The 256,049-nt window shown below is 46.4% G+C and overlaps 3 protein-coding genes and 1 non-coding gene across 12 annotated transcripts; 3 read left to right on the top strand and 1 right to left on the bottom strand.

Annotated features, from left to right (window-relative positions):
• The first annotated feature begins 18,049 nt into the window (after positions 1-18,049).
• Positions 18,050-143,583, top strand: CEP350 (centrosomal protein 350). 7 transcript variants are annotated; one of them, XM_059673421.1, is made up of 39 exons: positions 18,050-18,188; positions 36,776-36,861; positions 37,847-37,890; positions 43,442-43,556; positions 44,638-44,797; positions 47,314-47,936; positions 50,851-50,964; positions 53,602-53,715; positions 60,840-60,986; positions 62,198-62,847; positions 63,603-63,724; positions 65,560-66,620; positions 67,976-68,126; positions 70,211-70,383; positions 77,522-77,708; positions 78,769-78,992; positions 79,468-79,631; positions 79,875-79,985; positions 80,371-80,511; positions 83,525-83,661; positions 84,753-84,872; positions 86,270-86,439; positions 91,617-91,813; positions 93,398-93,582; positions 94,048-94,135; positions 96,645-96,791; positions 98,094-98,251; positions 104,931-105,053; positions 106,119-106,318; positions 113,417-113,628; positions 116,522-116,666; positions 117,433-117,593; positions 120,511-120,647; positions 124,115-124,197; positions 125,470-127,469; positions 128,299-128,706; positions 128,801-128,947; positions 132,175-132,297; positions 139,741-143,583. In XM_059673421.1, exons 2-39 carry the CDS (start codon positions 36,789-36,791, stop codon positions 139,903-139,905), a joined length of 9,480 nt encoding a protein of 3,159 aa, XP_059529404.1. In that variant the 5' UTR covers positions 18,050-18,188; positions 36,776-36,788; the 3' UTR covers positions 139,906-143,583. The 7 variants fall into 7 exon arrangements, with proteins under 7 accessions (XP_059529404.1, XP_059529406.1, XP_059529401.1 ...); XM_059673423.1 differs by having other exon boundaries at positions 37,844-37,890; positions 53,605-53,715; XM_059673418.1 differs by having other exon boundaries at positions 37,844-37,890.
• LOC132221493 (U6 spliceosomal RNA) lies at positions 111,609-111,714 on the bottom strand. The gene has a single exon (XR_009450022.1). It is a non-coding gene; the product is annotated as a U6 spliceosomal RNA (small nuclear RNA).
• A 7,443-nt stretch (positions 143,584-151,026) lies between the features above and the next one.
• Positions 151,027-189,213, top strand: QSOX1 (quiescin sulfhydryl oxidase 1). 3 transcript variants are annotated; one of them, XM_059674564.1, is made up of 13 exons: positions 151,028-151,388; positions 160,088-160,188; positions 167,777-167,822; positions 168,304-168,406; positions 169,968-170,058; positions 172,221-172,366; positions 173,876-174,010; positions 176,244-176,373; positions 179,452-179,574; positions 180,537-180,684; positions 184,613-184,792; positions 187,343-187,614; positions 188,408-189,213. In XM_059674564.1, the coding sequence occupies exons 1-13, from the start codon at positions 151,118-151,120 to the stop codon at positions 188,414-188,416; spliced, it is 1,755 nt and encodes a 584-aa protein (XP_059530547.1). In that variant the 5' UTR covers positions 151,028-151,117; the 3' UTR covers positions 188,417-189,213. The 3 variants fall into 3 exon arrangements, with proteins under 3 accessions (XP_059530545.1, XP_059530547.1, XP_059530546.1); XM_059674563.1 differs by adding an exon at positions 155,270-155,390 and having other exon boundaries at positions 151,251-151,388; positions 187,343-189,213; XM_059674562.1 differs by having other exon boundaries at positions 151,027-151,388; positions 187,343-189,213.
• A 22,002-nt stretch (positions 189,214-211,215) lies between these two features.
• On the top strand, positions 211,216-255,623 carry LHX4 (LIM homeobox 4). The gene is made up of 9 exons (XM_059675024.1): positions 211,216-211,291; positions 212,634-212,684; positions 214,726-214,891; positions 215,694-215,929; positions 227,679-227,850; positions 244,403-244,605; positions 248,146-248,300; positions 248,636-248,807; positions 250,621-255,623. The coding sequence occupies exons 1-9, from the start codon at positions 211,216-211,218 to the stop codon at positions 251,013-251,015; spliced, it is 1,626 nt and encodes a 541-aa protein (XP_059531007.1). The 3' UTR covers positions 251,016-255,623.
• The last annotated feature ends 426 nt before the right edge of the window (positions 255,624-256,049 follow it).

Raw genomic sequence — 256,049 nt, 5'->3', positions numbered from 1 at the left:
TACTCTATTTTCTGTTTATGTTAAAATCTTCTTGCAAGGGAAAATTTAATGTCATTAGCTTGAAAATAGGCACTAGGGCAGTGATGGCGAACCTATGACGCGTGTCAGAGGTGACGCTCGAACTCATTTTTTTTGGTTGATTTTTCTTTGTTAAATGGCATTTAAATATATAAAATAAATATCAAAAATATAAATCTTTACTATGGTTGCAAATACCAAAAAATTTCTATATGTGACACGGCACCAGAGTTAAGTTAGGGTTTTTCAAAATACACACCGAGCTCAAAAGGTTCGCCATCACTGCACTAGGGTGTCTAGAGATGAGTCACATTGTGACATTGGGTGACAGCATTGGTCCAGGGAAAACCATAGTTCAGTACTGTATCATACAAATGTCTAGAAACTTAATTTGCTTCCCTTTTATGACTTCCTTCTACTTAAGGAAGTTTTCTAAACCTCCGATTCTCAAAACAAAGACCCGAAGTCCACTTGATTTTCATCTTTTTGCATCCACCTCGCCTTCTGTCTAGCAGGCTTGATCCGTAGGTCCTCCTCATCCCAGGCCGTGCCGCCTTGGGAACTCGGGGTTACCCTGTGTGCGGTTAGCGGGATCCAAAGGCGCAGAGTGGATCCTGAAGGAAAGGGTCGCTGCTGGGCCTCCAGGGAAACCCCATGTAGACATCGAGAACATTTGACCTCCTGACCCCTGGGGTTCACTGTTGGCAGAAAGCAGACATTGAGTGGATCAAGATAAATCCAGGAGTGGGGAAGTGATTGAAGTGATGTGCACATTTCTCCTAAGTGCCTGTGCTCACATGGCTGAACAGACATAGAATTCGGAGAATGGAGGAGGTCAGGGACCCTGTGTGCCCCTGGTCAGAAAGTGGATTGATTATAGTCGGATCTTCCCCTTGGCTTCATTCAGTCTGTCTTTCTGGCCCATGGAGTTGAAATACAAGGCCTCTTGGGAAAGACTGACCCTGTGTTTTCCTGTTAAAGCATAATAAATTCTGTAGGCTTCCTATCCGGAGAAGGAACATAAAGTTCTTTAAATCAAAACAAACAAAAAAACACCCTTGATTTTCATTCTGTGAGGAGAATTGTAACAGAAGGGTTTACCTAGTTCCTGCCTAAACTAAAGACAAACCCCGGTTTCCCTTCAATCTTACATCTTTGGAAAGTGGCCTTTACGTTGGCAATGTAAGGAAGAATTTATTTCTCGCTGAATGTGTAAAGTTAATGGACTATTCTGCCATAGTGTCCCTATCAAGGTCAAGGCAAAATCTTATGACGATTCTACTGGCATTAGACACCCGGAATGAAGACGTCAGTCCTGAGTCTGGGAAACCAAACCGAGGAAGATGCCATTGACTGTAAAAAGAGGAAACTGAACTTGAATACGTATCTCTCTCTGGCCTAGATTCAGAGGCATCCCGGCGTTCTTGTGGACTCTTCTGGATGGTAGGAAAAATACAGCCTGTCACCTGAGCATGAACAAGGAATAACCCTTCATAATCTACACATTGTACTCTTCCCTTTTGCACATGCTTGGAACCTTCTGGAATGCTTCATTTCCTGCCCTCTCCCTTTCCCCAGTTTCATGCTCTGCTCATTCATATTTGTTTCTTAAGGCCTTGGGGTTTTTTTTAGACAACTTCACTGAAACCTTCCCTAACTCCCTTCCCCCAAATACTGGTCTGGCTGCCTTGTCTCTGTGCTCTCATTCATCCTGAATCACCACTGACACAGCAGTTAGCACATTCCCACTGCCTTATGCCTCTTGAGAGCAGGTGTGTTGTCATTACATGTACAGTAATCACAATAGAGTGCTCAAATATTTGTTGAATAAAAATTGGACACCTTAGCTAGTTAGTTAGAATAGGTAAGTTGTATCTTTCACAGTGTTTCATTTGCTTTTCCTCGTTATTCCCAAACCTAAAGTTTTATATAACTACTAGAGGCCTGGTGCATGAAATTTGTGCATGGGTAGGGTCCCTAGGCCTGGCCGGCCATCAGGGCCGATCTGTGGGGTGACCAGCAGGGCGATTGGGGGCCCCTGCTAGCACCCGCCTTGGCTGCCCTGGGGGCCTGCGGGCTGGGGGCAGCTCCTGTATTGAGTGTCTGCCCCCTGCTGGTCAGTGCGCATCATAGCTACTGGTCATTCAGTCGATTTGCATATTAGGTTTTTATTATATAGGATAGGGTGTCCCCCTATATACACACATATATAGGATGTCCATCCCCCTATATACATACTGAATAATTTATTAAAATACACTTCATTTTCAAAATAGAGATATTAACTGTTAAGTGTATATACATTTTTGAGGGGACACCCTGTATTTCACCCTGGATTCAGTGGTGCTATGAGAAATTTAAGACAAAGAGGCCTATTCCAGTGGTGTAAGGAAATTAACCCTTTTCTGGAGAAGCAAGGATCATAAGCGAGAGGTCCCCAAGGGGAAAGGGAATGATAAGAGACAAAGCCGGGAAGCCCTGAGATCTTTCCACAGTGAGATTTGGAATTAGAGTTTCCTTAAAAGAGCTAGCAAGTTTCCTTACATCTTCCCATATTGCCTTAGGATATTATAGTTCAGAGATGGTGTGGGGGGAAGATGGATTAGAAAGATAGATGAGGAGTGGAATTGACAAGGTTTGATCATTGAAAGTGGTGTCTTCACAGAGGAATCTTCCAAGTGCTGTATTGCTAAGAATCTACTTAGCTCATGTATCTTCTCTCCCAGAAACACTAAGCACACAGTGGTAGGCTGGATTCTTCTCTCTGCATGTCTTGATGTTGACTTTTAGCAGTGTGAAGTAGAAATAGTCATGTATTTAGCCAGGAATTGTTTGATTACAAACAAAAACTCTGTTTAACCAGCAAAAGAGAAAAGGAGGAGGAGTGGAGGGGGTGTTGTAAGGATATACGTCTCAGACCCCACGGCAGGAATATACACGAACCGGGAAGGCTGTTCTGGGTGGAGTCTCAGCAGCCATTCCCTCTGCTTCTCTACTTCCGGCTCACTGTGCCTTAGCCACTTCCCCTTTGTGACTTAAACACACCGAGGGGTGGATCTGATTGGAATATCCCTGGTTAATACATGGTTAAACCTATTCGCCTAGGTCACCCCTTTAACAGGGTCCAGAAGTGGGAATGGCAGTCTGCCGAGAGGTCAGACCAAAGAATAAGCAGAGATGGTTAAGGGGCAACTGAATACATCTTCAAGTATATAAAGACCTCTACATAATGTGATGTCAAACTGGTTCATTCATTTTCTTGGAATCAAAGGTAATGGAAATAATGTTAAAGCTTTTAAATCTGGGTCCTGGTCATGGCTCTGTCTAGATAAGTTTGTAGCTCTGCTACAAACGTGTTCGGATTTCTTCCCATGGCTTCTCTGCTTTCTGTGCTGAAAAAATGGAAACAGTTATCAAAACTCTGGGTACTATTTTAATAGATAATGGCTACTATTTGTTGTAAGAGCTTCAACAGAACACTGAGCTTTCTTTAGTTTTCAGCCCATGTCTTGGGCAAGTGAGGTGTGATAGGCAGCCATGTAGCCCTGAATTGAACCTAATGTTTCAGCGTTTTCCCACTTTGAGCACCATTCTCAGGCTAACTCAAGAAGAGAATCTGCTCCATGCCTTACTGCCCTATATAGAGAACACTCACCCACAGTAATTATGTGCACTTCTTGATGGGCAAGCATTTTTTAAAAATCTGTTCTCAGTCTCATAGTTTAAATGGACTTCCTCATATTTTGTACAACAAAGATGGAAAAGAGCTATGTAAAGATCTTTATATCTGAATATGTATTAAGTTGCCTTCACCCTTTTTAATATTTTGTTAGCTATTTATCAGGTGCTTATTAAAGCTGTTCCAAGTGCTTTATATGCATTAGTTAACTTAATCCTCACAATAACCCTGTGAAGTGGTACTGTTATCCAATTTAGTAGACAGGAGACTGAAGCACAGAAAGTAGAACATCCAAGTAGCGCACTGGCTGGTGCGGCTCAATTGGTTGTAGCAGCGTCCCGTGCACCAAAAGGTGGCTGGTTCGATTCCTGGTCAAGGCACGCACCCAGGTTGCAGGTTCAATCCCAGGTCAGGGCACGTGCAGGAGAGAGTTGATCGATGTTTCTCTCTCTCCCTTCCTAAAAGTCAATTTTAAAAAGTTAAATACCCAAGTAGCAAGTGGTGAAGCAGAGATGTGAACCCAGGCAACCAGCTTTAAAACATCTGATCACTGTGTATATAGTCTCTAGGACCCAATGTACGGTATTTCCCACCCAGTTTGTTTGGACTCTATATAGGTGAGTCCTTTTCCAACCTGCAGGTTCTCATTTGTGGCTGTCCTTTACACCCTTCTCTTTTTTCCTCCTTGCTCAGCTTTGTGGAATCCAGTATTGCACGTACCAAGGGTCTGAAGAAGTTCAAGTCAGGTGAGACAGTCATCACACAATCCTCCCTGTTGACTCATGTTTGCCCACACTGGCATCCTGCTTTTATAACTAAAGGCCTGCAGTGTTGTCTCACGGTTCATCTTTTTCAAAATACCAACAGGCAACCTGGGTGTCACCTTTCCCTGCGTACCACACAGCCTCTGTTTTTGCCCTCTCTCAGTCTTGGTGCAAAATGACACCTCTTTGAATTCCTAAGATAGAGTCCATTTGCATCAGAAGCAGTGGCAATTGCACTGAGACTGAGGGCAAAGGACGATTAAAAGCACCGGCCCTCCAATCTGGCTTCTGCCTGCCTGCGTGCCGATCCCAGCTCCACACCTTTCTCACTGAACGATATTGGCAAATTACTTCTATCAGTTTCCTCATCTCTAAAATGGGAGAAATCATGGTAACTACTATTTTAGAGTGTTGTGAGGATCAAGTGAGATAATACATGAAAAACACTTAGAAAGTGTCAAGGACATCAAAGATACCATGTTAGCCGTAACTAGTTACCAGACTAGCTAAAAAATTCTTAACAATGATTCTCCTCGCCCCTTGGGAATGGCATGGGCTGTGGCTGGCTTCTATTTCCACCCTCCTATGTGACCCTTATTATGCAGAATACGAGGGCTTTATCCCAGGTTACACCTCCATTTCAAACCCCAACCCATCACAATGTTCATTAAACAAAGGGCTTCCGGGAACTAGAATCCAACCTCTCCAAAAACTTGGGGAATTAAAATGAATGAGAAAATGTTCCATCATCCATATCTAGTTCTTTCTCCTGTTCCCATGGCTTACGCTTATTCAGCTTGACTATCCTGCTCTTACCCTCAAATTCCTCACTTCTATTCAAGCATCTGTAATTTGTTGACATTCTTTTCCAAATGCTGCACAGACCACCCTGTGTTGAACCATGAAGGTGGGCCACCTAGATCCCTTACAAGGAAGACATTTTTGCACCAGCTGCTGGGCGTGCCGTCCGTGTCTGCACTGTCAGTCACTTCATGGATTGCCTCAACTGCAGAGAGCCACTTTGCCCAAGGACATGCCCAGCAAGGGGGAGAGTGGTGTACATGCAATGACTAATGGAGGCCATACAAGGTTTCAGTCTTCTCAGTCCAACACAGTGTAACTCAGATGGGCCATTTGCACACAAGCTCCCCTATGGGGTTGGCTGAGGCTATTACAGTGTGACTTCTCCTTCTCCCCCATTCTGCTTCCCTTTCCTCCCTTCCACAGGTGTTCATACCAAGGGTACTCCCTAGTAAGTATCCTGCACAGGAAAGTTTGTCTCACAGTCAGCTTTTCAGAGGCCCCAACCTGTGTCACACCAAGCTTAGTAGAGTTTAAGCTAACATTTATTGAACACTTAATATGCGCCAGACACCACCATAGGCCCTGCACACATGGTTTCTCATTTAATTTTCATAACCCTTTGAAGTAGATCCTATTACTCTCTCCCAGTTATAGATGAGGAAACAGAGGCACAAAGCTGTACTGTTAGTAACTGGTGGAGACGGGATTTGAACTCACCTCCTGACTCCAGAGCCTACATTCTGAACCATCATGCTATAGTTGATCCCAGAGGTCGGCAAACTCATTAGTCAACAGAGCCAAAAATCAACAGTACAACGATTGAAATTTCTTTTGAGAGCCAAATTTTTTAAACTTAAACTATATAGGTAGGTACATTGTTATTAGCTTAATTAGGGTACTCCTAAGGCTTAGGAAGAGCCACACTCAAGGGGCCAAAGAGTCGCATGTGGCTCGCAAGCCGCAGTTTGCCGAACACAGGTCTATCCCATCATCGTGTCTACTTCTTAAGGAGCAAAAATGATATAAAACCATACCTTATAAACCGTAAGCATAATGGATATGAGGGAAATACTATAAAGCCCCTAGTATGTTGCTTGATGTCTCTGATGAAAGTTCATCTCTGAGAGAAGTACATAATCTGCCATTGTTCAACAGATGACTCAAGCTGTGTTTGGATGGTGTAACACTTGCCACTTGAAATAGAACATCTTACCGGGCAGATTCTGATGAAATCTTTTCCTTTGGCAATAGTGCCAGGAATTAGATTTTCTGATGTTAATTGATAGATTTCAAAGACCAAGCCGGCTCCTCTGAAATATTCTTATTATCCTCGGATAAGAAGGCTGACAGACACAGGAGTGAAGGGCCCTCGTGTTCAGGAAATGCAGCCGACTTCCTACCTCTGACTTCACCCGTGAGTTTTATTTGTTATTGAATCAGCAGGCCTACTTTTAGAGGCATCTGGTTGTTCCTGAAGTAGCCCTTTGACCTTTGCCATTTTACCAGAGGAGATCAATATGTATTCGTTGGCTGGACTAGAGGTTAAACTCAGATTTAGTCCTTAGCAAATAATTGTTTGCCCCCTTGTATCATGTTATCTTGTTCTTCTAGAAAAGGGGCACAAACATTAAAAATGACAGCAGTTTCAACATCTGCCTCAAGTCTTCCACGAAGGAACATAAAGATATGTGGGCATGCTGAAAATTACCTTTTAACATGAATTAAAATGTAAATAACTCAAGCAAGAAAGCTAATATAACTCTCATAGCTAAAATTGCAAAGTTGTCCAAGTGCTTTTGTATTTGCTTCAAATCTTAAATATAAGCATATGCGTTAAAACCAAAAACCAAAAACAACAACAAAAAAACAGAAACCATGGTCTCATGGTTTCTTCAAAGCATCACCTCTCCTCAAAACAATGCAAACAAGTACAGTGAAGTGAAAATGCACAGAGTATAAATAGAAATGAATAAAGTGAAAAGCAAGTTGAACAGGGAAAGTTTTGAAGGCAGATGCTGGGATCACCAGCGAGCCTGGTAAAGTCCACCGTCCAGACAGAATGAGGTCACGCCTCAGATAGTGAGATACTAGTGGCGCCTTTCATCGGAGGCTCTCCACGTGCTTTGCTGACGTTATCTAATAGCAAATAATATTAACCCCATTTTATCGGCGGAGAAACTAACATACTCGGAGGCTGAGTAACTTGTTTAAGCACGCACAATGAGTTGGTGATGGAACCGGAAAATCATTTCAGGAATTGAATCTACTTTTTTGTTCATAGCACTAGGTCAACTCTGCAGATACCAAAAGGCACTTTTTTGCTGTAGATTTGTAGTGCATGTACTTTTAACACGAATATCTCCTGTAAACAAGTTGGTGAAAATGCTTTCAGTGTAAGTCATGTTGCTTTTGGCGGGAGAAGTTAAGAGATGATTGAAAAATAAATTCTCCCAGATGCAAAAAAAGTACCCACATTAGGTGTAGGTCATTGAGCAGAACCCATTTTAGGTGTCTTATACGGAACCATCGTGAAAGTATATTAGTTGATAGCCAGGGTCCGACTGGTTGTTTTGCATGTGTGGGATACATTCTTTGTGGTAGGGTGGGCCATGCACAGGAGAGGCCTACGAATTAATTATTCTATACTTTCTACCCCCACTCAGCTCAGAACTGTCCCTGAAAATTCTGTAATGCCTATGGGGACATACTATGGGAAGAAGGGGTGGTTCGTGGTGGCTGTCCTTTCAAGAATGTTATTCTCTCCCGTTAGTCCTCCTCTCCAAGCTCCTATAAATCTTTTTTACAGTATTTTTTTTATTGATTTCAGAGAGGAAAGAAGAGGGAGAGGGAGATAGAAACATCAATGATGAGCCCTAGCCAGTTGGGCTCTGTGGAGCGTCAGGCTCGAATCCAGTCAAGGGCTCGAATCCATTCTCTCCCATCATTGCTGTTTCTATCTTTCTCTCTCTCTCCCTTCCTCTCTGAAATCAATAAGAGAGAGAGAGAGAGAGAGAGAGAGAGAGAGAGAGAGAGAGAGAGAAAGGAAGGAAGGAAGGAAGGAAGGAAGGAAGGAAGGAAGGAAGGAAGGAAGGAAGGAAGGAAGGGAGAAAGAGAAAGAAAGAAAGAAAGAAAGAAAGAAAGAAAGAAAGAAAGAAAGAAAGAAAGAAAGAAAGAAAGAAAGAAAGCGAAAGGAAGGAAGGAAGGAAGGAAGGAAAGAAAGAAAGAAAGAAAGAAAGAAAGAAAGAAAGAAAGAAAGAAAGAAAGAAAGAAAGAAAAAGAAGGAAAGAAAGAAAGAAAAAAGAAAAGAAAAAGAAAGATGATGAGAGAGAATCATTGATCGGCTGCCTCCTGCACACCCCATACTGGGGATCAAGCCCGCAACCCGGGCATGCCTGACCGGGAATCGAACCATGACCTCCTGGTTCATAGGTGGACCCTCAACCACTGAGCCACACCGGCCAGGATCCTATAAATCTTTTATACTCTGCTGCATGAACCCATACTTTTGTGGTGCAAAGTAGATATCGCTACTCCTGACGAAAACCACAAATATAATTTCATGATGCTAACACCATATACTTGCACTAAAAGTAAATTATAACCACATAAAGTTTTATGTTAACTGAATGTAAGCTCTAACTGCATTTCAAAATGAAGGATTAATAAATTTCTCCTTCATTTTGACCTGAGCTCAGGATTAAAGTGACTGACAGGAGATCAGTTAATTTAGGGCAAAGAGCTACATCTAAACATCCGTTGATGTGTATAGCTGCATATATATACAGGGTAGGGCAAAAGTAGGTTTACAGTTGTTCAGATGGAAAATAATACGATAAATAATACAAGAATAAACTCTGTTTCTCGTACTCACAACCGTACACCTACTTTTGCCCCACCCTGCACATCCTTTGTCACCTGTGTGCTCTGGTTAAAAGGTGACTAGAGAGTTGGGGGAAGAGAGGAATCATGAACGCAGCAAAGAGAACTATTTCTCACTGAGGCACTCATAACTTTTGTGTTTGGCCAAAGCACAGAAATCCACCCTCCAGTGTCCTTTCTCAAGAGCCTCTGCTTGCTTTGAGCAGCCAGCAGTGTAGTGGGACAGGCACCCATTCTGGGTTCAGAAGATGAGGTTCTGGTCCAGCTCTCCCACTGTCTATCCTTGTGACTGAAGCCAAGTCACCTCACCTTTCTCAGCATCGGCTTCCTCATCTGGGAAAGGGATGGTGGTAACACAGCACAGGTGTCGATGAGAATTAAAGCAAACAGTGTGTCTGAATAACTGAGGTTATTAGAGGTTATACGAGAGTGGTGTAAATGATATAGTACACCTATTAATTATATAAAGTGCATATGTATGGGTTTATAATACAATCACTTATATATGTAAAATAACTATCAGCATATCTTAGAACAGTATGTGTTTGCTTTGCCAAATTTTTCAATTCATGCTTGATAATATATGCGATCCCTTTCATTTCCAAAGCCAGCTGCGTCTTCACCGTCACTCTTATTCCCCCGTCGGTTTTTCTGCTTTTGCCCCCTTGTAATATTTTGTGGGCCTCCCGCTAATGCAGTAGGATGTGTAACCAAATACCCACATGTTCTCATTTCTTGTTCAACAGGTGGGGAGCACCCAGTGCTGGGATTCCAGGAGAGTTTTAGTAGTTGATAAGCCTCATTAAAACCCTCGGGTCTTCTTCCAGCCTGGGCACCCAGCTGCCTTTTTCTATTTTTGGAAGGGCCACAGAAAATCTCCTGTCAAGAGTTTAAAACTTTCCACCGCCTGTCAACAAGCTGGTTCACCCCTTGCAAAAAATACAACCTCGTTCTGACTTACATTCTGCAGCTTGTTCTTCATTGCAGCTGTCTTGCTGTGTTTTACTGCATGTCTCCTCTCTGTTCCTAGTCTACAAATCATCATCAAAACAGAGATGCTCTAAAGAGAAATGCTGTTCGCTTCAAGATTGTTTTAAGAAGAAGGGATTGCCTGTATAGAGAGAGCAAGGGAGTCGCCATGTCTGTTAAGCGAAGCTATTTAAAAGGAATGCCAGTAGGGAAAGTACTAAGAAAAAGAAGGTGCTCAACATGAAAAGAAACTGATCTCTGAAGGTCCATGGGGGTTAAATATAGGAAAATATAATTTTTAAAGCTTAAGAACATTTGAAAAATCACACATTTAAGAAGTATTTTTGTTCTTTTTTTTAAAAAAAAATATTTATTGATATTTTACAGAGAGGAAGGGAGAGGGATAGAGAGTTAGAAACATCGATGAGAGAGAAACATCAATCAGCTGCCTCCTACACACCCCCTACTGAGGATGTGCCCGCAACTAAGGTACATGCCCTTGACCGGAATCGAACCTGGGACCCTTGAGTCCACAGGCCGACGCTCTATCCATTGAGCCAAACCGGTTAGGGCAGTATTTTTGTTCTTAACAAGCATAAAACTTAACTTGGGGAAAAATAAGACAGACCTAGTACTTAGATTTAAACACATTTGTTGTCTCATTGACAAGCCTTGTTGAGGAAACCTCAAGACAGGAAGCAAATCAGAGTAATAAAATGACCAAAAGTCAGCCTCACCTTAATCCAGATCTGCCCCCTCATACCAGCGTTTATCATTTGTACATATTGCTATATGCATGTATCCACATGTATAGAATTATTTTGGTGTTTATATGCATAAACATCAGACTGTAGATATTATTTAAGCAAGTTGTTAGACAGTGGTGTTGCGACGTACCCATTGTTTCCATGTCTCACAATTGCTCCAATAAATGCATCTGTTATTCTAAGTCTCTATTTAAAAACAAAAGTCAGCCTCAGGCTTGTGCTAAGTCCCGGTTTACTTTTGACCTTACCAGAAACAGAGGAAGGAAGAAACGCCCTAACCCCGTTGTCTGGCTTTATTCCAAAGCGCTTCGGCACTCATCTTAAGGAAGGGATTAACTATCAGAAGTGAGATGTGGATTTGGAACCATTTTCCAGGTAACTCAATCCCCCAAAAGCTACTTTGAACTGAACAAAAATCCACTTTAAGAAGTGGATTCTGTTCTGCCGTAGATTTCCAGCTAATTCTCCTGGTCTTATTCATTGATGGAATGAATTCATCTGTCCATCCATCCACCTATTTAATGAGTTTTTAATGAACTGTTAGAGCTAAATGCATGGCACTGTTAAACAGATCTGTGTTTTGCTTGTGGTCTGGAAGAAGGGCACACATACCCTTGGTGAGGGCATGTTTGTCCTTTTCATGTCAACTTTACACATTATAGAATGTATTTTATACATATATATATATCCATCCATGTTACATTTTTTTGTTCTGGACTCATAGGGCAAATCGTTGTGCGTAGACAGTTTGGAATCAAATGTGGCTGGATCAACAATGCCCTGCCCTGGTATGAAAGTTACCAGCCCTGATAAACCCTGAAGTATTTTATCACAAAAATTCCATTCTCAGCACCTGGTTTACACAAAATCAAAAATAATTGTATGTATAGGTTATTTGGAGTAGGAATTTTAAAATCTTTTTAAGGCTAGAAAATAAATTTCCGGACCACCCAAAAGTAAGTTTGTGCTTATTTGAGCTTGTTTCTTGCTAAATTCATTTAGCGGCAACGTACCTTGAACATCTCTGATCTCTTTCTTAAGAGTGATATCTGGACTTTCTCAGACAGGGATAAATCTTCTACCTCGCAAGACGTCAGAACCAAGCTGTTTTAATGTTTACTCAATGAGAAGTTGTGGGTAAATTAAGTAAAGGGCTTTGTTTTCATTTTACTAGATACTGTTTAATTAGAATTTCCTTTCTTCCAAGCTATGGTTTTTTGCCACAGGCAGATAACTCTTCACATTTAAGAAGAGTGAGATTCTGAGCTACAGCTGAGGTCAAATCCCAAGTTCACTGTTACCTTACGGGCGTATTTTACCTGTGACTACGGCTGAATTTTCAAAGAACTTAAGTTACATCCCATGTTCCGTATTTCTGACCAGCAACAGGCCTCAACATGTGCCCTCTCATAGGCAGTTCCTCTGAGTTGAGTCATGGTCTCAGGACTGAGATGCTGACGTCACGAGGAACACCAGGAAAAAAAAAATTCCCCTTGTTTCACATCTTTGCCAATACGTCGTATTATCAGAACTTTCAATTTTTTTGCCGATCTGGTGGGTATGAGATGGTATCTTATTATTATTTTTTAAATTCCCATCAGAGGACATGCTTTTATTTTTTGGTTTTAGAGATAAAAGAAGGAGAGAGAGAGAGAGAGAGAGAGAGAGAGAGAGAGAGAGAGAGAAACATCTATTGGTTGCCTTCTGCATGTGCCCTGACTGGGAATCAGATGTGCAGCCTTCCTATGCACAGGGCCAATACTCCAACAAACGCCAGGGCTCTCATTATTGTTTTATTTTGTCCCTGGTTGCTAGTGGTGTAGAACATTTGGCATTTTTAAATAATTGGGTTATAGTTGTTGTTATTTTTAAAAATCACTGAATTTTTCTAGACTGTTGCTGCAAATCTTCCACTTTTTCTTTATTTTTTATTCATGTATTTCTTTTATTCCAAAGATGGGCCATGAATGCTATCGGTTTAAATACCTTCTGCTCTGTTCCCCCATTTTTGACCATTCTATGCTTGCATTCTATTCGTGTGGCATGTTATTGGCGCTCCTATGACTGGCTTTCTGCTTTCCAACCCTACTGTCCCTCCTTGCTAACTTGGGTTCCCACAGGATCTCTACTTTGGGTGAAGGCCATCTAACAGCTTGCTGGACAGCAGGACTCAAGGGTGTAAGTAATAATAAAAGCAACTTTATTTTGTTCTCTCGCAGTCCTGGCTCTGTCCTGAGAGTGGAAATCCTTCTCTTACTCCTGGATAAAACTCAGGCTGGTCCCGGGACTTTTCAATTGTAATTAATAGAAAGTCGTAGATCAGCCTGGTGGCGTGGCTCAGTGGTTGAGCGGGGACCAATGAACCAGGAGGTCACAGTTTGATTCCCAGTTAGGGCACGTGCCTGGGTTGTGGGCTCGATCCCCAGAGAAATGTCTTCAGCCAATCCTGACACATAATTTTATTTCATTGACCTCAAACAGTGAGTGACATCATTACATCACAGTAGCTGTATCACTCCATTTCTCAATTTGTTATGTCTAGAGATCAATGTCAAGTTTCACATTCTCAGGAGAGAAAACATGTTGCTATTCGCAAGGTTTAATTAAATTCAACAAACATTCAATTCAAGTTAACAAATATTGAGTTGAGTGCCTAGTTTATGCAAGGTGCCTATTCAGTTTATTTAAAAAAAAAATAGTACGAATAACTAAAATTTTTGTGCCAAGTACCATGCTATTTCCTTTACAGGTGTTGTTTCTTTTAATCCTCACAAAACCCTATGGAATGGGTACTATTGTAATCTCCACTGTACAGATGTGTAAACTGAGGCACAAAGAGGTTAAATACCTTGATCAACGTTATTTTATTTGGTCCAGAGTTCATGCTTATAATGTACGCGGAAGGAGACAAAAAGCTTTCACAGTCTCATGTGACAGGAAGTGGAAGAGAAACACAGAGCCATCAATAGTAGATGCAGCTCCAAGGGAGGTACGCAGCATTGTGGAGTTCAGGGGTGTAAGAGCACCTACAAAGTATGAGCAGTCATGGAATTTTGCCGTGTAGGCAGTTTTTGAGTGGGTACTTCAAGAGTGTGGCGGGAATGGAAAACCAGGGTGATACTGTAGTTCAGCATAGGGAATGAGGTTCTAGAGGCAGGAATGAGCAGGCTGTGTCTGGGATCCAGTTCAGCTCAAATGTAACATCCAATTAGGCAAGTAATAATAGGCACTGTTTATTTCTATCTTTTATGTGCCAGGTTCTTGACACATAATTTTTAAGACAACCCTACAGGGTAGACATTAATTGGCCTTGATTTATAGATAATAAAATGAAGGTTTTTAGGGGTCATAGGGCAAGTAAGTGACAGAACCACAATTTGAATTGGAGTCTTCCTTCTTTCTGACACCACCTTTCTGCTCTTTCTTTCTTTCTCTCTCTCTTTCTTTCTTTCTTTATTTCTTTTTTTCTTTCTTTCTTTCTTCCTTTCTTCCTTCCTTCCTTCCTTCCTTCCTTCCTTCCTTCCTTCCTTCCTTCCTTCCTTTCTTTCTTTCTTTCTTTTTTCGTGCTGCATTACTTCAGGGAAATAGAAGGCTAGGCTGGTGCCATGTTGAGAAGGGCCTTGATGACTGGGGTGAAGAATTTTTACTTACCTTGTCAGGTAGAGGAGGGCAAGGACAAAACTCAAGCTGAACTCTGGGAAGACAACTGCAACCATTTGGGCAGCAAGAAGGAGAGCTTAAGTAAGAAGGGCAGCGCTGCAACTGGACAAACGGGGAGTACAGTAGTCCCCCAACCTTATTAACCAAGGTTTCACTTAATGTGGTTTTAGTTACCCATGGACGAACCCATTCTGAAAACGTTAAATGGAAAAATTGCAGAATTAGCAACTCATAAGTTTTAAATCGAACACCATTCTGAGTAGTATGATGAAATCTTGCGCAGATCCCTTCTATCCCGTGGGGGACAGGAATCCTCCCTTTGTCCAGTGTACCCATGCTGTCAGTGTCTTAGTAGCTGTCTTGGTTATCAGACTGTCATGGCATTGTGATATTGTAGTGCTTGTGTTCAAGTAACCCTTATTTTTTTGTTATAATTGTTATTTTTATGATTAGTTATTGCTGGTAATCTATTGTTACAGAATTTACCAGGCGACGGAAAAATACGCAGGAGTACAGGAAAAACCCATTTATTTTCAGATGTTTCTCATGTACTGGTACAGGACTCAGGGGAGGCTGTTTCTCTCCAAATCCTGAGCAAGCCAACATGGAGGAAGCTCTCCCTTTATACCCCTTTGGTTTCTTTGTCCCCCAAATATGGATCATACTTCTGGACCTTTCGTGGGCTTTGCAAAAAGCCCCGTGTGTTGGGGTGGGGGCCGTGAGACCACATCTAAAGGCCTGGCCTGGCGCCAGTGCTGATAACTCCATCTGGGGGTTGTGTATTGTTCATGGTTTATGGCCTCTCTAAAATGGCAGTAGTACTTAGGTAAACAAGTCTTGCAAGACCAGAGCCTGGGGAACGCTAATTCAGGGGAACGCACAACCCAGGCTCACCTAATTAAAGGGGCAGTGACTAGACTAGACTATAGGCTAACAAGAATGTGTATTAGGTCACTGGCTCAGATTCATATTGCTAGACCCCCAAAAATGTCTCATTTTCCCCATCACTATTACTGTGCCTAATTTTCAAATTGAACTTTATCTTAGATATGTAAGTATAAGAAAAAACATAGTATATATAGAGAGAGTTTGGTACTATCTATGGTTTCAGGCATCCACTTGAAGGTCTTGGAACATATCCCCTGTAGGTAAGAGGGGACTACTATAGATATAAGAAATATATGTCAATGGTACTTAGAGATTTAATATCTGATTAGGCAGGAGCAAGGCATAGAGAACAATGTACTAGAATATTTCTAAACTTTTGAGCCTCTCAGTTCTCAGAAGGGTTTTCTGCAATGGCCATTAACCGAGAAACAGGGCAGGAAGAGAAGCTAGCTTTGTGAGATTAAGGAGAAGGAAAATGATAAACTTAATTTGGGAGCTGGAGGTGCTGGTGACTTCTGTATCTATGTAGAGGTGGGTAACAGAAAAATTGGACAGTTTAGTCTGAAGTTTGGGGCCATGATCCAGTTATACAAATAAAGTTGAGTGTCATAGACATAGTAATCAACAGAGTCTATGAAGTGCAAAGAAATCCAATCTTGGTGTCTACTAAGAAGTAGGAGAAAAGGGGGAACTATATTAAACACCTGCTATGTGCTGTAGAAACTACTGGAAAGGCGACAAACTTTTCTCATGAAGTGTCTAATCTTGTTTCAGAGATTAATCGCTCTCATGAAACTATGGGCAAATAGGACAAAATTTAACATACTCAAGAGCCAATCTGTAGGGTATAAAAATAAGACTAATGGGATGTTGAAAAGGGGAGATGATGTCTTTGAGGCATTTGGGAGGTGAGCGAGAGGGCAGGGATCCGCACAAGGTATAAGAGGTGGAAGCTATGCATAGGCTGATGTGAGGGAAACATTGCTCCCCAGCTAGTGACAGGAACTCGTGGTGTTTTCTCTGGTACCCAGGAGGTAGCATGGGGGTGGAAAAGTATAAATGGGTTTTGGAGTAAGGGAGACTTCAAATTTTATATCTACCTTTTACTGATGGTATAATATTGGACAAATGACAGCTTTTCAAAACCCATTTTCTTTTAAAAAAGTGATAATACTTAATAACGTGGTTATATAAATTCTGTACAATAACACAAGAAAACCTGAAAACTCTTTCCTTGTGCTGTTTTTCTTACGACTTCTTGCACCATTGAGATACCCGCATTTCCCGCTCTTCCCTCCAGCATAGCTTCCTGGAGACGCAGTACACATTTTAGCAAAGTGCAGCATATCTGTATGTCCACTTAGCTCCTTACTCAGGCATAGCTGGCTACAGGCTCTCCAAAGACGGGGCAGTTACCATCTCCGGCTTTTACTGATACCATCTACTCAACAAGCCTTTATTGAGCATCTACAATGTCCTACCTATTGTGCCAGGCCCTATTGGGGTATGGAGAGATGCACGTTAAAAACCCTTAAAATACCTAAAAATGAGAAAGCAGTCTCTGGGTGAATAGCTACTGGACTTCAGAAGGCGGCGGAAGTGAAGGGCGGGGAGCTCGTGCGCGGTGCACGCCTCGCGGGAGGGGCCCTCCCTGGCGGCAGAGCTGTCATTTCAGCCACATCTCGACGGACGACAGGCTTCGCGGCCGGAGACGGGGAGCCGAGGGCAACGATGTTAGAAGACAGTGTTGACCACAGAGAGCGTCTCAAAGCAGAGTTACAGCAATGCCAACACCCCACGGGGGAACCTCCGTGTTCCTTGCTCTGGAGTCTTAAGCCATTAGCCGGAGAGTGTGCCGATCAGAATGCGAATAAAGCGGCCGGTGACGATCACTGCCGCCGCCGCAGAGCTGCGATTACTCTGACACTGACGGGGGTCAAGATTGATTTGCACAATCGGTGAAGCATCGTGAACTCCGAGAAGCTGCCATTGCTAGGCTTAGAGTTCATCCTTGTCCACCCCGCTCCCCTCTCACCCCGGCTTGCTTGTTTTTTGTGTGTTTTGTGTTTGTTTGTTTTTGGCCGAGGGTGAAATGCGCAGCCAGAAGGCCCGGCTCGAGTCCGAGGAAGGAGGGCGGGGGAGGTCTCCGCTGCGGATCTCCTTTGGCTCCGCCCGAGTCCTGCACGGCTCGGCCTGCGCCACACCAAACATGGCGGCCCCGAGCGGCCTCTCCCCGCTCTACGTCCCCGCTTTACGGCCACACTCAACATGGCCGTAACCGCGGGTTGCATTCCTGTGGCAACGTCTCGGGAAAGTTCTCGCGAGGTTTTCCTGGGCCCCGCCCCCCCGCCCCCTACTGCTCCCGCCCTGCCTCGCGCCGCCGCCGCCACCGCCACCGCTGCCGGCGCCGCTCCGCCTCCGTGTCAGTTGCTGGGCTGTAATGGCGACTGGGCCGCCGCTGCCGAAGTGACTCCCGGGCGGGGGAGCGGGGCCAGACCAGCGTCGGAGGGAGCTGCAGAGCCGCAGCCCAGGGGCTGGCTTGCCGTGGGGGAGGGGAGGCCGCCTTTCCGCGTCTCCTTCCTTCTCTGCAGACCGGCGGCTCCCGGGAGCCGGTGCGAGGCGGGCACCCGGTGCGCCCGTCCCCGGAGCGGAGAGGCCAGGCCGGGCAGCCCTGGGGCCGGTCGGGGCGGCGGCACTGCACCCTCCGCCAGGCCCCGCGGGATGCTCCGTGGGAGCCGAGGGCGGAGGCGACACTCTCAGGTGAGCTGCGGGAGGACCTGGCCGGGACCACGGACGCTCCCGTCGCCTCCGCTGCCTCTGCCCGCGGTCCCGGTCCCCGGTGGCGGCGAGAGAGGCGGGTCGGAGCGCGGGGGGCCCCGGCCCAGCTGGGCGTCCCCCTCGGCGACCCCCCCTGGGTCCTGAGGCTCTGCTGACCTGGATGGGACCTGGATCTCAGGTCCCAGCGGTGCCTGCGGGAGACGGGCTGGCTACCCTCCGCTGCCGCCCCTCCCCTCTTCTGCCCAAGGTGTGCGATCCCTCTCACCTTCGGCCCCCCAAGTGTCTCTTCTGCGTCCGCAGACCGGGCATATTTGGGGGGAATTCCGGGGAGCTGGGTCCCGTGGCAAGGATGACTGGTTTCTGTTCCTTTCTGGTGGGGATAGGCGTTCCCCAGTCCAGGGGAAACTTTGATCCCTGCTCCAGTCCAGCAGCTGCTTAATGTCATCTTCTGATTTATTAGCTAATGACATTTTTTTTTAAAAAAAGGTTTACGCTTTGAAAGTTGCCATTTTCCCTCTCCCCCTCCCCCGTTTAAATGCAGCCCAGTATGCTAAATAACATTTTTGCGAATGTTACGAATGCGGGTTGGAATTTGACGGGGTTTTTAGTCTTCCGATAGGAAGGTGCCCATCGGGGTAGATTTTCAGGTGGCATCAGCGTGGTGGCCAGTCCTTCGACCGGAGGAAGCAGGTGGCCAGGAATGGTGGTGGTCAGTATCCGCGCACTCCGCCAGATTGTTTTGTGTTGATGGTGATCCTCGTTGTGCGTGCGGGAAAGTCGTTAATGGGTATGTTGCCATGTTAACTGCCTCCTCCTGCCCTGGGTTGTTAAGGGTTTTCAAGGAAAGGCTGTCTTAGATCTGGCAACAACCCGAAAAAATGGTTTGTAGAAGCAACGATAAAATACTGAGAGCTGCTCTCCACTTGGACAGTGTCTTGGTTTAGAATTTTGTCTTTAACTCGGGCAGTGTGCCACTGCTAACATGAGGTTGTGACTTTGGAGGACTGGTGGTTGGACCTGTGGTAGAAGTTGCCTCAGACAACTTCATGGGCGGGCGTGTAGTTGTTGTGGTGTGCGAAGTTGACACATCAGTGTAATAAAATAAGTCAGCCATCCAACCCTCAGTGCACCGAATTTAAGATACTTTAATCAGAAAATAAACATCGGGCTAGAATACATTGTAGGTGTGGGTAAATACATGTGTATCTTATCTTTTCATAGTCAGTAGCAGGGCTTTTTAATAATAAGTGAGTTATATGTAAACAATTTTGTACACGTGTGAAAAAATTTCTCTGATTCTCTAAGTTATGTTGGTGTGTAGTGTTATGTAAGAGCATTAATACTTGAACAACCTGTGGGGTAATCAATTTATGAAGTAGGAAGTTTTGGAATTTTTTCTAATGCTTCTGATGGCCAGTTTTTAAAAATATGTATATTTTTATTGATTTCAGAGAGGAAGGGAGAGGAGAGAGAGAGACAGAAACATCAATGATGAGAATCACAACCTGGGCATGTGCTCTTGACCGGAATGGAACCTGGGACCCTTCAGTCTGCAGGTGGACACTCTATTCACTGACGAAACCTGCTAGGGCTGATTGCCAATTTTTTGCCTATTTTAAACACATCTGCCATATCATGGACAGAAGAAAGGAGATGAAGTCCCTTTCTAACCAATTTTATTATTTACTAAATTGCTTTACGTTATAGTGGGCACAGAAAACAGAAGTTGCTCTAAAATAACTGACATCATTTTTTGGTGTCATTATTTTATTTAGTTTTCATAGCAATTTTGTGAAGTAGGTTTAGTAAATATCATCCTTATTTTGCAGTTGTGGAAATTGACACACAACGAGATTCATTTATTTATTCGAATGCTGCTCTTATTTCTGCAGATGATCTAGAATTAGTTTTATTTTTATGTTATTTCTTATTGTGGTATGACTGACATATAACATAATTCAGGTATACAATATAATGATTCAATACTTGCACATGTTGAGAAATGATCACAGTAAGTCTAACATTCTAGAATTAGTTTTATTTTAATTGAATATTAATATAGACATTTCTGGCATTTGGTTTTTATAAATCTAAAAATATGTATTTTCCTTTTGGCATGTCACTCGCTCCTTATGCTGATGATTGCCAGTTCTTTAAGAACATTAATATTTTTATAGCATTTTGTTAATTATTAACAAGTCATGAATTCTGATCATGTATTGCTTTACTTCTATATGTACTTTTTGCTTGAACAATGTTCCTAAAAGAAATTGTAGTTAATTTGTTGTCTCTCATTTTGTTTGGATACTCATAGTTCTGTCATCTTTGGTACTTCAAATCATTTATATTCTTGGTTTAGTAAAAGAAATATTGAAGCAACATGGTCAGTAGCTTAACTGAAAACTAGTAACATCTTGATTTTGTTGTAGAGACAACTGATGATTTAAAAAGTTAACTGGCCATCTATACTTGTGATTGCTGTTTTTGCAGTGTGGGGCAAGTTGTGAAATAATTCTTTTCTTAAAGATCTAAATGGCATTACTAAGCAGTTCACAAACTGGGGCAGCATCCTATCTAGGAACTAAAGGGCACTCCCAAAATAATTACCTTTTGACTTTTTACCCCATATCAATTTCTAGTGTTGCAAATAATACCCTCCAAAACTGAATAATCAAATGATTATTTATTTTACTTGGCTAGGGCCAAGTACATAGTAAAATAGTAAATATTGGTTGAATAAATTGACTCAAGAATGGTCTTGACATAATATTTAAAAGCCAAAAACCAAAAACCAACACCACATTAGTTCATGGTTCCTAAGCACACCTCAGTTCCTAGGAATATACTCCAGAGGCATATACAAGTTTGCTATGTAGGAGGGGAATAACAGCCTGGGATTAAAAAGACACCAAGAATAAGCCACAGGTGGGTCCTGAAAACTTTATTGACCATTTTAATGATTTACCTGTTCTGGCAATAGTTAATGTAACTTAAAGAATATAGATGCTTTAAGACCCTACCTGTAACACTAGTACTGTAATTATAGGTTTATAATAACTTTAAGTAACTTAATTACAGCATTGGGAGTTTTAAATCTTAAAGTCCAGCTAGTCCAATTCCCTTGTACATAGTAAACTACATTTGTTCAATGTGTTAGATAATTATCAAATGAGAGGATAATTATGAACAACCAGGTAATCTATTCTACATCAGTGTTAAAAACTCAAAACAGGTCTCTCATTTTAGGAATCAAAAGTACTTGCTAACTTAAAATATGAATCCCAACCCTCTGTCATTGAGACTATACACTCGTACAACTGGGACAATGTTCTGGAAGGACATTTGGTATTACCTATTAAAATTATAATTAAAAGTGCACTTTTTTGTTTGTTTGTTTTGTTAATCTTCACCAGAGGAATCTTTTCCATTGATTTGTTTGTTTGTTTTCTTTTTTGTTTTGTTTTTTTAGAGGGAGTGGAAGGAAAGGGGAGAGACAGAGAGAAAAACATCAATGTGAGAGAGACATATTGATTGGTTGCCTCCCACATGTGCCCCAACCAGGGGTTTGCATGGAACTTGCAACTAAGGTACGTGCCCTTGACTGGAATCGAACCCGAGACACTCTATTCTGAGGTCTGCAGCTCTAATCACTGAGCCAGACTGGCTAGGGCAAAAGTCATTTCATTTTTAGTAGTTTATCTTACAGAAATTTTAATATAAGAGCACAAGAACAAATCTATAAGGATTTTCATTTTAGCATTATTACAAATAAACGTCATTAATATTTACAAATAATAAGAAAGTGCCCCCCCCCAAAATAAAAAGTGTCCTAAATGTCCTTTGGTAGGGGGTTAGTTAATATTATAGTGTATTTATGATGTGAGGTACAGTTATATTTACTCCTGAGGAACAGCTGAATGTATCCTGGAGCATAGGGACCATGTAGCAGACTTTCTGGGTTCAAATCCTAACTGCATCATTTTTTAGCAGTGACCATTAGCAAGTTACTTAACATGATCTATAAAGGGGATATAATTATAGTTCTCTCCTGCAGGTCTGTTTTGAGAATTAAATCAGTTAATATTTAAACCCTAAGTAAGCATAGTAATTACCACATAAGTGTTTGCATTTATTATTACATACTGACATGAGAGACTGTTCATTATATAATATTGAGGGGGAAAATTAAGTTGCATTACACTGTGGAATATGACTCAATTTTGTAAAAACAGACACACACATAGACAAAGAAATGTAGTTTGATTTTTTTTTTACTTGTCCTATATACTAATAATAAAGAGCTAATATGCTAATTAGACGGAACAGCAGAACAACCCGCCTTGGTCGGTGCTGCGAGGGCCGAGTCCCTTGCATGAATTTCGTGCGTTGGGCCTCTAGTCTACACTAATAAAAGAGAAAAATGGTAATTGGCGTACGACGATACCCTTTTCATTGGCTAATCAGGGCTATATGCAAATTAACTGCCAACTAAGATTGGCAGTTAACTGCCAACAAGATGGCGGCTAATTTGCATATCTAGGCACAATGCAGGGAGGCGAAAGGGAAAGCAGGAAGAAGCCCCCTGCCACTGACAGTGATCAGAAACCCAGGGGGGAGCTAAGAACTGGGGGGCAGGGCAAAGGCGGCCCTGGGGCCGCCTTTGCCCTTCCCCCCAGCCATGATCGGAGAATCAGGTGCCTTTTCCGCCCTGGCCAGTGATAGCAGGAAGTAGAGGTGGAGCCAGCGATGGGAGCTGGGCACGGTCGAAGCTGGCAGTCCCAGCAGCTAGGGGTCCCTTGCCTGGGCCTAAAGCGGAGCCCAGGATCGCGGGGCCACTGCAGCTGTGGGTCCCTGCTGCCCGGGCCGAACGCCTCAGCCAGAGGCATCCTGCAGGGGCAGGGGCGGAGCCCGCGTGATCGCGGCGCCCCCCGCTGCCACTGCAGGTCCCCGCTGCCCGGGCCGGACACCTAGGCCAGAGGCATCAGGCCTGGGCTGGGGGCAGAACCAGTGATGGGGGGAAATGAGGGTCCCCTGCCCAGGCCTGACGCCTCTGTCAGAGGCGTCAGGCCTGGGCAAGGGGCCGATCCTGCGATTGGAGGGTGATGGGGGTCAACGCCTGAGGGTTCCCAGTATGTGAGAGGGGGCAGGCTGGGCTGAGGGACACTCCCCCCCGCCCTACACCCAGTGCACGAATTTCGTGCACCGGGCCCCTAGTATGTACATAAGAAAGGGTCTGTGAGGATAGACATTAAGCTATTAGCTTTGTTATCTCTGAAGAAGGGATGACTTCCTTATACTTTAGACACTTTAAAAATATATATTTTTATTGATTTCAGAGAAGAAGGGAAAGGGAGAGAGAGAAACATCAGTGATGAGAGAGAATTCATTGATCGGCTGCCTCCTGCACGCCTTCTACTGGGGATTGAGCCCAAAACCCAGGCATGTGCCCTTGATTAGAATTGAACCCACGACCCTTTAGTCCCGAGGCTGATGCTCTCTCCACTGAACCAAACCAGCTAGGGCACTATATGTCCCTATGCATTCATTAATTGATTCTTGTATGTACCTTGATGGGAATCGAACCTGCAATCTTGGTGTATTGAGACGACACTCTAACCAACTGAGCTACCTGGTCAGGGCCCCACTTTTATAATTATTGAAACCTTTTTTTAAAAAAGAAAATATTGAAGAAGAATTTTTTTTTATTATTCAGTCATGTAAATGTATTTTTGAATATAGTTGTTTTCCAGAGATCTACAGATTTCATTATTAGAATATCACATGATTAGATTGTTTGTAAACTTTTGTTGCTGGAAGGCTAAAATTAATCTATGAAAACCCCTAATATATTTATTTTTCTACTAGCTTTGTGAGGTTAAACCTCATTTCTGAATTTACAAAGTAACCATGTAGGCTAGATCAGTAATTTTTAAACCCAAGTTTCCCATACTGTGCCCCAAGTTACCTTGGAGCACCATAGTGAACTCACATGGGCACTGGGGCACTTTTAAAGTTTTGAGGAAAACACAGTAATATTTGGCAGCTGTGGGACACTGCTCAAACGTTTGGTTTAAGGTAGTACTCATGAGATTGTGCTAGGTTTTGGGGGATTGCTCTGATAAAAAGCAAGTACTGTGCAAAAATCATTATGAAACTAAATGAAAGTGGTGGTGTCCAAAGTGATTTCAAGGTTTGATAATCTGTAATGTCTATTAGATGCACATATCGCATTAATAAGTAATTGTTATTAGTAAAAAAATTAAGTATTTCTTTCAGTTTATATGTATTTTTCAAAGTTATTATGACATAAATACTAAGTTGTGAGGACTTAGTTAATAAATGGAATTGTTAGGTATTTTTTGGGCTTAGGGGCACCATGAAAAAATTACTGAGACACTAGAGTTCTGTGAACTTAGAAAGCTTGGAACCTCTAGAACTCTTTTGACTCACTGTAAGAGGCAGTCATTGGCATGGATAAGGTCACCGAGAGAGAGTATAGCGTTAGATAAGACCCCAAAGTCAGACTCCTTTGAACTTTAAGATTTAAAGGAGAAGGGCTAACTAGCAAAGGAGAATGAGAAAGAGAACTAGAGGTGGGAAATCACAGTGCAGTGTATAGAAGCAAAGAGAAGAGTGATTCAAGAGAGTGGTCAGCTGTGATGAATGCTGCCAAGATGTCAGGCAGATTGGGGACTTTTTATTTGAAAATGTCCGTTAGATTTAGAGGTGAAGAGGTTTTTGGTGATTTTAGTGAGAGCTGCTGTGGCAACCACATTGGAATTGCTTGAAAAGTGATTGAAAAGTATTTTAAGTGGAGACTGAATATATAGTCTTTTTTGAGATATTTGAAGGAAAAAGAGAGCAGTGGTAGAGTAGGGTGCTGGGTTGAGGGACTTTTTTGTTTGTTTTAAGTAAGAAGACGATTTAAGTATAAATGCTGATAGGAGGAATCTTGGAGAGGGTAGAAGACAAAGAGATACACGAGAGAACAATAAAATGGTTCGTTTCTTGAGAGAATGTGGAGGTGGAGAGATCTTGAAACAGAAGGAGTATTCTTATGGCTTCTTGCCACTAAAAGTTACTTTTTCTGTTCTTTTCCCATTCTCCCTATTTATGAACTCCCAGCCTGCATGCTAAGAGGGACAGTAAAATTCTTTTAAATTTATTGGCTCTTAGTTTCTGTGAACCTTTATACTTGTAGGGTGAATATTTTGCTGGTACTTGAAGTGTGTACTCTTTTTGGCTTTAGATTGCTATAAGCAGTCAAATAGTGTTTTAAAGTTGCATCTTTTGCCGAAACCAGTTTGGCTCAGTGGATAGAGCATCGGCCTGTGGACCGAGAGGTCCCGGGTTTGATTCTGGTCCGGGGCATGTACTTGGGTTGCGGGCACATCCCCCACAGAGGCAGCTGATCGATGTTTCTCTCTCATTGATGTTTCTAACTCTCTCTATCTCTCTCCCTTCCTCTCTGTGAAAAATCAATAAAATATATTTTTTAAAAAAAAGTTGCATCCTTATTTGATTTATAGAGCCTTCTACTTTATATCATTTTAACCATGTTCTCTATATCATTTATTATTGCTTTAGTGAAATTTTGTTTCTATTTTCTGTTGGCAAGTTAGAGTCATCCTTAGCTAACTTGGGAAGTTGATTATTATTTTGGACTTTCATTTATATTTTACATGATGCAAATAAAATCATGTCAAATATAGTTTCTTTTTTAATCCTCATGATATTTGACTTTAATCTGAACAAAACAGTATTGTTCATTTATGCTTTGCCGGGAGCCGGTCCATCCTTGCTGTTTCAAGGGACCTGGCATATATGGCATACTTTTCTTAATATGTTTGCTCACCTTCTTGGCGCTGTGTTTTAACCAAAGTCACCTCTCCGAGAAAGGTTGAATCCCCAGGTAGGGATTTTCCCCTGAAGTTAGGGAGGGAATAAAACCCCTCAACTAAGTGCCAGGCGGGTAATTAATCCCTTTAACTACGAACAATCATGCTTAAACTACATAATCTTTTCTCCCTGGAATGGAGATAAGAAACGCCCTAACCTTTGTAATAGAGATTGATAGGATTGAATCAACTGGTATAAATACAGTTGTAACAAGACAGAAACAGACAGAATTTAGAACACAGAACTAGAGACAGAAGAACTTCGCTGGAGAGAGCATGCCGGAGGATCCTGGAGAGGGACTGGCCTCAGAGCCTAGAGACAGAGCCTAGCGGGAGAACATGGCAAGGGATCCTGGACTGAACCTGACTACAGAGATTGGCAGGAGAACCTGACTGGAACCTGGACACTGAACCTGACTGGAGAGCCTGGACAGAACCTGGCTGGAGAACCTAGCGAGGGAACATGGCTACAGAACCTCGCTGGAGATCCGAAGCAGAACCTCTCTGGAGATCCAGACCAGAACTTGGCTGGAGATCCTGGCTAGAGATCCTGGCTAGGCTGCTGATCAACTGAACACTGTCTCCGTGTCATTCCTTCTTCGCCGACTCCGTCCACACCTTTGGGGAACCCCTGGACCCGCTGGGGCAGGACCCCGGCAATGCTTCAACTTTTACATGAAACAACTTGTTTCTCTACCAGATGCCAGTTAAACTTACTGTAAAATGGACAGTAGAACAAAACGCTTGAGTCACTTAAATGGGTAATAAAATAATTTTTTTCAGTTTTCTGAAATTTAAGAAGCTTTTAGTATAGTAAGAGACAAAGTGCAAAGAGTGATATAAATTCTGTATTATTGGTTTCTGAAAACTATGGTCAGTGCTTAAGAGAGGAATGGCCAACACTTGATTCTTTAAATACACAAATGCAATCATGTCAGAGACTCTGCATGATCTTGTTTCCTTCTTTCTCCAGCTTTCTCTCACCATTGTCCCTCTCCAACACCTGGGGCTTAAACTATGTCATGTTTTATTTGTCTCAGAGCTGTTCCAGATATCCTTTCTATTGCCTGGAAAGCTCTTCCTTGCCTATACTTAAATTTTTTTAACATATTTTTATTGATTTCTGAGGGAGAGAGAGAGATAGAAACATCAATTATGAAAGAGAATCATTGATTGGCTGCCTCCTGCATAGCCCCTACTGAGGATCGAGTTTGCAACCTGGGAATATGCCCTGACTGGGAATTGAACAGTTACCTCCTGGTTCATAGGTCGATGCTCAGCCACTGAGCCACACCAACTGGGCTAAATTTTTTATTTATCCTTTATGTCTTAGATTAAATGAGTTTTCCTCTCTACAACACAAATTAGATGAGTTCCTTCTGGCTATATTTTTATAGCACTTGCATTTTTTTCTAATTATTTTCATCCCATCGATAATAATAAAAGCGTAATATGCAAATCGACCGAACGGCCGAACGACCAAACAGCGGGATGACCGTCTGGACTACCACGCTATGACACCCACTGGCGCCAGGCCAGCCAAGGCGGGTGCGATGCGATTGGTCAGAGGCCCGGCCATTGCCCCATGATCTCCCTGTAGAGGGAGGCCCAGGCCACCGGCCAGTGGGGCAATCAATCGGGGGGCTCCACGATTGCCCAAAGAGGGAGGTCCAGGCCACTGACAAGTGGGGCAATCAATCGGGGGGCTCCACGATTGCCCAAAGAGGGAGGTCCAGGCCACCGACAAGTGGGGCAATCAATCGGGGGGCTCCACGATTGCCCAAAGAGGGAGGCCCAGGCCACCGGCCAGTGGGGCAATCAATCGGGGGGCTCCACGATTGCCCAAAGAGGGAGGTCCAGGCCACCGACAAGTGGGCTGTGGTGGGTGGGTGGGGCCTCCCTCTGCAGGGCAATCCATCGTGGGGCTCCTGGACTGTGAGAGGGCGCAGGCCGGGCTGAGGGACTCTCCCCTCCCCCAGTGCACGGATTCTATGCACCGAGTCTCTAGTCCTATATAATAGGTTAATATGCAAATTGTCCCTTTGGGAGTTCGACCAGGAGTTTGACCAGGGGGCGGGGCTGGCCCGCCAACTGCCTGCAGCCCCTCCCCCCGGCTGGCCCAGCCCGATTGGCCCCGATGGGGGTGGGCTGGCTGGACCCCACCCACGCACAAATTCATGCACCAGGCCTCTAGTTTGTAATATTTGTTGAATATCCACCTTCCAAGCAAGCTTTTAGACTGCTTGAGTGTGGGCCCATGTTTGTTCTTTTAACAGCTATATTCCCACTGCTAGGCACTATTCATTCTACTACATACTTGGCACTCAGCAAATATTTGTTAAATGAATGGGTGGCATGGGTCAGATTGAGGAAAAGATTTTTCAGGAGTGTAGAAGAATACAGTCTGATGCTGCAATGAGGGACCAAGGAGTTTGCTAAAACATCTCACCTGTTCTGTTTAGTAGGGAAGGAAAATAAAATACTTCATCTGAAGACCTATGTTAGGAAGCCCTGTCTTTTGGGGTGAATTTGATAACAGTTGAGGCATGTTGGTTAGCGTTCTCTAAAAGAAGCTAAAAGTGCATTGAAGTTAATGATACAGAGGTTCTAAAGAATGTAGGTGGGAAAGCAGGGTGCCTTATTTTACAAGAGAGGATTGTGTTATTGATGGTGGCTGAGTTTAAATATTATGAGAAGCATTATATAAATGACCCTTAGAGGCTTCCAGAGGTTTGAGAGAGAGATATTTAATTTCCTGTTCTGTCACTTTTTAGCTAAATGACTTTAGACTAGTTCTTTGGTCTGTCTGATACTGTTTCTTCATCAGTAAAATGGATATATGGATAGTTGCCTCATGGGTTGTGATAGAGATTAGAAAAAATATATGGAAAACTATACAGTGCTTGACCCAGAGAGAAGGAACACAGAAAATGATAACTATGATTATTAACTGCCCCCTCATAATGTTAGAGGTCTGTAATTTTGACTTATGGTTTAAAGGGATTATTGCTGTCAAGTTTCTGGAGCTTCAGAAGAGAGTTGTTCTCAGGTGATTGGGGAATAGGATTAGTTCTCTCTACTGATGCTAATCTTTATGGAATCAACAGTGTTTTTGGAGGCTTCAGACTTTGAGAAGTAGAATTGAAAATAATCTCTTGGGCTGTAGTTCTGTATTTTGGGATCGTTGTGGACCTTTAAAAATACAGGGTTTATTAGTAGATGAGTGGATAAAAAAGCTGTGGAACATTTATACCAGTGGTTCTCAACCTGTGGGTCGCGACCCCTTTGGCGGTCGAACAACCCTTTCACAGGGGTTGCCTAAGACCATCCTGCATATCAGATATTTACGTTACGATACATAACAGTAGTAACATTACAGTTATGAAATAGCAACAAAAACAATTTTATGGTTGGGTCACAACATGAGGAACTGTATTTAAAGGGCCAGAAGGTTGAGAACCACTGATTTATACCATGGAATACTATGCAGCAATGAAAAAGAAGAATCTCTTACTGTTTGAGACAGCATGGAGGGACCTGGAAAATATCATGCTAAGTGAAGTTAAGTCAGTCAGAGAAAGACAAGTATCACATGATCTCACTCATGTGGAATCTAAGTAACAAAATAAACTGATGAACAGAGTGGATCCAGAGACATGGAAGCATGGAACAGAGTGGGGAATCTCGGAGGGAAGGTGGGCGAGGGTGGGTGGGTGAGAGGTAGGTTGTATGCATTTTTGCATGGCCCATGGACACAGACAATGAGGCAATAAGGGCCTGGGGCGGGGGAGGTTGGAGGGGGCCAATAAGGGAAAGGGTGGACACGAATAATACTTTCAACAATAAAGAATTATTTTTTTAAAAAAATACAGGGTTTTTTTTGCCCTAGCTGGTTTGGCTCAGTGAGTAGAGCGTTGGCCTGGGGACTGAAGAGTCCAAGGTTGGATTCTGGTCAAAGGCACATGCTTGGGTTGCGGGCTTAATCTCCAGTAGGGGGCATGCAGGAGGCAGCCAGTCAATGATTATCATCATTGATGTTTCTATCTCTCCCTCTCCCTTCCGACCTAAAATCAATAAAAAATATATTTAAAAAATAAAATTAAAAAAATATAGTTTGTTGTTTGTTTTTTTGCCTCTTCTGAGTGAGACTGATTCAGAATCACTGTGGGTGGAGCCTCTACTGTTAACATGTTATCCAGGTGATTTTTCTGAGCTGCTTGAGAAAGCAAGCTTAGGAGGTGAGAACTCTGCAGCTGCTTGGAGGAAGGTAGTGTGTAGCTGCTCTGAAGCTCACTTGTAGTGGGAATGATTGGGAATACATATATGGGTTATTTGGGAGAGAGTTTTCTTTATAGGTTTAAAAACTAGCTACAGAGTTTGAATTGGAGGGGCATGATTTTAAAGTATTGTTATTTAAAAGATATTTAAATACAAAGGATATTTTCTCTGTGGTCCTGTTTGACATATATTAAACAATTAGCAGATACAATGACTTTATGACTAAAGATGCATTTTGACAATATACTGCCTTGTCAAAGACATATTTTGAGCATTAACCTTAATACCAGTTCACATGTACCCAGATTAAAAAAATAAGCCAAGCCCTAACCGGTTTGGCTTAGTGGGTAGAGCGTCGGCCTGTGGACTGAAAGGTTCCAGGTTCGATTCTGGTCAAGGGCATGTACCTTGGTTGCAGGCACATCCCCAGTAGGGGGTGTGCAGGAGGCAGCTGATTGATGTTTCTCTCTCATTGATGTTTCTAACTCTCTATCCTCCTCCCTTCCTCTCTGTAAAAAAATCAATAAAATATATTTAAAAAAATAAGCCAAGTGTTATATACTATGTTTTAATAAATGTATATTCAGATGTATGTATTTTTATAGATGTGTGTGTATGTAAATATTGAATATTTCATTCAGTGTGTGGTAAACGCCTTTTTGAGTTTTGGGAGAAATATTATTGTAGTTTTATTTATAGAGATTATACCTTTTTTAGATTTAGAAAAGTGAATCATAAACATGTAGTATAGATATGAATTTTAGATATAAAAATAGGGTAATTAAAGGTGAGAAAGGGAGGAGAGGAAATCAGATAAGAGATTAATATAGAAAACAGAAAATTAAGAGGGAAAATAATTGCAAAAGAAAATAAAAGGTGAATGGGAAAAAGAAAAATACACTACTGATGTTTGAAGAGACTATGCCAAATTTATTTTTTAAGTAATAAATATAAATGTTTCTTTAATTTTAAGCAAATTTTCTTAAGTGAGACTATGCTAGAGACTAAAAGGGCCAGAGATGATAATAGAGGGGGGGAAAAGTGTTAGGAGCCCCATCTCCTTACAGTTCATTTTTACCTATAGGATTTTAGAAGGAATGGTATAGTATGGGTATTAGGAAAAGGGATACATTAATTTTCCTGATTGAATTAATCAAATGTGATCTAGGGCAGTGTGCCTACATTTCTGATTTCAGTTATTTCAATTTCCATGTTAGGATTCTGGCTGCTTACTGTCCATTGGATAGTGTGCACCTTGAATCTTTGCTACTGGGTTCAGTATAGGTCAGGCCGAATTTAGGTCTGTTGAGAATGGGCACTCAGCAACATCACCATACTTCCAGAATCCAGGAACTTGATTGCTAACAAACACAAAATTCTTTTTTTTTTTAAAATATATTTTATTGATTTTTTTACAGAGAGGAAGGGAGAGAGATAGAGAGTTAGAAACATCGATGAGAGAAAAACATCGATCAGCTGCCTCCTGCACATCTCCTATGGGGATATGCCCGCAACCCAGGTCCATGCCCTTGACCGGAATCGAACCTGGGACCTTTCAGTCCGCAGGCCGACGCTCTATCCACTGAGCCAAACCGGTTTCGGCCAAAATTCTTTTTTTAAAATGTATTTTTATTGATTTCAGAGTGGAAGGGAGAGGGAGAGAGAGATAGATGCATCATTGATGAGAATCATTTATTACCTGCCTCCTGCATTGCTCCTATGGGGGATGGAACCCACAAACAGGCATAGTGTCCTGACCTGGAATCAAACTGTGACCCCCCTGGTTCATAGGTCTACACTCAACCACTGAGCAACACTGGCCGGATAGACACAGACTTCTTCTTCTTCTTCTTTTTTTTTTTTTTTAATGTATTTCTATTGATTTCAGAGAGGAAGGGAGAGGAAGAGAGAGGTAGAAGCATCAATGATGAGAGGGAATCATTGATTGGCTGCCTCCTGCACATTGGACAGAGCCCACAACCCAGGCATGTGCCCTTGACCGGAATTGAACCTGGGGCCCTTCAGTCCGCAAGCCGATTCTCTATCCACTGAGCCAAACTGGCTAGGCGACAGAATTCTTAACAAGGCAGATGTGTTTGCCAAGTTGTAGCCTGGTAGTTAGTATTATCTCTCTAGTAATTCCTGTAAAGAATCTATTTAGCTGGGGCCACACCATTCCACTCTAGAAACACTAAGATTTTTTTTGTGTGTGTGAGATTGAAGCCATGGATCTGGTAGTTAATTACTTTTTTAATATATATTTTTATTTATTTCAGAGAGGAAGGGAGAGGGAGAGATAAAAACATCAATGATGAGAATCATTGATTGGCTGCCTCCTGTATGCCCCCTACTGGGGATGGAGCCCGCAATCCAGGCATGTGCCCTGATTGGGAATCAAACCAATGAACTCTTGGTTCAGAGGTCGACGCTCAACCACTGAGCAACACTGGCCAGGCTGGTAGTTCATTTTTGCTCTGGGTGAGTAGCTGGGAGAAATATCTTCTTCCTTTCTGAGTAGTTTGTGCTGTTCAATGAATCTAGATGGCAGTGTTTTGTTGCTCCAGTTTAACTGCTCATTACCTTGTTCATGTCCAGAGAGTGAATAAATGAATCTCCAATACAGTTTATACATAGTTCTTGTACTATTTTTTTTTTTTTTTGGCCTCATAATAAGGTTTTTACTTGGGTATAGCCAGAGCAAGGGCTTTATCATTTGCTCCAGTCTTCTGATTCATTTCATATTGATGATGTGCTTTTTATCCTATGACTCCCATTGTTTCCATGGCATCAAACAATTTAGCTTATTATATGGCCACCTGTAGCCCTCTTCTCTGTTATCATTAAGAGTAATTATACTTTGTGTGTGTGTGTGTGTGTGTGTGTGTGTGTGTGTGTGCGCCTTGTAATTTTACCATAAATTTTTACAGGCTACTTGCAAATTAGTATATGAATTCCATTTCCCTGTTTTCCATTTCTTTTGTTTTCCTGCCTTATGGACCTAGTAGTGTATGTTGTGTTCTCTTCCTCTTTTTTTTTTAAATTAAATCTTTATTGTTCAGATTATTACAGTTGTTCCTCTTTTTTCCCCCCATAGCTCCTCTCCACCCGGTTCCCACCCCACCCTCTGCCCTTACCCCCCCGCCCCCCGCCCCTGACTGTCCTCATCCATAGGTGTACGATTTTTGTCCAGTCTCTTCCCACACCCCCCACATTCCTTCCCCCGCCCCCGAGAATAGTCAGTCCACTCCCTTTCTATGCCCCTGATTCTATTACATTCACCAGTTTATTCTGTTCATCAGATTATTTATTCACTTGATTTTTAGATTCACTTGTTGATAGATGTGTACTTGTTGTTCATAATTTGTATCTTTACCTTTTTCTTCTTCTTCCTTTTCTTAAAGGATACCTTTCAGCATTTCATATAATACTGGTTTGGTGGTGATGACCTCCTTTAGCTTTTTCTTATCTGTGAAGCTCTTTATCTGACCTTCAATTCTGAATGATAGCTTTGCTGGGTAAAGTAATCTTGGTTGTAGGTTCTTGCTATTCATCACTTTGAATATTTCTTGCCATTGCCTTCTAGCCTGCATAGTTTCTGTTGAGAAATCAGCTGACAGTCGTATGGGTATTCCCTTGTAGGTAACTGACTTTTTTTCTCTTGCTGCTTTTAAGATTCTCTCTTTGTCTTTTGCTCTTGGCATTTTAATTATGATGTGTCTTGGTGTGGTCCTCTTTGGATTCCTTTTGTTTGGGGTTCTCTGTGCTTCCTGGACTTGTAAGTCTAGTTCTTTCACCAGGAAGGGGAAGTTTTCTGTCATTATTTCTTCAAATAGGTTTTCAATATCTTGCTCTCTCTCTTCTTCTGGCACCCCCATAATTCAGATGTTGGTATGCTTGAAGTTGTCCCAGAGGCTCCTTACACTACCTTCATATTTTTGGAATCTTTTTTCTTTTTGTTTTTCCGGTTGGGTGTTTTTTGCTTCTTCGTACTTCAAATCGTTGACTTGATTCTTGCGATCCTCTAGTCTGCTGTTGGAACTCTGTATAATATTCTGATTAAGTTTATCGGCGGTTTCTAGAAAATTCTTGAAAAACCTTGTAAGTGTGGTTTTGAACTCTATATCCAGTAGTTTGCTTTCCTCCATCTCTGTCATTTGTGTCCTATTTCTTTGTCTCCACATTTTTTTGTGCTTCCCTGTGTCGATAGAGTGGCTTTCTGTGCTAGGTGTCCTATGGGGCCCAGTGGCTCAGCCTCCCCAATTACCTGAGGTGGACACTCTTGGTGCACCCCCTTTTAGGCTTTGTGCACAGTCTTGTTATAGTTAAGCCTTGATTGTTGTAGGTATGACTGGGAGGGATTGACCTCCAGGCCAATTGGCTGTGAGAATCAGCTGTGTCTGCAGTGGGAGAACTTCTGTGCTGGAGACACCCCTCCGGCAGCAATTTCCGGTGTTTACCTATGTCGCCATCTTGGTTTCTCCCCTCTCTTCCTTTTTTATGAATAATTTTCCAGCCTGGCTTTTTAACCACCTCTTCTGTTTCTTTGGTCATTTTTTTCTCTCTCATTTTTATTGATTTACCTTCCTCCCATTTCTATTCATCCTTTCACTCCAATCCTGCCTTTGATTCTCTATTCTTTTCTGTGTAAATTGAGATCCTAACAGCTTCTAACATTGCCATTTGTTTATCTGTTCATTGAAGGACTCTATTGATATGAAGATGAATCAGAAGATACAGTCCTTAAGGACAGGCAGGCTTGTGGGGACATGGATATATATATATATATATATATATATATATATATATATATATATATACTATTTGTAACTTTATGATATAATCATCACACTGTATATTAAGTATTTGTTTATGTGTCCCTTCCATTAGATTGTAAAGGTTAAGTAAGTTCAGCTAATATTCATTGAATGAATGAGTGAATGAATGATGTGTGTGTGTGTGTGTGTGTGTGTGTGTGTGATGATAAAGGATATAAAAAGTGCACAGAGTGCTATTGGAAACCAGGGAAGTAGTAATTCTGTTCAAGGACAATCGTGGAAAGGCTTATAGGAGATGACATTAGTTTGCCTTTGAAGGGTATTACTGCTGGAGAAAATTTAGAAAAAGATATGGAGATAATGCAAATTTTTGGTGCAGATTTTTAGTGCTCAGAGAATGCTCTCTAGGTACGGTGATTTGATAGAAACAATTGGTATACTATGAAGATAGCAAGGCCCAAGATTGTGAATTAAGGTTGTGAAGGCCTCCAAGTTCCATCACGGTAAGAACTTGGAATTTTGTACCATAGGTAATAGTCATTGAAGAGTTATAAAAGCAGATTTGCTAGGTTCTGTTTTAGAAAGATAACTTTGGTTGTGTATGAAGAAGAGATTAGGAGAATAATAATTTAGGAAGCTTTTTACCATAATTTAGGCTAAAGATGATGTTCTGAATTAGAGGTAAAGGGATGAGAGAGAGAGATTACGAAAATAGCATAAAAATTTTTTCAGCAGCTGTATGGAGGCATATTTTATGTGCCAAAACAAATATTTTTAATATATTTTTTATTGATTTCAGAGAAGAAGGAAGAGAAATAGAGACATCAATGATGAGAGAAAATCATTGATCAGCTGCCTCTTGCACACCCCCTACTGGGGATCCAGCCTTCACCTGGGCATGTGCCCTGACCAGGAATTGAACCACGACCTCCTGGTTTATAGGTTCATCCTCAATTACTGAGCCCACAGGCAGGGAGAGAGAAATATTTTAAAGATAGTATTGTTTATCTCTCAGTTCTTTTTTTAAAAATATGCTTGTTTTTGTTTTTAGAGAGAGAGGAAGGGAGAGGGAGAGAGGAATAGAAACATCGATCAGCTACCTCCTGCACACCCCCTCCTGGGGATCAAGTCAGAAACCCAGGCATATGCCAGAAATTGAACCAGTGACCTCTTGGTGCATGGGGCGATGTTCAACCAAACCTGTTTGATTTGGTGAACACTTTAAAGTGGTTAAAAAAGGCATTTTGCAATTTAAAGTTTATACTTTAAAGATAGAGTTTTGACATATTAGATTCACTCCTTTCTATTAAGAGATTTTTTGCATTGTGCCTTTTCCACAGTGATCTTTTAAAAAAATTTTACACATTATATTTATATGTATACACACACACACACACATAACACACACACACACACACATATACATATATATGTATTCTTTCATGAAGAACAGATCTATTTAGATAGAATTTCAGGAATTCTTACGAGGGTATAAAGATAACTTTTAGAGAGGACAAAATCCTTTCCTGACTTTAATGAAAGACAAGATAAGTAAGGGCATTTTCTTTACTAACATTGTTATATTGATGCTCAGTGAATACTGATGATATGATTGCAGGTAAATTGGCAGGATGAGGAGCAGCAAATCAAAAGAGGTGCCTTTACCAAATCCAAGGAACTCTCAAAGCAAGGATACTGTTCAAGGTATGATTTTTTTTTTTAACTGAATTTATTAACCCTTTGTTTAGGTCATATGTATAAAATTCTGAACTAATCAGTAATGAAAATTATACACATGCTTTGATTTATAAAAGGGATAAATAATTAACTTTTTTTTACATATGATTAATGCAGTTTAAAAAATAATGTTTTCTATTTTAAAATTTTAATTTTGTTTTGAAGATACAAGGTAACTTACCTTCTAAGGCATCCTATGGTAAAGGAAAAAAATATTTTTTGAAAAAGAATCAGTATATGTAAAACTAGTTTTATACAATTTCTTAGAAATTCTGGCTTAAGTAGTATGACATAGCTCTTAATATACACCTATAGTGCACTGGTAACAAAAATAATAGTCTTGTTGAACTCTTTAAAATGATGCTTTTGGGGATAACCGTAATTTAGGGTGTGATATTTTTTGAGGGACATAGACAAACTGAAGTATATCTGGAGGAAGATTGTTGGGTTTCTGAGGGATCTGGAAATCATGTCACATAAGGAGCATTTGGAGGAAATGAAAATATCCTAGAGAAGTATGACTCAGAGGAAATATATGGCCTTATACTGTGTGAAGGGCTGTTATATGAAAGATTTTAGGTGTAGTTTTCTAATCTTTATACATAATGTGACTTACCATACAATGCAAAATTTTGTATTTGTTCAGCTCATTGGGGTAAATTGTTGGAGATGTGAAATTGGAGTGTGGGTGGGGGTTTGTCCAGCTATCCTAAGGGCTAATAGGACCAGTGTCTAATACAACTCAACTGTATACTGTATTAGGAAGCTCAACGTTATTGGATGGGAGAAGAACCATGTTTTGGCTCAATATAGTACAGCACTTGTTAGAGAATAGTTCTGCCTAATAAAGAGGGTTTCAAACTTTTGAATGTATTTGGGAGCTTATTAAAATGTAGATTCCAAGGTCTACTTCAGAGCTTTTGATTCAGTAAATATCAATGTTCCCCAGCAGATATAACCACATCGTGGGATGCACATTCTCAGACCAAGGCTGCTGTAAGTAGTTATAGTTTCCATTTCTTTCTGGTTTAAAATTGATTACTTGTTGTAATTGAATAAATTAAAATTTTTTCTACAGTGCTTTTGGTAACAAAATAAAGTTGACATTTTGGTAAGAAATTATCCTATCTAATAATAGACAAACATGGTAATTGACCATACCTTCACTACGCCTCCCATTGGCTAATCAGCGAGATATGCAAATTAACCCAACCAAGATGGCGGCCGGAAGCCACGCAGCTGAAGCGAGCCGGAGGCTTGCTTGCTCCAGTGATGGAGGAAGCCAAGGTTCCCCGCCTGCTGCGGCCTGCTCTAAGCTACATTCTAAGCAACAAAGTTTCAATTATAGAAGCTAAACAAACCCCAGATACCTGCTTTCAGCCAGCCATGGCCTCAGAGCTGGAGCGAGCAGTGACAGCAACAAAGTTTCAATTATAGAAGGTAAATAAATCCCAGAATTAAAAAGATAAAAAGAAAAAAAGGAGAGGCTGGGAGCTTCAGTTGCCGGCCAGCCTGAAAACGGCCCTCAGGCACCCCAGTGGGGACCCCCACCCTAAAGGGAGTGTGGCCAGCCTGAAAACAGCATCAGCCCCTCATCCAGGCTGGCCAGGCACCCCAGTGGAGACCCCCACCCTGATCTGGGACACCCTTCAGGGCAAACCAGCCAGCCCCCACCCATGCACCAGGCCTCTATCCTATATAGTAAAAGGTTAATATGCAAACTGACCCTAACAGCATAAAGAATGGGAATGACTGGTCACTATGACACACACTGACCACCAGGGGGCAGATGCTCAATGCAGGAGCTGCCCTCTGGTGGTCAGTGCACTCCCACATGGGGGAGCTCTGCTCAGCCACAAGCCAGCCTGATGGCTGCCAGCACAGCGGTGGTGGTGGGAGCCTCTCCTGCCTCCTCAGCAGCGCTAAGGATGTCCGAATGCAGCTTAGGTCTGCTCCCCGCTGGCAAGTGGACATCCCCCGAGGGCTGCCAGGCTGCCAGACTGCCAGAGGGATGTCTGATTGCCAGCTTAGGCCCCATCCCCCAGGGAGCAGGCCTAAGCCAGCAGGTGGCCATCTCCCGAGGGGTCCCAGACTGCAAAGAGGGCACAGGCTGGGCTGAGGGCCGCCCCACCCCAAGTGCACAAATTTTTGTGCACCGGGCCTCTAGTCTATACTAATAAAAGGGTAATATGCTAATTAGACTGGATATCTTCCAGACATCCTTCTGGACAAAGCCACAGTGGCAGGGGCCAAGGCAGGGGCTATCAGGCTGTCAAGGGGGGCAGTTAGGGGACAACCAGACTATTAGGAGGGCAGTTAGAGGACGATCACGCCAGCAAGCAGAGGCAGTTAGGGGTGATCAGGCAGACAGGCGAGCGGTTAGGAGCCAATGGTCCTGGATTGTGAGAGGGCTGTCCAACTGCCAGTTTAGGCCTGATCTCGCAGGGCCTAAACTGGCAGTCGTACATCCTCCGAGGTATCCCAGATTGGAAAGGGTGCAAGCCTGGCAGAGGGACCCCACCCCGTGCACGAATTTCATGCACCGGGCCTCTAGTATACCATATATTACCAAATGAACATTAGTGACAACTATCCTATATAATAAAAGGCCAGCGACCATAAGCTTAACAACTGGAACGACTGCTCGACCAGTTGCTATGAGGTGCATTGACCACTTCTCGGTACCCCTCCCTCCCATCCCGGCCTGTGGGCTCTGATCGCAGTATGGCAAACAGGGAACCACTGGGAACCAGGGTGGGTGGTTGCGGGGTGGGACTGGCAAGGAGGCGGAACTGAGACGGCCTACCTCTTGGTCCCTCCCCCAGGTCCACAGGCTCCGATTGCAGCATGGCGAATGGGGAACCACAGCGAACCAGGGGGTGGTGGCGGGGTGGGACTGGGGACTGGCAAGTGGGCAGAAGATGGCCCTGATCGCAGGGCAGGTCTAGGGACCCTACCCGGGCACAATTTCATGCGCTGGGCCTCTAGTTAAATAATAAGAGAATAATCAAGACACTTTAGGTATCTGGAACATTAACACTATGACATATAAAATATTAAAGTAATTTCTAATATTTAGTCTCCTTTATTAAATTTGTTCATTTGGTGTGTTGAAATGAAGATTTAAAACAAAATGAATTTGGGAAGGTGGAGCTAAGTTTAGGTAAAGGGCTCAGTCAGGAAATGAAAGGGACAACTACTTCTTGAATGGACTGAATTATCTCTTCTTTTCTGTGGCAGTAATAGAAGGGTTTCTTTTAGCATTACTGAAGAATGACTATGAGCAACCTGTTCTCATTTGTGTGTGTGTGTCCAATTTTATCAGGAGTTTAGTAAAACAAATATGTATGGTATGTGATGCATAGTCCCTTCGAAGGGAGACTCTTTCCTTTTTCATTTGTTCTCTGGGCACATTACTCTTCTAATATGTCCTTTTTGTTTTCTTTTGTATTCTATCTGAATTTGAATCACCTACTTCTTTATCATTTGAATACTAGAGGCCAGGTGCACGAAAATCGTGCACTTGGGGGGGTTCCCTCAGCCCAACCTGCGCCCTCTCGCAGTCCAGGAGCCCTCGGGGAATGCCCCACTGACAGCTCCCCTCTGGGGAGCGGGCCTAAGCAGCAGTCTGGCCTCCTTTTGCGGGAGGTGAATGGTAGGCCAATAGGGGGACTGCCCTGGCTGGCGAGCAGCCGGCCCTGCCCCCCCATCGCCTTGCCCCGCCCCCCATCGCCCCTCCACTGCCACCCCCAATTGCCATCCCCTCCCTCTGCCCGCTGGCATCCGCCTTAGCTGGCCTGGTGCCTCCTGCTCTTCGGCCCCACCCCCCACTGACCAATTGTTCTGCCGTTTAGTCAATTTGTATATTAGGCTTTTATTATACAGGATGTTATTTTCTGTCTCCTAATCTTTTGAACTGGTTTGAAAATCAATCTGGAAAATGTACTGTAATCTACATTTGGTTATAATGCAGGGTCAGCCAGAACCGGTTTGGCTCAGTGGATAGAGCGTCGGCCTGCGGACTCAAGGGTCCCGGGTTCAATTCCGGTCAAGGGCATGTACCTTGGTTGCGGGCACATCCCCAGTGGGGGTGTGTGCAGGAGGCGGCTGATTGGTGTTTCTCTCTCATCGATGTTTCTAACTTTCTGTCCCTCTCTCTTCCTCTCTGTAGAAAATCAATAAAACATATTTTAAAAACATATCTATATATAATGCAGGGTCAAATTTATTTTTTTTTTAATTTTCACCCGAGGATGTTTTTTCCATTGATTTCTAGAGAGAGTGGAAGGGAGGGAGGAGGGGGAAGAGAGAGACAGAAAGAAACATTGATGTGAGACAGACACATCAATTGGTTGCTTCCCTTACTCTCTCCTACAGAGGCGGTGGAATCTGCAACTGAGGTATGCGGGCAAGCCGATGCTCTAACCACTGAGCAACTACCAGGGTGCAGGGTCAAATTTTGACCTCATTAATAGCAATTCACCCGAGGATATGTTTTTTTTTAATTGATTTTAGGGAGAGAGGTAGGGTCAGAGAAAGAGAAACATCGATTGCTTGCCTCCTGTACACGCCCTGACCAGGGATCAAACCCATAACTTAGATATGTGTCTTGACTGGGAAGCAAATCCGCAACCTTTTGGTGTATAGAAAGACGCTCCAGCCAACTGAGCCATCTGGCCAGAGCTATATTTTCTCTCTTCTACATGAGCATTATACATCTATAATGCAGGAATAATTTCTATCCTCCAGTTTAATTTAGAGCTAAACTAATTTAGAACTGAACTGTTAGTTATTTTTCAAAATGATTGGATTTTATAAAAGAATTTTTAAGGGTGATAAGGGGCTCATAAATGGAGGAAGGGAAGCCTGATACAGAACTATTATAGGATTATTTCACTTTTGTGAGTACATTGCACTGCAAAAATTCAAAAGAAGATAAGTCAGAATTTTATACAAAGTTTTTTTGTCTCTCTGTGGTGGAATTTTTATTATTTTAATTTGGTTTTTTATACCTTTTCTGTTTAATAGATCTAAATACATTTTTTTTCACCATTTTGGTTACTACAAATGATTACTATTAAAGGGAAAATGCTTTTTAAAATCATTGAGAACATTGGTGGTTATACCAAAAATTGACTTATATTGTAAATTGTATGGAAACCTGAATTCTATCTTGTTATTTTTATCCTTATTGTGAAACTTATTTTACAGACAAAAGACTATAAAAGTTGTGGCTGTTTGAATAGTACTCTTAAGGTTTAGTATGGCTGAATTATGTTTTCCTACTTTTTGCATGTAACATGCACAAGATATATACATAATGATATGCAGCATATAATGTCAGAAAACTTTTACTGCTTTAATAAAACAACAATTAAAAAATAGGTCAAGACAAATAGAAAGTCTTTGATATTCCTCAGAATGATTTTGGTTTTCTTGTCTAAATTTGGACAGCATTGTGCTAATTGTTAGTATAGTTGAAGAAATAAATAATGAAAACACTATAGTTTTGTTCATTAAAGTAAAATATTCCTGAGTTTTTTTCCCTATTTTGGAGAAAGGTATTGGGCGATATAGTTTTATTTTTTATTTATTTACTAGGGGCCCGGTGCACGAAATTCGTGCACTGGGTGTGTGTGGGGGGGAGTGTCCCTCAGCCCAGCCTGCCCCCTCTCACATATTGGAGCCCTCAGGCATTGACCCCCATCACCCTCCGATCGCCTGATCGGCCCCTTGCCCAGGCCTGACGCCTCTGCCAGACGTGTCAGGCTTGGACAGGGGACTCCCATCTCCCCCCGATCACTGGCTCTGACCCCTGCCCAAGCCTGAGGCCTCGGCCAGAGGAGTTGACCCTCATCACCCTCCGATCACCAATCACCGGATCGGCCCCTTGACCAGGCCTGAGGCCTCCGGCAGAGGTGTCAGGCCTGGGCAGGGGACCCCCAGCTCCCCGCGGTTGCAGGCTCCGCCCCTGCCCAGGCCTAACGCCTCTGGCTGAGGCATCCGGCCCGGGCAGCGGGGACCCGCAGCTGCAGTGGCCCCGCGATCGTGGGCTACGCTTTAGGCCCAGGCAAGGGACCCCTAGCTCCTGGGACTGCCAGCTTCGACCGTGCCCAGCTCCCATCGCTGGCTCCACCCCTACTTCCTGCTATCACTGGCCAGGGCGGAAAAGGCACCAGATTCTCCGATCATGGCTGCCCCCCAGCTCTTAGCTCCCCCCTGGGTTTCCGATCACTGTCAGTGGCAGGGGGCTGCTTCCTGCTTTCCCTTTCGCCTCCCTGCATTGTGCCTACATATGCAAATTAACCGCCATCTTGTTGGCAGTTAACTGCCAATCTTAGTTGGCAGTTAACTGCCAATCTTAGTTGGCAGTTAATTTGCATATAGCCCTGATTAGCCAATGAAAAGGGTAGCTCGTACGCCAATTACCATTTTTCTCTTTTATTAGTGTTGATTTTTTTGATATAGTTTTAAATAACTCTGTAATTTGATAGTAGCTGGCTATTTACAGAATTAACCTATTTGTTGTAATGGTATTTAACTTTAGCTGAGACACATTGAAAACAAATTAGAAGTAACCCCTACAAGTACAGCTGTGTTTGATTCTGTCATGGATACCAAGAAATCTTCTGCAAGTGCTACCCGAAAAATAAGTAGAAAAGGTATGTATGAAGTTACTGGATATATTTAATATAAATTTTTGATGTTGGTTTTGATTCAGTTTAATTTCTTCTTATAGTCCCATGTATTTGCTCTCTCTCTCTTTTTTTTAAATATATTTTTATTGATTTTTTACAGAGAGGAAGGGAGAGAGACAGAGAGTCAGAAACATCGATGAGAGAGAAACATCGATTAACCGCCTCCTGCACATCCCCCACTGGGGATGTGCCCGCAATACAGGTACATGCCCTTGACCAGAATCGAACCTGGGACCCTTGAGTCCACAGGCCGACGCTCTATCCACTGAGCCAAACCGGTTTCGGCTTGCTTGCTCTCTTGTCAGAGATTTACCTCTTCATTTTTCCTTTGGTACTAAGTAGTTACGAAGCAGCCTCAGATTTATTGACTGTAGGTGCTATTTTCCTTATCGATTAATTAGGGACTTAAGCACCACTGCATCACCTTTGACAGTGAATTTTCATTTGGTTTTAGTGGTGAGAATTTGATTTTGAGCCTTTGAGGTTTTATGTATTTTTTAACAAAGAAATTCACAGGTCTTTATGTCACTTTGAAATTTAGTTGGCTTAATAAGATTTATATCTTTTGTTGGAGTTTAAAATCATAAATGGAATATCTGTTTTATAGATGCTATCATAAATTCACAAAATGCCAATGTTTTTTTGTTTATTTTTCATATATTTAATTCTTTGGTTTCCTAATCAGTGGGCTAAAACCTGCAGGTTAGTACTTTCCACTGAAATTGTGCTTTTTTAAAAAAATCTGTGAATCTTTTGGGTTTTATCTGATATTTCCTTTTTTTAAGTGAGTGAGAGCCTTTGACAAAAAGAAATTTTATATGTTGAATTCTATTTTGCATTGTTTGCACAGAATATAATCTTCCTCTATAGATTTGAGTTACTGTAATAATTTAAATAGCCTGTGTTTTTTCCATCTATTTATATAATATCCAACTAGAGATCTCAGAAATAATAGATACCTAAGTTATTTTCTTAGATCCTTGCCAGATTCAGAAACAGTAGTATTTTATATCATATGTTCTCACAGATTTTTTTCCCTCCCCAGATGGTAGGTACCTGGATGATACTTGGCTTAATGCTCCAACTTCCAAATCTTCTAAATCACGGAAAGAGAAATCTCGTAGTCCTCTCAGAGTTACCACCCTGGAAAGTAATGTAAAGAAAAATAATCGTGTGGAATTCCGTGAACCTTTGGCTTCTTACAGGTTAGTGTTGTTTTTCTTAAAAAGTTATCAAATAGGGCTAGCCTGTAATATTTACAGTAAGATTATAGTTTATTTTCCGACTTTTTCATAGCACTCTGGCTCTGGTATTATTACCTTTTCATTTTTCAGAAAAAAATAAAGCAAACGTCTTTTATATTATGAAATACTGACTTTCTACATTTACTAATTAAATATTTGGGGAGAGAAGAAGTAGTAATATTTGCTCCAGGCAGCTACCACCATTGCAATAAGTATGTTTGCTACAAATTACTCAGGAACTGTGGTTCTTCCCTCCCTCCCTTAATATCTCATATGGGATATTATACATAATGAACTTTGTATAGCATCGTTTTCTTCTTTTTTTGATAGCATTAATCAGTTACCTAAAATTTCTTCTTGAGAATGTGGGTTGGTTTATTATTTTACCATTAGCCAGTGGCTCCTTTCAGCAACTTATTTAGTTAGATGTTCAAGTTTAATGAATGAATTTTGATAGTATGGATGATATAAAATGCTTTGTGTTTTTGGTTAGGTGATAATTTAGGATATTCAACAATAAAATTATCAAATTTTGTCTTTGTGGGACATTTTACTAATGATATAAATGTGTTTGTGCTCTTAGTATAGCAAATAGTAAGAAGTAATAAACACTGACCCTTATATTTCTTTATTGCATTTATAACCACTTTTAGTATTTTAAAGTGCCAATCAATAAATCAAGGAGTTTCATGATGCTGCTTGATAGTAATGGGTATATGTTTGTACTCTTAAATTTGAGAGAAAGAATTTGAGAGATAGAGGTGGATTATGAGTTCCATTTTCAATAGTTCAATTTGATGCAATTTTGAAATGTCTATGTGAAAATATTTAGTAGGCACTTGAAAATTTGGATAGGAATATGTACAGAAAGGTCAGGGCTGGGAATATAAATTGGGAGTTGTCACTAATGTTGTAATAATCAAAATGGTGAAAGAAATGTAAAGAGAAGGCCATGGATCTAATCTGAGTAAAAGTTCATAGTTTAGAAAAAAGAGAAAAGAAAATTATGAAAAATAATCAGAGTTCAGAATCTTTAACCACAAAAATATTAAGCAACTTGCCTAGAAACTTTTATTTTTAATTTAATTTATTTTTAATGCTTTATTCTATTTTCACCTGTGCTAATTTTAGACCTAAATCGTTTTAACTGTGAATTGTTACAGTCTGGTCAAGATAGTGAAAATAATTGCAGTTAGTCATGATATCTAGTGGAAGCTGCAGGACTTGGTTCTCAGCCCCCGTCTAATTTAATATTCAACCACCCAGAACATGATCTAATGTTTTTTGGGTCATGGACCTCAATGAGAATCTGATGAAAGCTGTAGGCTACTATCTCCTTAGATAAACACACATACTCAAATACTCCTAATAGATCTAAGTATCATATTATGCTGTAATAGTCATGGCTGTAAGACTTTTTGTGGCAGTTTTAAGCCTTTAAATGAAACATCTCTATCAGTGCTATACAATAATCCCATTAATGCGGCCACATGTGGAATCTAACCATTTTTTAGTAGTTACATACACACATGCATCATTCTTTTGTTGATGCTTTAAGTCTTTTGAATTCATATGTGACTTATAGCACATCACAATTTGGACTAGCCACGTTTCAAGTGCTCAATAGCCACAGGTGGCAAAGTCTACTCTTTCAGACATTGCATGTCCAGGTTGTTGCAATGTGTGCTTTTATAATATTGTTGAGTGTTTTTTCATGATTCATGTATTCTTGCTGCTTAGGCCTTTTTGTCTTCATTAACTTCCTTTAATAAACTGTTTCTGTTTCCAAAATATAACTTATTAGAATGATGCATAAAATAAAAATAGTCTCTGAAGGAAGACTTGTGCTGGTGTTTTTATGAATAGAAAATGTGGACTTTGTGATATGTGCTTTGGCTATGTCTAGTCTTCTTGCTTACCGCAGAGTTTCTCCATATGCTTTACATAGTTTGAAGCTGCCAAAAGAGTAGTCTGTGGTTCAAAGAGGTTTGACTTTACTAACCACATTTATTTAAAGGAAAATATTTATTGTACTTTTACTTTATATCTGCTCCCAATTTATTTGTTAATTTGGTACATTATTTAGAAGTTACACACATGAAATGCCAGTATTTGAGAACTTTTTTCCTAGTATTTAAGATTTCATGAAGGAGTAAAACATACATTTTGGTAAAAGGTGTCAAGCGAATATCCCAAATCAGAATATAATCCTATTTTTTATCATTCTTAAATCTCTCCACAAAACCTTTTGTATTTTTCTTATTTTATAATGTATACATTATGATTTAGAACCTGATAGAGAGGTCATTGACTCTTAATGTTAGTAATGGTTATTTTATTAGTTTTAACCTACTGGAATTTCTGGGTATCGTTTGTTCTCTAATTTTAGTTTGGAGTTCTCCATTTGTAAGGCTGATTTCATTTTGATTGGTTTTTGTACTTTTTATTTAAAACTAATTATTATTTTTTAATAATAGGGAAGTTCATGGCACACCTTCCAATATAAGTCCCAATCCTTTAGAGTCAAAGCATGTATATTGTGTGGATGTTAATGAAGAAAAGCCTGAAAATGGGAACTGGAGGGTAAGCAGTCGGGAAGAACGGAATACACATTGCCGTGATTTTGAGAGTTCCCAATCATCTGTCATGAATGATACTGTTGTTAGGTTTTTAAATGATCGACCAGCAATTGATGCATTGCAAAATTCTGAAAGTTTGATTAAGATGGCAGCTCCAATGAGAACTGAGGAAGAAAAGCCTAATAGAACAAAGGGAAATGAGAACAATTTGAAGGCTTCTGGCAATAACATAGGCCATGATATTGATCCAAAAGTGTTACGGCTAACTGACTCTTCTCCCTCTTCTACGAGTACTTCTAATTCCCAAAGATTAGATATCTTAAAGCGGCGACAACATGATGTCAAACTGGAGAAACTCAAGGAGCGGATTAGGAAACAGTGGGAACACTCAGAAGAAATAAATGGCCGGAGCCAGAATCAGGGTCATATTGACCACCCAGTAATGGTTGTTAATGTTGATAGCTCAGTGACAGCAAAAGTCAGGAAAGTGGCAACAGCACCACCTGCTCCAGCATATAAAGGTTTGTAATCAGTCCTTGTATCTTTCTCTTTCTGCCTCCTTATTCCTCTATCTCCCCAGGATGTATTTGAGTAGAAATGATCATCTTTAAAATAGTTGTGATTCTCAAATCAAGAAATTAATTCAAGGTGCAAGTTAAAAATGCAGGTTTCTGGATCCTACACTGGACCTAAATCAGAACTTCTGAGATTGAGTCGAGAATTTGAATCATTAATAAGTCCATCAGGGCCATAGTATGAACATTTAATAAGTTGAAAAAAAGAGGAAGTAAGAGCTAGTACATTTTCAGAGAACTGAAGAATATTGCTCTTATTCTGCCATTGTATTTAGATTGTTATTAGGAATTCTTTCACAAGTAATACTTAAAGAACAGTTTAGTCAGTTTGAGTTAATATTTAGTTACAGAATATTTTGGCACTAACATTTGATTCCTGTTGTTTTAACTCTCAAGTTTTGACACTAGAGTTTTTTCCCCTGTGTTTAACATTGATAGAGTTGGTATAACTCTTTCAGAGAGAATGTCTGTTTTTAGCCAGCTCATGTTTTTATATATAGTGGTTTTAAGAAGTATGTATTTTTATGTTCCTGAAATTATTTTCATAGGGTCATCATGTAAAGTTTTAATTAAAGAGTTGATTCATTGATCAGGTTAGTCTGTGTTAGACTTTTGTCATGAAAACGTCCACCATTGTAAGTTTTGTGGATATTTTTCCAAGTTCAGTTTTTCTAGATAAATGTATGAAGATCAAAATATTGTCAAGATTTATTTCTTCTGTTAATTTTAAGTTATTAACAAGCTAGGACAGTTTTTGCTCTACTCAATTTTGTTTTGTATTTTTCTACTAAATCCAATTTTTCTCTGACCACTTTTGACCAATTTTTTATAGCCCTAAAGTGTCTTTAGTCATTTTTTTCTGCAGAACAAATTTTGCTGTGTACATTTAGACGAATTACCAGTTTTATTTGCTTTGCTAATGACATTCATTGTGAATTAGTTTTTAAAAAACAGGTAATTTGCATTTTATTCTAGCTAATTTGTGATAAAATTGTGAATAGTTCTCTTTAGAATCATGAAAAAAATTGCTCTGTTATCCATGATTGGTCTAATGTATTATTAATAAAATTCTTTTATACCTTTTAGTTATTTGTGTACTATGTAGTAATTGTCCACACTGTTGACAGAGCAAATAGCAAATGGCGGGGTCAAATGTGCTTGTTGTTTCTGAGATAGTGAGTTACTATCCAAAACTTTTGCTATACTTATGTCAAATCCATTAAATGCATATTATACATTTAAGGTTTGTTTATTCTAGAAGTTAGTTCAGTCATAGGCAAAGTCTGACAGATTTTAGCAACTAAGGCCTATCTTCAAAGAAAAGAATAAGTAGTCTCTCTGTCAGTCTTGAGAAGGATAGTTTAAATCTCTGATATTTATAATTTATGATTGACATTTTTATCATTTAATTCAGTATTTCTCCACTTCTAGTCTTTTTTTAAAATATATTTTTATTGATTTCAGAGAGGAAGGGAGAGGGAGAGAGATAGAAACATCAATGATGAGAGAGAATCATTGACCAGCTGCCTCCTGCATGCCCCCAACTGGGGATCGAGCCCACAACCTGGGCATATGCCCTTGACCAGGACCCTTCAGTCCACAGTCCAACGCTCTATCCACTGAGCCAAAGCAGCTAGGGCCACTTCTAATCTTTTTGAATAAATATATATTGCTTTATCTCCCTGAAGCTTACTTTTTCCAAATAGTATTTGTCAACACATTATGTAGTAGCTAATTATGCATTCCTTTCATGAACCTTATAAAGCTGCTCAGCATTATTAGTTATTAGGGAAATGCAAGTCAAAACCATACTTGAGATACCATTTCACATCTAGTAGGGTGACGGTAATAAAAAAGACAGACAATAACTAGTGTTGGTGAGGATGTGGAGAAATTGAAACCCTCATACATTGCTGGTGAGAATGCAAAATAGTACTACAGTTATTTTAGAAAACAGTTTAGCAGTTCCTCAAAAATTTAAATATAGAGTTACTATATGACCCAGCTATTCCACTTCTAGGTATAATACCCATGGGGATTGAAAACATATGTCCACATAAAAACTTGTACACATATGTTCATAGCAGTGGCATTAATAGTAGCCAAAAAATAGAATGTCCATCAGCTGATGGATAACAAATGTTGGTATATCCATATAGTGGGGCCTTGACTTACGAGTTTAATTCGTTCCGTGACGGAGCTCGTAACTCAAATTACACATATGTCATATCAACAGTGAATGAGTGAGACACGTGATGCTGGGCTGATGTTGTGGCCTTCACTGCGCCAACTAGCCGTGGGTATCTGAAGCTGGCTCGTAACCGGAATTTTAACTCGCAACTCAAAGCAAAAAATCGGCCTAGAGAAGGCTCATATCTCGAAAAACTCGTTAGTCGGGACACTCGTAAGTCAAGGCCCCACTGTGCATTGAAATATCATTTGACAATAAAAAGGAATAAAGTTTTGATACATGTTATACAGTGGCTAACTATTGAAAACTTATGCTAAGTGAAGAAGCCAGACACAAAACCACATATTGTATGATTCTATTTATATGAAATGTCCAGAATAGCCACATTCATAAAGATAGAAAGTAGATGAGCAGTTGCCAGGGAACAGACACAGTTGTGTGTGGGGCAAATGCTAATGTGTTCAGGGTGTTTTTTCAGGGAGATGAAGTGCTTGGGAATTAAATGGTGATAGTTGTATAACTTTGTAAATATACTACAAACCACTGAGATGTACACTTTAAAAGAGTGAATTTAAAGTATGTTAATTATATCTTATTTAAAAAAAGTATAACGAACAAAACTTATAAAGCAACTTTGATAAGAATGTTCTGTGTGTTGAAATGTATTAGGCTTCAATCCTTCAGAGACCAAGATTCGAACACCTGATGGCAAAGTGTGGCAAGAGGCTGAGTTTCAAAACATGAGTAGAGAACTGTATCGAGACTTAGCACTTCACTTAGCAGGTGAGAGTAGAGCCTTCTGAGATTTTTAGTATTATATCATGCATACTATCTAACTTAAAATATCCTATATAATAAAGAGCTAATATGCAAATGGTCATCATGCTCTCGTGCCCTTGCGAGGGGGCTGGGGGACCTGAGGCTGCATCCACTGCCTGGCTCTGGGCTGGGGGACCTGAGGCTGCACCCCCCACCCTGCGGGGCTTGACAGGGGTGGAGCTGGCTGGGTCTGAGTCTCATGCGATTTCGAGGCGCACGTGGGTGGGCAGGGACTTGACTCTGGGTCCCTTAGGGTGCCCCAGACTCTGACAGGTGGGAGATTTTCACACACATTTAACTGATTTTCTTTCATCTGTGACACTTCTATTATAGAGAAAGGGCAAATAGCAATATTAAAATATTTCCTCTAATTCCCTTTTAATGTTCGTGAATTTCGTGCAACGGGCCACTAGTTTAAACATAAAAATGGTCACCAAGCTAAAGATATTTCCCTTTTCTAACTACATAGTATACTGAAGTGGTGGTGGTTTTAGTCATAAGGCTCTCTTAGCCTCTAGGCTCTGCTCCAGGGTTAAAATTAGCATACAAGGCTGATGTGACAGAAGTGAGGCTATTTTTAAACTGAGGGACTTGCAGAGTAGGGCCTGTTTGAAGAAAATACAGCCATCTAGTTGAAGTTTATTTCTTCTGCTAGATCTCTTGAGATCTTTGAAGTGGTCAGTGTTTGGCAGGCAGCAATTAAGACGATTCTAACATGAGGGCAAAATGCAGGAAGAAAAATGAACCTTATAGGAAGGGAATAATGTTAGAGGATTGGAAATACAAGGTACTTCTGGAAGATAGGAAGAGGGAAATAGGAAGGTCATACTCATAATGTTATTAAGTATTGAACACCTAGTATGATTTTGGACAAGATGCTAGTATTTAGTATTCTGTGTTTTTTATAGTTGAGGAAATAGAGGCTCAAAGAATAATTTTCCCAAGGTTGCGAAGCCAAGGGGGACGGGGGCTGGGTGGAAGGGGATAAAGACAGGGAGATGGGAACATCTATAATAGTGTCAACAATAGAAAAAAGAATTGAAGCCAAGATTCAAAGCCATCTCTGACTGTAAAGCCAGAGATTTTTCTAGGAAGCCTCCATAGAGTTCCTTCTAATAAATTTGGTGGCATTTTAAGTGTTCAGTCCAGTTTTCCTACTGTTAATTATAGAGCACTGTATTCAGAAATTCTTTTGTGGAGAAGAAGTATCTCTATATAAAAAGCTAATATGCAAAGTGTCCCCTTGGGAGTTCAACTGGGAGAACGGGAGTTTGATTGCTCGCTATGATGTATGCTGACCACCAGGGAACAGCTACTTCCACATTGCTAAATCCAGTGTTTAATTTTGATTTTTCATCTGGATTTCTCACAACATTGGACATGATTGAAACTCTTTTAAAAACTCTTCACTGGACATTTAGGATACCATAAGTGTTTGGTTTTCCTGCTCAATCTGGTTGCTCCTTTTCAGTTTTTTTCCTGACCTACTTCTGATCTCTAAAAATTGGCATGTCCCATTCTTAGTACTTGGATCTGTCCTCCTCCCCTTCTTTCCTTTCCCGCCCTCTCCCCTCCCAACTTTTATATATCTACATACACATGAGCTTGTCTCAGGGCTTTAAATATTTGTTGATGATGATTCCAAATTTATGTCTCTGTTCCAAACGTCTCCTCTGAACTCAGACTCTTATATCGAGCTGCTAATGCCACATCTTCCTTTGGATATACAATAGATTTCTTAAGCTTATTAGTATATTCAACTTTTCTCTTTCTTCACTTCATGCAAACTGGCCTCCTGCTGTTTCTTAGACATTTGGTATTGCTCCTGCCTTTGACTCATACTTACTTCCACTTTGCCCAGAATGCAGAGCTCTCTCTGTATATTTTAAAGTATATTTATTTACTTTATTTATTTGTAATGGAGGTTAATTCACACACAAATACACACACACAGACACACACACACACGAGCAAAAATAGGTTTATAGTTGTGAATATGTGAAACAGAGTTTTTCCTTTATTATTTATTTATTAATTCTTGTATTATTTATTTGTACTATGTAAAACTACTTTTGCCCATCCCTGTATATAGTCCCAGATTAGAATTGAAAAAATTAGTGAGTAGTAATTTGTATGTGAAATACCTTGACATATTTCACTAGCGTAACTATAAAGACATAATTTAGGAATATTAGGTATTTTATGAAGTTTTATTCTAGAAGTTCATTAATATCTCAGTTACATAGGAAGTTTTAAACGAAATCAGAATCTGAGCAAGTGCTTATCTCTTGAGATTCTATAAATGCTATGGAACCTGGGCTGGAAAGCATTACTGTTGAAGTTTCTTCCAGTTTGTGGAATCGAGTTACATTTCTCAAGTATTTGCTGAAAAAAATAAATACAAAGATTTGGAACCTAACGGTGGAGTAGTAGTAATCTTTAGACCTTTTTGTAAAAGGAGCTGGCATTGGTAGCTTATGGGTCATAGAAATAGCCTCAGTGAAGAATTATAAAGTTTATATTGATTTTTCATACTGGGGGAGGACAAGTAGGTGGGTTGAAATAATTGTAATATTTGCTGTAAATGTTTCTGATTTTCAGAAGACATCTCTATGAAAGAGAAACCTGCTGAAAAAAGTAAAGAGAAGAAAGTGGTCAAGCCAGTACGAAAAGTCCAAAAGGTAGCACAGTTTTCAAGTCCAGAATGTAAAACAGGTTAGTTTTCTCAATATCATGTACCTCCTAAAGTTAGATATTCCTGAAATGGCATCTACATGGAAATAAATGTTTGTTAACCAGATGTTCTCATTGTTTGGCACATATGAAAATGGAATACAGTTTACATATCACTAGAGGCCCAGTGCATGGATTCATGCACTGGTGGGATCCCTCGGCCTGGCTTGCGCCCTCTTGCAATCTGGGACCCCACCGGTGTACGATCGGGGCTGAGGAGGGACCATGGGAGGGCTCCAGGGCATGTCCGGCCGGTCTAGCCCAGTCCCGATTGGCTGGACCCCAGCAGCAAGCTAACCTACTGGCCGGAGTGTCTGCCCCCTGGTGGTCAGTGTGTGTCATAGCTGTCTGTCAAATGGTCGCTTAGGCTTTTATATAGATAGATAGATTATTTTGTGTAAGTGTCTTTAATTGGCATAGCATAACCTACATGTATTTAGAATGTATAGTTTGATAAGTTCTTATACACTAGTAAGTCTATACCCATGAAGCCACAGGTTTACCATGATACTAAACACATCTATCACCCCCCTCAAATTTTTTTCAGTCATTTTTTAATAAAAATTAATCAGATGAAAGGTAATGATTTGTATGCAGTAAACTTTTATATAGAAAGGGATTGCTTATGACTGTCACTAACAAATGTATGGCAGTCCATGCCTGTAGTGGTCAGGCTGGGCTCTGAGTTGATCAATACTGTGAAAAAGAGAATTCCCTAGTTCCATAGTGATCAACATTTTAGGCTCTATCCAGATTGCCCAGATTTTAAACTAGCTTTGATCCTAGTTTATTTTAGTGTCCTTCGTTTTTCCCATATGTAAAATGAGGAGGCAGTAGTACTTCTCATGGGGTCCTTGTCAGAACTAAAATAATATCTAAAAGGACTCACTGTAGTACCTGGCATATGTATGGTAAGCACTCAAATGTTAGGAATAAGTCCATTACTAATTATTATTATTTCGGATTATACTGAAAATGGCTATTTTAGTATATCATATTTATGTCAGTGAGTAATTTGGGCCAAGAGAGAGTGGAGAAAGTTGGGAGCTTGTCACTTTCAGCTTGGAGACATTTTGAATCAGTCATTCATACATTCATTCATTATGCATATATTTTTGAGCACTTGCTATATGTGAGGTATTGTGCTATACTAGCTTAGGCAGTACCGTTGTAAGCAAGATGCACATAGTCCCTGCTCTCCTGAAGCTTATAATCTTGTCAGGAAGACGGTAATACACAGTTAGAATAAAGTGTGATGAATGTATGATAGGGGGTGTGCAAGATCTATGGGAACAAAGAGCAGGAGTGATGGGGCACTGGATTTTGACCAGGCACTTGTATTTCTGGCCATAGACTAATTAATAGAGCGGCAAATAACATATTTTGTGACACCCATTGTTAACTTTAGCTGTCAGAAGAGAATGACCCTCACTGTATACAAATAAAAAAAAATTTATAGGAGCACGAATTATCTGAATGTAAACTAAACTAATTCTTAAAAAAACAAGGCACATGCCCTAGGTGGTTTGACTCAGTAGATAGAATGTCAGCCTGCAGACTGAAGGATCCTGGGTTTGATTCCAGTCAAGGGCACATGCCTGGGTTGTGGGCTTGATCCCCTGTAGTGGCCATACAAGAGGCAGCTGACCAATGATTCTCTCATCATTGACGTTTCTATCTATCTCCCTCTCCTTCCCTCTCTGAAATCAATAAAAAATAATAAGGCATGAGTTACTATGTAAGGCATGTTATTTTTCATGAGTTACTATGTAATACTGTTATCAGGGGCATAGTTTGAAATAAAACACTGGAACTGCTATAACTTTTGAACACTAATCTTGGATTGTATTTGTCCAGTTTTGTGGTAGGCTAATTCCTATGTGTGTACTGGGGCAGTGACTGAGACTGAGTCATTAAATGTGCAAAAGCTGTATTAATAGTTTATCTATAGTGAAAGTCCTCTTTTTCTACCAATGACTGCATGAGACTATTTCAGAAAGCCAGAATTCAGAAATAACCAATGAAGATATTCAGAAGCCAACATTTATAAATAACTACCAGTATATTTATGATTGCTTGCTTTTGATTCAGAAAAGTAAGCTGAAATTGAAGGGAGGTCTGTTCTCTCATTTTGCTTAAAAGCATAAAGTTTTTTATAACTAAATTGAGTAATAGACGTAAAATCTTTTAAATATTTTAGATTGACTGTTTAAGGTTAATAACAAGTTGCAAAAATATTTCTTTTATAAAATAAATAGCACACATTTATAATTCATAATAGATGTTTTCATTCAAATTATACTTGCATTTAAACTTTTAAATTAAAGCCCCATTTAAAGAAACTCTAAACAAATGTCTTTTATTATAAACTAGAGGCCTGGTGCACGAACTCGTACATGGGTGGGGTCCCTTGGGGTTGGCCTGCGGGGATCTGGCTGAAACTCTCAGTCCAATACCGCCTGTAACTCCTGCCAGCCTTTCCCACTCATCCCGGCCCCACTGTGCCTGCCTCTGGCTTGCACCCAGTCAGTCCCGATTGGGAGAGACTAATGTCACCGCAGTGGCTGTGAGCCCTACGCCTGGTGCCCATCCGGTGGGAGGTGAGGGGGGCAAGGACGCAATCGGCCCTCTAGGCGGGCAGTGGGATGCCCTTGCTAGCCCGGGATCCAGATCTGTCCTGCTGACTTTTGTGCCGGTTGTTGGGAGCCACCTGGTAGCTGCTTTTATATTGTTTCTTTCCTGTGGAGTGTCTAGGGAAGGAAAGTGGCCGAGTTGCCCGAGGCCAACTTCTAGGAGGCATTGCTGTCGGGATCGGGCCTGGCCTTTTCTCTGGAGATTGGACCTGGGAACTACTGAGGGAGTTAGTGGCTGCCGCCGAGCTGGTGGACCACTGGTATGGGTCGGTCAGCTGAGTGGCACTCCTGCTGTGGGAGCACACTGACCACCAGGGGGCAGCTCCTGCATTGAGCATCTGCCTTCTGGTGTTCAGTGCATGTCATAGCGATCAGTCATTCGGTTGTATGGTCGCTTAGGCTTTTATATATATACTAGGGGCCCGGTGCACGAAATTCGTGCACTGGGTGTGTGTGTGTGTGTGTGTGTGTGGGGTGTCCCTCAGCCCAGCCTGCCCCCTCTCACATACTGGGAGCCCTCAGGTGTTGACCCCCATCACCCTCCAATCGCAGGATCGGCCCTTTGCCCAGGCCTGACGCCTCTGGCTGAGGCGTCCGGCCCGGGCAGCGGGGACCTGCAGCTGCAGTGGCCCCACGATCGTGGGCTTCGCTTTAGGCCCAGGCAAGGGACCCCTAGCTCCTGGGACTGCCAGCTTCGACTGTGCCCAGTTCCAATCGCTGGCTCCACCCCTACTTCCTGCTATCACTGGCCAGGGCAGAAAAGGCGCCTGATTCTCGGATCATGGCTGGGGGGCAGGGCAAAGGGGGCCCCAGGGCCGCCTTTGCCCTGCCCCCCAGCTCTTAGCTCCCCCCTGGGTTTCCGATCACTGTCAGTGGCAGGGGGCTTCTTCCTGCTTTCCCTTTCGCCTCCCTGCATTGTGCCTACATATGCAAATTAACCGCCATCTTGTTGACAGTTAACTGCCAATCTTAGTTGGCAGTTAATTTGCATATAGCCCTGATTAGCCAATGAAAAGGGTAGCTCGTATGCCAATTACCATTTTTCTCTTTTATTAGTGTTGATAGAAGGCATGGCATCACAAAATGCTTGAAAAATAGAAGAAACCACAAAAAAACTACCCTTAGTTAAATAAAGTACTAGTATTATTTTGTGTACTTCCTTACAAAAGTTTTAAAATCATAATAATATGTGATTGTAGTCATTGCATATATAAAGTTTTATCTTTTTCTCTTAGAAGCTTTCTATAGAACATTTTTGTTATTTCTTTTTTTTATTGCTTAAAGTATTACAAAGGGTATTACATATGTCTCCTTTTTCCCCCCACCCTTGACAATCCCCTGGCCTCCCCTACCCTCCAGTGTCTTATGTCCATTGGTTATGCTTATATGCATGCATATAAGTCCTTCTGTTGATCTCTTACCTCCCCCTTCTGCCCCCCATCCTCCCCCATTTTTGTTATTTCTTATAGAAATTGTGATTTGAAATGGCCACATAGTACTCTATTTAGTAGAAATCTAGTTTAATTCACCATTCATCATTCTTCAGTATTTAGGTTAATTCTTATAATAATATAATGAACATTTTCATTTGTTTTTTCTTTCTTTTGTATTATTTCTATTAGATACCATGCTATTATTTGCATTATTTGATTAGATACCATGCTATTATTTGCATTATTTGAACAAGGTGAATGAGCAGTTTTGGGGCCCCTGACACATAATACTGTTTATTGTGTGTGTGTGTGTGTGTGTGTGTGTCTGTGTGTTGTATTTCTTTAAATATGTATTTATATTGATTTCAGAGAGGAAGGGAGAGGGAGAGACAGGTAGAAACATCAATGATGAGAGAGAATTATTTATTGGCTGCCTCCTACTCGCCCCACACTGGGGATCGAGCCCACAACCCGAGCATGTGCCCTTGACCAGAATCGAACCTGGGACCCTTCAGTGCCCAGGCTGATGCTCTATCCACTGAGCCAAACCAGCTAGGGCTATTGTGTGTTTTTTTAAAAGAAACTGTGTGTGTGTATACACACACACACACACACACACACACACACTAGAGGCCCGGTGCACAAAAATTTGTGTACTCGGGCCGGGAGGGGGGGAGTCCCTCAGCCCGGCCTGTGACCTCTTGCAGTCTGGGACCCCTCGGGGGATAACCACCTGCTGGCTTAGGCCTGCTCCCCGGGGGATTGGGCCTAAGCTGGCAATCAGACAGCCCTCGGGGGATGTCCACTTGCCAGCGGGGAGCAGACCTAAGCTGCAGTCGGACATCCTTAGCGCTGCTGAGGAGGCAAGAGAGGCTCCCACCACCACCGCTGTACTGGCAGCCATCAGCCTGGCTTGTGGCTGAGCAGAGCTCCCCCATGTGGGAGCACACTGACCACCAGAGGGCAGCTCCTGCATTGAGCATCTGCCCCCTGGTGGTCAGTGTGTGTCATAGTGACCAGTCATTCTCATTCTTTCTGCTGTTAGGGTCAGTTTGCATATTACCCTTTTACTATATAGGATAGAGGCCTGGTGCACGGGTGAGGGACGGCTGGTTTGTCCTGAAGGGTGTCCTGGATCAGGGTGGGGGTCCCACTTGGGTGCCTGGCCAGCCTGGGTGAGGGGTTGATGGCTGTTTGCAGCTGGTCACACCCCGTTCAGGGTGGGGGTCCCCACTGGGGTGCCTGGCCAGTCTGGGTGAGGGGCTGAGGGCCGTTTTCAGGCTGGCCGGCGACTTAAGCTCCCTGCCTCTCCATTTTTTTGTTTGTTTGTTTTTTAATTCTGGGGTTTATTTACCTTCTATAATTGAAACTTTATTGCCGCTCCATGTCCCAGGCCATGGCCTGCTGAAAGCAGGCATCTGGGGTTTGTTTAGCTTCTATAATTGCAACTTTGTTGCTTAAAGTGGAGCTCAGAGCCCGGCCACAGCAGGAGGAAGCTTGACTTCCTCCATCACTGGAGCAAGCAAGCCTCCTGTTTGCTTCAGCTGCGTGGCTGCTGGCCGCCTTCTTGGTAGGGTTAATTTGCATATCCTGCTGATTAGCCAATGGGAAGCATAGCGGAGGTATGGTCAATTACCATGTTTGTCTATTATTAGATTTTATATATATACATTTTATATCCACTTATATTTCAACAAGCAATGCATAACTAGAATGATTTTATTATAATTCAACCAACAATAACTATGAATGTAAAAATCATTTTTCTAATTAGGTTTAAAGGACTATTTTATTATTTTTATTCCATTTCTTTCTTTTTTTTAATTGATTTTTTTACAGAGAGGAAGGGAGAGGGATAGAGAGAGTTAGAAACATCGATCAGCTGCCTCCTGCACACCTCCTATTGGGGATGTGCCCGCAACCAAGGTACATGCCCTTGACCGGAATCGAACCTGGGACCTTTCAGTCTGCAGGCCAACGCTCTATCCACAGAGCCAAACCGGTTAGGGCTTATTCCATTTCTTATATTACTTTGTATTTAAATATATATCTCATGCTTATTTTTTATGGTTTCTATTTTATAAACAGTCTCATATCATTTGTTGTTTTTAAGTTACTGTCTATTTTGAGATGATGGTCTAATTTTAATTTTTTTACAACCTGACAATAGTAAATGAAAAGATTTTCTCCTGGTAAACAGCTGTATTTACTGGAACATTCTTTTATTTTCATAAACTTTTACAATTGGGATAATTGAAAATGTTGATAGTATTTGTTTAATGTCATTATTTTACGCATTAAAATGTAGTGTGTAGTTTTGGTATATATCTGTGAAATTTAAAGTGAAATTCCCTGTAATACCATCACCTCCAAAGGTATTCACAGTTAACTGTTATATGTTATATATTTACTCAAATTTTTTTCTGTGCTTAGATTAAGTTCAGCAAATATACATTTTACTGTGTGCCAGATACTGTGCTAGTGTGGATAACCAAACACTTTTATAGTTAAGGAATATTTTTGTTCTGTGGAAAAATTGTTGGATTCAGTGACCTAGTTTTTGAGGTTTCAGTTATCATTAATATTTTGTACTTAACTGTGTGTGGGTACATCAAGATTTAAACTTCATTGATTTTGGAGACTTAGGGTTAAAATTAAAGGAGATTATAAATCTTTTGACTTTGGCATAAGGTAAGCATTAAGAATATTAGGAAACCTGTATGATTGAGTAGATATACTTTTTACAGCTAAAATTTAAATTTTATTTTTTTTAATTTTTTTATTTTTTAAAATATATTTTATTGATTTTTCACAGAGAGGAAGGGAGAGAGATAGAGAGAGTTAGAAACATCGATGAGAGAGAAACATCGATCAGCTGCCTCTTGCACATCCCCCACCGGGGATGTGCCTGCAACCCAGGTACATGCCCTTGACCGGAATCGAACCCGGGACCTCTCAGTCCGCAGGCTGACGCTCTATCCACTGAGCCAAACCGGTTTCGGCTAAAATTTAAATTTTAAATTCAATGCTTATATTTTAGGTAGCAGTCATCTGATAAGTACATCTTCTTGGCGAGATGGACAAAAATTAGTAAAGAAGATTCTAGGACCTGCACCCAAAATGGAGCAAAAAGAGCGAAGGACAGTATCAAGTGACAGAAGTGGAAGAGAAAGAACTACTAAATCTGGTAAGTAATCTATTACATTACCTCAATAATTAAAATTTGCTTATGTAAGTACTTAAAGAGGGTGAAAATACTCTTTTGGTAATGCTCTATGACTTTGCTTTATATGTAAAATTGTGAATGTAGCTCAAAAAAGAAGACATTCTATTGGGCTTATCTATGGATAACTTCTGCACACAGCAGTTATGGTGATCTCTACTAAGAATTTTGTTTATGTTATATTTATTATATTGTGAATATCAAAGCATCATTTAAGCAAATATTAATAGACTTTTAGGAACCTTAGGAGAATCAAAACCAATTTCTCTGATCCCTATGTACACAAACACATGCATACATTAAAAAGGTTCAGTTTTTTTATTTGGCAGATTAGGAAATAAGCCATGAGAGAGAATTGGGTATATAGGCAGTGGGTAGCAAAATTTGAATAGGATCCACAACTCCTTAGTTTGACCCTTGATTCCATTACTTTTCTCTTTTTGAAATTGTTTTTGAACGCTATTTGCAGTAACTAGCTACTTTTTCATGAACCCTAAGTTTGGAAAATGAAATATTTATACCCATAGGCCAGCTTTCCTTTTCAGCAGCAAAATCTGCCTTAATTTGAGCTTATGGAATGGATTCAGTAAGAAATGCAATTGCAGGTATAATTTGGTATATAGAAGTTAATATATACTTTGTATTTGCTTCTCTTCACTTTAATTTAGCTTATAAATAAACTCACATGCATTCTTAGCCTAAAAGTAAGCCACATCAACAAATATCTAGATGATAACATGATTGTTTTTCTATATATTTAATTTTTTCTGTCACTCTTTGGAGAGTTGTGTCGGTGTAATATTGTTGGTTTTTGTAAGTCAGACGTTTGGGAGTTTGGGAGGGAGAGTAACATTAAATAAGCACATGAGAGAGAAATAATAATTTTCCATTAATAGTTAAATATTCACATCAATATCTGTTCTTATTTCAGAAATATTAAAATATGCATTTTTTCTAATGCCAAGGAAGCATAATGTTTCAGAATATAGAAATTCTCCTACTGCTAAAAAAAAAAAAAAAAGATGATTTTGTTTCCTTCTATAACATTCTTTAGAAGACTTTATACAATATTTAAATTAGAGTTTAAGATAAAGGGAAATTTTCTCACTGAGTGCAATACATTTTAGGAAAGAATACAGAGTTTTAATATATCACTAACAGTTCATCCTTTGCAGGAAGTCATATTGGAAGAGCAGAATCTGATCCCAGGTTGAATATTTCACATAGACATCTTCCACGAAACTCAGAACGTTCAAGAAGTAGAGCTCGGTCTGAAAATAATACAAAGAAATTAGCTCGATCTCTTCCAGATAATAAACAGGAGGAAAGTACTGCCTTAAATAAAGACTTTTTACCTGTTGAAATTCGTGGAATTCTTGATGACCTACAGCTGGATTCTGCGACAAGGCAAGAGGCAGGAGATTTACAAAATCAGAAGTCATCAGCACCAGTACAAGCTTGGAGGAGTCACAGCCCAATAAAAAGAAAACCTGACAAAATAACAGCTAATGAAGATCCCCCTGTTATTTCTAAAAAGCGCCACTATGACACAGATGAGGTACGACAGTACATTGTTAAACAGCAGGAGGAAAGGAAGAGGAAGCAAAATGAAGAGAAGAAGGCTCAAAAGGAGGCCACTGAGCAGAAGAACAAACGATTGCAGGAGCTCTACCGGAAGCAGAAAGAAGCCTTTACTAAAGTAAAAAATGTGCCTCCTTCTGAGCCATCAGCAACTAGGCGTCTGCAGGAAACTTACTCCAAATTGCTACTAGAAAAGACCTTGCTTGAAGAGCCGACTCATCAACATACTATGCAGGAAATACAGGTAATAGTAGTGGCAGAAATACAAAGGGAAGCAACTTATGGTTAGGAAAAGTTTATTTGCTATACTATTTAAAAATTACCAACCATTCCTTTATGGTCAGGCAAAATTTGTAATGATGGCCTTTCATGAAATTTATTGTATATGAAGAGTTATTTGATAAATATGATTGAACATAAGTTCTCAATTAGAGAGATTTACTATTTCTCTGTTACCAATCTGTTCATCTCATCATCCATTGCTAGTTTTCATTGTATTACTGAGCACATGAAGTTAGATTATGATAATGAAAAGCCTAGTTTTGTGATCTGTGCTGAAATTAGAGAATATTCTAGTTCATTGTAGTAATTTTATGAGTATTGTTAATGTTTTTAAAAATAGTAAGTAACATTAAGTGTGTACCATTTTAAAGGTTTTTACAGACTTTAGTAAATTTTCACAAGTCTGAGCAGATGTAGATAATACTAGTATTTTTACTTATCTGGTGAAAAACTGAGGTTTAGAAAGAGTATAATATCCTCTAAATTATGCAGTTAATATTAGGTTCCCTTGTTGGATTTCAGGTATAAATTTGTTATTAATTGTAATGGCTGTTTTTAAAACAAACTAAGTTTAAATGGGTTTTATTTGACAGGGAAAAAAGCCCCTACATTTCATGATTTTTATAAAAGTGAAATGATTTAATATTTGTCCCATGTATTCCCTGAATATATCTTTGTGATTGGAGTCAGATGCATTTGATGTCCTTTTTCTACTAGACCAGACCAGGGTATCAGCCATCTGGAGAATCTGACAAAGAAAACAAAGTGCAGGAACGTCCCCCAAGTGCATCTTCCAGCAGTGACATGTCCCTGTCAGAACCACCACAGCCTCTTGCAAGGTAAAAAGGAGAGAATGTAAGATGATCAAGGGTCTGTCTGTCTTCCCATAAAATTTAGTATAGTGGTCTATGCTCAGTTAATATTGTTGATTGACCTATGTGAGCAAGAGCCTCTCCTGCCTCTGCTGCAGGTGGATAGTAAGGAGCGAGGGGTCCCGGGCTGCAAGATCCCTAGACTGCGAGAGGGATGTCTGACTGCCGGCTTAGGCGTGATCCCTAGTGGGGGTTGGGCCTAACCCGGCAGGCGGACATCCCCCAAGAGATCCTGGACTGCGAGAGGGTGCAGGCCAGGCTGAGGGCCCCCCACCCCATGCACGAATGTCATGCGCCGGGCCTCTAGTTGATATACATAAAAGCCCAGCGACTGGAATGGCGGAACGACCAGAACGACTGGTGGCTATGACGCGCACTACGGCAGCCAACTAACCTGATCCGGGGCCCTGATCAGCCACCCCCCTGGCTGGCCCTCCCCTGCCCCCGATTGGCCCCCAACACCCACCCGTGGTCCCTCCCCCCAGCCGGCCCTGCTCCTGATTGGCCCCCAAAACCCTGATCGGTGGCCCCGCCCCCTTGCCATGCCGGCCTGATGGGCCCCCATCGGGGTGGGCCAGCCAGACCCTACCCATGCACAAATTCGTGCACTGGGCCTCTAGTCATTTGATAGTGTAGGGTTAGCTGTGCCTCCCAGCTTTCTGTCACCTTCAGTTTTGATAAACATATTCATGTCATCATCCCAAAATAATGGATAATTCCAAGGGAAAAAAATTTCATGTTATTTTGTCTAAGAATCTTCTTAATAGTTAACATCAGCCTTCAATATATCTATAGTATCCCTTAATATACAGGGTGTCCATAGTCTGGAAACAGGTGAATTAAATAATGTTGCCTAGGACATCTTTATTCTGTTATTAGACTTTATGGACACCTTTCATTGTATCATATATATATGACTGATTCTCATAGTTTTACATTGGTACTCACTGTTTTTATGTTCATTATTTTTTTAAGAACTAGATTGTAGTAATCTCCTTATTTCTTTAGTATATATGATGTTAAACATAAATGTTTGTCATTAACTATTAATTAGAATAATATATATCATGTCTATGTTAATATTTATCAATCTTTTTTTTGTTTTATAGTCTGCTTTAAGTTTTTAAAAATTCTTTATTGTTTAAAGCATTACATATGTGTCCTTTTTCCCCCCATTGAGCTCTCCCCGGTACCCCAAACCACCAGCACATGCCCTCACCCCCTAGTGTCTGTGTCCATTGGTTATGCTTATATGCATGTATACAAGTCCTTTGGTTGATCTCTTACCCTCCCCCCACCCTCTCCTGCTTTTCCTCTGAAGTTTGACAGTCTGTTCGAAGCTTCTCTAATATTTATCAATGTTAGCATTCTCTTTTATGTAGCATTATTTTTAAAGGGAAGGGTAGAGCCAGTGTTGTAAAGAATTTTGTCCACAGAGTCTTAAAGGTAAGAATGCCTTCTCTTTAATGAATAGTCCAAAATATTTTAGTTGAAGAAAGCAGTTTGCAAAACAGTATGTATGTATGATAAAATTATATTTTTGTGAAATTAACACCAAAACATTACATACATGTAGAAAAACATTTGGGAAGATATAATTCTAAGTGAAATATTAATAGTGCCTCTTTGTCATTGTTTAGCTATGAGTGATCTTTATCTTTTTTGTCCTCTTCACCTGTCCTTTTTTTCTGCAGTGAGTGTACATTACACCTATAATCAGAAAAAAACAAAACTTAAAAAAAACCCTTTAGCTTAGTTATGAGTTGCTGTGCTAACGAACATATTGTGACTTTCATTTGCAGAAGGGACTTGACAGAACCTACATGGATGCCGCCTGATAGATTGAGCCCACGTGTCCATCATTCTCAACCACAGCCTCTTGTTGGAACAGCTGGAAATTTACTCTCCCATCTCTTGAGTCTAGAGCATGCAGGATTTTTGCATAAGGATTTGGAATCTATTTTACCAACCAGGAAGAACCATAATACTGCTTCAGGGCCATTAACTTTTACACCTCAACCGTATCTGACCTCACCAGCTGCTCATCAAGATGCCTTGTTAAAACCTAGTGCCAGCCAATATAAGAGTAAACTAGATCGTATTGAAGCCCTGAAAGCAACAGCTGCTTCTTTGTCCAGCAGGATTGAAAATGAAGCCAAGAAATTAGCTGGGGCTAACATTAATTATGGGTCAGTGTGGAACACTGAGTATGATGTGCAACAAACACCCCAAGAAGATGGACCTTGGACAAAGGTTATAAGTCCACCTGTGAAAGAGGATACTGAAGATGTTTTCGCTGCCAGAATTCAAAAGATGCTAGGAACCTGTGTATCTCATGCAACTTTTGATGATGAGCTTCCTGGTGTAGGCAACCTTAGTGAATTTAAAAAGCTTCCTGAGGTGATAAGACCTCATAGTGCCATATCAAGCTTCAGAATGAGATCCCCTGCTCCCAAACCAGAAGGGCTGCTGGCACAGTTGTGTAAGAAGCAGACTGACTCTTCTAGCTCTGATCTGCAGCCTTGTTCTCAATTCAAAGCCAAAACGTCTCTTGGTTCCAGCACAGACTCAGTCAGTGAAGGGCCTCTTCTTAGTGAGGGGAGTCTCTCTGAAGAAGAGGGAGGCCGAGATGGACGGCCCTCTTTGAAGATAGCAGAAATCTTAAAGGAAAAGGAATTTTGTGCTGGAGAAAGAAATGCTTATGAACCCATCAAACAGTTTCAGAAGGAAGCTGAAAAATTCTTACCACTTTTGGGTCACATAGGTGGTACACAAAGCAAAGAACCATGGGAAGAATTGGCAAAGGGAAGTCCACGTAGTGTCATTAATATTTTTACAAAATCATATCAGTCATATGGGAAAGGTGAGAAAAATAAGTAAGCTTTGTAATATTTGTATATTATTTTAATTTTTTCATAATTCTATAAAGATAATACTTAAGTACAAATTTTAATTGTTAATGAGGGTAATGGAAACATTGTCTAAATCAAAATTATCTGCCAACTTCAATTAGAGTATTGTAATTTAATCTTTAAATTTTTAGTTTTTAATGTCATAAAACACTCATTGATTGGTAATTATAGAAATTTTGGTCTAATTTAGAGAAACTCATAGATGATGATCAAGATTGATATGTATACTAGGTTTTCTGTGACCATAGATATGTAATTTATATAGTAAGTCTATTTCTTAATACAGTGACTTGTGAATTATTGGTAATATAGTGGTCAGGAATTAAGAGGGGCAACTATAGTAACATTTCTGATAATGAAAACAAATCTATTACTGTTCATCAACACTAATTTTAAAAACAGACTTTGAAGAGTAATGTAGCTCCATAGTTAGTTCCTGAAACAATAACTTCTAAAGGGCCCTTCTTGGCCTGAGATTCTGCAACACAATTTTTCTATGATGGACTCAGTTCCTTCAAGCCCTTTCTTTGTTCTTACTGCCATAGGTGGATTCAACTGTCTTAGGTTTAACCTTAGAATTTCAGGTTGGAGAGTGAGGCTGAGCCTTAAGTCAGCTATTGATACTGTGGTTTTTTAATTTGCATTCTACACAGTGTACAACTTATTTGACAAATGGAGTGATTTCATCTGTTCATCTTATGCTTAATTGGGTTTTCCCTGAATTCATATTTAGCTACTTTGTTATGATCTTACGTAGATTTATATAGACTATTGATCTTTTTGGTTTAATACATTTCTGTAGATGGTAATTTTAAAGTTCTTTGGATTTTAAAGTTCTTTTGAAGAAAGTAAAGTGTTTTTAAAGCAATCTTATTTTTTAAATAAGAAATTTGGGTTCCTAAATCCTTCTATTAGATTTTCATTAAGATTTTATAATTACACTGAAATACTTACAGTTGAAATAATATGTTATCTGGGATTTGGTTCAAAGTACTCTGTAAGGGGAATGGGAGATGGGGAGAATAGGAAATTTAATTGAAACTAGATTGATCATGTATTGATAATTGTTAAAGTTGGGTGATGGATACTTCGGTTTCATTATGCTAGTCTTTACTTTCATGTATGCTTGAAAAGTAATAAAAAGTTAAAAATGTATTGTTAGATATAAAGATAAATTGAAAAGCACTAGTAAAAGCAAATAAAAACATCCTTAAATCTATGTTGTTAATCCCCATGTTGTGGAATGTTTTGCTTGTAGTATTTTTATTTTTGTTTGAAAACACATTTCAATTATTACTTTTGACAGAGTTTGAAGACAGGTTCAAAAGAGGAGCATCAGCATCACAGCCCTTGAATGCCAGTACAACTCCTCTAAGCAGTGTTTCATATGAAGATGATTTTGTCTCCTCTCCAGGGAGTGGGACTTTGACAGAAAAAAAATCAGCTCTTGAACCTAGGTAAGAATATGTTGACAATGTGGAATGAAATCTGAAAAATGAGAGAAACTTACAAATGAGAACCGCAGTCTGAATATTAGGCAGATTTTGCTTGCTTAAAGATACATTTTGAGGTTGCATAGCACTGGTTTTTAAGAACACAGATTCTGGATTCAGACTTCCTGGTTTTAAGTCCTGATTCTCCTGATTATTAGTCGTTTGTCTTTGGGTTTATTACTAACCTTCCCATGCCTCAGTTTTCCTCTCTGTGAAATTGGAAAGAATAACAGTACTAGTCTCATGGAATGTTATGAATATTCAGTTAAATACAAAGTATTTAGATCAGGGCCTGGCACATAGTAAGCAGAATAAAGGTTGTTAAATCAGTCTGTGAGTTCCTAGTAGAGGATCATATTGGGGAACTAATCCACGTTATACTAATGTAAGAAGATTAAGAAATGGTTTTGTGTGATAGAATTGAGGACAACCAGATAGATCCTTGACTTCATGATCCAAATCAATAATTTTTTTTTAATTGGGATAACATGTAAAATTTTGCAAAACATTGAAAAAGAATTATCCTATATAATAAAAGAGAAATATGTAAATTGACCATCCCTATGCTATACTCACCAGCCGATCAGAAGTGAGTATGCAAATTAACCCAATAAAAATGTGGGTTAATTTGCATACACAGGTGCCAGGCAGAGAGCAGAGCAGGAGAGCCAGCGGCTTGGGGGGATGTGGCTCCCTCAGTCGCTCCCCCCAAGCTGCTGAGTGGGAGAGCCGGAGGCTTTGGGGGAACATGGCTCCGACAGTTGGTCGCTCCCAGCAGCACGGGGAGCACCAGGAATGCTGGGAATCGTAGTTCTGGTGGCAGATAGCTCTCCTAGACATTAGAGCAAAGTGAGCCTGGAGCAAGTTACTGTTGCGGTGGGGGATGGAGGGAAAGCAAAGGTGAGAGTCATAAGTAAAATCAGAGTGTCTAGGAAAAATTAAAGGGAAGATATCCTAAAACTTCAAGGAAATCTCCACCAATGAAGCAAAGAAAAAAAAAAGCCTCTATTATTCTGTGAGCAACAAACCAAACTGAGTTGGGGTCTCAGACAATTCACTCATATGATTGCAAAGACAGACAGAAACTCCCGGATTGGAGAGGGTTCCCCTGAGGGCTCCCAGATTGGAGAGGGTGCAGGGACCCCCACACTCCCCCAGTGCATGACATTCGTGCACTGGGCCTCTAGTTATTAATATTTATTGATCACTTAATGTGCAAGGCACTGAGAGGACTGAGGGGCCTTTACCTGTATTAGCTAATTCTTATTATAGCCTGATATGATTAGAATTATATTACCATTCCTACTTCAGGAAGTGAAGCACTAAGTTACTTGTACCAAGTCATACAGCAAGTGAATCAGACTTTTCCTGATTTTCATACTATATAAAGTACTCTGTAATTACTTACATTCAATATAATTTTCTTCAAAATTTACAAATTGTAATTTACATAAAATTATTGGATGATCTTTTAAAAATAGTTATATCTAGTTGGACTAACAAAAATAAGTATTATTCAAATTATATCAGGAGAAGTGTAGTTTTAAATTTTGAGGTCTTAAGAAAAGATTAAATTTTAAAATAAAAACTTGTAAGGATTTAATTGTGACATTAAGTATCAGCAATCAATATGATTTAGTGCATTTTATGTTTAGGTTGAAGTAGAACATATTAAATTGTTGTTCCCTGTAAGATTATCAATAGGAAAATAGGGGGGGGGAAGGAAAATAATGATCATATATTAAATTATAAATCTGAATAGAAATTGAGGCCGCAGTTTCTAGTATCCCACATATTTTTCCTCTTCTGTCTAAATTGTCCATTTTTATTGGTTTCACTTTAATAACTCCCTTATATTTTTCTCAGTAATAAATTGAGCCATAGGAAAGAACCCTGGCTTATGGTAGTAAGGAAACAAAAAAAAAAGTGGAAGGCATCTTTGAGTATAATTATATTCTCCTTGTGATCAAATAGATTTAAAATATCTATACATTAGCTTCATTTTAATACTTGTTGTTGTTTTTTTAACCACTGTTATTCTTTGACAGTATTGGTGGTAGCAATTTGGGCACTAAAGAAGACCATTCTAGCAGGAAGTCAGCCTATGATCTTTCCTCTGTGGATGTTACTTCCCAGCATTCATCAGGGACCCAGTCTGCTGCATCTTCTTGTTCATCTACTTCTTCTAAAGGAAGAAAAGGAAAAAAAGAAAAGATAGAATGTAAGTGGAATTCTACATGGTGACTTTTTCTCTTACCAATGATTTTGTGGTAGTAATTTAAAGTTATTTTATTCCGTAAGCAGTTAGGTGAGTTTCTTTGTGATAATGTAATTAGCTTTCATATTATTGTAGTAATACCTTTCAATATATCTACACTAATAAAAGAGAAACATGGTAATTGGCGTACGACTGCTACCCTTCCCATTGGCTAATCCCCCTGTCACTCACAGAGTAGGGCTGAGATATGCAAATTAACTGGCAGCCAAGATGGCGGCCTGCAGCCAGGCAGCTGATGCAAACAGGGAGGCTTGCTTGCTTCAGTGAGGGAGGACTCCAACGTTCCCCGCCTGACTTGCTGGCCTCTCAGCTGCAACTCTAAGCAACTATGTTGCGAATATAGAAGCTAAAAAAAACCCAGAAACCTGCTTTACTCAGCGGGGCTTCAGCCAGCCGGACCGCAACATTGTATCAAATACAGACGGTAAACAAAGGCCAGAAACCTGTTTTCAGCAGCCGAGGCCTCAGAGCTAAAGCTGGCCCAGAATAAAAAAAAAAAAAAGGAGCAGTTGGGAGCTTCAGTCCCAGCCTGAAAACAGCCCTCAGCCCCTCAGCCAGACTGGCCAGGCACCCCAGTGGGGACCCCCACCCTGTTCCAGGACACCCTTCAGGGCAAACCAGCCAGCCCCACCCATGCACCAGGCCTCTACCCTATATAGTAAAAGGGTAATATGCCTCCCAGCACCGGGATCAGCATGACAGGGGGCAGCACCCAAAGCCCCTGATTGCCCTGCAGCTCTGTGTGTGACGGGGTGGGGCCCCAACCCCCCCACCCCCATGGGCCCTGCTCTGTGTGTGACAGGGTAGAGCCATAACCTCCCCATTGGCCCTGCCCTGAGTGTGAGAGTGGTGGCGCCCCAACCACCTGATCGCCCCTGCTCTGTGGGTGTTAGAGGGCGGCGCCCCCCCTCCCCCCCCACGGGCCCTGCTCTGTGTGTGATGGGGTAGAGTCATAACCTCCCCATCTGCCCTGCCCTGAGTGTGATAGTGCCCCAACCCCCTGATCGGCCCTGCTCTGTGGGTGATAGAGGGCAGTGCCCTAACCCCCTGATCCGCCCTGCCCTGAGTGTGACAGGGGACGGTGCCCCAACTCCCCTATCGGCCCTACTCTGTGAGTGACAAGGGGGAGCTCCACAACCCCCTGATTGACCCTGCTCTGTGCATGACAGGGTATGGAGCCCCAACCCCCGCAATGGGCCCTGCTCTGTGCGTGACTGGGGGTGGCGCTGCAACCTCCCCATTGACCCTGCCTTGAGTGCGACAGGTGGCGGTGCCCCAACCCCCCAATCGGCCCTACCCTGAGCGTGACTGAGGGTGGCATCGCAACCTCCCGATCTGCCCTGCTCTGTGCATGACAGGGGAAGGCGCCCCAACTCCCCAATCGGCCCTGCTCTGAGCCTGACCAAGGGCTGCACCTAGGGATTGGACCTGCCCTCTGCCACCCGGGAGCAGGCCTAAGCCATCAGGTCATTATCTCCCAAGGAGTCCCAGACTGCGAGAGGGCACAGGCTGGTCTGAGGGACCCCCCCTTCCCCCGAGTGCACAAATTTTTGTGCACCGGGCCCCTAGTAATAGTATAAATCTTTTGCTTAATACAAAAGGAATACATTTGCAATGATAAAAATTTAAGGATTATAGATAAGCCATCATACAAGAAATATAAATTCCCATTGAGCCCTTTGCTCAGAGATAACTACTATTAATACTTGATGCCTATTTTTTCAATCCTATATAATAAAACCCTAATATGCAAATCGACTGAATGGTGGAACGACTGGTTGTTATTATGCACACTGCCCCTCCCCCCCCCAGAGGGAGGCGGCCGGTGGCAGTGATTGGGGGCAGGGCCGGCTGGTGAGCAGCGCCAAGTCGCCAGCCAAGGTGGGTGCCAGCGGGGGCCCCCCAATTGCCCCGCCTCCCGGATGTCCCACAGATGGCCCTGAATGCCAGCCAGGCCTAGGGACTCTACCCTATATATTGGGAATAGTCTCTTAGATTTAAAAATTAAAACCTGACAAGGCTATTCTAACACTGAGAAAACAGGGAAATGCAGTAATGATATGCATTGACTCTGGCTTGCACATTTTGTGGTCAGCCCTGATTCTGACACTTATAACTCTGTGACAAAGCCAATTACTTAATTTCTCTCTGCTTCAGTTTTTCCAACCATAAGATGGGGAAAATGGTACTACTGCCTCAGAAGGATCATGTTATGTACTACTTTTTATAATCAGGGCAAAAAAATGTAGCTGCCCATAACAACAGCAAGATACCTTTCACCTGTATGAAAAATATGGTCACTGGTGCATGCAACGTTCTGGATTGTGAGAAGGATGTCCGACTGCCGGTTTAGACCCGACATCCCCCGAGGGGTCCCGGATTGCGAGAGGATGCAGGCACCAGGCACCAGGCCTCTAGTATATACATAAAAATACATACTGCCCTCTAGCCGGTGGCTTCAGTTGGTTAGAGCATCATCCTGTACACCAAGAGGTTGCAGGTTTGATTCCATTTCAGGCCACATACTAGGATGCAGATCTGATCCCTGGTCAGGGTTTGTACAGGGGGCAACCATCTATGTTTCTCTCTTACATTGATGTTTCTCTCTCTCCCCACTTCCTCTCTCTCTAAAAAAGTCAGTGAGGAACATATCCTTGGGTGAGCATGAAAACAAAACAAACAAAAAAACATACACAAACATCTTTATTTTAAAAAGAGAAATAAAATGTTGTTTTGCAGCTGCTTTTTAAAAAAACTTTATAGTATGTCGTGTACATCTCTGAGTGTCATTATGTATAACTCGAGGCCTGGTGCACTCTCTTGTAATCAGGGACCCGTCGGGGGATGTCAGACTGCTGGTTTCAAGCCAGTCCTCACAGGCTAGGCTGAGGGACTTCACTGGTGCATGAAACTGTGCACTGGGCCGGTTTCGGCCAGATCCCTGCAGGCCAGGCCAAGGGACCCTGGGCCTCTATAATGCGTATAAAATCTTTGGTTAATCTCTTCCCACCCCCTACCTTCCCCCTTACCTCTGAGATTCATCAGTCTGTTCCATGTTTCCATGCCTGTGTGTTGAGCATCTGCCCCCTGGTGGTCAGTGTGCATCATAGCGAACGGTCAAACTGTTGGACACTTAGCATATTAGCCTTTTATATATATAGATACTCAAATTTTCTTAACTGAAAAATAAAGATGATAGCAATAGATGTTTCATATAGTAATTTTGAAGCTTCCATGAAATTAACAGATAGCATGTGTACTTAGCACAGTAGCTGGCCCATGAGGCACTCTGTGTATTTTGAGTGATTGAAAAGAATACCCTTCAATCCCCTCCATTCTGCTCTTGGCTATGTTGCCATAGAGGTGAGAAGATAGAGTAAATAGGCAGAGGCCTCTTAAACTCACAGGATGACCCTTAGGGAATGATTTTCTTCCAAATTGTTTTTTCTAAATGTAAAAAATTATTCATCGAGTTATAAAAAACGGGGGAGGGGAGAAAACAGTAAATATAGACAACTATTTAAAAATTAAAAATTACCTACAGATAACCAATGTTAACTTTCATTTTAGATTTTATTTTATTGTGCTAAAATATATGTAATGTAAACTTTGTCATTTTAACTGTTTCAAGTGAACAATCCATTAAGCACATTCACGTTGTTGTGTAACCATCATTTCTAGACCTTTTTCATCTTTCCAAACTAAATCTCTATACCCATTAAACAATAACTCCCCATTCCTCTCTTCTTCCAGCCGCTTTTTTGATTTCAGAGGGGAAGGGAGAAGGAGAGAGAGATAGAAACATCAGTGATGAGAGAGAATCATTGATGGGCTGCTTCCTACATGCCCCCTACTGGGGATCAAGCCTGCAACCTGGGCAGGTGCTCTTGACCGGAATCAAACCCGTGGCCCTTCAGTCCATAGGCCAATGCTCTGTCCGCTGAGCCAAACCAGCTGGGGCTATAAATGTATCTTTATGCCTTAGTCTGGTTCTTTCCTTTAAGGGAATATCCTAGAAGTTAGTTAATGGGGCAAACAGTAGGCCATGCTTAAAATTTGGATACATTTTGCCAAATTACCCTTCAGAAAGCCAGTGTCATTTTACACTTCAGTATGAGAGTGCTAGTAGCAATTATTTCTTAATCATCAACTTAGTCATAACTCTCTTGCAGATTGGAAGCATTCTGAAAGTCTTTAGTAGGAACATTAGACATCATTTTATCGGCACTTCCCAGAGTCTGTCTTTTCTTGTGAAAAACTGATTCAGTGGGAGAGGCTGTTTCACAGCTGTTCTGAGGCTGATGAAAGAACTACATGATTCTGTAAATTTGGGGAAATACTTTTAAGAGTAAAACAGCCGAAACCGGTTTGGCTCAGTGGATAGAGCGTCGGCCTGCGGACTGAAGGGTCCCAGGTTCGGTTCCGATCAGGGGCATGTACCTGGGTTGCAGGCACATCCCCAGTGGGAGGTGTGCAGGAGGCAGCTGATCGGTGTTCCTCTCTCATCGATGTTTCTAACTCTCTGTCTCTCTCCCTTCCTCTCTGTAAAAAATCAATAAAATATATTTTTTTAAAAAAAGAGTAAAACAGGCCTCTTACCTACCAATTTGTCAACACTTCTAATATGCTAATACGCATTATTTATTTTAGGAAGGTGAGCCCATATAGTATGAAGTACTATCCAAATTTATTTGACCACAGACTCATTTCTTTAATTAGCATGTTATGACATTAGCAGTCATACTGAACACATTTTGTGAAATGCTGATCTTGCTCAATTCTTTTATTTTGCAATTTTATGCTTTGTTTACATCAGTGTCTCACTTAAGGTTAGTTATTGGCAAAGCCTGAATTCTGACTTCTAAGATGTTTAAAGGCAATCAGGTAATATATATGGAGTGCATTTTAAGTTATAGAGTGCTATTTAAATGTTTACTATTATCTAGAATCCCAAATCTTTTACTATAATATACTGTACAACTTAAAATACCATGATATATTATTGAATAGGAGTATAAGCAATATGATTCACTATAGGTTTTTAAAATTTATAATCTAAAACATGATGATATGTAGTATAGGTAGTGTCTTGTGGCTTTTAGATTCTCAATCCCCTCTAACAATGCCTTAGAAATACTCTATGTATTTTACTTTCCACAGCATCATCTTAAACTTTGTTTCTTCTTTATCCCCAAGCTCTAAAATCAGTGTAATTTTTGTGGTGATGAAAAGGAGTGTCTGCATGCTCTGTACAAAAACCTTCTTCCCAGTGAAGTTGAAAGTAGTTAGATTAAAGTAGCAGTCATCATTCCATACTAAACTCTGTACCCATTAAACAATGACTTCCCATTCTTCCTTCCCTTACCCCAGTAGCTGCCACTCTACATTTCTTTTGAAAATATTTATTTTTCTTTAATGTTTATATTGATTTCAGAGAGAGGTAGGGAGAGGGAGATAGAAACATCAGTGATGAGAGAGAATCATTGATTGGCTGCCTGCTGCATGTCCCTCCCACCCCCCCACCAGGGATCAAGCCCGCAACCCAGGCATGAGCCCTAACTGGGAATTGAACTGTGACCTCCTGGTTCATAGGTTGAACTTAACCACTGAGCCACACTGGCTGGGCACCATTCTTTCTGTCTCTATGAATTTGACTAGGAAATTTAACCATTGTTAAGTATACACATAGTTGGGTAGAAATAAGTAAACTTACTTATTGTATAACTATTACCATTATGCATCTCCAAAACTGTTTCATCATCCCAAACTGAAACTCTTCACTCATTAAGTAATAACTCTTATGCTCCCATTCCTCCCTCCCCGACACCTGGTAACAGCTGTTCTACTTAGTGTCTCTATGAATTTGCCTATTCTATGTACTATATAAGTGTATAATCACAGAGTATTTGTCCTTTTCTGGCTGGCTTATTTTACTAAATGTAATGTCTAATATATTAATCTATGTTGTAGCATGTCAGAATGTCTTCCTTTTTAAGGCCAAATAATATTTCATTGTATGTACATACCACTTTTTATTGTTTGTTATACATTCATCAAAGTGTTGAAGGACACTTGGGTTGCTTTTACCTTTTGTCTGTTGTGAATAATGCTGCTATGAACATGGGTTTACGGTATAATTTTTTTATTTTATTTTCCATTTTCTTTTAATTGTTAACCATATATCTATGTTTAAAAAAATTGTTTAGTTGCCATTAAAATGCAGTTCTTTGTTCTGCTTCTTTTTCTAATGTGACAAATATTTTCCCATGCTGCTATTGAGACATATCATCAAGGTGAATAATGCACTAGATGTAGAATTATAAGGCCTGGGCTTATGTCCTATTTCTGCTATTGACCAAGTATCCTTAAGCAAGTAGCCTCCTAGATCTCTAGTTATCTCATCATTAAATGAGCATACGCTACCCACTTCATAAGATGTTTAAAGGCAATCAGGTAATATATATGGAGTGCATTTTAAGTTATAAAGTGCTATTTAAATGTTTACTATTATCTATGCAATTTAGACAACTCTTCTGTTGCAAATGTAGGATAAACTTTAAAAAATTATATAAAGTTTTTCACGGAGTGTTGTGCATAATTTTTGTTTGTTGGTGTCATAATCTCATTAAGATACTCCTATAGGTGAAATCATTCTGAGTCAGAGAATCTGAACAGTCTTATGAATTTGGCTACATAGTTCTTGTCCTAGAGTTTTTCAAAAGGATTGTGTAGTCCATTGTGGCAGTTGATAACATTTTTGGCAGCTTTTGGTTTTATCCTTGAAAGACTTCTTCTTATTTTTTTTGTAGGCGTAGAATATACTTACCTTTTTTAATCATTTGATTTCAGAACCATTTATTTTTAATAGCAAATAGGGGATGTTAATGGAAGAAACGTCACTTTTCTAAAATGAAAACAGAAGGGTGAACTTTATTTTAGATATGAAAAACACATTTTAGAAATAAATCCACTTTTAAATATTCTGTTTTGCACTTGTTATTTTACTGAAATCTAGGTATCTATCAATTACCATTCAGTCTCTTCTATTGAGAATCTGCTTTATAAGAAATTTACTTTATAGGGCTGGATTCACTCACTGGAAATGTTCAGAGCTCACTTCTTGATGAGGAAAAAGTACACTCTGTCTCAGAACGTGACTCTCATCAAGAGAAGAAATCTGAGACCAGTAGCAAACTCTCTGTCAAAGATTATGAACAGACTCTTGACACAGATAGCACTTTGGAGGATCTTTCTGGGCATTCTGTGAGGTAATGTATGTTTTATACTGTAATTCATTTTAATTAATGTTATAATATTATTGATATTCAATGAATCCATTTAATGAATTTCTGTATTTTATGAATAGATACTGTAGCTTTGTTCATAGCTCTAGTTTTTATATATATTTTAGAGTGTGACCAACTTTCATCTAAACTATTAACAACCTCTCTCCTTCAGGAATTCTATGCCTCTAGCACAACCCACCTTTCTATTCTAAATGCCATTGCCATAGTTGTTTTCTTGGTTTAACCCTTTGACCAAGCAGGTACTTTCCTTGGGGCACTTTGGTAGCTCAGAGTTACCCCACACATCAATTCTAAGAACTTAACTTTATCCAAAGTGTTTTCACTAAGCTACCACAAACTATCTCATTTCCTTTATCTATACCTTTTGCTTCTCAACTGTTTCTTTTACTCTTGTGACAGAACTGCGTAGCATTCTTTTGATCTCATTGTTTATTTTTTTCTCTCCTGCTCAACTTATTAGATGACTCAAGCAGATTTTAAAATCTCATTTTTATATTGAATATGGAGTTTGCATACTCTGGTCCCCCCCCCCCTCTTTGGGTTAAAAGGAGTAATAAAAGAGTAGTTTTTGTCATTTCTTAATTTTTAGTACAAAATTATTTTTTTCTCTTTCAGAGACATATGTTAAGACATTTTTTATAAGACTTGATCTTACCTTTTATATGTGGCTGTAATTTTTTGCTATTATAGTAGAGGAATTTGCTTCATACTACAACAATGATTCATGGTGTATTTACATTGTAGAGAAAAGAGTTAAGTGGCAGTTTAAACTATCCAGAGACTCCTTTTGGGCAGGGTTTGTCTCTAGTTTTGTTCACTACTGTAAATATGAAAATAAGAGGAATGCTCAGAGTACATGCAGCATAGTGACTATGTTGAATGAATAAATGCCTGAATCACAGCTTTTTAAAGCTGATGTTAATAAAGACAGTAATGTGTGCTATTCTTATGAATTGGTTAGCTGGTTCCTGAAATAGTTTTCCCTTTTCTAATGTGTTTTTTTTTTAAACAAATCTTCTAGTGTCTCCACAGACAAGGGAAGGTCTCAGAAAACTCCAGCTTCTCCGCTATCTCCAAGTTCCCAGAAACTGTTGCAGTTTGACCTTCCAGGAACTTCATTAGAAAGATCTAAGCCCTCAGTTATAATGCCTCCAACTATAGCAGGATTCAAGCCTAGTGCAGCTTTTCCTGATATGAACATGGCTGCCAGCAGAGCAACTACAGAGATGATGACTTCAACACCAGGCAAGTCGAGCTGTGCAGTTGTAATTTTAAAAATAAGGTTACTTATCTTGGGGAAAATGTTTCAGTTAAATTATAGGGAAATGGTTTTTCAACTGGATATGATTACTTTTTAAAGTTTTAAACAGAAACTGTACAGGAAAATATTAAGAAGCATCAGAGATTCAGTAGTGGTGATTTTTCCCATCTTGCCAGCATTAGTAAAAACACTGAAAAATGTATGTCATGTATGTACTCCTAAGTGTTTATAGGTTTGTATGTAAGTACATACCCATGCATGTGCATACTCTCCCCCTCACCCCCCGCTTTACCCCCCCTCCCAAACACACACACACAAGAAGTAACTATTAAAAGACACTGTATTTCTAAGTCACTGTCTTTGTTTTGGGCTCTTAAAATTAGAAATGAATTTTAGAAATCTGATATGCAATTTAATTTCATGTGAACTTTAACATTTGACAATTGTTATGCCCTCCAGGTTCTAAACGTTTTTCTCCTGCTGGCCTCCAGCATCGTATGGCAGCTGAACTGAGTTACTTGAGTGCCATTGAGGAGTCAGTGCGCCAACTGTCAGATGTAGAAAGAGTTAGAGGCATTTCACTTGCTCAGCAAGAAAGTGTATCTCTGGCTCAGATTATAAAGGTATTTGTGGGGTTTTCTTCTTTATCTTTCTTTGTGTGTTTTCCCCCCTCTTTTCTTTGTTAATCTTAAAAAAATAATAATCTTAATGGTGAATTAAAAAAACATAGTAGGTGGTCACTAAGTATTTTGATAAATGATAAATGGTTGTTGTGTTGAGAAAACAGCCCTGGGATTAATGTAGTCACTGAGTTGTAATAGTTTAGTATCTTAGAATTAATAGTTGATCACTTCTTTATCTTGAAGGCACAGCAGCAACGCCATGAAAGAGACTTGGCCCTTTTGAAATTAAAGGCTGAACAAGAGACTCTGGAGTGTCAGAGACAGTTAGAAGAAACCCGAAACAAAGCAGCTCAGGTACCTTATTTTGTAGCAAAGTTATTAAACCTAAATTTGTATCTTTGAAATCACTTTAGTATTTTTTTAATTATATGAGTAAAGAAGAGAAGATGTAAAATATGTCCTATGGGTTAATTTCATGTCATTTGATTCTTGTAACAACCCTGTGAAATTAAGTAGTCAGGATGTATCCCCAATTTAATAAGTGGAAGCTGAGGTAACTACATGGTAGTTGCTTATCTATAGTCACATCAACTCTTAACCAGTGGAGTTAAGACTTAAACTTCAGCAGTGATTTCTTAAGACTTCAGATTTTAAACCCATTGTTCTTTTGATCCATGAAACAAACTTACAAATTCTGCGACATGACGAAAGTTTTCTTTTTACTCTCTTTTATGCACAGGTCCATGCAGAATCATTACAGCAGGTGGTTAAATCACAACGGGATGTAACTGAAGTCCTACAGGAAGCAACTTGTAAAATAGCTGCTCAGCAGACAGAGACTGCTCGCCTTACCACAGACGCAGCACGCCAGATCTGCGAGGTGAGAGCCGCTGGGAACCCTTTTCTTCCTCATTCTTTTTAGTCAGTCTGAATAACTGGCCTTTTATTGCAGTGTCTTGTACATTTGAATTTATAGAGGCAGGAAAAAAAAGATGAAGATCTCTAAATTTTGCCCTTGAGTAAGCTTTTTAAAAAGATAGTAATTTTATTGATGAATAATTTACAAAAAAATAACGTACCCATTATAAGGATATAGTTTGATGACTTTTGACAAATATGTAGATACCTGTATCTGTATATTTCTATAGCTTATTTTTCCATCCCTATCAACACTACTATAATCAATATTTCCAACACTCTAAAAAGATCTCCCATGCCCCTTTGCAGTCAGTCCCCAACCTCAGTCCAGGGAGCCACTGGTCTGCTTTGTATGAAGATGTTTCATTTTTACCCAGGGTCGTTAGTGTCTTTTACAGTGTTGTTAGTGCCAAGGACAAAGCTAGAAATAGTTTTTACTCTATATAGGATATCATAACCGATAGATATAGTTTCATTTATTTAAGCAGTTACAATTTAGGATTGCTTGTGAAATGATTGTTATTAATAAGCCATGAACCTTCTACATGTTAGATATTGTGGAATTGTGCAAATAAATATAAAGTAGCATCTCTTTTCTCAGGAAAATTTTAGACAACATTAACAAAGATTTCAAAAACACTTCAGGTCATCAAGACAGTGGTTGAAAAAAATACAAAATGAATAACACACGCAGCAGTGGCAGTAGTGGCTAAGAGTAGGGAAAACATACTCACGTTGCTCAGAAAAGACTCAGATAGGAACTAGTAATTGAATTGATTCTTTTTTTTTTTTTAATTAAATCTTTATTGTTCAGATTATTACATTTGTTCCTTTTTTTTTCCCCCCATAACTCCCCTCCTCCCAGTTCCCGCCCCACCCTCCGCCCTCACTCCCCACCCACTGTCCTCATCCATAGGTGCACAATTTTTGTCCAGTCTCTTCCCACATCTCCCACACCCCTTTCCCCCCCAAGAATAGTCAGTCCATTCCCTTTCTATGTCCCTGATTCTATTATAATCAACAGTTCATTCTGTTCATCAGATTATTTATTCACTTGATTCTTAGATTCACTTGTTGATAGATGCATATTTGTTGTTCATAATTTGTATCTTTACCTTTTTCTTCCTCTTCCTCTTCTTAAAGGATACCTTTCAGCATTTCATATAATCCTGGTTTGGTGGTGATGAACTCCCTTAGCTTTTCCTTATCTGTGAAGCTCTTTATCTGACCTTCAATTCTGAATGATAGCTTTGCTGGATAAAGTAATCTTGGTTGTAGGTTCTTGGTATTCATCACTTTGAATATTTCTTGCCACTCCCTTCTGGCCTGCAAAGTTTCTGTTGAGAAATCAGCTGACAGTCGTATGGGTATTCCCTTGTAGGTAACTGAGTTTCTTTCTCTTGCTGTTTTTAAGATTCTCTCTTTATCTTTTGCTCTTGGCATTTTAATTATGATGTGTCTTGGTGTGGTCCTCTTTGGATTCCTTTTGTTTGGGGTTCTCCGCGCTTCTTGGACCTGTAAGTCCATTTCTTTCACCAGGTGGGGGAAGTTTTCTGTCATTATTTCTTCAAATAGGTTTTCAATATCTTGCTCTCTCTCATCTTCTGGCACCCCTATAATTCTGATGTTGGTACGCTTGAAGCTGTCCCAGAGGCTCCTTACACTATCCTCGCATTTTTGGATTCTTTTTTCATTTTGCTTTTCCGGTTGGATGTTTTTTGCTTCCTCGCATTTCAAAGCATTGACTTGATTCTTGCGCTCCTCTGGTCTGCTGTCGGGCGTCTGTAAAATATTCGTTATTTCAGTCCGTGTGTGCTTAATTTCTAGTTGGTTCCCCAATATAAGATCGAGGGTCTTATTAGTTTTCGTGTAGATCTCATTAAGTTTATCGGCAGCTTCTAAACAGTTCTTGAGAGACCTTAAAAGTGTGGTTCTGAACTCTATTTCTTCCATTGACAATTTTGTCCTGTTTCTTTGTCTCCGCATTTTGTTATGCTTCCTTGGTGCACCCCCTAGTGGTCTTTGTTCGCAGTCTTATAGATAAATCTTGATTGTTGTAGCTAATTCCAGGGAGGGTTTGACCTCCAGGCCAAGTGGCTATGAGAATCAGCTGTGTCAGCGGTGAGAGAACTTCTGTCCTCTAGGGAGGTGCTAATCTAGCCTTTGCCTGAGGCTATCTGGCAAATGCCTCTGTGCAGGGCTTGGGTAGGGCGGGTCGCACAGGATCAACAGGGTGGGCCAGAGAGAGCAGTTATGGCGGCTCTCAGTCCTGTCCCAAGGGGCTCTGCCTCTCTGAGTCCCAGCACCCGCTGCAAAGCTCGGAGAGAAAGCTGCACTCGCTCTGACCGAAGCCAGACAGTCCCGCTTCTCCCGTTTGAGTCTGGGTCCCTAAAGACTCGCCCGGATCTGGTGCTCAGAGTCTGCGACTCCCTCCCGAATGAAAACAACAGCCGCGCCCTCTGCCGCCAGCCCGCTCCATGCACTCCGCACTTCAGAATTTGACTTCAGCACTGCGCCTCCTCTGAGTGTCCGTGTGCGTTTCTCTTTCCTCCTAGTTGTAGGACTTCCACTCAGCCAGCGTTCCTGTGGTTCTGGGTGATGTCCCTTCCGTTTTTTGGTTTCACTTTTGAAGTAGTTGTTCAAAGCAGCAAACTCCGGCGTTAACCTATGCCGCCATCTTGGTTCTCCTGAATTGATTCTTGAAGGAAGATTGAATTTTTGGTTTAGTATGGCTCATTATATGACTTAAATGTTTTCTGTCTAATTTATAGATTGTTATAGCTGGGTGAAACCTTAGAAATCATGTTCTATTTATCTATTTTTATAAGGAAGCTGTTGAGACTTAAAAAGACTAAATGATTTGCCCATAATATTTACCTGTTACTGCAGAATTTGCTCTCTCTAAATCCACTGATCTTCCAAGATGCTCTGCTCCCTCTTAGTTCATCACTTTTGGCTTGTGTGTTCATATTTAGATGGCAGAGTTGACTCGAACACATATATCAGATGCCATTACTGCTTCAGGAGCTCCCCTACCAACGCTGTATGACCACCAGCGGATACATGCTTCAGACTTCGTGAAGCAACTGAGGACCAGAGCTGAAACAGATAGGTTAATATTCAGTCATTCTGCAAATATGTCATGAGTATCTGCTGAGTTCCAGGCACTATTGTGGGTGCAGGGAATACAGTTTTGGGCATACAGTCTAGAGGAGAAGGTAGATGTTATTCAAATAGTCACTTAAGAAATGGTCACTGTAAACTGAGGTATGTGTTATGAAAGAAAGGATCGTTGTCTCTGAGATACATAACAAAGGAATTTGAATAGCCTGTGGGTACAAGGAGGTCAGAGAAAGTTTTCCTGAAGAAGTAAAGCTTATGGTAAGATACAGTGGATGAAAAGGAGTTGGTGTTGTAAAGGAGGTAAAGAATATACAGGTCAATACATGTAAAGGTAGGAAGAGAAAAGGAAGGAAGACCAATGGGATTGGAGGCAGAGAGCAAAGGGGAGAATGGTAGATGATGCAGGGATCAGATCATGGTAGGGCCTTGCAGACCGTAAGGATTTTGTTTATTCTAGTGCAGTGGAAAGTCATTAGAGAGTGTTTTAGGCAGGGCTGGGTAATGTGATCATGTTTTGTGTGTGTCTTCTTTCTTTTACATCACATTTTGACTGTCTCTAATTCATAGATTTTAAGTCTATTCACATTCATTGATACTTGGGGTGATTTTTGCTTATTTCTCATAATAAAAAAGAAAAAGCTCTTTTTTAAAAAAAATCCTCATCTGAGGAGTGATGATATTTTTTTTCATTGACTTAGAGAGAATGAAAGGGAGAGAGTAGGGAAAGAGAGAGAGAGAGATCGATGTAGAGAGAGACACATCTGTTGGTTTCCTCCCGCACACACCCTGACGGGATGGGGATTGAACCTGCAACCCAGGTACGTGCCCTTGACCGGGAATCAAACCCACAACCCTCTGGTGTGCAGGCCAACACTAGCCACTGAGCCACGCCAGCCAGGGCAGAAGATACTCTTTAGTGTGTTATACAACCTTTTCATAAATGAATGCCTTCGAATACTTTGTAAGTTATTTCATAATTCCTGTTCATTCAAGGTTTTATCTAATAATGTTGAGCAGTATTAAAACCTTGCTCCTATTAGAGACTTTAAATGTTGAACAACTTTTGTTTTGTTTTTGTAGGAAAAGTCAATCTGTTTCACTCTCTCACAATAATGAAGGAACCCCTGACTCAAAGCATCAGAAGTATTCTTCATATGATAGTTATTCTGAGTCTTCAAGATACAAGAATCATGATAGAAGGTGAAAAGAGGGTTTTGTTTTAATGTTTGTGAGTTTATTTGAACCAGACTAACAATTGCCAGGAGACAAAGTCTCAACGCATTGAGATAATGTATCAGAGAATGGCAGTTTGCACCATATTTTGTACATTCTGAAAAGAGTTTGATGTAGTAAAGTATGATAACTAGCTGATAGTTGCTTTTTTTTTTTTTTACTTCTCAATTTCATTTCTTTAAATGAAAGTTTTACCTTTCCCATTTAATTTGCTGATTTGTAAAACAGTTGTTTCATGTAACAATATAGTTGCCATTCCTTGAGAACCTATATTATATATGCACTGTATAAATTTGTTTTTTTATACTTTATCTTTCATCCAGGTTACCCTGATGTTAACATTTTACTTATATTTGCTTTAGCAAGTAGAACTTTTAAAGAAGGCGATAGAGGTCAACACCATCTAAGGTCATAGATATTCTATTGGATTTGGAAATTAGAGTTTAGGTAGAGGTTAGAAGAGTAGTTCCAGTAGAGTAGTTGGGGTTGAAGCAGACTGTGGTAAATCGTGATATTGATGAAAAGTAAGGAGGTGGAAATACCAAGTAGAAGCCTCTTTTCCCAGTAGCTTGGGTCTTTCTTTGTAATATTGTTGTTTTTTAATTGATTTCACAGAGGAAAGCAGAGGGAGAGATAGAGATAAACATCACTAGAGAGAGAGAGAGAGAGAGAGAGAGAGAGAGAGAGAGAACATAGAGAGAGAGAGAGAATATGATTGATCAACTGCCTCCTACACTCCCCACATTGGGGATCAAGCCTGCAACCTTGGCATGTGCCTGATCGGGATTCAGACTGTGACTTCCTGGTTCATAGGTTGACGCTCAACCACTGAGCCATGCAGGCTCGGTCAGTAGTTTGGTTTTAAAATGATAGGAAATATGAGTGTGAGAGCCTTAGAATAGTGGTTGCCCAGTATGACTATTTAAATGTGAAACCTTCCTCTCTCCTATTCATCCTTTCTAAAAGTTTCTTCTCGGGCTTATGTCTACTTATTATTTTTATGCTTTATATTACATCTTTTTTTTTAAAATATATTTTATTGATTTTTTACAGAGAGAAAGGGAGAGAGATAGAGAGTTAGAAACATCGATGAGAGAGAAACATCGATCAGCTGCCTCCTGCACATCTCCTACTGGGGATGTGCCCCCAACCCAGGTACATGCCCTTGACCAGAATCGAACCTGGGACCCTTCAGTCCCCAGGCCGACGCTCTATCCACTGAGCCAAACCGGTTTCGGCTATATTACATCTTTTACCATTTTGTATCTTGATCATAACCCCCGTTCCTTAGCCAGATAAGTTTACTTTGAAGTTATCCTTATTTTGTCGCCTTCTTTGTTTGTTTCTATAATATTCATAAACAGAAGTAGTAGTGGTAGCAGCCGTCAAGAAAGTCCTTCAGTTCCATCTTCTAAGGAAAATGAGAAGAAACTTCACAGTGGAAAGACAGAGAGTTCTATTGATGAACAGGTTCAGACTGCTGCGGATGATTCTCTACAAAGTGACAGTGTACCATCTCTTCCCGATGAGAAAGGTAACTTCCTTGCACATATATGTGTAATTATTTGTTTTGGGAGGCTTCTGGAACCCTTTGAAATATTTTTGTACATTTTATAATGAAAATAATATCTAGATATAGCTGTCTATAATTATGACAGCCTTAGGTCTAGGTACCCAGAAGTGAGGTGCTGCCATAACAAATACTAAAAATGTGGTCATGCCTTTAGAATTGGCTAATGAGTAAAGGTTAGAAGTTTTGAGGTACATCCTAGAAAAAGCCTATATTGCCTTTTGCAGACCTATTGGTAGGAATATGGACATTAAAGGTGATTGTGATGAGCCCAGCCTGCATGGCTCAGTGGCTCAGTGTAGACCTATGAACCAGGAGGTCACGGTTCGATTCCCAGTCAAGGCACATGCCCAGGTTGTGGGCTTGATCCCCAGTGGGGGGCATGAAGGAGGCAGTCGATCAATGATTTTCATCATTGATGTTGCTATCTCTCTCCCTCTCTCTTCTTATCTGAAATCAATAAAAATTCTTTTTTTAAAAGAAGAAATAAAAAGGAAGTTAAAAGTGATGAACTTGGAGGAGAAACCCAGATGGCAGCATAGGTAAACACCGGAAATTGCTGCCTCGCACAACTTCAAAAATACAACTAAAAGACAAAACGGACATCATCCAAAACCACAGGAAGGCTGGCTGAGTGGAAATTCTACAACTCGAAGGAAAGAGAAAAGCACACTGAGACTCAGAGGAGGTGCGGAAGTAAAGTGCAGAGGTACTGAGGCTCATGTGGAAAGGACTGGCAAATGAGGACACAGTTGTCTTTTTCAATTGGGAGGGAGTCTCAAACCCCAGACAGCTCTGAATTCTAGTTCTGGGCGAGTCTTTGGGGACCCAGACTCATACGGGGAGAAACTGGACTGTCTGGCATCGGTCGGAACTCGAGGGCAGCTTTCTCTCAGAGATGCTTGCAGCAATTACCGGGGCACTGAGATGCAGGGCCTCTTAGGGTAGGACTGAGAAGCAGACATCGCTGCTTGCTCTGCCCTGTTGATCCCCTGAGACCCTGCCCCATCCAAGCTGTGCGCAGAGGCTTTTGCATATGAAAGGCCTGGCCCTTTGCAATCTAAAAAGTACCTAACAAACTGCAGCTGGTTCAGAGAGACCCAGAACTTCCAAGAGAAGGCCCAAGGCCCCACAGCAGCTTACATTGCTTCACAGCTGGGCCTCATCTGTGCACCTCCAAACCCCAAACAAAGAAGAGGAATCTGCAGATCTCTCCATAGCTCCTGCTGGGTAGCCTCAGGCAGAGGCTAAATTAGCACCTCCTTAGAGATCCAAGAGCCAATGTACCCAGGGGTCAGAGTGGGACCATCCAGATTACAACTCCTCAGATCCATAAGGGACACACTCGGGGAGCAGACTCAGTGAGCACCAAAGCCCCACTGAAGCAAGTCTTGCCCCAGAAGGGTGTCTGCAGCACAGAAGTTCTCCCATTGCAGACACAGCTGATTCTCACAGCCAATTGGCCTGGAGGTCAATCCCTCCCAGTCATACCTACAACAATCAAGGCTTAACTACAATAAGACTGTGCACAAAGCCCACAAAGGGGTGCACCAAGAGTGTCCACCTCAGGTAATTGGTGAGGCTGAGCCACTGGGCCGCATAGGACACCTAGCACAGAAAGCCACCCTATCGACACAGGGAAGCAGCCAAAATGCGGAGACAAAGAAACAGGTCACAAATGACAGAAATGGAGGAGAGCAAACTACTGGATATAGAGTTCAAAGCCACACTTACAAGGTTTTTCAAGAATTTTCTAGAAATCGCCAATAAATTTAGTGAGCCCCTCAAGAAATCTAGTGAGATCCTCGAGGTTATGAAAAAGGACCAACTAGAAATTAAGCATACACTGACTGAAATAAAGAATATTATACAGAGTTCCAACAGCAGACTAGAGGATCGCAAGAATCAAGTCAACGATTTGAAGTACGAAGAAGCAAAAAACACCCAACCGGAAAAACAAAAAGAAAAAAGATTCCAAAAATATGAAGGTAGTGTAAGGAGCCTCTGGGACAACTTCAAGCGTACCAACATCTGAATTATGGGGGTGCCAGAAGAAGAGAGAGAGCAAGATATTGAAAACCTATTTGAAGAAATAGTGACAGAAAACTTCCCCTACCTGGTGAAAGAACTAGACTTACAAGTCCAGGAAGCACAGAGATCCCCAAACAAAAGGAATCCAAAGAGGACCACACCAAGACACATCATAATTAAAATGCCAAGAGCAAAAGACAAAGAGAGAATCTTAAAAGCAGAAAGGCAAGAGAAAAACAGTCAGTTACCTACAAGGTAGTACCCATACAACTGTCAGCTGATTTCTCAACAGAAACTATGCAGGCTAGAAGGGAGTGGCAAGAAATATTCAAAGTGATGAATAGCAAGAACCTACAACCAAGATTACTTTACCCAGCAAAGCTATCATTCAGAATTGAAGGTCAAATAAAGAGCTTCACAGATAAGAAAAAGCTAAAGGAGTTCATCACCACCAAACCAGTATTATATGAAATGCTGAAAGGTATCCTTTAAGAAAAGGAAGAAGAAGAAAAAGGTAAAGATACAAATTATGAACAACAAATACACATCTATCAACAAGTGAATCTAAAAATCAAGTGAATAAATAATCTGATGAACAGAATAAACTGGTGAATGTAATAGAATCAGGGGCATAGAAAGGTAGTGGACTGACTATTCTCGGCGGGGGAAGGAATGTGGGGGGTGTGGGAAGAGACTGGACAAAAATCGTACACCTATGGATAAGGACAGTGTGGGGCGGGGGTAAGGGCAGAGGGTGGGTTGGGAACTGGGTGGAGGGGAGCTATGGGGGGGCGGAAAAGAGGAACAACTGTAATAATCTGAACAATAAAGTTTTAATTTAAAAAAAGTGATGAACTTGGGTATTTAGCTGAGGAAATTTCTAAGCTAAGTGTTGAAGTCATGGCCTGGTTTCTCCTGATGGCTTAGAGTAAAGTGTGAGAGGAAAGATAAATGGAAGGAATTGTTAAACATAAAAGAACCAGAACTTGAAGATTTGGAAAACTCTCAGCCTATCCATATTGTAAAAAATGAGAAAACATGTTCTGGAGAGAACACCAAGGGTGTGACTTGACAGTCACCCCATAAAGAGATTACCCCTGGATTTAATCAGCCATCTCAACAGAAGCTAGGACTATACCAGCAGAGACACTGCTAATTTGGATTGAAGGGCAAGAGAAGGGATGAAATTTAGGAAGACTTTCAGACTTCTGGGATTCCCCTGGATAAGACAGTAGAGCTACCCAGCTGTGAACATGCCTATCTTTCAAGAAAATAGAAGACTGATCCTGAGGTTGATTTATGTATCAGCTGGGTAGCCCCTGCCACCACAGGCTCAGAGCACGAAGGCTGAAGTATAAGGCTGTCCACTCATTGATTTCAGAGGGTGGGGCCCGCTCCTTGGTTTCAGTTGTCCAAGCTGCCCCTGCTCAGGGCCTCAGAAGCAAAGCTGACACCATTGGCCGAGTGGGTGCAGCTGCCACTCAGGGATGAGGGGCAAAGCCCTGCCTGTGGGTGTAGAAAGCATGACTGCCACCTCTGTGGGCTTGAAGGGCAAAGCATCGAGCCAAGGGTGATTATTTTTGAGCCTTAAAAGCTAATGGAATTTGCCTTGCTAGATTTTGGATTTGCTGAAGACCTACTACCCCTTTCTTCTTTGGATTTTTCCCTTTGGAATAGGATTGTCTATTCTACTCTTATGCGACCATTGTGTTTTGAAGCATATAACTTGCCTTGTTTCACAGGTTCGTAGCTAGAAAGGAATTTTGCCTCAGGATGAATGATACCCATATCTACTTAGATGACATTTAGATGAGACTTTGAATGTGTAGTTGATGCTGGAATGGGTTTGGAGGCCCTTGGGAAGGGGTGAATGTATTTTGCAAGCAAGAAGGAATGAATTTTGGGGAGCCAGAAGGTGGAAAGTTAGAGACTGAATTTGCCACAAAATTCCTATCTTAAAGGACTCTTAAAACTCAACAACCCAATTAAAAAAGAATAGTCACTTCATTGGAGAAAATATACAAATGTCAAATAGACATAGGAAAGGTGTTTAATATCATGTGTCATTAGGAAAATGAAAATTCAATCACAACGAGATACTACAACATATCTGTTAGAATGGCTAAAATCCAAAAAACTGACAACAAATGGGTGGCAAGAATGCAGAGCAACACGAGTTTACCTGCATTCATTGCTGATGGGAGTACAGAATGCTACTTTGGAGACATTTTCACAGTATTTTATAAGAATCCAGCAATCATGTGCCTAGGTATTTACCCAAGTGATTTAAAAGCGTATGTCTACACAAAAACCTATCACTAATGTCCATAACACTGTTATTCTTATTTTCTAAAAACTGAAAGCTACAAGATGTTTTATGAGGGGAATGGATAGACTGGTAAATCTATACATTGGAATATTTGTCAGTGATTAAAAGGGAGAATCTATTGCTTCATGCAACAGCATGGTTGCATTTTAAGTGAATTTTAGTAAGTGAAAGAAGCAAGCCCCAAAGATTACATATTGTATGATTTCATTTATATGAAATTCTAGAAAAGGCAAAAGACAGGGATGGAAAACAAATTAATGGTTCCCAGGTGTTAGGTGGAAGAAGAATGATTGACTACAAAGTGGATACATAGCACAGAACTTTTAGTGTGTAACAACTATTATGTAAGGTATTGCATGTTTGTATAGTTGTGTGCACTGTCTGGTGCAATGCATTTGTCAAAACCCTAGAATCATACATCACAAAGAGTAAACTAAACATAGACATCAGCCACAACTAAACACCCCCCCCCCCAATACCAAGATGGAATATAGCCTATGACCATTTCTCAATTATCTATAGGGTATTAGTTTTCTAATTGATTTATAGGAGCTCTTTGTAAATTAAGTACATTATACTTTTATCATATTTCTTTTACTAATATTAGATATTTTAGAGTTCTTGTTTGTAAAATAAGTGAATTTTGTTTATTTCATGCTTACTGCTAGTGATTAGTTATGAGTTTATTATATTGTCTCATAAAGAGGCAGCAACTGCCACTAATTGAGTATCTACTGAAAACTGTTATAATGATAAAATCTACTGCTCCATATTCTTTTAGATTCAGCTTCTATTGTAACAGAATATTCTTTGAAATTTGATGAATCCATGACAGAAGATGAAATAGAAGAAAAATCATTTCGATCTTTACTGCCTTCTGAGAGTCATCGCAGATTTAACCTGGAAAAGAGAAAAAGCCATCATGACGACTCTGATGAAGAAACTTCCCCAGAAAAGACTACACTGTCTTCTGCCAAGGTGGGTTTCAGTGTACCTATAGAGATGCTTCATAAGTAGTTGTGAATGTGTTCTCTTAAAGTTGTGAGGATACATTTTGTACTTGAACTCAATTGTTAGCTATCAAAATGATTTTCTTAAGATACCAATTTTATGTTACATTGTTGCTATAAAATTAGGCTTTGCCTTCTTTACAAAGTAGAATACAAACTTATTCCTAAGGCCTTTGAGTGTCTGAACCAGAGTTATCTCTTTAGCTTTTTTACTTGTTTCACTCTTAAAAATTTTAATTTTATTTAAAAATTTATATTTATATCATTCTAAAATGTAAACCTTGTGGATAGTAAAGACAAATTCTTACCATGTTTATATCCCTGGGGCAGTACCAGCCTTACAGTGGTTGTTGGTTAAAATTTAATGGCTGGCTGCCCTAGCTGGTTTGGCTCAGTAGATAGAGCATCAGCCTATGGACTGAAGGGTCCCAGGTTTGATTCTAGTCAAGTGTACATGCCTAGGTTGTGTGCTCGATCCCCAGTGTGGGGCGTGCAGGAGACAGCCAATCAATGATTCTCCCGCATCGTTGATGTTTCTCTCTCTTCCTCTCCCCTCCTCTCTGAAATCAATAAAAATATATTTTAAAAAAATTTAATGGCTGAATAAATTAGTAGATGAATGTTACCCCCTCTCATGTTTTTTTTTATTATTATTATTTTTTTATTGATTTCAGAGAGGAACGAAGTGGGAGAGAGAGATAGAAAGATCCATGATGAGAGAGAATCATGCATTGGCTGCCTCCTGCAAGTTCCTCACTGGGGATCGAGCCCACAACCTGGGCATGTGTCCTTTACTGGAATCGAACCTGGGACCTTTTGGTTTGCAGGCCGACACTCTATCCACTGAGCCAAACTGGCCAGGGCTCGTGCCTTTTTTGAAAATGTTTTCTACATGGTTGTCAATATTTTTTAAAAAGTTTTTATTGATTTCAGAGAGAGAGAGAGAGAGAGAGAGAGAGATAGAAACATCAGTGATGAGAGAGAATCATAGATCAGCTGCCTCCTGCGTGCCCCCCACTGGGGATCGAGCCTGCAATCCAGGCACATGCCCTGGTTGGGAATTGAACCATGACCTCCTGGTTCATAGGTTGAAACTCAATCACTGAGCCACACCAGCTGGGCAGTTGGCAACATTTTTAATTTAATTCTTTTTATTTATATAATATTTTATAAGTGCATGTTTCTTTTTTTTTTCTGCATACCTCTTTTAGTGAAGTGAATTATGTTCCAAAAGGTTTAGATCAGTGGTTCTCAACCTATGGGTCGTGACCCTTTTTCACGCATATATAATAATTACATATTGTTTTTGTAATTAATCACTATGCTTTAATTATGTTCAATTTGTAACAATGAAAATACATCCTGCATATCAGATATTTACATGAGGATTTATAACAGTAGCAAAATTACAGTTATGAAGTAGCAACGAAAATAATTTTATGGTTGGGGGTCACCACAACATGAGGAACTGTATTAAAGGGTTGCGGCATTAGGAAAGTTGAGAACCACTGGTTTAGATGATCATAAATTCAAAGTAAACTCTTTGTGTTAGGAGCTGAGCATGCCATTCTCAGGAGGACAAGATAGCTTTTCTAAGTTTACTATGGAGATGGTTCGACAGTATATGAAAGAAGAGGAAATGAGGGCAGCTCACCAGTCTTCACTCCTGCGTCTCCGTGAAAAAGCCTTGAAGGAGAAAACTAAGGCTGAATTAGCCTGGCTAGAGCATCAGAAAAAGTAAGTTCTTTCAGTGAACATAGTTTTCACTGTTTAATTTTTCTCATTAAAACCAAATGCTTGGTTTTTAAAGATGATTTTGTTTCTTTGATTTGATCAACCCTGTTTCATAAGCTAGAAATATGGCTGCCATATTTGAATCATGTTGCTTTTAAGACCTTCTACTCACGTAACATTTTCTTTGCATTTCTCTTTTTTCACTTAACTGACTCTTAAGTTGTCATTTTATACTTAATTCCCTTATTATATTGTAAATTTCTTAAACCTTTTTTTTTAAAGAACACAATGTAGTTTGCATATATTGTTTTTGCAGTGAAATAATTGTTGGGATAGGAATTGCTGCATGGAGCAACTGTTTTCCCCATTTGAAAATGTTTAATTGGTTTAGAGACTTTAGTGGTTGGAATTATTGACATTAGAATAGAAATATAATCTAATCTTTGTCTTGATGGGAAATATTTGCAGACATCTCAGAGACAAAGGAGAAGATGATAAAATGCCCCCACTACGGAAGAAGCAGCGTGGCTTGCTCTTAAAGTTGCAGCAAGAAAAGGTACGTTAGGAAAAAGACTACTGTAAGAGAACTTATCATAAGGCAAGTTAGATGTGGAATCTACTATTTTGCCTAATCTCTTTTTCTTACTATGCTAATTGAGATTTAATTGATATTCACCACTGTTTATGCCTATACTACTATAATTACAGGAGTTGCTTGGTAGTCTACTATATTTCTCCAAATTAGGATTGCTTGTCACTGGTGACTTAATACAATATAGCAGCGATTTTCAACCTGTGAGCTGCAAGAATTTTTAAAACATGCAATACCTGACTAGTTATTGACCTCTTTCCTTTAGATTGTCAAATGAAAAAATGACAACAGCCAACACAATAGCCACCCAGTGTTCTTGAATCAAAATTATATACCTTTTTTTTTGACAAATTGGCAAAAAAATAACTGTTTTGGCATATTGCAGAATTTTAGTAATTAGCTTATGTATACTATGAAATGAAAAAGGTTGAAAATTGCTGCAGTATAGAATCAAGTCTTCTGCCTTCATTTAGTATGTAAAATAAAATAGTCCTTTGAAATGCATATTTTTTAAAAATAAGGTATTTATAAGAGTTTATTTAGATTAATATTTTTTTAGTCACTGTTTTTCCAATAGATTTCTAAGGCATATTAATTACAAGTTGACAAATATTTTGGTTTAGTGGACTCAGAAACACCTGGGATTTGAATCTTGGAGAGGCAGCATGGTGTAGTGCTTAAAAATTCAGCGCTAGAGTCAGATTGCCTGGGTTAAAATCCAAAGTCTATCAATATTAGTTTCATAACTTAGGACAAGTTACTTAACTTCTCAGTGCCTCAGTTTCCTTATCTGTCAGCTGAGGATAATACTGATAATATACTTTGCAGGGTTGTTGGGAGGAATAAATGAATTAATACGTATAATAAACTTAGAACAGCCCTTGGCACACGGTAAGTGCTCAATAAATGTTAGTTTTTAGTACTTGAATTCTAGCTTTGTCACTTGCAATTGTGTAATCATAGTCATGTTTAAGTAACTCTTTGAGACTTAAGTTCCTTATCCGTGGGAGTGAGATTATATAGACTTCATATGGTGGTTGTAAGGACTGAGTGCAATAACATATGTAAACATATTTCATATTGCCTGGTCAGTATGGAATCAATAGATTCTAGTTTTCTTTTCCCTTATTGACCTGTTGCCAGTTACTATTTTGTTAGATGGTCAATGAACTTAATCATTTGAGTTATATGTTGGATTACTACTTAAATAGCCTTTTTTTTTTTTTTTTTAGTTTACCTAGGAAACATGATTGCAAGAAATTATAAGTAACAAATTGTTAATGTCTTTATTATGTTTATTTTTATTGACAAGAAAACAGATTAAAACATTTTTGAAAAAAGGACAATCCCTGTTAAGTTTTAACATTTATTAACAGCAAAGTGTATCATCTTTTGCTCACTTAATTAGCAATAGAGAGCTTATGATATCCTGTGTAGAGAGAGCTTGGTGCAATGTAGTCTTAAATGTTTTTGGTGGCATTTTAAGTGGAGACAATTATGTTTTAAAAATAAATTTAAAACTTTTAAGGGTTAAAAAAAACACACGCCCTTTTAAGGGCCATAAAATGATTCATCCTCTTTGTCTTATTTTTTGGAATCTCTCCTAAAGAACTAATCCATAGTATGAAACAATTATAAACATTAAAGCAGTGTTAGTGATAGTAAAAATTTATAAGGAACTTATACTAGAAAATGTGAAGGGCGGCATGTTAAGTATAAAAAGAGCAGATGAAATCATAGTCTGGTGTAATTATAATTATTTAAAGGGTTATGTTAAATTATTTTAGATAGATGAAGTTATGTGACTTGTTTTTCCTTTTTCAATATTTACAGAGTTTTCAATGTTATTACTTTTATCTTGAAACTAGAGGTCTGTTGCAGGAAGATTCCTGCAAAAATAAGGCTTCCTGAGACCGAAGCGAAGCAGAGAAGGGAGCAAAGCCCACCGAGGCAGGCTTCGCTCCCTTCTCCGCTGCCTCGCTCCCTCCCTTCGCCGCTTAGCCCTCGGCTCCCTCCCTTCTCTGCCACCTGGGCTCTCTCCCTTCTCCGCCACTTTGCTCCCTCGCCAGGTCACTGATCCAAGGCCCGGGGCCACCCTGGCAGCATCTCGTGTTGCTGGCCCCGCCTCGCCCGGTCAGGGGTCCGGGGCCTGCAGGCAGTGTCGCTCACACGCTGCCGGCCCCGCCTCGCCGGGGCCCGGGTCCATGTCCCAGGTCCTGCAGGTCCCAGCCCTGCCTGCTGTATGCAAATTAGCCACCGTCTTCGTTGGTGGTTACTTTGCATATCGTTCTGATTAGCCAATGGGAAGCATAGCGAAGGTACGGTCAATTACCCTGTTTGTCTATTATTAGATAGGATACTGTATATTTTTATTCTTGTTAAATGTGATGATTGGATGATTTTCTTTTTAAAATGTTACTTTTGACCTTTCTCCTCCAAATCTCAGTGCCTCTCCTAACTCTTTAAACCTTAGGCAGAAATTAAACGACTTCAAGAAGCTAATAAGGCAGCTCGGAAGGAAAGACAACTGATTCTTAAACAGCAGGAGGAGATAGAAAGGATCCGACAGACTACCATAAAACTGCAGGAGAAGTTAAAGTCTGCAGGGGAAAATAAATTGGTAAATCACATGAAATTATTATTTCTTTGCTTTTGGCCTCTTGCTGCCTGCTAATTCCTAGCCCTGCCTCATTTTCTGATACGATGGGTACGCTCATTCTAGCACTGTGATACATGATGAACTAGGGTAAAGTTTTATGTATGTGCCTTTATGTACAGTGATAGTATTTTTTTATTTTACTATGGAATATTCAAGTTTTGAAAGGAACACATGGCTCATATATTAGTTTAAAAATGTTTTCCATTTATGAACTCAGTTGAGACAGAGAACCTTGTTATTTCTCATCAATCCAGATACATTCCTTAGAATTAATGAGACTATTTTTGCTATTTATATGAAACTTATTTCAGCTATTCAATGTTAATATAATGATATGTGATTCAAAGGAGAGACACAGACTATGATCTCTGGGAATTTCACCTCACTCTGGGCTCATGATTTGCCATGTCCCACTGGACATCCCCATTGCCCGACTTGGGCTCTTATTTCCTGCTTAGGCCACTCTCCTACATTAGATGCACTTCATCTCACTCAGGTTGGGACACCTCACTCTCAGCCTCTTTGTCTTTCTCCACCTTGTTCTGTTCATCTAATGATTTTAGGACCGAATCGTTCAGGAAGGGGAAGGCCTCTGCTTTGTTTGTATTGTTCACAAAATAAAAAGTCATGATTATTCCTATCCAGCTTCCAGAAAAAGTAGAGAATAAATGATTATTTGTATGAAAGTCTTACTAAGCAATTAAAGTTTTACTTTTGTTCATTAGGTTTAATATATTGATTAAATCAATGGTTCCTAAATGTTTTATTATAAACTTTTTAATTTGTAAAAACATTGTTTTCTATAAGGAATATTTAAAGAAAAAGATCCATCCATCAGTATGATTAAAATAATGATGTGTTCCTTTCATTGTTTGTGTCTGTACATATGTTTTATATAGTTATAATGTCTGTAATTATATATTCCTCTTGAGGAATATATATAATTTTTATATATATTAAATTAGGACATTTAGATACCAGATTACTAACAGCAGAAGTTTTTTAAATTTTTTTTACTTCTTAAAAAAATATTACACTTTGTGATTATATATAAATATATGTAAAATACACAACATAAAATTTATATTTTAACCACTTTTAAATATGTGATATAATTTTGTCATCTAAGTAATACCATAATTTCAGCTATTTTATAAATATTGTTTTGGATATAAACTTAATTTTGAAATGACAGTGTTTATGATCACTTTGAGATCTTGAATTTTCGTAAAAGTGTAATACTTTATTCCCCTTTCTTTGTAGGACTCACATAGTGATGATGATACAAAGGATAATAAGGCAATCAGTCCTGGTCCAACTGACTTGGAGACCCGAAGTCCTTCCCCCATTTCCATCTCCAGCAGTGAAACTAGCAGCATTATGCAGAAACTGAAGAAAATGAGAAGCCGCATGGATGAAAAGTAATTCATTTTCATAAATAGTTCCTGTTTTCATTGAAAGTAGTATTAAAAAATAATATTTTTAATGTGCTTCATTAGATTTGTTTGGTATAACATAGTACTTTATGGATTTAGTAGCATTTTAGCAGAAAGATTGCCAGTCTACAAGTAAAATATAGATCTGATTTATAAAGCAAATATTCTTGTTTTTAATATAGCCAGGTTTCTTATTTTTAAAATCAAGAGTAGTATTTGTACATATACCTATGACAATGTTTTCTCCTTTCTTTTGCCAAAAGTTATGAGTAAGTGTGAAATTTGTACTTTCTCTGAAATCTGAGGACAGGTCTCCTGACTTGGGGAAGCAATTAATTAATGGTATGTCCTGAGATCTTATCCTGTGGCTTTTTGACAACTCTCAGGCTTATTCCAATAGAAGAGAGAAATTTAACCTTCTGAGTAGGTGTGGATTGCTCAATTGAAACTACAAAGACTGAAATTCTCCTGGGAATTTTAAGTATTAGTTTCTAAAGGCTCTTTTAAAGAAGCTACTTAAATGTAGCTCAGTTGTATGTCCCCTTTGACCATGTAAAAGAACATTAATGTGAGAGTTTACTCTTTTTGGTGTATATTGCATTAAATATGTATATTAGCTGCTAATGGACCCTACCTCTGATTAAAGAAGAACCTCTACCTTCTTTCAATGTGGAAGGAGACCCATTACAAATTTTTGCTGATTGCCATTTTATTTTAAGTTAGCAATTTGAACCACAGGTTGAACTTAAGTTGTATCTTGATATCCTTTGGCAGTGTACCACACATCATTAAATGTAATAATGCTCTGTATTCATAAATATGCTCTATAGTCAAAATAATGCTCTACATTCATTAAATCAACCTATGACTTAATTAGTTTCTGAACAACTAAGCTGTTGTAAGTCAAATGTTAATAACTATAGGTGCGGTGTTATACATTGGCACTTCATTGCTTTAGTGAAATTACATTTCTTTTTTTAAAAAAATATGTTTTTGTTGATTTTTTTTTAAGAGAGAGAGGAAGGGAGAGGGATAGAGAGAAACATTGATGAGAAAAAAGCATCATCAATTGGCTGCCTCATTCATACCCCCTACCAGGGATCAAGCGCAAAACCCAGGCATGTGCCTGACCAGTTATCAAACCAGCAATCTCTTGGTTCCTGGGTCAACACTTAACCACTGACCCATACCAGCCTGGCTAAAATGGCATTTTAAAACTTAATATTAACATTTCATAACTTAAAAATACCCACGTTGATTATAAAAATAAGTTTAAAAAATATAAATTTTAAAAATGGAAGGGGTTAAAACCAAATATTCATCAACGTGTAAGTATTCCTTTTGGATGATTTCCATGGAATAGACTAATTAATTAAGGCTTTTTCAAATAGGAACTTATTGAAATCCTGTATCATAAAAGGCTAATATGCAAAATGACCAAACAACAGAATGACTGGTCGCTGTGATGTGCACTGACCACCAGGGGGCAGACGCTCAACGCAGGAGCTGCCCCCTGGTTGTCAGTGTACTCCCACGGGGGAGTGCCACTCAGCCAGAAGCCGGGCTCATGGCTGACAAGTGTAGTGGCTGTGGTGGGAGCTTCTCCTGCCTCTGCGGCAGTTGGACATCCCCTGAGGGCTCCCGGACTGCGAGAGGGTGCAAGCCGGGCTGAGGGGCCCCTCCTCCCCACAACTGCACAAATTACATGCACCAGGCTTCTAGTACAAAATAATATTGAATGTAAGCTGCAATTGAAAAATAAAATATATTTATTTAGTGAAAGCAAAACAAAACCAAAAAATATTTATGGTAATGCTGACTAATATTGAAATCTTCACCATATCTGCTGAATTTAAAAAGTTAAGGATTTAACTTGCAAGGAAGGCTTTTGATATTTATTAAAGAAGATATTTTAATTAGAATTTTAAAGAATGTAATACATATTGCCTTAATTAGAAATATAATTTTTATAGAGAAGATTCTAGACTAAGTGTAGTAGCTGAATAAATCCTGATAGTCTGTTAATATATTTTTATTCTATTTATTTTCTAGATAGGAATAATATACCTGTCTTATTTTGTTTAAGTATATGTAAATTATTAGATAATGTTAAGTAATTGAATAGAGTTTTCTATAGGAAAAAAATACTAGACTGCATTTTCTTTTAGGTCAGTTATCTTATCCTCATTTATCTTTCTTTTTGAATATCATTAAGAATGTTTTAAGGACTAGGAAAGGTAGAAGAGAATATTGGGGGGATAAATGGTGATGGAAGGAGACTTGACTTGGAGTGGTAAACACACAATACAGTATATAGGTGATGTATTATAGAATTGTACACCTGAAACCTATATAATTTTATTAACCAACTAGAGGCTCGGTGCATGACATTCATGCACTGGTGGGTGTGCACCCTCTCCAATCTGGGAGCCCTCAGGGGAACCCTCTCCAATCCGGGAGTTTCTGTCTGTCTTTGCAATCATATGAGTGAATTGTCTGAGACCCCAACTCAGTTTGGTTTGTTGCTCACAGAATAATAGAGGCTTTTTTTTTTTCTTTGCTTCATTGGTGGAGATTTCCTTGAAGTTTTAGGATATCTTCCCTTTAATTTTTCCTAGACACTCTGATTTTACTTATGACTCTCACCTTTGCTTTCCCTCCATCCCCCACCGCAACAGTAACTTGCTCCAGGCTCACTTTGCTCCTAGAGCAGCGGTTCTCAATCTGTGGGTTGCGACCCCTTTGGGGGTCGAACGACCCTTTCACAGGGGGAGCCTAAGACCATCAGAAAACACATATATAATTACATATTGTTTTTGTGATTAATCACTATGCTTTAATTATGTTCAATTTGCAACAATGAAATTGGGGGTCACCACAACATGAGGAACTGTATTAAAGGGTCGCAGTATTAGGAAGGTTGAGAACCACTGCTCTAGTTTCTAGGAGAGCTGTCTGCCACCAGAACTACGATTCCCAGCATTCCTGGTGCTCCCCGTGCTCTGGGCTTCCACTTCTGTTCCTGGGGCTGCCATCAGAACTATTCCCCAAATTCCTGGTGCTCCCCACACTCTTGGTTTTCCCTTCCTGCTCTGTCTCCGTTCCATGGCCTCCCATTCTGCCAAGTCCTCTAAGCAACCAGCTCTCCCTCTCTGCTCTCTGTCTGGCAGCTTGGGAGCCAAGTTCCCCAAGCCGCTCCACTCTCCCTGCCTGTCCTACTCTGTTCTCCGCCCAGCGGTTTGGGGGGTGACCGAGGGAGCCACGTCCTCCAAGCCTCCAGCTCTCCCGCTCTGCTCTCCACCCAGCGGCCTCTGGGGAGCGACCGAGGGAACCACGTCCCCCCAAGCTGCTGGCTGTCCCACTCTGCTCTCCACACGGCGCCTGTGTAAACAAATTAACCTGCCATCTTTGTTGGGTTAATTTGCATAAGCACTCCTGATTGGCTGGTGAGTGTAGTGGAGGGATGGTCAATTTACATGTTTCTCTTTTATTATATAGGATGTCACCCCAGTAAATTCAAGAAAAAAAGAAAGGAAATGGTTAGGGACTTGAAAAAATTAATCCATTTTCAAATTAAAAACAAATTTTATTTTTACTTGTAACAATATAACATTAAGGAATCCTAGAGGCAGAAAGAATTTTAAAATGATTTAGGATATTAGATTTTTATTTCATATTTTTCAGAACCAAATGATTTTAGAACTGGTTATTTCATTTAAAAATTTAGATCCTAATTTTGCTTTTCCAAATTATATGATTTTATAATATGTTGGGACAATCTATAGTTATAGAAGCTTAGTTGGGGAGGAGGTTCTCATTTATGTCACATGGCCTACCAGTTTGTTGTATTAAAAAAGTGTGAGGAGGTACTTGAATGGAGAAAGAAAGAACCATAAAATGCTATTACTAGGAGGGTTTTTAGGGAAGTCATCTAATATAGTCCCTTAGTTTTACAGGAAGGAATGATGCCCACAGAGATTAAGTAACTGGTCCCAGGTCACACACACATCAACTGGCAGAGCTGGAACTGGAAACCTGCTCTCTGAACTTTAGCCAACTAAAATTAAAGTTGAATTAAGTTGGCCTATCTGCTTTTAACCTTAGAATTAAAAAAAAAAAAAACACCTACATTGATGACTTAAAGTTATCTAAGTAGAAACTGAGCCTTCTAAATAGTATTTATTGAAACTGGAAAAAGGCCCATTGGCTCATTGCTGGAGTTGAATAGCTGCATAGCTCAACTTTAGAGTGTGTGAAAGTGTGACTTTAAAAATGATGCAATTACTCATGAATTTCTTAAGATTAAACATTATCATCTATATATATAAAAGCCTAAGCAACCGTTCGACCTGTTGGCCAGTCTCTGTGACGCACACTGACCACCAGGGGACAGATGCTCAACGCAAGAGCTGTCCCCTGTTGGTCAGTGCGCTCCCTCAGTGGGAGCACTGCGCAGCTGACTGATGGATGGGTGCCAGACACAGGGCTCAGGGCTGGCCACCGCAGCCCGGAGACCGCAGTGGAGTGGCAGTGAGCCTGCTGAGCGGCGGTGGCAGGCACACTGGGGCCAGGATGAGCAGGAGCAGCAGGAGGCATTGGACTGCTGGTTTTGGCCTGATCCCTGCAGGCCACACAGAGGGACCCCACCGGGCTTCTAGTAGGAACATAATAATCTCCATACTCTATTAAATCTCTTATACATCTAATCCTAGTACACTTTTCTTACTAACAGAGGCCTTGTTGGGGTGATACCTTAACAACAACTATAAAGTGTATTAGTAGCATTTTCTATTAGTGGGCATTTATGTCTCCATAATTCACAAATTTTATTTCTTGTGCAGCATCTTGAAAGATTGTTGAGTCTAGTGTAAAATACCGTGCTTTTCTCTCAACTTTAGTTATTTAGCTTTTAAAAGATACTCTTTATTTCTAAAATGTACATATATTAAATAAGGAACATGTATGTTCTGGGAAGAAGTTCTAACTTTAAGTTAAAACTTTTATTATACTATTTCTTTATTTTAATTTATTTTTCTGGTGTTCATTTTTCTGGTTTCTTCTGGTGTTCATTTCTAACCTAGAGCTTTTGAATATGCTTAATCTTTACAAATGAAGAAAAAGATCACTATTTGTTTTAATAGAAAAAATTATCCTTTATTGGGCTGGACAAAAAAATTAAATTGTATCTTTTTACAGTTTATTGCACATGTTTCAATATTCTACTTTTTGTACTAGGTCATGCATGCATTTAGCGGTTATACACTTAATAAGAGGGTGGGTGAAATTTGAGTGTTGAATAGATTTTTTTTGGAACTTTTGCCAAGTAAATGTGTTTTCACAAAGTATTTTGATAATTGGCATCAAAATAAGTTTATTATATGTTCTTGCATTAAAGAATGGCATTAAAGAATGGCAAGGAAGATTGCAGTGTCTTACTGAAATTTGGAAAATTTGTTTTTCCTCGAACTTTGGTGCAGAAAATCAAGGCAATCCAGGTGTGTGTGTGTGTGTGTGTGTGTGTGTGTGTGTAAATGAAAGAGAGGCGAAATACTAAGTTGTATACAGAAAACAGACTTGAGATCGTCTGTTTTCTAAAAATACACATAGGAAAGACTGTGCATACTTTTTAAAATCCAAATGAGTGACTGGGTTTATGCCTAGATTTTCTCACTTCTGTGACGTACTGATATTATTCCTTGCCCTTCCAAGGCAATAAATGTTGCCTTGATCCACAAGTTATTGTTGTGTGCATGTGAACAGGAGCATGCTCTGTCAAAGAGAATTAGCCTTTCCAAACTTACTAGACTTATTTTTTCTTTCATGTATATAATGATCTATTTGTTATTTAAAAAGAAGGGAAACTAGTGGATTTTTGCTGTTTTTATAACTTTAACATATATAATTTTCTTACCTTTAACCTTGTGATTGAGCTGTCCACAGCATGAATTTTAAAACTGGAATTAGCTTAGTTTATTCTTAATTATGTGTCCTAATATTTTATAGGATGGATATTGTATTTCAATATTATTATTCGATAATATTGGGCCTTTGTTAAAAATAAAGCAAGAAACCTCTACCTGGTCCTGTTAGTAGCAGTAAATTTTTTTGTTGTAGAGGTGAATAGTGTATTTTTACTATATATTGATTTTCTAAATTATATTATTATTTTCAAGTTGATCATGATGATAAGGTTAAGTAAGGCAAATGTAGTGCTTTTTTATTTAATTTCAAGCTTAAAATATATGACAAGTTACAGATATATAAATCACTTGCTCAGGATTACATATGTATGTAGAATTGCTGATACGTAGGTTCACAGCCATAATTGTACTTTATGCTAAAGCTTATGGGGCAATTTATTTAGCTGCAGAATGTACTTCTTATTACTTTACTAACAAACAAGTAAATTACTTAAAAGTGTAGATGATGGTTAAGCAACATGTGAGAAGAAAGGCACGTTTATTCAGAAATCATTGGTAAGGTCTATAAAAGGTACATGTTTTATGTGTCACACAGAGTATAACACTTGCTTTAACTGAGTAGCTTATAATGTTCTTCAGGAAACATATTAAAAGTTCCTCATTCAGCTCTTTTATGCTTTCCCTTTCTCATTCTTTCTGCCTCTTGATCTCTTGGTTTTAAAATCTTCCTCCTTATTTTGTAGACACTGCTCTCCTGTTCACTACTTCTTCTCTGTCTTTACGTCTCATCACTGGGCCTCTCTCAGTGTCTGTTTTCCCAACCTCCATCCCAAATTCCAGCTGTATATCTACAACCAGTTGGTCAGGTAACTGCACCTTTTTCAGTGCACTCTTTGATAGAGCATGCTCTGTTCTTTCTGTTTGTTTTGTTTGCTTTTTTCTTTTTCTTTTTTGTTTGTTTGTCCTAACAGAATAGAGGCCTCTTGTCAAATGTCCCATAGATTTTACCTTTTTGTTTCTACATGAATTTAACATGCTGGCTGTTCAAGAAGTGGAGTGACAGTTCCTGGGCTTTTTATTAAGTGTTTGTTGGATGCGTGGGTGCATTTTTGTTGATTAGCTACCACTACAGATCTAATTCCACTAATATAAGCAGCCCACCTTTTATTTAGCTGTTGCATCTACATTTGAGGACAGTTCAAAAAGCTTTTCCTAAATCGGCAATTTCTCCTTACATTTTGGAGCTAAGAGTTACTGGGCTATTTAATTTCAAAGATCAGGTTAAATTGAGAAATTTGAGGTATTTTCTGCATCCTTTACTCCAGTAATTAAACAGTTCTGTTTATATACATTAGACATCTGACTATGGTGCTCAGTGTTCTCTTCCTGAAAAACAGAGTAACACCTGACATTGTATCTCTCAGGTAATGGCTACCAAACTCACTACTATACCTGAGGCAAAACCAGACTGCATTTGAAAAAGGGACATAAACATGCTTTTTGTTTGTTTGCTTGTTTGGGGGATTTAGGGGGTTTTTTTGTTGTTGTTTTGGTCTTTGTTGTTTTGCATTTGTGTTTTTTGGCCTGAGCCTTCAGAAAATATTCCTTATGTCTTCTCTTATAAAAAAGAATCACCTATGAAAAATAAATATATATTATCAATCATGGTTGTGCAGATGTTCTCAAGATTTTTTTCTCTGAATTTACCACCCTTTTTTCCTTTGCTACTCTTACAATTATAAGTAAAACATAAATTCTCTCATTTTCTAAGTTGACTTATCAAAGCCTCTGTTATCGCAAACTTTTTTAGAGGAGTAGTGTGAATGTTCTTTTTTACACAGCTTGTTGATAAGGTGCTGAGTGATAGCACTCTCAAAGTGATTTCTGCCTGTAGACTTGTTCTCTCACTGTTCTTCATGGTGTGACCATAGGTTTCTGACAAAGCGGGAGCAAAAACTAATGCAACGGCGACAACATGCGGAAGAGCTGCTAGAGTGGAAGCGACGTTTAGATGCAGAGGAAGCAGAAATTCGTCAGATGGAAAAACAAGCTTTGGCTGCCTGGGACAAAGAATTAATAAAACCTAAAACTCCTAAGAAAGAATTGGAGGACCAGAGACTAGAACAGAAAGGTAATAAATACTGACTGTATTCAGACTACAAACTAAAGCCTAATATAATGAAAGAGTTACTTCATTATTTTTTAAAAATGTGAATGATTAAGGGTGATAAAGGCCATATATGTACATTTGCTACAGAAATTGGAAAGTTGGGAAAATATTGTCAATAGCTTTATGCTAATATACTTGAAAACTTAGAAGAAATGGGTAAATTCCATGAAATGGAAATGGGGTATTCTGTGACCAAGTGGAGTCTAACACATTAAAAAAATTGATAATGTGGTGAATGACTTAGACAAATTTAAGGGAAAAAATCCATGACATCTTAGTGGATTCAAAAAAGGCAATCTAAAGTCTAAAAAGCATTTGTAGTAAAGCACAAACCAGTCTTAAAACAGACATCATACTTAATGATAAAACATAGAAGGCTTTCCCTCTGGATTTGGAAATAAGACCAAGATGTCTTTTTTTTTTTTTAGGGAGAGTGGAAGAGAGAGGGAAGGACAGAGAGAAACATCAAGGGAAACACATTGATTGGTTGCCCCCTGCAGGAGCCCCAACCAGGGCCTGGGCTGGGGAGGAGCCTGCAACCAAGGTATGTGCCCTTGACCAGAATCGAACCCGGGACCCTTTGTTCTGCAAGCTGACACTCTATCCACTGAGCCAAACTGGCTAGGGCCAAAGATGCTTATTTTCACCTAAGGCAACAGTCGCCAACCTTTCAGACCTCACAGACCACCAGTGGTCCATGGATCACCAGTTGGCGACCGCTGACCTAAGGAGTGAAAGAAAAAAGCAAAACTCTTTATTATTACAGATAGAGCTATGCACATAGGAAATCTAGCACTCACATGACAGTTATTAGAATTAATAAGTGAGTTTAGCAAGGTTGTTGGATATAAAATCCATAAACAAAACTCAATTACATGTCTATAGCAGAAATTGGTTAGAAAAAATCTAATTTTTAAAAGAAATATCATTTATAATAGAAATAAAAAATATGAAGTACCTAAGAATAAATATACCAAAAAGTATACATGATCTTTGTTTATAAAATTAACAATTTTATTGAGACATTAGAGAAAACCAAAATAAATGGAAAGCTTTCCCATATTCACAGACAGATTCAGTATCATAAACTTGTTAATTCTCCCTGAATTTATAGATTCAAGACAATTAAAATCAGAAACCCAGCAAGATTTCTTCATAAAGTTTAATAAGCTCATTTTAAAATTTATATGAAAGAGCAAAGGACCAAAAAGCAAAGACACTCACTCCTAAAATAGAACCACAAAATGCAGGAACTTATTTTACCAGATAGCAAACTTCTAAAAGTATAATAATTTAAACAGTATGATATTTGTGCAGAGATAGACAAAATAACTGTGAAACAGCCCCCCCAAAAAAACCCTGCATAAGAAAAATTTAATTTTGACACAGGTAACTTTGCAGACTAGTGAAGAAAGGAGGAACTCTCCAATAAATTTTTGTGGGAGAAAAAAAAGAAGTTGGATCCTCACATGACTATATAAAAAGATCCATCTCAAGGAGGAAAGAAACTTGTGTATGACAAAACTATAGAACTTTTAGAAGACAATATAAGAGAGGTATTTTTATGACACCCAGGGGAGGGCAAGATTTAACATGCTATGCAAAACAAAAACCATTAAGGAAAAGATTGGTAAATTCAACTTCAATAAATTAAGAATTTCTGTTCATTAATACACCATAAGGTAAAAACAAGGTACTAGATTTGCAACACATCTGACTGACAAAGGGATAGTATCAAGAACATGTAAACTACTCCTGTGAGTGAAAAAGAAAATGCCAACTATGTTTAAAAAAAAAGAATAGGCAGCCTGGCCAGAGTGGCTTCATTGGTTGATTGTCAGCCTGTACACTGGAAGGTGGCTGGTTTGATTCCTGGTCATGACACATACCTAGGTTGTGGGTTCAATCCCCAGTCGGGGCACGTACAGAACGCAACCAATGAATGTTTCTCATATCAATGGTCTTTCTCTCTGTGTTTCTCTCTCTCTCTCTCTCTCTCTCTCTCTCTCTCTCTCTCTCTCTCTCTCTCTCTTTTCTCTCTCTCTCTCTCTCAGCATGTCCCCTGGTGAGGGTTAGAAAATAAAGAAAGGCCCTAACCGGTTTGGCTCAGTAGATAGAGTGTCGGCCTGCGGACTGAAGGGTCCCAGGTTCGATTCCGGTCAAGGGCATGTACCTTGGTTGTGGGCACATCCCCAGTAGGAGGTGTGCAGGAGGCAGCTGATCAATGTTTCTCTCTCATTGATGTTTCTATCTCTCTATCCCTCTCCCTTCCTCTCTGTAAAAAAAAAATCAATAAAATATATATTTAAAAAATAAAAAAAAATAAAGAAAAAACTTTTTTTAAATAGACAAAAGAGCAGACACTTCACAAATGAAAAACTCCAAATAGTCAATAAACATGAAAAGATGCTCAACTTCATTAGTATCAGGGCATAAAAACCACAAAGAAATACCATTGCATACCTGAATACATTTTCCCCAAATTTGGTGGCTTAAAAAGTTTTTTATGTTCTCATTTCTGGATGCCAGAAGTACAAACTCAAGGTGTTGGAGGGACTCTTGATTCCAGGAGACAATTCTTTCTTTCCTTCTCCTAGCTTCTGGTGGCTAAGCAATAGGCATTCCTTGTATCTGCATAATTCCAATCTCACATAATCATCATCTCCATGTCTGTCTTCTCTTTTGTCTCATAAAGAAACTTGTCATTAGATTTAGGGCATACCCACATAATCTAGGATGATTTCATCCCAAGATCCTTAATTACATCTGCAAAGATTTTTTTTCCCAAATAAGATTATATGTCTTGGGGTGGGGGCTCATCATTCAAGCCATTTACAATACTAACTAAACATGTTCTTATGTAGGTGGAACAAAGAACGCCATTCCACTTCTGGGTATATACGGAAAAGAACTGAAAGCAAGTGTTCTAAGAGATTTGCACACTCATGTTTATAGCAACATTATTCACAATAGCCAAAAGATAAAAGCAATCTGGTGTCTGTCAATAGATGAATAGATATATAAAATGTAGTACATACATGCAATGAAATATTCAGCCTTAAGAAGGAAGGAAATTCTGACACGTTATAACATTGATGAATCTTGAAGACATTATACTAAGTGAGTTAAGCCAGTCTCAAAAGGACAAGTATTTTATTACTAGTGATCTGGTGCACGGATTCATGCACCGGTGGAGTCCCTCAGTGTAGCCTGCAGGGATCAGGCTGAAACTGGCAGTCCAGTCCTGCCTACCGCTCCTGCTTGCCTCTTCTGCTTATCCCAGCCCTGCTGTGCCTGCTACCGCCGCCACTGGGTAGGCTCACTGCTGCTCCGCTGCGGTCTCCGGGCTGCAGTGGCCAGCCGTGAGCCCTGCGTCTGGCGCTCGACGGTCAGCTGAGTGGCACTCCTGCTATGAGAGTGCATTGACCACCACAGGGAAGCTCCTGTGTTGAGCGTTTGCCCCCTGGTGGTCAATGAGTGTCATAGCGACCAGTCATTTGGTTGTTTGGTCAACTGGTCACTTAGGCTTTTACATATATAGATTCCACTTATATGAGATACCCTTGAGTAGTCAAATTCATAGAGATAGAAAGTAAAATCATTGTTGCTAGGACCTTTGGGGAGGAGAGAATGGGGAGTTAAAAGTACAAAGTTTCAGTTTGAGATGATGAAAAAGTTCTTGTGATGATGATTGTACAACAGTGGGAATGTACTTCACTGAACTGTACACTTAAAAGTGGTTAAGATTGCAAATTTTGTTATGTGTATTACCACAACTTAAAAAAATTAATTTTTTAAAAGTTGGGCTGTATAGTAAAAGGTCTAGAAAGACACACAAAGCAAACCCTACTTGACTGTCATTGGTTTATTTTTGAGGTACAGAAATTGGGCCAATGAAAGTGGTTGGGGATAATTGTATAAACCAGTGATGGCGAAACTTTTGAGCTCTGCATGTCAGCATTTTGAAAAACCCTAACTTATCTCTGGTGCCATGTCACATATAGAAATTTTTTGATATTTGCAACCATAGTAAAACAAAGGTTTATATTTTTGATATTTATTTTATATATTTAAATGCCATTTAACAAAGAAAAATCAACCAAAAAAATGAATTCGTGTGTCACCTCTGACACGCGTGTCATAGGTTCTCCATCACTGGTATAAACTAATCACTTTACATACATCTGCACAGTTTCAAGGTTATTTGTTTTCTACTATGTTCTTGTGTTATCTTTTTTTTCTTTTCTTTTTTTTTCCCTTAAATACATTTCATTGACCTTCTTCAGAGGGGAAGGGAGAGAGACAGAGAGTTAGAAACATCGATGGGAGAGAAACATCAGTCAGCCGCCCCCTGCACATCTCCCACTGGGGATGTGCCCGCAACCCAGGCACATGCCCCTGACCGGAATCGAACCCAGGACCCTTCAGTCCACAGGCCGACGCTCTATCCACTGAGCCAAACCAGTTTCGGCTTGTGTTATTTTTATGACTTAAAAAATAAGCGAAACAAAGAGAGAGAGAGAGAGAAAGAGAGAGAGAGAGAGAGAGAGGGAGAAGACTGCCAAAATGAAGTCTTCCACAGACAGTCGTTTGGAGAACCTTTGGTAGTTATCTCTCAGGATGTAGTAGTACAGGTGACTTTCATTATTTTCTTTGTACAATTTTTATATTGTTTGAACTCTTAGAATGAGCATATGTTATTGTTATTGAACAAAAATAAAATACGTTGAAGGACATAAAGCCAAACTGTAGAGGATTCTTCTATTGCCTTCTACCTAAAAATTAAACCATTTTCTAAACCATTTAAAATTTATTCACATTCTATTTTGGAATAGGTGAATATCCTTGAGGATTTTTAGAATTCCTTCATTTAACCATTCTGATTATGCTACACATGAACAATATAAAAACATACCTATTTATTTATTTTTATTGTCTAAAGTTTTACATATGTCTCCTTTTCCCCCAATTGACTGCCGCCCCCCACCCCAGCCATCCCCACCCCAGGCAAGTCCCCACCGCCCCAGTGTCTGTGTCCATTGGTTATGCTAATATGCATGCATACAAGTCCTTTGGTTGCTCTCTAACCCGCCTCCCCCCCCATTTGTCTCTGGATCTATTCTTGTTCATCAGATTATGTTGATCATTATATCCCACATATGAGTGAGATGATGTGATATTTATCTTTCTCCCACTGGTTTATTTTGCTTATCATAATGCTCTCCAGTTCCATCCATGCTGTTGCAAATGGAAAAATATGGAACACTCATGAATTTGCATGTCATCCTTGTACAGGGGTCATGCTAATCTTCTCTGTATTGGTCCAATTTTAGTATATGTGCTGCCGAAGCGAGCACTAAAAATATACCTTTTTAACGTTTAAACGGAAGTGCTTTTAAATATCAGGTTATCCTTGTTTACTTTGGGTTATAGGTATTATCTATAATAATAAAAGCATAATATGCTAATTAGACCAGACATCCTTCCGGAAGTCCTTCCAGAAGACCTTCTAGATGAAGCCATGGCAGCAGGGGCCGAGGCAGAGGCGGCGCTGGTGGGAGCTGAGCCCCTTGCACAAATTTTGTGCATCGGGCCTCTAGTGTTAAATAAAGTTATTTTACAGATATTAAGCCCAAAATCTTAAGTGGGGTTTAGAATTCAGTATATCAAATGTTAGCATTACTGACCCCAAAGTATAATATAACCAGATTTTTGTGGGGCATTTTATCTGTAGATACAAAGAAGGAAAGCAATTGCCATTCTTAAGATTATATAATACTAGAGGCCCGGTGCGCGAATTCATGCACAGGTGGGGTCCCTTGGCCTGGCGAGCGATCGGGGCTGATCGGACCTGTCTCGCCCAGTCCCAGTCAGGGCTGATCTGGGCCGGCTGGCCAGGGCCAGAGACTGCAGGAGGTTGGCTGGCTGCAGGAGGTTGGCTGTGGGAGTGCACTGACCACCAGGGAGCAGCTCCTGTGTTGAACATCTGCCCACCAGTGGTCAGTGCGCGTAATGTTGACTGATTGTTCAGTTGACTGGTTTTAACGGTCGCTTAGGCTTTTATATATGTAGATAATGTCAAGTATTTTCTGTTTAGCCCTGACTGGGTGGTTCAGTTGATTGGAGCATCATCCCATGCACCAAAAGATTGTGATTTGATTCCCAGTCAGGGCACATACCTAGGTTGCGGGTTGGTTCTAGCCCTAGTCTGGGTGTGTACATGGGACAGCCAATCCATGTTTCTCTCTCTCTCTTTCTCTTTCTCTCTCCCTCTCTCTCTCTTTCTCTTTCTCTTGTTCTCTCGCTTCTCCCTTCCTTTCTCTCTAAAAATCAGTTTAAAAAAAGCATACCCTTGGGTGAAAGTTAAAAATAAAAGCATTTTCTGTCTAGTGTCAAACATATTTCTGTTTTCTTAGAAAGAGCACAGGCCACAGTAGACAGGAAATTCCAGGGGCAAGACAGTGCAACAGATTCTGATAGTGCTAATTTTAGTTCAGAGTGTATCTCCATTGGTGCATAAGCCATACTTTACTCATTTTTATTGCTATGTAGCTTTTTATTGTATAAATATAATATATTCTTTTTACTGTCAATAGACATTTGCATTTCTTCCAGTTTTTGACCATTATAACAATCCTGCTAATGACCATGTATATATCTCCTGTGGTTTATATGCAAGATTTCTCTAGGATGTATACCTAGGAGTGGATTTGCTGATCATAGAGTTTTCATCTTTTCAAAATTCTACCAAATAGTCTTCCAAAGTTATTGAACCAATGAATATAATAGTTGTAATTGCTCTTCATCTTCACAAACACTGAGGGTGTCAGTAACTGTCATTGCTGATTATATGTTATATATAATCTCTCAGTGTGTGTGGGCCAAAATTCTTAATTAGACTAATAGACTTTATAGTAAATGTGATTCATTAAATGATAGGACTAAAAACTTATATTTAAATACAACTAATGAAATTATGCTAAAAATAAAGTATAACAGTGGAATATTTCCCTTGACCAAGATTGTGTACTTTTTTTTGTTTTCACCCTCTCTTTCTAGAAATAGCAAGTGAGGCGGAATCTCCAGTACTTTCCTACTCTCATCTGCACAGTGAAAGCTCTATTCCAGAAGAATTAGGCAGCTCTGCTGTTGAATATAGACCTTCTGAGTCCATAGTTCAGGAGCAGCCTGGTAGTCCAGATCACAGTATACTTACTGAAGACATGGTTTTTTCACAAGAACTGGAATCTTCTACTTCTCCTAGTAAACATGTAAGTTAATATATATTTACTAGAGGCCCAGTGCACAAAATTAGTGCACTTACGATGGTGAGGGGGAGTCCCTCAGTCTGGCCTGTGCCCTCTCGCAGCCTAGGAGCCCTGGGGGTATGTCCGACTGACGGCGACATTTGAGCAAAAATAAAGCTTTTCATTGACTTCTAAAAATTTATAAATATCTGACCTTTTGCTTTAGTGACAGTTATGAAATTATATGCTATTAAGTCTGTTAATATTGAGGGTATAGGAAAGAATATGTGGGAATATCACAAGTTATTAAAATCTGTTTTGTCGCAATAATAGAAACAATAAGAGCTTAAACAGTGTGTCTTTTCTGAAATGGAGCTTATAACTGCTCTATAATGTAGTTTATAACTGCTCTATAAACTCATAGTCAGAATAAAAGTAAGGTTTCATCGTTTTAAGGCAGGATCTGAAATGGTTATTGATTCTAAATTAGAATAGTGGTCAGTTTTAGAATAAGAAATGTTTTCCACATTGTTCTTAATTCTATACTTCATAAATAAAATTTAGCTGGTAAAAATTTAAGCTACAGACTTAACTCTTTTTCTTTTTAGCTTGAGTTTATAAAGTATATAAAGGAATTAACCTAAAGATATCAAATATTAAATGGACACAAACATTGTGAAAGCCTGTCTATGTTTTTAAAAGTAATTCACCTAAATTCAGAATGGAATATACTTTGTTAAAGTGTATGTTTATTGTGGATGTGAAGAAAGAATAGCATTTCCCTGTTGGAAAATCAGTCAGATTCACGTGTGTGACAACATCTGAAAAATTTAGATGATAGATATCATTTATTTTTTTATCCAATGAAGAGCCCATCCCATGTTATGTTGCAAAATATTCCAATGCTTTGTGCACATACTTGAAAACAGAGCTTTTAGGTTGTAAAAAGATTTTTTTTATATATTTTTATTGATTTCAGAGAGGAAGGGAGAGGGAGAGAGAGATAGAAACATCAATGATGAGAGAGAATCACCGATCGGCTGCCTCCTGCACACCCCGAACCGGGGACCGAGCCCACAACCCAGGCATGTGCCCTTGACTGGAATCGAACCTGGGACCCTTCGGTCTGCAGTCCAATGCTCTATGCACCGAGCCAAACCAGCTAGGGCAGGTTGTAAAAAGATTTTAATGACATTTTCATATTAGTGATTTCTTGGTTATTATCTCTAAATGGGCTTATTGTATATATAATTTACTTGTTACATGATTCCTACCTTCCAGGAATTTGCAATCTAACTATGCCTTTTTACACAGTCTTATTTATCACTTGCTATAAATTGATTAGATTTTATCTAGCATCCTTATTGAGGTTCAGGATAGCCACTATCTGATCGAATACTAAAAATGTGTTGTTTTCTCACAAGAAAATATATAAAGAAAACCAAAATTAGTGTACCTTAAAGTGATTTTTATAATAAAAATAATATTTATTGATTATTTAGTTACCAAGGGCCAGGTAGTATGCTGAATGTCTTATGTGGTTAACCTCACAGTGCTCACCCTGAAGCTTAGCAGGCTAGGAAACTTGCCCAGAGTCATAGGGATAGGACGTGATTGACAGCAAGAAATCAGATCAGGCTTTCTCACTTCCAGTTGACATCAAGGTAGAAAGTATGTCCTTAGTAATCTCCTGTGGGCAGTCTTCTTATGCTCTGTTTGCTTCCCTTCTTCCTTCCCTCTCTTCCTTCCTTCAGTACAAGTAGTACATACTTAGTATTTAATTTTTTTCATTAATAAAATGATATAATTGACATATAACACTGTATAAGTATAAGGTGTGTAGCATAGAATGACTTGACACACATATATTATGAAATGATTGCCACATTAAGTTGACATCCATCACTTCATATAGTTACCAAAAAAATCATTTTCCTTGTTCTGAGAATTTTTAGGATCTACTGTCTTTTTTGTTTGTTTGTTAGCCCTCACCCGAGGATATTTCTACATTGATTTTTAGAGAGAGTGAAAAGGAGAGGGAGAGAAAGAGGGAAGCATCAATGTGAGAGAGGCACATCGACAGGCTGCCTCTCACACACACCCTGATCGGGGCTGAGGAAGGAGCCTGCAACCAAGGCATGTGCCCTTGACCAGAATTGAACCCAGGACCTTCAGTCTGCAGACTGACACTTTATCCACCGAGCCAAACCTGCTAGGGCATTAACTTTCAAGTAGACCACACAGCCGTGTTAACTACAGTCATCATGTGCCACATTACATCCCCAGTATTTATTTATCTTATAACTAGAAGTTCATATCTTTGACCACCTTCACTCAATACTTTCATTCCCCATCATCCATCTCTGGTAACTACAAATCTGATCTATTTTTTGTGTGAGTTTGTGGGGTTTTTTTAGATTTCACATACAAGTGAGACCATGTAGTGTTTTTCTCTCTCTCTGACTTAATTTCACTTAGCATAATGCCCTCAGGGTCTATCCATGTCATCATACATGATATACCATCTATTTGTTGATGGAGAACTGCCATATGATCCAACATTTACACTTCTGGGTAGATGTCCAAAGGAAACAAAATCACTATGTTGAAGAGATAGCTGTACCACCCCAATTTAGTATGTTTTAAATTAAAAAGAATAAGAGATAATATCACTTATACAATAATTACTAGTTCATTATAAACATCTTTTAAAGTATGTTTTTCTATAACTTTTTTCTGTTCCTTTAAAAAATTGATGCCTTTTGTAAAATTTATAGTGTTTTTTCATTTTTTAAGTCATAGAGTTATTTAAAATTCTTTGTAAATAATATTTGTAACTGGTTAATATCTGGAGTTTTAAATAGAATTTACAACTATATCATAGACCAGTTCTCATTTAGTTTTTCTGTTTGCACAGTCACCTCCCAAAAGCTACACGTCTGTGTCAAAGCTGGAGTCCAGCAAAGGAAGTTATAAGATTGGAGGGCAATGTCGTCCACCTGTCAAGTCCCATCAACCCAGTTACAGTTGGTCAGATGAGTCAATATCTATGACACAGTCAGGTAAGACTAATAAAGAAGAGTTTTTTACTTTGTACCATACTTGAATGTTCTTAATAAGCTTTGTCTAACCATATGTTGGTATGATGTTATCCTTTGTTGCATTTGCCATAAGCCTTTTTTCTTGCCAGGATTAAATTTCATAGTTCTTGGCTTTTCATTGATAATTAATTATATCCCCAATTACACTAAATATGAAAAACTTAGGTTATCTGGTGTTAACGGGCGTCATTTATTCATCAGGCATTTATAGTATTTTTTTCTGTGTCAGGAATCCTTATATGTTCCTATTGTGCTCTGTGCTTCCACTTGTTACACCAGACAGCACATCAGTTGTAACCAAATGTTACCCAGCAGGTCTCCCCTCCTAGAATACAGACTCCTGGAAAGGAGAGTCTGTATTTTGTTAACACTTGTAGCACCAGAACCTAGCAGGTCCTTTGCATTGCATATGGTAGGTAGTTATTAAATGTTTCTTGAATGAATTAATGATGACCATGAGGAGAGATGGGAGGTGATGAAGCAGGATAACAAATCACTAATACATTCTTTTTCAGAAGCTCAAATTTCTTATTTTTAAATGTTAGGTTGACTTTGCCTTTTTTTTAAGATTTATTTTTCAATTACCATTTACTTAATATTATTTTGTATTAGTTTCTAGACTGGCTTTGTTTAAATGGAATATTACATTGCTGCTTTTCATTAGTAGTTATTTAGTTAACTTTATTTTTCAGTTAAAATTAAATAAAAGATTTTGTATCTCTTTCAGAAACTACGTCTGACCAGAGTGACATTGAAGGTAGGATCAGAGCTCTAAAAGATGAACTACGGAAAAGAAAATCAGTTGTGGACCAGTTGAAGAAGGAACAGAAAAAAAGGCAGAAGGAAAGACTGAAAGCCCAGGAAGCCAGCCTGATCAAACAGCTAGAGGTTAGACATGGGGGGAAGGTGTTTATAATGTCAGGGCTAATGTAGATGTGATGCCTCAAATGTTTTTAATATATTAACAAATTAATGAATTAGGATTTTTCAGTATTACTTGATATCACATTTTATTCTAACTCTGAAAATAAAAATCTGAGGCCATCTAAACAAACTCTTGCTTTTAACACGAAATTAAATATTAAATTAAAATAGTAAATACAATAATAGTATTAAAATAAATATTAAAATGAGTTTAAGTATTATAACAAGGTTTTTTTCTGAATAAGAAAGATTAAGCACCCATGAAAGAAAGATTACTAACCATGCTCTCTTAAGCAAAGAACCATTAGGTAAATAATTCTAGCTATTGGAATTATTACTGCCCTTTTCCATTGATTTTTAAATTTTTTTTAGAAAGAGCTAGGGAGGAGGGGGGAGAGAGAGAGAGAGAAACATTGATGTAAGAGGCACATCTATTGGCTGCCTCCTGCACACTCCCTGACCAATGGGGGTGGGAATCCTGCAACCCAGGTACATGCCCTTGACTGGGAATTGATTCTGCAACCACTTATCTGGGCCAACACTCTAACCACTGAGCAACTTGCCAGGCTGTTACTGCCTTAAAAAAATTTTTTTTTATTGTTAGAAGAATGATGTTTCATGCCACACAGTTTATTAGTATGGCTCTTTGTACTATTTGGATAGTTCCTAAATAACTCTAAACTTGACTTTTCTCCCAGAAGCTAGCAGCCTTCCCTGATTCTGTGGGCTGGAAAACTGATTTTGATAGCTTCCTCATTCTGTTTTCTCCTACCCATTCAGTCACCAGATGTCATTGATTCCCTTTTATAAAGCTTCTTGTTGTCCCTTCCTATTCCGACTGTCATCAGACTATTTGGCAGTATTTGACCTCTTGCTTCTACTGTGTGCTTAGCCTCTTCAATGTCCCTGCCTCTGGTTGCGTCTCTAGTGCTTGCATACATTCTGCCAGCCTAGTGTTCATTATAGAATTGGTTGGAACTTCCTACTCATCACAAGAATCCCTTCTCGTGGCATCACCAGAGAAGATCATTCAGCTTCTACCCAAACACTTCTAGTAAAAGGAAATTTCAGATTATCAAGGCAGTTGGCTTCATTGTTGGACTCGAGGTGCTCTAAGTATTAGAAAGCTCTTTGTTAGGTTTAGCCAAAATTTCTGTCCTTTTAATTTTCCTCTTGGTAACACCAAACATGTGTTTGTCCTACATTTTGTAATTAAATTTATCAAATATTCAAGTCCCTGTTTATGTGCCCAGAAGTCAGCTAATTACTTTATATGTATTTTTCATTTATTCTCAAAGAAACGAAGTGTGAATATTGCTATCCCTGTTTTGCAGATGAGGAAACTGAGTTTCAGTGAGATTAATGATATCCAGGGACACATAGTTTAAATGTGGTAAAGCTAGGGTTTTAATCTAGATCTAATTCTAAATCCTGTGTCCTTACTGTTACACTACACTATCTTCCACCTGGAAAATGGCCTGCTAGCAGACCTACAAAAAATAGACATTTACACAGTTACACAGTTACACAGTGGGATTAGGGGCTGGGGTTGAAATTCACAGATGTGTAGAATTAAGAAAAAATGGTTAAGATACTATGGCCATACTGGGAAGTTCATGTTGGAAAGTAGTGAGAAACCAAATTTAAATATAAAGAATCATGTTCCGGACCTTAGAAATCAGACTGATGAGTTTGGACTTCATCCTGTGGGTCAGTAGTCTTCAATCTGACTACACATTGGAATTAACTGAGGAGCTTTTTGAAAAATATAAATATCCAGTCTCACTCCTAGAGATTTTGATTGAATTGGTCTAGGGTGGGCCCTAGGATTTAAAAGCATTACTATAGGTAATGAGCCATTGAAAGCGAAATGAAATCTATTAAACTGAATAGCATTGCTCAACAATGTTCATTAATGGATATGTTAGCCAGAAAGATCTCTAGAGAAGTGCATAAGAATCTATTTTGTCAGCATTTTACTAAATGGTTTGAATAAAGACCAAAGAAAGTTCTGTGTTTAGGTTTTCAAAGTATAGTATATAATGGAGAAATATATAATCATAGCGATTCACATTTTGAAAGGAGCCCTTTGGATTTTATTTGATCACAGATTTACTGAGTATATAAGTATCACTTTCAGATCTAAGACATCCTCATCCTCATATATACCTAGTGAGCTAAATAATCTAGCTGTAGTATATGTTTAATACCAGAAGTTACTTTATTAAAACATTAAGACTTCAAAGGAAGATAATATGGATAGTAAGAGTTGTAAAACTAGGGCTTTTAGCTTTGAAAATTAAGGAGAAATCTAATATGTGAAGAGCTTGCCTTAGATTTCATACAGATTAGAATTATAAATGATGGAAGTTTTATTTACAGAATGGCTAATAACTAGGAAACATTCTCTGCGATTCGGAGCTATCCCACTCCCAACCACACCTTTCTCTTCAGGATGTGTATTTCTAGTAAGTGCTTCCTCTTAAGCATACTGCCATCGAAACTCAGCATAATGGCTAACTTCTTTAAAAGTCCATGGGAAGTATTAGGCCATCCTTTAAAGAATAATTACATCAGCTAAAGAAGTTTTTTAATGTGGCAGGGCCTGAATTATTGCTTTATAAGTATTAAGATTCTACAGATTGAGACTTTATCATTTCCTAATTGATATTAGGATTATAATTCTACGTCTTGCTTATACATAGACTATTTCAAGAAGGTTTTACAAATAACTGTTGATAGACATCTCAGGAGCGATACTGATGCTGGGAGAAAGATTTTTACATTTTACTGTTTTATATTTTATAAAATGCACTATTTTATAATTTAAAATAGTTTTTAAAATTCTGTATAGTGACTCCTCTGATTTTCCTAAACTTAGTCATATGATGAATTCATTAAGAAAACTGAAGCCGAGCTTAGCCGAGATTTGGAAACATCACCAACAGCCAAGCCTCAGATTAAAACGCTCTCCTCAGCTTCTGAAAAACCCAAGATCAAGCCCCTTCCACTACACAGGTAGAAATTTTTGATAACTTCTCTATATTCTGCCTTGTTTGAGAAAAGAATAAGGAAAGACTTTTAGTAGAAGCTATCTTAAGTAACTGTGAAATTGTAATAGTAAAAATATTGGTTTATATTTTTAGTTTCACTGAAGTAAAATTATTATATATGATATAATTAAAAATCAAATTTATAATAAGGTACAGACTTTAAAATATAGTTTGAATCCTGAAATCTGATAGGTGCAATGAAAATAGTATTCTCTAATATTGCTAATCTTAGCACTGTACGTTTTTATAGACCTTTTGAAAAACAATTTGGCAATGTTTCAAAAGTAAAAAAAAAAATTGTAACTTTTAAAAAATATTTTTTTTTTATTGATTTCAGAGAGGAAGGGAGAGGTTGAGAGAGATAGAAACATCAGTGATGAGAGAGAATCATTGATCGGCTGCCTCCTGCACGCCCCCTCCTGGGGATCAAGCCTGCAACCTGGGCATGTGCCCTTGACCAGAATCTTACGTGGGGCCCTTCAGTCTGCAGGTCAACGCTCTATCCACTGAGCCGGGTAGGGCAAAAATTTGTAACTTTTGACTCAATAATTCCGCTTTGGGAAATCTAGCTTGAGAAAATATGTGCTACCAGAAATCTCTATTTGAAAGAATATTGTTTATCACAATATCCTTTATATTAATAAAACATTGGAGGCAATCTTTATGTCCAAAAATGAGTGGATAGCCCAATAAATTTTGGTCCTTTTCAGGATAGAATACTATGCAACCAGTAAATGCATATACAGAAGAAACTGAATAGCAACATAGGAATGCATAATCCTATCCTACATAATAAAAGCCTAATATGCAGATCTACCGACCAGCAGAACGACCGGTCAGCGGGGGGTGGCGGCGGCAGGGTGATGGGGGGCGGTGCTGGAGCTGCCTCCTGGTGGTCAGTGCGCTCCCACAGGGGGGGCACCACTCAGCCACAAGTCGGGCTGATGGCTGGTGAGCGCAGCAGTGGTGGCAGGAGCTTCTCCCGCCTCCGCAGCTAAGCCATCCGTCGGACATCCCCCAAGGGCTCCTGGACTGCACGAGAGTCCAGGACATTCCTCCCCCCCCCCCCCCCAAGTGCATGAATTTTCATGCACCAGACCTCTAGTATGGCATATAAAAAAGTGAGGTTACGCCTAAACCCGTTTGGATCAGTGGATAGAGCGTCAGCCTGCGGACTGAAGGGTCCCAGGTTCGATTCCGGTCAGGGGCATGTACCTGGGTTGCGGGCACATCCCCAGTGGGAGATGTGCAGGAGGCAGCTGATCGATGTTTCTCTCTCATCGATGTTTCTGACTCTCTGTCTCTCTCCCTTCCTCTCTGTAAAAAATCAATAAAATATATTAAAAAAAACTCAACAAAAAGTGAGGTTATAATATTCAAACTAAATTTTGAACAATGACTAGGGCTTAGGCAGTCAGTGGGACTGGGAAATGGACATTTCAGAGAGAAGGGTATTTATGAATGACCAAAAGCATATAATAGAAGCTGAACATAACATTTTGCTGGAGTGAGAAGCAACTAGAAAAACAAAGAAAAATTGTGATAACTTTATATTCATTTTTAGTAGTTTCTATTTTATTTTTTAGATCTAAAGCCTTTGAGGTTTAAAAAAATATTTTGGAAGTTTTTTTTCTTTGTTACAAAAGTAATACAGACTCATTACAATTAAATTAACATTACCTGAGTTTGAATCTTGGCTCCAGTACCAGCTAGCTCTTCAACTTTGGTCAAGTTATTTAACCTCTCTGTGCTTCAGTTTTTGTTTTTGTTTTTTTAATTTTTAAAGTTTTTTTTTATTAATTTTTAGAGGAAGAGAGAGAGAGAGAAAAACATCGATGTGAGAAACACTGATCAGTTGCCTTCCACATGTGCCTCAGTGGGATTGAACTGCACCTGGGTATGTGCCCTGATTGGGAATTGAACCTGCCACCTTTTGGTATACAGGATGACGCTCCAACCAAATGAGCCACACTGGCCAGGGTTGTGCTTCAGTTTTTTAATAGAGATTTATATTCCTGTAATAACACCTTACTAATGAACGTGTTATGAGGGTTAAAATACTTAACTTAGAATAGGGCCTAGCACATAATTAGCACTATGTATTAGTTATTATTATTATTATTAGAATATTCAGGAAAACAATAAAAAATGTTTAAATTATATCGTACCTAGGTCTCCCAAAAATCTAAATGTCAACAATTAGATATATTTCTTTCTAGGATTTTTTTATGCTTGGATTTTTGTGTATTTTTGTTACATATATATTTTTTTCATTATAAACTGTAAATTTTATTTTAATTTCTACATAATATACTATTGAATGGTTTTAGAGTTTTATTAATCAAGCTACTGAAGGATTTTTATCAGAGATTGATACAATCATATTTGTGTGTGGAGAGATCTTTCTGACTATAATATGAAGGAAAGATAGAAGGAATAAGCCTAGAAGTAGGGAGAAAGTAGTCTAAGCCAGCCCTCAAATAATCAGCAGTAATAAGAATAGAGAAATAGGAGATAGATTTCAGGAATATTTAAGAAGAGGACTTGACTGATAGGGACGCAGGGGAAATCTAGGATAATTTCCAGGTTTCTCTTAAGTAGTTGGTTGGGTCAAGGTTTCATTAACCTAAAAGCTATAATCCTCAGGTATCTTTTTGTGAGAAGTTCATGATTTGGTTTTAAAATGTTAGTTTTGAGTTGCCTGTACTTCATAAGTGGAATTATCCAGGAAATATGTCAGGGTTAGATACGTGGGGATGAGCAGCATATAGACGGTGGCTGAAGCCATAAAATATAGCAACATACCCCAAAGAAGGTATGCATTCAGAGAGAATACCAAGTACTAAATATAATAAAATAGCAACGTTTAAGAACATTATAACAGGCAGGATTAGAAGCCAAAAGAGAGACAGTAGCATGAGGTGGAGGAAAGAAGAATTAAGGGGGGGATTTTTTTGAGTCTTGAGGCATACTTATAAGTTGAGGGGGGAAATTTCCAGAATGAAGGACTAAAGACTAGGAAAAAGAATGGATAATTGAGGAGTATCATCAATGAGGCTGTGGAAATGTGTGTGATTTGGGGCAGAATAAGGTTTGAACAATTAGCTTTGAACAAGTATGAGAGACACACCTTTTTCTTTCCTACATCCAAGAGGAAAGGCGGTTGGAATGGCTGTGATTATAGATAAATTTGTAGGTTAAAGGTTGAAGACAAAAAAGTTCATGCTGATGGCTTGTTTTTCTCATTAAAAGAGACAAGATCATCTACTGAGAGTGATGAGGGTCAGACATAGGCTTGATGAAAGTGGCAAAGGTTGGAAATACCCCTGTGGATAAGAAGAAAGAAGTGGTCTTCTAAGAATTGACTGCTCTGTTATTAGTTATTATAGTATCAGCCTTACATTTATTACTGTTCATTAATTTCTACTTCAGATCTGAAACAGCAAAGAATTGGAAATCACTAACGGACTCAGAACGTTCCAGAGGATCCCTGGAGTCTATTGCTGAGCATGTTGGTATGTAACTAGAAAAAAAAAAGACACTGTTGCTACATAGACTGAAGATTTATACTAATGCCTACACAATTCTCCCTTTCAGCTTTTTTGATTAAATTTCTTAAAGATAATAGATTATTTAATATTTTAAGTTACTTTTATACTTTTAAGTGGTTTCTTGATTATGCATCAGTTATATGAATCTGTCTTTATTGTTCCAAATTTATGATTAAAACCTGAGGCATAGAGACATTAATCTAAAATGGTTGAGTTGCCCTGACCGGTTTGGCTCAATGGATAGAGAGTCGGCCTGTGGACTCAAGGGTCCCAGGTTCGATTCCGGTCAAGGGCATGTACCTTGGTTGCGGGCACATTCTCAGTGGGGGGTGTGTAGGAGGCAGCTGATCGATGTTTCTCTCTCATTGATGTTTCTAACTATCCCTCTCCCTTCCTTTCTGTAAAAAAATCAATAAAATATATTTTAAAAAATAAAAAAGTAAATAAAATAAGATGGCTGAGTGTATGTATCATCAGCATCTCTAAATTCTTCCTTAGTCAGATTCTGTTTCTGTTTCTGTATATTTTCAATTTATACTATTTCTCAGGGTAAATGGTTATATATAATATATTTTTTCTATTTAATACAAAGAAAGATAAGAATTATTAAAAATAAAGTATTAGTCAATGAGGAAATAAAACAGGCATAAAAACCTTACCTTGTAACAACGGTGAAATAGCAATTTGAATTCAAATTTTAATTCTTGGTTTGTTAGCACATCTGATCTTACTTATTTTCTTCTTATTTTGCTATTTTAGCTCTTAAAGTGTTATATTTGCAGAAATAGTTTATCTTTTTTCTTTCCACTTTTTATATTCAAAAGCTTAGTTAAAATCCTCAGGAAAATTCATTCTTTTAGAAGTATATATATTTGAGTGAGAGACAAATATAGTAGATAACATATAGTATTTGTCACAAAATTCTGTTTTTGCATTATTTGAGAATGATCATGCAGATCAATGCCTCCATAAACTTAGATCCTTTTTTTTTTTTTTCACTTTATAAGTTAGGATAGTAAGAAATTATTCCAACTTTAAATTTTCAGTCATTTTAAATATCTATTGTTGGTACAGTATATTCTCTTAAAGGAAAAACTTACCTTATATTGTAACCAAAACAGGTCAGATTTATTGACCAAAGTGTTTATTAACTAAGATTTGGCTATTATTTAAACATTGGTTCCAGAAATTGAGAAATTGTGATGAAATAATTTTTGTGATTTTCTTTCCTTTTAGATGCTGCATTGGCAGGTTCTGAGAGATCAGTATCAGAAAGATCTTTATCTGCTTATGCCAGGAGAGTGATTGAATTGGACAGTCGAATAGAAGAGCATTTTCAGACTTCGTCACCAATTCTTAGATCATCAAGGAAAATCGGAGCAGAATCTGGAGATTCTATAGAAAATATACCTTCATTACCTCCTCCCAAAGAATTAAATGCCCCTAATAGAATTCTGGATGTGTCAGGTGCCAAGGTTGAAGAAGAAGCTAGTCAAAACTCAGAAATACAAGAAGTAAAATACGCAGAGTTAGAGGAGAGTACAGTTGAAGAAGACTATTTTAAACAATCTAGGAAGTCTGATGTCTTACTGAAACTAGACCTGGAACAAGGAGATTCATCTGAAATTCTTTCAAGGAAAGATCTTTCTTTAGATGCTGTAAATGTTCAGAAAGACTTAGTTAGCTTAGCCATTGAGGACCTTGATAAAAAAGAATTGAGAGAGAGACAATCAGATCAAGATATGGATCATAGTCAAAACATCCAATCAGAAAGAGGCATTCTTCAACAAAAGAATATAAAGGAAAGAGACTTGTCTTTGTCAGAACATCTTCTTGCTCCTAAAGAGATATCATACTCTGAAGATTTTGAAGTGTCTTCTGTCAAGAAAGACATTTCAGCTGAATTGTGTAAAGGTAACTTTGAGGTAACGTCATTGTTGTCACTCAGGAGAGACACTCAGTCTTGCAGAGATAGGTTACAGCCAACAAGAAGCTCTAAAAGTGAAGCCAACAGCTTTGGTACTGATGGTGAAATCAGTGAGTGCCTCAGTGAGAAAAGCCTTTCTATTCATAGCAATATCCACTCTGAAAGGCTGTTAGAACTCAAGTCTCCTACTGAGCTCATGAAAAGTAAGGAGCGCAGTGATGTGGAGCATGAACAGGGGGTTACTGAATGTTCTTCTTTGACCTCAGTTCCTGTTGCAGATGAGTTACTTGATTTCCACATTGGTGATAGGGTATTGATTGGCAATGTTCAGCCGGGAACTCTTCGATTCAAAGGTGTGACTAGTTTTGCTAAAGGATTTTGGGCTGGAGTGGAGTTGGATAAACCTGAAGGAAATAACAATGGAACATATGATGGCATTGTGTACTTTGTGTGCAAAGAGAAGCATGGTATTTTTGCTCCTCCACAAAAAATATCTCAAATTCCAGAAAACTTTGAAGACTATGTAGACATAAATGAAGAAGAAGACTGTTACTCAGATGAACAATATCAATACAATAATCAAGAACAAAAAGATGCAGAGGGTCCCACATTTGATAGAGAAAAGGATGCAGTTGAATATTTGTATGAAAAATCTTTACCTGGTGTGCACAATATTGAAGCCTCAGTTGATAGAAGCCTTAAAATAGAAACAGACCATTTACAGGACATTTCTGAGGTACTTGAAGCCCATGTTCACCAGCAATCTCCAGTGGATTCACTGATTTCTTCAAAGGAAAACAAAGACCTTGTTTCTGGTGCCACAGAAGATGTTTCCATTGCTGTAGAAGACGATACTTTAGACAATACCTTTTCTGAAGAATTAAAGAAGCAACAGCAGATTACAGAAAAGGACGAGAACCTGTATCCCGAGGTTTCAGAAAAACTTTCTACCCCACTTCTGGATCTTTTAACCAGAGAAAAGAACCAGTTGGAAGCCCAGCTGAGGTCATCAGTAAGTGAGGAAAAAAAATCAAAGCAACAACTAGAAACAGTCAGCTTACTAACAGACAGTTTACTAAAAGTCTTTGTGACAGACACAGTCAGTCAACTACAACAAATTAAAAAAGCCAGGAATGAGAAAATTCAGCTTAGCAATCAGGAGTTTCTTGATGATCAAAAGAAAGTACCACCCCAAGGCCTATCTCCAAATCTTGAGGAACAATCACCAAGTGTCCCAGGTGACTTCTTAAGGTCTGAATTGGATGATGAAAAAGAGGAGATTTCTTCTCCAGATATGTGTCCCAGACCTGTAAGTATTTTGCCTAGAAGAAATGTCAGTTAACCTCACTTTTGTCATGCATTTTAATTCAGATTTTGTGTGTGGCAGGTTATTTATTAGATGAAGATCAGTGTACTAGTTTTTAAAGGCCTTTAACTGTTTTTCTGTCAAGTATAATTGTCCTCTGTTATGTCATGAGTGGTCACTATAGGGTTGTCACAAACACTGACAGGTTTATGTTGGATTGACAACTCTTGAGTACTGCCCACAGATTAGATAGATTCCCTTTCAGATTCATTGAACAGATTTCCCATGGAGCTTTACAGTGGTTCTCAACCCAGTTCTTTTTTGCCTATGAATTTATTTGTCCCCATATCTCCTCAGTCATAGTTGTTCTGCAAAGATTACCAGTTATGATACTGATTCTGGTAAAACTGAATTATATCCACTATGGCATCTACTCAGACCATCAACTTGTTGGGTTGTCCATGGACAGTTGAACAAAAGTAATGATTTTGAGTAATTTGAGCCAAATAATCACTAAGGTGAGAAATTTCCTATCCCATTTCCAAATCTCAGAAACCAGACAGTTCTACAGAAACAGAATAATAATGATACCAAAAGGAAACAAAAACTAATCAATATTTTATAAAAATTCAGCTTATGTAAACAGAATTATGAAACAGAGGATAGTTTTTTTCTTAAATTAGTAACCACCATATAGTTTTTGTTTTGCTTATTTATTAGAGATATAGTAAATATACAAATAATATATTTGCTTTGTCTTAAAAAAAAAAAAAAACCTTAAGTGATCTGAGGTCACTAAAAGGTGTTCTATTTGAATGTGCCATTTCTGCAGGAGAGTCCAGTATTTGGTGCTAGTGGACAGGAAGAGCTTGCTAAGAGACTTGCTGAACTTGAGATCAGCCGTGAGTTCCTGAGCGCGTTAGGAGATGATCAAGACTGGTTTGATGAAGATTTTGGTTTGAGCTCTTCTCACAAGATCCAAAAAAACAAAGCAGAAGAAGCAATTGTACCTCTAATGGCAGAACCTAAAAGACCTCCCCAAAAGCCATGTGATACACTTTTGGCAGTCCCACATACTGCAGAGGAAGTAGAAGTCCTTGTGCACAGTGCCGCAGAGGAACTTTGGAAATGGAAAGAGTTAGGTCATGATCTTCATAGCATCAGTATTCCTGCAAAGCTGCTTGGCTGTGCCAGTAAGGGTCTCGATATAGAAAGCACTAGTAAAAGGGTCTACAAACAGGTATGTAACTTGGAAGGATAATTCTAACTTTAAACTTCCCTCTTGTCTGAAATTTGGGTTCTTAGCCATTTTATTTTATTTTTTCTCTATCAAGGCGGTTTTTGATTTAACAAAAGAGATTTTTGAGGAAATATTTGCTGAGGATCCCAACTTGAATCAACCTGTCTGGATGAAGCCATGCAGAATCAACTCTAATTATTTCCGACGAGTGAAAAATCCAAATAACCTTGATGAAATCAAGGTAAACTGCAAACTATAGAGTATCTCCTTTTTGAATGCTGTTCACTTATACAGATCTATACATGCTGTAAAAACAGGTACTCCCTGTCTTAGTCACCTTTCTGTCCTCAGAGCCTGTTCCATACTGGGTATTCAGTAAATACTTGATTCATTGAAAACATCAACAGTGGAAAGGAAGGGGACAAGAGGGAATCCTGAATCCTCAAGATTTGCAAAACAAAACATAACTTTTAATTTTTATCCTCACTGGAGGATATTTTTTCATTGATTTTTAGGGAGAGTGGAAAGGGAGCAATAAAGACAGAGAGAGAGAAACATCAATGTGAGAGAGACACATCGATTGGTTGCTTCCTGCACCCACCCAACCAGGGCCGGGGGTCGAGCCTGCAATCGAGGTACATGCCCTTGACCAGGATCAAACCTGGGACCCTTCAGTCCTAGGGCTGACGCTCTAACCACTGGGGAACTGGCCAGGGCAACAAAACATAACTTTTAAAAGTCATTTCCTATGTATATACAATTTATAATGTCTAAGAAAAAATTAGGAAATTCTCAGAGAGATAAATTATTGCACCTCTTAGGCATTTTTGATGATTTTTTGGTAATTTAGAGATAAGTGTAATATTCTAGAAGTACATCTGAAAACATATCATATATCAAACATGTCCGCCCTAGACACATAGGTGTTACCTTTCCATATTTGATTTCCATTTTGGAGGTTTCAAATTGGTAATGTGGTTTTGAAATATGTGGGATACTAATATGATATATAAAAAATACTTTATTATCTAAGAAGCCCCTGAAAAGATGAAGTGACTGAAGCTACAAGGACTCCCATCAAACCAACTTTAAAGTTACATTGGTGGAAACTCTCTGCCTATTTACATGTTCCTTTAATTTAGCAAAGGTGATATTTTCAGTGCAGTGCCTCTCAGATTTAAATGTGCATAAAAACCATCTGGGCAGCTCTGACTGGTTTGGCTCAGTGGATAGAGAGTCAGCCTGCAGACTGAAGGGTGCCAGGTTCGATTCTGGTCTAGGGCATGTACCTTGGTTGTGGGCACATCCCCAGTAGAGGTGTGCAGAAGGCAGCTAATCGATGTTTTTCTCTCATCGATGTTTCTAACTCTATTCCTCTCTCTTCCTCTCTGTAAAAAATCAATTAAAAAAAACAATAAAAATATAAACCATCTGGGCATTTTGTTAAAATGGAGATTCCTACTTAGTAGGTCTGGAATAGGACCTGAAATTCTGCATTTCTATCAAACTCTCAAGTGACATTGTTGCTGTTGATTCCAGAACCACTCTGAGGAGCAAGGCTCTAGAGTTGTTTTCTAAACTTAGTTGATGATAAAAAGCTTTTCTTTTTCCAGAGAGCATACCTGCTCATCTAGTTACTCATCTTATTGGTGTATTTTCTTACATCATCCAGGAGTATATGTGAACTATCAAAATACATTAATACTGTTCATATACATTACCCCGGTATATAATGTGATGGCATTGCCTAAACAACAGTCTTTTTTAATTTGAGATATAATTGACATACTAGTTTCAGATGTACAACATAGTGATTCAATATTTGTGTATATTATGAAAAAGCCACCATAATAAGTCTGGTTGCTATCACACATAGTTACAATTTTTTTTCCTTGTGATACAGACTTTTAATATCTGCTCTCTTAGGAACTTTTAAATGTATCAGACAGTATTATTGACTACGGAAAGCTTTTGAAAATATTTGCACTGACAGGGGTTTTAAGATATATGCTTATATCAGGGTAGGCAAACTATGGCCCACAGGCCAAATCCAACCCACCACCTGTTTTTGAATAAAGCTTTATTGGATAATAGCCACATCCATTTGTTGACATATTGTCTATAGGGCTACTTTCCTGCTAAAATATTTATAATCTGGTCCTTTACAGAAAAAGTTTTCTAGCCTCTGCTTAGATTAAGGTAAATAGCAAAAAAAGGGCGGGAGGGGGGAGGTTTTGAAGATAAATTTGATTAATTTAAAGAAAAGAAACTTTTAAAATGATTTTCAACTTTGAGGGATATCAGAACCACCTGGAGAGCTTTCTCAAAACACTAGTGTACTTCATTTTTTTCAGCCTTCCACAGTTTATACATCCTTGAATGTGTGTGTGTTTAGGCAGGGAGTAGTGGAGTTTGGGGAGCACAATTGTAGTTTGAGAATCATTTCAAATGATTCTGATTCATAAGTGTGCCAATTCCTCCATTAAGAACATTGTTTTTTAATAAGTAATAATATATAGACTTAAATATATATTTAATAGACCTTAAATATACTTAAAAAGTAATAAAAATTATTTTATTAATAACAACAAATAAGTTGAAAATAACACAAGATACATGATATATATAAGCAGTATCAGTGTGTGTATATTAATATACTTCACAATGATGCTTCCCACTAATTTTAATATTGAAATAACATTTCATAAAGTTTTAAAAAGATGCCAAAGCCTCTTTGGCTCAGTGGATAGAGCGTCGGCCTGCGGACTGGAGGGTCCCAGGTTCGGTTCCGGTCAAGGGCATGTACCTGGGTTGCGGGCACATCCCCGGTGGGAGATGTGCAGGAGGCGGCTGATCAATGTTTCTCTCCCATTGATGTTTCTGGCTCTCTATCTCTCTCCCTTCCTGTCTGTAAAAAATCAATAAAATATATTTTTAAAAAAAAGTTTTAAAAAGATGATAGTCCTAATGTTGCTAGCAGTAAAATTATTAGGCTTCTCATACTGAAGTGTTGATTAACATTTTTAAAGTTTAACTGAATCTTGATACTTCAAAATAAACTATCCCAGCCAAAGCCTTGTACTTTGCTCACATAACATTGCTCCCAAATTTATGTTGGATTTTTTAGGGTCAGAGATTTATTTAATGCTTTCTTAACTACTTTTGCCAGCTTGAAGTCAGCTAATGGTGGTTCTTGGGTTGGGAACCTCTAAAGTGGTTTTTCTTTACAGATTCATCAGTGGGTTTTACTTTTTTATGTTGTGTAAAAACAAAAATTCTTTAAGTGAATAAAGTCTGAGCTTCTGGAATGCTTTTCTCTTCAAATTGCTAAGTGGAACTGTAAGTGGAAGGAATTTGTATACTCTTTATTATACATGTTACATTTTTAGCATAAATCTGTTTGCTGCATTATTATAAGCATGGAATCTCAGAAACTTTGTGTTTTATTCATTCCTCTTATTTTTACAGAACTTCATAGCAACCGAAGTACTCAAGTTGTTTAGTCTTAAAAAGGAGCCAAACCACAAAACAGATTGGCAGAAAATGATGAAATTTGGAAGAAAGAAAAGAGACCGAGTGGATCATATCTTGGTCAGTATATATAACAGCTGTTTTTATTTTGACCATCTCTTCTGAAACCAGATGTAGTTAGGTCCTGAAAGGAAAGGGAATAGAGTTGACCTTAAGTCTATAATAGTAATGTCGTAAAGCTTTCACCTGCTACATTTCTGCTCCTCAGTTTTGGAAATTGCTTTCTTTTGAACTCAGTAGATGAATATTTAATTTAACACTATTTTGTAGGTGTGGAGGACTTGAGAAATAAAAAGTTAAGAAAGCAAAATTTAAGAAACTGAATTGAGAAGAAACAGGTGTAGACTCCTAAGTTGAAGTCCCTGCTCTGCCACTTACTTGGAGTGTAATCTCCAACAAGTCATCTAATTAACCCCTTTGTGCCTCATTTCCCTATCTGCAAAATGGAGGTGATAAAATTACTAAGAGGATTAAATGAGCATTTGTATGTCAATGTTGAACAGTTCACTGCACATAACTCAATAGATATTAGCAATCATTATTTCATCATTGTTATTCAGAATTTTAGCTGGGTAGGATTTATTCTATTTTGTGATACATTTCTCTAGCATTAGAAAAACATTTATCAAACAAACAAAAAGGAAAGGGGGAAAAAGGTCTTTTGTCCTTTTTTCCTGAGTCGAACTTTAGGAAACTCAGATATTACTGGGTTCAGGTTTATCTCTAAATATTTTCATTCTGAACTTCCTATTTTGTCTATATTTACATTCATATAATTAAAAATGAGTAATACTTAAGTTGATTAGGTTTCCCCAAGTATGTACTTCTCTAGTGCTTCATATACTCAGATAAACATTTGTTTAGTGTTTTACAGTTCATCATCCTTCTCATGCTTTATTTGATCCTCACAGTAATTAGCTCAATGGAGTATTTTTTGTAAAGAAAATAGTAAAGAGGGAATTGGTGACGAGAGGGTTTTTTCTGCTGGAGAGAAATAGGCTGGTAGGAGGAATTCAAAGGAGAAAATCTGATGATGCAGAGGAGGAGTTAACTGTTGGAGTGAACGGGTAGGGATGATGGAGTCCATACAGGGAGGGGTGGCCTCAAAAGGACCATTGCCCTTTTAAAGCCCCTGTGACATGGCAAATTATATTAAACTCTTTATTATAAAAAACAGTTGCTCTTCTGAATTGTTATTTCTACAAGTTTCCATTTAATATTTCAGATCAAGATTAACTGTGGGTCATTAAAACCACAGAAAGCAAAACCATGAATAAGGGAATACTGCTATAATTAGACCAACTTTTGTATGTCCTTTGTATACAGTAACTTTGAAAAATATTCCTACTGTAGGTAGAATTGTACTTAACATTCAAATCCTGCAGCAAAACCACCTAGCTAATGATTGAATCCCCTTATGATCTGATAAGGTATTGGATAGCTTCTGAGTTTCTACTTATAATGTTGGTAAATTCTCATGTTAAGTCTAAATTGATCTTTACATATTTAATTCTAATTTGCTTTGAGGTTTTATATAACAATTCTAATTCGTCCTACATGCCTTTGAAACATCTGCCATGTTTCACCTGAGTCTTTTTCTCCCTGCTAAACATTGGTATTCTTTCCTGTTGTCTGATAGAGTTTCTCAGTCCCTTCTATAATATCAGCTTTAGCTCTGTCAGTGCCCTTCTGTAAATACAGTGCTCAGAACTGACCATGTAATATTTTGTGAATTGCTTACATTAGCACAGTCATATACCCTCCTCCTTTTTCCTATATACTATACAGTCAAGTATAGGGAATACTGCTATAATTAGACCAACTTTTGTATGTCCTTTGTATACAGTAACTTTGAAAAATATTCCTACTGTAGGTAGAATTGCACTTAACATTCAAATCCTGCAGCAAAACCACCTAGCTAATGATTGAATCCCCTTATGATTCAATGTTTCAGTCAACAATGGACCAATCAATATACAGCCGTGGTCCCAATAAGATTATAGTGGAGCTGAAATGTTCATATTGCTGATGACATTTTAGCTGTCGCAGAATATTATGTGTTGTGGTGGTGCTAGTGTAAACAAACCTGCACTGCCAGCTGTATAAAAGTGTAGCACATATAAGTATGTACAGTACATAATTCTGTTACTAGCTTATGTATTTACTATGCTATACTTCTTCTTATTTTAGAGTGCACTCTTGCTACTCACTAAAAAAAAAAAAAGATTTGCTGTAAGACAGGATGGCTCATACATCTCCAGTTTACTGAGTTTCTTGATTGCATCATTTTCTCTTGTGCTTGATTTAATCTTAGGTTGTTTTGTACAGTAACAGACTGTGCAGGCTTGGAGCCTGGGAGCAATAGGCTGTACCACGTAGCCTGGGCGTGTGGGGGGCCATACCATCCCGGTTTGTGTAAGTGCGCTCTGTGATGTTTGCACAATGATGAAATGGCCTAGCGACACATTCCTTAAGAACATATTCCCATCCTTCAGTGGCACGTGACTGTACTTTGATTCATAGAGTTTCTAGTAACATTTATTTTCTTTTTTTTTTTTATTAAATCTTTATTGTTCAGATTATTACATTTGTTCCTCTTTTTCCCCCCCCATAACTCCCCTCCTCCCAGTTCCCGCCCCACCCTCCGCCCTCACTCCCCACCCACTGTCCTCATCCATAGGTGCACGATTTTTGTCCAGTCTCTTCCCGAATCTCCCACACCCCTTTCCCCCCCAAGAATAGTCAGTCCATTCCCTTTCTTTGTCCCTGATTCTATTATAATCACCAGTTCATTCTGTTCATCAGATTATTTATTCACTTGATTCTTAGATTCACTTGTTGATAGATGCATATTTGTTGTTCATAATTTGTATCTTTACCTTTTTCTTCCTCTTCCTCTTCTTAAAGGATACCTTTAAGCATTTCATATAATCCTGGTTTGGTGGTGATGAAGTCCTTTAGCTTTTCCTTATCTGTGAAGCTCTTTATCTGACCTTCAATTCTGAATGATAGCTTTGCTGGATAAAGTAATCTTGGTTGTAGGTTCTTGGTATTCATCACTTTGAATATTTCTTGCCATTCCCTTCTGGCCTGCAAAGTTTCTGTTGAGAAATCAGCTGACAGTCGTATGGGTATTCCCTTGTAGGTAACTGAGTTTCTTTCTCTTGCTGTTTTTAAGATTCTCTCTTTATCTTTTGCTCTTGGCATTTTAATTATGATGTGTCTTGGTGTGGTCCACTTTGGATTCCTTTTGTTTGGGGTTCTCCGCGCTTCTTGGACCTGTAAGTCCATTTCTTTCACCAGGTGGGGGGAGTTTTCTGTCATTATTTCTTCAAATAGGTTTTCAATATCTTGCTCTCTCTCATCTTCTGGCACCCCTATAATTCTGATGTTGGTACGCTTGAAGCTGTCCCAGAGGCTCCTTACACTATCCTCGCATTTTTGGATTCTTTTTTCATTTTGCTTTTCCGGTTGGATGTTTTTTGCTTCCTCGCATTTCAAATCATTGACTTGATTCTTGCGCTCCTCTGGTCTGCTGTCGGGAATCTGTATAATATTCGTTATTTCAGTCCATGTATGCTTAATTTCTAGTTGGTTCCCCAATATAACATCGAGGGTCTCATTAGTTTTCTTGTAGATCTCATTAAGTTTATTGGCGGCTTCTAAACAGTTCTTGAGAGACCTTAAAAATGTGGTTCTGAACTCTATATCTTCCATTGACAATTTTGTCCTGTTTCTTTGTCTCCGCATTTTGTTATGCTTCCTTGGTGCACCCCCTAGTGGTCTTTGTTCGCAGTCTTATAGTTAAACCTTGATTGTTGTAGCTAATCCCAGAGAGGGTTTGACCTCCAGGCCAAATGGCTATGAGAATCAGCTGTGTCAGCAGTGAGAGAACTTCTGTCCTCTAGGGAGGTGCTAATCTAGCCTTTGCCTGAGGCTATCCGGCAAATGCCTCTGTGCAGGGCTTGGGTAGGGCGGGTCGCACAGGATCAACAGGGTGGGCCGGAGAGAGCAGTTATGGCAGCTCTCAGTCCTGTCCCCAGGGGCTCTGCCTCTCTGAGTCCCAGCACCCGCTGCAAAGCTGGGAGAGAAAGCTGCACTCGCTCTGACCGAAGCCAGACAGTCCCGCTTCTCCCGTTTGAGTCTGGGTCCCTAAAGACTCGCCTGTATCTGGAGCTCAGAGTTTGCGACTCCCTCCCGATTGAAAACAACAACCGCGCCCTCTGCCGCCAGCCCGCTCCGCGCACTCACCTCAGAATTTGACTTCACCACTGCGCCTCCTCTGAGTGTCATGCGTTTCTCTTTCCTCCTAGTTGTAGGACTTCCACTCAGCCAGCGTTCCTGTGGTTCTGGGTGATGTCCCTTCCGTCTTTTAGTTTCACTTTTGAAGTAGTTGTTCAAAGCAGCAAACTCCGGCGTTAACCTATGCCGCCATCTTGGTTCTCAACATTTGTTTACTTTCATCTGTATTATTCTCAAGGAACCCACAAAAGCTTAGAAAAACCCTAAGACCAAAATCTCAACTTGTGCTTTTGTAGTTATTTTTTGGGCCCAAGTACAGGATCTTATTTTATTACTTCATCTTGATAACTTTGGCCCATCTTTCCAAGGTACTAATACATTTTTGGGCTCTTTCTTCTAACATGGTTGTTGTATTTCCCAGCTTCATGTACCTCTAAAATTGATATGCTTGTTTTCACCTAGGTCAGTGATCGGCAAACTCATTAGTCAACAGAGCCAAAAATCAACAGTACAACGGTTGAAATTTCTTTTGAGAGCCAAATTTTTTAAACTTAAACTATATAGGTAGGTACATTGTTATTAACTTGATTAGGGCACTCCTAAGGCTTAGGAAGAGCCACACTCCAGGGGCCAAAGAGCCGCATGTGGCTCGCAAGCCGCAGTTTGCCGACCGCGGACCTAGGTCATAGATAAAAATGGTGCATTGGACAGAGCCAAAGACAGACAGCCTTTTAGCACTCACTGAAAAATCCATATGCCAGATATGTGACACCTACTTGTAATACCGTCCTGGTCACTGAGGAATCATAAATAAAAAGAAAAATCTCGGGCTCACAGAATACAGTTCCACGGGATGATTTACAGCGGAGCAGGCACAGGAGAGCTTGGGAACACAGGGAGAAGCGCCCATGGCCTGCAGGCAGAACCTTCCTTCCAGGTTGATAGTTGTCTTGTTCTTTAGTCAAAAAAGTACAGATCCACCTACCTGACATCTCTATTTCCTCATCTTGTGCAAAGGATATGGTGGAAGACCTGACAGGTGTTGCTGACTTCTGTCCACATTTCTCTTTCCTACCAGCTAATACCCTGTCGAAAAAAAGGAAAATGAAGTTATTGTTACACTGACTTGTTAGTGTGATTTAATTGATTTATATATCGCGCACATTGATTCACACACATACATCTTCAGGAGCAGGGGAAATTGTAATAGAATAGAATAGACTCTAAAAACCAGAAGAGAAAAATGGAGGCAGATTTGCAGGTTATAAGATCCCTTGGTTGCCATAGGTGAAGTTCCAAGTTGGCTTTGTGCTTTCTGGTGGCCACAGCAAAACAGAGAACATGTTAGCTCTCACCAGCTGAGAGGGAATAGCTTCTGTTCTTAAGGAGAAGCAAAGCTTTTGCTGCTACTGATGAGAGCACTGTGGGGGCTCATCAGGATACACTGAGAGTCTAAGGGACAACGTCCTGAGCCTGTCTTTTTACTGTGAGGGCAAAGTGACTTCTTTAGGACAATGCTTTCCAAATGTTATTGGGGAGGAAATTGCTCAGAGAACAGATTTAATGCTAACGGATGAGATAACATAAAAAAGGAAAGCTGTGCAACTTGGTTTGAACAAATAAACAAATTCATGGGAGGTATGAAATCTTTTGTGGGGGACACACCTGTTAGCTTTCCCAGAACATGGTTCTCTCTCAGCACCAGCTTGGGAAGTGTTGCATTGGGCTGTTACATAAGACGTTCTTCGTAAGAGAGGAGCACCAGTTCCTTAGTAGGTGAAAATATTTCTTATATATTCACACAAAACAAATAGAGGCAACTCTGAGTTAAACAAGTCCTTTCCTGGTGGAATTCTCTTTAATAGGTTCATGTCCATTGTGAAACTCACACAGGCAGTGTTCTAAACGTGTTTGACCAAAGAGTCCTTTGGGGTGGCATATCTGTTCATGGAGCATAAGTTAGGGAATGAAGGAATGAATATTTACATAGCCTTCAAACATCCCTCCTCAAAGAGAAAGAATGGAGCAGCCACCTCATCGTGTGTTTGTCAACCCTGGCCAAGGGAACGTGTTGGCCAACACTGTTCTTCCCTCTTGCTTGCCCAGGCTCCTGGATGATGTGGTCTCTTCCTCCCAGGAATCTTCTCATTTCCTCGTAATGGGAACTACATTCCCCTCTTCGCCTCTGTCTTTTTCAAGATGCAACTGTAATCAGGGCAAGTCGGGAGCCTGTTGTCATGGCTTTTTTGCCCAGTTAGACTTCTAGTTAGACACCCTTATCACTACAATAACTGCTGAGTTTGGGGCTGGATGGGGGTTTGTAATTACTTTCCCCACCTAGCCTCCATCTCACTGGCATCATTACATATAATAAGTCTGATATGTTTCTTTTATAAGTAGCTTTTAAAATGTTTATTGTAAACAAGCAAAAAATTTGGGGCAGTTCTAATTTGATTAGTTGTGGCTTACCATAGGAATCCCAAAGTCCTAAAATGCAAAAGAAACAATTATTGTATAACAGTGATTTTTAAAAATAAGCTTAAGCAATAGTACATTTTTTAAAGTACTCTAATGCATATTAAATTTTATTCATTTATTTATAACTAGAGACCCGGTACACGAAATTAGTGCACGGGTAGGTTCCCTAGGCCTGGCCGGCGATCAGGGCCGATCAGGGCCTTCCGGCTGCTAGCCAGGGCCTTCCTTCCCTGGCTGCCAGCTGCCAGGGGCCTTCCTTCTGTGCCGCCCCCTGGTGGTCAGTGCACATCATAGAGAGCGATTGAACTCTGGCTCTCCTGGTCGAACTCCTGAGGGGGGACACTTTGCATATAAGCCTTTTATATATACTAGTTAGTATAGATACTTCAGAATCATATCCAGTATTGTCTTTGGATATATGCGTTTTATAATTGTAAAGCTATATAGCTAGTAACTTGCTTTCTTCTCTCCTCAAGTTCTCATACACATTATCTTCTGTTAACATAGACAACATGCTTGCGATCCTTACTAACTATAAAATACTGGAATATTGTTAAATTCCATTTTGACAGTTTTGAAACCACTTTTATTTTAGTTGGCAGTTGAGTTTTTTGATATTTTTTGCAACTTTGAAAGTTTGTTGATAGAATCATATACCTTATCCTTTTTCTCTGGTTTATTTCCTTGGCCTGTTTTCCCATGGATGGGACTGCAAAACCATCAAATATAATACATTTCCTAGCTTTTATGGTAACCCTAACCTTTGTGTTTTCTAAATTCTAGGTGCAGGAGCTCCATGAAGAGGAGGCACAGTGGGTGAACTATGATGAAGATGAGTTGTGTGTGAAGATGCAACTAGCTGATGGGATCTTTGAGACCTTGATCAGAGATACTATTGATGTTCTGAATCAAATCAGTGAAAAACAGGGGAGAGTGCTACTTGTGTGACATCTTGCAAATAAATGGAACACTGAGTGCTAATATGAGTCCTGGGCCTTTCTGCCTCCTGACACACACCCCATCTCCATCATAGCAAGAATGCTTCTGGACCTGGTACCTGTTCTCAAAGACTACTGGTTTGGAGCCCACGGGACAATGCGGTATATATGGTATTACAGCCTCTGCCTTTAGAGACTGTCCACTGGATTAGTGTTGGTGTTTAGTAGGCAGGGTTGCACACCTGATGTGGACACACAGTATCTAATACTACACCTCTTGTTAGCACCCCTACTGGGTCTCAGATGAGGGCTGAAAACACCAGACTTACCTCATAGCTTAGACTAGGGTATCACTTCTTGAGTCTGAAGTCAGACAGGAGAGGTATATAGATAAATGCATCCTAACATTTTTGAAATGTAATCCTAGTCTGTGATAGTCTCTAAACAGTATTAAGTCCTTAACCACTTCTGAATAGGCAAGTTTAATAGCAAGTGCCTATTTCACATCCTGGAGTTCCTTTCTCTTTGAAGACTATTCTCTTCCATTGTTGTAGTTGAGCAGCACCAAGTGGACTGTCATGTTAACAGAAACTAATAGTAGGCTTGCTTTCTGAGCACCATCTAAAGAATTGTAAATCTTTGCATTATTTTTAGTTTTCTCTATATGGGCATGAGAACAAAGAATGCCCCCACTAAAGACTGGGCTCAAAGGACCGATGCAGGGCTGGCTCTTTTGCCCCTTGCCTGCCCCACACTGTTCTTCTCTTCTGAACCTCCGCTGCTGCTCCCAGAATCGCAGGCCCTCCAGACCATCTCAGGCATCCAGGCATGGCAACAGTGGAAGTCATTCATTGGCCTTCAGACTTTCAGCTCCATCCCTCCCCAAGAAATCAGAGACGCTGTTACTTGAATGATTTAGGAAATGAGTGTGTGCACCAAAGACAAAAAGATATTGTCCGTTGTTTGTGTGCTTGTTTTGTGCTATGGAACATTTTTTTAATTTATTTTAAGATAAATTATTAAGTTGAAAATGTGTGTCCCTACTCAGAAGCGAAAGATTCTTCTTATAATACTTCTGCTTCCGTCTTGAAGCTTCTCTGGTTCGTGGTCTTTGCACAGGAATCCTCCAATTTTAACAAAACCACACACACATCAAAGAAGGCAGTTTAATTCAGTGAAGAAAAGACAGGCTTTTCCAAGATCACCTGCAGTAGCAGGAATGAGATAACATGATTGAAAGACACTGTAAAGTTCAATTCTGCCTCTCTTGTAGCATTGCTTCTCACAACTGTTACCTGTATCTGAAAAATTACCTAAACTCCAGCTGCTACATTAGAGCATGTGCGATGCTCTCAGGACATCGGTGCCCTGCCTTCCTGACTGATTCCTCTTCCTCAGTCCTGTCCTTCAAGTACCTAGAAGAATGTGGATAATCTTAGGCGTGAATGTAAATGCCTTAATATTGAAGGTCCCAATTAGAAGCATGATGTAAGACATCCACTGCATTCCTATTTACAAATATCCTGGAATGTTATAGCTTCAGAATACGTTAGAAAAACCCCAAAGATGGCGTATTCATTAAGTGTGCACGTTCGTTCATTTCTGCATCTTCCCTCCTGACTTGCCTTTGCGTCTCAGATGTTTCACTATGCACACTTCCATTCCTCTTGATTTCATCTTGTCATTATGAGAAACTTACCGAAATAACATTGGACTGTTTGCATTTTGCACAATGACTGGTGTGATAGCTCTTGACAAATAAGGAAAGCACTGACTAAACGCGATTGGGTCTCGGGAAACGCTCAGATTGATGTATTGCCAGCATTTCTTCTGGGCTTTGAGGTGGAGCTCTGGTCGCATAGCCATAGAGAGCAAGTTGACTAAGAGAAGCGAGGGTCGCTTGGGGCTGTTGACCAGTGGAGTGGAGATGTGCTTCATGGGGCCAAGGAAAAGCGAAGGCCTTTTCTGTCCGCTTTGTGAGCTTTGGAAGACACACGACATCTTGTCTATATCCGTCAGCCGTTTGTAAGATAGCGTTGTCCTTACAATACCTGAAACGTTACAGCTGCTGTTAATTTTTTTAAAGGAATATAAAAACAATATAATAGGAATATAGGTTGTTTTTCTACATCCTTATAATTTGGAACTAAATCAATTTTTAATAAGAAAGTTTGTCTTTATTTTTTGTGGCATTATGATTCCAGAAAAGCAAAGAAATACTGTAAAGTCTGTGGAGTCAGCAGTCTGGGCTGAGAGTCCCCTGGTAAGAATGCTGCCAAGAATGTGGTGGCAGCAGCCCCACACGCTCCCGCTGTCTTCACCGGCCCAGGAGCCCCGGGCTCCAGATGAGAGTGATTCCTGACCAGTCCTACTCTTGGCTAAAAATGATTATCCATAGTTTGGTAGCAGAAAACAAAGGAATCTGTAATCAGCAGGTTTCTTACTATTTTAACCATTTGGATATAATTGGAAGCGTTATAATTGTTAGGGTTGGAATGATAACTATGGATACCCAGCCACTTGTTCCATATTGGGATCTTTTTAATCAAGCTCTGCCTCTTAACCATGAACCTAAATACTCCCTCTTTGTAATCTGTGTTCCTCTCCCCACTCCCATCCTCTTTCACTTTCTTCATAATTCCTCTAAGAAAAAGATCTTTGCATCAGCAGTAATATCTTTTAGAATAGCACTCAGAATTTAGTAGTAAACCAACATATAGGCTTCAGATTTATTTCTGAGTCCAAAACAATTTGTGCTATCCAGGGTGCTTAGCTCTGGGTTAAACAAGTACAGGGTATAGATTCCCTCTTCAGGTCTAAACAGGAATTTTTACTCTAGGGAAAAGTGGGAAGAGCTCAAAAGTAGTTAACAAAGAAGGTAATTTGTTTTTCTTTTATCTAAAAGAAAAGAAAATCCCTTCTGTGACTACAGGTCTCTGAGAAATTATCTTTCAGAAGAGATTTCATTGCTCATAAGAGTGTTGTGGCCTATTGATAAAAACAATTTTGTTCACTTTCTTGTCTTGAAAAAAAGTGGCCTTAGCTTTTTGCAATACTTGAATAAAGTGTGTACTCGCACAGCATTAGAGACTCATAACTTTCCGTAAGAAGTTCAAACTTACATCTTCTTTTACTACCTTAACAATACTAGTGAATAAAACATTAATTCAAAGAGCAAGTGATAGAAACTACAATGATGTTTAATGCAAGTTGTAGGAATTTACATGTTTACAAATCATCTTAAACTGGTTGTGCAGCAATTCAATAAAATATCTTTGTATTATAAAAATGTGAAGAAAACAATGTAAACTGATGTAAAGGAGGTACTGTCATTTTAATTAACCTATGTTTAATAGCTTTTCCTTCCGGACTTTGCAAAGCCTTCTTGGGAAACACACTGCAAAGCGTTCTCTGGGAGGCCTGGCCTCCGCGTGTGTACTGTATCGTGCAGACATGAAAAACAAACCCGTTTACTGTGTATGTGTAAATAGCCTGGTCATCAGGTCGTTTTCAGCCAATAGTCACATCCAGTGCAACTTTGCACACAAGACTTAGGGTGTGGTTTGTATGTATGATCTGTAAAATAACTGGGATGAATTCCCATGTACACCTATGTAAATAGCTTTGTTAACTGAAATGTACTTTAAGAAAAGATAAAAATCTGTAAATAAACTGATTTATAAATTAAGGTCATGTCAGTTGTTCACTTTTTCATGATTTAGAGTCAAGTTTAGAAAGCGAGTCGTCCCAAAATACACTAATTTTGCTTTCTCTGGGTAGTAGAGCACCTGTGCTCGGGCCGTAGAGTAAGGTGAGCAGTGTGTGGGAGCTACTTACTCTGCACAGGAATGCCTGGCCCCACACAGGGAACAGTCCTACGTTCATCACTCAGGCGGTCAGCACATCTTCCTGTCGGAGCACTGTGCTGAGTGCTGGGGGCAGCAAAGATGGAATCGTGGCTGGGGACTAGCAGTTGGTTGTGGCTAATTTGCCACATTGGTGTGGGGCCTGGGCCCGCTCCGGGGGGCCCAGTTGCGGGTGGGTTCTTGTGATTGTGTCCATTTCTGTACCTGAGGTAAACTTTTTTTTTAATCCTCACTCGATTTTTTTCCATTGATACTCAGAGAGAATGGAAGACAGAGGGAAGAACAGATAGAAACATCGATGTGAGAGAAACTCATCAATTGGTTGCCTCTTGCACGCGCCCGGCCAGGGCCCCGGGCCGGGGAGGAGCTTGCAACCGAGGTACGTGCCCTTCGGTCCGCAGGCCGACGCTCTATCCACTGAGCCAAACCGGCTAGGGCTGAAGTGGGTTTTTATGCTCCCTTCTGCGGTGGACCCACAGGGCAATTATGACAACTTGCTGAGCACGTTAGGTTACTTTGTGTTTTAGTGTTGTTGTTTTTTATGATTCTTTGTTATAGGCAATGGATATGAGTGATTTTTATTCCATCCACAGATGTCATCACAGTCCCTTAGTCTTCCCGCGAGCCTTACCACCAACCCCAGGAGGCCGACAGTGCTCTGGGATGGGGTCCTGGGGGACAAGTTTTAGGCTTCTTTCATCACTGGGCTCATCGCACCAAATCTCTCACCCCTCCTGGTAGCCAGGCTGTGCGGCCAAGGTTAAATGGCAGATCCGTGTCGTCCAGGGAAGAGGCCAGCATGTGCTGTGCGGTTGCTGAGAACAGACAACAGCACCCACGCTCCAGTGGCACAGGATTTACTTACAATAGAGAGAGCCAACACGATCCGGCCCCGTAATGATGCATTGACCCCCGTGGCCAGACACCTGCCGGGTCTGAAATACAGAAGCTGAGGGCATGCCCGAGGGCCATGCCACCTGCACCTAAGCGGAACGAGGAGCACACGGTGAGTCAGCAGGAAGGCTTCCCACACAGGCGGCCGCCCGCACGGAGCTCTTGGTAAGTGTCCCAGGCCAAGGCCGGTTCTGCTCGTGACCTTTCGCAGCAGGAATGAGAACTGAGAAACTGACTGAAGTCTGAAAGGATCGGGTAGAGTCCTGGCACCCATCCCTACCCCGATCGGGTCACTGCGCATCCCCTCTCCAGTGCCGCGGGGGATCATTGATTCTCCCGAGAAATGGAACCCGGGAGGCCCTGAGCTGGAGAACACAGCACAGCACAAAAATGAGGCAACAGCAAGAAGACTGGAGGACCCTCCTCTGCACAAATGGAATGGCTTTGCAGAAAAGACCTATAATTACGCCCATCTGGAGACTCCTCCAGAGTACACGGTCGCTTGCTACCTTATCCCCTTCCAGTGAAGTTGAACAAGAATATCCTTTAAAAATACATTTTATGCCCTGGCTGATGTAGTTCAGTGGTTAGAGTGTCAGCCCAAGCACCAAAGGGTCTCAGGTTTGATTCCCAGTCAAGGGCACCTACCTCAGTTGCAGGTTCAATCCCCGATGTGTCTCTCTCACATCGATGTTTCTCTCTCTCTCTCCCTGGCCCTCACCCCCTTCCACTCTCTCTAAAAAGTCAATGGGAAAAATATCCGTGGGTGAGGATTAACAACAACAACCAAAAAAAAAAAACAAACAAAAAAACAAGCACATTTCTTGCATGTGTCTCCCTACCTGAAAAATGCATGTCAGGAAATTCAAAGCCACACTTTTTGTTCCAAACACATTCCAGAATTCTGAGTTCCCACAACACAAAGGGGTGTGTGTGATGACCCATTTGAAGTAAGTCAAAATATTTTTTAAAATAATAATCACTGCCCTAGCCAGTTTGGCTCAGTGGATAGAGTGTTGGCCTGGGGACTGAAGGGTCCCAGGTTCAATTCCAGCCAAGGGCACATGCCGGGTTGCAGGCTTGATGCACAGTAGGGGCCCTGTGGGAGGCAGCCAATCAATGATTCTCTCTCATCATTGATGTTTCTATCTCTCCCTCCCTCTCCCTTCCTTTCTGAAATCAATAAAGAAATATATTTTAAAAATAAATAAAAATAATAATCACCTAAATAACTTCCCTAACTGCTCTGTCAGTGTTATTGCTGATATTCTGAGAAAATCAAATGATTAGTTGAGCGAAATGGAATTAGAACTCCACATTCCTTCTGCAGGTCTCAAGGTTGAGTTTCCTCACTTAGAGAAAAGCATTCACTCAGGAGCTGCAATATTGATAATTCCTGCACCATTTCCCAAGCCTGTGGCCCGCTCCCCTTGGAGGTTAATAATAATGGTAAGCAACATGACTGAGTATTTACTCTTGTTGGTTGCCATTCTAAGCGTTTTACTTCTGAGTATTTACATGTCTGAAACAGATACTATCAGTGGACTCATTTAACAGACAAAACAACTGAGGCATGGATAGGGTAATTAACCTGCCCAATATCATTCAGCTAGCAAGTGGTAGAGCTGGATTGGAATCCAGACAATGGATCAAGAACTCTTGTGTTGCCTCTGTCCAAAGACCAGCACCAGTATTAGGTCTCAGATCCAAAGAAAACAAGCCGAGAAGAGAGAAAACTCCTGAGGTCTGCAGCCATGAGGACCACATAAGTTCAATTCCTGTCTATGAACTCACAGCCATATCTGCTTTCAGAGGGCAACGGAAGGAATGGCAGCTTCAACATCCTGTTTAGAAATCCCTGGTGCTTTCCTACTCAGTCCCACCCACGGCAGCCTTTGAGTTGAAAGGCAGCCTTTGTTTCTCAATAAGGACATTAAATACTTATCAAATAAGGGTCTCTATTTAGCCCCCCCAAATTACCTACCTAAAGCAATTTGCATATCTATGGATTTGTATGTGTGTGGTGCCATCACTAGCAAAGGGGAAGGCCACAGTCAGGCACAGCTCGCAGGGAGAATTTTAGAGGATAGCGGAGAATTCTGAAGGTGGAGGCTTGGTCTGCCACGTTCCAGGACCCAGGACGGCACTGGCTCCCCACAGCACACAGGGCCAGTGGCAGGGACCACCTGGACCACATCCCTCCAGCTCAGCACTGCCAACACTTTGATTTTAGCACGTGAGACCCCTGTCGGACTTCTGACCCGCAGAACTGTAAGGCGATAAACTTGCGTTTTTTAAGACACAAAGTTTGGGATAACTTGTTGCTGCAGCAACAGAAGGTGGATTCATGTGGCTTCAACTAAAAGCCGAAAGAAGAAAGTGTTTCAAGGATGGAGCCATCCACTGTGTCGAAGGCGGAGTGAGGTTGAGCAAGAGGAAGAGGTGTGAGCACTGGGTGGGGCGCCAGGGAGCAGGTTGCGAACCTTGGCGGGCAGTTTCAGCCGAGTGGTGAGGTCAGAAGCCAAACAGGAGTGGGCTGAGGAGTGAAGGGCAGGGCGAGGAAGTGGAGGCGGGAGCACAGACAAGTCTGTTGTGAAGCTTGGCTGTGGAGAGAGGGAAGGAAATGGGGCCATCACCGGAAAGAGGATGTTCACCAGGAGTTCCATTTTGTCGGTGTTCAGGGGGAGCCAGAGGGCACGTGTGTTCGCTGGAGAAACCCATCTAGTGGAGACCGAAGTTAGCTTTGCAATGCGGGTGGAGGGGGATCAGGAGCAAAGTCCCTGAGCGATGAGAGGGCCCTGACCCAGAGCCCAGGGGGAAGGGTTGGCCTTGATGGGACGAAGGAGCTGGGAGCCAAGGTGAGCACAGGTGCAAGGTTGATGGTGGGAGGAAAGGGAGCTCTTGTCTGATGGCTTCTATTTTGTCATCAAAACGACTGAAGGGAGGTCTCTTGTGAGGATAGGAGGGTGTTGGAGGTCCAAAGAGACAGAAAAAGATATGAAATGGTTTATCTTGGAACGTGGGAAGCCACCAGATTGCAGAGGTAGAACAGCATGGCTTCAGGCCTTTGCTGTGTCCTTCCCTCCCCTGCTCCTTCCGGCACCGGGACTGTGAGTGGTCTGTTGGGTCCAGGGTGGGCTCTGGAGTATGTTACTTCCTAGACACATAACCCGGAGCAGCTTTCTTAGCCTGCCGGAGCCTCATTCCTTTACCACCCCCGTCCCCCCACACACACACCTCTGTAAGTTAACCGTTAACCCCATGAACCCCCGCCAGCAAGCCCTTTGAATGTGCCTTCACTTTCCTGGGTGCCCGACCCACACAGACTCCGGGTCCTCTTTGTGGCTCTCAGGACTGGTTTTCTATCCAACCTCAGCTTGGGCAGGTGCGTCAGGAAGACCTCGAGGTGAGTGGTCAAGGGACAAAGCAAAGGTCCCTTCTCTGTTGCTGGGCATTTGCCTCCCGGCTACATGCCTCTCTGATCCTCGTTGCAAATGAGTAAGTGGCAGCTCACTTAATGCTCTGCTAGGGGATGACATATTTCACCCCAAACGATGGTGTTGCTCATAATAATTACCTGTATTTGTGTACAAACTGCATTCCTCTCGCCATCTACCTCATTTTTGGTTGACCGGCTCCCCAATTCCCTCTCTTAGGTCATGCATAACGCACGAATGAATCACAAGTGGCAAAGTCAGCAGGCTCCTACCTCAGCCCCCTCACCTGTAAACATGGGATGATAATGCCACCAGCCTCAGGGAGCTGGTGTGAGGGTTACGTGAGTGATATCTGTACGTGGTTAGAAAAGCAGGTGCAAAGTTTCAGCTAATGCTGTTATTGTTCTCATTGGGCTCATCTTGGCCCACTGTCCTATAGCTTGTAGGAAGGGGAGCGGGGGACCTGGGTAGGTACTCCTAAGTGCCCCCAGTTTCAACGCTTTCCTCAGCACTCTTTCCCTCTCTGTACCCCATTCCTGAGTAGATTTCCTTCTCGGCCACCTTTTCATCCCAAGAAGCTTCTGGAAGGGCAAGCAGGGCAAATTGTGATTCTTGTATTTTCTGCTCTCAGTTCTAGACCAGTGGCTTTCAAATGGTGACATGGGGAGCCCTGGGATTCCCAAGAAGCCCCAAAGACCACAGGAAGAGGGACTCACTCTAGGTCACACCTTCAGCTTGCTTTTGTCTGTTTAAGCCAGAGGTTCTCAATCTGTGGGTCGCGACCCCTTTGGTGGTTGAACGACCCTTTCACAGGGGTTGCCTAAGACCATCCTGCATATCAGATATTTACATTACGATTCATAACAGTAGCAACATTACAGTTAAGAAGTAGCAACGAAAATAATTTTATGGTTGGGTCACAACATGAGGAACTGTATTTAAAGGGCCAGAAGGTTGAGAGCCACTGGTTTAAGCTTCCCTTCAAGATTCTATTTAGCCCTAGCCAGTTTGGCTCAGTGGCTAGAGCATCGGCCTGCGGACTGAAGGGTCCCGGGTTCGATTCCGGTCAAGGACACATTCCAGGTTGTAGGCTCGATCCCCAGTAGGGGGTGTTCAGGAGGCAGCCAATCAATGATTCTCTCTCATCATTGATATTTCTATCTCTCTCTCTCTCCCTTCCTCTCTAAAATCAATTAAAAAAGAATTTTTTAAAAAATAATTAAAAAATAAAAAAAGATTACATTTAAACAAAGGCTTCTGAGAATAAAAAGTCAAAAATCCCTGTTCCAAGATATTGGAACCCCAGATTTTATAACTCTCAGTTTCTTTGGCCCCATTGCCAAGAACGGATCTCTAATCTATCCAAGCAGTTTGTATTCTTTTCCATTTCTGACACCGAAACAGATATGTGAACAAGCACATCTTTGTGTACTCATCCAGGGTGTCTTTCTCAGGCGGGCATGCTTAGCAGACATTGTCTCCTTAATTATCAGGCCCCTGGGGGAAAGAGCTACTGCTTAACAATGAAGACATTGGAAGGCATTTGACTTTTGCTGGCACCTGATCCAGCCCCTGGAATCCAAGGTTACTAGAGGACCATCTGTCCTGATGACCCTGGGCCAGGCCTGGTCTCAGTGGCTGCTAGAAGTGAGGGAAGTGGGGAGCCAATATCTGGAGTTGGCTGGAGGAGTTGGGGAGGTACTAACACTCCATCCGGTCAACATGTAATTTCTTTGTGTAGCTGGAGACTGCGCACAGTGAAGAGGAACACAGGAAGGCAACGAAAGCCCCAACCTCCAGACTTCTCCCCGGAGCTCCCTCATCCCAGATTGCCACAAGGCTTCCTCCAACACTGCGTTTGGGTCTTTGGCTCGAATGTTACCGCATTCGAAACGGGGTTCTGAGCATCCTGGCCCTCTTCCAACCATGCCCCTTTCCAAAGAGCAAGAAACTCATGGGCCAAGGGGATGTGCCCATCCAAGCTCCTGCTCCTCACTCCTCAGATCATACTGTGGTTCCCGAGACCCTAGAACTCACCGCCCCAATAGCGCCAGGCCAGCTTCTACCAGAGAGATTGCATCAGCTTTGCCCAGGTCTATCTATCCTCTTGAGGGGCCAAGGAGTGACTATGTGCAGGAGGTGTGGATGGGTTGCAGACAGGGGTGTTACAGGATCTAGGCTGTGCAGACAGGGAAGTTACAGGCCCCCTGAAGTATGGGAAAGAGCTGAGCGGTCACGGGCCTCAGGCGGTGTGGACACTTATGATCCGTGTGGGAGTCATGGTGGTCAGAGACTCAGAGCCTGTCCTACCACCGTCCGGCTTCTCTCCCACCTGTTTTTTGTTTTTTTTAATAAATTTTATTGATAGAGAGCTAGAAACATCGATGAGAGAGAAACATCGATCAGCTGCCTCCTCACACCTCCTACTGGGGATGTGCCTGCAACCCAGGTACATGCCCCTGACCGGAATCGAACCTGGGACCTTTCAGTCCGTAGGCAGACGCTCTATCCACTGAACCAAACCGGTTTCGGCCTCTCCCACCTGTTTTTAATTTACTACGTCTGATCGCTTATTCCAACTCATTTTCGGTTGGATACAGGGCCTGTGAGAAGCCAAACGACCTCCCCAAGTCCCTAGCAGCTGCGCGGACGCCCCACTCCTTCCATTTGGGGGGGGATAGGGGCTCCAGGGCCTGGGCTGCGCTCCCCGCTTCCTTGGATCCAAGGCGGGACGGGGCTAGCGCGCCTCCGAGGCTTCGGTAAACCGCGAAGGGGGCGCTCGCGGTCCAGACTGGGCTCAGGCACGTGGGTGCGTAGGTCCCGCCCCGCCCCGCCCGCTCTCCCGCCCACTGGCCGCGGGAGGGGCAGGGCGACGAAGCGCGGGGCCGGAGCGGCGGGGGCGTGGCCGGGAGGCGGGGGCGGGGCCAAGTAGCTCCTCCCACGGGACGGAGGCAGGAGGTGCGGCGGCGCCAACCAGCACCAACTCATCCGAAACTTGCGCGCAGTGGCGGGCGCAGCGCGGAGGATGGGTTGGTGCGGCCGCGGCTCGGGGCCGCCGCCGTCGCTGCTGCTGCTGCTGCTGCTGCTGGTGCTGCCGGCGGTGCCCGGCGCTGGCGCGGCCCCGCGCTCGGCGCTCTACGCGCCGTCCGACCCGCTGACGCTGCTGCAGGCGGACTCGGTGCACGGCGCCCTGCAGGACTCCCGCAGCGCCTGGGCCGTGGAGTTCTTTGCCTCCTGGTGCGGCCACTGCATTGCCTTCGCCCCAACGTGGAAGGCGCTGGCCAACGACGTCAAAGGTGAGAAGCCGGGGCCGGAGGGAAGGCCCGCACCCGAGGCGCCGCCGGGCCGACGCTCCCCACCCACCTGCCCCGCCGAGGGCCCTCCCCCTCGACCCGCTTCCCCTGGCCCGGCACCTCCGCCCACCTCTTCCTCTCCGCCCCTCCCACTTCCCCCGTTTCACATCCCCCCACTCCCTGGTTGCGCCCTCCCTTCTCTGTCCTCCCCTGGCCCCTGTCTGAGCTTCTCTCCGTCCCCCCCAACCTCGCGGCCTGGGCCCCCCGACCGGCCCTGCTTCCCCGTCCGCCCCTTCCCGCTGACTGCCCCATCCCTGCGGCGGGGTCTCCTTTGTTCCTTCCCGGCTGACACCTTAGGGCTTCCTCCGGGCCAGCCCGTGGCAGTCAGTTCCCGTCCTCTTCTTGCGCAGGCAGCCCGTCGCCTGCCCGCCCGGTTCCCCAGCTGCTGTGGGTCGGTGCTGGGAGAACAGGCGTTGACACTCACTCGGCCCCCCTCCCTCTTGGCCCCCCTCATGGGGGGTTGACCCAGCTGGTACGCGGACGTCCCTTCTCAGCGTTACCTTTGAGGCCGTTTCCCTGTGCCCGTTCCAGGCCTGCTGCCTCCAGCTCTTCAGCTCCTGGGCCACCTCCTGCTCTCTTCCCCGGTCCAGGCACCCTCTCACGCCCTTCTGCTTTACCCCCGTGAGCCCAGAGGCCGGACTGAAGGCAGCGGGTTAGCGTGTGTCTGGCCCTTGCTCCACTCTAACCGTATTGCTTTGATTCGAAAAGCCCCATCCATTGTGGGAAACCCCATTCATTTACTAACAGCCCGAGGGGTAGAGCGAAAAGAAGGCCCCTATGTATGTGTAGGGAGTGAAAGGTGTGCTCTGCTGTAGAAATGTTAACATTTTTGAAAACTGAAGACTCAGAGCCGAGGGAATACGGTGAGAATAATAGTAATTCATATTTACTGAGTGCTGAGTACACGTCGGACATCTTCCTAAGCGCTTGCCAGACATTATCTCCCAGTTTCCACAGTTTAAAGGCCGCTGTGGCGTCACACATCTGCCTAGCCGATGGTATTTGGGGGGCAGGAGTGGCTTGGTGGTAGTGATTTGCTTCTGATTTGCTGCCTCTGAATAGAGCTACTTCCTGACTGTGAGGCTAGGGCCTAGCAGGGCTCCTCATCATGGATGGTCATTGAATGAGGACTGTGGGCATCTTAAGAAACAGGCCTCTTTCTTGGAAAGAGGAGAATTGGAACTACTGTTCCCCTGCTGTGCCCTTGGTATTTTTTTTTAATATACACTCAGTTGTTGGTGGTCGAATAGCTCTTTTGGAGGTGGTTTTCAAACTCAGACCGCCTCTTCCATGAGTAGCTTGGACAGTGGTTCCCGAAGAAACCATATGGTCGAGGGAAGTTATTTCTAAACGAAACCGATAAACCATTTTCCCTCCAGTTTACACGTAGACACTTGTCTGCATGCCTCTCTGGTCCCATCACCTGAATGTGCTATTTCTCAGCGGCTCTTCACACTGTTTCAGTGATGTCAGCGCATCTGATTAGGAGGCAGGAAGAATGTTGACCGTGGAATTGGAACCCATTAGGGGTGTAGGGGACTTTGTGGGCCTGAACATCGTAAAAACCCCGAGATCAGTTTCCACTTTGAGGCCATAGGTCCTTAGCGGCCGCAGATGGACTCAACCTAGAAGAGTCTCGTATCCTGAGGAGTCTCGTATCCTGAGGAGTCTCATATCCTGAGAGGCTTAACTTCCAGCTGACTCAGGTGTTTGGCCTCTTGCAACCCAGACTTTTCCAGTGGATTGCACAGCAGGTACTGACCCAACCTACTTCTGGATCAGGGTTGCCACTTCCAAAGGGGGTCTGTTCCCCAGTTCATGGAATGACAGTCCCTAAAAAAAGGGGGGGGGGCAAAAGCAAAATGTAACATCAGAAAGGAAAATGGGAGCATTGAAGTCTGTAGAGGTGAGAGATGTCGGTAGACAGTGGGTGTCCTGTGAGTGGTGGGAGTGAGGCAGCCCCCTAAGCAAGATCACGTCAGGAAGGTCACTGGCCGCCTGCAATGGTGGAGAAGGCCCCCCTCCAAGCCAGCAGCGTGTTTCCTGGTGAGGCCCTGCCGAGAAGCCAGGTTGCTCTCCCCTCATCTTTGTCCTGAGGTTCCTTGCGAAAGTTTGGTTGTGGGCCAGCAAAGGGCTGCTCTCACACCACCCTGGGCCACGGGAGGGTGGCCCCGGGCCTCTGCCCCTGCGCATGGTGTGTGTATCTAGGGGTAGGAGCAGCAAGACTATGGAAGGTTGTGGGGGGAGAGAAGAATTTTGCAACCCTGTCCAGCTGGCCTCAGGCATTTAATCTGACTGGCTAGGGCTCATTTCTTCAGGGACTTGTGGGGTAGGTTCTCTGGGGCAGTGGTTGCCAAGGGGCAGAGCACTGAGGCCCTGGCTCACCTCTTTCTAGTCCCGAGCATCTCTTCTTTGCCTGACGTATGTTTGGGAAATTGATTGTGTTATTTTAGACCTTCCTTACTCTTCACCGGCTAATCAGTCAGCAAATATTTGTTGAGTGACCTCTGTGTACAAAGCATAGTTTGCATGGCATTTGCGGGAAATGAGCTACACACGGCAGGATAACTGGCACCAGGAAAAAGCGGTGTTTGAAAAGGGCCAACAGCTGCTCCGTCGTTTCTTTTTCCTTTTCTTTTTTATTTTTATTTTATTTTATTTTTTTTACTTTTTTTTTTATTGCTTAAAGTATTACAAAGAGTATTACATATGTCTCCTTTTTTCCCCCCGCCCTTGACAATCTCCTTTTCTTTTTAAAAGATTTTTAAAATTCTTATCTGAGGACATGGTTTCCTTTTATTTTTATTTATTTATTTTTATAAGTATTTAACTTTTAATGTAGGTAACATTTTCACAGCAAATTCAACTAACATGACATTGGATACTTGTCAATAACCTTTTGAACAATAAGGAAAAATTAATTATTATCAAAATAATGTGTAAAATTCAAGTGAATTAAATGCCACAACTTAAAAAATTTTTACTTCAGAATCTGATATTCTAATTGTTTTAAACAAACAGTATTTTGGACTACTTAATGAAATAAGAAGATAATTTTTCTTTCTCTCTCTTTTTTTTTCTGAGTTAGGGTGGGCTCTAGACCCAGTGCTAGTATCTTTTTTTCTCTCTTTCTTTCTTTGTTGATTAAGGTATTACATATGTGTCCTTATCCCCCCATTCCCCCACCCCTATCTCCCCACTCATGCCCTCACCCCCCTGTTGTCTGTATCTGTTATGGTTTCTGTTTGTTTCTTTTTTATTGGTTTTAGAGAGAGAGGGAAGGAGAGAGAGAGAGGGAGAAACATCGATTGGTGGCTTCCTGTACATACCCTGACTGGAGATCAAACCTGTAACCCGGGTATGTGTCCTGACTGGGAATTGAACCTGCCACCCTTCAGTGCACAGGACGATGCTCCAACCAACTGAGCCATACCGGCGAGGGCAGTGAGTCATTTCTGGTTGCAGGAATTCAGGGAAGGGGAAAGTCACAGGAGGCTATCTGGTCACCAAAGGCCTTCATTCAGGCAGTTAGGAATTACACCCTCCCCTAATGCCAGGCACTTTGCTAAGGGCCTCTACCGGCCGCTCTTCTGTATAATCTTTATGAGATCTACCTGAGCAATAGATGCTGTCTTTTATCATAGATGCTAGAGGAGGTCCTTGAGCCCAGCCCTTTCTGACTTTGCCGAGCCTGGGCCAGTGGAGAGGTGTGGGGAGGAGGAAGGAAGTACCAGGTGGGACCCGGCTGTGCAGGGTTGTGGAGATGAGACACGGATGTCTGAGTGGTGGTGAGCAGCGTTGGTTTGCCTCCCTTTCTCTTCCAGGGCACAGACCAGCCCTCCTCCACCTACCCCTGCGATGCCTAGGCAGAGCCTGGCCCGGGGCTGGAGCCCACTGGACACTCATGCAGGCCAGTGGCATGAGCCTCACAGGACTCAGGGGAATGTGAGTGACCGCGCCTTCGGCTGGTTCTGTGGTTCCTCCTGACTCAGGCCTGGGGCGGCAGCCAGGTGTGAGGGGCAGGGAAGGTATTTTGTTCATCTCGTGACCTCACTGCCCATAAGCCTGGGAAGGAAGGGACGAGGTGGTGACCTCATAGGACTGGCTGACTCCCTGTGTCAGGACAATTCCTAGACACTTCGGTGGGGCTCTCGTTCTGACCACTGGACCTGGCTGGCTCTTGGTGGCCTGGCCTCTGCCTCAGTAGAGACCCAGGCTTGCTTACCACCCACAGGCCTCACAGCCATGTTTCTCGCCTTGTGTTTGCCATGTAGCATCTACACGGTCATCAGAGCCAGAAGGGACATGAGAAAACACCAACCTGGGCCCTCATTTGACCCACAAGGAAACGGAGGCCCAGAGAGGACATGTGTGGGGCTCATCGCCTCTTCGGCCAGTTAGAGCTCTAAGCGAGTCTGGTGACTCTGGGTCCAGTGCCCCTTCCTGGACTTGTGAGCGGGGCGGGGGCATTGCGTGGGACCTCAGAAGTAGCCCATCATCCCCTTACCACAGCGTGGCCCTTCAGCCACCACCCCAAGTCCAGGTCACAGCTGTCTAGGGCACGCCCGCCTCCCCACACATCCCCGCTGCATTGGCTCATTTGCTCTCTTGCTCGTAGAGAACTTGCTTTGCCAGCGCAGTAATCGCACTGGGAGGTTTTTCCTCCCCAGAGCAGGGCTGGACTGCTGCTGCTGATCTTGTGGTGTTAGGCCTGCAGGTGATGGTATTTAAGTCACCTGCCACTTTAAAAAGGCTCTCTCACCGGTTCCGTTCCGTGACAGCGGTGCCCTTTGCTTTACGTGGCGCACCCAGATGAGGTCCTCTCCACTCCTGCGCTGTTACTAGAGTGATGCACAGTCAGGCCACGGTGATTCGTGCAGACCAGATCTGTATGTCATTATGGCTCATTAAGGTATTGACATTGATATTCCTGAGAAACATTCCCCAGCCAGGACTCTCCCAGCACCTGACCGGCCCCAGCCTCCCCCTCTCCCTCCCCCTGGGTCTGGGGCAGGTAAGATGAGGCCCTGGTTCCATTTCTTGGAGGTTCCATTTCTTGGAGGTACAGGGAATCAGGCTTAAAGGGAAGGAGGCAAAGACTGCCCAGGAGCAAGGGGCTGGGAACTCCCAGGCATCCCCGGTCCTTACCACCAACCCCACCCTCCTGGAGCCTCCTGGTAGGGAAGCCAACAGAGCAGCTCTCTGTTCGGTCCTGGGCCCTCGAGACCAGCAGAGGGGCTCACTTTCTGGGTTCACATCCCAGATTCACCGTTGATTGGTTGTGTGCCTCGGACATGGCATCTAATCTCTGTTTCACAGTCCAGGAAAGCAGGCCTCAAGATAAGCACCTTACTTTCCTCAAAGGGTAGTTAGGACCATTAAACTCGATCAATAAGGCCCATGGTAAACCCTCAGGCACATAATATCATTCTCATCCAAGTAAGAGCTGAGTCTGTGATATTGACCATGTGAGCTACAGAGACTGGTGTGGAACCGGAAGACAAAGCTAGTTCTACTCTTCCCTCTCTCCTGGAAGAGTGAGCAAACTGAAAATACAGAGGTAGCGTCCTGACCCCGGTGAGGCGGCCTGGGAGCCCCGGGCGGCTGGAGGCCTCTCAGTCCCTGTCCTTGCTTGTAAAGTGGGGCCATGACAGCACCTCGAGTGGCGGGGGTGGAGTGGGACCACCTGGGTGTCCCCTGGGTGCTCACTGAACGCTCCCTTTCTCTTCTCTTCTCTCCCCTCCCCATCCCTTCAGAGTCTTTCTGCCCCAGGGGGCAGCGGGCACTGACCCCAGCCCGAGGGATGGTGACTTGCGTTCTTGGAGGGGAGCAGGGCAGTCGAGGCCTGTGGTCCTCGGTCACCCTGCCCAGCCCTCCCCGGTGGAAGGATGCGAAATTGCCTCTCAGCTCTGCCCTTATGTTTAATTGACTTGCTGACTCTCTTGAAACAGCCAGGCCTCTTGTGGGTCTCCCCGTACAAGGCGAACAGAGCCTTAGATACAGAACAGAAGGAGCCAGGCCTCTTGTCTGCCAGGTGGCCATGGAGGTGACCACCCTCCCGGGGCCCCACAGAATACAAGCCTGGGTGCTCTTCCCTGTGACCCAGGGCAAAACCCTGTGCCTGGGCCGCTCTTCCTCCTGCATTTGCAGGTGACTGGTGTTAACCTCACCCCCTCCCTGGACCTGGGGATACACTGAGCCTGAGAGCAGATGCTCCTGCACAGGGCAGCTGGGAGCCATTCCTGGCCTCGGGCGACTGAATAACCAGTCAGCCATCCCTAAGCACCTACTGTGTGCTAGGCAGTGAGGATGAAAAAATGAAAAGACATTTGGGGATGGACAGGCTTGTGAGCATGTGGTAGAAACACAAGCAGAGCCTTGGTCCTGTAGGGCAGCTCTTCCTGGGGGGCCGAGTGCTCCCGACAAATGGAAGAAAAGCTCAGCCTTTGGGGGAAGTGGAAAGAGGGGGCTGGGTGGGCAGGGACACGTGGAGAACGGCCTTGGGGCTGTAGGTTTCCTTCTAAAGGCAATCGGAGAATCCCACCGGAGAATCCTGAGTAGAGAGTGGCATAACCACATGGACAGGTAGAAAGGCTTGCTTGGTGGCTGGTGGGCTGGTGAGAGCAGTTTCTGGAGAGGGGCTGCCCTGAGAAACGCACTAGACAGGGAGGGTGGGTTAGTGGTGAGGCGAGTAAAGAATGTAGGATGGGGAGGAGATGAGGAGAGACTTGGGAGGGAGGGAGGACGGGATTCGGAGTCTGGCTGGGGTTCCTGGATCTGTGTGGCGGACTGCCCGACTCTGCCCCATCCAGTGGTGCCAACACCCGGGGGGTAGAGTGTCTGGGAGTGCCGGAGAGATGCTGCCCTGAGCACGGCCAGTTTGTGCAGGCTGCTCGGCAATTGATTTAAAGCCAAAGGGTGCACACCAGCTTGCAGACATTTGGATAAACGCAAACTGCCGCCCTCGTGCCAGGGGAGCCGAGAGAGCGCCCCAAAAGAGCAGTGGGGGTTGTGGAAGTGGCATGGCCGGATGTGGCCCACCCGTCTCTGCTAAACACTAAGCACGATCCCTCTTTCCCCTCCACCCCCGCTCACTGCCTCCCGCCAGGATTCCAGAAGCTTCAGTGCCAAGAGTGATTGCCAGGCAAGAAAGGAAGAGGGAGAGGAGGGACCGGGAGGGAGAGGGTGTTGTTGCAGGCCTGCCTCCAGGTCCCGGGCCCTCCCTCCTGTCCCCGCAAGAAGGACCAGCTTAGGTGCTACCAGTCTTCCCTTTGAGGGATGGGTCAGGGTTGTCAGGGAGGAGTCCTGCCTCATCCTGCGTCTGGTCTGTCTGTCTCGTGGAAGTGAGGCTAACGCTCCTCCCTTAGGCATAACATGTTCCTGGGAGTGCTGATGCCTTCTGAAATAGCTTTTTCAGACATCGTAAGGGACGGGTTCGGGGTGAGGTAAGAGATCCTGGCACAGCCATGATTCTCAGGGGTGTTATTCGGACATTAATGGGTACTAGGCGACCCCTCCACCCCCCACCCCACCTTGTACTCCAGGAGGGGTAGGGTCCTGTGGGGAGCACACGTGGCACCAGGCAGCTTCCTCCTTCTGCCCAGGGGGCTGTGGGAGTCAGCCCCCCCGGCCCCCCCCGCAAGCGCTCCCAGGACCCCTGTGCCTCTTCTCCAGCCATCTGGTCTCCCTCAGAGGGTCCCAACCCACTGCTTCTCGTGTTGCTCGCTCAGTTCCATCAGCTGGACTGGCTGTCGAGGTTCCACTCAGTTTCCACCTCTCCTGCCAGGCCCATGCTTAGTCCCCAGGGCAGGTCCTCCTGTGCCCAAACTCCTTTAGGATCTAACAGATGGCACGGCATGGCACAGCCCGTCGCCACCTCGTCCTTCCTGTGGCTTCACATGGCTCTTGCCTTCCAGCGGAGCAGCCTCGTAGTAACGGGGAGCTTTGGTGGGTGTTTAAGGGGCACCTTGACCTTGATCGGAGCTCTGGAGGCCTGCCTGGCAGATGAGTTTGTTTTCTGTTTCCCAGATCCTGGGCTGTGGCCCAGGACGATGCCATCATTCTCTCTGCCAGTAAGTTACGAGGATTTGCAGCCTGGGGCCTGATGCTGGGCAGCTGTTAAACTCCTTCCGGACTCCGACCTCAGGGCTCTTTCCCCGTGGTTCCTAGATTCCCTGTGCCTCCCCCTTCCTCCCTGGACTTCCTGCCTCCCTCTCTGGCTGGGGAGCCGGTCCCCAGCACCTTGCGTCCCACCCACCCGAGCTGGGCTGAGTGCCAGTTCCTCTGGTCAAAAAACGTCTCCGAGGGTCCCCTGGGAAATTTCAAACTTCCTGAGGCATGTTCTCCGCCCTTCTGGAACTGTTCCTCCGTAGAGGGCTTTTCCCTGCGAGGCCATCTCCCTTCAGCCCCCTCCCCCAGTTAGGGGGAACACAGATGCCATCACAAGACAGCATTGCTTGTGCTGCTTAACTGACACACAAGCTAAATGCATCACCTGACTGTATCAGAGGGTCTTTTCTGAGGAAGGGGGGCCTTTCTCTTAAGGGCTTTGGGGGTTGGTGGGGGTGGGGTGTTGCACGGGGGAGGTGAGCAGGCAGAGGTGCCAGCCCCTCTTCCTTCTCTGGCTGTTTCTGTCCTTGCAGACTGGAGGCCGGCGCTGAACCTCGCTGCCCTGGACTGTGCTGACGAGACCAACAGCGCAGTCTGCAGAGACTTCAACATCCCCGGCTTCCCGACCGTGAGGGTGCGTGATGGGGAGCGGGGAGCGGGCCTGGGGGCCGGGTGGGGGTAGGGGTGTGGGGGGGGAGCGGCTGCCAGCTCAGCTTCTCTGATGCTCCTGGTCTGTTTAAATCCCAGCCACCGCCGAGACACCGTAAAAGGCAGAAAGGGATGTGAGTTAGGAGGCAGAAAAGAAAGAGGTTCACGCAGTCTGGCAAGTCCCCTTTATAAGGGAAGGGGGCTGTGTGGGGGGCGTGGGGGTGGGCAGATTTCGGCTGTGAAGACATTACCACCCCCTGGGCTGGTGAGAGCTCCCAGCCCCCAGGCGCCTCCTCCCAGTTTCTCTCCCTCCTCACCACCTAGCTTTGGAGGTCTGATCTAACCCTAGAAAACCAGGGTTCAGGCGCTGACTTGTCCGTGGCAGGGTCAGACTCAGGTGGCCCAATGGTCCCCCAGAGACATGGGCAAGCCTCATCTTCATCAGACAAGTGCCTTGAACCCCAATAGCTTGGAAGTGACTTGTCAGGGAGCCTCACCCCACGGTCACAATGCCAGAATGCCTTGGGTGGCAGGGATCTCCATCACGTCACAGGAGGCTGGTGGCACACCCAGCACTGTCACCACAGCTCTGGCTCAGAGTAGCCAAGGCCTTGCCTACCAGCCAGCCACTAACGTCTGAACACCGTCCAGGGCTCTCATCGGGAGGCCTGAGAGCCCAGAGCAGCAAGGCTGTCAGATCTACCTAGCACCCTCCCCAGGGCGCAGGCCGAGGCTGGAACCGAACCTCTGTCTCTCTAGCTCCAGCTCTAAATAGTCAGCCTTCTCCCACCGCAACGGCATCTAGAACAGCAGTTTCCTCTAAAGCCACTAACAATCACCACAAAAGGCCTCTGGCCCCGGAACCAGCTATCTCTGCGCTCGGGCTTCTCCTTCCCAGCAGAACCGGGAGCCACAGCTCAGCCTAATTACTCCGTTCATCTGGGAAGCCAGGCCCAGGCTCCAGCCATGTCCAGCTCGGACTCCATGCGACCTCTCTGTTCCCCAGGGTTCAGGGTTTCCACGGCCATGGAGCTCCCTTCGCGCTGCTGTGACCACTTAGGGCCAAGGCCGAGCCCCTGGTCACTGAGGCCAGGCTGGTCCGGGGAACAGCGTGGTGAGCCAGCAGCTCCGGCCCTGTCATTTAGAGGTGGCAGCAGAGAGATTGTTCGTAAATCATCCCTTTCCAGTTAAAAGACCTCCCTGGCAGGGCCATGCCCTCTCCTTGGCCCCAAGATATATAACTGAAAATAGTGAAAATTGTTCCCAGGGAGAGGACGGGCCACTCTGTTCCCTGCTGAGCCAGGGTGAGCAGCTCTGTGGGAGCTGTGGGAGCCAGCGAGGCAGCAGGGAGTCCTCCCGGGATGGGGGGGTGGGGCCTCGGCACAGGGAAAGGGCCTGGCCTTGGCACCGTGGCCAGGTCAAGACACCCTGTGGGGGTTCTGTGCGGCCTGGCACGTGGGCTTTCTGTTTCTGCCTGGGAGAGGCTGGGCTCAGTGGGTGTGAAGGAGGCGGCCAGGCAGCCAGGACGTCTAACAGCTCCTCGATGCCTACCCAGGTCACGCAGCACACGCAGCACACGCAGCACACGCAGCCCGAATGCCTCGAGTGATGAATCATCCCCTTAACCGCCCAGCTGGCTGTGCCAGCCAAGGCCCTGACCTTCCCCTGCCTCCACGCGGGCAGCACCTGGGTGGCCAGGCCGGTAGTCATGTGCCCATTTCTTAAGAGCCCCGGAGGCAGTGGTGTGACCTCCCTGCCTCTCCCGAGGAGCCCGCAGGTCAGTTTCGGCACGGAGAGCGCTCGGTGCCCCGAGCTTGGGGCTCTAATTCAGGGCGCCCGTGGGTCGAGCTCCTGGCGGTGCCTGCTCTAAGACCCTGAGCAGAGGCGTCCAGACATTGTTTGTGTGACCTGCAGTGAGGGGTGCGCATTAACAGAGTCCCAAAAGGTGGTTTCTGTTATCACAGAAACACGTTTTATGAAACAATATTCTAAGTGCTGTACACACTGATCCTTTCTGTTCCGTATGTTTTTATTTGTTATTGACTTCAAAGAGGAAAGGAGAGGCAGAGAGAGATAGAAGCATCAGTGATGAGAGAGAATCATCAGTTGGCTGTTTCCTGTATGCCCCCCATTGGGGATGGAGCCTGCAACTTGGGCATGTGCCCTGCCCGGGAGTCGAACCGTAGTTCATGGTCGACGCTCAACCACTGAGCCACACTGGCTGGGCTGTTCTGCTTATTTTTTAAAAATACTGTGACTCACTAAATTGACTTTAAAACTGAGGGCTAGTTTGCTTTCAGTGTTTGGAAAACACTACTCCAACGATTCCCGATCTGCAGATTCTTGCCAGTGAGAGCCCGGTGTGCCTGTGGGCAGCGTGTCTTTGTGCCCTAGAAAGAGGGGCAGACCCTAGCGGTCGGCCCGGCTGGCGAACGGCCAGAGATAGCCTGGTTGCCGTGTCTGCTGCCACCTGGGACTGGAGCTGTCCTCAGTCCTACCCTCCAAGGCTGTGAGGGCACCAAGAGAAGGACACGGGTTGAAGAAGGGAAGAGCGAGTTCCTGATGGGATGGGGACAGGCTCACACAAGAGTCCGGCCACCCCCCGTGACAGGTCATTGTCCCATGTGTCATTGCCTCTTTCCTCTGCCTCCTGCCCTTTGTCACCATGAGCAAACCGAGCTTCCACCAGCCCAGCCTGTTTAGCAAACACCTGGCGCTGCCGGGCGGGCCCGCAGACGGGAGCTGGAGCCCAGCTGGAAGAAAACAAAAGTGCTGGGGAGGGCCTGGTTCCCAGCAGGTTCTGGGTGGTGCTTGGCACCTGGAGGCTGGAACTTCGGGGGGGGGGGGGGGGAAGGGCTTTGCCATGGGCTGCAGGGCTGCCCCTCCGTACGTCATGGACCAGGACCCTTTGTGGCCAAAGGCCTGGTGGGATCAAGATGACAGGGACTAGCAGCACCGGGGTGGGAGAGGACAGAAGTCTCCCCTTTGCAAGATTCGAGGAGATAACTGACATGGCTCCATTGCTTACCGTGTGTGACTTGGGAGTGCCCCGGCCACAGGTCTCAGTTTCCCTGTCGGTAAAAGTGGGATGATAATACCTACCTAGTAGGTTGTTGCCGAGTGTGAAATGAGGTCTCCGTGTGAAGGTGCTGGGACACTGGAGTGTTACTTGGTGTTCACGAAACGCTGGTTGTCTTCCGTCCCGTTGGCCCTGGGCCTCGTGGTGGCTCCTCGGTGGGCGCTGCCCTGGAGGCGGTCTGCCCATCAGCAGCTGTTGCGTGAGTGTTTGCCGGTGCACAGCACTGTGCTCACCTTTGTGGGAGAGGCCAGGCATGTGGGCATGGCCAGGAGCCCGAGAGGCCGGACACGAAGGTCCTGCCCGCAGGGACACAGAGCTCACCATCGAGTGGGTGGTCTGTGGGCAGCGAATGCTGGGGCTGTGCTGGCTCACTGAGCTCTTTCCCTCAAGTATCAGAGGGTTTCCTGTGAGGCGGGAGCTCTGCTTGGTGCGGAAGGACGGGTGGGGTCGGGCTAGGAGAGAGGAGTGTGGGCAGGGTGGGAGGGGAGAGCCAAGGCCCGCGTGGGAAGGATGTGGTGTGCTGAGAAGACTGGTCTGGCCGGAGCAGAGGCTCCCGTGCAGGGCTGAGGTCATGCCAGGAAGCGGGGAGCCCAGTCATGGCGGGTCCTTGCATTCAAGGCTGGGAGTGTGGACACCGGGTCGGATGGAGTCTGGGCCGTTACCTTACGTGGCTCTTGCTAGAGGGTGTGATGTCAGGCGGGGACAAGACTCAGAAAGGTGTCACCTGCCCCTCTCGGGAAAAAGGAGAGGGGCCCTCACTCAGTCGCCTGCCCTTCCGCCATCTCCTCCACTGACTGTCCACAACGGAGGAATGGTTATGCTTGCAGAGCCTCTGGGCTCGCCTTAAGGTATTTGGGGACTCAGTTATATTTCTTAAAACGTGTTCTAAAAGCTTGGATTCCACGCCGTTGATGGTCACCCCTAGAAAGTGTGCGTTCTCCCAGCCCTGTTCTGTCCTCAGAAGGCAGCTGCTCCTGGTTAGGCTGGTAAAGGTCTGCCCGATGCCAGCAGGTCTCCTGCCTTCAGGGAGATGCGGGGTCTTCCAGGGGCTCCGAGGTTGAGGAGGACAGACGCTCCCGTGTAAAGCGACGGAAGGAGAGGGGCCGGGTGCTCCTGGAGAAAAGAAAACTCGCCGCTGGAGCCCTAATTGCCTGTTTCCGCAGCGTGCGGTGGTTTCTCTTGGGCAGGGCACACGCCTCCCACAGCTGATTTAATAAGAGGGCAAAAATGTGCCCGGACTAGATTTTACTGTGACTTTTACATGAGCCTCCAAGGTGATCAAAGGGCAGAGATTCTCAGTTTAACTGAACAGATGTAACTTCCATGTCCCGGGCACTGTGCCCAGCCCAATAGGGCTGGCAGAGATGAACTAGCCATTGGCAGTCCTGCCCCCCAGTCAGGGAGGTGGACAGGCGGGTGGGTGGGAAGTTCAGGTTGAAGTTTATTGAAGCTGAAGTGTAGGGAATGAGGGGCAGTGGGAGCTAAGTCTGGGGTCAGGCCCTGGGAGGTCTCGGATGTGGTGAGCTGGGCATCATTCATTGGCAGTGAGGAGTCAAGGAAGAGATTGGAGGGGTGACGTGCCAGACCAGAATTATGCCTGAGGGGAGCTAGCGAAGTGGCAGAGGAAGATGGTTGGGGAATGAAAAGACTGAGCATGTTAAAACTTCAAAGGAAGTGAGGACCGGGGCGGACTGTCACAGCAGGCCAGGAGCTCGGGGTTGGCACTGGTCCGGACAAGGCGACTGGCCTAGAGGACTGTTGAGGGTTCACGAAGGTCAGGTCCTAAGAACTTGTCAACTGACTGGATGAGGGGCTGTGTGGGAGGGCAGTGCTGGGGTCACTGGGTGAGGTGGGAACAGAGGTGGAGAAACAGGTTGGGGAAGGGGTGACTCAGTCTTAGGAAGGGGGGTGTTGCCCGACCCCTATGTGGAGGGCACCAGGAAGAAGCAGAAGTCTAGGACCTGGAGGACCTGAGACAGAGGGGTCAGATTGCAAATCACTAGACAAAGGAGATGACGTTGGCGAGGGGGACGCTCAGGTTTGCTTGTTCCTTCACTCGTTGGTTCGTTCACTCATTCATTCAGGAGCGCAGGTGGAGGCCTTCCTTTGTGAGATGCCTCCCTGGGTTTGTAAACAGAAGAGCGTCTTCATCTGACCTGTGGCTGTGGGAGAGACGGTGGGCAGGGAGGGCTGCTGCCGGAGAGGAGTCAAGGGCGAGACTGGGACAAGGGCGAGGGGACGGTTGTGAAGGTGGCCAAGAAGGCTGGTCCGTGTCAGGCACACGAGGGAGGGTGGTGACCTGGAGGCAAAGGAGGAGAGTGTCAGGAAAACGTGGCACAAAAATGGCAAACGCTGGCCATGGGGGAGGGAGGCAGTGATAGCTCTGACACTGCAGCGGGAGCAGGAAGGCCGCTGGACTGGCCAGAGGCGGTCCGGTCCGCTGAGCGCACCCCAGCGCTGGTCCTGGGCACGAAGGGAGAAGGGAAGTGGGAGGAGGGAAGCGGATTTGGGCTGGAGCTTTTGGCTGCAGGGGAGGGCCGCCCTCTGTTCCCATGCTCCTTCCCCTCTGGTCCTCTCTCTAAAAAAGCCCACAACAGCTTTGATTAGGAGGATCTGCATGCACCTGTTAGGCATAGGGGAGAAGCTGGCGGAAAAGGGGGAAAGAGGGAAGCTTAATTGACAGGAAAAGTTCCTAAGGAGCTCAAGGTGACGTCGTTCTAGGACTAGGTGGATGGGAGCGTCTGAGGACAGAAGGGAAGGCGGTGGGGGGGGGTGGGGAGCACAGAGGTGCTGGGAAGGAGGTGAGCCCTTACCTGGAGTCCCTGCGTCCCCCTGGGTCACTCTCGCTAACCCCGCCTCCTGTCTGACTCCACGCCGCCTGTGGCTGGGCCTGCAGAAGGTCCGGGAGGCTGCCTTTTGATGGCGGTAACGCCCGCCTCTTCTAAAGGCACCTGGTAACCTGCCGGTGGTCAGGAAGTTACTGTGCTCCTTTGCCGTCACCGAAAATGCCAGCTGTAGCCCTGGGGAAGCCAGCGGTGTCAGGCTTCTCGGTGTCAGGAGTGTCTTCTGCCTGTGCAGCAAGCCGGGGCCTGGTCTGTCTGTACATAGAGGGGTGCCGTCGCCATGGAAACCACAGCTGTAAGGATCAGCCTCGGGGTTGCTGTGTGTGAGCACCCGGGCCACAGAGAGGTGTGTTTTGTGAGACCCTGTCAGCCCTGAATGCCTGCACACGCTTTCCTATTTGCTCTCATGTCACAGTCCAAGACACTCGCGATCGTTTTTACCAGGGTCAGGCTAGCATGCGATTTTGTTAATTCCAGCGTGTCCAGTCGCTGTGAAGAACTCCATTAGGAACACGGAGTGTGCGTGGCAGGTGGCAGTGGGTGGTTCTCACCCGGAGTGAAAGTTTCCATTCATGTTCTCACCTGGTGTTTAAGAGCAGGAACAAGGGGAGGGATGATGATGATGACATTTCGTGACCCCTTCACTGTATTTCCCGGGCACCGTACTAAGCACTTTAGAGGTATCATCACTGACTCCTCACAGCAGCTCTTCACGGTATGTATGGTGTCATCCTCGCTTTAAAGATGTCGGCTCCTAGAGGTTCATGACTGCCCACACAGCCAGCGTGCAGCAGGGCCTGCCTCCGCCACCAGCCTGGGGCAAGGCCAGCTGGACACTCTGTTGGAGGCAGAGGCCAACGGTGTTCACAGTGGCCCCGAGGTTAGGGACCTCAGGAGAAGTCCTCTTCCCGGCCGTGGGCTCTTTCCCAGCAGTTCCGTGGCTGTTGGCAGGACTCCCGAACTCTGGCCGCTCTCTTACTTCCGTCTGTCTGTCTGTCCTCTCACCCGGAAGTGACGGACTGGGCCTGGGGTGTCATGTAAGTGGGAAAAGGGCAAAGCTGTGAGTCCAATTGGCCTGTCTGTTACAGACCTGTTTCTTCAGAGGCTCCTGCCCACCTGTCAGCGGGACCGAATGTGGGGCATCGGCTGAGCCAGGGGGCGAGTTGAGTGAACAGACAGCAGCCTCCACCCCTTTTCCAAGACCAGGGACAAGGACAGATGGCCTCCGTGGGCGGCTGACAATTCCAGGGCGTGTCTGACCTCACTTCACTTTATGTTGTCAGATGGGTCTGCAAGGGAGAGTAGCAGTGGTCTTCCTATTCGTTCATGCAGCACATCTTCCCGGCTGTTCGTGCTGGCTCTGGGGCTTGGTGAGCCCGTCCACCTGCCGTCAAGCGTGTGGGCGGCTGCCTCCAGCCTCCCTCGGTGCCTCAGGCTGCGGGTTAGGGGTTGGGTGCGAGGACAGTGGGGAAGTCTGCGTCCAGCTCCGTCGGCTTTTCCATGTGAAGAAACGGGCGCTCACCAACTTAGGTCCTTTGCCCAGAGCCGCCAGTTTCATGAGCAGCTGGTTCTGAACGCAGCTCCAGGAGGCACCCCGTTTGCCCTCAGCCGCACCTGCCACTCACTGACTCTGCCTGTGTGTTTGTTTCCAGTTCTTCAAGGCCTTTTCCAAGGGTGGCCCTGGAGCGACGTTGGCAGGTGGGTGTCCTGGCCGCCATTGGCCTGTGGGCGTTGGCGACGTCTTCCTCTCCTGCCCCCCTCTGTACCGGGGTTTCTGCTGAGACAAAAGCGCAGCCAGGTCTGCAGAGTAAGGAGTTCCCCGGCGGAAAGCAGCATATGTGTTTTCCACCTGTCCTTCCGGCCTGGCTGGAAGGTGCCTTTGAGCAGAGAGGCTGGCAAGCCCTTCCATATTGGTCCATCCAGGGTCCTGGGAGCGGGGAGGGTCCCGTGTTCCCAGAATCTCCCTAAATGCCAGGGGTTGGCATCAGAAGTGCGGGCCTGACAGGAGGGACTCAGGTCTGAGGGAGGAGTCCCCTTGCGTAGCACAGGGCTGTGAGTACAGAGCAGGCCTGACACGCTCTGCTCTTCCTGGGCCCTTTGTTTCTGGGGGTGAAGCTGACGGGGCGCTGGATCCCCTCTGCTCTCCTCACGCCCCTCCCGTGTCCGTCTTCCTTCACAGTGGCTGGAGCTGACATGCAGACGCTGCGGGAGAGGCTCATTGACGCACTGGAGACCCACGGTGCCGCGTGGCCCCCTGCCTGTCCTCCACTGGAGCCGACCGGGTACTGGCGACGGGGTGGGCTCGGTGCCCTGTGGGCCAGGACCACGGGCCTAGGGGCGAGAGGGCGGTGGGGATCGCAGGGAGGGGACCCAGGTTGGTTCTTCCTGGTGCCTGGAAAGCGAAGGTGATTGTTTTTTCTGAGCAGCGGCTGTGACTGCGGTGGGGGTGAGATTCTGCTCCCTGTACTGCCGAGGGTCAGGCCTGGGGGCTGGGGGCCGGTATCTGCGTTCCAGGCAGGCTTCCAGGATTGCCTCTTTTCTAAGAAAATGAGGTGCTGAAAATGCACCATGAGGGATGTGAGAAAATGAGAGACAGGACACGGTCATTGAGAAACGGAAGAAGTAAGGAGCAGGGTCCCGGCTTGGCATGGGTGCCTCCTGGGACCCCAACCACACCAAGACCACATGCTGGGTCCAGGTCTCCGCGAGGCCCCCCGGAGGAGAGGGACTTAGGGAAAATGAGGAGTCATGTGCGTTGGGTTTGTAGGTGTAGTTGTCAACCTACATGTCTTCCTTTCTGTGGCCAGTTAGGGCAACACCCCATGTAGCACGGGGACCAGTGCTGGAGCCCTGCCCAGCGACAGCACAAACGGATGTGCCGAGAGGCGGGGGCCAGAGCCGCACCTTTTTCCACCCGCTGACTGGGGTACACTCTGGCCCCCCCAACTCTGGCATACCTGTTTACTGGCCCCACGCTGTGCCTTCTGTTTTGAGGTGATCACCACCACATCACCAGTGGCGGGAACTAGATTGGGGGTAACAGGAAGATGTAGCCCCCTCCCCGTGCCGTCTCACCTGCCATCTCACCTGTGGCCTCTTAGGCATGTGTGATGATGTTCTGCTCTTAAGTAGAGCTAGGAGACAAATCATTTTTGTTTGTGGCATTTATTTTTGGTTGAACTTGGAGTTATGAAAATAATCGGTAGCTTATTTCTTCGCTTTGGGGACATAATAAAATTTGCCACCTTATTAATTTCCACCTATGCCCTGGGCCTCAGTTTCCTCGTCATAAAATAAGGAGGTTGGATTAGATAGCGTGTGCGGGCTCCCGTACCGAGGACCTTCTGGTTCTCCGGTTCCTTTCGTGCGCCTTCTCGAGGAGAGGAAGGATCAAATCCCCCGTCGGCAGTGACTTACCACCGACCAAGGCTCGTCTCTGGTGGGTACTGATCGCCAATCTCCTAGGGAACCAACAGGATCCGTGTTCACTACGCCTGGGCCTTACCCAGAACGTAGACAACTGGTCTCCAGGTGTCCCTTCCCCGTCCTCCTCCCCAGACCACCCCTTCTCCCTCCTGACTCTTAAAGAGACAGGATGGCAAAGCAAACACGCCAGGTGGGTGAGATGAAGAGCCAGGGTTAGGTAAGGGGCACCGTCCTTTGAGACTAAGGGTTTGGTTTACCCCCCACGCCCCCTGGAGCGCAGGCGGGGGTGACTTCCATTTAACCTTGAGTAGAGGAGGTTGGTGTGGCTGTATTGGTCGCCGAGTGTCCGCTGGGTCACCAGCACTTGGGCCTCTTTCCCACCAGCTGTGGAGTGACTGCCCGCCTTGTCTCTTGCAGGCTGGAGGAGATCGATGGGTTCTTTGCCAGAAACGACGAAGAGTGCCTGGCCCTGATCTTTGAAAAGAAAGGCTCCTACCTGGGTAGAGAGGTGAGCTGCCCTCAGGGTCCTTGTAACTCCTGGGTAGCCCTGGGGGGAGAGCCCAGTGAGTTCAGGAGCAGGCTGTCCCCCAAATTCTTGGGTCTCACTCATGTCTCACTTATGAACCCAGCACGGCCTGACCCCTGCTGGGAGAAACGGGAAGTGCAGCAGCTGGGTCTTTCTGTTTTAAAACCTTTGCATACATTTTTCTTTTTTTTTTTTAATCGAAGTGTCATTGACATGCAATATTATATTAGCTTCAGGTGTACAACACAGTGAGTTGACATTTGTATGCATTTTTAAATAATCACAGTAAGTCTAGTTACCTCTGTCACCATACCAAGTTAATACACTGTCACTGACCATCCTGTATGTCCCGTGCCCGGCGTCTGTGTTTATCTCCTTCATCGAAACCATCCTCGATAAGACGTGCAGTTTATTGCGCGTTGGATCGGATTCTGGCACACAGGGCCGCTAATCTTCACGATTAACAGTGACGAGCGTGTACCATGTCGAAGATCACACAGCCATCGACTGCCGCGCAGGCTTTTTGAGCCGGCTCTGCCTGCCTCCAGAGCCCGTGTCGTCTCCACCCTGGCCCTCCTCTCATCCCCGTAGAATTGGAGTGAAATATATTGGGGGGCGGATAACATCAGAGATCACAGTCCATGAGGAGGTGGGGTCCCTCACGGGAGGCAGATACAGAGCCAGGCAGGTTTGCAGTTCCACTCCATCACGTACATGATACGTCGTGATCAAGTTGCTCAACTGTTCTGAGCCTCATTTCCCTGTCGGTAAAGCAGTGATAATTGCCTTTCTTCAGAGGATTGTTGGGAAGTCAACTGAGGCAGTTTAGGAACAGGGCCGGATGCGTGGCTGGCACGGAGTGGGTGCGGGGTGAAGATCCGGTCCCCTGGCCTAACGCAGAGAGCTGTCCTTCCCGCCGCCGGCTCGTGGGCTAGACCACGTGGGGGTCCTCCAGACGCAAAGGTGGGACGGGCCAGTGCGTGGGAGAGGTGCCAGGGCAGCGCCCGGGGACGGAGGAGATGGGGGGGGGGGGCGCAGGTCAGCACCGCTGTTGGCTGTGAGTGGCTTTCCTCCTGACACTCCTCAAGCTCAGCTGAGAGCTCTGCGTTGTCTCCAGGCCCTTCGCCCTGAGAAGGGAAGCACGGGGAGCTGTGTGGAGACATGCCTGACCCTCCCGGGCTCCCATCCAGGCCGGGGGTCCTGCCTGTCGATGCAAGTGATGGATAAATGTTTATCGGGATCAGCTCTTCTCTCTCTTCCCCAAGTCCCCAGAGTAACCAGGAACAGGGCCCCTGCAGCCTGTCCATGGAGAGGTGCTCAGGGATGGGGATTCGTCTCAGCGGCAGGAGGGGGGCGGGCCCAGGCTTTACAGCCCGATGGCGCTCCCTGGCTGTGTGACCTGGAAACACGGTTCACCTCTAAGCCTCCGTTTCTTCATCTACAATAGTTTCTTTATTATTATTTTTTTAATGAATGCTTACAGTACCTACTATTTGCTAGTCATTGTCATGAGCACGTTTATAAAATTAACCTATTCAATCCCCTAAAGCTGGTATTGTTGTTATAATTCTGCAAGTCAGGAAATTGAGTCAGGGAGAGGTTGAAGCCAGTGGGACCAGGGTTCCAATCCAGGCAGCCTGGTCTGCTGATCGTTCCTGTTGCATAGTGTTATTTTGAAGATTAAATTAAGCATCCTATATACAGCACATAACACATGCTCAATAGATGTTAGCTAATATCCTTGTTCCCCTTCCTATTTCTTTCTAAAAATAAAACCATCATGATTGACACGGTATGTTTTTCTGACTTGGAATATAGCTAGAAAACCTTATGAAAATGAGCGTAAAATGAGCCCACGTTCTATTTTGCCTTTTACGAATTGCTTTCACTGGGAAGAAAATGATGTTAAATTGGGGCTGTCCTGGGAGATTCTGGATGTGTGGCACGCGTGGGTCCAGGCCCCTCCCTTGGGCAGTGTTTGGCTCTTGTTACCTCCGGGGTGGATTTGGTTGGTGGCCGGAGACTGGCTCATCACAATAGTCTGTCATTTGAAAGGTGTAGAGTGGATGGAGCTGCCACCCAGGTGCGTGTCAGGGCTCCCTCTGCCCCGTGGCGTGGCCCCAGCTGCCTGGCTGTCTCTGCAGGTGATTCTGGACCTGTCCCAGCGCGAAGGCATTGCGGTGCGCAGGGTCCTCAACACGGAGGGCGACGTGGTGAGCAAGTTTGGCGTCACCGACTTCCCGTCTTGCTACCTGCTGTTTCGGAACGGCTCTGCCTCCCGGGTTCCTGTGTGAGTGTGGTCTTTCCTCCCAGACTCCTCCCTCCCTGTGCCCATCCTTCCTGCTCGGAGAGCCTGCCGGCCTTTCTCAGGGGCTGACAGTTCTTCCCCTGGGAACCTTCCGAGGAGCCCGTGGCCAGGCCAGGAGCACCCTCTGCAGGAGAAGCTGACGTCTGCCTGTGGGATGGGACTGTGTCAGGCCCAGAAGGCTGCCTCAGACCCCGGCCCAGGCATCGGGCCGCAGGCCCCAGGCACGCCCAGCGTGGTGCTTCGGCACCGTCCCCACCGCAGCCCTGCCCCTGTCCTCCCGCCTCTGTCCAGACAGACGCGTTGGCAGGCTGCAGGCTTGGCAGGCACTCAAGTATGCCTGACCCTCCCTCCCTTTGGTTTCCTAATTGCAGAAAAGTTCATTAGGAGCCAGACAATAGCCAGTTCCAAAATGCCAAGAGAAAACAATCAGGCCACCCTCAGCCCCTGTCAGGCTGCCACTGCTGAATGGCCCGTTAAATGGCGCCAGATGGTGCCTCGTGCCCTCCCTGGGCAGATGATTGATGTCGGCCTGGCCCTGCCAGCAGGAGCTCGAGGACCGGGAGATCAAGGCTCACTGGGGGTGCCCAGTGAGCTGTCCCTCTGGGCCATTAGTGCCACCCTGCACTGAGGCTGGGCAGGGCGGCCACTTGCCCCGCTGGCCCGGTCACCAGGCAGCCTGGGCCAGAGGGTGTCAGAGCGCTCTGATGGGGGGGTGGGGGACAGGAGGGACGCCTTTTCTGTGCAGGCCCAGAAAGCTCCCGTACCGGGGTGGGGGGGGGGGGCATTGTTTCCTCACCGGGAGCTGGTGGAGGGGAAAATTGTTTGTGACGATGCTGCTTCCGAGCCATCTGCTCATTGATAAACATCGGGCCAGGTCAGCGGAGTGGAAAGCGATGCTTCCCGATGCCAGCTCCCCTGGGGTCCCCTCACACTGCCACTGTCCTCTCGGCTGCCCGCCCGGGCCAGGGGACACCGCCTCCCCTGTGAGCCCCTCTCTATCAGGAGAGAGAAACAAAGCAAAAGGATTTGAGCATGTTCCTGGTTTATCTGTTGTTGCTCGCTTTTAAAAATCACCTCTGAAACTTCCGTGACTTCCTTGGGGAGCGGTGTCCCCTCTGGCTCCTCAGAGCAAGTGTGTGAGCGGCAGCTTCCTTGCGGTCAGCGCCACTTTGCACCTTTGGTCTCGGGAAGGTGTCGTCCTGTCCCTGGGCAGGACCACTGGCCTGAGGTGCTCGGCCCACCGCCTCTCAGGGCAGGCGAGCTGCGTGTGCACATAGGACTTGTCGTCAGCGTGAACAGTGAATAGGAAGGTGAAAGTGAGGCATAGGTGCCCGGCTTTGACCTCACTGCGGCTGAGACTGAACCAAGTTCAGCTATTTCCTGGTCAACATTCTGTCCCATGAGCCCCTGCCTCCGCTCCTGCCATGAGTTGGCCCTGGGTTCTGTGTGTCTGTACTCACCGCCTCTCTTCCGTGGCGCTCTCCCCTCCAGGCTTATGGAATCCAGGTCCTTCTATACCGCTTACCTGCAGAGGTTCGCTGGGGCCACCCGGGAGGCTGCCCAGACCACGGTTCCGCCAATCACTGCGAATACGGTCGCTCCCACCGCGTGGAAAGTTGCAGACCGGTAAGGCCACTCCGTTTTCCTCACCCTTCCCCACCCAGCCTTCCCTCTGCTCACAGACGCCCCTTCATACCACACCCCGTTCCTTGTCATGGGATGAGCACATGCCGTCCTAGCCCTGACCTCCGTGGCCTTTGGGGGCTCCCAGGAGAGCCCGGATGTGTGAGCAGCAGCATTTCCTTGTATCCTGCGATGGAATGAATACTCCCCAATACCCACACTCCTGAAGCTTAACTCTTTAAAAACAAGTAGAATCGGTTTGGAAAGATCATCCGTGCCCTCCAAACCAGCCCCCCACCCAGGCAGTGGTTTCTTCAGCAAGTCGTTTTTTGTGGTTTTTTTAAAAATATATTTTATTGATTTTTTACAGAGAGGAAGGGAGAGGGATAGAGAGTTAGAAACATCGATGAGAGAGAAACATCGATCCGCTGCCTCCTGCACACCCCCTACTGGGGATGTGCCTGCAACCAAGGTACATGCCCTTGACCGGAATCGAACCTGGAACCTTTCAGTCCGCAGGCCGACTCCCTATCCACTGAGCCAAACCGGTCAGGGCAGCAAATTGTTTTGAGAGGCTGCTGCGTGCGAGGCAGTGCGATACAGATGTACCGGCAGATGGAGTGCAGCCCACACAGCCCCTCCCCAGCTTCCTTCTAGGAAGGCACCAACTTCACTTGAATGTTCTGGTGTCGGGAGCTCACTACTTAAAAAAAAAAATTTTTTTTTAAATTGACTTTTAGAAAGAGAGGAAGGGAGAGGGAGAGGGATAGAAACATCAATGTGAGAGAGAAATTGATTGGCTGCCTCTTGCACGCCCTCCCACCGAGGATTAAGCCTGCAACCGAGAATCAAACCCGCAACATTTCGGCGCACAGATGACGCCCAGCCACCTGAGCCACACGGCCAGGCAGGGAGCTCACTGCATGTGGAGGTGGCCTGTGTCTTTGCGCACAGTTGTAAGCAGGAGAAAGCTACTCTTCTCTCTGAGGTGCCGAGACTCCACTCTTGTGGTAGAATTCCTGCTTTTGGGGCAGAGGGACAAGGCTGTCAACCTCTTGTGCCAACACCCAGAGGCAAACCAAGCGCATTGGGAAGGGGGCTGCGTGAGAGAACGGGGGAAAGGCCATCTGACTTGCAGAAGGAATTGGCACCCCAGCCTTGGGGACTTCAAGGGTGGAAAGTGCCGACGGAGAGGATTTTAGTAAATCGGGAAGAGGAAAGAGACACTAACAGGTTGGAATGGCCGTTAGGACCATGCACATTATGATGACTCAGAGCATGGGACGGCCCTAGGTGACGCTCGCTGGCCTCATGTCCCAAGCTTTGTGCCGGACACCTTCCATGCATTCTTCCTCCCAGTCATGAGGCCACTCCTCAGGCAGAACATAAGGCTGGAGAGCTAAACTGAGGCCAGGGACACCACGTGGAGCAGACAGGAGACTTTCCACGAGAGTCAAGTGCAGGTGGTCACAGTGCCCCCCCCCCACCCCCGTGAGCTGACCTTGTTGGCTCCTTACAACCCTAGGGGGTAGGGTGACCCTGAGGCCCAGGGGGTAGAGTGAGGTGGCCCAGCTCCCAGAGGTAGCTCCCTGTAGAACCGAGGCCAGGACTCGGGTCTCGGGAGGCGGCTGGAGAAGCAGCCAGCACCCGAGGAGCTCTGCCCATCAGTGCCCTGCGCCCAGACCCCAGTGAGTGTCTGGGCCCCAGGGTAGAGCAGCCAGCTTGGAGCCCGAGGCCTCCCCCGGCTGGGTCAGCCAGGAGATGTGAATGGAGCCCTGCTGCTCCCTGTGCCCAGCCCTTTCAGAGCCACATTGTGTGGTACTGTCTGTCTGTCCCTCGGGGTCTTTGTTCAGACTGAGAATAAAACTCAACCTTCCTCGAGTGGCCTGGGTGAGACACCTTTCGTGAGTCATGGGAGGGCTGGCCCTGGGCCGCAGAGGGGAGCCCCTGCTCCATGCCAGGAGCTGCTGGGGACACGTATTTGTGTTTTTATTTCATCCCCTCAGCTGCCTACCTGTGAGCAGTTTATTATCCCATCGTACAGATGAGGAATTGAGGCTCACAGACATTAAATAAAACTCCCCAGGCCACAGTTACTGGCAGAGGCCAGAGCCAGCTTACAGGACTCTGGGACCATCAGTGGTGCCTTCCTGGTCTCTCCCTTTAGCCCTGGGCCTCCTCCCCGCCTGCCCCGTGGCTAACACCCCTTTCTCTCTCTGCCCCCCTGGGTCCTCAGCTCCAAGATCTACATGGCTGACCTGGAATCCGCACTGCACTACATCCTGCGGGTGGAAGTGGGCAAGTTTTCCCTCCTGGAGGGGCAGCGCCTGGTGGCCCTGAAAAAGTTTGTGGCAGTCCTGGCGCAGGTGAGCGGGCCCTGGCTGACGTCTGTGCAGCTCCCCGAGGGTCAGTGCGCACGCAGCCCGGCCCCTCCCTCGGGAACACATGGTCTGGCTGGACCTCTGACCCCACGGCTGTTCTAGGCCCTGCAGCCTCAGCCGTGCCCGTCAGCCTGCACTGCCAGGGACAGCCCTGTGCAGGGGCAGGGGCGTGGGTGGGACGGGCCAGATGTCCGGGGATTTCCCAGCGGCCTCTCACTGCCTGCTGTGGTCACTGGGAAGCGGGACCCGTGGGCGCCACAGTGAGGGAATGAGCCTCTGAATCGCCTGTGCCCTCCCAGACCCTGAGCAGAGCCAGGCCCAGGTGCCAAGCCCGAGCCGGGCCTTCCTCCTTCCTGCCCACGAGGCCACGCCCTGAAATGTGGCTGCTACAAACGGAGGGCCTGATGTGCGCCAGGCATTTAATCCCCTCCTCTCCTGGCTGCAGGGTGGAGAGTATCGCCCCAGTGTGCTCAGGAGCCTTGCCCGAGGCCTCCACCTCCCGGCAGGAGGAGGTGTGACGGGAGGTGACGGGGATGTGAACTGAGCACTCGGGCTCCAGAGCCTGTGCCTTCTCCTGCCATGCTCCTTGCTCCTCTGCAGGTGGGATGTGGGCTGCCTCTTCCCTCTGCACCTGCCTGCTGCTCCCTCCCTGTGTCCTCTCTGGTTCTGTATCTGCCACGTGTCCTACTTCAACCCCTGGCTCTGGCCGCTGAGGGCTGCTGAGTCAGATCCGCGCTCCGGTCCCTTTCAGAGCCTGACCGCTGACTCAGCACCCTCAGCTCTGGGCGCCAGGTCTGAGCTTCTGGGGGCAGGTCTGCGGGCAGCCAGGGCTGTCGCCTCTGGGAGTGACTGCTCCTCTCCTCGCGAACTGCCTGCCAGTCTGTTCCCTCTGCCCACCTGGCCGGCCTGGCCTTCAGCTCACTTGGCTTAGTCACGCCCATGTGTGATGACACGGAGGGCCCCTGAGGTTGCCAGCGCTCATCACAGTGCTGTTACCGTCCCAGGCAAGACAACCCTTGGATCTGCCTGAGGTCCCCCCACGCGGAGCCCTGTCCTCCAGCCCATTCTGATAATAGAGGCCTTTCCTCTGAGGCCCTGTGAGCTGCTGGGTCCCCAAGTCGCTGAGGCCTGGGGTGGCTGGCCCAGAGAGTCAGAGGCAGAACGTCCTGGGTGGCTCTGTGTGCTGCCCACCTGACACCCAGGGTGCTTCGCAGGCGCCGCTCAGAAAGAGAAGAGCACCCCTCACCCCAGCCTGGTCCTCCACAAAGGACCGGCCAGGGAAACCATGTCTTGTTTGGCCCCAGGGGGACTGTTTGCAGCCAGAGGGGAAGAATGGGTCCCAGGAAATGCTGGAGCCGGGCAGAGGCTTAAACAGCACCCTCTCGATGGCACCGGCTGAGCCCCTGCCCTCAGCAGGAGCTGGGAATGAAGGCCTCCCCCTCCCTGCCCGAAGCCAGGGCTCAGAGAGGACAGGGCTGGCCTCAGCACAGAGGGGAGCCCAGCTGTGCAGGACTGAGAGCAGAGGCCCCGTTTGAGCCGGCCCGCATCCTGGTGACTGCGGACTATTTCGGCCCTGCCCTCCTATGGGCAGCTTCGTCCTGCGCAGTGACAATAGCAGCAGCTACCATTTCGTGAGCTCGGACAGGGTGCCGCTCGGACAGGGTGCCGTCTCTGCGAAGTGCTCTTTGTGTAGTAGCTCGTTTGTAATTCTCATAGCAAACCACAGGGTGGGGATCCCATCTCAGGGAGGGGAGGAAGGCCCAGGGAGGAAAGCACCTTGTTCCAGGCCCTCCAGCCAGTGGGCGGCCGAGCTGAGACGTGCACCCACATGTCATCCAACCCAAGCCCTCACCCCCCACGTGCATGGGGCACCGAGAGCATGGAGGGCCGCAGTGCTCCCTCTGCCTCCGCCCCGCTGTGCCTGGTGGGAGGCACTCTCATCGCCCCTGCCCCTGCCCGCCTGCGCTGGGGCGCTCTCTGCTCTCTCACATGAGTGTCTGGCAGGACTGGCCACTGGGTGGCGTGTGGTCACCAGGGTTCCCCTGCTCTCAGCAGAGAGGGTGCCTCCCTGTCGCCCAGAGCCCTTTAATTCATCCTTCCTCCTGACACCCTGGCCTTGGCGGGGCGGAAGGTTCCAAGTCCGGATGTCGGGCGAAGGTCAGGGAGGGATGCTGACTTGAAGCTGTAAATCTGTGCTGAGAGCCAGAGCTTGTGTGAGCTGAGCCAGAGGCAGCGTGTCCGAGCCCAGGATTCTTCCTGGTTCTCCCTCGCGGACGTGTCCTGACCAGGAGGGCTGATAAGATTAGGGAATGGTTTTCCCAGAAGACTGGTCGTTTGGCAGGTTTTTCTGTTTAGTGATCGTTCCGATCTCCAGAACCTTTCCTCTCTCACACGGTCCCCTTTGCTCGAATCGTCCTCTGCGGCTTCTCGGTGTTGTCCTCCTGACCTGCTCAGCGGTGCCCCTCACTCCTGCCTCGGCCCCCGTGCACTTGTGCACATGCCCTCGCACGCACACACATATCTGTCCTCCTCCCTGGGGTCCCTGTGGCTTTAAAGTGCTGATACTAATCAGATTTGAGCTGACTTTTTGTCAGAGCAGCTTTTCGTGTTCCTCAGAGACTACTGGGAGTTGCCATCAAGATTGGGATCTTGGCTATGAGCCCGTGGGCGGCCTCGGCCCCACTGGCAGCGTGGAATACAGATGAAAGGCTGTTTGCCAGCCTCGCCCAGCCGGTCGGTCAGTCAGCCAGTCAGCTGCCCTGTGGAAGGTCCCCAGGGTCCCAGCAGCCCTCTCCCCCGTGGCAGCGTGCAGTCAGGGGTCCTCACAGGAGCCCCAGCCTCGGGAGGAGGAGGCCTTCAGGGCGCAGCCCCATTTCCAGCCTGTCTCCTCCCCCACCCTTCCTCCTCCCCTCACCAGGTGCCCAGAGCCAGGGTGGTGAAGGAGCCACATCTGTGTCTTAGGCAGAATGTTTTCCCGCCTGGGCCCACTTTGCCCCCCACCCCGGGGCTGGGGGCCCTGGGGGATGGTGTCTCACCTCCATCTTGCACTTGTTTCTCCCCTAGTACTTCCCCGGCCAGCCCTTGGTCCAGAACTTCCTGCACTCCGTCAACGACTGGCTCCAGAAGCAGCAGAGGAAGAAAATTCCCTACGGTTTCTTTCAGGCTGCCCTGGAAAATAGGAAGGAGGTGAGTCAGGGCAGCAGTGGAAGATCCTCTCCCATCTCTGCGACTGTGGGAGTGGAGGGGTAACGCTGACCTCTGACCTCTACCATTTGCATTCAGGAAGGAATCAGTGATCTTGGTTGGGACTTTCCATTGATCATTAGTAAGTTACTATCGAGCTCTTTACATGCATATCTCTTTTTTTTAAATATATGTTATTGATTTTTTACAGAGAGGAAGGGAGAGAGATAGAGAGTTAGAAACATGGATGAGAGAGAAACATTGATCAACTGCCTCCTGCACATCTCCTACTGGGGATATGCCCGCAACCCAGGTACATGCCCTTGACCGGAATCGAACCTGGGACCTTTCAGTCCGCAGGCGGACGCTCTATCCACTGAGCCAAACCGGTTTTGGCTACATGCATATCTTAATCCCCCAACATTAATTGAAGGTGGGTATTGTCCCCATTTAGCAGATGAAGAAACTGAGGCGAAGTCACTCGTCTAAGCCCGTACGTGGTTGGGTTGGGATTTAAAAGCCATTGGGAGACACCGGTTGTGACCATTTTTAACAGCTGCCCCCTGTGGCCTCCAAGCACCAGGGGCTGCTCGCTCAGTGTGGCTCCTCTGCCTCTCCAGGCCGCTCACACCGCTGTGTGTGAAGGTGGGCCAGGGCAGCCATCAGAGGGCAGAGCCACACAGACTTGGAGGATGTCAAAGCTGGACAGCCCCTCGTTTTACAGATGGAGAAGTTGAAACTAGAATAAGCATGTGACTTGATCTGCGTCACAGCCTTTCAGCTCTGATGCTCCTTTGGGGGGCGTGGCCAGAGGAAGGGACTTGCCACTCTAGGTGGTGGCCTGAGAGAGGGAGCTCATTCGTCGTAGGGCTGTGAGCAGACCTTCCGGTCTCCTGGAGGCTTCCCTCCCATCTCCATCCTTTCTCTTCTCTGTGTGTGCACTCACGTTCGTCTGTGTCCCTTAGGGCGTTGTGATTGCCAAGAAGGTGAACTGGGTCGGCTGCCAGGGGAGCGAGCCACATTTTCGGGGCTTTCCCTGCTCCCTGTGGGTCCTCTTCCACTTCCTGACCGTGCAGGCAACACGGCACAATGTCGATCGCTCTCAAGAAACAGGTGAGTCCGGGGCCTGTGCACCCCCAGGCCTCAGCCTGGCCCTGTCCTGCCTCCACTGGCTCCCCGCTGCAGGCCCCTCTTTAGGGGATTCTGACACAACCAGCATGGGACCATGTGGGGGACCTGGAGGAGCCACCCAGTCCTGCCCCTGCTCTGGGATGGTGCCCCACAAACTCAGGCCTCAGGCTCTCCCTGGCTTCCTGGGAGCCATAAGCTTGCTTCGTTTTCAGTCTTCATGAAAAACGAGTTCCATCTTCTGTACTCCTGTAAAGAAAAGAACTGTATCTGTTTCACAGTTTACATGGCTGATACCATGTGCTTTGAACAGTTTTATTGCTTCCCGCTGAAAAATCGTTTTCCAGGGGAAGCTGGGGGACACCTCGCCCCTCCCGTCCTGATCCCTCCCCAAACTGTGCAGCTGCAGCTGCGCTCCACGGCCCACCTGCCTCACCCCTCCGCCTAGCGACCAAAAGGGTGGCCAAGTCCAGCCAGTCCACGTTTACCGGGGACCAGGGTGATGTCAGGCCCTGGCTCAGCCTGGAGGAGGCGGAAGTGGAAAACAGTCCCTGCTCTGGGTGGACGGTGGGACAGGTGGGAGGTGGAGTGGGCCAGGGCCAGGAGCCAAGGCGGGGAGAAGGATGTTCAGAGAGAAAGGAGGTGCTCCCCCTGTCGGGAAGGGTAAGCGGGTGAGTTGTGTTAACCTAAAAATAACAGGCCAAAGGGAGAGGCAACAAGCACTTCTTTGAGATTTTTTAAAAGGATGAAAAGAAGACCTATTTGGGAAGCACTGATTCGGGTAGAACCCCAAGTGCGTGCTGATCAGGGGCGTTTATGAGGACGGGAGGGGGGACAGTTACATCCGTGAAGGAGGCATTTCTGTTGGTGCAGATCAGCCAACATAGAGATGCTAATTCTAAAGAAGGTTTTTAATTTCCAGTCTGCACAGTAGTCATATCTTTGCTTTGGTGTTTGTTTGTTTTTGTTGTTGTGTTTTTTTTTGTCATATTTGCAAGCAGTTCCTTGAGACATAATGGTGTTTTAAGCCCATTCCAGAGATTTGAGGCCTAAGACGAGCACGGCAGCTCCTCTGGGATGGCAGCTCCAACTCCGTTTTCCAGTGGCTCCATTGATACTGTGTTTTACAGAAGAGCAGGAGTTGAGCTAGGAAGGAAGAGCATCCCATCCCCAACAGAGACAGAGGGAACTAGGGGAGCTGCCGGGTATAGGGACAGCCAGCCATCACTGTGTCAGCCAGTGTTTACGGAATGTTGCCACGTGCCGGGCCCTGCCACAGCGGTGGGCACAGCGGTACGAGGTGGAAGTCCCTGTCCCAAGGGGACAGTATTCCAGTGGCAGGAAACAACAGTAAACGCACCATAGACCATTCCGTTATGACGATGAGTGCTGTGAAGAGGACAAAGCCAAGTGGGGTGTGAGAGGGCCCAGGGGAGGGGCTGCTGTGTTTAGAGGGGCCGGGGGGAGGCTGTTCTGGGGAGATGACCTGGGCTGAGACCTGCATGGGGGCAGGAAGCAGCTGTGAGACACCTGGGAAGAGAGCCTTCTAGACCGAATTGGTTTGCTAGGCCGCCATGACCAAGTGCCACACACGGGGCGGGGCGGGGGTCGGGGGGCCCTTAACCAACAGAAGTTGATTGCTCACAGTTCTGGAGGCTGGAAGTCCAAGGTGAAGGTGTTGGCAGGGCCGGTTTCTGCTGAGGCCTCTTCTGGGTTTGCAGGTGGCCATCCCCTCCCTGTGTCTTCACTGTGTGCGTGGCTGTGTCCAGGTTTCCTCTCTTACAAGGACACCAGTCAGGACACGCCCCAATGATCTCATTTAATGTAATCACCTCTTTAAAGACCCTGTATCCTGTGTCCAGATACAGCCACGGGGTTAGGGCGGGAGTTAGGACTTCAGCAGAGGGGTTTTAGTCAGCCTGTCACACCGACTGAGGACTAGGGTGCACAGCACAAGTCTGGCATGTAGGCAGGCCAGAGGGAGGCCAGTGTGGTGCAGCCTGCAGGGAGAGGCAGGAGAGGAGGTGGGCGCGGGGGTTTGGATCGGTTTAGCATTTCGAGAACCCTTGGCGAGTGTAAGCAGGGCACGATGCGAATGATCAGTGCATGAGAAGGATTCCCGGGTGGAGGGTGGGCTGCAGTGGGGGAGGTGGCGGCAGGGCAGCCCATTCCGAAGCTGTGGCTCTGGTTAGTCCAGGAGAGGCGGTGGAGGCCCAGACCAGAGCTGGAGGTGTGCACGTGGAGGAAGTGGGTCGGACTTGGGGATATTTTGGAGGTGGAGCTGATGGGACTCGGCGATGGATTGGGTGAAGCATATGCATGATCTAGGACTCAGGGTGGACCCCAGAGTTGTTGGACCTAAACATATGGCAGATGATGGTCCTATGAGCCGAGAAATGGGAAGACTCGAGGCGGGGGTGGGGAATGGGGAGTGGATGGGGAGGGAGGGGCAGGGAAGAGCCCATGAGACATCTGAATGGAGAGGTAGACAGTTGAGTCTGGAGTTCTGGGGAGTGGTCCAGGGTGCAGATGCGCATCTCGTGGTCATTAGCACACAGGGGACAGTTAGAGCCGAGGCCTGTGTGAGCCCACGGGGGGTGGGCAGAGGCCTGAGCTCTGGGCTCTGCAGCCTCTGGGCCTCGGCTCGCGGAGCAGGGCCAGCGAAGGAGACGAAGAAGGAGCAGCCCTGAGGTTTCAAGAGGGTGTCCCCGATAGAGCGATTCAAGGAGGCACAGTCAGCCGAGTGGGCGCCCTGTGCCGCTGGGCTGGGGACCTTTCTGGCAGGAGTTGTCTGTGGTTTAGTGGCGAGAAAGGCCTGGTTGGATTGAGCCGAAGAAGATGAAGAGCAGGGAAAAAATTGGAGATAATGGGGGGAGTCACTGGGGTGTAACGGGTCAGAGAAGGGATTTCGTTACTGAAGTTGGAATGATGTCATATTAAGGGAGAAGGTAATGATGCAATAACAAAGTAAAATATTTGCAGGAGTAAAATCTTAAAGGAGGTGAGAAGGGAGGAGGTCCGGAGACAGGCAGGCGGAGGAGGTGAAGGCTGCTGCAGCGCAGGTTGAGGGTGGCGGGCGACTGGGGTGGGTGCAGGAGGAGGAGAGCGGCGAGGCATGGCTGGGTGTGGGCGCTGAAGCTGCCAGGAACAATGGCCTGGCCGAGGGGGTCAACGTGCTGATGACCCAGTGGATGGAGGGTGAGACTAGATGCCTTTTGAAGGGCTGGGGGTTTGCAGCAGGAAGGAGCAGCCTGAGGCCACTTCCCTGCCTCCAGCCCTCAGGTATATGGAGGGGGGGGGGGCGCATTGGTATCTTCAGGGAGGAGCCAGTGTCAGAGCAGGAAGATGGGGGGATCATCAAGCCTGTGCTGATGCCGGTCCTGAGGGCCCGTAGGAGGGAATGGGGTGGGGGGACGGGAGGTGGAGACACATTAGGGGGTGTGCAGGCAGATCAGGATGGACTCCTGGTCCTAAGCCCAAGGGATGAGGTGCAATGGGGAGCAAGTCGGAACAGGAAGCCTAAAGCAGTTGGGCCACAGGGGCGGCGGGGGGGGGAGCGGGCAGAGGGGTGAGAGGTGGGCGCTCTGGCCCTGCCCCCCTCTCTAGCCACTTCTCAAGGAGCCTGAGTGTCTTGCAGACAAGTTGGGACTTTAATAAGTGACAGGGCCTGCGTCAGTGGCAGAGGTGAGACACGGGGGGTTAGGAGTTTGGGAGGAGATGGAGTCAGCTCTGAAGTGACCCGTGGGAGGTGGAGACCAGTAGGCAAGGAGACCCTAGGCGCCTCATGGGATGGGCGGGGGTGTGGGGTCCCCGTGCAGAGGCGGCCATGTGGGCCGGTGGAGGGGAGGGGGTGGGGCTGGCAGGGGCACACAGTCTGAAGGGCCCCTGTGAATGGCGTCTCCTCTCCCCACAGCCAAGGCCCAGGAGGTCCTCCAGGCCATCCGGGGCTACGTCCGCTTCTTCTTCGGCTGTCGGGACTGTGCTGGCCACTTCGAGAAGATGGCTGCTGCCTCCATGCACCGGGTGGGCAGTCGGGACAGCGCTGTTCTCTGGCTGTGGTCCAGCCACAACAAGGTCAATGCTCGCCTCGCAGGTAAGGAAGGGCCACCTCCAAGGCCAGAGTCACCTGCGGAGGGAGGATGAGCGGGGGGACTTTGGAGTCCTGGACCAGAGCTAGGAGACGGGACACTTGTCGTCCCCCAAGTAACAACACCCCGTGTGTCACAGCGCTTCACAGCGCGCAGAGCCTTTCACATGTCCCAGTGGATGGAGGGGTGAGACTAGACCCATTTATGTGTATCAGTACCATTACACCCATTTTCCAGATGAGGAAATCAAGGCTTTGACCCTCTAAGACAGTGGTTCTCAACCTTCCTAATGCTGCGACCCTTTAATACAGTTCCTCATGTTGTGGGGACCCCCAACCATAAAATTATTTTCGCTGCTACTTCATAACTGTAATTTTGCTACTGTTATGAATCGTAATGTAAATATCTGATATGCAGGATGTATTTTCATTGTTACAAATTGAACACAATTAAAGCATAGTGATTAATCACAAAAACAATATGTAATTATATATGTGTTTTCCGATGGTCTTAGGTGACCCCTGTGAAAGGGTCGTTCGACCCCCAAAGGGGTCGCGACCCACAGGTTGGCGACCCACAGGTTGAGAACCACTGCTCTAAGACCTGCTCTTCTGATGCCCTTGCTCCTTTTCCCCTGCCCCAGGGCCCCTCCCTCTGGCCTGGTGGGGTCCCTTTCCTGTCTCCCCATCCTGCTTTCTGGCTATTGGCCCCTTACTCAGACCAACAGGAAAGTGAGAGCTGGGCTACTCCCCCCTTACCCCCCCCCCCCCCCCCCCCGCCCAGGAGGAGTCTAATGATAAAATGGGCTGGAAAAGAAAGACCAGGTTCTTTCTAGAAATAAGAAGGACTGATTTCACTGGGGGGCCTGGCCTGCTGAGTTCCCTCGTTGGCAGTGCTTCTGTTCCCTGGGCACAGGAGTCCGATGGGTCCAGTAGGCAAAAGCATTCATCTCCGGGGTGACCGACTGGCAGGTGGGGAGGGAGCCATCTGTGGGCGGGAGCCTGGGCTTGTCTGTGGGGAGAGGGGAGTATGCGTGACTAGGACAGACCACAGACCGCCCAGGGGTGGGGGGTGGGGACAAGGCCTAGGGCAGGGGAGGGTAGAGGAGCTGCATGGAGCAGGTGGTGGTACAGGCAGCTGCACTTGGTCTTGGTCTCCTGGGGCGTCCTGGTGGACTTTGAAAAGAAGACACGTGCCTGTCTCTCCTCCCACCCCTGCCCTCCCCGCCCCACCCCTGCCACCAAATGCTCCATCTGACCTTCTAGCCCTATGACCTCTGCAGGCTCCCAGCTTCCCTCGGGGCCCAGCTGCTGCTGGTGGGCCAGGAGCCAGGCCTCTCTCTGAGGGACCTAAGGAAGGCCGTTCCCTACCCTGAGTGTGTGTGTGTGTGTGTGGGGGGGGTTCCTTCCGTTACAACTAATCCCAGTGGCGGGAGGGGAGGCACAGACTGAGCCCTCACTTTGCAAGGTCGCTCCCCACCTCTCACCGGACCCTTGGAATCCACTTGCCGCCCCCTCCCCAATACAACCGTCTGCGTCTGCGTCTAGGTCTCCTCCGGGCTTCATTCTGACCAGCAACTTCTTTTCTCCTATTAACCCTTCGGGAGCGGTGCCTCCTCCACGGGAGATGGGCAGATTGGCATTCTCTGGCGACGCTGAGCAAGGGGCGCGTGGCAGGCCCCCGGGCTCAGCCTGGGTTCTGCCCATCGCCTGGCCCTGCTTGGGGTCCCAGCTGCCTGGTGGGCAGGGCAGCTTCTCACTCTCTTCCTGTCCAGGGCCCAGGCCTCCCCACACCCACCCCTCGGGGCCCACTGAGGGGGGACCCCACTAGCTCCCACCCGCCCCAAAGGGCTGCAGTGGAGTTATGTGCTACCAACTCTTCTTTTAAAAAAGGTTTCCACTTAATTACAAAAGTAACGTATCTCCACTGTATACAGCTTGGAAAATTTCAGAAAATGGCAAGACAAATACTAGACCAACCAAAGCCTGCAAGCCAGGTCCTTCCCAGTCACTCTTTCCCGTGTCCCGTCTGGGGGAGGGGGTAGAAACCAGCAGAGACGCTGACAAAGGAAGACAGTGGGTTCATATGGGGGAGGAGCCCTAGCTGGTTTGGCTCAGTGGATAGAACATCAGCCTGCAGACTGAAGGGTCCCAGGTTCAATTCCTGGTCAGGGACACATGCCCGGGTTGCAGGTCGATCCCCAGTAGGGGGCACACAGGAGGCAGCCGATTAATGATTCTCTCTCATCATTGATGTTTCTATCTCTCCCTTTCCCTTCCTCTCTGAAATCAATAGAAATATATTTTTCTAAAAATATGGGGGAGGACTGGAAGGGACACTGGGGTGCTGGGGTGCGGGTCGGGAGGACTCGCCTTACCCGGGGGAGTCCAGGCCCAGTGCCAGCTAGTGTTTGGTCTGCCTCCTCTCCACCCGACCTTGTCAAGGTGAGCCCTTCTTTGCAGATGAGGGAGCTGGCATTCTGAATGGAAGAGTGAGGTCTGGGCTTCTGGGTGGGCCCAGTGTCCCAGCCAACCTGTGTGTACTTCTCTCCCCAGGGGCCCCCAGCGAGGACCCCCAGTTCCCCAAGGTGCAGTGGCCGCCCCGTGAACTCTGTTCTCCCTGCCACAACGAACTCCGGGGGACGCCCGTGTGGGACCTGGGCAACACCCTCAGCTTCTTCAAAACCCACTTCTCCTGGAGCAACATCATCAGGGACCTTCCTGCAGCGGAGCCCCCCCTGCGGGGAGCACAGAGGATGGCCGCCACCGCAGAGCCGGAGCTGGCGGCAGGAAACTCCACTCTGGGCCCCGCGGAGGCTGAGCGCATGGTGGGCCCAGGGGCCACGTTCCCCTGGACTGTCGTCCTGGGTGCTTTAGCGGACAGACTTGGGGCCAGTGGCCCCCCGGAGATGCAGGCTGGCCTCGGTGTGACCAGAGCTGAGCTAGATCAGGGACCTCCTGAGCACATAGCAGAGCTTCAGCGGGAGAGCGGGGAGCAGCCAGAAGGGCAGGAACCCTTGAGCGAGCGAGACTTGGGAGCCGGGTTGCTAGCTGAGCTCCCGGCTGAGGACCTCCCCACAGGCCCTTCAGAGCGGAGACGAGTGGGCCGCAGCTCCAAGCAGCTGGCCAGTGTCCCCGAGGGGGAGCCCGAGGCTGGGGCCCTGCGGGGCCGAGGCCAGTGGCTGCAGGTGCTGGAAGGCGACTTCTCGCACCTGGACATCAGCCTCTGTGTGGTGCTCTACTCCCTGTCCTTCATGGGCCTGCTGGCCATGTACACCTACTTCCGGGCCAGGATGAGGGCCCTGAAGGGCCATGCCGGCCACCCCACAGCCTGAACCGTCCAGCTGGGGAGGGTGGCAGGAAAGGGAGCTGCTGCTACCCATGGGCTCTTCCAGCCCCCTGCCCCCCTCCCCGCCTTGCTCTTTGTCCAGGGAAACCCAGGAAAACCAGTTGCTCCAGTGAACCCTCCTTGGTCCTTGTGGGAAAGGATGTTCCAGAGACATGAAGACATGCACGGGTCCAGGCTCCTCAGACAGCGCAGGGGCGGGGCAGCCCCGGGCAGGGAGGGTGGGAGCTCCCTCCACGTCCCCGGCTGCTCAGCACCCACTTCCTCTCTTGCAGCTTATCTGAAGCCCCGCCTCCTTCTTGCTGATGCTCCAATGTCTCCTGCTTGGTCTTGGCCCTAAATAGCCACAGCTTCCAAGGCCTTCCCACCGGAGGAGGGTCCCCGGGGTGCTCCGTGGGCTGGAGCAGAACTCCGCCCTACACCCCAGGCCCCGCCCGCCCGTCCCGCTCCCTCCGGGTACACGGGCCTTCGCACCAGAGAAGGAAGGACCTCCGGCCCCTCAGACCTCCTGGCTGGGGGGCGGCTTTAGCGTAGGGACTGGAAGCTTGAGGTCATGCTGACCTCCCAGGTGACATTTGTCGGGAGGACGCCTGGGACTGGTCCTTCCCAAACCTCTGCTACAGGGAGCGCACAGGCTGGGGCTGGTGTGGGCTGGCTCCGCTGGGTGGGTGATGGCCGCTGGGCTGGGTGAGAGGCTGGCTTAGCGGGACCTGCACGAAGGGCAGCGTGGGACTGAGGTGGGGATGCTGGGACCTACCGTGCCTTACTCGGGGCCGAGCTGGGAGAGGTGGAGTGAGGAAGCAGGAAAACGTTGCTTCACATGAGCTCTGGCTCTTCCCCCTTCGGCACCCCTTTCTGGGAGCCGGACCTTTGCTTGGTTTCGATTTTCAAAATAGATGCTAGTCTTTGAGTGTGGAGGGTGCTGGAGTGAGAGGAGTAGCACCTCTCGGGGGCCACCTCCCGTCTTGCAGAGGTGAACGGGTCAGAGGGGCGGGTGGCGCTGTACATACACATGCTTGATTCTCACGCTGCCCACTGCTGGCGAGGGCTGTGGAATAAATTATTTTTGTTAAGGCAAGCACCCCTGTGTCCTGTAACTTGCTACTTGGAGGCCTAGTGTCCAGGTCTGGACAGACTGTGCAAAACTCTGTCCTGAGAGATCCAGCAAGACGTGAGTCCCCCTGGCTCACAGAGCTGCCGGCCTGCAGGGGACCCGGTGCCCATCACAGCCCCTTCCTCCTCGAGGGGCCCTCCCCGACTGACCACAGAGCTCTGGGTGCTCCGGGCCCAGCATCTCCCAGAGCAGCAGGCAGGCCCCAGTGGAGGTGCAGTCCCACCCCCTGCACCCCCATCATCCCCGGAACACCTGCCCAGGTGCTCTCAGTTTGCTGGAGGCACCTTCATCTGCACCTGCCTGGCACCCTGCTCTCCAGCTCCCTTGGAAGGAGAGGGGCCCTGGGCTGGCGGCTCAGCCTGGAGGAGTCAGCCGGATTAGAGGGCCTGCCCCTAATCCGTCCTGCTGGGTTTTACAAGGATCAGAGCAGCTGATAATGAACCTCATTAAGAGGGAGCAGGAGCCTCAATCCGATTTGGGGTTTTTTCTTTGACATCACTTTGCTCAGATGGAGGGGGTGGGGTTCCAAGCATGCCCCTTCTGCTAGGGCAGCTGGGGTGGGGGTGGGGGGACAGTTGGGGTCACCCCCAATCCCCTGCTGTGTCCGCCCTGTGTTGCCTCGGGTGGATCCCAGCCTGGAGCTGCTCCTCTGTCCGAGGTTCCCTGTCTGTGTCCCTGCTCTAGCCATCCCCCTGCCCGCTCCCTCCTCCTGGGCCAGCTTGCTCACCTCCCCCTGCCCACAGGCCCTGGCTGGCAGGCCGAGAGCCTGCTCGGCCAGCACAGTGTCGGCAAGTGGCCCTGGCCCCGGGGTGAAAGAGGCTGGCACGGGCCCGGGATGCTTGAGCACACCTGTTCCCCACCACCACCTGGAGCTGCTGCAGTGCCAAGGCGTCAGCTTCCACGCGCCAGCCCTTAGATAAGGCTCCAGGGACCGCGTTTCTAAACGAAGCTCAGGTATTGAGAACCGGCCGGCCGCAGGGGTGGGTCTCCCCCCTTCGCGGCGCAGCCCCAGCATGTTTTTGCTGTCCCAGCCCCTCTGATTGATACACAACGGCCAGCCCCCTCCTCAGCAGGACGGCTGCCTTTCACCTTGATTTCCCCAGGGCTCTCAGCAGCATCCAGCATCGATAACCGGCTCCTCCCGCCAGCTGGTCCCCTCCCCTCCCCGGCCTGCCAGGCCCCGGGCTGGGGCTTCTGCTGCCTGCGGCCTCGCCTGCCTCGTTCTAGGCCGTTCTCTGCACCTGGGAGAGCGCCCACTCGGGAGAGCGTCCTGGGGGACCAGCACAGCGAGGGCGCCATGGCCCGGGCGGACAGGCCCTGCCCGGGATGTTCCTACTGAGCGTTCAGGCCGGTTTCCTGGAGGAGGCAGCTGAGCTGGGTTTGGAGAGATGTGCTAGCAAAGAAAATAAGGAGGAAAGGGCATCACAGGCAGAGGAGAGGGCACGTGCGGCCGCGGCCAGCAAAGGGAAGTAGTGAATACAGGACTTCCTAAGCAAAAAACTAAAAAGCGCTGAAAGGAGATTCTCGAAGTTGCACTGGCCTAGAAGCCCGGAATAGAAGAGAGACGCGGTCCCCCCTGCTGTGTGGAGCTTGCTCTCTAGGAAAAGGGAGAGGGAAAGGATCCTGTGGTAAGTGCTCTGAAGCAGAGAGAGCAGCGGGGCTGGGGGGCTCTCAGGCGTGGGAGGGCTGTAGGGGTGCCCCGGGTAGGGGCGGAGGGACCACAGTCCTGGGCCCCTTCATTCAGGGGCCGCCGTCAGACTGACAGGTCCCAGAGAGGTCCCACCCTTGGCCTGGCTCTCCCCCCAGCAGCCTTGGCACCGGGTTGGGGTGAGGAGTGGGCTCCAGGGGACCCACACCGCCTTGGGCCTGGAGGGAAGTCCCAGCAGTGGGAGGAGGACACCTGGCCCGTGCCCCTGGCTGCCCACTGACCAGCTGGTTCTACTCCCGGGTGAACCACGAACCTCTGGAGCCTCCGTTTCCTCATCTGTAAGACGAAGGCCACAGCCCGGGCTCCATGGTCCCCGCAGTGCCTTTTCCTCTCACTGTGATGCCGGCTGCTCTGCTGTCAGCTCAGCGAGGGCTGTGCCTTCAGGGCCTTCCAGAAAGGACTGCGGCTGAAGGGGATCACAGCTGTGTGGCCTGGGCCCCACAGAACAGCTATGAAGGGGAAGGCTCGCTTGGCTGCAGCCCCAGGAAGAGCACCCCAGGGGCCTCCGCCCCTGCACGGCCTCCTACACACACACACACACACACACACACACACACACCCGCCCCCCAGATGGCCCCCCTGAGCTTCCAGGTTCCGGGCAAGCTGCAGGGCAACCCATCCCTGCCCTAGCACCTCCCCTCCTCTGCCCCTCCCACTTCAGGGCCAGCCTCCTATGAGGACAGAGGCTCATCTCTGCCCACACACATTCACAGCCCCTCCCACCCTAAGAACTAAATCGGACTCCAAAAAGAATAGTTTTTACCCCTGGCCTTCTTGTGGCTTGCCCCCTCTTCCATCCTGTGTCTGTACCCCCTGTACACACACACACACACACACACACACACACACACACACACACACACAGCAGTGCAGGCCCTGGCTTCTCCCCCGTTGTCCAGCCTGGAGGGGGGGCGGTCACTCACACCCAGAGAGAAAACAACTGCCCTCTCATTCCTCCCACTCCCACCCTGGGCCTGGGCCTTCTGATTGGGCCCCGGCAGTGCGGTCTCCTCAATAGAGAGAGGCTCCCCGCACTCACTGGAGACCCCAGTTCCTGGAGCCCAGGTGGCTGGTCATGGCAGAGGAGGACTCCTTTCAAAGCTCTGATCTCTGCCCTGGAGGAGAGCACCTCAGGGAGGGGTGTGACAGGCTGATGGTCCAGGCTCTCTATCCCTTCCCTCCAGATTTCACCTCCACCCCAGTGGTGGCATCCGGGGCAGGGGTGGGGGGTGGGGGGTGCAGGCAAGGGTCACAGACAGGGAGGAGAGTGGCTGAAAGTCACCGGGCAAAGGCAGGGGACCTCTGTCAACATGAGGAGATAAAGCTCAGGGGACAGGCCATGGGGCACTGGGGGTCCCTGAGATCGACTCGGGTGAGATCTCCCTGGCAGGGCTGGCCAGGGTCCAGGTGCTCCTATGGTGAAAGAGCCCAGGCCTTCTCCGGGCTGTGGACCCGCCAGGAGAAAGCAGCCCTCCGTGCTCTGTCCAGCCGTCCTCCATCACCTGGCAGCATGGCTTGCCTCTCGCCGGGGTCGGCCTGGAAGCTTCTGCCGCGATGGTGGGGGGACCACCTTGTCTAGCCTGGATCTGCTCTGCCGGGTCCCCATCAAGTTCTCAAACCTCCTGGCTTCTGGTGGTCAGAGTTCTGCTTCAGAGCAGGAGGAACTGTTGAGCAGTGGATGCTGGGAATATTGATTATTTCGGGAAATTTCAGCTAGGATCCTGCCTTCCCCCAAATAAATCCCAGTGATGTAAAAAAAATAAGGCATAGAAAAATATAACTGAGTATTTTATTCTTTTTGTAAGTATTAAAAACAATGGAAAGTCTAGCTCAGGTGAGAGTTTGATCTACTTAATGCCAACTTTCAAAAATAAGTTAAAAATAAAATCAAGCTACATTTAAAAACTGGGAAAATATATATGTATATGCCGTAAATATGACAAAGGGATACGACTATTACAAAAGATGCAATCTTAAAATGAGGTTAGTTTGCAACTATTGATATAAGATGTCCAAGGATACATTTCTATAAACAAAAATCTATTTTTATTACAATATTTATTACTAAATATATTTTAATAATGTAATTATTAAATGTAATTTACAATGCTTTAAGTGTGCTTTTTGCTTTTTTTTTTCTGCAAAAAGCTTTTTTGTTTCTATTTAGTCCAGTGCATGGGAGAGGGCTGCATGGTGGTTAAAAGAATGGCTGGGGTTTCGGGGAGAGGCTCAGGCACAAGGCAGACCCCAGGGGAGGCAGAGGGGCCCCTCACAGGCCTCGGGGCTCCCCAGGCTCCTAGTGGTGCTGGAGGCTGAGCCTTTCCTAGAGCCACTCGCCCGCCCGGCCTGGGGCGCAGCCTGCGGAGGGAGCCAGGTGTGGCCCATCTTCCTGATGAGCTTCCCCTCCTCACCCGGAAGTGGCTCTGCAGGAATCAGAGCTGAGCGTCTGCGGGGGCAGAACCAGGGCCTGCAAGTAGGTCCACCAGGGCCTGGTCAGGCTCCTCCCCAAGGCCAGGGCGGCCTCCCTGGGCCCCGAGTTCTGCCCACTCATCTGGGGAGGCCTCAGCGCGTCCTGGGGGAGAGTGCGGCCACCGCGCTGGGTTTGCAACTTTAAGAGACGCTCAGAGCCCTGGAGCTTCTCCGCCAACTCAGGGAAGAAGTGGCCCACGCCCTGGAGAGCCACATCCTCAATAGACATAGAAACCCAGTGAGAGGTAGGTGTGGGTGGCCGCAAAGGCAGGGGGTGCAGGGGGGGCCAGGCGGTTGACCGCAGCCTCCATGTAGGTGGGATAATGCTGAGGAATCTGGGAGCTCATGGTTGTTCGGCGATAAGGGGTTAAGGTAGAAAAGAAGCGGGTGTGTTGGCTGGTCCCGGAGGTGGTGCTGAAGGTGGTGACTGGATAAGACGCAGGGAGGGTGGCCGGAGGCTGGAAGAAGGGGTGTCCCTGGGTCTGTTCGTCCAAACACTGTTGAAACAAGAGGCAGCTCCAAGGGCCCTATTAAAGGGTACATTATAAAATGTAATATATTAATGTACGTAAATATAAATGTAATATATTAATATCTAAATAATGTAATTTATAGCATTGTTATATGGTTGACCCTTGAACAACACGGGTTGGGGAGCCAAACCCCCACGCAGTTGAAAACCCACGTATAACTTTTGATGCCCCCCCAAAACATAATGACTCATAGCCTACTGTTGACAAGAAGCCTTACCGATAACACAGATGATTAACACATATTTTGTACCTTATATGTATTATATACTGTATTTTCACCATAAAGCAAGCTAGAGAAAAAAAAATGTTAAGAAAATCATAAGGAAGAAAAAATATATTTACGGTATTTATTGAAAAAAAATCCATATATAAGTGCACCGTGCAGTTCCAACCCATGTCGTCTAAGGACCAACTGTATGTATATGTTAATGCTTGTCTAGAAGAAGTCTGGAATAGACCCCCAACTATGCCAGAGGGATATCTACACTGTGAGGTTGGGGTGGACTTAATCAGGGCTGGGACTAGAATGAGGCAAGGGAGGTGCCGAGGGCGCAAAATTGAAGGAGACACCCTCAGGGGCAGCACCGGAGAGTGAACTTGGTGCCTGGATACCTCAGGCCTGGCTCTGACTTAAGTGCTTAGGCACATTTTTGAATCTTTGCAGCAAATATTTCTTTTGAAAAAAAGTAACAAGGAAAAGAAATAGGACTTTAAAGTTCCATTGTGAATAAGTCAAGGACTAAAGCCCTATTGAAAAGAATGGGCCAACGCAGGAAAACCAGGTGAGAAATGCCACCTTCTGTCTGTCCTGCTGGCAAAAATGAAAGGAAACAAGACAGTATTCGCTGGAGTGAGGGGACATGAGCTGTATGCTGTTTACTGCTGTGTTTGAAACCACTACAGTCATTCATCTTGCAACGTGAGCACGTGAGCAGCATGGCGCCCTGGCTGTTGTCTCCTCCCCCAGCTCGTCGGAGCTCCCAGAGGACAGGGACGGTCACGTGACCTGGGCCAGAGCTTCTCAGAGCCTGAGTTTGTCTGTAAAGACGGTGAGGTGTGGCTAATAGCACCAGCATGTAACAGGAGTTCACCGTATGTTATTATTCCCCAGGGCCAGGGATTGGGATAGGGATGGACTTCAGAGACCCAAGCAGCAAGGACACCCAGGCAGCCGACACCCCTGGAGTGGTGTGAGCCGCAGTGGACGTGACCTGGCGTCCTCGGGAGAGAGGGTGCCTTTCCATGGAGGGACGTCTACCATCCCTCAAAGGCAAAACCACTGTGCTTTCAAAGACCTCTGTTCGTCTCCAAGTCCTTTTGCCTACTTGGCTCTTTTTAAAAAATTAATTCTGCTTATTGTTTCCAATAGGCAACACATGCTTAAGTATTTAAAAAATTCAAAAGGACAGAGAGTGAAATGTCTTTCTCCTTGCTCTGTCCCCCAGCCACTCAGGTCTCCTCCCTGGCAGCCTGTGGTACCGCTAGCTGCCTGTGTGTCCTTTCAGACCTATTCTATGCAAATACAAAGAAAGACACACACTCTCAACCCCGTTCTCCACGGTGTTTTCTACACTTAAAGCTACACCTTGAAGACCCTTTCATCAACGGCTAAGTTAGTTTTCGGGGTAAAGAGCAAAGTAGGGGGCTTGTACTCTAAGAATTTTTAAAATTATATATATATTATTTCAGAGAGGGAGAGAGAGAAACATCAATGATGAGAGAGAATCATTGATTGGCTGCCTCCTGCACAGCGCCTACTAGGCATCGAGCTTGAAACCGTGGCACGTGCCCTGACAGGCACTCAAACCGTAACCTCCTGGTTCATAGGTTAACACTCAACCACTAGGCCACACCGGCCAGGCCAGAATTTCTTTTAAGTGTGATTTTACCATAGGAACAAATAAATGGACCAATGGATCCTAGGAAAGTTCAGAGGAGGAGCCATGAATATGTGGAAATGTGAGCTCTGATAAAGGTGGCATCATACATCAATGGGACAGTCGATAGTGATGGGACATTGGCTCACTATACAGAGAAAAAAACAAAACCTGGACCTCTGCCTTGTACCAGAGATGGACTCGAGATGGATGAGAAACCTAAACATGAAAGATAAAAACTATAAAGCCGATAAATAAAATGTGGGAGACTGTCATTGCAGCACAGCAGTGGGATAGCACTTCCCACACGGGACCCCAAGCGCTCAAGCATCGGAACGAAGAGCCTCTTCCGGGAGAATTCCATGGGCCAGTGAGCAGGGAGATGCAGGCCGGGAGGAGATGTCCGCAACGCCCGAACCTGCCCTTGTCATCATCCACAACCCTGTGGGGAGGCCTGGCCGGCCATTGTCCTCGCGGGGTCAGGGAGGGGCAGGGCTGGCAGGTGAATAAATCGGAGGACACGCTGACAATGGCTGTGTCAGGCCCGCAGCCAGGCGACCCCCAGCCTAGGGGGCGGGGTCCAGCCCTCGGTGGCTCTGAGACCAGTTTCCCTCACAGCCGCCACAGGTCAGACCTGAAGTGTGTGTGGTAAAACGGGCAAATGACCGTGACAAGTTCCGATTTCCACCCTCCAGGAGCAATTCCCCGGGGCCTGGTCCAGAGCGACAAGTGTGAAATGTGGCCTTCACGGTGAATTACCGGCCGAAGGAAGCTGTCAGCTCCAGGCGCTGGAGAGAGGGGGGCCCGCTCTGTTTGTCCCTGGGCTGTGGCCTGAGCAGTGCTCGCTGTCACCACTGTGTGTATGTTGTTTTTTCGGGGGGGGGGCGGCGGGCAGGGACTAGCTACAGCAGGCCACGGTCACAGATGACCGGACTGGGGACATCTATGGGAGTGCCTGTCCTCACTCGTCATCGTCGCCCTCCAGAGGAGAGCTTGGGTGGGTCTGTCCTGAGGGGCAGTAACTCGGAATAGAGTTCTGTGTGTCCTGCCCTCAAGGAGGGTGGGGCCTAGAGAGGGGGACCGCCGTAAGGAGCTCCATCGCAGTTCAGCCTGTGGATAGATGCCCCCGGACGGCCGAGGTGCCGTGGGGCCCCAGCAGGCACCCCCTCTTCAGGCGGGGAAGGTGGGGGACATGCAAGAGGAGCAGGGGTTCACCAGGATCAGCATGAGGGGCAGGGGTGGGGGAAGGAAAGGGGTGGGGAAAAGCCCCGACAAGGCCTGAACAGGGGCCCGAGGAACAGCCTGCAAGTCCAGCCTGGATCCTGCAGGCAGGAGGGGCTGGTGGGGGTCCTAACAGAGAGGACACAGTCTCAGCTTTGTTGTTGGTGTTAATCCTCACCTGAGGATATTTTTTTTCATTGACTTTTAGAGAGAGTGGAAGAGAGGGAAGATGGAGGGAGAGAGAGAGAGAGAGAGAGAGAGAGAGAGAGAGAGAGAGAGAGAGAGAACTATCCATGAGAGAGAGACCCATCAATTGGTCGCCTCCCCCATGCATCCTGGCCTGAGCCAGGATCGAACCTGTGAGCCTTTGGTGCATCGTTGATGCTCTAACCACTCAACAACGCTGTCCAGGGCTCAGGTATTTTTTAAAAAGATATTCCTGGTGTGAGAGGTCCAGGCTTGAGGGGCAAGTTCTCCTCGGCCAGTAACATGTAAGTAGGACTTGTGGGTCCCCCGGGTCTCAGGGTCTCCCACTCCATGGGCCTTTGTGGGTGCCCTTCTCCCCACCCAAAATTCTTCCCCACCCACCTCCTGTCTGGGTTAAATGTCACCTCCTCTGAGAAAACTTCCCTGACCCTCTTCCCCACTCTGTAGGCCACCGCAAGCCCCCTCCTTTCCCCCTCTTGCTGCTCCCATCACATTGCTGAAGGTGTGTGCTGACCCCTCGGCCTCCCCCATCAGACTGTGAGCTCTGGGAAGGCGAGAGCTGCATCCTGTCCATCCCTGAATCTCTCTGTTTGCCACCCTGGCTGCTCACTTGGTGGCTGACGAATGCGTGAATGGCTTCCATGCTCACCAGTAAGTAAAGCACCTCCTGACTTTGCCAGACTCACCTCCTGTGTCCCAGGCTGACGGGCTGTCTCTGCCCGGATGCACGCAGCATCCCAGGGAGAGAAGAGATATTAAAAAGCATTAAAAACATGTAGTTCCTCAGAAGCCCCATAGGACTTGTGCCTTGGTGACCCTTTGTGATGAGCTGCTGTTTCACACCAGGCCAGGGGCTTGCTGTGCGGGGTGCACAGACGTGCATCTGCAGGGAGGGGCCGGGCTAGAAGTCCTCTCAGATGCTTCCAGTCTGAGGACCTGGGCCTGAGATGCCAGGGGTGCCAGAGGCGGGTTAGGAGGGCCAGGGAAGAAGCGGCATCCGAGGCCTGGGCCAGCGCACTGGGGGCTCACCGGCAGGGACCCCCAGACTCATTCCAGCCACAGCGGCCGAAGCAGGAGGCCCGTGTGGCTTCCTGTGCCTCAGGTCTGGGTCATTATCCCAGGCTTTCCCTTTCTTCCTCAGCTCTCATCACAGGGACCACGTGGCTTGTGTAATAAAGTCTGCAGATCGCCCCGGGAGAGCAGGAAGTACATAAAAAGCCAGGGACCATTACGGGTGAGCGGGAAGCAGGGTCCTGACAGCCAGAACCTTGAGTCTCTAGCCCGCGACCACACCAATAACGGGGCCGACAGCCTAACCGGGCCTGACAGGCCACCGGCGGCCACTCCACTGCCCAGGGGGGTTGTGCTCGGGCTCCTCCCCATCCCGGGGCTGCAGCAGCGGATTCATCAGAAACTCCCTCCCTCCTCCGTCCGTTCATGGAGCAAATAACTATCGGACGCCATCATGCCCGGCCTCGTCCTTGGAGCTGGCAATGTCACCGTGAGCAAGACAGCTTCTTCACTGCCAGGAGAGAGGTGTGCGAAGAGAGGGGCCAGGACTCGGAACCACATTTATCCCCGTCTACGGAGCGCCGCTCAAGGGCACAACGACTCCCCGTGCGTCCTGGAGGCGGGCGCGGCTCCTCCTGCCTGGGGTTCAGTGCTCTCTGCCCAAGGCCTCCGGCCCAGGCCTCCTAGAAGCAGGATGCGTTTGGACAGTGAAGCTAACAAAAGTCAACCCTCCTCGATTGACCTTGGGCCTCTCGGACGCGCCCCAGAGGCCCGGGACGGGGTGGCTGCAACAAGCGGGCGCACCCAGGTCCTGTCAAGAGCAGGAGCATGTGCTACCCGGGGTGTTCTTGTCATGAGGACGCTGGAACCCCAAGGAGGGCCTGCCCCTAGTTAGCAAGGGGGTCGGTGGGGGCAGGGTGTTCTTGCCAATGCTGTTTGGTGTGTCTGAGGCCTGGAAGCCTGGACCCTGGCGGACTGGAGGGGTGGGGCCGGCCATCCAGGCAGATCCCAGGACTCACCAGGCATCTTCAGAGGCTGAACCCGCGCCCTGACAATTGGGCGGGGGCCCGGGGGTGGGCAGAGACTCCCTGGAGCCCACTCCGAGCAGGAGCAGCCCTGCTGAGAGAGGCCTGGGCGAGGCGACCTGGGCAGAGGGGCTGGGCTTCTCCCTCCGCCACAACAAGCCACACGACTACCTGGCAGGCAGCCGGGAGACGGGAACAGCCCGGTCCCAGCACCCCACACTATTTCCTTCCTCGGGCCTTCTGCCTGCCCCTCAACACAAATCCCCTGCCACGTGGACCAGGGCAACCACGCGAGCCGTGTAAACGCCCCGTTAAACCCTTGGTTTAAGGGTTAAGCTCACTAGGGGCTGAAATTCCGTGTCCCCGGGGCACTTGGTGGGCCTGAGGGGGGCCTGCGAGAGGAGGGTCACTTACTCTAGAATATTCATGTCCTGGGTCAGTGACCACTGTCTACAGAGCTCGCTTTATGCTGCATGTGCTCTGGGATTTCTCCTTGTTCTGGGAACTGTGCGTGCGCTGCTCTCTTCAGGATCCGTTTCCGGTGTTTAAGATGTTTTGTTAAGCAAATGAAATCGTTTTATAGCCAGAAACTGAAGGAATAAAACAAACTCTTTCCCTGGTTGAAACTGAGTGGCAGGGACCAGAGAAGCTAGGGGTTGAGACAGGCCTGTCAATCAGGGACTTGGGTGCCACTGGGGCTGGTGAGTGGGCCCCAGATCCAGATGCTTCTGCCAAAGCCTGGATGCAGCGTGAATGTCCGACCGTGACGGTGTTACCACCGACCATTACACTGTATGGGTTTGTCATTACATTGGCCATTCTCCCAACAGCAGCCACTCCTATTTTTCTGTACCTCCCCCCCGCCCCCAGTTCCAAATGGTGCTGATTCAAACCCTGCCTCTTGTCCCGCTGCACTCACAGGGCCACCTTCTCTCCTCTCCCTTCTCCCCTGTCCAGATCCTTCCTGTCTTCCAGCCCGCTGACCACCCCGTGCCCATTGGTCTCTCCCGCATCTGACCCCTGACCTCCCTGGCCCTGCCCCGGAGTTAAGCAGGGTAGCCCCCAATCTCTGAGAGCCGTGGGTCCTCATGCCCTCCCGGCCACTTCCAAAGAGCCTGGGGGCTGTGAGTGGTCAGATGAGGGTTCTCCCAGGGCAGGGGGGCAGGAGACGGGAGCTGGGGGGCAGGAGAGGGGAGCAGGGGCCCAGAGGCCAGGAGCCTGGCTCCCAGCTGAGGGACAGAGCTCGCCCGGCTCTGTGTGGAGGTGCTGGGCTGAGCTAATCACCTAAATGGACGCAGGCTGTTGAGAGACAGGCTCTATTCCCTAATAGAATTTGCCCTCAAGTGCAATTTAATTTTCTCAGAGGCGGCCTCCAGCCCCTCTGCTACCCTCCCCCAGACAGACCCTCATTTCCCCAGTTTCCTAGGACAGAGGAGAGGCCCTCCTCTGGTTCTGCCCAGTCCTCCTCCTTGGAACAGCCCCCCCGCCACGCCCCTTCCCCAGCGCCCCCCCTACAGGGGACAGACACTCTGACTTTCCTCTAGAGCCACCAGCACGCAGCGACCGCAGGGTCCCAACCGCAGCGTCCCAGCCTCTGCAGCGTCCCAGCCTCCGCGTCCTCACCATGAAGGCAGAGTCCTCCCTGGGCCTCTGGTAAGTTCCCATGCTTCAAGAATTCTCTTTGTCCTGCTCAGTGTCCGAGGCTGGGAGGGGAGACAGCGAGGAGGAGAGTGAGGGAGATGCTGAAATGGGAGGGATGGGTCCACGTGTGCACACACTCAGGCCCCAGGGCAGGGGCGGAACTCGGCCCAGAGCCCAGCTCCCCAGCAGCGCAGGGACCCTCCTGGTTCACCAGAGCCGCTGCTGCTGCTGGCCCTCCCTCCACAGCCCCGTGCTCCCAGACCCCAGGCTGCGGTGCCCTGAGACCTGACTGGTCCCTGGGAGTGTCGGAGGTGTGAGGCCCTGGCTCCGGGCGGCCCTTTCTGTCTCCCTGGCGACTTCTAGGTGGAGAGGGGGAGCATCTCAGGAACCGCTTTCCATCTCATTCTCTGAGAACCCCTCTGGCGGTGACAGGGGCTCAGAGAGGTCAGTGCAGGTTCATGGCTGGCCTGTGCGCCTGGTCATGGGCTACCCCCCATCCCTACCCACCCCCAGCAGGAATGGGGTGAGGACCACACAGAGAGCCGGGAGGGGAGCAGAGGAAAAGGGTGGCAGGTTGCTGAGGTGGCCTCAGGGAAGGCAGGAAGCCTGCGGGGCACAGGGACCCTCCTGGGCCTCAGACAGCCCCCGCTGGGCTCTTTATCCGCCCCTGGGGAGGGAGCACCAGAATTTCTATTTTCTTGGCCATCACAGCCTTGAAAAGAGCAGAGGGCGGGGCTGAGCGGGAAGGAGAATGGATGGGTGGCAGGTCAGGGTCAACTGCAAGGGGGAGATGGTCATTCTTCAGGCACAGCCACCTGCTCTGTGTCTGGGGCTGTATGTGCAGCTGAGGTCTCCTCATCAGCGTGTGAGGCCCATCTCTCCTGGGGCTCCACTGGGGAGCACCCTCCCCCTCAATCATTCAGCAAACGCTTATCGGTCCTTTCCTTGGTGCCAGAAACGGTGCTGGGTGCTGGGTGCTGGGGGAAAGGGACTGCTGTGTGCACAGATGTGCGGGCGCATGGGCGCACAGAGCATACAATGCAGAGCGCCCAGAACAGCACCACCCAATAGAAGTACGATGCCGGCCATGTGCGTAATTTAAAATTTTCTGGTAGCCACGCTAACAGAAGAAAGAAGTGAGATTAATAATGGATTTTATTTAACCCAATATTCCCAAAATATTATCGTTCCAACATGTAAAAGAAGTTAGAAAAACCTTAATGAGATACGTTACATTCTTTCCTTCGGACCAAGTCTTTAAAGCCAAATGCGTGACTTGCTTTTGTAACACATCTCATTTCTGAGTGGCCACGTTCGGTCCTCAGCAGCCACCTGTGACTAGGGGCTACTGTATGGGGGAGTGAAGGCCGAGCATGTGCTTACACACAGTGTGGCCACTGGCAACTTGTTAGAAAGGCAGACGCTAAGGCCCCAGGCCCGCAGGATCCGAATCTGTATTTTAACTGCAGGCCCCGGTGCACAGTGAGTCTGGGGGGGGGGGGGTTGAACGAGCAGGCAGAGTGCTTGCCCCAGCGGCTTCTCACCGTGGCTCTCACACAGCGCCTTGTTGGGGAACCATCCGGGTGTCACCATCCCCAAGCAACACAGGACAGTCTGCCCCAGTCCTCTTCCTCGGAACAGCCCCCACCCCACCCACCGCACCCCTTCCCCAGCTTCCCCCCTAGATGGGACAGACACTCTCTGATTCCCTCTAGAGCTGCCTGCAGAGTCTATATTCTCACAGCCACACAAATAGGATGTAGAGAGACCCAGGATTTGTGTCTTTGCCACCCAAAGATCTTCAAGTATTTCTTCCTTGATCATCAAAAGGGGCCATAGTTGTCCTGGCTGGTGTGATTCAGTGGTTAGAGTGATGGCCCACAGACTGAAGGGATGAGAGTTTGATTCCCTGGTCAAGGGCATGTATTTGGGTTGCAGGTTCGTTCCCAAGCCCTGGTTGGGGCACGTGCTGGAAGCAACAGATCTATATATCTGTCTCACATCGATGTTTCTCTCTCTCTCTCTTTCTCTCTCTCCCTACCCCCCCTTCCCTTCCATTCTCTCTCTAAAAATCAATGGAAAAAAAAATCCTTGGGTGAGGATTAACAACAACAACAAAAGTGGCCATAGTCCCAGTGCCCTGGTCCCTTCTCAGTGGGCCAATGTTTTCAAGCAGAAGACCTGGTGACCTGGCAAGCCCCTTCACAGCGAGCCAGGGTGGGAAGAGATGTAAAAGGTGCTGGGTTCCTGTCCTTCCCCACCAAAGCGAGTTGACATTTAGGGGTCTTCTCTCTGCCAGGCCTGTGCTAACAGCGGTAGCCCTCCTGCGACCATACTCCCAGGCAGTACTGTTACTCATCACGCAGTGCACATCGGTCATTGAACGCTCACAGTGCTCAGACTCTCCCCGAGCACAGAAGCCCCTCTGGCCCCAGAGTCAGACCTGCTCCCTGCTCCTCTTCTCCTCACACCATCCTCCTGGCGGGGCCTTTCTCCCGTCGCCTCTGCCCACATCTAACACACCAACATCTTGGGTTGTAAGCCACTTCCTGCGAGGAAATTGCTGAGTTAAGCTCCTCTAGCAAAAAATCTTTCGACAAAGGATGATGGGGTTTTTAATAGATTAACCTTGACACCTGCAGCTATTTTTAAATGGAGCCAGGCTGGACTTTCCACCCCTGCTTCTGCACACTTAGAGCCTCCTCTTTTAAAAAAAAATTTTTTTTTTAAATTTATTTCAGAGAGGAAGTGAGAGGGAGTGAGAGAAACATCAATGATGAGAGAGAATCATTGATCAGCTGCCTCGTGTACACCCCCTAGTGGGGATCAAGCCCCCAACCCGGGAATCGAACCGTGACCTCCTGGTTCATAGGTTGACACTCAACCACTGAGCCATGCCAGCTGGGCTATAGCCTCCCCTTTAGCGGCTCTGGGACTGAGCTCCGCCATCTGCCTTATTTCCTCATCTGTAACGTGGGCCTCAAACGATGTGCCTGCCTACCTCGTGAGGCTCGGGTGAGCCAAGGCAGGTAAAGGCCCTTACAGACTGTAGATGGTTCTTGGACAGAGGATGCCTCTGAGCCTCTGGGAGCCGAGTGAGTTCTTTCGTTAAGTAAATGAAAGCAAAGGGCGTCATTGCAGGTGTGTGGGCAGAGCAGCTTCTAAAGACCGAATCTAACACCTTGGTGTGAGGCGGAGGCTGTGGGGGAAGCAGGGGAAGGAACCAGGTCATCTCGTTACTACTGCAGTCGCTCATTAACCACAGCCAGAGCGATACTCCAGTGCCTCCCGTGGGTTGAACACTGGGACACTGGGACATGTGAGTGTCTTCTGGGGGTTGAACACTGGGCTCTGGGGCTTATGCACATTATCTGAAATCCGACAAGCACCCTACAATGAGGGGGGTTATCCCCATTTTACAGATGAGAAAAACGAAGTTGGTGAGATTAAGTAACTTGCGATAGGGATCAGGGTTGAGCCCTGGGGGTCTGACTCAATACACCAGAAGGCTCTCTTGGGGAAACCCTCTCCCAGCCATCTCTCCGGGACCTCTCTGCCCCCTTGGCCTGGCACAAAAGGTGCCTGTTTCCGTGATAGAATGGGAGCTTCTCACAAGAGAGCTAAACTTTTACCCAAGGAACAATGTTGGCACCTTGACCTCAGCTTGTGACCCAGAGCAGGTCTCCTCCACCGCCCGCCGCCCCCCCCCACCAACCCCCTGTCCCCCGCCAAAGGGAAAAACACCACAGTGGCCCCAGGATCACCGCCTTCTCTTTCCCAGTGAACGTTTTTAGGAGAGAAGAGCTCCCAAGTTCTAGTCTTTGCCTGAAAACATTCAAGAGACTTTCTTGTCCCCTGGTTTCTTCCATAAAAACAAAACCAGAAAAAGGAAAACAGGCAAAATATTACCCGGGGGGGAGGGGGGGAGAGGGGGGAGGTGTTGTGTGTGTGAACAATAATGATGCCAGTCACCATTTCTAGGGAAAAGCTTCTAGGTGCTTCTGCTGACATCTTACTATTTTGATCCTATTTACCCAGCGAGAAAGCACAGTAAAGAACCTACCAAAGGTTACCCCAATTAGGATGTATCCAAATTGAGTTGAGGTTTTTAAAAATTATATATATATATATATATATATATATATATATATATATATATATATATATATATATATAATTGATTTCAGAGAGGAAGGGAGAGGAAGGGAGAGATAGAAATGTCAAGGATGAGTCATTGATTAGCTGCCTCCTGCATGCCCCACACTGGGGATCAAGCCCAGAACCCGGGCATGTGTCCTGACCAGGAATCGAACATGACCTCCTGGCTCATAGGTGGACACTCAACCACTGAGCCACGCCGGCCAGGCCTAAGGTGAGATTTAAATGCAGGTACTCTGAGCCCAGAACCCATCCTCCTATCAGCACAAGGAAGGCAGATGCACGCCGGGCGTTTTGCTGACACTGTTCACAGGCATGCTGAGAGTCCTGGAGCAAAGCGAGCTGTGGACGGTCTGTACGCGGCCCCAGGTCATTGTTATCCAAGGTCTAGCAAGGAGCTGGCATACAATAGGTGCTCGATAAATGTATGACCTCAGGCATGATCTAAAACACACTAGATTTTTAATGGGAAATAAAGAGAATAAACCTGAGATTAGAACAAGACCAAATTCTCCAGTTCATGCTCCAGCTCCCCATGCACACAGGCCACGGGATGGGATGGCTGCACAGATGGCTCTTGAAGGACTTGGCCTTGCCGGGTAATGTACTCTGCATGGACCCGCCCCTTGCTCATGCCCAGGAACCTTCAAATAAGAGTGAGTTGGTGATGCTGGTGGTGCTGACAAAGACAGAGCCAGACCACCTGTAACCATATCCTGGTTCCACTGCTGACTACCTGTGCGAACTTGGGCCTATCACTCGGCCTCTCTGTGCCTCGGTTTCCTCATCTGTAAAATGGGGATAGTGACAGTCCCTGTCTCGAAGGCTCTGGGAGGATCGAATGAGTTAATACATAGGGAGCACTTAGAGCAGCGCTGGCCGTCTGTGTCAGCTATTGTCACGTTCCTTCTTTTCTGAGGATCCCAGTGCCCTTTTCTGATTCTGTCTCTCAGTCACTTACAGACTCAGAATCTCATCTTGAGAGTCAGATGCCCAAGTGTAGGACCATCTCTTCCCCATGTCCCTTCAATTCTGTGTCAAGGACACAGGGCAGGTTTAAGATGAGCAGCAACTGCCTTCTGATCAGCATTGTAGGGGGGAGAGACCCCTGCAAGGTTCTGGGAAGAGAAGGAGACAAATGACAAAGTGGTGGGCTCACGAAAGGGACCTGTGACAAATGACTGGAAGGACTGGGTGGACAGATGGAGGGGAGCAAAGGCCCCTGTCCTTTTATTGGAGAACTCCTGGTGGCTCCCTGAACAAGACAGTGGCTCCCCCGGGGCTGGGCTGAGGGTTGGTCTCCCTGGCTCTCTCTGCTGGGATGAGTAATATGGACCAGGGCAGAGGGTCTATATCAATCTAACCCAGCAGAAAAATGAATGAAAATTGAATTCCCCAAGGAGAATCGGGGAGCTGTTATCCAGACAAAGATAAATCAAAGGATGCCACAGAGACTGGGAGAGCAGGTTTCCAACGGCAGGAGAATAATTAAGGAAACAGTTTCAAAATGTAAATGATAAAAGAGGGTTTAGGAGGAATGAGGACAAGGAGGAGATGATGGAGATAGGGTGATGGGGAGCAGGGGCGGGTGAGTTAGCTCCCCAGTGGAGAAAGAGGCCGGGGCTCAGGATTGCTAGCGTCTGGGGGTGCACTCCCCCCTTGGTGAAGCCCCTAAAATGTAAAGGTTAGAAGACTCCCCAGTCAGCTGTGCGGAGTGGAAAGAGCACCAGATTGGGAGTCAAAGGCTGGATTTAATTTGCAGTGGGCTTTGCAACTTATTAGTAGAGTGACCTTAGGCAAACCACTTAACCTTTCTGTTTCCTGCTCCTCACACCCAAGCCCAGGCCTGACCATAAAGATCAAATGACCTAAAATATGTGGAAGAACTTTGAAAAGACGTGAAGGGCTGGACAAACGCACGCTACAATCATTTTCCTAAGTTCAGTTTCTGGAAATCCTTCCCTCGGAATTGGAACCACTGACATGTTGGGTTTGGTTCCCAGAAATGTAACGTGTAAATGTCCAGCAGGTGCCGGATACTCTTACCGACGTATTGACTGTCCGCAGCCCTGACCGAACGGAGGCCTGGGGGAGCCATCTCCCAGAGGCACAGGTCTGAGGGGAGCTCCGAGGGCTGCTGCTCCTTGGAGGTCACCTGCCAGCTCTGGGCATCTTTTCGTGAGAAAAGCCCCCTTGAGTCAGCTCAGAGGTGTAAGTCCAAACAACAGGATGCAATATTGTGTGATGTTAAATATAGGAAAACGTTAGCAGGGATAACCACCACCTGAGTGTCTATCTGTGGGACTCAGCTATTCCCCATTCTCTGGGGACAGAGACTAGCTTAGCTAGCCTCAGGTTTTCCCTCCACCAAGTAGGTGTAATCAAACCACTTATTGCGAGGAGTAGAACTATGCAGGTAGAAGCACTTGCCTTGGGGCCTGGCACAGTGTTAAATGTTCAGTAAGTGTTGGCTGTTTTTATGACCGTGGTATACCATTATGTTGTTGTTATTACTGTCAGCAGCAGTGGGCACTAAAAATCCATTTAAGGAAGCTTTTTATTGGGGTTTCATCATTAGTGAGGGAAGTGGGGACCAGGAGGGGGGTAAAATGCCTTCGCAGATGCAGATGTTAGTAGAAGACCATGGGAATGGGACCCAGTTCTCACCAGGAGGCAGACGCCTCTGGAAAAGTCTTACAATGTGGAACAGGCATCTGTTGGCTGAGCTGCCAACCACAGGTTCCAGGACTGAGGGTCAAGTGGACCTCCTAAGGCTCTTCTGCCATCCAGGAGAAGTGACAATGGCCTCCCCTGTGCCAGGGCTGGGCACAGGGGGGTCCCCACCACAGTAATGCTGCCCCTCCCCCAGCGACAGGCTAGTGGCACGTAATGAGGAGAGGGGAGGACCTGGGCAGGTTCATACCAGGGGAGCAGGAGCAGCAGAGGACATTTGAAAACTATAATTCTAAATTATAAAAGTAATCGCCACACAGGCTCCACATTTCACTGCATATAAATATTTTATCTTTTAGTAATAGTACTGAAAAAATATAACCACTTTACAGGAAATCTGGGAAAGAGAAAAAAGAAGAAAAGCTCTGTAACATAGTATACTTTTTACCCTAACGTAGTTTTGAATAGTATTTGGATATCTTTCCTTTCAGTTTCCCCCCCAATGTTTTTGAAAATAGTATTTTATCAGTTTTTTTTGTTTGATAAAATAATGTGCTATTGAGGAAACTGAAAAAAACAAAAACAAAGAAAAATATCCACTGTACAGATAATCACTTTTATTTTTCAGCATATTTTCATCTATGCTTCTTTTTTAAATATCTCAAAATTCATATTGCTTCATATTCTCTTTTTTCCCTCCTAATTTATCTCAAACATTTCTCTACATTACTAATATCCTTCTGATATATTTTCTAACAACTACAAGGCATTCCATTTTATTTACTCAAATTTATTTAGTAATCCCCTATTGTTGGATATGTAGGTTATTCTCTTTTTAAAATGTTATGAACTTCCTTGTAACTATATCCTTATAAATATTCTCGATTATTTTCTGCAGATAATTTTCTACATGAATTGGGTCAAATTTTTAGGCTACAAAACATATCGCCAAAATGCCCTCAGAAGACACTGTCCCTTTTTGAATTCCCATCAGAATATTGTTTTCTAATTTCTGAACATCCTCATCAACAGTGGGTATTATCACTGCTAACATTTTTCCACACTTAAAATCATACAATATTGCATCCTGATTTTTTAAAATCAGTCTTCATTTCCATGTTGCTAGATTTCATAATTAGTTTTAATAATTGTATAACACAGTACCAAACAAATTTAACTTATTTCACTAAACATCTTTTATTTTGCGGGGTATTTAGGTTATTTTCCTCCAAAACATAATGCTGTAATAACATCTTCATGTATGAAACTATTTTTTTCAATGTTATTGTGTGTACTAGTGGAATTGCATGAGCTAAAGGGTATGAAAGTTTTATGGATTTGATACAAATTGCCATCTTGCTTCCCACATGGACTTAAGAGTTTATAACGCACACCAGCAATATCTGTGAGAGTAGCAGATGGCCATTTAACAGATGAAAGGAGGTATGTACTGTGATGTTTTATTTTGCTTGTCTTTGATTGCTAACAGAGGCTGGCACTTCCTCCTGTTTGTTTATTAGTTATATTTTTGTGGAAAACACTGAAAATGTCACCGTGGTTCTTTGCTTTTTTTTTCTTGGGGGCTGGAGTCACCTCGCAGGTAAACCGGGAAGAAAGTATGCCAACCCCCTGCCAGTAGCCATAGAAGTCATTGTGACACTGAAGACAAATGCTAAGTGCAGGTGAACGCGCCATCATGCTCGTCCCTCCCCAACCCTAGTGTCCCCTCTCTGGGGACAACACCAGGAAACAACAACAAAAACAACAACAACAAAAACAAACAACAACAACAAACGGGACGGGCGGGAAGGCTGGCGAGGGTACACAGTTCCTCTTCCCACTCGAGCTGGACCTCACTGTGCTGGGAGGGCACATCTGCCTGCATCTCTAGAACGAAAAACGCAGAAAGGGCCGACCAACGGGCTGGGACCCGGAGAGCCGCTGGGACCCGGAGAGCCGCTAGTTCCCTGCGGCATCGGAGCTGGCAGGCGGCGTCGAGTGTCTGATGCAGCCGCAGAGAACCTCCACGGAGACCCGCTCCGGCAGCGGGCCTCTGCTTTATCTCCTCCAGGAACCCGCGTGGAGAATGTGAGCGTTGATGTGTGTCTTGTCAGTACGATCGGCAGCACACGTCCCCTCGCTGCTGAGCCCGGGTGTCCTGCTTGCAGGCGCGAGGTGGAGGTTTTTTCAAAGCGCCCGCGGTTGCAGCGGGCTGCGCAGAGCGGGCTCTAGGGACCGAGGGCAGGACCAGGCTGAGCGGACCAGGGCTGAGCGGCCAGGGAGGCCCTGTCGCCCCAAAGCAAGGGGCCCCGACGGGTGGAGAAAGAGCGTAGAGCGGACTGCAGGCCGCGGCACGAGGGGGGCGCGCACAGTGGCCTGCGCTCCCCCGCCACCTCCGCACACAGCCCCTGGCCCCTTCCCCGGCCCGCCGCCGCCGGCTGCGTGACGCGCGTTCCGGGCGGAGGACCGGCTGTCCCTGGCCCAGCCTCAACCAGACGCGGGGGAGAGAGAGCAAAGCCAGGGGAGCGCCGGAGGGAAAGGAATTGGCCAGGGAAGAGAAAGGAAGAGGGGGATGGAGCCCGCTGGTTACGGCGTGCGCTCAGTCCGGCGGAGGGAAGCCTGGGACCGAGAGCGCGCGAGGGGGAAGACGTCGCGGTGCAGCCCGGGCCTCCGGAGGGTCTGCCCCGCCCCTCCTCGCCCCTCGGTTGGAATGGAGGCGCTGGGAGGACGCGAGCCGCCGGCCGGAGCGAGAACCCCCGGAGGACCCGCGGGAACCCTCCAGCCCTGAGCGCCGCTGTCCGGACCACCTGCTGCCGCTGTCCAGACCGCCGCAGTATTTATCCACCCGGAGCGAGCCGCACGGCCGGGGCCGGGGTGGGGGTGGGGGACTGCCCGAGAGGCCCCTCCCCACTTCCTGCCGCCCCGCCCTCCCGCACCCTCGGCCCCACTTGGGGCGCCAGGACCCCCCACTCTGACCGGTGTCCGCCGCTCCCTGCCCGGTGGGGGAATTGGCTGGAGGGCGGGCCTCCCTGCGGAAAGCGACGTCATGGCCGTTCCTGCAGTGTGAATGAATCAAACTGCCTGGGTGACCGCGGCCTCCCCGGCGTCCGGCACGCGAAGGGTGGAGGGGGAGGGGGGAGAGGCGGGCGGGGGAGGGAGGAGGGGAAAAAAGCCAGGGCTGCAGCAACAGCGTCTCGACCGGGATGTGCACCAACCCGGGAGAGCGAGATCAAAGGGATTTGAAACAGACTGAGGACTGGCGGGGGGAGGGGGCAGCCAGCCTGTGGAATCCTCCAGGAGAGGCGGAGGGTCCTGCTTCCGCCGTGACTTCGGCGGCCTGGTTGGGCTTTTTATTATTATTTTCAAATTCCTGAATCCAGCTTGAGAGAGAGAGAGCGAGAGCGAGAGATCTTCGTAGACTGCGACTCGCTGGCTCTCGCTCCGAGATGATGCAGAGCGCAGCTGTCCCCGCGGAGGGGGCTGTCAAGGGGCTCCCGGAGATGCTTGGTGTGCCGATGCAACGTAAGACACCCCCCTTTCTCGCTGATTTAATTGAATAACAAGACAGCCGGCAGCCCCGGCTGGTGCGGCTGGTGCGGGGCGGGCCGGACGCTGCGCGCAGCCTGGACCGAAGGGGCCTGGCGGGGCGAGGGGCAGCCCGGGCGCAGAGGCGGTCACAGGGCAGGGGCGAAGGGCCTGGCTCTTGGCTTTTGGGGCAGAAAGTGGAAGCCTTCCAGATCCGAGAGTACCGAACCCGGCTTCCCCAGCCCATGGCTTTTCTAGGACCATTGGGGACAGAGTGCTGTTTGGGGACACCAGGGGAACAAGCTGCAGGGCAGGCCTGAGGGCTGGGTGGTCTCCCCAAATCACCCTCGCCCCCACCCCGCCGGGGGCTACTGCCAAAGCTCCCAGCATAGCGATAGCAACTTCACCCTCGCTGGCGGGACGCTGGAGAGCGCGTCCCTCGCCCCCCACCTCCCCGCCCCGCGGGCTGGCAGCGCCGAAGCCCAGGTCGCACGTTCTGTCCCCGCGCGCAGAGCACGCGCGCCTGGTGCGTCCCTGCCGCTGCCGCTCGCGGCGCCCGCCGCTGGTGCCGCTGGTGCCGCCTGCGCCGCCCAGGCCGCCTGCTCCTAGAGGGGAAGTCCGCTCGCCATGTTCTATCTAGCCAAGGAGTGCGAAGAGGGAGAAGCACCGAGGCGAAGTTGTGAACTCAGGGAACCGCTTGTGTGCAGGCGAGGGTGGGCTCTCAGGAGGTCTTGGGCTCGGAAGGGGAGAGACCAGGGTGTTTACGCGCTCTGCTCGCCCTCTGCTTTCTTTCCGGCGCCCGAAATTAGCAAGGCGGCGGGGGCTCCGGGCGTGTTTACCTCCGGTGTGTGTCTGTCTCCGTCCCCCACTCCGGGACCGAGAATCTGCGGTAGAGAATCTGTGTGTAACCCCGAGCAGGTCCCGAAGCGTCGAGCTCCTAGTGGGGGCAGCGCGAGTCCTGCTCCGCAGGCTGGCGGGCTTTTCGGGACGCCCCTGGGCACCGCGGAGAGACGAAAGGTCCTTTCACTCTGCTTGCCAATGGGGCTGTGCTTCCGCCCCGACTTCTTTCGTGTAGATTTCTTTTAAGTTAAGGACCGGTTCATCCAAGGATGCTGCCCACCGATGAACGAGGGCGCACGAGCGCGCCCTCCTGCGCCCCCGGTCACCATGGCAGGGTTTCTGTCCCGGCCAAACCTCCAAAGGCAGGCTGACTAGCGTGTGTTCTGGGCTACCCGCAAGTTTCTGAGAAAGGACTAGAAGAGCATAGTTTCTCCCAAACCTACTTAGGTTGTTTCTTCGCTGATATCCTACAGTTATCCTTTGTGCCTAATCTTGTCAGGTGTGGACAGCTTCACGTCTGCGCGGTGCCTTGCGGAGTTTGCTGACCAAGGTGTGTCTGTAGGAGGTTTTGGGTGTTCACTGTCCCCTTACTATCCCCACCCCACCACAGGCAGAGAAGGAGCGGGTTCTCGGCCCCTGCACAAACACAAGCCCTGGCAAAAGAGCTCCAAGTCCCTAAACCAGGGGTTCTCAACCTGTGGGTCGCGACCCCTTTGGGGGTCGAACAACCCTTTCACAGGGGTCGCCTAAGACCATCGGAAAACACGTATATAATTACATATTGTTTTTGTGGTTAATCACTATGCTTTAATTATGTTTAATTTGTCACAATGAAATTGGGGGTCACCACAACATGAGGAACTGTATTAAAGGGTCCCGGCATTCGGAAGGTTGAGAACCACTGCGCCTAAACTGATTGCAAGATCGTAAGCTCTGTGCCAGTGAGGGGAGTGTGCGCGCCTGACCCCGTTCCCCAGCGCTCTGCGCTCTAAGTTGTGGCCCGTAGGTGGCCTGCCGGTTAGGACTGGAGCGCAGGATGGGCAGGCGAGGCCCTGACAGTCTTTCTCAGATGGTCTCACTTTTTGTGTCTCTTATCCAGAGACAGCTTTGATTTCCACGTCAGGAACTCAATTTCCTAAAATGCCTAGAACTTGCCTTCAAAGCTACAGTTAGCCTGGCCTCCTCCTCTAGGAAACCATGGGGTAGAAAAAGGGGACTCCTTCAGGGCGGCCCAGGGAGGCAATGCCCAACCAGGAGGGGGTGGTCTCTCTCTCCTTTTGTCTTGCCCAGGGCCTGTGGCTGTGGCCTGGGAGACTTTGGGATGCAGCTTTTTCTTTTCTTTTAGGATGTGTGTGGATTATACCCAACCCCATTGCAGCAAATCTGGCCGCTGCCTGTTAGTTAAGCTGTTGGTGCTGGGAACTGGGCATGGATGGGGCAGGGTCCCCTCACACACCTACACAACAGTTCTCTTTTCTGGGACAGGGGCCTGTGGCCTAAGAACTTCATGTGAGGGTGAGGTTCTTGGGCCTCAGGGAGGAAGGGTGATCCCAGCCTGTGGGTGTTTAAATGTGGGTCTGTGGAGAGGAGACCCCAGATAGGTTCCCAAATAGGGTCCCTCCATCCCACCCACTGGAAGGTTGGGGTTGCCCCCCTCCCCACATACATACACATGCCCTACTCCTTCACCCTGAGCCACCACACTTGAAGCACTTGGGGGCACAGGCTTAGGGATCCCCAACCTTGGTGCCTCTGGGGCTCTGGACTCCAGAATGTTCTTTGGGGATGGGTGAGGTGCATGCACTTTCCCTTGCCAAGTAATGTAATAATTTCTCTCCACGAGGTCCTCTTCCGTAGTACACTGTGCCCGCCTGCCACGGTGCTGGCTCCTGGAGGATCTGGTTGATGAGGTGGCCCTCCTCCTGCTTCCAGGCGCAGAGGTGGCTGGGCGATGGGGCCTCGAACCCCCACAGCCCTGGGGCTCCGGATCAGGCCCCACAGGTCTGGGACTTTGCCAAATTGGGAGGGGGGGGTCATCGGTTTGAGGGGGTGGCCTGGGACAAGAAGCTCGGGAAGCATCAGGCGGAGGCAGCTGGGAATCACCCAGGAGCAGCCTGGGGTGGAGAAGCAGAGCCCCAGCCCCCTAAACTCACCCGGTGGGCTGGGCAGCCCCATTCCGCCTCCCATTAGTGTTTCCCAAGGAGCTCAGAACCCCCTTCCTGGCTGCGGGTGGCAGGAGCGCTCTGTGTGCTGGAGAGGGCACCGTGGGGTCACGTCCAGTAAGAGCCCAAGGCCCTTTTGCCCGTTTGAAAGGGTTCAGGGTTTTTTTTCTTTCTCGGGCCCTTGGACTACGATTTAGGGTCGCAGGTCCTTCTGGGTCCAGGCACATCCTGCCTCTACCCAGCGGTCCCCTCTGCCTCCTTCGGAGGGTAGGAGCGTCAAGGTCGGAGTCCTCACCGCGCCGCCTGCCCCGCAGCACTAGTTGCTGTGAGCGCTCCCGCGCCTTCTCGCACCTCTCACCTCCCCAATAAAACAGTCCGCCCGCCCCCCCCCCAGCACCTGCGTCCTGCGGGCCCCTCTTGCTGGCACAGGTGTGGAGGTGGGCCTCCTGTCGACCCCTTGCCCACGTTGTCTCCGGGGCACCAGGCTAAAGGACATCGGGCACCTGCTGCCCCGCATTGCCGGCCGGGAGCGGGGCAGCCGGAGGGAGGAGCGCCCGCTGGTCCAGGCCGGGGCGGTAAATGGGGAGCAGGCCCGGTGCGTCTCCTGTCCTTCCTCGTCTCCTAAAATCTCTCCTTCTGGCAGCTCTAATGAACCTGAAGCTGCGGGGAAAGGGCATTTGATTCTGTGTTCGGGAGGATCTGGGCGAAGGACTTCTCTGGGTGCCCCACTCCCCTTCTCCTCCCGGGCTCCTGCGGGCAGGCCCTTTGGGAAGGGCTGGAACGGGCTCCGTTACCGCCGGGCGCGCGCTCGCACTCCGGTCCCGATGCGCTCCTTCTCCCGTCCCCGCCTTTCTCGTGGTGCGGGGACGGAGGGGGAGACAAGAACACCATTAGATGTTCCATCAGATTCCGGTACAGATACTCAGATAGCTGCCTCCGGCACCGCAAACCTCCATCCCGCGTCACAAACATTTCCAGGTGCGAGTCCACGAGGCGTCCCCGACAGCAGGTTCGAGCCTCTCGGGTTACGGGTTCGGGTTCTCTCACCGCGCGGGTGCCGCCCCAGCCTCGGGCCGGAGCTGCGCACCACCCGGAGGGGATCTGGAGGAACGAGGTGACGCGGCTTGAGGCGGAGGATGGCGGGGGCGTCCGAGGGGTAGAGGCTCCGGCCTCCTCCGGTCCTCTGCCTCCATCAGAGAGGGCGCGAGGGCGCAGGGAGCCCTCCCGGGAGGCCGCCGTCCCAGCGCTCCCCCGGGAGCCGCGTTAGCGATTCAACCTGGGCCCGGGGCCCGCAGGTGGGGCGGGTGAGGGGCGAAGGTCTGCCCTGAGCGGCCCCGGGGAAGGCGAGGTCGGGCCGAGCGGAGAAAAGCCGCCAGGTGTTCCCTCGCTGGACGCAGGCTCGCGGACAGCCAGAGCCCGGCGGGGCTGAGCGGAGCGGCGTCCTCGGGTCTGGGACTGCGACCTGAGCGGCCTCGCCGCCACCGGGGCCGAAGGCCTCCGCCCCAGGGCAGGTGCCGCCGTGGTGGCCCGGGGACGGACGCTGGATTCCCGCTCCAGGCATCTGCTGCGCGGCGCTCGGTCCCGAGCGCTGTCACCTCCCGCGCCCAGAGCTTTGGAAGGTCCGCCAGGAGAGGTGGGTGCAGACGGGGTGCTCCTCGGGAGGAGCCTGTTTTGCGGGCGCCGTGTCCCGCAGCTCGGGGTAGATGACAGGTCGCGGCTGCGGATGGGGTGAGAGGCTGTACCCAACGCGGCCGCGTTCGGCGTGCCCGCGCCCCTGCCCTTTCTCTCCAGCCGAGGTACCTCGCCCATTCGTTTTCCTGTCTTACTCTCGGGCTGGCCCTGAGCGAGTGGGGGTTCGCCCCGCCTGGGACGCGTGTCCAGCCGCTTTGGGCGGCAGAAACTTAGGAGGAATTTGGAGGAATTAGGTTGCTCGGCTGCGCTCCAGCGAGGGGAGCCGGTGGAACCCTCTCTTGCTCCTCGTACCCATTTCACACCAAGCCTTGGGGAACTCGGAACTAAACTCCTGCGCCAGCCGCGTGAGTCTTTCGGTCACTTTTTAACCCTTGGGAAGCGGTTCTCCTCGGTTGGGAGCGGCGCCTCCTGCACAGAGCCCGGAGGTGGCCAACCGGGACGCGGGATGCGAGCGCCCTGCCCGAGTTCGAGTCTGGGCTCCCGCCCTGCTCCCCGCGCTTAGCGGACCTCGAAGCGCGCGGGCCGGCCCCGGGGACACCGGGTCTCGACCCGGGCAGCGGCTGGTGTGAACTGAAGTCGAACTGGAGGGGAGTTGGTGACTGCGCCGGGGAGGGCGAAATGGCGCGGCCGCAGGTGCTTGCACCGAGGGTCCCAGAGGAGGCCAGGCCGCGGCTGACCTGGGACCCAGCGCCTGCTCCTCTCCGGGCTCAGAGCTTGGCTTCATCCAGGATGGGACATCATCATCATCATTATTATTATTATTATTTAAGTTGCTATTACTCCTCCTCCTTTTTGAATAGGCAGGGCGAATGTCTCTTTACAAGGATCTGCCGGGTGAAACTAATCAGGAATTACTAGCAAGGCCTGGGCAGGATGACACCCAGAGCAGCAGGAAATTAACGGCAGGAGGACCAAAGCCAGGTGTACCTGCCCCCAGACACGCCAGATACAAAGCCGGGTTAAGGCAGGAATGTGCGCTGGCTGCTCCGGGGATTAGAGCGACGTGAGTCCCCAAGCCGTCGGGAGACCCGCCTCCACGCCTGCACATTCCAGGGTGAATTTTTTAAAAACCCAGCCCTCCTGGAGGTGAGGTGGGGGAGGAGGCAGGAGGGAGCCCGCAAAGCAATTTCTGTCCACTGAGCGGACGAAACGCGGCCCACAGGACCGGCTGGTGTATTGAACAGTGACCCGGTGACCCGGCTGACCAGGTGTAGACAGCCCACAAGTCCTAAATATTTCTATTGTTGTAACTTCCCATCGGCCTCGGATTGCAGTGCCCTTTGACTCAGCGCCGCAGTCAATTAGCGACTACTTAGCGCCGAATTAGCAGACAGAACTCCGGGAGACCCTGGGCCGGGGAGGGGGCCTTGCGAGTTGCACCTGCGGGCTGGGCCAGCGAGGGGAAATTAGTCACCGGGGACTAACCTCTCGTCCCTCACATTGTGAAGAAAGCTCCTTCGAGACTCCTGTTTGACTCAGGAGAGGTGGCTCTCTGGTGGCTCTCTCTGGCCGGGGAAATTAATTTCTTCCTCCAAGTGGGAGATGTGCGGGGAGGGGGAGGCCGGTGGAGTTGGATGGAGGACCTCTGTCATTTCTTTCCATCAGGGGAATTTATCAGGGTTAGAGCTGAAGAACTCTGGAACGCACGGGGGGCTTGGAACCACTTTAGCTGATGGGAGGAAGGAAGGGGAAAACCCAGGCTGGAGACAGACCGGAGCAGCTGTTGGCATGAGGAGCTGCTGGGTTGGGGGAGCGCTGGGGAGTGGGGTTTTGTGGTATTTTTTGCCTTTTCTCTGGGTGAGTGTGAACAATGCCATAACACAGATGTGAGCAAACGGGGTCTACTGCTTTCAGTATAATTCCGTGGTGGCTTGAATGTCTTCCTTCTCTCCCTCCCTTCGTACCTTCTTTCCTCCGTGAAATCTGTGCAGGGAGGAACCTGCGTTTGTGCCTGAATTCACAGCAAAGAGGTTTCGGTGGGGGCTGAGCACCCAGCAGGCTGCAGGGTGGGGAGGTCCATCTCCCGCCCTCTTTCTGGGAGGCCTGGGAGGATGTGGCAGTTTCTGGGTTCAAGACAGAATAAGCTAAACATTTCTCACAGGGAGCCCTGATCAAAATGGAGCGCAAATCAACCATTTTGAGGCACTGCTGTTGGGGGTAGGCGGACGGGTTGGGTTTAATTGGCAAATTAGATGGATTCACCCTTGGAAGATGTACGTTGGGTTCACTGTGACCGTGGAGGACTGGAGCATCGTCTCGGGAGGCAGGTCCTAACTCCTGTTGTTATTTAGGTGGATTTATTTTCTCAGCTCTCCCCACCCGCTTCGCTCTGTCAGTCTGGGTCTAGCCACAGATGTTTTACTGCGGTATCTCACCCTCAACTGTCTTTAAAGTATAATTTGCTTTAATTATAATGTTAGGGGGTGAGGGGATTGGTTCTGGGAATAGCTTCATAGAGACAAAACTTGCAGCCAAATTAATTGGAAGTTTCTTCCTATGAGGGGGAGGTTGCCAAACATATGGACTGTAGCTACAGAATGAGACATCAGGAAAGGGCGCCGCGGGGACGTAGCAGTGATTAAACGTGTCGATGCCGTGGAAGCAGAGATGTGTCTGGGACATTTCCATAGGTGGTCCTGGATTTGTGTGATGTGATTTTCTGTTTTATCTGCAATTACCGAGGATATCTAGCCTACTGAAGATGACGAATTTTGTGTCAATATGTAACCTAGAAGATAACCCTACACCTGCAATCCGTGTTTACATTGTGTATTTTATTTACTACAAGATTCATTAGATTCATTACCCAGATTCATTCTTAAAATGGTCACATTGAAATTGTCCCAGGATACCTTTGAATCTGATCTTTTACTGGAGAGGTTACTATTTTTGAGCTGGCTCAGCAGAAAAAGAACAAAGGAGAGTTTCCAAGGGGCCCCAAACTACCGAGTGAAACAAATAGGACGGTGGTGAGAAGGATTCCGGAGAAGCGGAGGGAAAGACAGTGTTCGGGTGATCACTTCTGATAAGAGGAGGAATTTTTTGACTTTGTTTCTGGTTGTTAATCCTTTGTCAAGACAAATAGCACTAGAAATTAGATAAGACATGTGTAGAATGGTGTGTTTTTAAAGTATGTGAGTGAATATGATTATAGTAGAGAATAGGATTCTGTGGAATGCTGATTTTTCAAATTATACTTTCCCATTGTTTTTGTGGCTGGCCCAGACCTCTGTTTAATTCTGTTGTCCCTGTCCCCCCAAAATACCACGATGTCCAATGCACCTTTTCGCCTTAAGTTTTAAAGAATTAACTTTGGAATTTTGTGCTTCAGCTGTGATGTTTATGGGATTATGCTTACTAGGTTGTGAAGGTCCCTTAAAAGAAAATTTATAAAACACTTAGGTCTCTTTAAGATACATTGGTTTAGAATAAGGGAAATATAAAAAAGGAAGTTATAAACTGTTCAAGAAAAATGAATAGTCTTTAATAGGGAAATGGCAGATAAAGAGCCAGGAGGGGGTGTGGGGAGGACACACACAGCGAGTCATGATTTGCCAGGTAAAACTGCATCCTCCGCCTCAGGTTTGCATCGTATGTGGACTGCATGGACGGATTAGTCCTGGGTTCCTTCCGGCACAATTACCAGGTGATCTGAAAGGGATACTGTGATCAGACAACAGGATTTTATTGTCTGTAGTGGAGGTGGCAACTTTGAATTGGAAAGTTTTATTTTTGAAACGTATATCGAGTAGTAGAACTTTCAATGAATTGAATGTCAATTTAGCTATACCTCTGTTATAAACCCTTAGAATGGGATATTCGAGAATTTAAGTCTGAGTTTAGGCAGGTGCCATGCAAGGTATGTCCCTGTGGCCTTCCGCTGATACACCTTAGAATTAGCCATTCCCAGACTAAATCAATCAGCCCCCGGAGTGTTCTCCAGCCTGCCTTTTAAAGATGGTCTGCCTTCTTTAGGACTCCGGGAAACGCAGGCATGGGAGCAAGGACGTCTGCCATGGACTGTTGTTTCCTCATAATTGGGGAAGGCATGGAGAATTCCAAGAACAACATTTGCATAATAATTTCAGTTGCATATGTGTTTCCATAAAGCCCCATTTGGCCTCTCCTTCCAATTTTTAGTCAAGAAACTTAAGAAATAACTAAAATTATCTATTTTTTGGAACCAAATGTTATTTGAGACAGAGCTAAAAAACAACAACATATTCCTGGAGTGAAGTCACCAGCAAAAGGATGTGGGGCGGAAGCCGCCAGGTAGAGGTGACTTTGGTGAGCACTGTTGGGAAGCCTTGGTCTTCCCTCAGCCCCACAATCCGTCCCACAGAAAAAGAAGGTTTTGGCCCCCAGCTGTGTGCCCTTAGGGAAGCCCTTTTAAATGGAGAGGTTGACTCTTCACAGGTTCTGGGGAAGAGGCAATGAGCTTGCAAGTTTACAAGTACTCGAAGAGCTGGCAATCTCACAGGCCAGAGTCAAGGTTCCCTTTTTGCAGCTGGAGCCGCCCTCAGTGGGCTGAAGTGCTCCCGGGTCCGAGAGGTGGCCCCGCTGACACGGAGTGTTGTGAGCTCCCCGAAGAGGGAGGCCTGAAGCAGACCTCACACCCCGAGAGAAGCAAGGACAACCTTGTCCTGGGCATGAGGCTGCCAAGTGAAACTGTTTGTGAAACAAAAAGGAATTCTGTTCACCCAAAAGGCACTTTAAAAAGTGGACTCCTAAATGGCCCATGTCAGTCCAAATTGGACAAAATATTAATCTGATCTCACAGCACGGTTAAATGGACATTGTTCCTATCAGTACAGAAAAACCCATTTTACAGATATTACAATATTCATCAGCGTTATAATTCCAACGGTAATATCTGAAATGCTATTTTCCCAGAAAGGTGCACTGTTTTAAATATTGTTTAGAAGTTCTGGTCAAGTGTGTTGATTCTAATTTTAGTCTCTTTAGTGAAAAAAGAAATTTTTCCCCCCTCACCTTGTTGATCTTCTGTGACCAGAGAGATAGAAAACACTATTTTTCAAAGAATTAAAATCGATCACATGAACACACAGACCATTTCTGAAATGTTTCCCAGTGGCCCCCCGGTGCCTGGAGAGCCGTTCCTCGGAAATGAAGAGACGCGAGTGGGGAATAAAGATGCACAGCATTTATTACGTTTCACCAGAGGGGTATGGGCAATTTGGTCTCCCATGGACCACATCAGACCTTTTTATCTCTTGCACTTACCAGCTTTCTGAAACTCCACTAATGGAGGAATCTGGGGATTTCTAAAATGGAACCCACTTTCTGATGGGCCACTCAGAAAAAATAGGCCCTCTGTGCCCCCCACGGCAGCACTTTGGGTGCCTCAGGGGCTGGGCATTCTGTTGTGGGTTTCATAAGCTTCCTGATGAAGTAGATTCCAGCTACAGGCAAAGGGCTTCTAGCCATTTCTCATCCAGTAAGAACAGCCAGTTTTTCACTGGGCATTTAGATGTTCCAAGAAAAACTCTAGAAGCCTTACATGGCAATTTGAACTCAACCCGTTCTTACTTGAATCCATTACAGCAAAAGGGAAGTGAGGCCAGGCGGTTGGTGGCCCCAACACCCCTGTTCTCACCATTCACAGGTGGGGAGGGGACCAAGGTCTGGCGAATTTGCCCTTCTTCTGTGGCAGAAAGAACCTGCCAGACTGCTTTATCCTAAAAACACCTGAGCCCTTGGGATGTTGCACGATCAGTTCATACGCTGGACTTAAGGCTGGTTAGAAAGGGTGTGCCCCTTCCTTCCAGATGCTTTAGAACTAAAGGGATGGAAGAGAATTTTAAAAGGGTGAGAGAGGGAAAGATAGTATATTGGCAAACAGGAAAGCATGAAATGATTTGGACAAATTTTGAATATATAAATTCACCTTGTTGGAGAGTGGCCACGAGAGTGGAGAAAGGAGCTGACCATGGAGCTCGGACAGTGGGATTATGGGGCCAGGTGTCTTGTTATCTGATGTGATCACACAGGCTGGTGGTGTTATCTCCATTTTACAGATAAGAAAACGGAGGCTCAAAGAGGTGACGCTGTTTATTTGATCACATCCGTGGCAGAAACAGGATCTGATCCCAGGTCTGGCAGACAGTCTGATCTGGGATTTACATTACAAACAGTTCGGCAAACCTAAAGATTTGAAGGTCTAAACTCACAGAACGGAAAACTTTCAAATCCCCCCAGTCGTTTTCCAAAAGAGAATTTGGACAGAATGTTCCTACTTGTGCCTGGCTTTCTGCTTCGCTCACTGCCCCCTCTCCCCGCTGCTCCAGGTGGGACACTCCCTCACTCAGTGATGGCTGCCCAGCCACAGAGAGAGCGTTGTTTCCAGAAAGGCCATGCCTGGCCTGCGTGTGAGGATGTGTGTGTGCATGTGTTTGTGTGCATGTGTGAATGTGTGTGCATATCTGTAATATATGTTTGTGCACATAGGGATATGTGTATGTATGCATGCTAAGTGTGCTGTCTGAGTATATGTGGATATGTGTGTGTGTCTGTGAATGCGCTACGTGTGTGTGTCTGGTGTATGGGGTAACCTTTGGGATTGTGTGTGTTTCTCCATACGGCGTGCCCGTGTGTGAATTGTATGTGTGAATATGTGCCTGGGAGGGTGTCTGCATGCACACACCCAGCTCTCACCGTGGGAGGTTAGGTCTGTGCCTTCAGCCGCGTCACCCTGCAGGACAGGCGGCTGGTGGAGGGACCTGCCAGCGGGGAGGGCGTTGGACTGTGTGGCCCAGCATCTCTGAAGGTTTGCTGGCTGTTCCAGGGGCGTCCCGTCTCTTCATGCCTGAGCTTCCCTCCCCAGTTTCCCAGGAAAGAGCATCACCACACACCTGCGTGCAGATAAGATAAAAATTTTCATTTGAAATGAAATGATGCCTTACATCGGGAACTGCGTTTGTAGATGAACTTCTGCCTTAGTGACTCCCGGGGTCTGCTTCTGTTCCGGCGTGTACGGTGGGTTTGGGGACAGTAAAAACTGCAGGAAATGAGCTGCCTTTCCTGGGGGCTGGGGACGCCTCTTGCTCCTTAGAAACGCTGGCTACAACTTGACTTCGGTCGGAGACCCCTGTCACCGCCCTCCTGCTCATTCTCTCTGGACTGTAAAAAAAAAAATAATAATTTATTGCAAGTTTTTGAAAAGGCTAGTGTTGTTGCCCTTTGAAATTTTTCTAGGTAGCTTGCATTTCACAGCAATCTAAAGAATTACGTGGCGCGCTGTCACCTGAAGTGTGGGCTCTGAGTTCACAGGGCTGCACCCCCTCACGCACAGGGAGGAATCTGAACTTGACAGATGCCTTCAACAAGCTGGCTACCGGGGTGGAGGGGATCCCCCCCCCCAGGGGCGCCTTTTCCAGGCCTCCCCAGGGCCCTGGGTGGTCCCGTACACACCTGCGTACTCTGTCCGAAGGCCCCAGATCTGTGCTTCAAACACTTCCCTGTTTCCCTTTCCCCGGTTGTTAGGGAGCCTGGTTGCTAAGGAGGTGTTCAGTGTTCCCACTTGCCCCATCGCTGTGCACCGAGCAGCAGCGAGGACGCTATCTCTTGGCCTCCTTCTCTCCATAAAATGATAGGGTAGAGCCAGGCAGGCGAGGTGGTGCCTCAGACTCCAGCTCTCAGGTCAGCTTAGCCCGCCCTACGCAGGCTTGGTTCAAATCCTGGCTCCCCCACCGCGGGACCTTGGGCACTTGGCTTACCCTCTCCCAGGCTCAGTTTCCTCACCTGTAAATGGGGATAATGATACCTTCCTCCCCTGGTGTGTGGATTATTGAGGTAATTAATATGCACTCAGGACCCAGCACAGCTCATAACAGGCTCTCGACACCTGGTTTTACTATTATTATTGTATATTATGGATTTCTTAAAGCATTTCTACATTATCTTTGTTTTTTAAAAATTCTCCTCTTAAAATCTACAGTGGGGAAGGTTTTATTTTTTTCATTTAAAAAAGCACCCTTAGTATGTCCCTTACATTTTTTTTGCCAAGCCCCGAGGACCCCGGTTTGGTCCCAAGACCTGCCTCCCTCTGAGAACCCCAAGTTTGGGCAGCCCGGCCCCTCCCGGGGGACGCCTCTCTGCAAGCTGGGGGCTGCAATGGCTGGTCTGCTCTTAGTGTTGTTCCTAAACGTGCTGTTGTCTGGGCTTGCAAGCCTCTAAAACTCCCGGCCCGCCCTCCCTGCATACATTAGCCTTAATGTATTCTCTCTTGAATACTCATCATATTAAGGGTCCCACTAGATACCTTGGTCGAAATAAATTTTATGGGCATACATCCTCGCCCTCATCCCTGTGCATTTGCAGCCGGGAGGAGAAATATAGCCGCATCTTTCCTCCCAGGCAAGGCCAAACAACAATTAGGTGGGAATCGGCGGCCTCTGGCCCCAGACCCAGGAGGTGCGGGGAGGGAGCAGGCGCCCGCCCCCCCACCCCTCCAGGGCTCGCTCAGCACCCGGAGGGCGGTTCTCTGGCTGGTTCTCCAAGGGTGAATTTGCCTCCGATGGCCCAGTCCCTGGCTCCCCAGATCCAGCAGCAGGCGGTGTGCCCCGGGGTGACTGCCAGGCACAGGGGCTGGTGCTCACAGGTTCCTGCGCTCTGTACCCGTTTGTCCCCAAACCACTTCCCTGAGCCCTGAGGGCTTCTTGGTTAGAATTTCCCTCCCCTCTCCTGAAAAATGAGGCCAGAGCCATCTCCCTGACACTCCCTTCCTCAAGCCCCAGGCCCAGCAGCTGCAGGAGAGACCCCGCCCTCTGGCCCCTCTTCGCGTGGGATGTCCGTCTCTGCCCCCGACTTGCTGCACCACAGGAGCTGCTGGTTATGCACCTGTCACTCCTCATAGTCTCACCTGTGTGTATCCAAATCCCTCCGCTCCCAAGGCCTCGCCCAGCCACAGCCTCCCTGGCCACCCTGGGGATCCTGATCATTCCTGGAGAGAGGCAGGGGTGTGGTTGAGTGAGCAGCCCCCCAGCCTGCAGAGCTGCTGTGTGATGTGGGTGCTCTCTGAGCCTCCAGGTGAGGGTCATGACCTCCAAGCAGGGGTCCCTGGGAAGATTCAGTGAGATCAAGCCAGGGATTTCTAACGTTCCTTTCCCCTCAGCCCCAGCGGCACCACATCAAACACCCGATTACTGCAGTTATCTCCTAATGATAGCAAGCCCTTACTGAGCACCAGCTGTATACACTGTGATTTGTTTAGTCTTCACAACAATCCTATGAGGTACTCCGTCATCATCACACCCTACCCCCCGCCCCCACTGCTTTACAGGCCAGAAAATGGAGGCAAACTAATTTGTTGAAGGTTATAAAGCAGGGCCAGGATTCGAACGCAGGCGGTCCAACTCCAGAATCCGTGGTCTTACCCTGCGTGCTCTCTATCCCCTGTTCTCCGGTGGAGATTCCTTTAGTCATCATGTGCTTAGCACTTTGCTGGGCACATCGGAACTCCTTGGTGAGCAATTGTTGGTTGAACACTTTCTTTGTCACAGAGGAAACCTTTTGAGATAGAAAAAAATCCCCATTCAATCTGGGACCGGTAGCAAGTGTCCAGTTTTCACATACTTCACCAAGTGTGACTCCTGGTAGTTTTCATGGTGTACTTGGCCTGAGAATGGGGTCAAAGGGCAAGGAAGGCATCAAAGGGGTCTGACTTTCAGGCAAATGTTGGTGGCTGCCAAAGCCTTGAAGGGAACAGGCTGGGGTCGGGGTTTAATGGGGTCCAAGACTGACACGTGTGTACAGGGCTAGTGATGGCAATTTAGTGACTGTCCCACCGCCTGGGTATACGTTTTAGATACAAATGACTTTCTACTTGAGAAAGCGTTCTCCTTCCATAGTTTAGATGTTTTTAATTTTCTCCCAGTGTATTGAGGCTAATTCCCATATGTTAACACTTTAAAATTATGTCACAACCAACAAACATGAATTGAGAAACCTGTGTGATTCATGAGAGATTTGGTTTTATGACGTTTGTTGACGTTTGGGAATGTGCAGGAGAAACTAGAGGATAAGTGTTTCAAGGTGAGCTTCTGAGAGAGGATTTGATCAATTATTTATCCCGCGATTAACATCTGTGGTGGTGTCCTGTGTGCCAGGCACCGTGCTAGGCAGCGAGTTTACAAGGCAGAGAAACGCTGGTGCTGCCCCTTGAGAATCCCACCTTCTAATGGGAAAGACACTGTGTAAACAAATAATTAGCAAAGGTCCTATTTACAATAGAGGTGAGAAATGCCAGCCAAATGCTTACACTTTTATGTGTTTTTGTTGTTGTTAATTTATTGCCTTCCCTTTGGGGTTGTGGGGAGGGAGGGTCTATTTACTCATCACCCCATGGAAGCCCGACCATCTTGTCTATTTTGAAACTGCTTCATTGACTCAAAATCCCTTGGTAAAGGTGAAACGGAGGGAAAACAGACCTTGGATAGAAAGCCACCAGGGGCGGGAAGAACAGTGGTTGGGCAGTGGTTGGGGTTGAGTTGCAGACAACAGAATCCACTTTCACTAAGTGGAAGGTGGTCAGTGACCTGGTATTAGGTCGCTTGCATCTCAGTGGAGCCATGTGTGGGCCAGGCTTCCAGGAGTAACTCCCAGCCCCCGGAATTCCTCGCCTCTGCCATGACTGAGCAGGACATCACAGCCCCCGACCCCAGGGCCTCTGCGTGCTGCACACCCGCACAGGGCAGCCTGCCCGAAGGCTGCGCCTCCATTTAACTTAGTTCTCAATTCAGGCCCCCCCCTTTTTTTGGGTTAATCCTCACCCAAGGATATTTTTCCGTTGTATTTTAGAAAGAGCGGAAGGGAGGGAGAGAGACAGAGACATGGATCAGTTGCCTCTCTTTTGTGCCTTGACCGGAATCAAACCCGGGACCCTTCAGTCCATGGGCCGATGCTCTATCCACTGAGCCAAACCGGCCAGGGCCAGCTCCCTTTGAAGTACATCTGATTGGCAGACTCTAAATCACAGGTGGAACCTGAGCTGCAAGGGAGCCTGGAAACGCCGTTTCTGGTTTGAGGTCTGCAGCCCAGGAAGGCGCGTTAGGAGGGATGTTGTTGGAGCCAGTCCCTGGTATCCATGGCAGCTCATTAAAACACTCCCAGGAGATCCTCCCAAGACACTGAGATTCTCCCTCCACAGACACCCTCAGAGCTGGGCCTCGATCTCTGCTCACCCCCTGCACAAGTCATCTGGTTTTTCTGCCCGATGGTCTCTCGGCCCATGCCTGGGCAGGTCTCGCTTTGGCGATGATGTTTTTAGCCCAGATTCCACCCAGTAGTGAAAGTGTCATGGACATGGAGGAGAAGCTTGCTGGGTCTTCCTGGCCCGCGGGCTGTGGAATTGCAGCTGGCATACATGGGGTGAGCCGATGCTGCTAGCCTTGTGGTGCCCTTAGAAACACAGAAGACGCCTTTGGGCCAAAGACACCCAAAGCAAGACCAGCAAAGCATGGGTTGCATTTCAGCCCCCTTGACCAGAGGTCTCTGTGCAGTGTACGGCCTGCACAGCTGCATGCGGCAGCCCTGGACGCTAGGTTCTGTCCTCCCCCACCATGGCGGGGGTGAGGGGTGGGGGTGGGGGTGGGAAGGCATCCACACAGGGCCCGTCTGGTGAGCGGTGCTGTGCTGAGGGCTCACGCTGCCTCTCTCTCCTCTCCCCGCAGAGATCCCCCAGTGCGCTGGCTGCAACCAGCACATCCTGGACAAGTTCATCCTGAAGGTCCTGGACAGACACTGGCACAGCTCCTGCCTCAAGTGTGCAGACTGCCAGATGCAGCTGGCTGACAGGTGCTTCTCCAGGGCCGGGAGCGTCTACTGCAAGGAGGACTTCTTCAAGTAAGTCAGAACCGGGGCGCAGCCTCCCTGAGCTGGCCTGGTCTGTCTCTGCCTTGCGCTGTGCAGTCGGGTGGAGGGGGGCAGGAGCTGGCAGGGGGGCAGGGTGGGGAGGGCAGTGGGCCCATGGAGGGGTGTATGAACCCTCCTGGTGAGAGGCTGCTCCTCCGCGGTCCCCCTTTGGGTCACCAGCCCCATCGCTGCTGGAAACCCCAGGGTCCCCACCTCACTTGAGCTGCCCGGGGAGCATGCATGGGGTGGCTGACAGAGGGCTCCTGCAGCTGCTCAAACGCGCTCTCTGCCTGGGAGTTGGTGCTTCAGGGCTCTTGGCTGTATCATTCCTGCGGCTTTCAGAGCAGGTGCGTGGAGAGCCCCGATTCTAGATGAGGCTGCTTCACGGGCCTCGGGGGCCTAGAGGAGTTGTCTCTGGCGGGGCCGCTGGGCTCCCTTGGAAGAGGCAGTTTCATGCGATGGTTAAGAGCCCCGACCCTGCCTGGGTTTGAACCCACTTACTAGTTGTGTGCTTTCGGGCAAATTACTTCACTTCTCTGGGCCTCAGTTTGCTTACCTGGAAAGTGGGGCTGATGCTAATAGTCCTGCCTCGTAGAGTTGTTCTTCAGCTTTGAAGGAGTCCGTCTGGGTGAGGCTTTGGGACAGCGTCTGGCCCCTGTGTGTGAGCTCTGAAGGCTGCCTTGGTTTTCATTCTGATGCTGGGTCCGTCAGGAAAATTCCTGTTGGAGCTTTGGGTCAGGGTGAGGGGACCTCCTAGAATTTATTTCCGTGGCATTTAGGCTGGAACTTCTGCCCCAGGATCTAGTACCTGGGGCATTAGGCTGGTGGCTCAGCGGATTGGGACCAGCTGATAACAGCAAACAGGAACAGGAGGCGGGGATTGTCCATCAGTGACATTGGGCCCAGTGTCAGGGGGGGCCCACTGTGGGGGGCCCGTGGACGGGACTGGGACTGTGAGGAGGCGTGCCAGGCGAGCGAACCCCAGAGGGGTGGCGTGCATCCTTCAGAGATTGTGCGTTCTGGGGACAGGGAGGGAAACGCCGGTCCCGGGAACAGAACACGATTTCTCCCAAATCCTCCCAAAGCTTTAACTGTGGGGAGTGAGTCATTTGAATTTCCGAGGGTCCCAATGATTTTTGTGCAACGTGAGTTGGAAAGTACATTAAAGATCCGCTTGATAACTATGGGGCTGCCTGCGTGGCCTGTGTTCAGAAGGCAGCTCTCATTGTCCATTAGCATCACACTGTGGTCAGATACGCACTGTCTCCGTGTGTGTGTGTGCATGTGTGTGTGCGCGTGTGTGTGCGCATGCGCGCGCTCGTGTGCGTGAGTGTGTGTGTGTGCGTGTGTGTGCACACGTGCGTGCGTGTATCTGAGTATGGGGGCAGAAGCTGGCACACCCTACAGATCCTCCAGCTGAGAGATGGGCCTCTGGTTCTTCATCTAAGCCTTTCGTGTGTCCTTCCAGCCCCACCCTCGTCTTCCTTCTCCTTCCCCGCCGGTGGCCCTCGCCTTGCTTGCTTTGTTCTGGCATTTACGCCGTTCCTTCCCCTCTCCCCACACCCTTTCTCAGTGGGCAGCAAGCAGCTGCCCGTCTTCTTCCCTCAGCGATGGCCTGGCCAAGCACACGGCTGTTCTTGCAGACGCCTGATGGGGTGGATTTCATCATGTGGTGTGTGCATGTGTGTCATGTACCTGTGAGCACCTGTGAACAAGAACGTGTGTGAGGGAGGATCTGATTGAGGGAGCAGCGGATGGGTGAGTTGTCCCCGCTCCCATAGCCAGGGCACCATCCTCCAGTTTTTCCCTTTCCCTGCAGAAAGCCCAGTGAGCTGAGGGAGGCAAGAGGCCCCGCCACCTCCCTGTTCATCTGGGGACAGGGTTGGCACTGAGGTGCCCTGGCTCAGACCTCTGGCTGGTCCAGCTGGGCAGGGCAGGGCAGGGCAGCCCGTGGGGTGCAGGCAAAGCCTGCCAGGGACACAGAACCAGGGCTCTGTCCATAGAGCAGCTCTTTTGAGCCCCAGAATCACCCTGGGGCACCATCTGATGTTTCGACCTTGACTGGCTGGTTCTGGGTTTGGGAAAGGGCGGTAGCAGCTTGGGGGCAGTTTTGGGTTTGGGAGAAGTAGTGATAAGGAGAGAGGGTCCCCCTAGACCCAGGAGAGGCTCAGAGTGAAGGCTGGGGAGGGATTAGCACCGGTTTACGGCCCACAAGCTCTTGACCAAAAGTAACAATGACACCCAGCTGGTGCCCTGCCTCCCCGGCCTCCCCAGGCCATGGTCCTCATTTGGAGTCTTCCCGGGCCTTGCTCAGCAGCAACCTCCCGACTGACCCCCCACCCCCTCTACCCCACAGACTAGCGTCCTACCTCGCAGCTCAGGTCCCGACCCCTTTCCCCCAGCTCCTCAGGGCCCCCTCTGCCTACAGAGTATTCCAGATGCATCACACCATCAGAGCCTTCTGCCCTGTGCCCACCCTCCCTTCCAGTCCTTAGCTCACTGCTTTCCTAGGTACGAGTCCCCTCCCCTCCCCGCAGGATGCCCGCTTGCCCAGGCACGCTCTGCATTTTCCCACCTCCACGCCCTGGCTCTGCTGTCTCATCATCCGGGGATGATGTTCATCCTTCCAAGGTCTGCCCAACCTCCATGGCCGAGAGTCAGCTCCTCAGTGGGTGGGAGCCCCTGGGAGGCATGGCCACCCTGTCCCTCCTCCCTCCTGGTGACTCAGCGGGAACTGCCTTGTTTTGCTCATTCCTCATGCACCTGTTTGAGCTTCCTGTGGACTTGAGGGAAGGCTTGTTAGTCGATCATTTTTCTGTCCCCCATATAGGCTCCTGGCCCCAAACCTTGCCCATAGGCTGTCAAAGAGTAGATCGCACAGTGAATTTACAACCACTGCACAGTGTCCTGCGATTCTTGAAGGCCCAGGCTGCCTGGGAGATGCACAGACCCCTTTATTTAACACAGTTATCGTCCTTGTCCCATGGGACTGCTCTGCTTCATGAAATGACCCAGTCTCAGGGGCGGAGCCTTTTGTAAAGTGGGGGAGCTGTCCACAGAGTGGGTGCTGATTCCAGGTCATTAACCCTGTGACGAGGTGCTGTGTGGAGGGAAGTGGTCCTCCCCACTGCCAATGGAGGGTCAATCAGATGTGAAGATCGGGCAGCCCTGAGCCCGCCCCAGGGAGGACACGTGGATTAATAGGCAGTCGGGCCACCTGTTCTTTGGAACCCTGGCTGTTTGGTACAGGGAGGCACAGCTGCAGGCAGTCACAGTCCCAGGTGAGGACGGAGGACAGGGGTTGCTCAGGGTCAGAGTGGCTTCAACTCCCACCAGGGGTCTTGGGACCCACTTCCCACTTGGGGCTCCGGCTGTGACTTGGCCACAGAGCTGGGTGCTCTGCTCCTCATGACAGCTCCTTAAATGTCCCCCGGCCCCTGCTTTCCCATGGCACACTGGGGCACATGTGCAGTGGGACTGTGAGCAGAGAGAACGTGAGGCGGGGAGGAGGAGCAGGGCAGTCTCTGGAACCTCAGATCCCTCCCTCATCTCACACTGGCTGCAGGAACGGGTTCAAGTGCTGGGCGCCCTTAAGCAACTTTCTTGACATCTCTGAGCTCCACTGCCTTCTTCAGGAAAAAGGGAAATGCAACTGGTGGCTGCTTTAGAAGACTTGGCACGCTGGAGCATCTCACTCAAGGGAGGTGTTTTTTGTTTTTTTTAAGAATATATTTTATTGATTTTTTACAGAGAAGAAGGGAGAGGGATAGAGAGTTAGAAACATCGATGAGAGAAACATCGATCAGCTGCCTCCTGCACACTCCCCACTGGGTATGTGCCCGCAACTAAGGTACATGCCCTTGACTGGAATCGAACCTGGGACCTTTCAGTCCGCAGGCTGACGCTCTATCCACTGAGCCAAACAGGCCAGGGCAAGGAGGTGTTTTTGTGTTTGTTTGTTTGTTTTATCATCAGAGTGGTTTGGGGAACCCAAACTCTGCACCTTGCACCTCAGACAGCTTTCAGCTGTGGGTTTGGAAGATGCCTGGTCAGAGCCAGGGAGAATTCCTTCTCTGTGCTCCTTAAAGTCAAAGAGAATCACGGCTGTAATGTGAAGCGTGGCCCCTGGATGTGTGTCATAGCTCAGACACGGGGGCGGGGGTTGGGGGGGGGGGGAGGGCCAAGGGGAAGCTGGAGATTAGCTCTCACCTCTGGGAGTTGGGGTAATACTGACGACTGGCAGCAGAGGGCGACGTTGATGTGTCACAGACAGAGAAGTACGGTATTGTGGAAGGTTGTACTCTGTGGTTGTTGCATTTTTCTTTGGGGGGCGGGGGCGTTGACCTCTCTCTGGTTCTATAACATTGGCTCATTTGTGCTGTTGTTTGCTGTTGTTACTCCCTGGGTTCTTGGCTCCCCTTTCTCCAAAGGAAATACGATTCTGAGCCTGAGAGGAGAGCAGTGTGGTTTCAAGGCCATGCAATTTCAGTGGCAAGCCGAAGCACCAACTCCTTGTACTGCATTTGCTGAGCAGGTCCTTTCTGGACTGTGAGCCCAGCATGTCGTGGGTCCCCTGTCTCCTTGCAAAGGAACCCAGGGTCTGGGGAGGGCAGGGGTCTGAGAGGAGGGCTTCTGAGTCCCCTCCCGGCAGCTCCCTTGCTCTGAAGTGCCGTGAAGGCAGGACAGGTTCTGTGCTGCAGGAACTGGTTCAAGTGCTGGACGCCCTTAGGCAACTTCCTTGACATCTCTGAGCTCCGGTGTCGTCTTCAGGAAAAGTGGGGATGCTCATGGCGGGTGCTTTGGGAAACCCGGCACGCTGGAGCACTTCTGAAAAAGGGAGGTGTTTTACGAGCAGAGTAGTTTGGGGAACCTCTCTGTTTGCTGAGTCCCTGTCCTGACTTTTACTAGCTGTTTGTCAATAAACAAGTGCGTAGGCCCTTCGAACCTATTCCCTTATCGTTAAGAGGCCCTCATTCTCAGCCACAGAGTTGCTGTGAAGTGAGAGGATAGTGGGTAAACCGTGCCCAGCACAGGCTGGGTGCTTTATCTGTGTCTCTGGGTTTCTCGCCCTGAGTGGCCGCTGGACCCACAGCCCTGGGAGGCACGGCTGTTGGAGTCCGCCCGCAGTGCTGGGCCTGCGCTGGCTTCTGACCTCTTCCTCCTCCCCCAGGCTTGAGACCTTCCCAATCAGGTGACCTTTAATGACCGAGAAGCCCTCAGACAGAGGTGGGGGTAGCCTGGCAGAGTGGGGTGGGCACAAAGCCGTGTGCTGGGGTAAACCACGGGGTAAAGATACCATGTGGATTTGCATGAAGGCTTGGGAAACAAACCAGCGATGATGATAATGCAAACAGCTATAGAATCAAAGAGAGGGTAACAGTCATACAAATATTTAAAGTAAAGCCTTCAAGAACGTTCCAGGCTGCACCCCTGGCCACTCTGCCTGCCTGCGGGGTCATGGGGAAGAGTAGGAGGCATTCTGGGGGTGACTGCCACTCCAAGGGGCTCCTGTCTAAAATGGCATGCTTCTCTGGGGGTGTCTCCCTGCCCCGGAGGCCTTCACCTGCCTGGCGGGCAGAGACAGGCACTGTCGGGGACCTGGAGGGACAGAGGGCCTCTGTGTCGCTTGTCAGGGGGGCAGCTGTGCCAGCCGCTTGCCCAGCCCGGCAGTTCCACTCCCCCCCCCCCCCCCAGTCACTCTCCCAGCCGCCAGCAGGGCTGTGCGCCAAGGGCAGGTGAGCGGCGTCCTTGGGAGCCCGGGCGGGCGGGCGCTGATTTATCCCCGGGTTCAGAACAGCCTGTTTCCGCTCCGGCACACTCTGCCTTTGGCCCGGCCGCAGGGTGGCTTCTCTGGCTCCTGTCAAGTCTTCACTGTCGACCTTGGCCCCATCGCTCTGGAGACCTGGGCCTCCCTGGCTCAGCGGGGCAGATGCGCACAGGATCTGGGCTAAAACCTCTGTGGGGTGGATTTCACAGCGGAAGTGAGAACAAGGTTTGAATCCAGCCTCAGTGTAGAGCTCTCTGAGCCTCACCTTTCAATCTCGGAAAAGGGATGGGAATAGAAATAGCCCCTTTTCTGAGTCACTGTGAGGACTGAGTATGATGAAGGACGCAAGTACTTAGTTCTATTAGTAACTGTTCTTATTAAGGTCGTGATGCTGTATCCAGGTAGGAGGAGGAAAAACAGAGGGGGAGGGGCTCAGGCTACAAAAGGCCTCAGGCCAGACAGGGGGCCTGGGGTGGGAGCTGGCCTGTGTCCAGTGGCAGCGGCAGGCAGGTGATTGGAGCCACCGCCCGTTTCAGTGTGGGGGAGCCATCTCTCCCTGCGGGTCCAGAGCTCGGTGGCAGTAACTGCAGTCCTCACCTTCCTTCCCAGGGTGGGGTTCCCCGCTCTGGCTGGAGGGGCCTCTAGCTGGTACCCTGTTGCTCCAGGAAGAGGCCCCTGTAGTTCTGGGGTTGTTTGTGGGTCTAATCTGGGGCCAGGTTCTTGCCCAGCCACTAATTTCTGTTAAATAGACACCTGCGAGGCCCCCCCACACCCCCCCCACACCCGCTAGCAAGATGTGCTTAAGGGGCGGGTCTCTTTGACGTGTGACTTTCCATAATTTCCAAATAGTTTATAGTCTAATTTCCTCACTAAGCAAATTAAACCTTTTAAGGTAATGATCAGACAGTGCAGAGAGTGGCTGTGCGTGTGGACATTTGTAAGATTCAAATACACTGGTGGGACCAGGCCCACAGTCATTTGCGAAGGCCCGTAATCAAGGCAGAAGCAATTACTTAGCAGAGCGGCTCCCCCTGGGACCCGAGGCTGTATATCAGGGGTGATGAGTCCGAGGATTATCTGTCTGCCCGCCCTCCCAGAGCCCATCCTCCTGACATCTGTGCAACCTGCATCCCAGAGACTGCTGCTTGGGGGAATCTGTCTGGAACCAAAGAGTTGCAAACCAGCCTGCGAGTCAGCTGGCAGCTGGGCTGTGGAGATGGGGTCCCCAAGCAGAGAGGGGTCCCAGTGACGTGGGCGTGGAGGTGCAGTCCCGTTCTCCTCATCGCTGAGGCTCAACCTCCTTTTCTTTCCTTCACCTCCCACCCGCACCATTCAGGTACCAAGTCATGGGGCCCACCTCCAAAATGCCTCTCTCTTTCTTTTTTAAAATATATTTTATTGATTTCAGAGAGGAAGGGAGAGGGAGAAAGAGCTAGAAACATCAATGAGAGAGAATCATTGATCAGCCACCTCCTGCATACCCCCCACTGGGGATCGAGCCCTCAACCTGGGCCTGTGCCCTTGCCTAGAATCGAACCTGGAACCCTTCAGTCCGCAGGCCGACGCTCAATCCACTGAGCCAAACCAGCCAGGGCTAAAATGCCCTCTTTCCATCCCTGCTGTCTCTGTCCCCTCTGAGGCAGGCCCCCCGTCACCAAACCTCTGCTCCACTGGGATCTTCCCCAGTCGGCTGCCCCTGCTCCCCCTCAGCCCGTTGTGCTTCCTGTCTGGCCTGGCCCTGGCCACGTGGCCCCCATGGCCTCCTGAGACTTCCAAGCTCAGCACTCAAGGGCCTGTAGTGATCCAGCCTGACCCCATTTCCTTCTGACTCTCTGGTCAAGGTCACATGAGGCAGATGGGGGTGGCGGGGGCTTGGCCTGTGAGAGCCAGCCTCTGGCTTGTCGCTGAGCATCCTGGGATCTGTCTGTCCCCCAGAAAGCCCCACTTGAGGCTGAGCTCTGTGGTGGGCAGATGGGTCAGCACAGTGGGTGAGCCTGGGGGGTGGTGTGAAGGGTCGGATGGGGCCTCTGCCCCTAAACATCCTTGCCACTTCCTGTCACAGCGCCTGCCACATGACCACTGAGAGAGAGAGAGAGAGAGAGAGAGAGAGAGAGAGAGAGAGAGAGAGAGAGGGAGTCCTTCGATCCCGAGGGACCCAGAATCTGCAGATGCCACAGGAGGGCCAAGAGCATCTGTCACACAGTGTTTCTCAAAGAGTGGTCCTTGGAACCCCGCATCAGGGGCACCGTGGGGGGCTTGTTAAAAGTGTGGATTCTGCTTTTAAGCAAACCTCTCAGGTGGCTCTTCTGCTGGGAGGGGAGGCAGGTAATCTGGTACCCACTAAACGAAGGCCTTGGCAGAGAATGGAGCCTGAAGCAAGGAGGGCAGGTTGGGTGCCTGGAGGCAAGCACGGGAGGAGGGTCAGTGTTGTGGCCAGTCAGGCCACAGCCCCCAGCCTGTCCTGCTGTGAGAGGGGATACTGACGCCTACTGTAAGAGGAGAGCTCACCTGGCGCTGCCTGGGGCGTGCTGCAGGCTGACTAGGTGCTGTGTGCTGACTGCGTGCTGCAGGCTGACTGGGTGCTGCGTGCTGACTGCGTGCTGCGTGCTGACTGCGTGCTGCAGGCTGACTGCGTGCTTACAGAAGTTAAGGGAGGGAGCTGGACTCTTCTAGAAGAGGGTTGGCTCCTACCTGCCCCGAGCGGGAGAGGAGGGCAGCGTGGCTGAGGGAAAAGGAGAATTGGGCTCCAGCTTCTTTTCTGCTACTAACGGAGCTGTGTGATCTTGAGCAAGTCACTACCTCTCTCTGAGCCCGAGTTCCCTTCTGTGTTAAATGAGGGGCCTGGACTAAAGCCTTTCCAATAGCATTTATCTCAAAATAATACTGAACACTCGTGGAAAAGAAAAACATATTTAAAACCCCAGATACAAAGCCGCGCGGCGTGGGGCAGATCTGGTGAGCCTGGGAGGTATGCGAGTGCGTGTGTGCATGGGGGGTGGGATTGGGGGATATGTTCCCACCCCCCAAGGCTCTCATGTTCTCTGGTGCCAGGCCTTCTCCAGATATGGCCCCTGTCCATGTCTGGCGAAGGCTGACCATTCTCGGGCAGAACTTTACGTGCCCGTGACATGGCTGAGGTGCTGATATATGCTGGAAATATTAGTCCATACAGTAACAGTAAATATCAGCAACTTACCTGTCAAGTGTGCTGATAGCGAAAAGAAATACATGTAGGGAAGTGTCAGCCGGGGGAAAAATATACGGCCTGCAGTAAATCACCCCCAGGCAATTAAAGCATAAAATTAAGCTATGCGCTACTTTGTTTCCTGGGGACAGTGCGCTGGGCTGTGGCGGCTCCCACACACGGAGGCCGGCGTGGGCCTGGCCTGACCCCACTGCTCCCAACGGCCAAGAGCAAGGAAGAGCATTGAGTTCAAATCCCGGCTCCACCGTTCATGGCCGTGAGGCCTCTGGCACGCTACCTACCTTCTCTGAACTTGTTCCCTCGTCTGCAAACAGGGGAAGCTATATCAGCACGTGCCACAGACGTGGGTCATTTAGTATTTATTCACCAAATAGCCACCAAACACATAGCTTGGGCCAGGCACTTCTCTAGGCGCTGGAACAAAGCAGATGCAGCCCCCGCTGGCTGTCTGGAGAGGGAGAAAGACAGGAAACAAGAAATGCACAGCATGTCCGTTGGCGAGGAGTGCTTTGGAGAGAGGAAAGGAAGTGCTGGGTGGGGAGATGGCCAGGAATGCCCCAGGGAGGGCCACATTGGAGGGAGCCACACAGGAGGGACCATGCAGGTGTCTGGGAAGCGTGCTCCAGGCCAAGGAAGCAGGGCAGGGCCTGAAGAACCAGGGTGGCTGGGCGAGTGAGCAGGCAGCGTGGCTGAGTAGAGGCTGGAAGGTTGATGGGGGCCAGACAGGGACCTTGACCTTTTTAAAAAATATATTTTTTGTTGTTGATAGTATTACAGAGATCTCCCATTCCCCCTCCCTCGCGTCCCCCCTCCTCCCAGCCCCTACCCACCCACCCCAGGTCTTCACTACCCTATTGCCTGTGACCATGGGCTATGCGTGTAGGTATAGACGTTCTTTGGTTTCTCTCTTCTGGTTCCCCCAGCCCCACCCACATCGAGGCATATCAGTCAGCCTGTTCCCTGCCTCCCTGCTTTGGGTCTTAGGAACCTTGACCTTTGACTCCAGGCGAGGTGGCAGCCACTGGAAGGTTTCGAGCGGGGGAGTGAGATGGTCTGACTCAGGCTCCTGGTGGCTGTTGTGTGGAGAATGGACGTAGGGCAAGTCCTAAAGCGGGAGGCCGTGCAGAGGCAGTACCAGGTGAGGGGTGATGGGCCTGAACTAGGGAGGCAGCCGTGGAGATGGTGAGAAGTGGTCCAATTCTTGATGTAATTTCGGGTACAGCCAACAGGATTTGCTGACAAATCAGATGAGGGCGTCCAAAGCTTTCGGCCTGAGTGATCGGGAGAGTGAAATCACCCTCCTGGGAGATGGGGAAGACCCCGGGAGCGGATACTAGGGGAGATCAGGAGTCTGGCTTTGGACATCCAAGTAGGGATGCTGAGCAGGCGGTGGGACACACCGTTCTGGAGGTGAGAGGTCTGACTGGCGATGGATGTGAAATCCCCAGGGGAGCGGGGTAGGCGGAGACGGGGTGTGGGAGATGGTGGAGAGGCTGCCAGCAGGGAAGAGCAGAGCCAGGAGCGCCGGTGTGGAGGCCAAAGGAGTGCGGTGTTCTCAGGGGAAGGCAGGCAGGGAGCCAGTGCTGCTGAGAGGTCAGGGGAGGGGTGTGTGTGTGTGTGTGAAGATATTGTAAGGATCAGCTCATGTGATTCGGGAGGCTGAGAAGCCCAAGATCTGCAGTCAGCAAGACCCAGCAGAGCCAAGGGTGTAAGTTCCAGTCCAAAAGCCAGCAGGCTTGAGCCCCAAGAGCTGATGTTTCCGTTTGAGTCTAAAAACAGGGAAAGACCAATGTGCCAGCTCAGGGCAGCCAGGCAGGCGCAGTTACTCTTCCTCTTGGAGGGTCTGCCTTTCTGTTCTATTCAGTTCCTCACCTGATGGGATGAGGCCCACCGCACTGGGGAGGGCAATCTGCTTTCCTCAGTCACCTATTCAAATGTGAGTCTCATCCAGAAACACCCTTGCACACACACTCAGGATCCTGTTTGACCAAATATTTGGGTACCCCGTGGCCGTCAACCTGACACATAAAATTAACCACTAGAGTAGATTCAAGAGAAGAGCAGGAGCAGGGGTGTTAGATACCCTGCCTGTAGACCCCTCTTTTGAAGAGTGTTACTCTAGAGCAGCGGTTCTCAACCTGTGGGTCGCGACCCCTTTGAGGGTCGAACGACCCTTTCACAGGAGTCGCCTAAGACCATCGGAAAACACATATATAATTACATATTGCTTTTGTGATTAATCACTATGCTTTAATTGTGTTCAATTTGTAACAATGAAAATACATCCTGCATATCAGATATTTACATTGCGATTCATAACAGTAGCAAAATTACAGTTATGAAGTAGCAACGAAAATAATTTTATGGTTGGGGGTCACCACAACATGAGGAACTGTATTAAAGGGTCGCGGCATTAGGAAGGTTGAGAACCACTGCTCGAGAGTAGAGATCTGGATGGTAGATGGAAGGAGATGGGGGTCAGAAGGGAGATTTTTTAAAGTGGCAGAAATAATAGCACGCTGTACGCTGCTGGGTAGGATCTAGTAAAGAGGAAAATTAATGATGTGGGAGCCAAAGGGGACCGTTGCTGGAAGAATCATCTTATTAGGCGCAGAGGGATGGACTCTGTGCCAAGGTGGGTGGCCGGCCTTGCACAGGAGCATGGACGGCCCAGCTGCAGGAAGCAGAGGGCACGCGGGGTGTGGCCGGGATATTGGGAGCAGGTGGCAGGTCTTGGCTGAGAGTTCTCTTTTTTCAGGGAAATAGGAAGTGGGCCACCAGATGAGATGGAGGATGGGGGGCTTGAGAGAGAGGGTGGGAGGGAGGGACAGCGAATGGACAGGGAAGTGTTTGTGGTTCCCAGGCTCCCGAGGTCCGGAGCAGAGTGTAGATTTAAAGTGAGCCAGTCAGAGACGTGGCATGTGTCCTTCAGCTCTGTGCAGACCCCCAGAGCTCGGGGAGAAAGTGGAGGTTTGCAGCAGGGTAGGGAGTTGAGAGTGTGTGTAAGGGAGGGGTTGGTAAGAGGGACCTCTGCATCTGTGCTGGAGGAGGTAAGCGAGGCCAGGAGGGGAGTGAGGGATGTGAAGAGATGGACTAGTCCTGCAGGTTGCAGAATCCTGGGCGTCAGGGTGCTGCAGGGAGTGACAGGAGGTGACAGCTGGGCCTGGGGTGGTTGGAGGGTACTCTTGGAGATGCTGCAGTTTCTGGTAGCAATGTGGTCTGCGATAGACCATGGGAGTGAGAAGACCATGACCTTCAGGAGAAGAGGTCAAATAGTTGAGAGGCCAGGGGCAGGAAGGACAGTGACAGTGGTGGTGCTAAACCCACTGAGGGATGAGGGGGCAGTGACCATCACAAGGTGGGTGGTGGGCTATGGTCTGAGGGCTGGTGGTGAGGATTAAGTGATATTATGGACCTACAGGGGCACACAGTAGGTACTTAGCGAATGGGAGCTGCTTTCATTAATCCAGTTATGATGACGTTCACATGGTTCCTGGCCTGGTCACAGGACAGAACCTAAAACCAGGAATGTGCCAGAGCACGTGAGGCGGATTCGCACGCTCGTTTCTAGCAGGTGTGGTGCCGGCAGGGCCTGCGTAGTCTCTCTGCAGGACCCAGACACCCTGCTCTCGAGGGTGGTCCCACCAGGCCTCTCAAGAGCAGGAAGGGGGGGACAAATGGGCAGACGGGAGTTTGGGCCGAGCACAAGGACACGGGCCTGTCCTGGGGTCACGAGCAGCCCCTGAATGTCACAGTGATGTCTGGTGCGTTCCCTGCACCAGCAGGCCCAGGTCCCTCACTCCTGACTGGGTGGTAGGAGCACGAAGGTGGTGAGTGGGGTGTGACCGTGGGCGTTGGGGTAGACACCCCAGAGGTGAAGGCTCCCAGGGCAGCCCCTAAATTTCAGGCCTGGGAACTTCCTGCTCAGTGGCTCTGAGCAGCTGGGGACAATGAGGGGAACAGGGCCCTCGACTCAGGTGCCACAGCCGTCTTCAGTGGATGTTCGCTGCCTTTGCTGCCTGCCGTGTGCTAGCCATCCTGTTAGAAGCACCAAGTTCAGACCCTTATTGCCCGTGTGAGCTGCGGCCGGCACTGCCCCCCGAGCCTGTTCCTCAGCTGTTGGAAGGCATCACCTTCCAGGCAGAGCACTCGGGAACGTGGATGACAGCTAAGCGCCTGGAAAGTTTATGTGTTAGGACGCCGTGGGCCCCGTTTCAACCCGGGGTTCAAGTCCCTTCTTAGGAAAGCTTTTGCTAGGAGCTATGGTTATGTTGAGTGTCGATCCTTCTGATGTGTGTTTTATGAGTTCAGGCATTCATTCACACATATGTGCATCCATTCTCCCGGTCAGTGGGTCTTCGCTGCCGACTCCACGCTGGGCAGGGCCATATGAATGGCCAGTGATGCTGGTCGGAGGAGGGAAGTGGTGCAGCGGCTCCAGCGGCTTCCCCCGGGCTCCCTGACACCTGGCCAGGCAGGGCTGACCAGGGTGATGGCCCTGCTGAGCGAGGCCAGTGCGGTTTGCGCCTGAGTAGGCAGGGCGCTGCACACAGTAGGTGCTCAGTGACAGGACCCAGGGGGACTGCCTGGGAAATCCCTGGAAGCCTCTTACCTGGCCAGTGTCCAGCTCCGCCCCCACCTCAGCTTCCTCCAGTCCTTAGACTATTGCTTCTGTGAAGCAGCCAAGTTCACAGTTAGCCCAGGGAGGTTAACCATGGCCGCCTCATGCCCATCCCAGAAGTTGAGTAGCCTCTCCGGGCTGTGGCTGACTGGCTGGTCCTAGAGCTGGAGACAGAGGCAGTGTCTTCATCGCACACACAGCCCCACAGGACGGCACCCTGGTCCGGGCCCAGTGGCTGAGTGGGGGCGGGTGCCCCTCAGGGTGGGCTGTGCGGGGAGTCCTGTCGGCCGAGGGAAGAGCACACAGTCCCCTTGCCGAGGGTCCCATTGGCTGTGCTCCAGAGGAGCAAGGTAATAAGGAGCAACTTCCACTTACCGTCGGTATAAATCCCACAATCAGGAAAATTGCTTCAATTGCTAAAAAACGCTGGTGGAAAAGTCCATTTATTTTTCATTTTTCTTGTGCACTTGCCACCCTCACGCATGAATCACTGTCGGTTTGTAGATTAAATTTATACCCCGTTATCTTTCACGTCGCTGGGGCGCTGGTGTCAACTGGGTTTCTGGTTACCGAAAGCCACTGTCTGCCTTGTGGTGGCGAGAGTGGCCCGCTCTGTCCGTGGGTGGCCACTGGCCGGGGGGGGTCTCCTCTCTCCTGGAGTCTCCCCACAGGCCCCCTTCAGCCCCTGCCCCTCCATCTTTTGGCCGCAGGCAAGACTTGCTTTTGGAAACTCCGGCTCTCCTCAGGAGCTGCTCTGCCGCGGCGCTCGCACCTGGATTTGGGTGCTTTATTAGGGTTTTGCAGTGAGCATGGCGCAAGGGCTCCTGTTATTCTGAACACCTGCTTTGAGAATTGGCCTGGACTGGATACAAACACAATAGGCATTTTGAAAACATGCTCTGAGAACACATACTAGACGGACTTCCTTCCTCTCTGTTCCCCCAATCTCTCTCTCTCTCTCTCTCTTACACACACACACACACACATTCACTCTCACACACACACACACTCACACACACACACTCTCACACACACACACACTCACAGGATAGAGCCGGTGCCTGCCTGTTTCCCTTTTGAATGCAGGCAGTGTGGTTAGATGGCAGGTGTTGAGAAGCCTGGTTCTCTCTCACCTGTGTCCTGGAAGGTATAGAACTGTCTAGAACTGATTGTATACTTTGTTCTCCATGCTCACATTTAGCCATTTCTGTGCATATCCTCTGAAAACATGCTTGTTTATTCTCAGATTTATGATTCAACAAATGCTAACTCTATATTTTGGGATTGGACCGCTTTGAGAACCTGTTGGAAGCCCAAGTCCCCCTCTGGACGCAGTTTTGAAAAACTTGGGGATGGTTTGAAGAGCCCCATCCTGCCCGCTGTAGAGACCTGCTCCATGCACCCCCTTCCTGCCCCCAAGAAAACCCTGAGCCATCCCAGGAGCTCAGAGCTCTGCAGCCCTCCCAAGCCAAACGCCTCAGCCCCTCACACCCCAGCACCCTCCTTAGGCCTCGTCTCAGAAGAGCAGTCCCTGGGCCACACTCCTGGCTCTCTCAGGGTTACCATCTAGACGTAGAGACCCCCCCCCCCCAATTCTCTCTGTGACATGTCCTGGGAGGGGGACTTCTGAAGCCACAGCTGGCTTGCCTGCTCCAGGCCCTCAGCCCCCAGCAGGTATCATTACTGCATAAGAGACCCATCATTCTGCATTAATCTGGGATTCATCATGATAGCCATGACCATAATTAATTTATTTGGTATTAATGTGGATGAAATATGTACTGTCCTTTCAGGGGAAATCAGGCTGCCTATAAGCATTAGTTAAAAGGACCATTAAAATCAAACCTTCCCCAGATCCATTAGGCGAAGTCTTTCATCCTGAAGAAGATAAAGTTGTGCTGTGTGAAATGTCATGAATAATTAGGTTGATTGCTGTTTTAAACTCTGCCCCTGCCTCCCCACCCCTCCCGCTTCCCTCCTGAAGCGGGGGAGGCTCACCTGCAGCGGAGTGGCCCCCTCCATCGCCCATGTCTGTACTGGCCCCCAAGTCCCTGCTGACCTCTGTGGCTGCTCGTGTGGCCTGTGTGTCTGTGGCTAGAATGGGGAAAGGAGCTTAAAGGACCCCGATGGGCTGTTTGCGAGATGTGTACATCTCCTCCCTTCCTAACTGGGCCCAGAGTGGCTGCAGTGCCTTCCTCTTGCCTCAGTGCTGGTCCGGAGAGGGGTAGACCAGGGAGGGGTTGGAAGTGGCATTTTCCAGCCAGGTCTGCCGACTCCCTGCCCTGAATGGCACGGGGATATGAACATGCAGCTTCTGGGCCCACCCTGGACCACATCTCAGGGGCTGTGCATGGGAAGGGGATGGAGGCTGGCACAGGGGCGAGGAGGGTTGGTTGTGCAGGATGGAGGGGCGAGGCGGGCCGTGCTCTGCTGCCCAAGTGCAGTGCCTGGCACTCCAGGGTGGACGTGCACTTGCTCTCTCCCTGCCACATGGCTCCTCCTGCGGGAGCGCGGGAAGAGGAACTTTGCCGGCTGCCTGATGCTCACCAGTATGGGCACAGCAGTGGCCCCTGGGCTGGTCTTCTAGGCCTCACCACAGAGTTGGAGAAACCAGGAGGCGGAGGGTGAACCGGCCTGCCCGCAGGGGACATAGACACTCCTCTGTTGGGTGAATTGACGGGTGGACAGTTTGGAGCCCTGGGGTGTCATCAGCCTTTGAAAGAGACAGGAGAGACTAGTTCTGATCCAGCCCCTTTATTTTGTGGTTAAAGAGCTCAGACACAAAGCAGTGAGGTCAGTTAGAGGCTGGGGGACCAGATGCTAAGCACTGGGTGGTCCAGGGGTTGATGCCCATGGACACCCGTAGTAGTGGGGTGGGAGAGGGGCTGATGGGAAATGGGAGGAAACCATTGGCCTCCTGTGCCCTAATCCTCTCATGCCGTCCTGACAGGCGCTTCGGCACAAAATGCACGGCCTGCCAGCAGGGCATCCCCCCGACCCAGGTGGTCCGCAAGGCGCAGGACTTCGTCTACCACCTGCACTGCTTCGCCTGCATCATCTGTAACCGGCAGCTGGCCACGGGGGATGAGTTCTACCTCATGGAGGATGGGCGGCTGGTGTGCAAGGAAGACTACGAGACGGCCAAGCAGAACGGTAGGTGGCACTGCCCTGCAGTCCCCCGCCAGGCATTTTTCAGGCTGGGCCCTCTGAGTCCCTCAGAGCCCTGCTCACACCTGCCTCCAGAGATCCGCCTCACATTTCAACAGGGAGTTAATTCTCAACATCCCCAGTCCTTCAGCGCAGCGGTTCTTAACCTGTAGGTCGTGACCATTGGAAAACACATATAGCATATCAGATATTTACATTATGAATTACAGTTATGAAGTAGCAACGACAATAATTTTATGGTTGGGGTTCACCACAACATGGGGAACTGTATTAAAGGGTTGCGGCATTGGGAAGGTTGAGAACCACTGCTTTAGTGCTTGCTGGTTCATGGCAGCTTTAAGCAAGTATGGTTAGTGAACGCACTGGTCATCCACACTGGGCTCAGGAGCAGCCAGGGGCCGTGTGTCATTATCTGGGTGGCTCCTGCCTGGGGAGGGGCTGGGAGGGTGTTCCGCCTACAGTGGACACTTGGGTGTACTCCTTGGTCTTGTATATTGGGGGGCATACTTGCCTCAGTACCTGTTGGCCTATCACTTTGGACTCCAGTCAGCTGTGCTCCATTTCCCCTCATGAGGTAAGGACTTAGGGGTGAGGACCCCTCAGGTCTCCTGAAGCCACGATGCAGGAGCCAAGTGCTTACTGAGCCAGTGTCCACACTCAGCCGCGGAACTCCCCCCCCGCCCCCCACCCCCCACCTTCCCCAGCCTCCTCAGAGTCATTGTCCAAGGTCTGCAGCAGAAGCCCAGGCTGACATTGATGTCAGGCCCAGCATTTCACACCTGGAAAACCTGCCTTCACGTGGGCAGCAGCTGCTCCTGCCCTCCAATGCCATGTTCGTGGGCAGCCCCGAGCCTTTCTAGGGCCTAGACTGGGCTTGGACCCCCATTGCCCCGAGCTCCCCTCAGAAAGGCCAAGCCCAACACTCCCCTCCTGCAGCCCTCCTTGGGCTCCTCACACACGGCTGTGTCCACAGGGGGTGTGCCCTCCACTGGCTCAAAATATGGCATTTGGCCAAACCCAACCTGGGCATCTCAGATGCACAAACTCACAAAACACCAAGGTTGTTTGCCTTTGACTAGGATTTCTATCAGCTCAGGGTATCACTGTGGAAAGCGGCTCTTGTTGACAGCTCTGGGCTTGATGGAGAAAAAAATAGCAACAACAGTGTCAGTATCTCCTTCTAGAGCTTTCCCGGGCCCCCACACACATCCTAGAGATCTGATCACTACATGGGGAAATTAGTTTTCTGCTCTGTATGTGCAGTTTGAGATGAAGGGTTCGCGGTGGTGAGGAGGCAGAGGTAATCTTGGGGCTAGCTGGCCGGAGCCGAGCCTGGCTTTGGTGGAAGGTGGGAAGGGGTGCTGAGTCAGGGGCCTCCTGTCTCTCTCCTCCCACCACCCCCAGCTCGGCCTTTTGGGGTGTACAGGCCTTTAGTCTCTTTCTCTTTCTGGGGCCTCTGTAAGCACATTCTAGGCTCTTTGCTTTAATGGATTTATCTGCTCTGGTTCTTTAAAACGCACTCGATGCTGTTGCTTTGAAGTCAATTATGATGTCACAGAAGATTAGGGCTCTTGTCAGGGATAAACCATCAGAGCAGATGGACTACAGGTCCCAAGCTGCCGTTGGAGCGCCGATGCCCTTCAGCAGATACCGAGACTTGCACGGCCTCCCCTGGGGCCGGCTTGTTGTCAGAGGCCTCGTTTGGGCCCTGAGCACACCTGGCCTGGCATCCTCCACTGCCGGTGGTGCAGGGAAGGGCTAACACTAAGCAGACCCATAGGACCATGGAGACATGCGATTTAGCCTCAGAACCTGGGGGCCTCACTGCTGGGTCACTCACAAGTCAGGGTCCCTTCTCAGCTCTCCAGGGGGGACAATAGCACCTGCCACATGGGGTTGTTTCCTGAGCTTAAATAGGAGAAAGCATGCAGAATGGGATGTTAAGTGAGGGTGAGACCAGCATGGAGGAGAAATGTGAACAGGGAGGTGCGATCCGCTTAGGTTCTCAAGGAGCTGAAGGCTACATAGTTCTGACGGGTTCCTCTGTCTCCGCTGGCAGTGAAGCTGGGGCCACGCCACCCCATCCTGTGAATTCGGGGTGATGCTGAGGGCAGCAGGGGACCTTTGTCTGCTCTGGGACATTTGGCTCTTTTTATGTTTGAGTTCCTCCTTGCTAAGCTACACCCTCTTTCAGGCTTACAGTTCCCTCCCTTGTGCTACACAAAGGATCTGATATCAGCTGTTTGTACTTTAGTGTGAATGATTTTGTTCATTTGTTTTACCACCCTGGATATCTGCATTTTCAATATGATGAGGTTGTGTTTTGTGCCAGGGACAAGTGCTAAGAAACCCTGAATAATTCAAAACTAACCTATTTTAAGGCTAATTTTCCCATAGGAATTAATGTAAGAGGGAGGGAGGGATGTATTCTGGGAGCACATAAATCCATAACCGGTGAGATGTCTCTTTGCCTCAATGCTACTTTTTATTTTCTCAGCACTGTCTCTAATACCTTGCAGAATGCTCTCTCCTCAATTAACAGCCCAGCGTATCATGGTCTTGCTTGGCCTTCTTCATAGCCTTTTATCACATTTAACTTCCGTACCAAAGTTATTGATTTTTGGGTGCATTTTTCAGCATGAGCACGGCCACCACTACTTAATGAATACTTGGATGACATTATTATAGGATATAAAGAAGATTTTAAATTATAATAACAGTGAATGTTAAAATAACAGCATAATGGTCCCCATAATTGCAAGAAGAAGGTCCTGTGCAGGTGGACAGCGGTGCGGAAGCCATGCCCACCAGCCAGGATGACAGGGCGTATCCCAGGGGCACTGCCATCTGGTTGTGGTGACAGCAATTTCTGATTCATTAGGGCAGCCTACTTTGACAGTAAGCAATTCTCAATGAATTAAAATTTTTTGGTGGTTTCACTATTTCAGATTTTATATATAAAGACTCTATAGGTATTTTAAAAGTGCACTATTTGATATCTGCTATCATGCTGGCATCTCTATAAATATGGGCAGAAGACAGAGGATTCCCTAAAACAGAATTAAGTAGAGTTTTGAAGGTTTTCCTGTGTCTGCCACAGTGGCTCTGGAATCCTTCCACTCTGGGTTCAGGACTCCAGGGAGGGGACTGGGTGGTGGGCTCTGGCCCATAATTTATGAACATTTGTAGATGACTGGTGAATGCGTGGGCCACCCTTGCGAGGGTCCCTGGAGGGAGGGACAGGGGCATGTGGGACAGCCCTGAACCCAGACTTTAGCTCCTTCACCTTCACAGCATCGGTCATACTCACAAGGAAGTCCACCAGAGGGTTGGGCATGACAGGAGATGCGTGGAATGGAACACTTCAAGTCACTTTGGAAAGTCTGTGGTGCAGGAGTGGGCCATGCCACTCTGCCTCCCCACTGTTCTGCCCATAGCAGGCAAGATCACATGTGAGGAGAGGAGGTGGACGAGACCCAGGAGCTTCAGGTGGGCTGAACTCAACCAGTAAGGTTTTTATTGCAGATGACTCAGAGGCAGGAGCTAAGCGGCCCCGGACCACCATCACGGCCAAGCAGCTGGAGACCTTGAAGAATGCCTACAAGAACTCCCCCAAGCCTGCCCGGCACGTGAGGGAGCAGCTGTCCTCAGAGACGGGCCTGGACATGAGGGTCGTACAGGTGAGACACCAGCTACCTGGCCCAGTACTCATTTGCCGCCTTGGGATCCGGGGCCCAGTGACACTCGTGGGAGGCCCAGGGCCAGCCTGTGCCCTCTACATGGGAAGGCATGGGAGTGGTATACATACTGTGTCACTGATCCTTTTGGGGACCTGGGGCTCAGGGCCATGATCCTGGGGAATTGGCCCAATTGGAGATATCTGAGGCTCAGGCAGAGGGAGCCATGGGCACAGTGTACTCCTGGCCTTGAACTCCAGTCCCTGTCTCCAGCCACCTGGGGGCTGTGGGGTTGAGGTGGGCATCCTCCGAATGTGTGCCTTGTGCTTGTGTGGCAGGTTTGGTTTCAGAACAGAAGGGCCAAGGAGAAGCGCCTGAAGAAGGACGCAGGACGGCACCGCTGGGGACAGTTCTATAAGAGTGTCAAGAGGAGCCGGGGCGGCAGCAAGCAGGAGAAGGAGAGCTCTGCAGAGGACTGTGGGGTTAGTGACAGTGAGCTGAGCTTCCGAGGTGAGCAGGGCTGGAGGGGCGAGGCGCAGTGATTCTTGACATTCTGGAGGGATTTTCTTGAGGCCTGGACAACTCCCTCCTGGACACAGGCTCCCCGCTGCCCCTGGCAGTGATGGGTGGGGGAACATGGAGTGGCCCTGTAAGAGAACGAGAGAGCTCTGCTGCTGAGATGTGCAAGCTGGTTCCCCAGCACCGTGAGCCCCAGGCCTCCCCTCCTGCCGACTGGGGCTCCCTCACCACCTGTGAACAGAGCCGGGTCTCAGTCTGTGCCCTCAGCCCCTCTGCAGGGGGCCCTGTGCCCTGGGAAATCACTACTGTGAGTGCATGTGAGATGGGGAGCAGCCTCACTTCTGAATCCCTTCCCCTCTGCGCACTTTATCCTGCCCCCGCCCACGCACAAATGCTTTGGAGCATGCGCTAAGTTCAAATTGGTGCATCAGCAACATTGCAAATGACTGTGTTTTGAGTCCTTATGTTGTTTGCAAATAGCCGTAACTATTCTCCTAGCCTGAGTCCTCAGAGCTGGGGTCAGAAATTGGGTTTCCAGTTGTGGCTCTGTCACATGGATCACTTCTTGAGCCTCAGTTTCCCCACCTATAAGTAGGGAATAACCACATCCTTGCCCATCTCACAGTGGTGTTGTGGGGAGTCAATGAACACAAATGACTCTGGATGTGTTTGGGAAAAGCCCAGCAGATGTTTACCCTTGGAAGGGACGATTGTCCCCACAGGAGCCTGTGGCTCCCTCAGAGGGCCCTGGTTCTCTGGGATGACAGGTATATGCAAAAGGCCAAATACTGGCCATTTTACGGTGAAGCTGAGCCTTCACCTTCCTGCCCCTTTAAAGAGCCTGGATAGGAACTGATGCACAGGTCCAGGTGGGGAATAGAAAAGTCTATGGGGCAGAGGACAGAACAAGCTGCTCACCTGAGGGGATGGTAGCTCAGCCTAGAGGTCTGTCCTGGGGCCCCGGGATGGCTCAAGGGCCTCATGCTCACCTCCTAGCCCTCTTGGCAGGGTTAGGAAAGCCACTTCATCTCATTTGAGCTGCTGGAATCCATGTTAGGAACATACAGGATTGCCAGGTCTCATTTTGTAGCTCCTTTCTTTTGGGTGCAGGTGTGCTCCCAGGGTGACATATCATTGCTCTCTCCGGGTAATTATGTATTTCTTAAGATTAAAACGGCCACCTCTGTTGGAGAGGTAACTTCTTCCAGGTGGCAAAGATCCTGTTAGATCCCCTTAGTGAAATTCTCTAAGAAACAAGGTCCATTTGTCTTAATCAAGTCAACACTGTCCCCAGTGAAGACTGTATTAGACAAACCAAGTCATTTGCTATTGAATCTCTCCCGAGTAGACCAGAAGAACAGTGTACACATGTCTAAGAGGGGTCCTCAGCTACCCTTACCATATGGGCCTGCTTGTTTCCCAACCAGCCAACCTAAGCACATTACTTTGCCTGAAAGCTTTCAGATTAAATCATGTCAGCACGGAGTTGCCACCGTGATGTGAGGCATTCATAGTCCTCAGTGTAGCCAGAGTATCTTAGTTCATGAGTGACATGGACCAACACACTCACCAAACACTGTCCAGACTTTTGGGTCCTAGGAATTTAGTCTCTGCAGGTGTTTCTTCTATTTGCCCCCCTTGATGTGGGTCAGTCTCGGGCTGACATGGTGGTGTTTGATCCCTGCTTGGCAGCTGTCATCCTCGAGCTTCTTTCCTGGTCATGTGTATTCCTACCTAGGTTGTAAAGAACAGGAACATTGGAATCCTGTTGGCTGACAATAAATCTCCGTTCTTTTGTCCACAGAGGATCAAATTCTCTCAGAACTTGGCCACACCAATAGGATTTATGGCAACGTGGGGGACGTTACAGGCGGACAGTTAATGAATGGGAGCTTCTCCATGGACGGGACAGGACAATCCTATCAGGACTTGAGGGATGGGAGCCCCTATGGAATCCCCCAGTCTCCATCCTCCATATCGTCCCTGCCGTCCCACGCTCCTCTGCTCAATGGGCTGGATTACACAGTGGACAGTAACTTGGGCATCGTTGCGCATGCAGGCCAGGGAGTGAGCCAGACACTGAGAGCCATGGCTGGGGGACCCACCTCTGACATCTCCACAGGAAGCAGTGTAGGCTATCCCGACTTTCCAACTAGCCCAGCCTCTTGGCTCGATGAAATGGATCATCCTCCGTTTTAAACATCTGTCCTCCCCACCCTACCTGTCCTTCTGGCTTGAGAGAATATCTTCAAGGATCAAAAGAGACTTACCTTTTTAGGATCAAATGCGCACCAATGTGAATTTCCATTATTTTCAATGGAAGTCCTCTGCTGATCCCTAGGAGGTCACCGCACTAGTGTGCTGTTCTCCTGGGGAAATGGTGGGGGAGCAGCCTCCTCTCAGAACAGCACAGGGCGCAGAGCCTAGAGTGCTGGCTTATGCTCCCTCCCCAACCCTGCTTACAGGCTTTGGCTGCTCAGTGCTTGGCAGCAGGAGGTGACTGTGAGGCCACCCTGGCCTTAGGGAACTCTGCTCCAACTGGTATGTCTCAAGAGATGCTTCTCACACCAGTGCTCTCGCCAGAACTGAGATTCTGGTGACGTCACAGCCCTTAAATATAAGTGATTTCTGAACCACCTTTATCAAACCCTAATTTTCAAAATAAAAAAGGTCACTTACTAAAGGTCAGTAGAAACTTTGATGGCCACAGTTTGATATAGAGACATGCCCCTCCTTTCTCTTCTGCTGTGAAGAATGACCTCTTCCCCCTCCAGAGAATATCTGTCAGTTTGGGTTTGTGAGCAGTCCCATCAACATCACTGAATCCATCCCTGATGGCAAGAAGTGGTTTTCATTGCAGGTGACTGAGGCTGGAGCTGAGTGGCCCTGGACCATCACAGCGACTGCCTGATGAGTCCCCTTGGAGCACAATGTGCCTTTTTAATTTGCTCATATCACTTATTCCACTAGACAGGCTGTGGCTTACACAACGATCAAAGCTAAAATATGGAGAGACCAGAAAGACAATCAGTGGAAACATTTGTAGACCCATTTGGATTCCAAGCGTGCTGTCCGATTAGCCGAATCAGCAGATGCCAGTTTCCCAGAGTCCCCGCTCCTGAAGGGGAAATGATATTGTGAGTTTGTTTTGAGATAGTTGGTTTAGATGAGTTTGCAAGTCCATACCCACCTGCAGCCAACCCTCCCTAGCCCTTTAAAAAGGAGAGCTTTCTCTGCTGTGCTAGCTGACTCAGTTGGAGGACAGTCTTGGCCTCTTCCAAGTACTAGCAATGCTTTTTGGCTGGGAGCAATCATTTAGGGAGCAGCCCTAAAGTTGTCAGAGTTCCTCGGGCTGCATCTCCCTGGGTTGCTGGCTGGCCTCACACCAGGCCCTGTGGTGCTCCAGCCCTGCACTTGCTCAGAAAGGAGAGCTCTCCAGCCAGTGGCAGTGCAGACTCAGCTTATGGGTTTCAATAGCATATCACCAAGCCTGAGGCAAGGGCAAGGCCAACCCCTGCTTTGCGAGCTGCCAGCCCTGTGACAGACCGCACTTCGGGGGGACATACCATGGTGAAGGTGCCGTGGCTCCTACTTAATGCACCACCCCTCAACCTTGCAGGAGGTTCTCCATGTACACACTGGAAATTAGCCAGGGGGATTTATGCGTCCCTGGGAAATGGTGGTTTACTTCTCTGGCCTCCTGTTTTCTTAAGATCAGCAGAGTAGGGAAGGGTAAGAAAGGCATTACCTTTTTCACGTGAAGTGACGGGGCCCAAGACCCTAACCACCCTTTCTTTCATGTCTGTCACGTTTTGAAGGCCGCAAAGATTTAAGAGTGTGCTAGGTAGACTCAAGGAAGAAATAAACCTTCCTCCTTGGCTCCTGCATCTTCTGCAAATGCCTTCTGAGGACTAAACTATGAGCAGTTAAGCTTCTTCAAACTGTATAGTCAGTAAATTCCTGGGGTCAGCCTTCAGGCCACCTTTCCCTGACCAGTTCTGTAGTGGACCCTTATTTTCCGACAGGCTGCAATTGTGATTTTTGCTTGGGGAGTCCTGCAGATGCAGGATTTCTTCTTGAGGCTCCAGGATTAGGGATGCCAGAGGGTGAAGCCCAGACAATTCCCAATACAGTGAACAGTGGGGATGGCAATAAAGACTCACAAGAAAGGCACATGCCGCAGTCTTCTGGGAGGACAGGTTCTTGAACATACTGTTCTCAGCAGGCAGCTCTCAGTGCACAGGAGGACTGTGTTGGGCAATGAACCAGTTAAAGACTGTCCCACCCAGACCACTGTCGCAGCTCGGTTACTTGGCGTAGGAGCTCTTGGGATCTCAAGGTACTGCCTGCATTTGGTGATTACCAGGGGCAGCAGACTCAAGGAACATGGCCCTCTGGGTAGCACTGTTTCTTTAAGATCAGTTGAGCAGTTTTTGTTTTGTATGCAAGTTAATCAAGCTCATGCCTTATTCAATGGTTGGAGAACGTGCTAATAACAGTCTTCTTCCATCGTGCTAATAACAGTCTCCTGAGAACTCAGTGAGCGGGGCAGCTGGTGTTGGTGGGCTGCTTTGGTGTTGGTGGGGCTGGCTAGCTATACTGGCCACAAAGCTGGGAGAGCTGAGTTCCCCAGAGCCTCCTCCCAGAGAGCAGCAAACACTGACGCTCCATGTAGAAGCATAGGCAGGCCAGGCCTCAGATTCTAAGTGGCTCTCCTTGCAAGTGCAGTTAGCATTCTAGAGGACTGGTGCCACCAGTGAGCCACTGCGTGCCAAGACTGTTCCTTGGCTCTTCTGTGGCTGGAGATGGTGAGCACACAACGTACCTTGAGAGCCTCCTCCTTGCTCAGCGGTCTGTGACTGAGGTATAAGGTGCCTCCTGGGAGCTGCTTTCTCCCTTGCTAAAGTGACATGGACACATTTGAAAAATGAAACAAGACCTTCTAGAGAATTTACATCATTCGAATCTGTCTGTGGCTCTAAGAGAGCAATTACAAGTAGCAACGTTCATCTGAGCCCCTGGTGATAGACCTTGGGATAGGAAGTTTCTGAATTCAGGAGCAAAATAATAATTAAAAACCCAGCAACACCTAAGCTTCCAGTAGTAGCTGGTATAAGCAAAAATGGGACACACGGGGCTATGGGAGAATCTCTATTTTTAAAGAGTAATAAAACCACAGAAGAAATCCCCAATGCAAAGCTAAGCCAGCCCACCTGTTAAATCACATTATTGGGAAGACTGGTCCTGGCCCTTTCAGGGACTTGCTGTGCCACCTGAGGCAAACTCCTTTCTGTCTCTGTGCTTTCTTTTTCTCGCCTCAGCTAATAGTTAAGAATATAACAGAAAGTGCAAATCAACTACCATATTGATAATATTATTCCTGCAAATTAATACAGTGAAATGTCAGGGAAAGAGGACAAAATTAAGACATAAGAAAAGCATTTAGCCCTAGCCAGTTTGGCTCAGTGGATAGAGTGCTGCCATGTGGACTGAAGGGTCCGGGTTTGATTCCGGTCAAGGGCACGTACCTTGGTTGCAGGCTTGGTCGCATGCAGGATGTCTCTCTCTCACATTGATGTTTCTCTCTGTCTCTCCCCCTCCTTTCCACTGTCTAAAAATCAATGGAAAAAATATTCTTGGGTGAGGATTAACAACAAAAAACAACAACAAAAAGAAAAGCATTTAGCTGTGTTTTTAAGGTTTTTTTTTTTTTTTTTTTTGCCAATGTAAAACACGAAATCTAGTAAGATAATTGAGGGCCATTCAATCTTCATAATTAAGTTCACTTTGCAAGAAGTAATCTGTAGATATGAAAGATACGACCACCTCTTGAGGCTCAAGCTGGTTATTTTGAAACAACTGCCTCCTTGCTGGAGTGGGTTGAAGGCTTCAGCTGAGCAAAAGCTGTGTTATGGGCGACCGTGCGTCCAGCACCCACTCTCCCTCCCAACCTCTCCCACATGCCACTACTGACAACTTGGTTCTAACTGTGGAAATGATGACCATACCTCTTCAGCCAGCAGGGTCTGGAAGGACAGGCGGCTCATTTTTAAACATTGCACTTTAAAAATTGGAACCCGTGAGATGAAGAAAAATTCAATTAAGCGGAAATGAGTTCTGTTTTATTGCCTGCTGCTGAAGGGCTCTGGGCACGCTGAAAGCGAAATAAAAAGCACATCACTGGCTCTCTCTTTCTTGGATTGGTCAATTGGCCCTTTTTGCAGTAGTTGCTCCAACTGTCTCCCACAGTGACAGGAGCCAAAAAGAGAGAGCTCAGCAAAGTCATCCCACCCACACTCTGCTTGGTAGGCCCACGAAAGCACAGTTTCATGCTGCTAGCTCTGGGAGGAGACAGCTGCAGGTCTGGAGGTGTGCCAAGCGTTCCTTTGCTTAGGGAGGCAGAGCTCAGGTGGACAGAGAAGGACACCCCCACTCTCACTGCTGCCCACCTGGAGACAAAATCATTTGTACTCCCTCACTCGAGGACTGCGTGCAGCCAACTGGGCAGGTTTGGGGCTGCAGGATCCCAGATGCTGCTCTGAACTTGCATTCAGACCTCAAAGCACCTGCTCCCCTAAGCTCTGGATTGTTGCCCTCACCCTTCCCAGTGTACATTTTGTACAGTGAAAAGAAATGAAGTCTCATTTGCTGGAAAAAAAAGGAAAAAAGAAAAAAAAGGACCCACCCATCCTTATTTATTGCCATGTGACTTCGGAACAGAAGCTGGTGCGTTTGTTTGTATATGCCTCCTGTGTGTTGGCATGAGATGTGTATGGTAAAACTATGTTAAATAAATATGGATGTTCTTTAGAAGCTGGTGTGTCTTGGTTTTCATTTAGTTTTCTCTCTTGACCTAAATCAAATGCAAAGCTGTGCTGACATGGGCCCCTTTTATCACCAGAAGAAAACCGAAAGTACAACTCCGAATGCCAGAACTACTTACATCCATAAATACCAGAACTGCTCAGTGAAGGGTTGGTTAGAGTTCTCCGATTTCTCTTACAGCAATGTTCTAGGGCCCAATCCTCTGCTCCTAGACTTAGGGAATGGGCAGAGAAACCTGCTGACTACATACTTTTTAGTTAGTTTGTCCTTCACACTTCACACATTTTCTTCCTTGAGAAAGTATGTGCAAATGTCTACATTTGGGTGAGAGGTGGACAGAGGGTTAGAAACACCTCATCAGAGTCATCAGGGCTCTTAAACAAGCTTTTCTAGGAAAATCTCCATTCA

Source organism: Myotis daubentonii, chromosome 18, assembly GCF_963259705.1.
Source record: "Myotis daubentonii chromosome 18, mMyoDau2.1, whole genome shotgun sequence".
Lineage (NCBI taxonomy): Eukaryota > Metazoa > Chordata > Mammalia > Chiroptera > Vespertilionidae > Myotis > Myotis daubentonii.
This window is presented reverse-complemented; position numbering and strand designations above follow the sequence as displayed.

Bases quoted from the DNA above. Each gene is read 5' to 3' on its own strand.
- CEP350 (XM_059673418.1), top strand. From the start codon at position 36,789: ATGAGGAGCAGCAAATCAAAAGAGGTGCCTTTACCAAATCCAAGGAAC. The intron at 93,583-94,047 runs GTAAGTTCTTTC...AAATATTTGCAG, and splicing joins TGGCTAGAGCATCAGAAAAA to ACATCTCAGAGACAAAGGAG. The intron at 116,667-117,432 runs GTAAGACTAATA...TATCTCTTTCAG, and splicing joins AATATCTATGACACAGTCAG to AAACTACGTCTGACCAGAGT.
- QSOX1 (XM_059674562.1), top strand. From the start codon at position 151,118: ATGGGTTGGTGCGGCCGCGGCTCGGGGCCGCCGCCGTCGCTGCTGCTG. The intron at 160,189-167,776 runs GTGCGTGATGGG...GTTTGTTTCCAG, and splicing joins CCGGCTTCCCGACCGTGAGG to TTCTTCAAGGCCTTTTCCAA. The intron at 174,011-176,243 runs GTAAGGCCACTC...CTGGGTCCTCAG, and splicing joins GCGTGGAAAGTTGCAGACCG to CTCCAAGATCTACATGGCTG.
- LHX4 (XM_059675024.1), top strand. From the start codon at position 211,216: ATGATGCAGAGCGCAGCTGTCCCCGCGGAGGGGGCTGTCAAGGGGCTC. The intron at 244,606-248,145 runs GTAGGTGGCACT...TTTTTATTGCAG, and splicing joins CGAGACGGCCAAGCAGAACG to ATGACTCAGAGGCAGGAGCT. The intron at 248,301-248,635 runs GTGAGACACCAG...CTTGTGTGGCAG, and splicing joins TGGACATGAGGGTCGTACAG to GTTTGGTTTCAGAACAGAAG.